The sequence below is a fragment of the Rana temporaria genome, chromosome 7 (assembly GCF_905171775.1).
Source record: "Rana temporaria chromosome 7, aRanTem1.1, whole genome shotgun sequence".
Lineage (NCBI taxonomy): Eukaryota > Metazoa > Chordata > Amphibia > Anura > Ranidae > Rana > Rana temporaria.
In genome coordinates this window covers 113,938,466-114,145,837 of record NC_053495.1, presented here as the reverse complement: position 1 = coordinate 114,145,837, position 207,372 = coordinate 113,938,466, and the positions used below count along the sequence as shown (strand labels likewise).

Sequence of the window (207,372 nt, the reverse complement as noted above, 5' to 3'; positions counted from 1 at the left end):
CCTTCCGGGTTCTGTGCCTTTGGTCGCTTGCCTTGGCCAGGCTGCGCTGCTGTAACTCCCACGCATGCTCCCCTCTCTCTCATCCTCCGTCCCTTACCCCTCTCTCATCCATTTTCTCTCACTCTTATCCTCCCTCTCTCTATTTCATTTGTTATAACAAAACATTTTTGCATTTTTATTTATTTATTTTATAAAAAGCCACACTTAAATCCACAGCACCAGGCCCATGATGTTCTTAATTCGGCCCTGCTGACTACACTCAGCTCTGTACACACGGGCCAGAATCTTGTCAGGAAAAAAATGTTTTTCCTGATGAGATTCTTAGCAAGAATCTCTTGCCACTCGAGTGTGCACACAGTCCTTTCAAAAGAACCACGGTTCTTTTGAAAGGCAAGAACGCAGTGACATCATTGCATACGACGAGCATGTGCTTGTCACATTTGATGCCGTCGCCGCCATCTTGCTTCACCCTACCTAAGCCGTGGAAGCTACCGCGAATGCGTCAAAGTCATTTCGAGCATGCGCGGGTTTCCACTGCGACAGGTAAGTATACACACTCTCGGGTTTCTCGTCGGGAAACAGGCCGACAAGAATCTCGACGTGAAATTGAGAGCAGGGTCTCTATTTTTCTCGTTGAGATTCTGGCCAGATTTCCAGACGAGAAACCTGAAAGCCTTGTACACATGCTCGGTTTACTCGGCAAGAAAGCTCTGCCAGCAGTTTTATGGCTGGTTCTTGCCGAGAAAAAGTGTGTACGAGGCTTTACACTAAGGGCCCTTTCACACGTGCGGACCGTATGTCCGCATTTTCATCCGTCCGTTGCGGATGAAAACGGGACATACATTGGTCCCTATGTGATTACGGGTGTCAGCAGATGACCATCCGCTGACACCCGTAATCGTCCGCCTCCGCAAAGATCCACATTTGCGGACGGAAGAAAATCCTATTTTTCTTCTGTCTGCCGGATCGGATGAACATGGACATACGGTCCGTGTTCATCCGATCCCCCATAGGGGAGAGCGGAGGAAAGACAGGGTGGTCCCTGCACAGTGTGCAGGGACCGCCCTGTCAGCTGCCAGCTCAGCTGGGATTTTACAGAGGGTCCCCGCTGAGCTTTTGCGGACACACGGAGCGGATCATTACTGATCCGGCCCTAAGTGTGAATGGGGACTACTGAAAATTCATCCAACAGTGCGGGATTGTATCTTATCTTTCTCTTTAATTTTCTGTTTGCTAGTAATCATGTTACAGTGATACCAACTCCCACACCTAGCAATACAAAAGTTGCACCTGAGCCATGCTAGCCATACAGTAGTAGATTTTCAAATGTATGATTTTTATTTATTTCAGGTACTTTTATAGCACCATATATTTACACAGCGCTTTAAACATGTATTACACGTTCACATTTACATATTAGTCAGGCTGAACAAAAATACCAAAAAGTCCATTTTGTTCAACCATAAAAATAAATAAATAATAATATCATATAATCCCATATACACAATCCTACACTCACAGTTGATCCAGAGGAAGGTGAAAAACCCCAGCAAAGCATTATTCAATTTGCTACAGCAGGGGTAAAAAAATCCTTTGGATTTTTCCCTGGATCAACTTTACCTATAAATTAGTACCCAGTTATATTATGTACATTTAGGTAAGAATCCAGGCCTTTCTTAAAGTAATCTACTGAGCTGGCCAGAACCACCCGGAGGGAGGCTATTCTACATTTTCACAGCTCTTAGACCCCTTTCACACTGAGGAGTTTTTCAGGCGCTACAGCGCTAAAAATAGCGCTGCTATACCGCCTGAAAAACTCCTTCACTGCATACTCAATGTGAAAGCCCGGGGGAGAGAAAAAAATCTCCTGTCAGCAGCATCTTTGGAGCGGTGAGAGAAGCAGCATGTATACCGCTCCTTCCCATTTTAAACAAGGGGAAACCGCGGCAATACCGCCCGCAATGCGCCTGTGCAGAGGCGCATTGCGGGCCGTATTAACCCTCTATCGGCCGCTAGCGGGGGTTAATACCGCCCCGCTAGCGGCCGAATCCCGTGGCATATCCAACGGTATAATTTTTAGCGGCGCTATACCGCCACCGCGCCTCCCGCCCCAATGTGAAAGGGGCCTTACTGTGAAGAAACCTTTCCATATTTGGAGATGAAATCTCTTTTCCTCTAGACGTAAACTCCTCTGTGTTGACTGTAAAGTGAATAACTCAACACCAAGTTCGCTATATGGACCCCTTATATATTTGTACATGTTGATCATATACCCCCTTAATCTCCTCTTCTCAAGAGAGAATAAATTCAGTTCCTCGAATCTTTCTTCATAGCTGCTCTCCTCCATTCCTCTTATCAGTTTGGTTGCCCTTCTCTGCACTTTCTCCAGTTCCCTGATATCCTTTTTGAGAACGGGATGCCCAAAATTGAACTGCATATTCCAGATGAGGTCTTACTAATGATTTGTACAGTGGCAAAATGATCTCTCTCTCTGGAGTCCATACCTCTTTTAATACAAGAAAGGACTTTGTTTGCTTTGGAAACCGCAGCTTGGCATTGCATATTATTATAGAGCTTATGTTCTACCAAAACTCCCAGATCCTTCTCCACTACAGGTCCCCCCAGTTGTACTACCCCTAGTATGTATGATGCTTGCATATTCTTAAGCCGCGTACACACGTCCATTTTTAATGTCCTAGAAAAAAACAAAGTTTTTCTCGATGTGATTCTTGTCAAGCCTGACTTGCATACACACGATCGTGAAAAAAAAATGCTCGAGCAAAGCATGGTGACGTACAACACATACGATGGCACCTTTAAAGGGGACGTTCCATTCAGATGGCGCCACCGTTTTGGATGCTTTTGCTAATTTCGTGTTAGTAAAAGTTTGGTGAGAGACGGTTCGCGCTTTTTAGTCTTCGTGTTTTAAGTCTGTTACAGCGTGACGAATGTGCTATCTCCATTACAAACACTAGTTGTACCAGAACGAGTGCTGCCGTCTCATAACTTGCTTCTGAGCATGCGCGTTTTTTTCCCCGTCGTTAAAGCCTACACCGGACCATTTTTCACGACGTGAAAAACGACGAGAAAAATTAGAGCATGTTCTAAAATTTTAATGGCTGTTTTTTACATAGAGAAAAATGCTCTGGCGCCTACACACGATCGTTTTTAATGACCATTTTAAAAAATTGCATTTTTCACGTCATGAAAAACGGTCGTGTGTATGCGGCATTAGCCCCAAGGGGAATAACTTTACATTTATCAACATTAAACCTCATGTGCCACATAGTCGCCCAATTAGACAGTGCATTGAGGTCAGCCTGTAAATTGGAGACATCCTGTAAGGACATGATTCCACTGCATAGCTTGGTGTCATTTGCAAAGACAGAAATGGTACTTTTAATCCCAGACCCAATATCATTTATAGAGATATTAAAAAGTAAGGGTCCCAACACTGAACCTTGGGGTACACCACTGATAACCTTAGACCATTCAGAGTAAGAATCATTAACCACTACTCTCTGAATTCTGTCTTTTATCCAGTTTTCTATCCATTTACAAACGGATATTTTCAATCCTATAGACTTTACCTTATACATGAGCTGTGTGTGGGGAACTGTATCGAACGTTTTTGCAAAATCCAAGTATACCACAGCCACCCTTCTGTCCAGGGTTATACTTACCTCTTCGTAAAGCAAATCTGATTTATATTTATAACTTCTGTCTTTCATGAATCCATGCTGTCTGTTGCTTAAAATAATTTTTCCAGCAAGAACTCATCTATGTGGTCTTTTAATAAACTCTCCAGTATCTTCCCGACTATAGAAGTTAAACTAACAGGTCTATAGTATCTTGGTAAAGACTTTGGGCCAAATCCTCAAAAGAGATACGCAGGCGGAACTGCTGTTCAGCCTGCGTATCCCTGTGCCTATCTTTGGAACTGATCCTCAGAAGAATTTTTCCAAAGATAGGCAGAAGATCCGACATCTGTAAGACACTTACACTGTCGGATCTTAAGATGCAGTACCGCATCCGCCGCTGGGGGCATTTCGAGTCGAAATGCCGCTTTGCGTATGCAAATGAGTACTTAGGCAGATCCACAAAGCTTTTTAGCTTTGTGTTTTCTGCGTAAGTTACGTTTTGCATGCGTAAAATTAGGGATGCTTTTACAAGGTGTAAACTAGTAACACCTTGTAAAAACATACCTTTTTTTCGATCGCCGCTATTTTTTTTAAATTTCAAATTTTATTTTTCGCCGCGTAACTTTTTTTTTTCCCGACGCAACTTTATTGTCCCGTCGCGATCCACAAAGCCCGACGTAACGTAATTTCGCGCACTGCCCGTCGGGAAAAATGACGTCACATGCATGCGCAGAACGTCCGGCGCGGGAGCGCGCCTCATTTAAATTGTCATCGCCCCCTGGATGAGAAGACCGCCTTTCGACGGAGGCACTTAAGTTACACAGCCGAAAATTTCTAGGTAAGTGCTTTGTGGATCGGGCACTTAGGTAGAAATTTTCCGCCAGTGTAACTTAAAGCGGTAGTTCACCCTCCTTCACCTCATTATTCCATTACTTTCGGCATCGTAGCGCGAGCTACGGTATGCCGGTCTTAAATTTTTAATCCCCGTACTCACTGTGCTATTGTTGATTGAAGAATCCGACTCCCGCGGGGAATGGGCGTGCCTATGGAGAGGGAGGATGATTGACGGCCGGCTCTGGCACGTCACGCTCCCCGAAGACAGCCGGAGTAGGTCTCGGCTATTCACAGCGCCTGCGCACAGGCTATGCGCAGGCGCCGTGAATAGCCAAGCCTATTTCGGCTATTTCCGGAGAAGCGTGACGTGCCAGGGCCGGCCGTCAATCACCTTCTCTCACCATAGGAACGCCCATTCCCCGGATTCTTCAATCAACGATAGCACAGTGAGTACGGGGATTAAAAATTTAGGACCGGCATACCGTAGCTCGCGCTACGATGCCGAAAGTAATGGAATAATAAAAAAAAACATTTTTTTTTTTTTAACAGGGTGAACCCCCGCTTTAACTGCTAAAAGTTAAGTTAGGCAGTTTTTTTGAGGATTTGCCCCTTTGTTCCCTTTTTAAATATAGGTACCACATTGGCCCTTTTCCAATCCACTGACACTATTCCCATCATTAATGAATCCCTAAAAATTTATACAATTGTTTTGAAATGACAAAGCTCAATTCTTTTAGGATCCCTGGGTGGATGCCATCTGGTCCAGGTGCTTTATCCACCTTTATTCTGTCTAAATATTTCTGGATCATATCCCCTTTGAGCCATTGTGGCTCATTTGGGGCTCTGTTAATACCACCCCCATTATGCGTTTGCAAATGCGTGCGGACAAAACCCGTTTTTAACGCATACTGTTAGACAGGTTAATTGGTTGTCTGCGAGCTGGTCGTAAGTAGGCTTGGTTATTCCCTGGGCATTTCCCAGGTTTTTTTTTTATCTGCTTTAGCCTTCCAATGCTACTTACTGCTATGGACAGCTATAGATGGGCGGTGGACACGTTTATGTTTCAACTGTGGTGCTTGTATTGGTCCAGCAACACACTAACACCTTTTCAGCCATTGTGCTACATGCTGGGTGTTTGGTGTGCTCCTGCACCTTTAAGGAGGGGTGGCTCCCCTTCAGTCCACCTGCCCCTATCTATCCATTAGAATGCATGTGCCTCCATTGTGGGGACACTCATTGTTTAATGTTAGGACCACAGATTGCAGGGTGCCTTGGCGCAGCTCTGTGGCTCACGCATGTGTTTGCAAATGCGTGCGGACAAAACCCCAGTTTTTAACGCATACTGTTAGACAGGTTAATTGGTTGTCTGCGAGCTGGTCGGTAAGTAGGCTTGGTTATTCCCTGGGCATTCACCAGGTTTTTTTGTCACCCCCATTATGAACCTGGGCTCCCCATGCTCCTTTGTATACACAGAACAGAAGAATGTGTCCCTACCCTCAAGGACAAGGCCAATCCTGGGCAGGTGTGTGGGGTGCAGCGCACCCGGGCACCACAGAGATGGGAGTGCTGAAACGCCAGAGTGCTTCCCTTCCTCCTCCTCTCCTTGTCTTTGTCCAAAAACGCCTCTCTCCGCCAGCAACTGAAATAAGCGAATCAGAGGAGAGACTGTGCCACTGTTTTCTGCCCAAGCCCATCCCCCTCCCGTGCAGTGATGTCACTGGGGGGGTGGTCCATGCCTTACATGTGTTCCAGTTCTCCTCCTCCTCTCTGTGTCTAACTCATGCCTGCTGCCCAAGCCTGTCACAATTTGTTCTCCACCCAGGTGGCATGGCTGCCCACTTTCCTCTCCTCTTCAGCTGCCGCCCGGGTGTTTTTATGTACCAGAGCTGCCCAAGCTTGTGTGGTAAAGGGTGGGGGGGTTGCTGATGAGGTTGGTTTTTGCTGGAGGGATGGTTTGTCCTGGGGGAGTCTGTACTAATGGAGGGGGGTGGTTTGTCCTGGGGGGAGTCTGTACTAATGGAGGGGGATTGGTTTGTCCTGTTGGCTGTACTTATGGAGGGGGGTGGTCTGTACTGAGGGGGGTCTCTTCTGAGTCAAGGACTCCTTACCTTGCAATGTAAAATACACTACTTATATCTTCCATTTCTGTATTGAGCCACGAAAGGAAGCTGGCATGCATGCGGGACCTGCATCATTAACTGACATCATGTGCCACATGACATGTAACGTCCCATGATGGAAACAATACCCACAGGAGGGCGTGGCTATAGATGGAAAATACCGCCCCTATAAGGATGTCACTGCACGGATCCTCAATTAAGCAATCCGACAGAGACATCCCACTGGAGGGACAAGGCACAACGCCTCACTTATGACGCCACCCCGATGATCAAAACACAGGAGATATTTCCTGGTGCCCCCCATAATGATGCCCCAGGCACCTGTGCAGGGGTGTTGCTAGGTGCCAAAAAGACCAGGGGCTTCAGCCCGAAGCCAAGCCAAGTCGGGGGGGGGGATGTGCAGTCGGTGGAGTGGCGCAGGGTGACCTACCTGACACACATACCCCGACCTACGTGAGTGTGTGTGACAGTGTACACACACACACACACACTGACATAACCTGCATACACTAACACGACCTGACTACACTGACCTGACTACAATGTCCTGTCCTGACCACACTGACCTGTCCTGACTACACTGACCTGACCTGTGACCTGACTACACTGACCTGTGACCTGACTACACTGACCTATCCTGACTACACTGACCTACATACACAATCACTGACCTGACCTGCATACACAATCACTGACCAACATACACTAACACTGAGTGACCTACCTCAGCTGTGGTAGAGATGAAGCCAGAGGACTCGCTCGAAGTGGTGCAGGAGCCGAGGAGGAAAGGAGAGCCGCTGAAGGGACCTGGGATGTGGGGTGCAGCGCTGTCACGCCCAATGTGCCTGAGGTGATCGTGACCCTGTCATATAGTACATATCGCCCTCAGGAGCCGAGCAGGAGAGCCGCATTATGGCACGCCGGGCGGCATTGTAATTCCCGCCTTCTGAGCTTGCAGCGCCTATGATGGACATCACACGTCCCGGATTGGACCAGTGGGACGTCCATCATAGGCGCTGTAGGTTCCAGAAGGCAGGACCTGCTGCGTCTCTTCGGGCACACTCGGCAAAAGAATGGTCCCTGCTCGGCGGCTCTTTGGCTACTAATTAACTTCGGCATGCCCAAGACTCGGGGCTTTCTCGGCTAGACATTCGGGGCTCCAGCCTCCTCAGACCACCCCTAATGACGCCCCTGCGCCTGTGTGATCACCTGTTCTTAATCAACACCCCCATTTATTGACCCACAGGGGTGTCATCTATTATATAAATATGGGAATACATCCCTAACTGAGAATATATCTCAGACCTAATAAGCATTTAAATTTGCAGTAATTATGGAGCCAGATTACAAATAAAAATACTAGAATTTCATGTGTCAATTTTATGGAGACCAAGTAAAAGCTGCAACAGGCACAAAATATAATTTATTGAGAATAAACTCAATTACGGCCACTAAAGTTAATCTTTGAGTTTCTTTTTATAGTTTGAATCGTTGAGTATTTTTTTTGAACAACTTAACCACTTGCCGCCCGCCAATGACATATTGACGGCAAAGTGGTTGTAGAATCCTGACTAGACGTCATATGACGTCCTCAGGATTCTGAGCCGCTGCGCGCCCCCGGGGGCGCGCATCGCGGCGATCGTTGTTGCAGGGTGTCAGTCTGACACCCCGCAACACCGATCAAGGTAAAGAGTAAAGGGTAAAGAGTCTCTCACGGAGACTCTTTACCACGTGATCAGCCGTGTCCAATCACGGCTGATCACAATGTAAATAGGAAAAGCCGGTAATAGGTTCATTTAAAGGGGTTGTAAAGGATTTTTTTTCCTAAATGGCTTCCTTTACCTTAGTGCAATCGTCCTTCACTTACCTCATCCTTCGATTTTTGTTTTTAAATGTCCTTATTTCTTCTGAGAAATTCTCACTTCCTGTTCTTCTGTCTGTAACTCACCACCGTAATGCAAGGCTTTCTCCCTGGTGTGGAGAAAGCCTATTGAGGGGGGAGGGGGCGAGCAGGCAAGTCAGGACACTCTCTACTTTGCAGATAGAGAAAGGAGCTGTGTGTTAGTGGGCGTCCTGACACTCCTGCTCGCCCCCTCCCCCCTCAAGAGGCGTTCTCCACACCAGGAAGAAAGCCTTGCATTACGGTGGTGAGTTACAGACAGAAGAACAGGAAGTGAGCATTTCCCAGAAAAAATAAGGACATTTAAAAGCAAAATCGAACTAAAATCGAACTGCACTATGGTAAAGGAAGCTATTTAGGGAAAACATTTTTTTCCTTTACAACCCCTTTAAGCTAGTGCATTGTTGGTTTACTAACCTTTTCCTTCGATTTCCCTTCTAAATGTTTTTTTTCCTTTGTCTGAATTTCTCACTTCCTGTTCCTCCTCAGTAAGCTGTTCTGGCTCACTCTTCCCCAGCCAGAACAGCTCTGATGATGGGGGCAAGCTTACTGAGGAGAAACAGGAAGTGAGAAATTCACACAAAGAAAAAAAACATTTAAAAAGGAAATCGACGGAAAAGGTAAGTGAATCAACTAGCTTAAAGGAACCTATTTAGAAAATAAAAAACAAACCTTTACAACCCCTTTAATGACAACAATTTGGGGATCTCTTTACAATACAAAGCAAGTGCATCTAAAATTCACTTTTTAGGTTTAAATATTGAAATGAGAAATTGAGCCTTGGTTACTTTGACCTACATTAGGTCCACATATAGAGACAGTTATATAGGTAAAGAGAGTTGTCATCATCCCTCCTGGTAGAAAGGAGTCCCTAAAAGTCAATGTATCCGTCTAAGACGTAATTCTACTGCATACGAGGATAATATCAAACAGGCCATGATCATAAAATCTTGATTTGTGGACAAGGGCTATATACCTGGTGAATTGGATGAAGTTATCTTGGATGTGGGCCGCCAGTCAGATAGAGCTCTCCTACCTGCGGGGGGGGGTTTGTTGAGAAAGGGCTGAAAAGGATTTCAGTTTTGCTTTTATTACTACCGTAGTTTCCGGCTTATAAGACGACTTTCTGGATGCAAAAACATGCATCCAAAGTCGGGGGTCTTCTTATACGCCGGGGACAATCTCCGTGCTGCCAGCGTCAATGATTTAAAAGACGCTCCTTCTCCTCAGAGTGTTCTGTGATAGGCGGAACACAAATCTTCCCAGCAGCGCCTCTGTTCTGTGTTCCTCCTATCACAGATGCCTTCTCATCCTCGGACGAGATGAGAAGACGTCCGTGATAGGCGGAACACAGAACAGAGGCGCTGCTGGAAAGATTTGTTTTCCGCCTATCACAGAACACTCCGAGAAGGCGCGGCTTTCAAATAATTGACGCTCGCGCTCGCAGCACGGAGACTGTCACTGCCTGCAAAAAAGTGAGTGTTTGCAGTGATTGCACTGGGGGGCAAGTTCAAGCACAGTGGGGGAAAGTGATGGCACAGAGAGGGGCAAGTGATGGCACAGAGAGGGGCAAGTAATGGCACAGTGAGGGGGAAGTGATGGCACAGTGAGGAATGTAATGTAATGGCACAGTGAGATTTGAAAAAGCCTGTTTCTGTCAGCGGTTCTGGCTACCCCTCAGCTTCCAGAAAGACTAGCAAGAAGGGGGTAGTCTTATACAGTGAGTATATCCCAAAACCAAAATTTTTCCTGGAAAATTAGGGGGTCGTCTTATACGCCGGAAAATACGGTAGGTTTTCACAACAATATCTGGACATTAGAAGGATAATGTCCAGACATTAGAATGTTTTGAAGAATGATAGGATGCCGGGGCCAATCATCCCTGACCGCCCAGATGTCATTTTTGGAGGCGTACCTCCATTAAGACTTCAGGTGGCACCTAATATTTTAGATGCTCCTAACAGGATCTCTTTCTTTCACAGCTTAAAAGGTTATTTCCCCTGTATGAAATGTAGTGTTTGTCTCCTCAATAAAAATAAGAGCAAACAGATTAATCAATTTAAATCAACTACCACCGCCCAATCGTTTAATATTGACACTTTTATCGCCTGCACCTCTTTATATTTGGTGTATTTGATTATTTGTCCATGTGGCCTTCAATATGTGGGCTGCACTACAAGAGCCATGAATGTTCGTATCAACAAATAGGTGGCTAATATCAGACAAGGCTTCCCAAGCACATTGTATCCAGACATTATTTGGAATGCCATAATAAGGATTCAGCGGGTACTAGTTTTGTGGCCATAAACAGGCTCACCCCTAATTGGAGGGGGAGCTTTGCAGGCGTGAGATATCCAGATTAAAAACCCGCTGGATTCATGAGATGAAATGTTATGCTCCCCATGGACTTAATGTAGATTGGGATGTTAATTGTTCTATTAACAACAACAGCTAATATGAGTCCAATATATTAGTGACTTATGGGTGGTTTATAGTCCTTTATATGTTTGTGTCCTTCTTTTAATTATATATGTTGTATTCTTATTTAATATTTATACAATTTTTGCGATTCCTTTTTTATATATTTAGCTGGAATTGTGTATATATAAAAGTACATTCAAAGCATATTCAATGTATTGTGTATGAAATATAGTATGTCATGTTTTTGGCCACTAGGTGGGAGTATACTTCGTTCTGATTAACTTCATGTACAGTATCTCACAAAAGTCAGTACACCCCTCACATTTTTGTAAATATTTTATTATATCTTTTCATGTGACAACACTGAAGAAATTACACTTTGCTACAATGTAAAGTACTGAGTGTATAGCTTGTATAAACTTGCTGTCCCCTCAAAATAACTCAACACACAGCCATTAATGTTTAATACCGCTGGCAACAAAAGTGAGTACACCCCTAAGTGAAAAAGTCCAAATTGGGCCCAATTAGTGCCATGTGCCATCCCCCTTGTGTCACATGACTCGTCAATGTTACAAAAACCTCAGGTGTGAACGGGGAGCAGGAATGATAAATTTGGTGTTATCGCTCTCACGCTGGTCACTGGAAGTTCAATATGGCATTTCATGGCAAAGAACTCTCTGAGGAAATAATTGTTGCTCTACATAAAGTTGGCCTAGGCTATAAGAAGATTGCCAAGACACTGAAAAAGAACTTCCGCATGGTGGCGAAGACCATACAGCAGTTTAACAGGACAGGTTCCACTCCGAACAGGCCTTGCCATGGTTGACCAAAGAAGTTGAGTGCAAATGCTCAGCATCATATCCAGAGGTTGGCTTTGTGAAATAGACGTATGAGTGCTGCCAGCATTGCTGCAGATGTTGAAGGGGTGGGGGGTCAGCCTGTCAGTGCTCAGACCATACACCGCACACTGCAGCAAATTGGTCTGCATGGCTGTTGTCCCAGAAGGAAGCCTCTTCTAAAGATGATGCACAAGAAAGTCCACAGTTTGCTGAAGACAAGCAGACTAAGGACATAGATTACTGAAACCATGTCCTGTGGTCTGATGAGACCAAGATAAACATATTTGGTTTAGATGGCGTCAAGCATGTGTGGCGGCAACCAGGTGAGGAGTACAAAGAAAAGCATACAATCAAGCATGGTGGTGGGAGTGTCATAGTCTGGGGATGCATAAGTGCTGCCGTCACTGCGGAGCTACAGTTCATTGAGGGAACCATGAATACCAACATGTACTGTAACATACTGAAGCAGAGCATGATCCCCTTCCCTCGGAGACTGGGCCGCAGGGCAGTATTCCAACACGATAACGACCGCAAACATGCCTCCAAGACGACCACTGCCTTGCTAAAGAAGCTGAGGGTAAAGGTAATAGACTGGCCAAGCATGTCTCCAGACCTAAACCCTATTGAGAAAAAAAAGCAGTCTGGACACTGCGGGCCAGATTCTGGTAGGAGCACGTAACATATCCGATTTACGTTACACCGCCACAACTTAGACGGGCAAGTGCTGTATTCTCAAAGCAAGTGCTCCGTAAGTTGCGGCGGCGTAGCGTAAATCGGCCGGCGTAAGCCCGCCTAATTAAAATGTGGGACAAGGGGGCGTGTTTTATGTTAATCTTCTGTGACCCGACGTGATTGCGCCGTCCGTGGAAATCTCCTAGTGTGTATTGCTCCTAATACGCCGCAAGGACGTATTGGTTTTGACGTGGACGTAAATTACGTCCAGCCCCATTCATGGACGAGTTACGCAAACGACGCAAAATTTTTCAAGTTACGATCCGACGGCGTAAAAGACTTACGCCTGTCGGATCTAACAGATATCTATGCGTAACTGATTCTAAGAATCAGGCGCATAGATACGACCGGCCGGACGCAGAGATACGATGGCGTATCTAGAGATACGCCGTCGTATCTCCTCTAAGAATCTGGCCCTGCCTCTTCATATGACACAACTCCATCCCTAATTACTTATAGTACAACAAGCTTAGCCCATGGGACTTTAAAGTGGAGGTTCACCCAAAAAAATCCATTTTTAACATTAGATTGAGGCCAATTAAGGCCGGAGAGAGCGGAGAAGTCGGAAGAAGATTCCTGAAGTGGGAAGAAGACCCCGGAGCTGCCTAATAAATTATTTAAAAAACCTGTGTAGTGTGTTTTTTTTATTGTCACTTTTTCCCCCCCAGGTGAATGGGTAGGGGTACGATGTACCCCATACTCATTCACATAGGGTGGGGGGCCGGGATCTGGGGGCCCCTTTTTAAAGGGGCTCCCAGATTCCGATAAGCCCCCTGCCCGCAGACCCCGACAACCAATGGCCAGGGTTGTCGGGAAGAGGCCCTTGTCCTCATCAACATGGGGACAAGGTGCTTTGGGGTGGGGGGCGCAGTGCCTCCCTGCCCCAAAGCACCAACCCCCGCATGTCACAAGAGTGCAGAACGAACTTCACTCCTGTGACGTACAGATTCTAGTGAAGGGGATCAAATGCTTGGTTATGATTGCAGCATGTTAAAGGAAAACAAAACATTCAAGAGACATCAAGATTGCCTCCTGAACACTTTGAAGATGCTGCTTAGCCACAAGTGTGTGTGAACCTAGGCTCATGGTTTAAAGCATATCTATGGACAAAATGTAAAATCATATATTAATTTTTTTTTAAAGTCAACAGCTACAAACACTGTAGCTGCTGACTTTTGATAAGGACACTTACCTGTCCTACTCGCCCGCAATGTCAGCTGCCTCGAGTCCGATCCCTCGATGCTAGCTCCCGGCGCCGCCATCCTCAGTAAGGGAAACAGGCAGTGAAGCTGTGCAGGCTTCACTGCCCGTTTCCTACTACTCATGCGCGAACCGCATGGCTCTTTGTGAATGGGCCGGCTGCTCTCACAGTTCCCAGAAGGCAGCGCGCCCCATTCACAGGAAGACACCACAGGAGGACGGAGGAAGAAGATCCATCCGCGGACGATAAAGAGGCAGATTACGGACTTTCGCATAGCAACTGCTATTTCTGGTAAGTATAAAAAAAATTCAATTTTTTTTCGGATTTTTGAAAAAAACAATTCAGGGTGGAACTCCACTTTAACCACTTCCCTACCGAGTCATAGTAAAATGACGTCGGCAGGGACCTTTCGTCCTTCAGACTGGACATCATATGATGTCCTTGCATTCCCGGCCGCTAGGGGGCGCGCGCACGCCGCCGGCGGCCTGCGCGAGCCCCTGCCGCATTGCTCGGGACCCGATGCGCGTGCCCAGCGGCCGCGATGTCAGCCGGGCACCCGCGATTGCCTGCAATCACGGCAGGACCATGGATCTGTGTGTGTAAACACACAGATCCATGTCCTGTCAGCGGTGAGGAGACAGATGTGTGTTCCCAGTACAGAGGAACACACATCGATCTCCTCCCCTTGTGAGTCCCCTCCCCCTACAGTTAGAACACACTTTAGGGAACATATTTAACCCCTTCAGAGCCCCCTAGTGTTAACCCCTTCCCTGCCAGTCACATTTACACAGTAATCAGTGCAGTTTTATAGCACTAATCGCTGTGTAAATGTGAATGGTCCCAAAAATGTGTCAAAAGTGTCCGATGTGTCCGCCGCAATGTCACGGTCACAATAAAAATCACAGATCGCCGCCATTACTAGTAAAAAAAATGTAATAAATAAAAATGCCATAATTCTAGTCCCTATTTTGTAGACGCTAGAACTTTTGCGCAAACCGATCAAATACACTTATTGCGATTTTTTTATTTATTTTTTACCAAAAATATGTAGAAGAATACGTATTGGTCTAAACTGAGGAAAAAACATATTTTTTTTTAAAAAATGATGATATTTATTAAATCAAAAAGTAAAAGATATTGTGTTTTTTTTCAAAATTGTCGCTCTTCTTTTGTTTATAGTGCAAAAAAAAACCCAGCAGAGGTGATCTAATACCACCAAAAGAAAGCTCTATTTGTGGGAAAAAAAGGGCGTCAATTTTGTTTGGGAGCCACGTCGCATTCAAATTGCGACAGCGCTGAAAACTAAAAATTGGTCTGGGCAGGAAGGGGGTGAAAATACCCTGTATTGAAGTGGTTAACAACTTCCCACTCGGCCACTGTAAATATACGGCCAGGTGTGCGCTCTCTTCTTCTGAGTGGACCCTCAGAAACATCCCTCAGAAGGAAGGGGATCGCGCATGCGTGCCCGCACAGCGGCGCGATCCCGATGCGCTTGTGTCACCTGGACACAGCGCATCTCAGATCGGCAGGAGGGCTCTGTGATTGGACACGGCCATCGTGTGATCAGGAGGGCCAATCACAGCCATCATGTGATGTAAATACAGAACCGGTTGCTAGGCGATCGGCTCTCTTCTCCTCACACAGAAGTTGTCGGAGAGGAGAGCGGATAGCTTCAGACAGCTGGTGATCAGTGAGTATGAGCTGTTTTTTACAGCTTTTTACACACTGATCACCAGCCTAGTGTCCCCACACATGTAAACACACAAAGTCTCCACACAATGTCCCCACACAGTAAAAACACCTGCCCCCCACATATCTAACAGTAAAATCATATGTCCGTGATCACCTGTGCACATCTGTACATGATCATCTGCGTACATATGTTCGTGATCACACTAACCAATTATTATACACTTAACGGGATTTTTGTTTACCAAAGACATGTAGCAGAATACATCTTGGCTTAAATTTATGACAAAATTTGATTTTATTGGATTTATTTTAAAATAGAAAGACTAAAATATTTTTTTTTTCTTTCTAATTTTCGCTCTTTTTTCGCTTATATCGCAACAAATAAAAAACGGAGTCATAAATAAATACCACTAAAAGAAAGCTCTATTTGTGTAAACAAAATGATAAAAATGTCATTTGGGTACAGCGTAGCATGACCGTGCAATTGCCAATAAGATTACGAGAGCGCTGAAAGCTGAAAATTGGTCTGGGAAGGAAGGGGGTGAATGTGCCCAGTGTTGATGTGGTTATAGTGTTTGCAAACCCTTACAGACCACTTTATGCTACAGGTAAGCCTATAATAAGGCTTACCTGTAGCTACCCAGGATATCTCCTAAATCTCCAAGGTTTAGGAGATATCACCTGTTGTGAATGTGCCAATGTCTCTGGCCAATAACAGCGCCGGAGCCGCGATACCCGGAAGTAACCCCCGGGAGAGATGTTGCCGCTGGAGGGGGGGACAAGGACCGCTACGGGGCTTTGATGTAAGGTAAATAATTCATAATGAGCTAGTTTTCTATGCATACTAGCTTATTATGCCTTTGTTTTGAAGTTTTTTTTTCAAGAGTTTAACCACTTCATTACTGGGCACTTAAACCCCCTTCCTGCCCAGACCAATTTTCAGTGCTGACGCATTTTGAATGACAATTGCGCGGTCATACAACACTGTACCCAAATTAGATTTTTACCATTTTTTTCCCACAAATAGAGCTTTCTTTTGGTGGTATTTGATCATCTCTATGATTTTTTTTTTGCGCTATAAACAAAAAAAGACAGAAAATTAAAAAAAAAAAAAAACCCACAATATTTTTTACTTTTAGTTATAATAATATCCCAATTTAAAAAAAAAAATGTTTCCTCGGTTTAGGCCGATACGTATTCTTCTACATATTTTTGTTAAAAAAAATCGCAATAAGCGTATATTGATTGGTTTGCGCAAAAGTTATAGCGCCTACAAAATAGGGGATAGATTTATGATTTATTTTTTACTAGTATTGGCGGCGATCTGCGATTTTTTTTTTTTTGTCAGGCCTGCGATATTGTGGTGGACATATCGGACACTTTTACACAATTTTGGGACCATTCACATTTATACAGCGATCAGTGCTATAAAAATTCACTAATTACTGTATAAATGTGACTGGCAGGGAAGGGGTTAACACTAGGGGATGAGGAAGGGGTTAAATGTATTACCTGGGTGTGTTCTAACTGTGTGTGGAGGGGGACTGACTGGGGGAGGTGACCGATGCGGTGTCCCTATGTACAAGGGACACAGCATCGGTCTCCTCTCTCCCTGACAGGACACACAGAGCTCCACGTCCCTGCTCTCACCGCTGATACCTGGCGGACATCGCGGCCGCCAGGCACGCGCATCGGCATCTCAGCGATGCGCCGGGCCCAGCGGCGCGCGCGGGGAATGCACATAAAAGCAGTTGAGAGCCGCGCTGTGGACGTCTTTCGTCTATAGCGCGGCTCTCAAGTGGTTAACCACTTTAATTTCCATTTTATGTTTTAATTATTTCTAGCCTACTCCTAACAACTGCCTGCCAACCCCTCACAGTAAATACAGTAAACCTGTGGCAACAGGTGCAGGCAAAACCATGTACCTGTATGTCATCCATTTCTTTCAGGTTTGGCAGTGTGCATATGCGTGCACCCTACTGACCCATGCTGTGATTGGACACAGCACTATTTTCACAGCTGGTTTCAGCCAATGATTTTGGCCAAAGTCAGCTAATTTGCCTGTGTTCAATCACATACAGAGTTCTGTGTTCACAAAAACACAGAACTCTGTGTACAGGGAACAGTGATCTGGCTGTTTCTTTTACCTGCCACTGCCATTACAGTATAGCGTCTATAGCTGTAAAAATTCAGGTATATATACCATAGTTTGTAGATGCTATAACTTTCACACCAACCAATTAATATACAATCATTGAGATTTGTTACCAAAGACATATAGCAGAAGACTTTTTAGCCTCAATTTATGAAGAAATTAATTTTTTTTGATTGGATGTTTTATAACGGAAATGAGAAAATATTGGGTTTTCTTTTATCATTCATATAATAAACAATTAAAAAAAAAAAAAAAACAGTGGTGATCAAATGGCACCTAAAGAAATCTCTATTTGTGTGAAAAAATGATATACATTTTATTTGGGTGCAGCATTGCATGACCGCGCAATTGTCAGTTAACCACTTCCCGACTTAACCACTTGACCACTGGGCACTTAAACCCCCTTCCTAACCAGACCAATTTTCAGCTTTCGGTGCTCTCACATTTTGAATGACAATTCTCAGTCATACAAAATTGTACCCATATGAAATGTTTGTCCTTTTTTTCTCACAAATAGAGTTTTCTTTTGGTGGTATCTAATCACTGCTGGCTTTTTTATTTTTTGCCCTATAAGAGAAAAAATCTGTAAAAAAAATGAATTTTTCTTCGTTTCTGTTATAAAATTTTGCAAATTAGTAATTTTTCTTCATAAATTTTGACCAAAATTTATACTGCTACATATCTTTGGTAAAAATAAGTACAAATTGGTGGATATTATTTGGTCTTCATGAAAGTTATACTGTAGAGTCCACAAGCTATGGTGCCAATATCTGAAGTACTGACAGCCTATCTCATTTCTTGAGACCCTAACATGCCAGGAAAGTACAAATACCCCACAAATGACCCCTTTTTGGAAAGAAGACATTCCAAGGTATTTAGAAAGAGGCATTGTGAGTTTTTTGAAGTTGACATTTTTTCACAATTCTTTGCAAAATCAAGCTTTTTTTTTTTTCTTTTCTTTCACAAATTTGTCATATTAGCAGGTTATAGCTCACACACAGCATATGCATACAACAAATTACACCCCAAAACACATTCTGCTATTCCTCCCGAGTATGGTGATACCACATGTGTGAGTCTTTTACACAGCGTGGCCACATACAGAGGCCCAACATGCAGGGAGCACCTTCAGGAGTTCTGGAGCACCCAGGCCAATTCTGACATTCCTCTCCTACATGTAAAATTCATCATTTATTTGCTAGAAAATTACATAGAACCCCAAAACATTATATATGTTTTTTTTAGCAAAGACCTTAGAGAATACAATGGCGGTAGTTGCAACTTTTTATCTCACATATCTCGAATGCGTTTAAAAAAAAAAAAAAAACAGTAAAGTAATGCAGATAAGAATTGTTTACTTTCCTTAAACTTTTCTGATGCGCATACAGGATCTGGCATAGAAAGCATTCAGACCTACAAGTTAACGTTACAGCCAGGTAAAGAGCATTTTTAGAAGGTTAGCAATGATATCTTCTGCATATCTATCATGAAAAAAATGTAACACCTTGCCCGCAATTATACAAGTAGTGCTGTTAGATGAGCTCCAGAACATGGACACAGGCTGCCTCACCTCAGGCAGGTGCTGGTGCAGGTGAACAGCTCACACTCAGCTCTTCAAGAATGCCCCCTTCCTTCCCTCAGGCTCTGAGCCGTGCTGCCTAGAGAAGATGGAGGAGGCGAGTGTAGCCAAAATTGACCAGGTGCGAAGGAGGAAGGAGTTCCTCCTCGGCTCTGGATGCTGGGTCCTCGCCATGGTCTCATGACAAGACGTAATTGGTTGCTAGACGCCAGGCAGCAGGTGAGTCTAGCAACCAGTGCAGTGGACAGCAAAGAGATCAGCGGACGGTGCAATAAGAGAGTTTAGGGAATCGTGGCGGCACCACGCCCAGGAACGGCCCTGAGTGTGTGTACGGACACCTTGCTTTGCACCTTCATGCGGACGCCCATGCGTGTAGCTGCTGTCTTAAAAAATGTCCATAGGGGGGCTGGAGCTCCGCTTAAAGTACTGTATACAGCAGAAGAGAAGTTGCAAAGAAAATCCAGGAAGTTGTGGAAAGAGGAGGCCAGCAGACAGGCAGAACTCACAATATGAAATCAGATTTTTCAACTACAGTGGAACCTTGGATTTGGAGTATAATCCGTTCCTGGAGAATGCTTGTAATCCAAAGCACTCGCATATCAAAGCGACTTCCCCCATAGAAGTCAATGGAAACGAAAATAATTTGTTCCACATTGACTTCTATGGCATGCAATACCGCATGTGGCCAGAGGTGGGGGGGGGGGGCCGGAGAGACTCGGAAATACTCAGGAATCGTTCAGCTGCCCTCGGAAACCCCCAGAAACACTCGGGAAGAGTATTTCCGAACGGCTCCGGCACCCCCGTACGTTTAGCCAAATGCGGTACTGCACACCGCAGAGGCTTCAATCCTGCTCGTGTTGCGAGACAACACTCGCAAACCGAGTCAGGATTAAAAAAAAAAATATTGCTTGGATTGCGAAATGCTCGTTAACCGCGTCACTCGCAATCCAAGGTTCCACTGTAAGCTTATATTGAACTGTCAATAATAACTGTTTGTATTACTTAAATGTAGCAAATAGTAAAAAGAGTCGGCAAGACTGTAATTCTTGAAGTGTCGTTTATTGGTACATCGGTACATCAGAGTGACAGTAAAACAATAGAGCCTAACGCGTTTCTGCAAAAGCCTTAGTCAGAACTTCTGACTAAGGCTATTGCTGAAACCCGTCAGCTCTATTGTTTTACTGTCACTCTGATGTACCAATAAGCGACACTTCAAGGATTCAAGGAGTGTGATGGGATACATCTGGTCTAGGCAGGGCCGCCATCAGGGGGGTACAGGCATTAAGCCTGTAAGGGGCCCAGCCACACCCCGTTTTTTTTTTGTCTGACCCCCCACTTTTAGAAACTCGTGGCAGGGGCCCCCCTCCCATTTTTTTTCCGTCTGACTTTAGCAACTCACGGCAGGAGATAGAAGAGAAGACTTGACTTTGTTTTGTTCGTCAGAATCAAACCCCCCCCCCCCCCCGTTTATCATCTCGCGGCAGGAGAGATGACACTTTCGTTACCACAACCCCCCTGCCCGCTTATCATCTTGTGGCAGGAGAGAGGAGGGTCCCCCCCCTGGTTCTCTGCTCCAGGGAGGCCCTGCCTAAAGCTTTGCAAGGGGCCCCAAAATTTGTGATGGCTGCCCTGGGTCTAGGCTAAGGTGACCAGATTTTTAAAATGAAATCTGGGGACATATTTTTTTTTTTACTAGTAATGGCGGCAATCAGCAACTCTCTGCCCGTTGCCCGCCTCACAGCCTGTCAAGTCGTACTCTCCGTGCCCTGGCCACTACTGGGGGTGGGGAGCAGAGGAAGATCCCTCTGCCAGGGAATGCAAGGAGATAAGCAGGCAGGCGGCTGGCCAGGACCTAAGCCAAGGCAGAAGAACATGTGAGTGGAGGTGAATGGCCATACACCTGAAACTGAAAAAATATTCCCTCCACTCCGACCAGCACATGATCATCAGAAAGGGGCACAGATATTGGAGTAGGAGCGGCAGAGTGGGGGGTGTAATTCAGATTTTTTTTTTTGATTCTGCACTGACTGTCTTTGAAATTGCCCCAGACGGACCCTGTTCAAATCCAATCCGGGGACAGTCTCCTTAAAGCAGGGGTTCACCCTAAAACTACTTTCTAGTATTACAATGTCCCGACACATTACAATACAATTAGGCCTATTTTGTTTTTTTTTATTCTGTACATACCTCGGTACAGCTAATTCACCCGCGGCTTCCGGGTTGCGAATCCCGTGGGAGTGGGCGTTCCTAACTTGCTGGTGATTGACGTGATGACCAAAAACGAGCTCCCCCCGTCGCGTAAGCTGAGTCCCGATTGCCGAAAGGTGAGTCGGCGCTATACTGCGCCTGCGCACCACCGTTCGGCTCCTTTCGGCAATCGTGACGCAGCTTACGCGACGGGGGGAGCTCGTTTTTGGTCATCACGTCAATCACCAGCAAGTTAGGAACGCCCACTCGCAACCCGGAAGCCGCGGGTGAATTAGCTGTACCGAGGTATGTACAGCATAAAAAAACCAAAATAGGCCTAATTGTATTGTAATGTGTCGGGACATTGTAACACTAGAAAGTAGTTTTAGGGTGAACCTCCCCTTTAACCTGGGTACTGTCCCCGGAATCCGGGGATGTCTGGTCACCCTAGTCTAGGCACCTGTGAGCGGACCTGGTGTATAGGTTGGGTTGTCCCTGCAGAGAGCGCTGTTACCCTTTTCTTTTCCATGTTTGTATTACTATCACAATGCTAGAGATATAAACCGATAGTGTGCTGCGACCATAGCTTTCCCTTAAAATGGTGCTAAAGATAAACCTGAGACCCTCACCGCCCCAAGCACACAGCAGTTCTGAGTACTGTGCTATATAAACATCTGCTTTATCGCTCTACTTTTCCAAACTCTTCCACAAGAACTTAGCGGACCGCTTCCATCTTCTCCTCATCGCAGGCGCAGGCGTACAGCCAACCAACTGGGCCGCCGAGTTACGCAGGCGCACATCCCGCCTCCTGCAGTCCGCGCATGCGCCGCAGTGACAGCTGTCTGCTATCCAGTGCGGCAGGAAAACCCGCAGCGGCGGCGGGCGGGGAGGAAACGGGGGAGGGAGACAGGGAAGAGGGTGGAGGGGGCTGATAAAGAAGATAGGAATAAACAGGGGAAGAGGAGGGAGGGCTCATACATTCAAACGGAACCAGAATTCCAGCGCCGGCAGGGCCTGCACACCGAGAGGACACCGCGGGTTGGGAAGAGCCCGGAGCGGTGTGTGGATGGCGCTGATTGAATGAGGGAGAGCGGAGCCCCCATGACGACTCAATCATCATCTGTGTGCGCATGCCCACCGTACACTACACACCGGATCACCGGGGATCTACTACTACTACTGGGGGGATCTATCGCTGCACTGCACGGAATCTGCTTGTTGGCACTGACAGTGACAGGCGGTCACCCCCCCCATTGAACTGATCATAGTATGGAGACACTATGCATGCTGATGACAGGCAGGATTGGGGTCTTCACTCATCACATGATCACCTGAGCTCTGCAATCAGATCAGCACTACATTCCACAACCCTGCACTGACAAAGAGCACAAACCTTGTGTGTTATCATTGCACTCCTGTGATTACAGCCAAACACTACAATATTGCTACTCTTATCCCCTATCCATCTATTGGCTGCTGCTTCCTTTAAGACTCTTGGCTGAGGATGCCGATCAACCACCCAACATTGGAAGAATAGGATGTAAATATCGTTCAGTCATAGGAGATCGGTAGAAGGGGAATCCATGTGGGGTGCCAGCGATGGTACATAGGCCTGGCATGGTGTTGTAGAATGTTCCACTGACCGCCATTCGTTATGCCAATCATGTAAAGTGCGCAAGCCGCAAAGATTCAGCCATGGTAGACGTTGCGGAAAACGCACAGGTGAAGAAGACCTTCCTAGTCCCCGCCATCAAACCTTTCGATCACTATGACTTCAACAGGGCCAAGGTGGCCAGTAATCTGGCCTGGCTGGTCGCCAAGGCGTATGGGGCAGGTATGGTTTGTTTCTTTTCTTGTCACAAACTTGTATGATGGTGATTATTTGCTTTGTACTTGTAAGGGCCCATTCACAGCAGCGGGTGGTCGCTATGGGGGTTATTTACTAAAGGCAAATCCACTTTGCATCACAAGTGCCCTTGGAAGTGAAGTCGCTGTAAATCTGAGGGGTAGATCTGAAATGAGGGGAAGCTCTGCTGATTTTATTATCCAATCATGTGCAAGCTACAGCGACTGCACTTCCAAGTGCATTTTCAAGTGCTCTTGTAGTGCAAAGTGGAGTTGCCTTTTGTAAATGACCCCCAATGTTCTGTGTAACGTACGCCCGCTGCTGTGCGCTGTGGTAGGGCAGTGCGATGATACAACACAACGCTTTTTTTAATTTGTCTTGTCTTGTCACAGTGTGATGTAGTGCAGGGCTCGACAAATCCCGGGCGCCAGGTCGCCATGGCAACTAGAAATAGTGTCCTTGCGACTTGGCTTGGAAGGTGGGCTTTTTTTTGTGAGCTGGTGCCATCTGGTGGTGGCCGTTGGTATTACAAGTTAAGCATTACAAGTTAAACAGCAATTCTAATGTCATTTTTCACTGCCATCTTCTTCCCTCTAATTAGAACCCCCAAACATTATATATATTTTTTATCCTAACACCCTAGAGAATAAAATGGCGATCGTTGCAATACTTTCTGTCACGCCGTATTTGCGCAGCGGTCTTACAAGCGCACTTTTTTGGGAAAAAAATTACACTTTTTTTAATTAAAAAATAAGACAACAGTAAAGTTAACCCCATTTTTTTTTATATTCTGAAAGATAATGTTACGCCGAGTAAATTCATACCCAACATGTCACGCTTCAAAATTGCGTCCGCTCGTGGAATGCCAACAAACTTTTACCCTTTAAAATCTTCATAGGCGACGTTTAAAAAAATCTACAGGTTGCATGTTTTGAGTTACAGAGGAGGTCTAGGGCTAGAATTATTGCTCTCGCTCTACCAATCGCAGCGATACCTCACATGTGTGGTTTGAACACTGTTTACATATGCGGGCGCTACTCACGTATGTGTTCGCTTCTGCGCGCAAGCTCGTCGGGACGGGGTGCGTTTTCTGGCTCCTAACTTTTTTAGCTGGCTCCTAGATTCCAAGCAAATTTGTCAAACCCTGATGTAGTGCATTACAACATGCATCCTGTCCTACGTTTTATTTTCAGAACACAAACACATTCTGGTGTGAAATGAAACTGTATGACAAATTACCTTTTTTTTTTTTTTTTTTTTTTTTATGCGTTTTGGGGACGCTGCCCCATGCAGCTTAATGGGACTCGTGTAAGTGAGCCCTTTTCTATCATTGCAACACGTTACAAATTAGTGGTGTCCGCATCTCTGGGCTGCCTTGCAGTGCAATTTGGAAGATATGGCCTGTCTCGTTTTTCTTTTGTTTTTGTTCTATAGTGTTTGTGAGGTCTATAGCAATGCTTGGAAACACATCATTTGTGTTGTTTTTTTTGCCAGCCCTGTCAAGCTGACTGGTAAATGCTCCTTCTAGTAATGCAATAAAATCTGCATGCAGACAGCATTACAACGCACATAGAAAACTGCAAATAAAATGCAGCTACATCACAAACACACGGGTGTGAATGGGCCCAAAGGGGTAATTCAGGGGAAAATGATGTAAATGCTAATAATTGTTAAAATGAAATCCAAAACACTGAAGCCGAACACCTAAATGCCTTCTAATTGGTTCCTACTCATTGTCATGTGATTGACAATTTTGGATTTACTCCCATTAAAGTCGCCCTTTCACTAGCTTGGGGGAAAGAAAACCTGACGCACTATATAAAAGAAGAAAATAATGCTTCTCTCATCTGGAGGACAGTGCTTCTAGTGCAGCAGTCTCCAACTGGTGGCCCTCCAGCTGTTAGGAAACTACAAGTCCCATGAGGCATTGCAAGGCTGACAGTTACAAGCATGACTCCCACAGGCAGAGGCATGATGGGACTTGTAGTTTTGCAAAAGCTGGAGGGACACCCCTGTTCTAGTGCCTGGTACACACAATGAGATTATTGGACGAATTATTTTTTTTTAATTTTTTTTTGCATGCTAGTCTAAAGGCTCATACACACGGTAGGACATCCAACAAAATTTCCCTTGGATTTTTGTCTTAATTGATTTGTCCGATCACACCCATAGCATACACACGCTCGGACTTTTCTGCAAACTTTTCTAACACTTTCCCAACATCACGTGGTTTTACTTGCTCTTTACCGCCACCCTTTGGTTAACTTCTGCTATTGTTGGTTGATTTTGACATTGGTTCTGAGCATGCGCATTTGTACTTTGTCCAAAAGTCCGATGGTTTGCTGTACACACGGTCGCACTTTGCACAATCGGACTTTTCGGAACAGAAAGTTGGTCCGTTCACAGACCCAACTTTTTGTCCGATTGAAGCCAAAAAAGTTGGTCCGATGGAACGTACACACGGTCGGACAAATACGAAAAGTGCCGGATTTTGAAGTTGGTTGGGCAAAAGTCCGACCGTGTGTACGGGGCTTTAAATCAAATATTTAGAAGTTTACTAAAGTTCAGAAAGTTCTTGTACGACAAAATAAAAATGTGTAAGTGATGTACTGTGTTGTAGTGTATTCGTATTATCGGACGACAACTGTACTGGTTAAACGAAAAACGTGCGATCTGGTATCGTACAAATTTTTATTTTTTTTGTGCTTGTCTGATCGGATAATATCGGATGAACTGTCATGATGGGCTCTCGAAAGCTGCGTACTATTGATCAGATTATTGTACTGACGATTTGAAAGCAGTATCCTTAATACATATTTCTGATCGTGTGTATGGGACATAAGGCTTGGGTCACATATATGCATCCTGAACCGCATCCAATTTGCATGACCTGTGAACCAAACCGGCTTTTATTTGGAACCTGTTCACATATCTGCAGGCCGACCCGCAGTGCGTTTTTTCAAAATAGTACTGTACAATTATAGGTCCGGTTCAGGTGTGATTTCAAGTGTCATATACTTAAAGCGGAGTTCCATTTAAAAGTGGAACTTCCGCTTATCTGTCTCCTCCCCCCCTCCTGTGCCAAGTTTGGCACCTTTTTAGGGGGCAACAGGTACCTGTTTTTGACAGGTATCGTTCCCCACTTCCGGGAGACCAGGCCGCGAGCACCAGTTTCCAGGCAGTGAAACTTAACGTTTTTAGATTCGGTTCACACAGGGGCAGCACGACTTGCAGAGCAACTCGGCAAGGCGATCTGCACACGACTTCAGTGGCGACTTGCAAAATTACATCTGTATTGAAGTCAATGCAAGTCGCCCTGAAGTCATACAGGAACCTTTTTCTAAGTCGGAGCAACTTGAGTCGCTCCTATTAGAACGGTTCCATAGTACAGAACGGAGCGCAACTTGTCAGGTGGCTAAGTCGCCTGACGAGTCACACCTGTGTGAACCGGCTCTTAAGCTGAAGTATACAGCTCACTGTGAGTCACTCACTCTTAAGGATGAGCTCCGGCGTGTTCGCATGGTACACGTGCAGAGCCCGCCAGGAAGTCTGAACGGCGCTGCGCTAATCACAGCCAGGGAGACATTTCCTGATGCTCGGCTGCAGAGATCGGGAAATGTCTCCCTGGCTGTGATTAGCGCAGCGCCGTGCAGACTTCCTGACGGGCTCTGCACGTGTTCTGTGCGAACACGCTGGAGCTCATCCTTACTCACTCTGCACCTCGACCATTCCAAAAACATCTAGCATTCTCATTAATGCAAGCTAGTCTGTGATTTGGAGGAGGTGTGGATGCACATGCTAATCTTTCCTTTCTTCAGGGCCAGTTCACACCACATGCAGTCCTGTGCTTTTTTTTTTTTTCCTGCATCAAAAACGCATGGAAGGTAGGTTATATGGTTTTCAATGCCATAGTTCACACCAGTGCTTGCAGTTCCTGGGGGAAAAAAAGAACATGCTGCATTTTTCCTGCAGTGGACTGCTGTAAAACACTGGAACGCATCAAAAACGTGCATACAGATAAGCATCTGGACTGCGCTTCTATGGTGTGTACTGGTCCTTAAAGTGGAGGTTCACCCGGAAATGTTAATTTTTAACCTTAGATTGATGCTCATTTTGTCAAGGGGAATCGGGTAGTTTTTTAAAAATCTAAGCAGTACTTACCGTTTTAGAGAGCGATCTTCTCCGCCACTTCCGGGTATGGGCTGCGGGACTGGGCGTTCCTATTTGATTGACCGTCTTCCGACAGGTTTTGATTTTAAAAAAACTAACCGATTCCCCTAGACCAGGGGTGTCAAACTGGCGGCCCTCCAGCTGTTGCAAAACTACAAGTCCCATGAGGCATTGCAAGGCTAACAGTTACAAGCATGCCTCTCACAGGCAGAGGCATGATGGGACTTGTAGTTTCGGAACAGCTGGAGGGCCGCCAGTTTGACACCCCTGCCCTAGACAAAATGAGCATCAATCTAATGTTAAAAAATTTTTTTCGGGTGAACTCCCGCTTTAATCACAAACTTCTTGCAGTCACTGAAAACAATACAAGATTTTTTTTTTTTTGGAATGGATGAGCTGCAGAACAAACTGTGTTTTTCAGCTGGAACTGTACATTGGCATTGACTGTACTGTATGGGGGGGGGAATGCAGCAGCACATTGCACTGGCTTCATTCATGTTAATATAATATGACAGTGCAAATCGCCAAAAATAGTTTATAGCCAGAAATCGGCTTTAAAGTACCTCATTTATGAAATATGTTAAGAGCACTAAGTATAATTTCTTGCTGCTTTGTTCCTCTGCTAATGAGTCATTTCTGACACGTTTTCCTGACACGCAAGAGGAAAAAAAGGTGACAGTGGAGAGACCTCCAGCAGATTGACCGCCTCAGCTCTGTTCCTGTGTGCCATGTGAAGGGAGGTGGGTTTCTTCCCTCCAATCAGCTCTCAGAGCTCTCCTCGCTGAGCTCTGCAGAGTTGTAAATTTTGCTCTCCACCCTCTTTTTTTCTCACAACTCAGACAAACTTTCTGCACTTTTTTTTTTTTTTTTTTTAAATCCAACAAAATTTTATTTAGTTTGCAGAGGTACAAGGCATACAAAGTCCCCTCGACATTTCTGGGACAGATTCTCTCTCTCTCTCTCTATCTCTATCTCTATCTCTCTCTCTCTCTCTCTCTCTCTCTCTCTCTCTCTCTCTCTCTCTCTCTCTCTCTCTCTCTCTCTCTCTCTCTCTCTCTCTCTCTCTCTCTCTCTCTCTCTCTCTCTCTCTCTCTCTCGAGAGAGAGAGAGAGAGAGAGAGAGAGAGATACAGACATAGCATCCATAATTTGGAGGTAGCCCCCCCCCCCCCCCCCCCCCAAACAGTCCAAGCATCACCCTCCTGGCATATATCATAATCCACACCTCACCCAACAATGATGCCCAGTAGCCTATCCATCACCAAATCCACCGGGGCCAGACCCGGTACATCCAACCACTTTGCCCACAGCTTCTCAAACTTGTGGGCATTACCCCTGTGCTGATCATTTTCTCCATCCTCAACACTGTCCCAATATTAACTTTCTGCACTTTAAACACATGTAGAGAAGACTACAGATAAACAGGTACAACTTATGCAGGAGGATTTGTTTCATCTCTGTTTATCACCTGAGGGTAGTCGCTTCACTGGGTATGTGTAAGGGTTTACAACTACTTTAAATTTGTCATAAGAGAAACCTGTAGGCCACCATTACTAAATCCTCATGATAATGCCATTTCCCTGGTTGGTAAGCTGATGCTTTAGATTTAGTGCCACGAGTCGCTGACCTGGCACAAGTTTAGAGATAAAGAATTCTGAGTTTATTTTTTCATATGCTCCATACTTGCTGGCACTGGCATAGAACTAAAGTCTAACCAGGCGACTAGCATTTTCTGTAGCAAGTCCGCAGTGGCAGCCTCAGTGATTTTCTACCGGCAGGTGTAGTAATATAGTTGATTGCTCAAAGATTTTGGGAGACAGTCAAGTCGCAATTTGTAGTTCTGCAGCCGCGTGTGTGTGTGTGTGTTAAACACGTATTGCTGTTCCTCATTAGATATTCTATATATATGTCTTGGCATACATTACAATGCTTGTGGTTTCGCGGTTCTTGTAATGCCCTCAGTTAGTCGGTAAACAAATGCAGGAATGTTTTTGTAAACCAATCCAGTCTGTTCTTTATACAGTGAGAGTTTATTGTAGAATTCACTACTCGCTTCCCAGGGTTGTGCTCATCCAAACAGGTTTGTGTAAATCTCAAGAACCTCGGATGCTTTGACACCGCGATTTTTCAGACCTTACTTCATTGGGGCTTATTTACTAAAGCTGGAGAGTGCCACAAATCAGGCCGACGTCTGCTGAGCAACCAATCGGCTTCTAACCTCAGCTTGTTCAATTAAGCTTTGGCTATAAAATCTGGAAGCTGATTGGTTTCTATGCCGAAGTGAGCCTGATTTTAGTAAATCAACTCCATTGTCTGTTCTGTGTAATGTTACAGGTGATTGTTTTAGACCTGCTTTAGCCCTGGTTCACACTGGGTACGATTTGGAACGATTTGAGATGCGATTTGACATGTCAAATCGCATCTCAAATCGGCGGCAATTGTCGGCAATGGCACTGTCCTAATCAGTGCGACACCGCATCTGCGATTTCAAAAAGTAGTTCCTGTACTACTTTTTGCGATTTCGGGCCGCGATTTACATTAAATTGCGGCCGAAATCGCGGCAAAATCGCGGCCGCGAAATCGCGGTAAAATCGCGCATTTTACCGCGATTTTTAATTCGCAGCAGTGTGAACCTAGGCTTACACTTATGCATTTTTTTTTTTTTTTTTTTTTGTGCATTTTCATTACATGACATGCTATTTAACATGGTTTCCTATGGATGGTGTTCACACCTGTGCATTTTATGGAACGGGCCAGCGACTTTTTTCTGTTTTTTTTATTCCATAGACTTCAATGGATTAAAGTAGGGTTGTCCCGATACTAGTATCGGTATCGGGACAGATACCAAGCATTTGCCCGAGTACTTGTACTCTGGAAAATGCTCCGATGCTTCACCCGATACCTGGACAGTCATGGTGATCAGTGCGGTGGGGGAGTTACAATCACCGATCACCGCTGACTGTCCTTGTGTCCTCCTCCATTCCCCCTCCGTGCTGTGGCCCCCCTCCTTGCTGCCGCTGTCATGCCCCCCTCCGTCCTGCTGTCGTGTCCCCTCATGCTGCCGCCGTGTCCCCCCTCCGTGCTGCCCCCTTGATGCCCCCCTCCTTGCTGCCGCCGTGATGCCCCCCTCCTTGCTGCCGCCGTGATGCCCCCCTCCTTGCTGCCGCCGTGATGCCCCCCTCCTTGCTGCCGCCGTGATGCCCCCCTCCTTGCTGCCACCGTGATGCCCCCCTCCGTGCTGCCGCCGTGATGCCCCCCGCTGTGTCCCACCTCCTTGCTGCCACCGTCATGCCCCCCTCCATGCTGCCGCCGTGTCCCCCCTCGATCTTTCACGATGGAGAGTGGTGGTAGGAGCCAGTAAACCCGGCTCCTACCTTTTCCGAATGTACAGTGTCAGTGATCACTGACTCTGTACATTCACATAACTGAAACATTGTAACCTCCTGTGATTACGATGTTTCAGTTTATGAATGAAGAGAAGCCGCTGGCCTCTCTCCTTTCATTTTCAGCGCAGCTGAGTTTGTAGAGAAAGGGACTGGGGAATTTTGTGTCCCTAGTCCCTTTCCCTGTCTCAGAGGGGAGATGTCAGAGGTCTGTTAAGACCCCTGATGTCTCACCAAAGACCCCCCCCCCCCCCCCAACAGGGCTGATAAAAAAAACAAGGTATTGCAATAAAAAAATGAATTGTAAAAAATAAAAATTTAAATAAAAAACACACTGACATTGTACATTCCCCCTTAAAAAAAAAATAAAGCATTGTAAAAAAAAAAAAATTGTAAAAAAAAAAATTACTGACACATGAGATTTAAAAAAAAGTATCGGTATCGGCGACTACTTGATAAAAAGTATCGGTACTTGTACTCGGTCCTAAAAATGTGGTATCGGGACAACCCTAGATTAAAGCATGTATTATAAAACACAAAATGGACCTGGAATATACAAACTGCAACCTTCATAGGTGTGAACCAGGCTTAAAGTGGTTGTAAACCCGCATCGCAAAAAAACAAGCAAAACAAAGACCTGCAAGGCAAAGGCATAATGAGCTAGTATGCATAGCATACTAGCTCATTTATGTAATGCTCACCTGAGATCGAAGCCCTCGCTGAGGTGCTGGTACACAGCACCAGCCTGCCACATCTCTCCTGGAGTTACTTCTGGGTATCGCGACTCCGGCGCTGTGATTTGCCGGAGCCGCAATGATGTCACTCCCACGCATGCGCACGGGAGCTGACAGTAACGGCACATGCAGATACAGGTGATATCTCCTAAACAGTGCAGGTTTAGGAGATATCCATGGTAGCTACAGGTAAGCTTAAAGGAGTTGTAAAGGAAAAATGTTTTTTGTCTAAAATGAATGTCTGCAAGGTAGACAGACAGAATAGTGTAATGATTCTGTTAAAAAAACTAGTAAATACCTATTAAATTCCTTCATCTATATCACCTCTGGCATTCTAGTTTGTTCTCTCATTCACTTCCTGGTTTGCGGCTCTCATTCATGTAAGAACTACATTTCCCAGTATGAATTGCGGCACGCCCAGTAATTCACACCTCCTTGAAGTCTCTAACACGTAGAGAGCGTAATGCCGCACAGATGTAGTTCCCAGGAGGGGGCGAGTACGACACTGACCACCGCAGTAAAGCCTCCCTTCACGGTGGTGAGTAACAATCAGACAAGCAGGAAGTGAACAGAACAGAGAAGAAATAGAGCAACTTCTGAGCAAAAACTAACAATGAGGAAGTGAAAAGAGGAATGTCTGCAGGTAAAGGATGCTTATTATGAAAACATTTTTTTTCCTTTACAACCCCTTTAAAAAAAATATATATTTATGAATGGCTCCGATACATGTAATACAAAATTATGTGTGTGTGTATATATGTGTGTGTGTGTGTGTGTGTGTGTATATATGTATATATATAATATATACACATTTTGTGTGTGTGTATACACACAGTATCTCACAAAAGTGAATAGACCCTCACATTTTTGAAATATTTTATTATATCTTTTTATGTGACAACACTGAAGAAATTACACGATGCTACAATGTAAAGTAGTGAGTGTATAACATTGCTGTCCCCTCAAAATAACTCAACACACAGCCATTAATGTCTAAACCACTGGGCCCTATTAGCCATTTTCCCTTTTCCGTGTCATGTGACTCGTTTAGTGTAACAAGGTCTCGGGCGTGAATGGGAAGCAGGTGTGTTAAGTTCAACATGGCACCTCATGGCAAAGAACTCTGAGGATCTGAAAAAAATTGTTGCTCTACATAAATATGGCCTAGGCTGTAAGAAAATTGCCAAGACCCTGAAACTGAGCTGCAGCACGATGGCCAAGACCATACAGCAGTTTAACAGGACAGGTTCCACTCAGAACAGGCTTTGCCATGGTTGACCAAAGAAGTTGAGGGCACATGCTCAGCGTCATATCCAGAGGTTGTCTTTGGGAAATAGATGTATGAGTGCTGCCAGCATTGTTGCAGAGGTTGAAAGGGGGGGGGGGGCAGTCAGCCTGTCGGTGCTTAGACCATACGCCACACGCTGCATCAAATTGGTCTGCATGGCTGTCGCAGAAGGAAGTCTCTTCTAAAGATGCAAAAGAAACCCTGCAAACAGTTTGTTGAAGACAAGCAGACGAAGGACATTTAATGGAGGCCACACAAAATATTGACACTTTGGGCCCAATTTGGACATTTTCTTGGGGGTGTTTTTTATATGCATGAAGATTGAAGTAAAGGAATTCAACTTAAAGTGAGATTGCATCTCCAATTTTTGATACATATCTGGTGGAGAAAAGTAGTGCCACATCAGATGTAATCCTATGTAAGGGAATTAATTGTATGGCAGAGGTCCCCCCTTGGTATTGTGTATGATATAATATAATTTTTATTTTTTTAAATGGCGTGCGGTTTTCACCATTCATAGACCCCCTTTTGGTATTGATTTTTGCACTTTATATTTCTACCATCAATCCCAAATACAGTTATGTTCCTTTTACTTCTGTAATGCAGTAGGCAGGCAGTAGTCATTACAAGCTTTTCCCTGATAGGCACACCTATCTCTAAAGCTGGCCATACATTATACAATTTTCTTGTTCAATTTCTGTTAAATTTTTAGGTTTACCTTCAGCTATGTGGTGCAAGGGCCTGCCTGATTGCATACAATTTTAAAGTGTTTAGGTCTGACCTTTTTTATATTATATGGTTTTGGCAATTCTAAAGAAAATTGTGTAATGTATGGCCAACCTAAGGGTGCATTCACGCTTGGTGAATATACCCACAGTCTGTTTACATAAGAGAACCCATGCAGGGGTTCCTGCGATTAGCTGCTAGTGGCAGCCTCTTTGAAACTAATGTGAGGCTACTTGCATGTATTCTGTCATGCAGAGATCGGCTCTGGACTCAAGCAGTCTGTGTCCAGGGCTGATTGATGCATGAGCGACTACATGCAAGTGGAAACGATTGGCTGCGGGAGCCAGCAATTTGCCATCGCTTTCAATAGGGGAGCCTCTAGTTACTAATCATGGGAACCCCCGCTGGGGTTTTCGCATGTAAGTGAACTGCAGGTGCATTTGCAAGTGTGAATGGACCCTAAAAACGGACATGTGCTGGACATTCTAGGAGGCACACACTGACTTGCATACCTTTTGCAAAGCCTGACCACATGCGCTTTCATCCTTCCCTTGTGCTGTCAATCAAAGCATGTTGTATGCAGGAGGATGACAGAGCAACACCATAGTGTCTAGGACAGTGGTTCTCAACCTGGGGGGTCAAATTACAATTTTCCAGGGGTCACCGAATCCTGGGCTGTTCCTGAATACCGGAATACTCCCAGTCTTTTCACGTCCGTCCACCAGGACTGTACCTGGAGACTCTGGCTGGCCAGCTGGGCTGTTCCTGGAGCTCACGGCCACCCACTCAGTTCACGGCATGGCTGGGGGGCAGAGACTAGAGATCAGCTGACAGGTGAGGAATGTGAAGTGGGAGGGGCTGGAGGAAATCTTGTGATTTGGGCATAGGTGTCACTGCTACGAGACACCACAAAGTGGCAGACACAGTGAATAACACTACCTGTGATTATAGTTGCTGTTAAAAGTCCCCACTACAGTTCTCAGATCAGCAGATGACCATGACCAAGAGCACCTAAGTTGGCTGATCAGAATTCACCCACCCCCATTAAAGGGGTTGTAAAGGTAAATGTTTTTTCACCTTAATGCATCCTATGCATTAAGGTGAAAAAACATCCGACGGTACCGGCCCCCCCTGAATCCCCGCTTTCCTTACCTGACCCCTCAAAAGTCCCGTGCGCATCCACGTGATCCTCTTCGGTTCCCAGCCTGTTCGTTGATTGGCTGGGCTGGACGGATTGATAGCAGCGCAGCCATTGGCTGGCGCTGCTGTCAATCACAGCGGATGACGCGGCGCGCCGGGGGGCGGGGCTGAGTGATACAGTCAGCAGCTATGCCCACCGCTGTATCACGGGAGCTTAACACCATACGAGCTTGCTCGCATGAAAGTGGAAAGCTTTTGCGAGGAGGAGCCGAGACAGCCGCCGAGGGACCCCAGAAGACAGGGTTAGGGGACACTCTGTGCACAACGAGCTGCACAGTGGAGGTAAGTATAACATGTTTGTTATTTAAAAAAAATAAAAAATTTGCCTTTAGTGACCCTTTAAGGCAGGGGTCTCAAACTGGCGGCCCTCCAGCTGTTGCAAAACTACAAGTCCCATGAGGCATTGCAAGGCTGACATTTACAACCATGACTCCCACAGGCATAGGCATGATGGGACTTGTTTCACAACATCTGGAGGGCCACCAGTTTGAGACACCTGCTTTAAGGAGTAAGGCCTCGTACACACCATAGGTTAACCAGAGGACAACGGTCTGATGGACCGGTTTCATAGGTCAAAACCGATTGTGTGTGGGCCCCATAGGTTATTTAACCATCGGTTAAAAAAAAGCAAACTTGCTTTAAATTTAACCGATGGATTCCTAACCGATCGTTTGTAGGCACAACCATCGGTTAAAAATCCATGCATGCTCAGAATCAAGTCGACGTATGCTTGGAAGCATTGAACTTCGTTTTTTTCAGCACGTCGTTGTGTTTTACGTCACCGCGTTCTGACACGATCGTTTTTTTAACTGATGGTGTGTAGGCGTGACGGACCATCAGTCAGCTTCATCGGTTAACCGATGACAACCGTCCTTCAGACCGTTCTCATCGAATGGACTGATCGTGTGTACGAGGCTTTAGAGAAGGAATAAAAATAGAGAATACATGGAAGGGAGAGGAAAAGAGGGGGAGGATAAAAGAAAGAGAGATAAACGAAAGAACAAGAAAGAAGGCTAGAGAGATAAAAGGGAAATAAAGGAGAACAAAGAGAGTGGTGCATCCTAAAATGTACCATAAGGGTTTTTATACTGTACAAGTAGAAGGGACTCGGGGAGCGCTAAATGACCGTGGGTTAGGGCTGAAAATTACTTGTCTTGCCTTGGGTGCTGACAACCCACGCTACAAAAATAATTTTACTGTTTGGGGTCCCCACAACTTGAGAAATTTTATCTAGGGGTCACGGCACTAGAGAGTTGAGAACCACTGATCTAGGAGATTGACATGCAGACATGGGGGAAATCGAGAGCACCATCAGAATATAAACTATGTGCAATGGAAATACGCAGGTACCCATGTTGCTTTCACGTAGAATGTAGGTTTAGGCTTTCAAAGGCAATTTACCACTTTAAACACTTGCCGACTAGCTCACGTAGATATACTGTTGCAGGTTGGCTGTCCTGGCGAACCGTCGGTCCGTACAAGGAGGATAGCGGCATCCCGCAATCGCAGCGAGAGGCAGAACGGGGAACTGCCTATGCAAACAAGGCAATTCCCAGTTCTGCCAGATGACGTGACAGATCTTCTGTTCCCAGTGATCGGGAACGATGATCTCTGTCATGTTCCAGTAAGCACATCCCCCCCCCCCTTCAGTTAGAACATACCCAGGGAATACACTTAACCACTTGATCGTCCCCTAATGTTAACACCTTCCCTGCCAGTGTCATTTTTACATTGCATTTTTATAGCACTGATCAATGTAATAATGTCACTGGTCCCCAAAAAGTGTAATTTTGGGTCAGATTTGTCCACTGCAATGTCGCAGTCCCGCTAAAAATCGCAGATCGCCGCCATTACCAGTAAAAATAATAAATAAATGTCCATAAATCTATCCTGTAATTTGTAGATGCCTTAACTTTTGTGCAAACCAATCGATATACGCCTATTGCTTTTTTTTTTTTTTGGATATGTATTATAGCGGAATGTAAAAATAAATAAATACTAAAAAAAAAATTTTTTTATTTATATATATATATATATACATATATATATATATCTCACACACACACACACATTAGGGCTGTGGAAATTCTTCGATTAATTGTTAATTTTGATTGATCAAAATTCTTTTGATCGGTACTATTGGTGCAACGGATCGTAAATGATCTGTGATCCGAACGGGTCACCATATGCAAACCACGTGATGCGCGAAGCTCCGCTCCTGCCTCAGCCATAGGAAAGGCTTCGGCCTAGCTCCCGGAGGGGTGGCCATCTTGGTCCACCCGACGGCAGCCTAGGCGAGCCTAGAGCGGCACGCTGACGTCATCACCCGGCCTCAACTGCTCGTGTTCGGCCAGCTTCTCTGGTAAGACTAAGCAAGCACTAATCTTTCTATACAGTGGGGGAGATGTGGACCATATTACAGTGGGTGGATGTCTGTGGATTACAGTGGGGGAGATGTCTGTGGATATTACAGTTGGGACTATATATGGTGGTGATCTGAAAAATGTATGCGTTATTAATTGAAATTAGTCGATTTAATCGATTAAAAATCGATTAATTAAACACGAACATTTTAATCAGTAACGACCCTAAAAAAATAAATATATATAATATTTTTTAATTGTTGGTCTTTTCTGATTTTTAGCGCCAAACATAAACACAAAGAAAGCTCTATTTGTGGGTAAAAAAAAAAGGACTTCAATTATGTTTTGGGTACACTGTCGCATGACCGCACAATTGTCAGTTAAAGCAAAGCAGTGCCGTGCCATATCACAAAAAATGGCCTGCTCATTAAGGGGGCAAATCATTTTGTGGCTGAAGTGGTTAAAGAGGAAGTAAACCCCGATAGGTTATACTTCCTTTTTATTTCCCTGCAAAGGTAAAGCATAATGGGCTATTGTGCATCGCATAGTAGCCCATTATGTGTCACTTACCTGAAACCGAAGCCTGCGATGTCACCGTTGTCCCCACTAGCAGCGAACGTCCATCTTCGCCCCTCTTCCTTCCAGACCCGCGAACTCCGGCTCTGTGACTAACTGGCCAGAGTCGCCAGTCGCAGCATGACCCCTTTTAGAAACGGCAGGGTGTACAACCACTTTTAAAGGAAACCTATTTTGAGAGCAATTCAAAGGCTGTTGGTGCTGACCTCCTTCTGGACATGTGTAATGGGTATTCCCTTACTACTATGGAGAAGTAGCTAAAAAAACGAAAGGTGCTGCAGACACGTGAGGGTCAAACACTACCCACAGAAAAGTATAAGAAAAAAATCATTGGTTGGTGTTGCGCTCCCAAATAAGTTTTTAAAGTAAAACCGTAATCTAAATAAATTAAAAATGTATATTGTGTGTTAGCTTCAAATAAATCAATCCAATAAAGTGCAGATTTGCATAAGTAAACAATAAATCCAGTAGTGCATAAGTGCTAAAACAAGTGTCTGTAGTGAATAAAATATGTAACTTTCCAATATACAGTATATAAGTGTATATACACAGTATGTATTATGCCCTGTACACACGAGCGGAATTTCTGTCGGAAAAAAACTTTTTTTTTTTGACGGAATTCCGCTCGCATACACAGTCACACAAGTTCTCTGAACTTTCGAGCGTTAAGAACGCGGTGACGTACACCACTACGACCAGGCGTGGAAAAAGTTCAATGCTTCCGAGCATGCGTCAAATTGCTTCCGAGCATGCATTTTTTTTTCACGAATTGCATACAGACGAACGGATTTGCCGATAGGAATTTTTTCCGTCGGAAGAATTGAGAACCTGCTCTCAAACTTTTGCTGGAGTAAATTCCGCCAGCAGAAGTCTGATGGACCATACACACGGTCAGAATTTCTGATGAAAAGCTCACTTCAGACTTTTGCTGGCGGAAATTACGCTTGTGTGTATAGGGCATTAGATTCAAAGGGAGTCCATATAAAAATCGGCGGAGGTGCTGATGAATCACAGAAAGAGAGGCTTTTCTGAATCCAAAGTGCAGAGTGCAATGTAAAGGTGCTCTGTAGTATCAGCAAGTGGCACTGTGCCTTCAGTGATAGTGGGTCTTCCGTGTGAGTAACACCCGTAGGTGTACTAACTTCTTACCTTACTGCTGTAAGGTAAGCAGCATTCAAATAAAGGAGAGAGAGAGGGGGGTTGGTCACTCAGGTGGGGTTGTTTCCTGCGCGTTTGTTCCTTCCAAGGGGTCCCAGTGTATGAAGAGCCTAATAGGTACTTCCTTTCTTTCAGGTAAAGGTCTGTAATGGGGGCCGCAAAAAATGCATCAGAACCGGACATGTGTGGAAATGCCTCAGTACCATAGGCGTGCACAAGGGGTGTGCCAGGGCACACCCTAATCCTGAGGTTGGCAACCTGGTAATGGTGGCCAGGTGACAGGTAATCCTTCCTTGCCGACCCTCAAAACCTGGACAGGAGAGGTGGCGGGGTTGAATTTAGTGGCACTGATCTGTATTTTCCTCCTGCAGCAGCTGAAAGTAGGCTTCTCCTCCTCTCCATTTTTTCAACAGTCAGCTGCCACAGGAGGAAAATATAGGGGATTGGTATGAATATATGCCACCCCTCATTTCCCTGTTCCTCTACCTTCTGTTGCCTGGGTCCACTATGTGCTCCTTTGCTCTCCCTTCCTTCCATTGTTTCAGGATAGAGTGGGTGATAAATATGTCAAACGCATATGTGTTGTGGAGCTTTGGGGTGCACACCCTAATGCAATAGGCTGCCCACACCTATGCTCCTACTTTGGATCACTGACCTGAAACAAGCATACAGCTAGTGAGGTCTAAGGAAAGGCAGAATCTCCAATCTGCCTGCTTGTTCTATGCTGGTAATTTAAAAAAAGGGTACAATGCATCAAAGAGAGATGAGCAGTGGAGGCCTCCATATTAGTACCTGGTATGAGTGTCCTAAGCATGTGAATAGATATGCTACCACTAAGGTGTGGTGTTGTGTTCAGAAAAGAGCATAGCCAGCACCCCATGGAGCCGCAGTAACTGATCCAAACGTTTAGCAATGGTTTCAGTGTCGTGCAGGACCTCTTTGTCAGGCATGTCACTGCATGGTCTTGAAATGTCGCACTGACACTGTTTGTGATGAAATTGCTTCAATAAAGGTTTGGACCAATTACTATGGATCCGCGGTGTGCTGGTGACATATGTATTGTTTTCATATGCTGACAGCGGCCAACATGCTAGCCGTTGCTACAGCACCCGCTTACTCCGGGCCTTCTCCAGGAACGTGGGCGATGTGTATTCATTCGCAGGCCTCAGGCAGCAACACATTCTTTGCTGCATCGAGGGAAAGCATTGCTGTTGAAAGGCCTCTTGCTTGAGCAGCTGATATAGTCAAATACAGTGTCATTTTATTTCTTTTTTTATTCCTTTTGAATTGTATATTAACAAAAAAAATAATAAACGCAATCTAATCTTAAAAATCAAACCTTGCATTTTATACTTCTGACAAAACAAATGAAAAAAGAAGAAAAAAGGATTTATTTATGACACGGCACTTGCTTCCTCTGTCATTGCACACGTTGTGCCCATGGTACACAGCACTTACTGCCTCTGTCATTGCACACGTTGTGCCCATGGTACACAGCACTTACTGCCTCTGTCATTGCACACGTTGTGCCCATGGTACACGGCACTTACTACCTCTGTCATTGCACGCGTTATGCCCATGGTACACGGCACTTACTACCTCTGTCATTGCACACGTTGTGCCCATGGTACACGGCACTTTCTACCTCTGTCATTGCACACGTTATGCCCATGGTGTACAGATCAGCGGTGGTTGATATTCTGTTGGGTGGTGTTGCCTATATCTTCTTGCCAGTGACTTCATTATCCTTACATAGTCATAATAATTTTTAGGAAGTTGCTGGCTCCAGCTAGGTCTGCAAGTCCCAACCATTAGTTTGTAACATGTGGCTTTCTCTTGTTATGTGTGTGTTTTTTTTTATTGTGGCCGTCTTTCAGCTGGTTACTATCTGGTGCATGAAGCTAAACAATGGATCCTCGTGCAGAGGAAAGTCTGCAGGACATTTTTGCTTGACTCTTTTCTGAAAATGCTAGTTAGTTGACTGTCATTGGTCCAGAACAAATATTTAGTACAAGAGTGCTGACTTCACTTAGAAATCCAAGTTAGTAATTAAAAGTATTGAAGATACAACCAGGGAGATAGCATTTTCAGGAGAAGTCAATAATTTCCTATTTTAGAGACTGCTATAAAAAGAGTAGACTCCCTCGAACCAGAGAAAAAACTGTGTGTTTGTTTTTTTATCACAGCTCATGCAATTATACTGTGTGTGTGATTTTTATATATATATATATATATATATATATATATATATATATATATATATATATATATATATATATATATATATATATATATATATATATATATATATATATATATATATACTGCAACTAACGATTATTTTCATAATCGATTAGTTGGCTGATTTATTGTTTTGATTAATCGGATAATAGCCTTAAACATTTTCTGGTAATGGTAAATGGTAATTAAATGCCACCAAAAGAAAGCTCTATCTGTGTGAAGAAGTGATAAAAATGTCATATGGGTACAGCATTGCATAACCACGCGATTGTCATTCAAATTGCGAGAGCGCTGAAAGCTGAAAATTTGGTCTGGGCAGGATGGGGGTAAAAGTGCCCAGTAGGCAAGTGTTTAATGGGAACACAGGCAACAATAAAAACGGTCAAGCCTCTAATCCAGGTGTCTCAAACTGCCGGCCCTCCTGCTGTTGCACAACTACGAGTCCCATGAGGCATTGCAAGGCTGACAGTTACAAGCATGAGTCCCACAGGCAGAGGCATGATGGGTCTTGTAGTTTTGCAACAGCTGGAGGGCCACCAGTTTGAGACCCCTGCTCTAATCCCTCTCCATCATCCAAAACAAAAAACAAAGTTTTGTCTTTAGTTATACTTTTAAGCCTCAGAGATAAACAATCGTTTGTCTACCCTTGAAATGGATGAGACTACCAGTGTGAGTTCAGGTCTTCTATATGACATATTGCTGTCAGACTGGCTGTGAGGAGAGAGTAATAGACCTCTCCGGAAACACTGGACTACTTTGTTACACAATGTCCAATTGGAAGTGTTTCTTCTCACAGCTCTGTGACTTGTGAATGTTACACATATTGCTTCTTTGTTTCTCACTAAATAAAGTTGTTCACAGACCATTTATACCTCAACTCTCAAAATAAAGGCTAGGGAAATTGAAAATCGCTATGTATCTCGCCAGAACTAGCTTTCTGAAAGAAATAATGTTAGGAGAAGCATTTTATATGTAGCTGGCTTTACATTGCAGCTTTATGTCGACTTATATTTATGTTAATACAGTAAAACCTTGGATTGAGAGCATAATTTGTTCCAGAAGCATGCTTGTAATCCAAAGCACTTGTATATCGAAGCAAATTTCCTGGTAAGAAATAATGGAAACTCAGATGATTTGTTCCACAACCATTTATTCATAGGTCCTTCAGTTTATAGTCCATATAAAAAGATTATAGTAATGTGACCAGGTTGTGTAACCATAAAATGTCCATCTACAAATAGAAGCCTCCACACGGGATTAGAAGCAAAATCCAGAAGGAGCTACAAAGTATAAAAGAGAAGAGAGGTGCCTCTAAGTGTAGTAATATGGTTACATTTAAAGCAGAGGTTCGCCCTAAAAATCAGCTACCGCGTTTCCCCGAAAATAAGACGTACTCCGAAAATAAGCCGTAGCGGAATTTCGAAGCAAGATCGAAATATTAACCAATACCCCCCAAAATAAGACGTAGTGATGGGCGTGTCTATGCATAGCAGAGCGGAGCGGGAAACAAGACGTGATAGGCGTATGTACTGTAGTGTACTGGTGCAGAGCTGTAAAGAAGTCGTGCAGCCCTTCTTATCCGCTCCATCGTGACAGCTGCTAAGGTGACCGGAGAGGTGTCGGCAGCACCATCAATAAGATCAGCTCCCCCTGTCAGGTCCCGGTCTGTGAAAGGGAAAGTAAAAAGTCTCCTCAGTGAAGTGAGGAGCTGGATGCTCTGTCCTCAGAGGAAGAAGTAAAGCTGCTCCCCAGCACTGACCAGCAACAATCTCTCACCCCACACAAACAAATGTAGATTGTTGTACCATACTTGCCGGTAATACAAATAAGACATCCCCAGAAAATAAGCCATAGTGTGTTTTCTTGAGAAAAAATAAATATAAGACGATGTCTTATTTTCGGGCAAACACGGTATATACCATTAGATCCAGCATACTGCTGACATCTACAGCATGCTGGTATTTTTTTTTTCCGCTGTACTTACCGTCTTATAGTTCTTTTTATCCGGCTCCGAGTTCTCACTCCCGGGGGGAGTAGGCGTTCCTATGAAGAGGGGTAGATGATGACGTGCGGGTAAGGCACGTCACACGTTCAGAAAATAGACGAACTAGGACTCGGCGCTATACGGCGCCTGCCGTGTAGAGCTGACTGCGCAGGTGCCGTATAATGCCGAGTCCCAGATCGTATATTTTCGGAACGCGCGACGCGCCTTACCCGCACGTCAACCATCTACGCGCCTTACCCACACGTCAACCATCTATAGGAACGCCTACTCCCCGGAGCAGTGAGAACCCGGAAGCCGGGTGAAAAGAACTATAAGAAGGTATGTAGCGCGGGGAAAAAAAATACCAGCATACTGTAGATGTCAGCAGTATGCTGGATGTAACGGTATCTAATTGTTTTAGGGTGAACCTCCGCTTTAATGAAGGTACAACATTAAGCATCTCACATGGTTGTTTAACCAGTTCAGCCCTGGAAGGTTTTACCCTCTTAATGACTGTGCCATTTTTTTGCTATACAGCACTGCGTTTCTTTAACTGACGATTGTGCAGGCGTGTGACTTTGTACCCAAACAAAATCGGTGTCCTCCCCCCCCCCCCCAAATAGAACTTTCTTTTATTGCTAGTTGATCACCTCTGCGGTTTAATTTTTTTGCGCTATAAACCAAAAAAAAGCAACAATTAAAAAAATGTAAATAGTTTTTTACTTTCTGCTATAAAACTTTACCCAATAAAAAAAAAAAAAAAATTCAAATTTCTTCATCAGTTTAGGCCAATATGCATTCTGCTACATATTTTTGGTAAAAAAAAAAAAATTCCCTATTGGCGTATATTGATTGGTTTCCGCTAGGGCTGCAACTAACGATTATTTCCATAATCGATTAGTTGGCCGATTTATTGTTTTGATTAATTGGATAATGGCCTTTAAAAAAAAAAAAAATTGCATTTTACATTTTTTTGGGGCAAATTTGTTGGGCAGATTACAAAACACAAATTGCTGCAAAAACACATTACATGCTTTTCTGCAACTTCTCCATTGAAGTATATTAAACCAAAAAAAACAAAATGGCACCGTTTTGCATTAAAAAGTCTTTGCCCTTTCCAAATACGCAGAAGCTGAAAAAAAATCCATGGATGTGAACGTGTCCCATAGGAAAACATGTAAATTAACTGTAGTGTGTTTCTGAACCCAGGCCTGAGATGTTTAGTAACATAATGGGGTTAAAAAAACAAAAATAAAAGTAAAAGTACAAAAAGAGCAAATAATCGCTACTGTAAGGGGTTCATTTTTTTACTGTGGGACAGTGAAAGTAATATTTACAGTAGCGATTTGCTTTTTTGTACTATAAAGGGCTAATTTTAGTTTTTTTTTTTTAACCCCATTATGTTACTGGCCGATTAATCGATTATCAATATTGTAATTGATTTCATAATCGATTAGTTGTTTCGGCCCTAGTTTCCGCAAAAGTCAGGCTGCTTTCACATTGGGCAGCGGAGGTGCGGTGACGGTATAGCCGCGCTATTTTTAGCGCCGCTATACCGTCGTATTTACCGCGATATTCAGGAGACAGCGGTGAGGTTTTAACCCCCGCTAGTGGCCGAAAAAGGGTTAATACCGCCTGCGGTTTCCCATTGATTTCAATGGGAAGGTGCGGTAAAGGAGCGGTAAACACCCCGCTCCTATACCGATCCAAAGATGCGGCTAGCAGGACTTTTGGAGCGGTCCTGCTACCGCACCGCTTCAGTGTGAAAGCCTTCGGGCTTTTACATTGAAGCCTGCAGGGCATGATTTCTTCATGCGGTATAGCAGCGCTATTTGTAGCGCTGTACCGCATGAAAAACGCCTCAATGTGTCCACTCTCACTTCCTGGTTCCCTCACCGAGGATGGCGGGGGGGGGGGGTCGGGGCAGCAGAGTGATGATCTATGGCTCATCCTCTGCTGCGGACAGCGCTGGACTCCAGGACAGGTAAGTGTGCCGATATTAAAAGTCAGCAGCTGCAGTATTTGTAGCTGCTGACTTGTAATATATTTTTTTTTTTCAGCGGACATCCGCTTTAACCCCTACAGCGCCACCTAGTGGTTAACCCCTTTACTGCCAGTGTTTTTTTTTTTTCACAGTAATTTGTGCATTTTTATAGCACTGATCGCTGCAAAAATGACAACGTTCCCAAAAATGTGTCCGATGTGTCCGCCATAATGTCGCAGTTACGATGCTGATCGCCACCATTACTGGTAAAAAAAAAATATTAATACTTATTTTGTAGACGCTATAACTTTTGCGCAAAGCGATGAACGCGAGATATATATATATATATTCTCAAAAAGTAAAAAATATTATTATTATTTTATTTTTTTTCAAAATTGTCACTTTTTTTGTTTATAGCGCAAAAAATAAAAACTGCAGAGGTGATCAAATACCACCAAAAGAAAGCTCTATTTGTGGGGAGCCACGTCGCACGACTGCGCAATTGTCAGTTAAAGTGACGCATTGCCGAATCGCGAAAAGTGGCCTGGTCTTTAACCAGACAAATGGTCTGGGGCTTAAGTGGTTAATACACTTCTTGTCACAGGGTCTCCACTCTGGAAGGAGGAGCAACAGAGTACCCTTTTGGACAGCCGCATTGTCAACCTGGTGAGAGGGCAGTGCAAAGCTGGGTACACAGTAGGGTGTTTGCAGGGATCTCTCCTGCTGTGCTGTTGTATTCGGACAGCAGGGACTCCGCTGCAATCAGAATGCACTGCAGACTGCTGATGGGAGGTTTTCCAGCATGACCGATCGACTGTCGATTGCTCGACATTAGCCTTCTAACAATCGGTTCTGTCAGACCAGAAGAGCTACACACAGATCAGAACTTTTTGTTTATGTGCCTTCTGGAAATAGTTACAAGAAAATAATTTACCAGCATAATTTAGAAATTTGTTTTAATGAAGTAAAATCCATTTAGCCTTGTACATCTAACTATTGGCTATGGTTTCTGCTTTGACTTTATAGCACATCCACCCACTGACTAAGTTGGTGACTCTGGACTGGAATTGATGACTGCTCATTTCTCTGCCTCTCGCTGTATATTGTCCTGGTGACATCATTCATTTTACCAGTGGAAAGAACCCGTTCCAATCCATGTTCCTTATACTCTCAATGTCACATGACTCAAGACTGTAGTAGATTGAAAAAGTAATGTTGTGTTCGCTTGTGTTTTGTTATAGATGTTGTTTGTTCTAATTTTACTGTAGCTGTTCTGTAGCATTGACCTGCTTATTGGCTTTAGCTTATTTTGTTATGACACATGCAGTACTTCCAAACTCGGCTTATTTATGGTAAAAAATTAAATCCTTTGTATTTATTTCTAGACTTAAAGTGGAGTTTCCATCCCAAATAGTTTTTTTCATTATTGTGCTCATTAGACCTAAAAAAGTAAAAAAAAAATATATATATTTTTTTTTACTCCTCTGGAAATGCCTGTTGCTATGCGGTCCCACGAAATCTGCCTTTGAAACCACCTAGGATTCTGACATCATCTCCCTCTAATGCTCCTGGGAAATGTGTGTCATCATTTCCCAGGATGCAGTGCGCTGTCCAATTATCACTCCCCATCCAAGACTTCCAGGAAGTAAGTGCTTGTGGGCTTCACAATGCCCACAAGCAAAATGACAACGGTGTAGACATAGTTTTATAAAACTATCTTTTTTGAATATCTATGCGGATCGACGGCGGATTGTAAAATAGTAAGTGACCAGATTTATATTATAAAAACGCAGGATGAAAGGACATATATTTAAAAAATGCTAATTGTGGTTGGAACTCTGCATTAATTAAAAGAGAAGTGTGGAAATAATCATACTCGCCTAGATTGCTGCAGCACCGATCCCAGCTGCATCTGTCCCCCATTGCTTCTGCCCAGAGAACTGAGCGATCAAAGCCTGCTGATCGCTCAGTTCTCAGTCCTTATTGAGCAGAGAGCCAGAGACTGTCAGCCACCAGTTCTGCCCCGTCCAGCACTTACATGAGTGCACTGAGAGGCCAAGCCAGCTGACGGTCAGACGTCCGGGCAGATCCTGACATTATTGTCCGGATCCTTGCAGTGCCTGGACTTTATATGTGTTGTCAGCCGACAGTGGGCTTTAGCTAAGAACAGGTTACAGTAGTGAAGAACTAAGTGACCCTACAGGAGAAGTATGGTCAAAATAGCTTCGTCCCTACTTCTCCTTTTAATCTGAAGGTAATTGAAGTTTGAAAAATTGCTTTGCAAGCATTCCCACACATTTAATTCCTTGAATGACCCGTGAGCATGCTTTGCTGTGCCGCAGAATTCAGAGTTGGCATTCTGCACTATCTGTTGAGAGGAGATCAGGAGGCGGAGTCCCTATAGTAATCACTGCTGACCTGCAGCAAGGTACCATGGGATATATAGTCTTTAGAAAATTGAAAGTAAACCGCAGAGGATAAGCTGCAAAGCATGCACAGAATCGAGAAAGTTGCGGAAAGTGATTGATGGCTGGCATACAGAACACGCGACATGAAAAGAGGTTTAGTAAGCTTATATTGGATTGTTAATTTCTATTGTTTGTTGCTATTACAATGCTGCTGATAAAAAAAAAAAAAAAAATTCTAAGTGTATGCTGTGACCATACAGTAGATCTCCTCCTTTAAAGTGTTACTAAACCCAGGACCCTGCATTGACTATATCTGGTCGAACACGCAATAGTTTTAGTAAATATATATAAGGATATACAGTTGAACCTTGTATTACGAGCATAATCCATTCCAGGAGTATGCTTGTAATCCAAAGTACTCGCATATCAAAGCGAGTTTTCCCATTGAAGTCAATGGAAATGAAAATAATTAGTTCCGCATTGACTTCAATGGGATTCAATACTGAATGCGGTCAGAGGTGGGGGGCGCCAGAGAGCGCCGAAAAGTCCTGAGGACACTTCGGCTCATTTCCTGCGCCCCCTACCTCAGGCCAAATGAGGTACTGCAGGCCAATGTTCGGATTTTCTCGGCTCCTTTGCCCCCATACCCCAGGCCAAATGAGGTACTGCAGGACTATTTTCAGCTCTGCTCGGCTTCTGCACCCCCTGTACCTCAGGCCAAATTAGGTACTGCAGGCCTATTTAGCTTGAATTCTGCTCGTCTTGCGAGTCAACATAAAAAAAAAAAAAAGGTTGTCGCAAATCAAAACGCTCTCAAACCAAGTTCCTCTTAAATCGAGGTTCCGCTGTAACAGTATTGTGACTTATATTAGTGTCTGGGTAAAGCTTGTAGGAGTTTTGATTCTCCTGTGATTGTCCTATGAGGATGCAGGACCCCTGACCCTCTGTCTGCACAGTGCTGATTGGCCCTGTGCTGATCACATGCACTCTCCCTAGAAAAAAAAATACTCTCTAGCAATACACACCAAACTGAGCATGTGCAGCTTGTCCCCTAGCCTCTCTACTATCCAGAGAAGGTTTGGGGGCTCTGGAAAAAGGGGAGGGTCAGAGGAGACAAGATCAAACAGGCTTTTTTACACAATGCAAAGGAATAACCCTTTAGTCCCCACGGTGAGTATAATAACAAGCATGCTTTACTGCATATACAGACTGATTTTACTGTTGTGGGTTTAGTAACACTTTAAGTCACAGTGGCACTGGCATATGCATCTGTCAGCAGTTATTTTTACAGTACTATAATTTTGCTTATAGTTTTTCCTTCTGTCATTTTCTCAGTGTGTGTTCCTTCTTTGGCCCTCCACATTTTTATAATGTTTTTGTAGACTCAGATTTCCCCTTTGCTCCTGGCACTGTAAAGCTCCAGTGTTGGACGCTGATATTACAATCCAATGATACAGTAATGTGATCTATCATATATGATGGCATGTCATAATAACATGTGTGGGCACATTGTCAGTATAGTGCTATTGTTGTTTGACTTGAACAGAAAATCACTAAAAGTGTGCCTGTTCCTTGGATTCAGAATGTTGTGATTTATTTAAGTGTTAAGTGTCATTAGTTGTGTGGTTTATGTACTGATTATAATACTCCAGTATTTGTAGTAAGGTTTTAGGGTAAAGGCCGTAGATGCAAGTATTTTTATAACCACATGCATTATTGCATTACAAATTTCTGGTGTAACGCTATATGTCTGTATAGGACAGAACCGTCTTCCAGTACCTGGAATATCATGCAGTCACTGTTCGACTGACAATTTTCCGATGGGCTCATTCGACTGGCACTTTAGTTTGGATGGTCAGAATTTATGCAGTCATTTAACCCCTTCCGGCTCGTGCTATAGCCGAAAGACGGCTACAACTCAGGCTTAATTTGCCGGGAGAGCGTACATGGATGTATCCCCATAATCGCACTGCCCTCATGCTCTGTGATCAGAGTCCTTCGGATCACAGAACATGGTAAAAGGCCAATCACAGTGGCCCTTTACCACGTGATCAGCTGTGTCCAATGACACAAAACACAAGCCGCTTATTGGCTTTTCTTTTCCTCATGCTGACCGTAAGGACAGAAAAAGAGTGAGTATAACAGGCTTGTGTTAAAGGTACCTTGGCAAATTTCATTTGGGTACAGTGTTGCATGACCGTGCAATTGTCACTCAAAGTGTGACAGCACTCAACGATGAAAATTGACCTGGGCAGGAAGTGGGGTTTACCCTATGTCCACTTTTTCATCCATCTGCGGATGAAAAAGGAACATACATTGGTCCCTATGAGATTGCGGATGAACATCCGCTGACACCCAATCTCGTCCGCCTCCGCAATGATCCGATTCTGCAGACGGAAGAAAACCCTATTTTTCCTTCTGTCATCAGATCAGAAAAAACACAGACATACGGTCCGTGTTCATCCGATCCCCCCCCCCCCCCATAGGGGAGAGCGGAGAAAAACAACGGTCCCTGCACAGTGTTACTAATGTGCCCCGTGTGAAAGGGACCTAAGTTCTTCTTTCCTAAGAGCCCATTCACACAGGGGCAACACGACTTCCAGCACGGTTGATTCAGAGGAAGGCGAAAAATCCCAGCAAAGCATACTAGGGATTGTTAACCCATGGGACTTTTATTCTTTGAAATTTTATATGTAATAAAGCTTTTGTGATTTTTTTTTTTTTTAAATGTTGGAGTTTCCCTGGTACCGGTAAAGTCCACTTTTGGGGATGTCTACTACCAGATGCTTGTGGGACCTGGGTGACCTCAAATTACTAGTGTACAACGGTTTTAACACCACCTGCTGCGTACATCGGTATCTGGATAAATCACACCTTCATATATCCAGACCATTGTGGTTGGCTGCTCACATAACACGTCTCCCCATGCAGTTTCACAATCTTAAAATGCCAGGAACCACCATCATTGTCCAAAATACTAAAATGTCTTTAATATCCAGGATTTTACAGTAAAATGGCTTTAACCCTCGTTATGATTAAAGTCTGATATTTCAGAAATGCAGTAACTGTTTGTTTTTATTTTTATTTATTTTTTTTTTTTACGTACCATTTCCAAGCTCCTGTGCTGCTGCATGCTTCCTCTAGCGCCTCCGATCTTCTTTAGGCAGAATGATTGTCATGTAATTTTGCCCATTTTCCCAGCCCAAAGTACTACAGGGCTGAGCAGTGTTTTTGTGTCGTCGCGTCATCACTGCTACGTACAGGAGTAAAGCCTTTGTGGATTTTTGTCCGAGGGGGGTTGGCCAGGCACACCCATATCATACACACGGCAGGACTTTTCTGCAAACTTTCCCAACATCACGTGGTTTTTCTGCACTTTTTTTGCTCTTTACCGCCACCCTTTGGTCAACTTCTGCTATTGTTGGTTGATTTTAACATTAGTTCTGGGCATGCGTATTTGTACTTGGGACAAAAGTCTGATGGCTTGCTGTACACATGGTCGGACTAGGCACCATCAGACTTTTGTTGCAGAAAAGTTTGTTCGTTTGCAGAGCGAACTTTTGTCCGATGAAAAGCGAAGAATTTTGTCCGATGGATCGTACACACGGTCGGATTTTTTGGAAAACGTACTTATTTTGAAGTTTGTTGGCAAAAAGTCAGACCGTGTGTCCATATGGGGCTTTAGGCTGGCTCGCTACCAAGATAGCTGAAGAAGCTTATGTGGTAATTTCAACAAGACTTCGAAATTAGTCTGGGAGTAGGGAGCAGTTCAGTGGAACTGGCAAACGCCATCATTTCATTATAAGTAACCAATGTTTATGCGCCTTTTTATATGCTCATGTTGCCTAGGTGTACTTATTAAACCATAAATGGTAGAAAATAGGACTTGTGCAAAATACCTCTGTTGCTTCATTTGAATTTTTTAGGACAGTTTGCCGACTCACATTTAGGCCTTGACCCACAGGTTCAAAAGGCCTGCATTGGCTTGTCCTCACTGGATTGGTTTCATTGCCGACAGCAGTTCAGAAATTTGAACTGAAGAGCGTAAATATCTGCTGAGGTTTTTTTACTTGGAATAAGTCGGACTACTGTGCAACCAGGAGCTGTGTAAGGCTTCATGGCTTTATCTTAATCTTCTCTGACAGATATGTGTAATTACTGGGAATATTTAAAGCGGGTACCCATGTCTGCAAATCGGACTAACTTCTGTTATAAAGAAAAATTATCCGATTTCCAAAAATCATCCTTAAAGTCTGCAAGCATTTTTTTTTATACATTTTCTATAATTAATTTCCTTTTAAAGTAAAAATGTTCATAAACGTTTACTCCATGGCGTGTAGGGTAATAGGACTCAGAATATACTGTACATGCTCTGTGTATTCACTGATTATTTTTCACATACAGATGTTCTTTTCTATTCCAGATAACATGTGAGGGGCACTGTGGCTAGCGTATTTAGTAGGTTGGGATGTACGATTCTACACCTTTTTTACATCAGCTGAATTGCTCTTTTATATTACAAATTACAGTGTTCTTGAAACCTTTTAGACAAGCATAATTAAAGTTGAACTCCATCTATAGTTTCTGTAGTATTTTTTTTCTGTATTTGTTGCCTTTTATTATGATTGATAATATAAAGATAATTTTCAATACTTTTTTTTCAGCTCTGTAAAATATGAAATATTCATATTATAGTCTTCCAGCCAGCTCAGTCCAAAGTTGTAGATAAAATGGGCAATCGGCTGCTTTTTAGATAACCTGTAGTGCCCTGGTAATCCTTTGTCACGTGTTAAACGATTATGTACCTTTGTTGCATTAAAAAAAAAAAAAAATTTGGACCCCGTCATAGTAGCCCCTGATTCCCCTTTTAACATGATATGCGTTTTGCAGTAGGTAAAGTTGTTATATTGAGGGCTAATTCACACCAGCCACTGTGAGTTGCCCCCTTATTCTATTAGGAATGAGCAGCCGATGGCAGACAGAGGAGACATCAGAGAAGAACCAGGCTCTGTTCTTTGGATTTAGTTTAGTGCACACTATTGTAGGATGTGCTTTCCATGTGTGAGGTCTACAACCACTGTAACTATTTTTTTTTATTATTAAAAATAAATCTCTGATTTACCTTTTTGCTGTTTTGCAGAAAATGTCCCAAAAGAACTTCAGGAACCTTTCTACACCGATCAGTATGACCAGGAGCATATGAAGCCTCCAGTAGTGAACCTTCTGCTTTCTGCTGACTTGTACTGTCGGGCTGGTAGCCTTATTCTTAAGAGTGACACCGCCAAGCCTCTTCTGGGCCATGACGCAGTCATCCAAGCCTTGGCACAGCGTGGGCTCTATGTTACTGACCGTGAGAAGCTTGTTACAGAGAGAGACCTGAGAAAGAAGCCTATTCAGATGGTAAGATTCATAGATACTTGCTAAATTTATTTTGTTCGGTGAAAAGGAATGTTTTTTTGGATGGGTTAACATATAATATTTTTAGAATCGATTCGCACCAGAAGAGGTGGGAGGTGTTGTTCGTCTATTCCAGTGGAGTCCCACCACATGACCAGGCAAAATGCCGGCAGTGTGCACTGAAAGAAAGTACTGCATGCCGCACCACACAGCAGCCAGTTAAACTTTATGTAACCTAACGTGTGTGGCATTTTAATAGTTTGTTAAAAAATTAACTGTGCAGTGATCCTGCTGGGCCAGACTGCACACAGCAGTGGCTGTGTTACGGTGCAGCGGATGGTGTGTATGAATGTTTATACAGGCACAATCCCATCATCCTGAGACAACCTATGCCAACCACTGGATCCATAGAGACCCTATGGACCCCCGCCCTGTACTAACCAGAGCCCTATCGCAATCCAGAAGCTGCACTCCTGGGTCTGTCTTTCCTCCGTCACTTCACAGTGAAGTGGCAGCATAGGGGGGGCGCAGAGCCTGGTTTTGTGTGTCTTATGGGCACACACAGCAGGGACTCAGGAGTAAGCACACACAATTGCCCCTTTAGTTAGTGGCTTGTGGCATTCTGAGAAGAGGAGAAGCCAGGAGTGCCAGCGTGGATCCAGAGAAGAGGAGGATCAGAGCTGTTTGAAACAAAAAAAACACCTTTAAGTATCACGTTAAGCCCACGTTCACACTGAGGGCATTTCAATCTGACTTCGGGGCGATTTGACAGACATCTATGTGGGTTCCTGCACAGATATTGATTCAAATCGCCCCCAAAGTCACAAAAAGTAGAATGGGAACTACTTTTGAGAATCGGTGCAGCGCCGCAAAGTCTGCATTGCACTGATTCGGTTGGTGCTGTTGCTGCCAATAGGTGGCGATTTGACATGTCAAAACAGCCTGATGTGAATGTGGGCTAAAGAATAGAAAGGTTATTTATAGCTGCGTAGGGAAAGACATTTATTAATAAGTTATTAGATGAAGTGGGCCCTTGGAAACAATTTAGCTATAATAATTACAGAAGATCCATGTATGAGGACATGTAGAGAGGCACCTCATAGGTGTAATGTCTATTTCATACACCACGGGACACAGAGCGGCATAGTAATAACTATGTGTGTTTTATGTCTATTTTCAGGTGATGGACACTGGCACACCCAAGACAGGAAGTCACCCTCCCCTATATAACCCCTCCCATACCGGGGAGTACCTTAGTTTTTTCACCAGTGTCTAAGGTGTTGGTCACGGTTATGAGAAGCTACGCTGAGGTTCCCTGTGTGGGCCAAGCAAGCTATTCTGGATCCGTCCAAAGTGCCACTAAGGCCAAAGTGGACGGTACCCGGGCCTCGGTGAAGAACAAGGTTTTGCCTGTAATGCCTCTCCTAGGAGGGCTGGATCCTGGGTTCCAGTACTTTTGGTTATCCCAAAAGTTTCTGGCAGGATGCGGTATAAGTCCAGGGCAGTGGAAATCCTAGCTGGAACCCGGTCCCTGAAGATCTACTGACTTAGCCCGCTGTGATGGGTAAAGATTGGGCTGTCTGTTTTGACAGAGTCCTGCGGCGGGGAAGGTCCCTGTGGAACTTGGTTCCACAAACCCTTCTATGCAGCTCCTGTGTCATGCCTGTATGAGACCCCCCAGAGGGTGCTAACATGTCTGTTATTGGAACATGTCTGCTATGCCAGAAAGCCGGTAAATGCCTCTTGTCGGGTCTAGATACAAGACTTCCCACGGCAACTGAAGGCAGTGACAAACTCTTGGGGTATGGCGGTCACTGTGACCTGGAATTTCCCTGAGGTAACCTGCTGTGTGGAGATGCTGCTTAAGTATTTCTGTCTAGAGCAGTATAAGGCTGTTTTACCTTGCTTTCTTTCCACTATGGTACAGTCTGGCCGTTTTGTAAGGACATTTCCGTGTATTTTTTTTCCATCCTCAGAGCGCAGCAAGCCTCCTCCCCTCTTTCCTCCTTGAGCGTCGGTCACGCCGACTCTTGCACGCGCGGGAATGGCATTTCCTATCTGTGCATGCTACGAGACGCAAGGGGGGGTGGGCGGAGCCTAGCGAGATGGCGCTCTGTGCTCAGCGTTCTCTACAGCGCAGGTGCGGGGCGGCCCTGTGTTAAAACTCAGTCTTGCTATGAAAATCTGACTGATGGAGGGACAACTCGGCAGAGGAGGCTATACAGGCAAATTTAGTGTATTTTCATACAAATTCAGATAAATATTGGCATATAAACAGGCTGCTGTATACAGGCATACCCAGACATATTTGTTTGCTACGCATCAAGCTTAGTTTTAATAGCAGCATATACGCTGGCCCATAGCTCAGCAGTAGATGCAAATGTGGATGCGAGTACATACACTTTGTGCTTGGGACTATGCCTTCCAAGGGCTCCGGGACTAAAAATCCTAAAAAGCTAAAGGGTTCGCCATCGGCTCTGAGAAACTTGGTCAGGCTTTCGCTGTCCCATCCTCCCCTGATAAATCAGATGTTGTTGCCTGGGGTGAGCCATCAGGCTTGTTAGGTGCTGTGGCTAGCCTCAGCCCGGCTGCTCCGGTTTATATTACCGAGGACGTTTTTGCTTCAGCCCTGGAGGGAGTAGAAGAGAGGTTGATGGCATTAATTGCGTCTTCCCTTCCTGAAAGGAAGTGTGGCAGATCCTCCTCTCTCCCTTCGGGCCCTCTAGCAGCAGAGCAGCTATCCCCAGAGGAGATTGATTTTTTTTTTTCCTTCGGGGGATCAAGCAGAGGGACACTCGGATGTGTCGCCCTCCAAGGAATCGACAGTGGATGAATATTTTTTAGCGTCAGACTGAAAAATCTATGGTACAGTCCCTTACTGAAATGGTTCATGCAGCATTCAAGTTGCCCTTCTCTGAACCAGCAGGGAAGTCTGTGTCCTCTTTGGGATCTTTAAAAAGTATTCAGTACTTTATCCCACGGAGGAAAAATTCATCAAAAGATGGAGCATACCAGCAGTGAACGCTACTATTATTTTTGTTCACTGTGTGAATAAAAGTGTGACTTGTCCGGCAGACAATGTGCAGATGTTTAATTATCTAACAGATAAAAGGTTGGAAACCCTGTTCAAAACCTATTTTTCCATGGAAGGTGCAGTAGTCCAACCTGCGGTAGAGGCTATAGGCGTTTGTCAAGCACTGAAGAAACAAATGAAGCAGGTTTTTGTTCATTATGTTTCGTGGTGGATGCCATTAAGGTACATCTGCGTAGGCTCCTATGGTAAAGAATTGGTCAGCCGAAACTCCTTGTAAAAAGCTCCTGGCTGGATTTCCGTTCCATTGGAAACGATTGTTTGGGGATGATTTGGACAAGTATATCCAAAGAATTCCCAATGGGAAAAGTACTCTGTTACCAGTTCAAAGAAGGTTTAGGCGTCCTTCTTTTAAACGATCTTCCTCCCCTATTCCAGGGACATCGGCCTCTAAGCAGTTCCGATGGCCTCCCCGGTCAGGACCTGGAGGAAAGACGCAGGGTCAAACCCAGGGTCACAAGAAACCCTGGGGATGAAAGCCGACTAAACCAGCCCCCAAGTCTATCTTATGAAGAGATGCCCCCACTCGGTCGGGTGGGGGAAGCCTTCAATTATTCTCAGGGACTTGGTGGGAGGAGATTCAGGACAGTTGGGTCCTCTCCACGGTGTCGCTAGGGTACAAGTTGGAGTTATGAGAGTTTCCTCCACCTTGCTTTCTGAAGTCAAGTGTGCCAAAGAATCCAGTAAAGAGAAGCTCTCTCTTTCTGGCATTAAATCGACTATTATCCCAAGGGGTGATCATGGAGGTTCCGGCAGAGGAACACGGTTTGGGTTTTTATTCCAACCTCTTTACAGTACCAAAGCCGCATGGAATGGGGATGACAGGCCTATCCTGGACCTCAAGGGTCTAAATCGGTTCCTAAATATTTGCTCCTTTCGCATGGATTTGATTCGATCGGCGGTCTCCACCCTGCAAGGGGGAGAGCTGCTGGCGTTGATCGTCATCAAAGACGCATATCTGCGCATACCTATATTTTCCGCTCATCAGAAGCTCTTGCGATTCGAGATAAAGCAGCACCATTATCAGTTTGTGGCCTTACCCTTCGGGCAGGCCACTGCACCTCGTGTGTTCACAAAAGTTTTGGCCAGACTATGAGCTCAGGGTGTGTCGATAATGGCGTACTTGGACTATTTACTGTTGGTCGATCAGTCAGTAGTCAACCTAAACCAGGCTGTACGCAGCACGGTCAATTTTCTAGAATCTTTTTAGGTTAGATTCTGAATCTGGAGAAATTAGCCCTGGAACCAGGAAAAAGGTTGGACATTTTTTTTTTTTTTTTTGCCACAAGCAAAGGTCTCTTTCTTAAGAGAACTAATCCAGGTAGTCAGAACGAAAAAAGATCCCTCCGTTTGCCTGTGCATGCGTCTATTGGGCAAGATGGTAGCCTCATTCAAGGCCGCTTCTTATGCCCAATTTTATTTGAGGTTTTTGCAAAGTGCCATCCTCCTTTGCTTGGAACAAAAAGATTCAGGCTTTGGATTTCCCGAAGGCTCTGGCTTACCTCCGGAGTCAGAGACAATGTTGGTGGTTGGAACCCCAAAATCTGCTAAAAGGTAAATCCTTCATTCCAGTCACCTGGCAAGTGGTGACAACAGATGTCAGTCTCCTCAAACTATGGCCCTCCAGCTGTTGCGGAACTACACATCCCATGAGGCATTGTAAAACTCTGACATTCACAGACTTGACTAGGCATGATGGGAATTGTAGTTTCTGAACAACTGGAGGGCCATAGTTTAAAGACCCATGGGTTACACAGATCAATCGGCCGGTCAAATCCCCTTTGTGTCCATGGGACTTGAATTTGGTCCTATTGGCTTTGCAGAAGCAGCCTTTTGAGCCTTTACTCCATGTTCCCTTCGTCCTTTTTGACTAGGAAATTGGCCTTTCTAATAGCCATTTGCTCGGCTAGAAGGGTATCGGAATTAGCTGCTCTTTCCTGTAAAGAGCCATATTTGATTATTCATAAGGATAGTGGTTTTGCATCCTCATCCGATCTTTCTTCCTAAGGTAGTATCAAGTTTTCGTTTGAACCAAGATATGGTTCTTCCTTCCTCCCTTTTTTTTTTTTTTTTTTTTTTTTTCTTTTTCAGAACCTAGTTCTGTGGAAGAGAAGTCAATACATTCCTTGGATGTAGTGAGAGAAGTTAAGGTTTACCTTAAAGGGTCACTAAAGGAATTTTTTTTTTTAGCTAAATAGCTTCCTTTACCTTGCTGCAGTCCTGGTTTCATGTCCTCATTGTTCGTTTTTGCTTTCATGTTGCTGTAAATCCTCTCTGTTTTGGACACATCCTGGTTGCCTGTTTCCTGATAACCACAGTGCTGGGAGATTTCTCACGGTGGTCACTAATGTGATTACTGTGTGTAAAACGAAACTGGATTGGTGCTGAGGAGTTTTAGACAAAGTATCACTGCTCTCTATTGGCTGACTGCCCTCTAGTGGCTCTCTGTACATCAGAGAACAAGCAAACAACAGCAAAAACGAAACTACACTGCAGGCACATTATATGATTGTTTTTTTATAAATTTTTAATCATTTTTAAAAGGAATCAGTTAACTATTATGTCTCTATGCCCTGTAAACAGTCATTTCAGCAAAACATTTTTTTTCCTTTAGTGACCCTTTAAGGCTACTGCTCAGATTCGGAAAACAGGTGTTTTGTTTGTTCTGCCAGAAGGACCCAGGAAGGGTCAGGCAGCATCAAAATCTACTATTACAAAGTGGATTCGTCAAGTTATTGTTCAAGCTTATAGTTTAAAGGGGAAGACGCCTCGGTTAAAGGTTAAAGCGCACTCTACCAGAGCAGTCGGTGCTTCTTGGGCAGTGCATCACCAAGCCTCCATGGCTCAGATCTGTAAGGCCACAACCTGGTCTTCAGTCCACACATTGACTACATTTTATCAGTTGGATGTAAGAAGGCATGAGGATATTGCCTTTTGGGCGCAGTGTGCTGCTGGCTGCAGTATAGGTCCTCCCGTCTGATGGCGCCCTGTTTTTAATTTTTTTTTCGTGTTTCCCTCCCCCTCATTGGGCATTGCTTTGGGGCATCCCACATAGTTATTACTATGCTGCTCTGTGTCCGTGATGTACAAAAAAGAAAATAGGATTTTTAGAACAGCTTACCTGTAAAATCCTTTTCTTCGAGTACATCACGGGACACAGAGCTCCCTCCCCTCTTTCTGGGGATACTTATTGCTTTGCTACAAAACTGAGGTACTCCCGGTTTGGGAGGGGTTATATAGGGGAGGGGACTTCCTGTCTTGGGTGTGCTAGTTTCCATCACCTGAAGGTAGGCATATAACCCACATAGTTATTACTTTGCCACTCTGTGTCCCATGATGTACTCTAAGAAGAGGATTTTACAGGTAAGCTGTTATAAAAATCCTAATATTTAGTGCTGCAATACATTAGTCAGCACAGTGCATTGGGTGACAGATGAATGCACAGCGTGTCTCTAGTGCTGATGGACTGGCTACATAATAGACAGTTTGTCAGCAGGACGGCAGTGACTACATTGGATGCTGCACTGAGTTCAGCTGTTACGATGCAGCAACAATACCTAGTTAGTAAGTCAGATAATTATTTCGAGTTGACAGTCACTGTCATTGTTTTAGTAACAGAAATCATCTGTTTATTGCTCTTTTGGAAGGGTTGTCTTGTTTGTGATGTATAACATCTAACCATAAAAGATGCATAATCATTTCAAGAGCATTATATAAAATCATGTATTTGTTCAGTTGTGATGATGTTTTAGTCTCTTAAATTTTGGTAATAAATTTCCATTCTTTCAGCACAGATATCAAGATAGCGCAGTTTGCACCTGCGGCTTTCATATTTCTTGGCACGCAGAATGCCAAGTATTCCCAGACAAGCAGTACAAAGACTTTGTATTCTTCTGTTAGATTATTTGGTTCAGACACCAGTTTATCAAAAGTACTGCAGTGTCTAAATTATCACCACTAACATGTTCTAATCTAGGGGCTCCATTGCCTAGTGCTCAGTGACTGTACTTCCTGCAACTTTTTTCTTTTTTTTCTTTTTAGAAATCATTCATCTTTGTTGTTTTTGCACTTTAGTAGATAAAGAGAAAACTTTGTGAGCAATGCACCATCCCCTTTTGGCTAAGGTTGGTCATAGATCAGGGTTTGACTTGGAATCTAGGAGCCAGCTAAAAAAGTTAAGAGCCAGAAAATGTGCCCCGTCCCGACGAGCTCGCGCACAGAAGCGAACACATACGTGAGTAGCGCTCGCATATGTAAACGGTATTCAAACCACACATGTGAGGTATCGCCGCTCGTTAGAGCGAGAGCAATAATTCTAGCTCTAGACCGCCTCTGTAACTCAAAACATGCAACCTGTAGAATTTTTTTAAACTTTGCCTATGGAGATTTTAAAACGTTTGTCGGCATTCCTCGAGTGGGCGCAATTTTGAAGCGTGACATGTTGGGTATCAATTTACTCGGCGTAACATTATCTTTCACAATATAAAAAAAACTTTACTGTTGTCTTATTTTTTTATTAAAAATAGTGTATTTTTTCCCAAAAAAAGTGCGCTTGTAAGACCGCTGCGCAAATACGGCGTGACAAAGTATTGCAACGATTGCCATTTTATTCTCTAGGGTGTTAGAATAAAAAATATATATAATGTTTGGGGGTTCTAATTAGAGGGAAGGAGATGGCAGTGAAAATAGTGAAAAATGACACACATTAAAATTGCTGCCTCAATTACCGGCTGTCGCGGATCCTGTGCCTCCGTGCGCCCCCACCGCGCAATCGCGGCGGCCGGAAATTGAGGCCGTGGCTTCGCCACGGGCGCCAGGTCACAATTTCTTGTCGCCAATGCGACCTGGCGCCCGGATATTGTCGACCCCTGTCACAGATGAATTGAAAACCGAACGTTCTATTTATAAAATGAAAATGGCCCATTCGGTTGTGCCATCATTTAGTGTTTTTTTTTTTTTTTTTTTTTAACAAAATCCAGCATGTTGGATCAAGCACCTTCGATTGCAGCACAAAAAATCACGTGTCACAGCTGGCAGACTAATAAGGATGAGCTCACGCGTGTTCGCAAATCCACGTGCCCACGCCCACCAGGAAGCTGACGCTCTGCAGCGCTAATCGCAGGCAGTGAGACATTTCCCTGCTGCACAGATCGGAAAATGTCTCACTACGTGTGATTAGCACTGTGGAGTGTCAGCTTCCTGGCGGCCGCGGGCACATGGACTTGCGAGCACGCCTGAGTTCATCCTTGCACACTAATGCGAAAAACGAATGACCAAGAATTTTCGTTGATTTTCAACTAGTCTGTGATCTGCCGAATACATTAAAGCAGAACTCTATTCAAAACCTATTTTGTATAGAGTAAGGGAAGGTTATAACCCCTGTCAAATTTTTATTTTTAGCCACCTGTGTCCCATTGCAGAGATTTCCCTTTACTTCCTGTCCCATAGCCAATCAGGAAGTGAGAGGAAGTCTCTGCAAATTAAGGGTATTCCTTTGAAACCCCTAGAACTAGTGTTCCCATTGGATGATTTCCTCTCTTACTTTTCTGGGGACAGCCCAAAATGTGGAATTAAAAAAAAAATGTATTTCACTTTTAATGACAACATAAACCGGACACATGGAGGGGGGGGAACTCCTTGGCAGGAGCACAGACAGCAATACAAACTGACAGGTGTTCTAATCTCTCATCACTATTCAAAAGTACAGATTCGCCTTTAGTTATACTTTGAATAAATTGATTATAAAGTGCAGACCTAAATCATCAAAATTAAAGTGTAAATCATATTTCATGGTGTAAGCAAACCATACAAATGTGAATCTTATGTTGCACTAAATGAAGTTTGATTTTTATATATGATATTTACACCATTAAGTGAGTGCGATTTATGCTAAAGACTTGCATTTTAATGATTTTTTTTTGTCCACCTGTTTGCATGTTCTAGTTTATACAGTAGCACTGTATTGGAAATGTGCATTAATCTTGCTAATTGTCTTGTATATATTTTTACAGCAGCTTTAGAAAGTTTAGTTTAAGTGTGAAGCTTTTTAAACTGGGGCTTGCTGTCTTTCCATTCAGGTGAAGAAAACTAGTACCAAGTGCTCTGGTGTTATGGTGTGAGGGTTGCCATTTTGAAAGTTGACCTCTCAATAATAATTGATGTAATATTTTACATCAATAAAAAAACAAAAAAAAAAAAAACGTACCCTCAATAAAAACTGCATTTTGAGCTCCAGTCAAGTGACTTTTCTAGGCTGGGATATCCGCCTCCTGTCCTGCTGATCACACAGCAACATTGTTTCTTTATAGCAAGCCCACCAGCAAAAGGCTGTAGCAAGGGGCTGATTTGTGTCGGACATGGCTGTCACCTCTAAGCCAGCATCTGTCTAGGTGGAGGCTGACTGTTAAAGGGGTTGTAAAGGTTTGTTTATTATTTTCTAAATCGGTTCCTTTAAGCTAGTGCATTGTTGGTTCCCTTACATTTTCCTTTGATTTCCCTTCTAAATGTTTTTTTTCTTTGTCTGAATTTCCCACTTCCTGTTTCACCTCTGTTTCTCCTCTGCAAGCTGTTCTGGCTGACTAACCCCCGGCCAGAACTGCTCAGATGATGGGGGCAAGCTTACTGAGGAGGAACAGGAAGTGAGAAATTCAGACAAAGGAAAAAAGGGAAATGGAAGGAAAAGGTAAGTGAACCAAAACTGCACTAGTTTAAAGGAACCTATTTAGAAAATAAAAAACAAACCTTTACAACCCCTTTAATGATGCCTGTACAAATATGGAGCTGTTGGGTAATGTTCTATGATCTCTTTGGTTTTTGAACTTGCTGGTGTGAGTTATGTAAACTGCGGTGTCTGCTTACCATCACTGATGTGTGTTTTAGTCCTTTTCATTTGGAATCGTATGGTCATCAAAAGATTCTTCATTAATAGTTTGATACTAGCTTTGTGTATCACTTAAAGACTTGTGCTGTGAAATCTCTCTAGCTAATTTCTGTTCTTCACCTTTGTAGAATCTGACGCTCCTCATCAATTTACATTAACTATTTTTTTTTTTTTAAGTAAATAATCTTATCGGCTCTGTGCAGTGGGACAGGATAGCCCAAGCAAGCCACAGGAGAGGGGGAATCCCCACCTGCTGTTTGCAATCACAATCGAGCGGTTAGTTAGCCTCTTCGATTGCCATTACAAAAGAGCCGACCATTGCGGCAGACAGATCGGACACTTTTGACACATTTTTGGGACCATTGAATTTTTTTACCGTAATCACTGTGTATATGTCACTGGTAGGGAAGGGGTTAACACCAGGGGGCGATTAAGGGGTTAAATTTGTTTCCTGCTAGGTGATTCTAACTGTGTGGGGATGTGATTCACTAGAGGAGGAGCCAGATCGCTGCTCCTACTTAGTAAGAGCAGACAATCTGTCTCTCCTCTCCTGACAGAATGGGGATTTGTGAGTTTACACACACACATCCTCGTTCTCATGCGTGGCGGGCGGATATTGCGGCAGGCGGGCACAAGCATTGTGTCCCCTGCCGTGCAGTGGGCGCGCGCCTGCTATGGCTTCTAAAGGAGCCTGTGTAGAGTGACGACGATTTGCGGGAACTTGCCAACCTGCCGCATTATAATGACAGCGGCAAGTGTTTAAAATTGACCACTGTTAACACGCTTACTTCTAAAAAAATATTTCAAAGTATGTTACAGCAAACGACTACAATCACATGCGTCCACAAAGGTTAACGTGTTTCTTGGGTAGACTGCTTCTCAAGGACTTGGATGCAGAGCAGTTGTCTTCAAGTTCACAAATGCATACATCAATGAAAAATATTATAGTGTGTATCATAACAGCAGCCCTCAACATTTCCACTCGCCTGCTCGCATTTGGCGAGTGGAAATAATTTGAAGGCTAGTGAGCAGCATATCGGAGGGGGAGATGGCGGGTGTCGCCAGCAGGTGGGTTTAAATGGAAGCCAATTCTGCAATAGGCCAGGAAGCTGTGAGGAAAAGAGGAGAGGAAGAGGAGCGCCGCGGGATCATACAGATCTCTGCTGTCAAACAAAATCCTGCCTCCTGGGCTGGCTCCTATGATAGAACGCACACTGGTCCAATGCTGGACAATTGAAGTGGTGTGACGTCTATCATAGGAGCCGGTCCAGGAGGCAGGACATTGACAGCGAAGATCTGCTCTCTGTGTAATCTGACGGCGCTCCTCTTCCTCTTTTCTCCCTTCCCATGAAGCTACATTGATGTGCACTGGTAGGCTGCACTGCTGGGCACTAATGAGCACTGATAAGTTGTTTTTGTTAATATTTATTTTTGTAACTTAATTCTGCATAAAACATTTAACTGTGTAATTTCATGAGATAATTTACGAGGGCATGTTTAGGGGTGAAATTAGGGATGGAGCATGGTAAGGGTTGGGTGAGGAAATTGGTGGCAAGTAACTCTTATGCCGCGTACACACGACCGTTTTTCGGGTTCTAAAAAATTGTCATTAAAAACGATCGTGTGTGGGCTCCAGAGCATTTTTCACGATCTAAAAAATGGCCAAATTTTTTTCCGAACATGCTCTATTTTTTCAAGACGTTTTTAAGGTTGTCATTTTTAAGGTAGTAAAAAATGGTCATGTGTGGACTTTAACGACGTGAAAAAAACACGCATGCTCAGAAGCAAGTTATGAGACGGGAGAGCTCGTTCTGGTAAAAATACCGTTCGTAATGGAGTAAGCACATTCATCACGCTGTAACAGACCGAAAAGCGCAAATCGTCTTTTACTAACACAAAATCAGCTAAAGCAGCCCAAAGGGTGGCGCCATCCGCATGGAACTTCCCCTTTATAGTGCCGTTGTACGTCACCACGCTTTGCTAGAGCATTTTTTTTCACGATCCTGTGTAGGCAAGGCCGTTTTAATGATCGGGTTGAAAAAATTGTATTTTTTTTCTAGACCCTTAAAAACTGCATTTTTTTAGAACCCGAAAAACGGTTGTGTGTACGCTGCATAAAGGCCAGGACTGGATAGTAGCTCAGGACTTTAAATTTTGAGCCCTTATAACAGCACATTGTACGAATATAACATATATTGACTAGATTCACTCACAGTGACATGATGTCACACCAATTTTACATAAGATGAAATGTGTCAATGATGTCCTGTTACGACCAGCCACCACATCTTGAGATTAAAAATAGAGCCATTTCTCTCCTGCTGCATTCTTCTGTTATCTGCATGAGTCACTTCTGACAGTGCTTCCTGACACTAAATAAAAAGAAGACAGGGAGGAGAGTTCCAGGGCACAGCCTGTGATTGACAGCCAAAGCTCTGCTTGTTCTTCATGTAGTGTGAGGAGGGGGCAGGACCTTTTTCCCTCTAGTCAGGTTTAGAGCTCTTTTCCCTTAGCTGTGCAGTGTGTGAATTCAGATCCCTGCCCCCTGCATTCTGCTAATTAGTGATGCTGCCAGATTCTGTGTACATTTGGTGTGTTGTAAAAGGCTGTACAGGACTAATGGCTGCAGATAAACAGATACAACTTATGTAGGAGGATTGGTTTCATCTCTGTATCACCTGAAGGTTGTCGCTTCACTGCGTTTATATGCAAGTGTAGCACTACCCCCGGAGGAGCTGCTGGTTTGTTTTGGGTGGCACATTTACCTTGTGGCTCTTCCTAGGGGTGAATGGTGCGTGTAGCAGAAGTAAAGGAATGTCCGCAACAAGTGTCTTTTGCTGTGCTCTTTATTACCCAGCTGGGTAAAAACAGTAAAACTTGTGGTGAGGAAAGTAGATTTGAAGAAAGAAGAATAGCAAATTCAGGCGTAGCAATAGGGAAACAGTCCTGCTCCCATGTGTAACACTTATCTGCGCCACTCCTGCTTGAGTGGGAATAGCGGAGCTGGACAGGCCTCTCTCACTGATGTGGCAGCCAGAGTATCACTCGAACCTTTGAGGAGAAGTCTCTGCCACATACCCTCCTTGGGATGAACTTCAGAGAGACACCTCTGCCACAGGTCCTCTCTGATTGCAAAAACGGAGGCAATCCTCCTCGGAAGAATTGCGGCTCCTTCTTAACATCGCCCTGGTACCGACTGACAGGTGATCAATCCTTCAGTGTCCAGCTACCTTGATCCTTGGTGGATTGTCGAGACCCTATTGGATTGCCAGCCTCTCATTGGCTCTCCTCAGATGGACTCCCCACCAAACGGCTATACCGCTTGGGATCTTCAAAAGTGGTAACCCAGTCGATCACTGGGTCCCCGCTGCTGCTCAAATGTTCCGGACCAACATGGTCCAGGAACACAGTGTGGCATGCGCACCCCGGCCAGGTAGGCCATAACGCCGGAAAGCCGTGATGTGGTCACCCTAAAGGTGGGTGCCACACTCAAAGTCGACCCAGAACCAATGGCATCCGCTCCACAAATATCCTCCCCCAGCATGCACAGTGAGGCTCAACCTTCCTGATTGGCTGCTGGGGACGAGCACCCAAACCTTTACTCCACTGCTGCCATCTACTGTACTGGGGTGGAAATAGCACCCCAGCACAACAGAATGAGCCCACAGCACAGGCAAGTTGAGACCGAGACCCAATTTGAACATTTTAACCAGATCAGAGTTTAACTATACTCTGACCTCCCTCCAAATTTAAATAGCACCGGTACTTTGAAGTAATTAGGCGCTACATAAGCATTTACAACCACTTTTTTAACGTGGAATTCCAGGCTCTATAGAACTAAGTAAGCTTAAAGGAGAAGTCGGAGTAAAGCTCTTCTGGCCCTACTTCTCATGTGGGTCACAGGAGTGGACTTGGTTCTGCAGTCCTGTGAACCTGTATTCAGCCAACAGCAGGCTAAAATCCATTGTTGGCTAACATCAGGAAGGGAGAGCCAGCCGCTTCCACCTGTTCTACAGCCCGGAACTCCAGTGGGCACTGGAAGGGCAGAGTTCACTGAAGACTGAGAACTAAGCGATCAGTAGTTGTTGATCACTCTGTTCTCGGCCTTAGAGGTGGTGGACAGATGCAGCCTCACGCACAGATGCTGCATCCACCTAGGTGAGTATGTTTGTTGTTTTGAAATCCCATACTTCTCTTTTAAACCTGCTCCCACTCACCTTCTAACATCTGTTGTAACTACCCTGTGGAAGGAATATTCATATACTTAACTATTCTCAGAGCATTCCGGGCAGCTTCATGGAAGAGGAGAGACAGCTGACAACGAATGCCCCATAGTAAACGTGTGAATGACATCAATGCCCAGGTATCCTATCTGTTGTTGCTCTTCTCTCCCTTGAAGCCGGCTCTTGGGGAGATCACATGACCGGACTGGGACACGGATGGCCAAAAAAAAATAAACTGATGGGGTATAATCCCCCTTTACTCTATCCGAAACCTTTAGTTCGACTTTAATGTTAGTTCTAGCCTGGAATTTCACTTAAAGACAGAGACGAGATGCGACTCTCCACCCCCCAAAAAAATAGCCTGTAGCACAGCCAGGACCAGCAGCAACATGCATAAATGTGGCCCAGTGGTATATAATCAAGAAGGAATGTATGGGTCCCAACGGTGTGTGGGTAGAGTCAGGGGTAGGCAACCTTGAAGAGGTGTAGAATCTACCTGAACACCATGGGAGAAGTCAAAGGTCAGCAGGCACAGTGTCTCCCGCTCACACCTGATTTAAACCTCTAATTGCTGTACTACTGTGTCGCTATCACGTGCATTGCACAGCAATCATTGGTTTAGATAAGGTGGTGAAGAAGCAACATAGCTCTTCCTCACCGCCTGTCAAACACACTGGGATTGTATGCTGGCATTTTGAATGTGCTGCTTTCAGAAAGTACACCAAACCCACAGAATAGAATCAGTCTATGGCTAAACGCAGCAAACCCGCAGGAAAGCTGCTGGTACACTGCCCTGCACCTGCGGGTAAACCCCAGCACTTTAGTGTAAAAGCGAGTCTATACTATTATGCCCAGTGTATTGCTTCACACTGACCTGAGATCTCTTCTCTTCTTTCCTGCTGCTGGCACCACTCTGGGGGCCGCTAGCCGGGATGAGAGGTGGAGTGCAGTTGGTATCACTCCTCATGGGACAGGAGCCGGCACTACAGAGGAGGCATCGGCTTATGCAGCTCTTGGTCCCTATTACAGCTCCAACTTTACAAGTAGTCCCTCTGCATTGCACTCTGTTTGATGATCTAGAATGGCGGGTCAGCAAGCCCAGACTGCGATCTACAGGATTCTCACCCCCACTCTAGAATATAAAAGGCACGCAGCAGGTCACAACAATAAGTCCATCCAAGCTGTTATAAACGGTAATGTGCGCTAACTAAAATGGCCACCAAGCATAAATTGACACACTCCTAGGAACACATGAGAAATGATGGAGTGGGTTCAGCCAGATCACTGTAGGGGGGGCCTCAATTACAATCGAACCCTAATTATCAACCTGTCAAAAGAGCAAAGAAAAATCTAAATCAACCCTTAAACATTACATATAGTCACCAACCCAAAAGCAGATAGCTTAAAGTGGTTGTAAACCCTTACAGACCACTTAGACCTTCAGGTAAGCCTAGATTAAGGCTTACCTGTAGGTGCGAGAAATATCTCCTTAACCTACACGGTTAAGGAGATATTTGCAAGAAAGACGGCACCGATGTCTACGGCGCATGCTCGCCGTAGACAACGGCGAAGGCGCACTAAGTGTGCCGTGTGCATGCGTGCGAGTGACGTCATTGCGGCGCCGGAGCCACGATACAAGGAAGTGAGATGGCGGTGGAGGAGAGGAATGAGGGCCGCTGCAGGGGCTTCGATCTCAGCTAAGTAATTCATGATGAGCTAGTATGCATGGCATACTAGCTCATTATGCCTTTTTCTTGCAGGGTGTATTTTTTTTTTTTTTGACTGGTTTAAAGCGGGGGTTCACCCGAAAAACACATTTTTAACATTAGATTGAAGCTAATTGTGGGAAGCACAATCGGGTGTTTTTTTTTTTTTTTTTTTTTTTTTTTTTAAATCAATGCAGTACATACCGTTTTAGAGATAGATGTTCTCCGCGGCTTCCGGGTATGGTCTGCGGGACTGGGCGTTCCTATTTGATTGACAGCCTTCCGACCGTCGCATACAGCGCGTCACAAGTACGACGTCGGTGCGCAGGGCCGTATAGAGCCGCACCGACGTTCGGCTTCTTTCGGCAACTTGTGACGCGTAGTATGCGACAGTCGGACGCCTGTCAATCAGATAGGAATGCCCAGTCCCGGAGAAGACATACCCGGAAGCGGCGGTGAAATAAGGTATGTACGGGGGGAAAAAAAAAAAAACACAGCCGATTGTCATTAGGACAATTCGGCTGAATGTAATGTTAAAAATTTATTTTTGGGTGAACCCCCGCTTTAATTCCTCATTGCCCGACTTGTTCATTGCCCGACTTGTTCATTGCCCGACTTGTTCATTGCCCGACTTGTTCATTGCCCGACTTGTTCATTGCCCGACTTGTTCATTGCCCGACTTGTTCATTGCCCGACTTGTTCATTGCCCGACTTGTTCATTGCCCGACTTGTTCATTGCCCGACTTGTTCATTGCCCGACTTAGTTGGGGTAGGCGGTACACTTTTGTCAAGGTTGGTCAGCCAGGCCCCCATGACCTTTGACCTCTGGGAACCTGCCTTTTGACCCTTGACCTCTGGGGGAGGTCCCTGTTCTAATTCCTGAGTCCTAGCCTTATTCTTCAATGGTAACCCCAACCCCCTGCCTATGCATAACGAGTGTCACATTCCCAAATTCCACAACTGCCTTCCAATATATATCCATGGGTTGGCAGGCTCTTGATAAGCAGTGATGCTAACAGTGAGTAGCGCTTGATGCGGAAGCTGAGACCCTACTTCCCCCATCAGGTCTGTTTTCTCCTTGTGATTTACAGCTGGAAGTGGCAGATTCTTTATCCATAACAGGCTGTATGTTTGCTAAGAACCCACCCACAGCTTGCTGTCGATCACAATGATAGATGATGGGGAATCAACATCTGCAATTCCCCATCGGGCTCTGTCTACCCATCTACAAATCTTCCACGGAGATGCACTAAGGACAGATCATCCTAATGTGTTTTTACTGCCCTCCTGCCTGCCCCTTTGTGTGAATGAGGCCTTCTGCAGTCACTCTATCCAAGATCCATATAAATGCAATCTAATTATTTTTTGGATTATTCACTAGTAGAGTGATGAAGCCATTTAAAATCTCCTAATCAGCCTAATGAGGCAGCTGCCAGTAATTACTTTAAGTGGAAGTAAACTGTAAAAAAAAATTCTGTGTAAGCTGTAAGTAGGGCTGCAACTAACGATTATTTTCATAATCGATTAGTTGGCAGATTATTGTTTCGATTAATCGGCTAATTACCTTAAAGTGTGGTGTATAATTTTAGTTATGTAAAGTTTTAAAAAAAAAAAGGCAATTTATTTTTAAATATCTCTATAAAGTGGTAAATAAAAATAACCAACTATATGGTTAGGGAGCAAAATCTCGAATCCACTCTGAGCATAAGGCCCCTTTCACATTGAGGTGGTTTTCATGCGGTACAGCGCTAAAAATAGCGCTGCTAAACCGCATGAAAAAATCATGCCCTGCAGGCTTCAATGTGAAAGCCCGAAGGCTTTCACACTGAAGCGGTGCGGTAGCTGGACCGCTCCAAAAGTCCTGCTAGCCGCATCTTTGGAGTGGTATAGGAGCGGGGTGTTTACCGCGCCTTCCCATTGAAATCAATCGTAAACTGCGGTAATACCGCCCGCAATGCGCCTCTGCAGAGGCGCATTGCGGGCGCTATTAACCCTTCTTTGGCCGCTAGCGGGGGTTAATACCGCACCGCTAGCGCCTGAATATCGCGGTAAATACGAAGGTATATTGGCACTACAAATAGCGCGGCTATACCGTCACCGCGGCTCCACTTCCCAATGTGAAAGCAGCCTTACAGACAGAAGAGAAATATACTGTATATACCATTAGAGGGTGAATCTGGTAAATGGACTCAGAGATCAAATTTTTTTAGTTAACCACTTAAACCCCGGACCATATTGCTGGTCAAAGACCAGAGCACTTTTTGTGATTCTGCACTGCGTCGCTTTAACTAACTGACAATTGCGCTGTCGTGCGACGTGGCTCCCAAACAAAGTTGGCGTCCTTTTTTTCCCACAAATAGAGCTTTCTTTTGGTGGTATTTGATCACCTCTGCGGTTTTTGTTTTTTCCGCTATAAACAAAAATAGAGCGTCAATTTTGAAAAAAATTAACATTTTTTACTTTTTGCTGTAATAAATATCCCCCAAAAATATATAAAAAAAACTTTTTTTTCCTCAGTTTAGGCCGATACGTATTCTTCTACATATTTTTCATTAAAAAAATCGCAATAAGCATTTATTGATCGATTTGCGCAAAAGTTATAGCGTTTACAGAATAGGGGGTATTTTTATGGAGTTTTTATTTAATTTTTTACTAGTAATGGTGGCGATCAGCGTTTTTTTTTTCCGTACTGCGACATTATGGTGGACACTTCAGACACTTTTGACACCATTGGCATTTTTATAGCGATCAGTGCTATAAAAATACATTGGATTACTACTATAAAAATGCAACTGGCAGGGAAGGGGTTAACATTAGGGGGCAGGGAAGGGGTTAAATATGTTTCCTGGGTGTGTTCTAACTGTAGGGGGGTGGCCTCACTAGGGGAAATCACTGATCTTCTGTTCATACATTGTATGAACAGAGGATTAGCATTTCCCCCCCTGACAGGACCGGGAGCTGTGTGTTTACACACACAGCTCCCGGTCCCAGCTCTGTAACGAGCGATCGCGTGTGCCCTGCGACGATCGCGCCCACCGGGCACGGGACTCGGGGGGGCCTGCGAGAGAGCCGACGTAGAGCTACAGGCTCTCGCGCAGGGGAGCCGACCTGCCGCCGTAAAACGACGGCGGCAGGTCGGCAAGTAGTTAAAGAAAAAAAAAAAGTTAGACTGTTTTGAAAAATTTCAAACAGAACCATAATCTATTATATGCTGGCCATACAACAATGCCTTCCTTCAAAAACAATTCATTTTAAGAACGTTCGTTTGATTTTCTAATCATTAGTGGGGTCAATTCGACCTTTTTCTTAACCACAGTGATGGGAAAATTTAGAAATAGACAACTTCTTAGTGAAAGGAATTTTCAGACCATGTATGTGGTTTTCATTCAGAAATCGCATTCATTTTAAAACTGAATGTTATAAAAGCAAGAGAATATTTCAAACATTCTTTCATTCAGCGAATGTACAAAGATTTTTTGTATTCATTTTAACAGTAGTGATTATTTGCTCTTTTGTACTATAAAGGGCTAATTTTTGTTTTTTTTAACCCCGTTATGTTACATGCCGATAAATCGATTATGAAAATAGTAATCGATTATGAAATTAATCGATTATGAAATTAATCGATTAGTTGTCGATTAATCGATTAGTTGTTTCGGCCCTAGCTGTGAAGTTTGTGAATTGTACCCTCATGGCTCTGCAGGATATGGCCCAGGTACCTGGGAGGAACTCCTTTGCGCATGTAGGTGGTCAGTGGCAGCCCATTGGTCAAAAGAGGTCTGCTGTGGACCCAGAATAATTGGCAGCTGCAATGGTGGCATGTTCCTGGACCTGTCATTACTGGAGGAAGGTAGTTGTGTGCCCTAATCTGCATACATGCAGCAGCTCGCTACCAATGACCTTTATTTCTGCTTTAAATCTTTCGGAATCTTTTTTTTGTGAGACATTTGTTTCACTATTTTTATTTTATTTTTTCCCCCTGTTTTTTCTTGTAGACTGTTCCTTATAACATTCTCTGTGTTTGCTTTTTTTTTTTTTTTTTGCACTGTGGTCTTTTCAATAATCCCACAACAAATTGCTGCAATCTGCTGGCTCTTCACAGTCCTACTGATACTACACAGATTAGAGATGTAATGTATTGCCCCTGTTATCCCTGTTACCATGGTAACCCTGGAGATGCAGAGTTATGGCCTTCTCAGTGACAGCATTTCAGCCATCTGGACTCATCCTAGTGTTAGCACAGCTTGTCTCCGCCACCAACTGCAGCACACACAAAAACCAGCATGTATCCATGACTCCCCCATCACATCACTGAAAACACTGGTCCTGTGTATGAAGGGAAAGCTAAATGGTAAACACCTTGAAAGGCACTTGAAGATAAGTGGTTACTAGGTCAGTGCAAGGTGTGTGTGTGTGTGTGTGTATGTATGTATATGTGTGTGTGTATGTGTATGTATGTATGTATGTATATATATATATATATATATATGTGTATATATATATATATATATAATGTGGAATCGTTTCCTCAGTAAGTGTGTGTATACATTTTTTATACATATAACATACATACATACAGTATCTCGCAAAAGTGAGTACTCCCCTCTCATTTTTGTAAATATTTTATTATATCTTTTCATGTGACAACACTAAAGACATGACACTTTGCTACAATGTAAAGTAGTGAGTGTACAGCTTGTATAAAAGCCGGTTTACACTGAGGCAGCACGGCTTGCCGAGCAACTTGGCAAGGCGATCTGCCCACGACTTCAGAGGCGACTTGCAAAATGACTTCTGTATTGAAGTCAATGCAAGTCACCCTGAAGTAGTCCCAAAGTAGTACAGGAACCTTTTTCTAAGTCGGAGCCACTTGAGTCGCTCCTATTAGAACGGTTCCATAGTACAGAACGGAGAGCAACTTGTCAGGCGAGACACACCTGTGTGAACCGGCTCTAACAGTGTAAATTTGCTGTCCCCTCCAAAGTAACTCGACATACAGCCATTAATGTCTAAACCGCTGGCAACAAGTCCGTACACCCCTGAGTGAAAATGTCTAAATTGGGCCCAAAGTGTCAATATTTTGTGTGGCCACCATTATTTTCCAGCACTGCCTTAACACTCTTGGACATGGAGTTCACCAGAGCTATACAGTTTGCCACTGGAGTCCTCTTCCACTCCTCCATGATGACATCATGGAGTTGGTGGATGTTAGGCCCCGTACACAAGGTTCGGTTTGGTCCGATGAGAATGAAGTTCATTTTCATCGGACCAAACCGACCGTGTGTATAGGCTATCGGTCTGGTTTCCTTCAGTCCAAAATTTCTAAACATGCTTCAAAACCGAACCGATGGACCGCTGCCCCATCGGACCAAACCGATGGTTAGTACAGAAAAGCATCGATTCAAAACCTGCGCATGCTCAGAATCAAGTCGACGCATGCTTGGAAGCATTGAACTTCGTTTTATTCAGCATGTCGTGTGTTTGACGTCACCGCATTCTGACCCGATCGGATTTTGGACTGATGGTGTGTACACACATCAGGCCGTACGGCCCCTTCAGAGGTGAACCGATGAAAACGGTCCGACGGGCCAGTCTCATCGGTTTGGTCCGACCGTGTGTACGGGGCCTTAGAGACCTTGCGCTCCTCCACCTTCCATTAGAGGATGCCTTACAGATGTTCAATAGGGTTTAGGTCTGGAGACATAATTGGCTAGTCCATCACCCTTACCCTCAGCTTCTTTAGCAAGGCAGTGGTCATCTTGGAGTTGTGTTTGGGTTCATTATCATGTTGGAATACTGCCCTGCGGCCCAGTCTCTGAAGGGAGGGGATCATGCTCTGCTTTAGTATGTCACAGTACATGTTGGCATTCATGGTTCCCTCAATGAACTGTAGCTCCCCAGTGCTGGCAGCACTCATGCAGCCCCATATGACACTCCCACTACCATGCTTGACTGTAGGCAAGGTTTGGTGCTTCAAAGAGGCTTCAGTGGGGCTTTACCATAGACTTCTGTGGAGGCTTTGAAGATGCTTTGAAGCACCACTGAAGCTACATAGGGTATCATTTTTGAAGCAAAGCAAAAGCAGGTGTAAACAGGACTGTAAGCTAAGCATTTTATTTAGTGACCAAAGCTTTTGACTAGCATTCGGGGAGCTTTAACAAAGCCTATCCAAAGCCTTGTTAAAGCCGAAGCAAGTGTCAATGAGCCCTTATGTAACTGAGAACGATCATATGAGCACCACATGTGTCAAACACAAGGCCACCAGGCTATTTCGTGTGGCCCTTGCACCTCTCACCTTGTCTCGGCAGTCTGCAGAAGAGAGGACGACAGAACTCCTCCACCAGATCCTGCGCCTCTTGTAGAGCAGCAGCTGTCCCTCGTTTCCACCTTCCCTGGTCCCAGCATTCAGCAGACTCCGGCAGCTGACTCCGACCCTCCTCTGGTCCTCCAACTTCTTCCCAACAGCAGCACAAGGTAAGGGAGGGTGGGAGACTCTTGACTGCTGATAGTGGGGGCTCTTGACATCTGATGTAAGGGAGGAGGTGAGGTGCTTTTGAACATCATCTTAGAGATACAACTGGCTTTTTGAGGGCAACTATAATGCTGATGCCTTTCTATTTTAGACTGAGGAGGTTGTTTTACAAGGTGAGCGTTCACATATACTTTAAGGGCTTTATCTACCTTTTTATACAAAAATAATACATGCACATATATTTTTAGCAAAAATTAGCCTGAAAAGCATAGCAACCGCAAATCGGGTGCAATACCAGGCTCCTGCAGACTCTTCGATGACTCCTCTTTGTCCATGTCAAGGTTCAGTTATGCCTTGTTTCCACTGAACGGAACGGTTCGGGTCAGTATGTTTGGAACGGTTTAGAATGGACCGGTCTATTCTCGTGAGTGTTTCCACTGCAAATCGGAACGTCGGGACCATAAAGGATTTAGGAAAAATGCCTAGCGCGTCCACCAATCAGTGAGATGTATTTGTAGGTCCGCTCTAACGGAACCGTTCCATTTCTATGGCCCCACATCTGAAGCAGGACCCAGAATGGTCCGCTACGGTTCGCTTTTATGGCACGCTTTCATAATGGAAACACCCAAAATAGCGTACCGAACCGATCCGCTCAGTGGAAACGAGGCATTAGAGAGCTGAAGGAAGTGTCAATAGACTATGTGTGCTGTTATCAAGACACTCGTGTTTCATTGAGAACTACAAGTCTGTCTGCCACAGTGGAATTTATAGCTTATATATTCATGCATTGCGGTCCAAAAGGTGGACATAGCCCTTAAATATTGGTGGCAATGCAGTAAAGCGGCTTTCCACCCTTAAGTGGAACTTCCGCTCATCGCGCGGCAGTGTAGCCTTTCAGCTTCACGCCGGGAACCCTACTGCCGACATCGAGGGACAGCAGGACAGGTAAGTGTCCATTTATTAATAGCCAGCAGCTGCAGTATGTGTTTTTTTTTTTTTTTTTTTTTTTTTTTTTTTCCAGGACCTCCCCTTTAAATTGACAGCGCTATACAAGTAATAAATATAATATAATAAATATATGTTGCCTGTTTTCAAGTCTGCCTTAAAAAAAAAAAAAACCTTGGCTATGCCAATGACCACACAAATCGGGAATAAACCTTGAAATGTTTATATTTAATGAGTGAAAGGAGGAGCTCCTTTTTGAGCATTAATATTTTTTTGCTATCTAGGCTAGTTTGCCAGGGTGACCGCAGAAGAAGCAGTTCACTGTACAGTCTTTTGAAGAAAGGAGCTCATGTAAATAAAGGGGTTTGCCCTTTAATTCTGCCGAGAAGTCAGTTTCGAGTGAGGCTGGAAAATATGAGCTGGGCCGCAGTTACAAAGGCAGCTTTGAATACAGTGAGTAAGAGCTGGCACGGCTCGTTGTAACCATTTAGTGGGAATCCTCTGAATTCAGCCGCCTGCTGGCACAGTGAGGGCAGGCCGTGTGACGGGTGAAGCTACAAGATAAATGGGCTCTTTTCTTTCTGTCTTGCATACCAACACAAACTGCAGTGTAATTAAGGGAGGCAGGCAAAGACATAACGTTTGCTCTCACTGTAGTCCATTTTATCTTTCATATTTAAGCTTGTACTGTAGAGCTATTCAATAGAAAAATAGAAACAAATTTCTGTATCGTTTGTAATTTTATTTTCTCTGTGCCAACAAGCTGGTGAGGCCTTCACCCACTGTTACTTTTCGGGGTAAAGCAGCTATAAAATTTAGTGGGGGTGTTTTTTTTTTTTAAGCTTAAAGTAGGTCCACTCCAAAAAAAAAAAAAAATCACCAAAATCTTGTAAAAAAAAAAAAAAAGTTTTACTTACCAGAAATTGGGGATGCTATGCGGAAGTTCCTAATCTGCCTATTCCCATACCGCGGCAGGTCTTCTTCCTCCCCGCGTTGTCTTCTGGGGAATGGGGCGCACTGCTTGTTATACAGCGGCTTGTTATACTGCCGCCGTCATATGACGTCCAGTCAGGATATCACAACCACTTAGCCGCCGTAATTTTGCTATATAATGGGTGGCAAGTGATTAAAAGAAGTACAGCCTGAGCTTTTTAGGCTGGGCTTCTTCTTTGGGTCACAGGAGTGCAGTTTGTTTTGCACTCCTGTGACCCGTTTTGAGCAGAGATCGGTCTGATGTCCGCTCTCCGTTAACGCATGCCGCTGAGATGGCTGCTCCCCGCCCCTTCACAGCTTGGCGCTCCAATGAGCGTGGAGGAGCAAAGAAGGAGAGCTGCTGACTGATAGGCAGCAGCTCTCCGCTCGGGGATCTGTGAGGACTGAGCCATTGCCTATGTTCGGTAGTTGAGTTCTCGGTGTAGAGACGCCAGGGGACAGATGCAGCATCGGTCTGATGCTGCATTCACTGAGGCAAGTATAAATCTATAAAAAAAATACTTCCTTTTCTAATGTTTGATTTAGGGTTGTCCCGATACCGATACCGAGTATTTGCGCGAGTACTCGTACTCCCGCAAATACCCCCGATACTAAAATAGAATACTTTCCTCCCCCACCGACACCGCCGCCGCAAACCTGTCGCCGCCGTTAATCAGCGTGCGGGGAACAGCTTTCGTTTGAATAGCTGTATCCCCGCCGCGTATAGACACTCCCCCTTGCGCGGGATTGGACGGATGATCTGTCCAATCCCGCACAAGGGGGAGTGTCTATACGCGGCGGGGATACAGCTATTCAAACGAAAGCTGTTCCCCGCACGCTGATTAACGGCGGCGGCATCCAGGTATGGGGGACATGGCTGTAATGTGGGGGACATGGCTGTAATGTGGGGGACATGGCTGTAATGTGGGGGACATTGGCTGTAATGTGGGGGACACGGCTGTAATGTGGGGGACACGGCTGGAATGTGGGGGACACGGCTGGAATGTGGGGGACACGGCTGGAATGTGGGGGACACGGCTGCATTATGTGGGGGACACGGCTGCATTATGTGGGGGACACGGCTGCATTATGTGGGGGACACGGCTGCATTATGTGGGGGACACGGCTGCATTATGTGGGGGACACGGCTGCATTATGTGGGGGACACGGCTGCATTATGTGGGGGACACGGCTGCATTATGTGGGGGACACGGCTGCAATATGTGGGGGACACGGCTGCAATATGTGGGGGACACGGCTGCAATATGTGGGGGACACGGCTGCAATATGTGGGGGACACGGCTGCAATATGTGGGGGACACGGCTGCAATATGTGGGGGGACACGGCTGCAATATGTGGGGGACATGGCTGCATTTGGGGACACATTTAAAAAAAAGTATCAAAAAACTTAAAAAGACTTTAAAATAATAATCTCATCACTAGGCCCATAAGTAGATAAGGAAATGTGTACGTGGTGAATCCTCCAAAGGATGTGAGTAAAATGTGTTCCACTCTGGGTTAATCCTGGAATACCATCCGACATCCACAAAAATGTGGAGGGTATTTGTAGTGGTAAATAATAATACGTAACCAATAATGCGTGAACAGCTGTGCCAAATCACTGCACAATGTTGCAACAATATAATCAATATTTTTGTGGATGTCGGATGGTATTCCAGGATTAACCCAGAGTGGAACACATTTTACTCACATCCTTTGGAGGATTCACCACGTACACATTTCCTTATCTACTTATGGGCCTAGTGATGAGATTATTATTTTAAAGTCTTTTTAAGTTTTTTAGTGTTTTTAGCGCCATTACACCAAACATTATTCATATCTGTCTTGAGTGTGTGAACACTTTTCGTCGTGGCTGCTATTTATTAATTTTAGTTTAGTTTTTAGCTTAGAATTATCCTTGATTAGGTGGATTTGCGCATTGGTTCCCCCTCTTATCATAAAAAAAAGTATCGGTATTCGGTATCGGCGACTACTTGAAAAAAAGTATCGGTACTTGTACTCGGTCCTAAAAAAGTGGTATCGGGACAACCCTAGTTTGATTAATCTAAACAAAAAACATTGTAATGCATCCCCCCCCCTTTACTTACCTGAACCTGATCTTTCCAGTGACGAGAACGAGCACAGCAGCTCCAGCCGCTGTCTCGGGTCCTCATCGGATAGATTGATAGCAGCAGGAGCCATTGGCTCCCGCTCCTGTCAATCAAATCCAGTGACACGGGGGCGGGGCTGAGTCCTGCTATCTGTCAATGCACGCAGCAGCAGGACTTGGGAGCGCGCCCACACAAGTGCCCCCATGGAAAGCAGCTTTCTGTGGGGGCACTTAAAATGAGAAGGAACCAGGAGCGCCACTGAGGGACCCCAGAAGAGGAGGATTGGGGCTGCTCTGTGCAAAACCCTTGAATAGAGCAGGTAAGTATAACACGTTGTGTATTTTTTAAACAAACCTTTAGTATCACTTTAAACATTGCTATCTTTGCACTAATCAATATACTACCAGTATGGACATTCTGTGTCCTGGCTACCCGTCACACCAATTATTTGCAGGATTCCCTTTTCTGCCCTGTTTCCATGGAAACTGTACTCTGCTCTGCTTTTCCATCGCCTGGTGTGGGTGGCCGTGTGGGGATGTGCTTCCAAGTCTCTGGCTTATTAACTACTTTATTTTTCACCTGTATTTCGATCACATAATCATTCCCAGGATCAGGAAATTCCTACAAGCAATACACAAGCCTTCATAACTTTATCGCACATTGTTTCCCAAATCTATCATTCCTGTGTGCACATTCAGAGATGCACAGTTTACCTTTCATCGCATTTCATTTTGTGCATTTTTCTATATCATTTATCCTCCTTTTTTCTTTTCTTTTTATTTTTTACTAAACCCAGGATAAATATGAAGAGATAAAGGGCGCAAAAAAACACATGTGAAATTAAATAAAATACATAATTCTATTAAACAGACAGCAATGTGAATATAAAGTCCATATGTGAAAACATTTATGTGAATAGATTAAACTCTTCTGTATTTTCAGTCACCGTGACTTTACTAAATGTGCAAATGCGCATCAATAAAGTGCTTCACCCGAAGTTCTAATTGTTAAACTCTCACCAGAGATCTTTGGCCACCAAGTGACCCACAGGCATGTAGTAAAAGGCGTCTTAGGACCTCCAGGAGTCGCACTAGAGATCACAGCAGATATCCATCGGTTTTTCAATCCAATCAGCCTCAGAATATGTATGGTGTCAAGCTCTTATGCCCAACATCTGCAGATTTTTGGCTCCTTCAAACGGAGCCACAAAGGCAAATATAGTGCAGTAACTTCTTTTAATATGTTAAAAAGCAGCACTTGACTTCACGGTGACTGAAAAAAACAGAAGAGTTTAATCTATTCACATAAATGTTTTCACATATGGACTTTATATTCACATTGCTGTCTGTTTCATAGGCATACCTCCCAACCGTCCCGGATTCCACGGGACTGTCCCGAGATTTCAAGGCTGTCCCGTGGTCCCGCCGATCTGGGCTAGAGTCCCGGAAAACAGGTTCAGGCAGCTGGGTCCACTCAGTGGGAGTGTTCTCATGAGATGCTATAGGCTCTTACTGTCTCCTCTGCCTCCCCCCCCCTTTCAATCTTCCTTCCTGTCATTGGTTGTTAGGACTGCCGGCGTCCTAACAACCAATGACACGCATTGCAGGCACTAACAGAAGGAAGAACATGCAAGACCTCCCAGCTCCGCCCCCCGACTCCGGCTTCTTGCCTTGAACAGTCTTCTGCCCGCTAAGGGGACTCTGGACTCCATGTACAAAGTGTTGCACTGCCATCTAAACCAGTGTAATGGATGGCACCCAGCAGCTGTGAGAAAACCCTGCTTATCCACTCAGACAGCGGTCACTTCCCTCGATTCTGTCAGCCTCTCCACTGCTCATCCCCGCACCTCTCCTGCTCCCTTCTGGGCTGCACAGTATACAAGCACTAAGGATGAGCTCCGGCGTGTTCGCACAGTCCATGTGCAGAGCCCGCCAGGAAGTCAGCACCACGCTGCGCTAATCACAGGCAGGGAGACATTTCCCGATCTCTGCAGCCAAGCATCGGGATAATGTCTCCCTGCCTGTGATTAGCGCAGCGCGGTGCCGACTTCCTGTCGGGCTCTGCACATGGAGTGTGCGAAAACGCCCGGAGCTCATCCTTAACAAGCACACAGCCGCGGTTCCCTACTTCTCTGCTTCAGGAGATCTGACATTGGCTCCACAGCCCCCACACTAGGGACCTCTGGTCCTTTCCTCCTCTCTCCTGAACTGAGCTGCAGTGAAAGGCAGCTCAAATCTCTCCCTGTCCACTCCAGGCTGCCACCCTGCCGCTGCTTTTTCCAGATGCATGCAAGCAATGTTTTTCTCTCTTGCACTCCTATCAGCTGAATTAAACAATAGCATTGCTCCTTATACCTTTCCAGAACTCCTGCTCTGCCACTGTATTTCCTGACCCCACTGCCTCCAAGTTGCTGAGAATGTCCTCTCTCCTGCACTTCTCCAGCTGCACTGTCAGGGGTCCCCAGAGCAGTAAGTGGGTCTCAAATTCTATCACAGGTCTGTCTGCACAACCCACCACAGCCCGATCATTTTACAGTTGTTTCCCACTTTTTTTTTAGGTATGAAAAAAGGCAAATGCACTGCAAATATGCCTCAACCCCTAGGCACTAACAGTTATCTGTAAAAAACTAAGCTGCGAATTAAAATAACTTAGTGGACTCTGTACTGTTGAAATGAATCAATGACATACAAAGTAGCCCAAAGTAGATGAAATGAATGATTACAAAGTCAAATTGTATCAAATAAACCCTGTGTCCAAACTGTGAAGGTGAATCTTCATTTGGAGACCAATAAGCGCATGTTAAAAGTCCTCCCAAAAAAACAAGTTGGTGGCATCAAACCTCCGGACACCCAAGAATAGTGTGGATAGAAAAGAGATCCTCCACCTTTAAACAAGCTGCCGCTTACCAGAAGATAAGATCCCAAAGGAGATCAAAGTACACGGATGGCCCATAACCCAGCCCGGGTCTCTGTGTAGCTCTGTCTGATGTCTCTGCTTTTTAAATGGGTCTGTCCTCAATCACTCTCAGCATGTCATGTTAAAGCGGAGCTCCACCCTAAAGTGGAACTCCCGCTGATCGGAACCCTCCGGTGTCACATTTGACACCTTTCATGGGGGAGGGGGGTGCAGATACCTGTCTAAAGACAGGTATTTGTACCCACTTCTGGCCACACAGTCTCAGGCAGACTGCGGGCACCAATCGGCAGGCGTAGCGCGACTCGCGCATGCGCCGTAGGGAACCAGGCAGTGAAGCCGGAGCGCTTCACTTCCTGGTTCCCTCACCGAGGATGGCGGGGACAGCCGAGTGACGAGCGATCGCTCGTCCTCTGCTGCGGATGGCACTGGACTCCAGGACAGGTAAGTGTCCTAATATTAAAAGTCAGCAGCTGCAGTATTTGTAGCTGCTGGCTTTTAATAAAAAAATTTCAGCAGACATCCGCTTTAAGCTTGTCCAGGCAGTTGACTTTCTTAGTCGGGTAGACAAAAGGTCTTGGGTGTCCGGAGGTTTGATGTCGCCAACTTGTTTTTTGGGAAGACTTTTAACATCAGCTTATTGGTCTCAAATTGAAGATTCACCTTCACTTTAGCAATTTACCTGTTTTCAACAGTTTGGGACTTTTTTTTATTGGACCATCCATTGCATCAGCACTTAGTCTGGTGCAGCAGTTTGGACACAGGGTTTATTTGACACCATTTGACTTTGTAGTCATTCATTTCATCTACTTTGGGCTACTTTGGATGCCATTGATTAATTTCAACAGTACACAGTAACATTTGTGGTGTAATCTGCGCAAAATCTCAATAAAATCACGTGCATTTTTGGTGCCATTATCTGCACTTTTGTGCACAAAATGTTTCAGTGCATCTCTAATATGTATGTATATAACATCCTACAGATATAGAGAAATTAAGCCATTCAAACCACCTGGAAGATTTGGAAGTCTGAGTCTTTTCCATGAATGTCAAAGTGATGCAAAGACTGTACATCTTTGGACACAATGGCTTCTGGGATTTGTCCATCCCCCAATTTAGTAACACCGTACAAAGGGCAACAGTTTTAAACAATTTCTGGCAAGCAGATAATAATCAACATTCTTAGGTCTGGAGGACCTAATAAAACTGACGTTTTGATTGGTAGCTATGTGCTAGTTGTTGCTGTTCTTTGTACTTTGTACTTAAGCAGGGTCGGTGTCCTGCCGAATATTGTCCCCCGGTGGATTTTGCCCGCTCTGTCCTGCGCAGGCGCAACGGACCTCTGAAAATTGACGCAGTGCGCCAACCGTACCCCTGGAAGAAGTGATCTCTCACGAAACTAGTAGGGCAGAACGAGCGGCACGCTGACGTCACCATCCCCTGACTGCTCGAGTTCTTCTAAACGGACGTGTCTGTGTGCTTGTGTCCGGCCGGCACAGCAGACTTAAGGCAAATCTGTACTGCTAATTTGTAAGTGCAATGTTTGTACTTCTTTTATTCATTAAAGGGGTTGTAAAGGAAAACATTTTTTTTCATAATAAGCATCCTTTACTTGCAGACATTCCTCTTTTCACTTCCTCATTGTTCGTTTTTGCTCAGAAGTTGCTCTATTTCTTCTCTGTTCTGTTCACTTCCTGCTTGTTTGATTGTTACTCACCACCGTGATGGGAGGCTTTACTGCGGTGGTCAGTGACGTGCTCACCCCCTCCTGGGAACTACATCTGTGTGGCAGGACGCTCTCTACGTGTTAGAGACTTCAAGGAGGTGTGAATTACTGGGTGTGCCGCAATGCATACTGGGAAATGTAGTTCTTACATGAACGAACGATGCAAACCAGGAAATGAATGAGAGAACAGAAACTAGAATGCTGGAGGTGATATAGATGAAGGAATTTAATAGGTATTTACTTGTTTTTTTTAACAGAATCATTACACTATTCTGTCTTTCTACCTTGCAGACATTAATTTTAGGCAAAAAATGTGTTTCCTTTATTGACCCTTTAAATCTTAAGGTATTTTTACACTATCCGAGGCATTTTTTGTCCTATTATATATCCTCGTGCTGATTCATGCCGTTATGGAGTGTGGAGAGGATTACGAACACAGTTCTTGGAGTATCCGAGCCCAGCAGCCTTGTTTTATCTACACGCTACCTGGGGTCCCTTGTAATTAAGGGACCACCGAGATCTGGTAAGCAGATCAGTGTGCTTTTTGGTGGAGGATCTCACTGGATTGGCTGTGCTTTCTTACGTTCTGGCACAGTTGGACCACAATATTTAAGGATTCTTTTCACATACAGTACAGACCAAAAGTTTGGACACACCTTCTCATTCAAAGAGTTTTCTTTATTTTCATGACTATGAAAATTGTAGATTCACACTGAAGGCATCAAAACTATGAATTAACACATGTGGAATTATACATAACAAAAAAGTGTGAAACAACTGAAAATATATTTCATATTCTAGGTTCTTCAAAGTAGCCACCTTTACTTTGATTACTGCTTTGCACACTCTTGGCATTCTCTTTATGAGCTTCAAGAGGTAGTCACCTGGCGCAGCACCCCATCACTCTCCTTCTTGGTCAAATAGCCCTTACACAGCCTGGAGGTGTGTTTGGGGTCATTGTCCTGTAGAAACATAAATGATGGTCCAACTAAACGCAAACCGGATGTTATAGTATGCCGCTGCAAGATGCTGTGGTAGCCATGCTGGTTCAGTATGCCTTCAATTTTGATTAAATCCCCAACAGTGTCACCAGCAAAGCACCCCCACACCATCACACCTCCTCCTCCATGCTTCACAGTGGGAACCAGGCATGTAGAGTCCATCCGTTCACCTTTTCTGCGTCGCACAAAGACACGGGGGTTGGAACCAAAGATCTCAAGTTTGGACTCATCAGACCAAAGCACAGATTTCCACTGGTCTAATGTCCATTCCTTGTGTTCTTTATCCCAAACAAGTCTCTTCTGCTTGTTGCCTTTCTTTAGCAGTGGTTTCCTAGCAGATATTCTACCATGAAGGCCTGATTCACACAGTCTTCTCTTACCAGTTCTAGAGATGTGTCTGATGCAAAAGGTGGCTACTTTGAAGAACCTAGAATATGAAATATATTTTCAGTTGTTTCACACTTTTTTGTTATGTATAATTTCACATGTGTTAATTCATAGTTTTGATGCCTTCAGTGTGAATCTACAATTTTCATAGTCATGAAAATAAAGAAAACTCTTTGAATGAGAAGGTGTGTCCAAACTTTTGGTCTGTACTGTAAGTGGTGGATTATTCTCATTTGGCTAAGGATAAGAACTTAATTGTTTACTCACTCGTCATATGGACATTCACAATCTTTGGACTTTATTTTTGTATTTATGTTTATCCCGATCTTCTAATTGGTGTATGGGGATTATGTTTTTTTCACCTCATTATCTGTTCACAATTATTATTCAATGATCATTTTTTGAAATGTATTTGGAATATGCACTTGTTTTAATTCATTTATTTGAGTAATTAGCGCGACTCTATACTTTTTTTCTATATTTGACACTGTTTTATGTTGCACAGTTAGTCGCAGCTTTCATTTATTTCGTTTCACCAGCAATTTCTGTTTTTCTGTGGCAGCACAGTTTTTTTGTATATTAGCGCAATTTTCCCCCCTTTTTTTCCAGAGAAGAACAGGTCAGGCATTTTGTGCGGCGACTGTCGGCACAGCCCCCCCCCCCCCCCCCCCCGGGCTCTGTAAATGCAGAGAACTTCAGTCGCTGCCTCTGCTTTATGCTATAAACTTCTGCCGCGGCTCTCCCAGGCCCTCCTCCTCCCTTCCAGATGGCGCAGACACCTTTTGGTTTCTGATCTCCAGCACCTGCCTCTCTCCCTGTAGTTCCTGCTATTAAGATCAAGCTCCTTCCATCTGGGTGGTAGCAGAAGCCCCTCCAGTCCAGCAGGGAGACTATCGCTGCTGAGCTGGAAGCTTGTGAGAAGTAGGAAGTGCCAAGTGAGACCAATGGGAGGGGCCAGCAGACACTGGATGGGTAATGGAACTGAGTGATCCTGCAGCCTCAGTGGAAGGTAAGGCAAAGTGCTTCATTGAGCCCCTGTGTGACTGTTTTATTATAGAGCATGGGGACAGAGTAGGACAGATGCACACATAAAGACATAATGGGGACAGAGAAGGGCACATAGATGGGGACAGAAGGGGACATGGGGCAGTCAGAGAAGTGTACATGGGGGCAGAGAAAAGGAGATGGGGGGGCAGAATGGAACACTTGGTGAGAGGTGGACTGGGCAATGAAGATGGGAATTAAGCGGGGGACATGGAGGGGCGAGGGGATGTGACAGTTGTAACAGGAAACATGGGGACAGTCAGTCTGGGTTGCTGAAACCCAGATGGATAGTTACAGACCATTTGCAAAAAAAGGCACTTTTCTCCTGTCCTTAAATGTCTATAGACAGGAGAAGAGCACTCATAAATGTTGCAGCTTTTCCTGGGCTCTTTTGTGCACATGTGCAGTTCCAGAGCGCGGCTGATTATTAGATAGCTAAGCTCAGGCTGACTCAGGCACAGCAGAGTGGGTATTGGGAGCCACCTTGGTGTACCAGAACGGATAGACCCCAGATGTATCCTAAAGAATACCTGTCTCCAATATGCAATCACGTAGGGGGCTACTTGAGGTCGCCCTGCAGTTAGCAAACTGTTAGTGTTGCCTATAAAAAAAAATAGGATATTGATGTTTTTCACCGCTTCCAGGGCACACGCAACTTTAAGGTTTGACCTGGGTATCTATTTACTCAACCTCCTCTTTTATAATTTAACATAAAAAATGGAACTGACAATATTTTATTCTCCAGGGTGTCCGCTTTCAGAAAATATCAAATTCGTTTTTGGAGTTTTAAGTAATCTTCAGGCCTAAATATTTAAAATGGGAGTAAACTTCCATGCATAATTTGTACTTATATAGTGTAAATATTTCCTAAATGTGCACCATTTAGGAGATATTTACTGTAGACGCAGCCAGTGACGTCACCCGCAAATGCACTCTGAACAAACGGCAACTCCCACGTGCATGTGTGGGAGTGACGTCATCGTGGCTCTGGCCACTCACACAGCTGGAGTCCATGAACCCGCTGCTTTCGTTCTAAGGAAAGTTTCACATAATGTGCTAGTATGGATGCATGAGCCATGGAGGGGGGAAAGAGAGACCTTGGAGATGCGCTGCTCTCATGCACATTGCCGGATCGAGATGAGACTCGGGTAAGTTTAAGGGGGGCTGGAGGGGAACTGCACCCAAAAGGTTTTTTACCTTAATGCATTAAGGTAGAAAAAAAACAACTTCTGCCTTTTAGAACCACTAATTTTCACGTGCTTCTAGCAAGCCTGTTACAGTACTTTACTGTGAATAATGAAGAATTCCACTTTTGTATTAAAAAAAGAAAAAATTCTCTCCCAGTCAATCAAATAAGTTGGATTTTACCAAACTTTATTGCAGATTATTTCTGTTTTTATATGGCACTGACCCCCCCCCCCCCCCCCCCGACTTCCTGCAGTCACATCCTACTTCCAAAGTGATAAGTAGGAGTCTGCCTGCTTCATAGACACAATTCAGTCTTGGTATTTTAGTAAGAGAAGAGTTTCTGAGAAAAGCGGTGCACAGATCAGATGAACAGGAAATGACATTTGTGGATCAGCTGTTTTACGCAGAACGTTTACAGAACATTCCCATTGTCGTCGTCATGGTTACAGAGAAGCCACGTTTTAATATATATATATATGTGTGTGTGTGTGTGTGTGTGTGTGTGTGTGTGTGTGTGTGTGTGTGTGTATGTATGTGTACACACACACACATTTATATATAATTTTTTTTTTTTGCCTGTGGATAGTAATTAATGGTAAAGTAATGTCTATACCATTAACGCATAATTAAATCCAAGAACAAATATATTATATGAATGGTGGACAGACAGCGCTTGCTCCTCCTTAGCATTAATTCCTCTAATGAATGTACCCGTGTAGAATTTCTATATAATTAATACCTGGGATGGTTTAATATAGCATGTAGCATGGTAACCAAGTCCATTGCTTGCATACATACATGCTGTACATACATGCATACCAAATGACACAGTAGTAAACAATATTAAGTGACATTAATTAAAGTGCATAACGTAGTGATGGTGCAGGTAAACAGTCCTTGGCTTTGGTGCGAAGAAGTGCTAAAGTGCTCCGTGTCCCAGCCGTGTTGTAGCCACCTCCTGGGAGTAGTGTAGAAATCCAAACTCACCAGATTGATTGGACGCCTTTGCCTTCTGACAAAGGGGGTCTAGCGTACCTCTGGGTAATTTATATACATATATTGCAGCTTGCCATTCCTTAGTGGTGGCTTCAATGGTTTAGTTTTCATTTTTTAGGCTAAGAACATCATCATTTTTATCTACAAAATATTATGTACTTTGTTTTGAGTTTAGATATTCTTTAAAGTGATTGTAAAGCTTAAAGTGATACAAATGTTTTCTTTTTCCTTATTTTTAACTAAATAAATAAAACAAACATGTTATACTTACCTGCTCTGTGCAGTGAATTTGCAAAGAGCAGCCTGGATCCTCCTCTTTTTGGGTCCCTCTTCCGTGCTCCTGGCCCCCTCCCTCTTGAGTGTCCTTACAGCAAGGAGCTTGCTATGGGGGCACGAGAGCCGAACCGTAGCTCCCTGTGTCCATTCAGACACGGAGCCATGGCCCGGTCATGCCCCCTTTTCTCTCCTCATTGGCTAACTGACTTTGACAGCAGCAGGAGTCAATGGTGCTGCACTACTGTCTCAGCCAATGAGGAGGGGGAGTCCTGGACATCGATGGATCTAGATGGGGCTCAGGTAAGTATTCGAGGGGCTGCTGCACACAGAAGGCTTTTTATCTTAATGCAAATAATCCATTTAGATAAAAAAAAAAAAAAAAACTTTAAGTGATTGTAAAGGCTGAAGTAAAGTGTGTTTGTTTTTTTTTTTTTTTTTTTTTTTTTTTAAACTTCATGCATTCTATTCATAAAGGTAAAAAAAAAAACATCTGTGTGCTGCTCTCATCCACAACCTCCTCTATACTCGTCTGAGCTCCCTCTTGATCCAGCGATTTGCACAGGAGCCTCAGCTGCCACCTCCTCATTGGCTGATACAGCCGTGGCAAGCCATTGGCTCCTACTGCTGTCCGTAACAACCAGTGAGCCAATGAGAGGGTCGAGGGCAGGGATGAACCGAGGCAAAATCACAAAGATCAGGACTCTGAAGCGAGCAAGCACCAGTGCCCCCATAGCAAGCGGCTTACTGTTGGGGGCACTGGTCAAAAGGGGAAGAGCCAGGAGAAGAAGAGGATTGGGGCTGCTCTTTGTAAAACCACTGCACAGAGCAGTTAAGTATGACATGTTTGTTTGTTTATTTGTTTATTTTTTTAAGTCAAACCTTTAATAAAACACTTTAGCTTGTTGTTTTAATAAAAAACAAACACAAAAAGTGCTATACTTGCCTGTTTTATAAAATGGTTTCGCACAAAGCAGCCCCAAACCTCCTCCTTTTTTTCAGGTCCCCTGGCCGGTGCTCCTTAGCAAGCCACTTGATATGGGGACACTCCATGCATGCTCGCTCCTGAACCCCACTCTGTGTGTCAATAAGGAACACAGCGAGGCTCTGCCTTGTCCCCACTCCCTCGTCGCTGGCTGTGATTGACAGAAGCCAATGAGGAGGGAGAGAACCGATAGATCCTCGGCTCTCGTGCACATTGCTGGATCGAGATCGAGCTCAGACATCCCCTTTTATTTGCAAAAAGGCTTCTGTAGCAAAGACAATTGCTTTTTCAAAGTGTCACTGTAAGTGAAGATTTAATCAATGAATCCCCTTGCAGTATGCTACTTTTGTCTCTTTTTAGAGTTTGTTGGTCTTCCTTATTTTTAACTATTTGCTTGTGTGGATTATTTTTTTATTAACATTTTTATTTGGCCATGTTTTCATTTATAGTGCTCTTACGTATTAGCCGTGAAGATGATCTTCACATAACTTGCATTACAAACCCAGAAATTACAGAGGGAGATTTATAATCTGATCTGTATTACTGAAGCTGCAAAGTTCCCTGATTACTTGTTAGACATATTCTGTTCCCTCCTGCGGGGTTCAGTTTGATGACTTGGTTTGTATGTTCCCTGCCCACTGTGTTTAGACAGACAGATGTGCACAGTAGAATTGCTGATGAGATGGAAAAGCTGACCTGTCACAGGAGAGAATGTGAAATAACCACTTTTTACATGGCCTGGGGAGAATATTCCGTGCAGCAAGAATATACAGGAGTTTTAGGCAAGAATATACAGGACTGAGGGCTGGAAGACAGAGTTAACATTTTATAGACAAAATCAGACGCTAGTGTTTGTATATATGTGTTTGTATATATGTGTATGTATGTATGTATATATATGTATATGTATGTATATGTGTGTGTGTATATGTGTGTATATATATATATATATATATATATATATATATATATAACGTTTTCTTGAAAAGTGACGAACATATAACCTCTATAAAAGTAGAGGGATTTTAAAGGTGTTATTGCACATAACCGAATGTTTTATTCCAATTCTAAAATATGCAAATAATTTCCCATGTCAGCAGGAATATGCTGTGCATGACGCAGCTTCCTAATCTTTAGTAGAGATGCAGTTGGGGGGGGGGGGAGGTTGGCTACTATTTTGCCCACAAAGGGGTTAATGAACAGCGTTCTGCTGGTTGTGGAACAGCCGGAGGGAGCTTGTTTGTAAGATCCTGGGCAGGCACAGTGGTATGTTTGGAATCGTCAGTAACACCTATCTCGCTGGTCGCTTTGATGAGAACGCAAGACTTCTGCTTTTACAGAAGTCCCATTTTAAATCTCTTGCATTTGTTTTAAAACATCCTACCTCCATTTAATATGCTCTGCATTGAAACTGGAAGGAATAAAAGGGGATTAAACACAGTAGTTGCCAATTGTTTTATATAACCCCTTCTGTTATACTGCTTTCTGCCTGTGTTGTCCACGAGTGAACTTTACATTGCTGTATGGATAAGTCATCTAATTTTCCATCTTCGTGAGTCATGCCTTTTTTTAAAGGTTCATATGACACCGCCAACACCCCCAAGTCTGATTGGCCAAACTGAAAACTTTCAGGCCAACTTCTGTTCTTTTATTAAAATAATTCTCTGAGTACATAGGTTTCCATTGCTAGCCTTGTTTTCAAAATCCTAGTTGCCTGGTTGTTCTTGGTTTTAGTACAGACATGCAGCATTTGGAGTTGAAACTCCTGGGGCCAGATTCTCAGTTGAGATACGACGGCGTATCTTCAGATACGCCGTTGTATCTCTGAGTTACACAGTCGTATCTATGCGCCTGATTCATAGAATCAGTTACGCATAGATTTCCCTTAGATCCGACAGGCGTAAGTCTCTTACGCCGTCGGATCGTAACTGCATATTTACGCTGGCCGCTAGGGGCGTGTACGCTGATTTACGCGTCGAAAAATGTAAATCAGCTAGATACGCAAATTCACGAACGTACGCCTGGCCGACGCAGTACAGTTACGCCGTTTACGTTAGGCTTTTCCCGGCGTATAGTTACCCTTGCTATATGGTGGCGTAAGTGCGGCGTACCAATGTTAAGTATAGCCGTCGTTCCCGCGTCAAAATTTGAAAAAGTTACGTCGTTTGCGCAAGTAGTCCGTGAATGGGGCTGGACGTCATTTACGTTCACGTTGAAGCCAATGACGTCCTTGTGGCGTATTAGGAGCGTATTAGGAGCAATGCACACTGGGAAATTTCACGGACGGCGCATGCGCCGTTCAGGAAAAACGTCAATCACGTTGGGTCACAGAACATTAACATAAAACACACCCCCCTGTCCCATATTTCCGCCGGCCGATTTACGCTACGCTGCCGCAACTTACGGGCCAAGTGCTTTGAGAATACAGCACTTGCCTGTCTAAGTTGAGGAGGCGTAACGTAAATCGGATACGTTACGCTGCCGCAAAAATACACGGATCTACGCGAATCTAACCCCTGCTCTATAGTTTTTGCTCCCGTTTAACTCAAACTATTAAAGCCAGGGATTCAGCATGGCAGCCAAGTCATTTTTTATTTTCAATCGATTTTACTTATTTCTCTCTTGAAGGATTTATTTTAACAGAGCGCAGATAAATGTAGTGTATCCTTTCACTCAAAATACATATATATCTTATTTGTATGAAAAAGCTCTTGCGCAATCTGACCCGCTCATAAATGTATTTATTTCAGTTACTTGTATAGCACCGTCAATTTACGCAGTGCTTTACATATATATTGTACATTCACAACAGTCCCTGCCCTCAGGGCGCTTACAATATAAGTGTAACAAGCGCTACATTTGTGCTTGTTAGCTTCATTTTTAAACTGCACTGTCTGTTTTATTAGATGAGATGCAGCAACGGGAAATTGACCTAAACGTACTTTTTTCTGCTATAAGGATTGTGAAAATGATGTGCTTGCAGACTCTGCCTGATGGATGCTGGCTATGTCATTGTTTAAAATGTGGTTTTCGCTAAGACTTGCCAGAAATACAATGGCATAAAAACATAATTGACCTTGCTCGAAAAGGGAAAAAAACACGAGATAGTTTGGTTGGTAATATTCAATATATCGATACACAGGAATGGTGGGTCCCCTATATATCCATTAGATATGCAGTAGCGTCGGTCCCTGGTTAATCGTGTATTGCCTTTGTATAAGCTTGCCTATCATGGCTGCAATTGCCCTAAGAAAGTCCATAAAGTTTGGAAGGCATTGGTTAAAGCGAGAGATTTAACACTCTAGCGCTGGTGGTGTCCAACTGGCTGGTGTTTCCCTTATACTGTGCCTCCTCAGTAGCCGGCGCTCCATTGGCCTCATGCTCACTTGCCCTTGGCCTTCCCCCCCCCCCCTTTTCTATCATACCCCTTCCCATTCGTTTTTCTTTCTCTCTTCCCTTCTTCAGTCAGGGTGATACTAAGTGCACTTTGCCTGGGACCTTTCTAGCAGCCTGGAGAGCGATGTCAATACAAGCTGTTTGAGAAAAAGGTCAGTGTATTAAACATCACATACACTGCACTTTTGCAATTGGCATATTGGCACTAATGGGTTATTAGGGTGCTTTCATACTGATCAACAGGTGCACCAAATGCAGGAGTTTTGGTGCACTTTTATGAAGTACACCACATCCACAAGATGAAATAGTAGCCTAAGGCTTAGTGCAGTTAACCCGCAGGAAAGCCCCAGGTGCACTTTGCTGCGCACGCAGTGCTGGTAAACCACAGCTCATTAGTGTGAAAGCAGCCTTCTAAGGAGCTCAGGACAAAAGGGCTTGTTTAAATTTGCGGTCATGGGGGGTGGTAAAGTCCAATAGTTCATTGTGGCCCTCGATCAGTTACCAAATCACTTAAAGCGGAGGTTCACACAAAAAGTGAACCTCCGCTTTTTGGATCCCTCCCCCCCTCCGGTGACACATTTGGCACCTTTCAGGGGGGAGCAGATAACTGTCTGAGACAGGTATTTGCACCACATCCGGGTCTGTTCCCTGCGGGGAATCCAGCCTGTGACATCGCTCCGCCCCGCTGTCTTCTGGGAAACACTGTTCCCAGGAGAGAGCGGGGACCAGTGACGGCGTGCCGCGATCCTCGCGCATGCGCAATAGGGAATCGGCCAGTGAAGCCGTCGGGCTTCACTTCCTGATTCCCTCACCGAGGATGGTGGCGGAAGCAGCCGAGGACCGAGCGATTGCTCCGCCTCGGCTGCTGACATCGCGGGCGCGATGGACAGGTAAGTGTCCATTTTTTAAAAGTCAGCAGCTGCCGTATTTGTAGCTGCTGACTTTAAAAAAAAAAAAAAAATTGGCGGAACCTCCGCTTTAAGAGGGCCTTGCTCTTCAAAATGTTGAGTAGCCCTGGTTTAGACTGTAGGCTATGCCTGTATTCTAATACTGTGGTTCTGTTGACATGCAATTGTGACCTATAGATTTTGTTGTCATTTATTATTGCCAATCTCTATTCCTGCCATTATTGTTCATAAATTTTCTGTTACTGTATTTATTTTTTCTTTTACGTTTGAAATTTTTTATAAAATGTACCTGTTACAATAAAAAAAGTATAACATGTTTGTTATTTTAATAAAATATAGCCTTATAGACTTACAGCCTCTTTACCTAATGTTTAAATTTACTCTTTTCCTTTAGTTGATGGTGTTTTTTTCACCTTCCTTCAGTCTACCTTTTTAGTTTACTAGAAGTATAAATACTTTTTACATTGAAAAATGAACGGTTACTTCAGTCGTCCAGTTAAGTGCTAGCAAATATTTTTTTCCCCTGCACATAAGTGGAATTGGCGCAATTTCTCTTTTATTTAATAAACTGTAACTGTGAACTTACACTTTACAAAATGATTGTTCACCTTCTAAATAAACAGCCTCTACTTTTTTATAGTTAATCGACCCCATAATGTTTTATCCTTATGTATGCTGTATGTTGTGAACAATCTATATTTCATAGAAGGTAATTTGTAATTATATGTCTGTGTTTTCACAGCTCCTGATGAATGCATGGATCTCTCAGACATGATATTGCCATTGTTTAATTGTCTGGAGTTATACTTATTCTGTGCAGTAAGACCCTATAATAACTATAATTAACTTTTTCTACTCTGCATGAGCCTCCTAATTGTGTTGGACAGACAACTACTAAAATTTGCAGCTTTGCAATTAAATTAAACTAAAAACGCAGTTGTAACTTTAACACACAGCTTTTGGGCTGAAAGTTGTTTATTTTTTTTCATTATACTTTGATCAAATCTGCAAATTAAACGTTCTATTTTAAAGTATTTGGACAAAATAAAATGAATGCAATACATCTCTGCGATGCATGCATATTTCCGCACTCAAATACCATTTGTTTTATGCAACTTGAATGTTGGGTCTAATGCTACTTAGTTTTGTTTTCTTCTTAAAGCGGTGGTTCACCCTGCTGAACAACATTTCAGCATACAATTCGGCATCGTAGCGCGAGCTACAGTATGCCGGTCTTACATTTTTTATCCCCGTACTCACTGTTTAATCGTACCTAGACGATTCCGTCTGCCGCGGGGAATGGGCGTTCCTAGCAAGAGGGAGGGTGATTGACGGCCGACTCTGGCACGTCACGCTCCCCGAAGACAGCCGGAGTAGGTCTCGGCTCTTCACGGCGCCTGCGCACAGGCTATGCGCAGGCGCCGTGAAGAGCCAAGCCTATTTCGGCTATTTCCGGAGAAGCGTGGCGCGCCAGAGCCGGCCGTCAATCACTTTCCGTCTGGATTGGAACGCCCATTCCCCGTGGGCAGTCGGAATCGTCTAGGTAGGATTAAACAGTGAGTACGGGGATAAAAAATGTAAGACCGGCATACTGTAGCTCGCGCTACGATGCCAAATTGTATGCTAGAATAAAAAAAAAATATATATATTTTTTTTTAATAGGGTGAACCCCCGCTTTAACCACTTGTCCACCGGAGGACGTCATATGACGTTGTCGACTTTGTGCGGTGATATCTGAATGATGCCTGCAGCTACAGGCATCATTCAGATATCGCCGTCTTCTTCCGCCGATTCTGTGCATGATAAGAATGATCAAAGCGGCGGTTCCACCGCTTGATCGTTCTTATAGACAGCGGGAGGGGACGTCGTGATAAGCCCCCCCCCCCCCCCCCCCCCCCGCCGACATCCGGTGTTTCTCCGGGCTATCCCGTGCCATCGGGGGCCCGGAGAGCGAATCGTTCAGCGCTGCCTGGAAAGCATAGAGATGACTGGTGACCAGAGGGTCACCAGTCATCTTTATGACCGTCGGAGGCCCGGGTGCGTCGTTATGACGTCACGCCTGGGAAACCCGGAAGTAAACAAAGCCGCAATCACGGCTGTCGGCATTTGATCGTGATTTTTTTTCACCGATTTAATGCTTGTAAGCCTGGAGGAGAGATGTGGGGTCTTATTGACCCCACATCTCTCCATAAAGAGGACCTGTAAAATAAAAAAAATAAGTAAAATAATACTAAAAACATATTTTTTTTCAAAACGCCCCTGTCCCTGTTATCTTGCGCGCAGAAGCGAACACACATGCAAGTCCCACCCACATATGTAAACGCCGTTCAAACCCCACATGTGAGGTATCGTCGCGTTTGTTGGAGCGTGTGCAACAATTCTAGCACTAGACCTCCTCTAACTCGAAAATAGTAACCTGTAAAAAATGTTAAAGCGTCTCCTATGGAGATTTTAAAAGTACCGAAGTTTGGCGCCATTCCATGAGTGTGCGCAATTTTAAAGCGTGACATGTTAAGTATCTATTTACTCGGCGTAACATCATCTTTCACATTATACAAAAAAATTGGGCTAACTTTCCTGTTTTTTTTTTTTTTTAATTCATGAAACCGTTTTTTTCCACAAAAAAAAGCGTTTGAAAATGTGCAAATACTGTGCGAGAAAAAAAGTTGCAATGACCGCCATTTTATTCCCGCGGGTTTCTGCTAAAAAAAAATATAATGTTTGGGGGTTCTGATTAATTTTCTAGCAAAATAATTGAGATTTTTACATGAAGGAGAAAAGTGCCAAAATAGGCCCAGTGGACAAGTGGTTAACCATGGTCGCCTTTAGAACAGTGTCAGGACAACCAGGCAGATTACTGGGAGGTGAGAGAAAGATTGTTCCATGTACGGCTTTGACATATGTACTTAAAACCCTAACAAAAGTATTAGTGAGATAATGCTTTAATCATCTTGTCCAGACACATGAAGATTTACAATAGCTCAGCCTAGAGAAAACTTTGAAGACATGTAGGGCCTTTTCAATGCGTTTAGTTCAGTGCGTTGATGTACATGTATGTTATGTGTTGCGTTACGGCAGCCTCTTTATTATGGATGACAAAAGTGCACGACTCTTTTGTAAAAATCCAGTACACCACAGCATACGGTAATGCATTGCTCTGTACTCTATAATTCGTTGGGCCGTCATTCACAATGAGTCAGTTCATCAATGCACCACACAGCAGTTTTTGCCATGTGTTGTAGCAACGTGTGTTAAGAGGCACATTGCCACAGTCCACAAGTGTGAATGTACCCAAAATAATTTAACAATATTATTTGACCTTGCAAGGTGACAGGGTACCTGCTTTGATAAGCATCTTACTTCTGTATTTGTCATTTCCAGAAATTTGTTAAAGATGAAGCTCAGTATTTTGTCTCCACTCTAATTATAGTGATTTTCTATGAGTTGATTTCCAGGTCTCTTTTCACCGCATAAATAAAGTAATTGTTTACTGGATGGCTTAGGCTGGGTTCACACTACGGTTTTCCCGTCCGTCAGCCGCATACGATTTCAGTATTGAAAACGTACGGGCACGGACGGGAAAACGTATAGATAGAGAATGCATTGCAAATCGTATGCACTCAGATGCATCCGGGTGCGTACGATTTGCTGGCAAAACGTTTTTTAAACGTACGCAAAACCGTGTTCAACCACGGTTTTGCGGTCGTTTTTAAAACAGTATGGCAACCGCATACGTTTTCCTTTAACATTAATGTCAATGGAAAACGTACATATGTGCGGTTCCATACGTTCCCGTCCGTTTCAGCCGCATACGGTTTTACATATAAATCGTATGCGGCTGACGGACGGGAAAACCGTAGTGTGAACCCAGCCTTACTCGGCCTGTTCACTGGGTGGTATGGGATTAGGGACCCTAAATTAAGGGTCTAATTTTATTTATCAATAAGGGAAAGATCTCTTCAACCTTAAAGCTGAATAGTTGGCGCTGTGAAGCAGGTCTAATATTATTGGTAAAATTTGTTATACTATAAGCTCTGAACTATTACTCTGTGAATGTCATGAATATTGAGTTGCATACTACTGCCTTTATGAATAGTTAGTAATACTTTGTTCTGGTGATTTTATGCAGAGTGCTCATCTGGCAATGCTTGACACTTTGATGATGGCGTACACCGTGGAGATGGTCAGCATTGAAAAGGTCATCGCGTGTGTCCACAAATATTCTCCCTTCTTTCAGACTGCAGACCTGCCTTATGACATAGAAGATGCTGTCATGTACTGGATTAATAAGGTAGGATACCTGTGGAGGTACACTTAGGATTAAAAATCATGCTGTATTGTATGTTATTTTCCTCCCCAAGTTCCTTTAGTATATTTGTACATAAGCTTAAATTAACTGAAGCTAAAAGGAGAAGTCCAGCCTAAGCTTGTTTGGTTGGGCTTCTCCTATGGGTCACAGGAGTGCAATTCAATAACTGAAGTCCGCTCTCTGCTGAAATCACAGGAATCAGGACTGATGCCCGTCATAGCCTCTCAGCGAGCCGCTGAGAGCCTGAGATGGCCGCTCCCTGCCTCTCCACAGCTCGGCACTCCAGTAAGCGTGGAGGAGTGGAGAGCTGCTGATTGACCGTCAGCAGCTTTCTGCTCGGGGAGCTGTGAGAACTAAGCCATTAGCGATGTTCGATTGCTCGGTTCTCAGTGCAGAGGCATCAGGGGGAAAGCTGCAGCATTGGACCGATGCTGCATTCACCTAGGTAAGTATAATGGAAGAAAAACATCCAGACTCATATGTGGCCGCTGCCATTGATGGTTCAATAATTTAAAATCATGCTCCCAGTTTCGAGCATTGTTTCAAATTATTAGCCCATGTGTGAGCTCATGAGAGTTAAAGTGGGGGTTCACTTCTACCATGCCATCCAGCATATTAGCGCGAGCTACAGTATGCCTTTATTTTATTTAGTAGGCGTTCCTATGCAGAGGGGAACATGATTGACGGCCGGCTGGCTATGGCGCGTCATGCTTCCCGAAAATAGCCGAAATAGGACTTGGCTCTTCACGGCGCCTGCGCAGTCAGCTCCTAGTCTGTGCGCAGGCGCCGTATAGCGACGTGAAGAGCCGAGTCCTACTCCGGCTATTTTCGGGAAGCGTGATGCGCCATAGCCGGCCGTCAATCATGTTCCCCTCTGCATAGGAACGCCTACTCCCCGCGGGGAGTCTGAAACTTAACTAAGGGATTAAACTGTAAGTACGGCGCAAAAATAAATAAATAAAGGCATACTGTGGCTCACGCTAGTATGCTGGATGGCATGGTAGAAACTTGTTTTTTAGGGTGAACCTTCGCTTTAACAGATGGCTGTTAATGATGGGCTCAGGCCTGTTCGCAACTTAGGCGTGTTCACTACCTGTGATTAGCGCTGCGCAGTGTCAGCTTCTTGGCGGGCTTGGGCACGTGGACTTGCGAACACTCCTGAGCCCATCCTTAATGGTTGTAGACTGAATGTACACTCGGCTCTTTCCTCTGCTATGGCAGACTCTACATCGGGTCCTTATTTGAAGGCAGGTAGATCTTGCACCCTTTGTTCTCTGTAAGATATCTGCCTGGCTGAAGCCCTCGCAGGTCATAGCGAGGATGTTCAACGTAGGAAATAATTATCATTCGTTGCCAATGATGTATTTGCTCCAGTAATTACTCTATGTACCTTGATTTAAATTTTATATGCAAGTATAAAATAACACCTACTATAATGGGAGTGTTAAATCTTTTCTGCCTTGTAGGTAAATGGACACTTGAAAGGAATTCTGGAGCAAGAGCAACGAATAAAAGAGCAGCAGGATCTTGAACTAAACACGACACAGAAGGTATGCTGGGATTCTGAATTTTTAAAGTGTATTACAAATGAACAGACCTGGTTGAGTTTTGAACACACAGCTTTTTATCGGCATCTTCTCCCAACAACTTGATTGATTGTTTATTCTGCCATTAAAGTGGTTGTAAACCCAACCACACATATTTCACCTACAGGTAAGCCTAGATTAAGGCTTACCTGTAGGTGCAAGAAATATCTCCTAAACCTGCAAGGTTTAGGAGATATTTACAGTAATTACAGGCGTGCCATAGACAATGGCGCAGGGGCACTGAAAGTGCAGTTTTTCTGAATGGCTTAACGAGGGTTAATGCCGTATTTCCGCGCATGCGCGAGAGTGACGTCATCGCTGCTACGGCCAATCACAGCGCCGATAACAGGAAGAGGATGCGAGGGGACATGGCGGCGGAGGGGGATGAGGAGGACTTCGGGGGCTGCGATCTCAGGTAAGTGCCACATAATAAGCTAGAATGCATTGCATACTAGCTCATTATGCCTTTCTCTTGCAGGTTATTTTTTTCCCCCGTTTTATATGGGGAGATGGGTTACTTCCTCTTTAATATGTGGGGTAAATTTAGATCAATCCGGAGCAATAATTTTTGGTAAAACACTTTTCCAGGCAGCCTGTTGTGTGAAAGGCTTTTTCATAACACAGGGTTTGTTGGAGCATAGTGGAAACTGCTTGTAGCATCTAAAACTATAGGTTCCCCTCGATAAAATGTTATTTTTAAGCATTTTTTTGCTTTTGTGTTTCTGTAGTGAATAAAGATGAGCTTGGCGCGTTCTCGTGCATACGCTCGATAGGAAGCTGACACTGCGCAGCTTTAATCACAAGCAGTGAGACATTTCCCGTTCCGCAGCTGCACAGATCCAGAAATGGCTCACTATCTGTGATTAGCGCTGCAGAGTGTCGGCTTCCTAGTGGGCGTGGGCACGTGGACTGGGAACACGCCTGAGCTTATCCTTTTAGTAGTTTTAAAATCTTCCCACCTGAGAACACTAGGTCTCATGTATGCTGGCTTCACACCTGTGTGTTATGTATGTTTATACAGCTTGAGTGACCCACTGAAATCCAAAGAATGTGCAAGAATATGCATGCAAGCTCACATCCTAATGTGCATTAATGAGCACATTAAAAGGCTCTGCAAATAGAACGCATAGATATGAACCCAGCCTTACATATGCTAAACAAAATAAAAGGAGCGCTGGATACTTCAGTTAATTAGGTATATAATGAAACACATGGGTTTATTTTACTAAAAGTGGAGAGTGCAAAATCTGGTACAGCTGTGCATGGTAGCTAAGGATGAGCTCTGGCGTGTTCGCATAGAACATGTGCAGAGCCCGCCAGGAAGTGTGCACGGCGCTGCGCTAATAACAGCCAGGGAGACATTTCACGATCCCTGCAGCCGAGCATCGGGACAATATCTCCCTGGCTGTGATTAGCACAGCGCCGTGCTCACTTCCTGGCGGGCTCTGCACGTGTTCTATACGAACACGCCGAAGCTCATCCTTAATGGTAGCCAATCGGCTTCTAACTTCAGCTTGTTCAGTTTAAGCTTTGACAAATAAACCTGCAAGCTGATTGGTGTCTATGCAGAGCTGCACCAAATATTGTACTTTCCAGTTATAGTAAATGAACCCCTTAGTCTCGGCCCTCAGTGGAGTGCAGTGCTGGATAGTTGAGTGTTAAACCAGACGTTATAGGAGAAGTCCAGCCTAAGCTCGTTTGGTTGGGAATCTCCTATGGGTTCTGTGACCCATTTTCAACAGACCTGTTTTTGTCACAGGATTCAGTCCAGGCACCGCGCCATCACGACAATAAAGTCTGGATCTGCTAGGTGCCTTGACTGACACCCGTCTCAGGCTCTCAGCGAGCCGCTAAGAGCCTAAAATGGCCACTCCCCACCCCTCCACAGCTCAGTGCTCCACTGAGCGTGGAGGAGCAGAGTGGAGAGCTGCTGATTGTCAATCAGCAGCTCTCTGCTCTGGGAGCTTTGAGAACCAAGCCATCTGCGATGTTCACTCGCTCGGTTCTCAGTGTAGAGGAGCCAGGGGACAGATGCAGCATTGGTCCGATGCTGCATCCACCTAGGTAAGTATCGTGGGGGAGGAAAGCCCCAAACCCACGCTTCTTTTAAAGACATCTACACAAACCTCATTAGCTTGTGCACCCTATCTGTATTCCTCTACTCCAATGTTGATTGTGTGTTGCTGTCCTCCAGGAATCTGAACCTGCCTACATATTTATTTTCCTCTGCAATTGACTGTAGAATTTTGTGTGGCGAAACAACATATCATAGAAGCTTAGGGGCACAGCTCTTGGTTGAAAGCCTACATCATACCAAAATCAAGAACCACTCATGGCATCATATTGCCATGCCAGGAGTGTCCAAAGTTTCCTCCAGTTTTGTTACAGGATGTGCTGAAAGCTTTAGGGCCCTTTCACATGTACGGACAAACGTTCCGTTTATTACAAGTCCGTTTACGGACTTGTAATGTATCCCTATGGGATTGCAGACGTTAGCGGATAATGTATCCGCTAACGTCCGCAACCATCCGCGTCCGCAAAGATCCGCTTTTGCGGACGGAAGAAAACCCGTATTCATCCGATTCCCCATAGGGGAGAGCGGAGGAGAGACAGGGCGGTCTCTGCACTGTGTGCGGGGACCGCCCTGTCCGCCGACAGCTCAGCGGGGATTTACGGAGGAATCCCCGCTGAGCCAAACGGGCTAACGGAGCGGATCAATTACGGATCCGCTCCGTGTGAAAGAGCCCTTAAGAAGAAAACATTTAAATCTATGAGTGGCCAATAAAAGAAATATAGTCATACTTTAATTTCTGTGTGATGTTCCGCTTTATGAAGGTTAAAGTGTTTGTTTAGCCAACACCATTTTTAATTTAGACTAGGAAAGGGTTGGCACGTCGGGGTATTTTTTTTGCTGTCTGTCTTTTTTGAGGAATTTCCTTTCACTCCTGGCTCTAGACAGGATGTTAGAGGAAATCTCCCAAAATGAGGGATACTCCCCTTTTAGACACTTGTCCCAGGAACAGGTCTCCACATTGGAGATTCAGGGACCGCTCTAAAATGTGGGTTTCCCCCCACTCTTTCTCAGTGACCAAGGTCACCAGTGCAAATAGGGGGGGGGGGGACCTCTGCAAAGGGAACACAGACAGCAGTAAAAACTTGAACTTGACAGAGCGTCTGACCCTTAACCACTTCAACCAAAAAAAAAAGGTTTTATCTAGAGATTTACTTTTTACGTTTTGCATAATTACTACATGTAATACAGATTGTTGACATTTCATTTTTGTAAATCTGGAGCTGCTGTTTTTGCTCAGGCTGCTTCATGTAGCTAAATCTAATTCATTCTTTCTCTGCTTTTTCCTTGCCTTGCTTTCTCTGTTATTCCCACTGCTCCCTATGAAGTCTTCTTCCAAATGGTTTTGGAAACTGGTCCCTGTAAGTGCTGCTCAGCTTCTAATGTGTAGTGGATGTTTTATAGTGGCTTGTCTACCATATCGTGCGCTTTTGTCATCACCATTCACCCCATTTTACAGCAGACCATCGTCATATATGCCATAGATGTTCATCTAATTTTCATGTAGCATGCCATGCTTGTCCCAGATCCCGGTTAAGCTGGAATCTGCAGCTTCCTCCTTACTAGGATATATTGGAGTTGGTAATAAAATCAGGGCTGAATATCTGTCTCTTTGTACATGTACCCCATTCTCCAACAGTTCATACCTATGCATTTTAACATGCTTAATAACCACGTGCCCACTGGGCACTTATACCTACTTCCTAGCCAGGCCAATTTTAAGCTTTCAGTGCTCACATTTTGAATGACAATAACTCAGTCACGCAACACTGTACCCATATGACATTTTTGTCCTTTTTTTTTTACACAAATAGAGCTTTCTTTTAATTTTTTTGCGCTATAAATGACAAAAGATAATTGTTTCTGTTATCAATTTTTGGCAAATTTTAACATTTTTCTTCATAAATTTTGGGCAAAATTTATACTGCTTACATATCTTTGGTGAATATAACCAAAATCCGTGCATATTATTTGATCTGTGTGAAAGTTAGTCTATAAGCTTATGGTGCCAGTCACTGAAAATTGATCACGACGACCTCATTTCTTGAGACACTAGCAAGTCAACAAGGAAAGTACAAATACCCCCCAAATTACCCCTTTTTGGAAAGTGGACATTCCACGGTATTTAGCAAGAGTCATGGTAAGTTTTTTTGAAGATGTATTTTTTTTACCACAATTCTTTGCAAAATGAAAATATTTAATTTTTTATTTTATTTTTTACACAGAATTGTCACATTAACAGGTTATCTCTCTCACATGACATATGCATTCTTGCAACTACACCCCAAAACACATTCTGATGCTCCCGAGTTTGGCGATACCACATGCGTGAGACTTTCACAGCCAGGCCACATACAGAGGCCCAACATCCAGGGAGCATAGTCAGGTGTTCTTGGAGCCCCGCCCCACCCCACCCCACCCCACACCCCAACACATAGTCTAGGAGGCATTGAATTGGGCATGGATGAGGCACACATTGGGCACAGATGAGGCATGAATGGGCACAGATCAGCGCTGTTGGCACTTAAGACCCATCCCAAAGCGATACTGCACCGGCTCCCTCCTCTCCTTACACGCTGTACCGATCAGGGTGAGGAGAGGGGCGAGAGCTCAACCGTTATTGGAGCGATCACGTGGTAAAGGGCTGCTGTCATCAGCCCTTTACCACGATCCATGATGCGCCTGGTCCAGAGAACCTGGCGATCACTGACGCTTTCGGGTGTGGGGCTCATGGGAAGCACGAGTTCGGGAGGACATCCCTGGACACCCTCCCAGAACTAGCAGACCACGCTGTAGCCGTCACTCGGCTATGGCCTGGTCGGCAAGTGGTTAAGGGGGGTAAAACAAACTGAAAATGTATCTTCTAAAGAGTTTTAGGTTTATGTATACCTGATTTTATGAGTAGAATAATGAAGGATTACAATATTTACTTTTACATCTGCCTACCTCCCAAGTCTGTCTAGAAAAAAAAACTAAAAGTGATATGCCAGAGGTAGCCTGATGTAAACAGACACAAGTCCTTTTACATCCGATCCCCCTTAGAGCCACCATAGGTACAGCACAGCCCGCTGTAAAAATGTGTACACAAAAACTGACATCTGTCCTGCTCTGATTTGAACAGAGCATGTCTGTGTGAAAAGACTTGGAGGAGAATTCCTTTCCCTTTTGTAGACACTTCTCTAATGGGACACTGATAGAAACACATAGTGTAAATTGACCGAAGGTTTTTTCTATACATTTACTTTAAAGGTAATATTTAAAGCACATTAGCAACACACTGCAAAATGTACTCCTTTCTAATGTCAGAAAGTATTATTTTACCATTAGACTTCCAGCATGGGTAGTGAGTTGGTCGACAATAAGTGAATTTAAACAGTGGGAATTTTTTTTTTTCTTCTTGCATACTGTCACAAGTGAGCTTCCCTGATCCCCACCACAGCAGTCATATGGTGACACTGTGCTGCTCTGGTGACAGTATGAGGGAGGGAATTTTTTTTTTATTTTTTTTGTCAATTTTGTAAAATTAAAAAAAAATTTAAACTCACCATGCCTCTTATTAAATACCTTGGACTGTCTTCTTTCCAAAAAGGGGTCATTTGGGAAGGGGGTGTATTTGTACTGTGCTGGCATTTTAGGGTCTCAGGAAATTGGGTAGGCCGCCAATACATCAGGGTGGGCCAACTCAATAGTGAACCCTACGGACTAAGGGGCAGATCCTCGTAGAATTGCATGGGCGCAGTGTATGGGAGATACGCTACACCGCTGTAACTTACTTTTTGAAGCTTCGAATCCACAAAGAATTTGCGCCGTAAGTTACGGCGGCGTAGTCTATGTCTCGCTGCGTAATGGCGCGCAATTCAAATGCGGCGAATAGGGGGCGTCCCCGCGCCGAACGAACTGCGCATGCGTCGTCCCTAAATTTCCCGCCGTGCATTGCGCTAAATGACGTCGCAAGGACGTCATTGTTTTGACGTGGACGTAAATTACGTCCAGCCCGATTCACGGACGACTTGCGCAAACAAAATCATTTTTTTTAAATTGTACGCGGGAACGACAGCCATATTTAACATTGCGTACGCCACCAGATAGCAGCTTTAACTATACGCCGAAAAAAGCCGACTAGAGACGACGTAAAAGAATGCGCCGGCCGCTCGTACGTTCATGGATCGTCGGAAATAGCTAATTTGCATACTCAACGCGGAAAACGACGGGAACGCCACCCAGCGGACGCCTAAGATTTGCATCTAAGATCCGAAGGCGTACCCCTGTCTAATCTAACCCAGATGCCGTCGTATCTTGTTTTGAGGATTCATCAGTAGATACGCCGGCGTACTGTCTTTGTGGATCTGGGATGCCATTAAAGTTTGTGTGTGTGTGTGTGTGTGTGTAAAGGCAGGCGTCCCAAGACTTTTGGTAATATAGTGTGTATATTTCATATATATCTCCTCATAAATTTAAATGTATTGTGTCCGAACCCATACTTTAAATATATGGGGCTTATGTAGACAGTTGCACATCAACAAAATTTTGTATGGCCTATTGTTTAGGTCAGTTCCATTGAACAAAACTCAAGGTGCTCCCTAGCTACTATGATGCTGTTGGACTGCAGAGCACAAATGCAATAGCATACAACCTCGTGTTAAAGTTCAGATGACATGGTCACTGTTTCCTAAATTTGGCAAAAATGTATGAAATGGTGTCCTGTTGATAGGTTGTAAGATTGGCATTTCACAGATGTACCCGAGTCGGCCCTGAATCCTAGTATTTCTGAGAAATTCAGTTTAGACTTGCTGTGTGTCTGGCTTAAAAGGTCACGTTCTTACAGAAGGTGTGGGCTAAACCTACCCTCATTGTACATGGCATTAGGGATGCATGTTCTTTTCTGGAAATAGAATGACCAGGTGAAATCGGGTGAAAGCTGTGTTATCTAATTGATTTCACTTGTAAATCCTCTATCAGTGAGGGAGTAAAAGGTTAGGGAAGGATTGAAAGGTGTATGCTGTCATACTGGCTCTCTGAAACGTGTCGTGAATGAAAATGTGTCTATGGTTTTCATGTACAGGCGCATCCAATATAAGCCCTGAAGTGGTCCATCCACAAAAAGGCAGCCAGTCAGCGACAACTAGTGGTTAAAAAGAATGCACATTAACAAATAGTACATACGTAGTGACAGTCTAGCACAGCTACAGTCCAAAAAAAAAATATACCAAGCTTAATACAAACTATGGGAGTATGTTGATAGTGAGAGAGACTTGATAAGGCAAGTTTCTTAGGGCCAGATCCACGTAGACCGGGCGCAACTTAACTTTCCCGATTTAAGATACACCGCCGCAATTTTTCCAAGTTAGTGCCCGATCCACAAAGCACTTACCTGGAAATTTGCAGCGGTGTAACTTAAATCCGTCTGGCGCAAGGCGGGCCCAATCGAATGGGGCGAGTCCCATTTAAATTAGGCGCGCTCCCGCGCCGGGCGTACTGCGCATGCTCCATCGGGTAAATTACCCGACGTGCATTGCGCTAACTGACGTCGCACCGACGTCATTTGCTTAGACGTTAATGTAAATGGCATCCAGCGCCATTCACGGACGTCTTACGCAAACGACGTTGATGTTTAAATTTCGACGCGGGAACGATGGCCATACTTAACATGGCTTAAGAGAACTAGGGCTCAGCGGAAACTACGTAGATTTAGATCGACGGGACATTCGGGGATCGCCGTAAGTCTTCATTTGCATATTCTACGCCGGCCGCAATGGCCTCGCCACCTAGCGGCCGGCCTAGAATTGCATCCTTAAGATCCGACAGTGTAATTCAATTACACCTGTCGGATCTTAGGGCTAGCTATGCGTAACTGATTCTATGAATCAGCCGCATAGTTAAAAACAGAGATACGACGGCGTATCAGTAGATACGCCGTCGTATCTCGTTTGTGGATCTGGCCCTTAATGCCCATGAAAAACCAAAGAAGAGAGAATATTTTCTTGTCTTCTCTTTGCTAAATAGAGCATCTAATCCTGATATTTTATTTAAAATGCCATCAGGGGAGGAATTCTGTGCAAGAGGTTCATAATCATAAGAAGTTTAGAAAACCTCCTATTGTGGCATTTTTAAGGCAACAAAACCAAAAAATTGATAACTTATTTACTGTACAAAAAAGTTTATAAATTCATTCATTGACCTTCCAATATATTATATTTGAACATTAAAAACATGAGAATTTGATGAAACAGATAAAGTGATACTTTCCGCCATAGGGTTCGGAGACCTCCAGATCAACTGGTGGTGACAAAAAAGCAGTTTATCCAACGCGTTTCAAGTAGTCATATTTAAAACAATCTTCATCAGGGATTTTTTGTATCACAATCTAGGATAAATCAAAATAATTTAATATCGATAAACATTGAACCACATTCCCAACACCCTCATAGGTGTATAAAGGTAGTTACTCGCTTTTCATGTTAAAGTATTCTTAAATAGCAGATGCACTCCCCTTGGTAATGGCAGTGAGGGTCCCCAAAAAAGGTCACATAGATTCACCCCTTGTTCCTTATAGGAGGGCCAGATAACTGTATCCAACAAATGGCGTGTAAAGGCCAATATTGTGGGTGCTATGCCAAAACAAAATAATAATAAAACAAACAAAATCCCATAAATGGCTTATTTTCCCAAAACCAAAGAAAGGGGGAAGAGAAACTTGCCCACACAAAAAGGTAGAATCCAGAGCCTGGATTATCAAGCAGTTTGTAATTAAAACGTTGGCTCCTTCAGCTTAGGCCATAAGCCAATCGGGAATTTCTGATGCCCCAAATCACCCCACTGCGTTGCACCATTACCATGAGGAGTGCATCTGCTATTTGAGGATACTTTAACTTGAAAAGTGAGTCACTACCTTTATACATCTGAGGGTGTTGGGAATGTGGTTCAATGTTTATTGATATTAAAGGAATTTTTAATTTATCCTAGATAGTGATACAAAAAATCCCTGATGAAGATTGTTTTAAATATGTCTACTTGAAACGCGTTGGTGGAACCGCTTTTCTGTCACCACCAGTTGATCCGGAGGTCTCCGAACCCTATGGCGGATAGTATCACTTTATCTGTTTCATAAAATCCTCATGTTTTTAATGTTCAAATATAATATATTGGAATGTCAATGAATGAATTTATAAACTTTTTTTGTACAATAAATAATTTTTTTCACAAATTGTTTTGGTTTTGTGGCCTTAAAAATGCCTTAATAGAGGTTTTCTATACTTCTTAAGCTAATAAGGGATAATGGCAACTATATGTCCAAATACATGAGTCATCCAAATTTCCTCCTCTCTTCCCTGCCCCTCAGTAACCCGTGTGTAAAGGAAGCACCTGTGCGGGCATGCTCTTGAGCTGGGCTGTGTGCGTCCATTGACGTCTTTTGTAAGACCAGGAAGAGAGTAGCGGTGCCGCAGATGGGGACTGAAAGGATACTACAACCTTACTTGATTGAGAGAGGACTTGCGTAGGTGTTTAGGGACGGGGAAGGAGCAGGTAGTGGAAGTTTTTTTTACCTTAATGCAGATAATTCATTAAAGTAAAAAAAACTTTTGACTCTAGAACTGCTGTAAAGAAATCCTGCCATGTGAAAAGGAGGCACTGTCATTACTTGCTCTTTCTGAAAAAAGGGGGTCCCCCAAAAAGGGTTGAGACTTTAAAGGCAACCAAATATAGGTACGAAACCAATGAATATGAATATGATTTATTAAATATGATTAAGAAGTCAATAATGTGGACAACATTAGAATTGACCGGTTAATAAAAAAACTATATCAAAATAACAAATAGTTACAATGATTGTAAATTGACATAAATGATGTCTCCAGAGTGAAGATTACGCCAAACGCGTTTCAGGATATTATCCTTTCCTCAGGGGCATTCCTTAGTGGAGGGCAGTGTATATCTATAAAAAAAGAGTACAAAAGAAGGTTGGTAACAGACAGGGAACAAGCAATGAGCATAGTTGAAAACAGGAATGCAGACTTGAACAAGATGAAACAAGGGACATGCGGTCAGAAACCATCAAAAATTACAATGTAAAAAATGTAACCCGATGTCAAAAGGATAGCGAGATTACTGCTGTCTGTAGCTCAAACATTTAGGACGATGGATCAAGGTCACGTATTCAGGTGTTGTTGAAAACCCTGCACATGGGTTTACCCCTTCTAAACGTGTGTTGCCTGTCTTTTATATACTGGCACACAGGCTGCCTCTGATTGGCAGAGGTTGAGATCATGCATGTCTGTCTGCCTCAGCCAGTCAGATGAAAGCTTTTTATTCATTAAATACAAAACTTCCTGAGTTGAGCAGCAATCAACCCAACACAATTTTGTTTCGGGAGTAGGACAGGGAAATGCAACTGCTGGAATACATCGCTTTATACTGTATGTAGCCAAGGCCATAAGGGGTTGCAGGGGTCACAATCGCAACCCCACCCCTAGCTCCAGGGGGCCCCAGCAGCCTCCCTGTCAAATTATCATATCCTCCACAAAGTCCAGCTCCGATCTGCTCAAGGGCCCCACAGCCACGCTCCAGTACTGGGCTTCCACTTTGACTTCCACGGTCCACACCCCTTTGTTCTCATTGGCTCCACAGCCACGCTCCAGTACTGGGCTTCCACTTTGACTTCCACGGTTCACACCCCTTTGTTCTCATTGGCTCCACAGCCACGCTCCAGTACTGGGCTTCCACTTTGACTTCCACGGTCCACACCCCTTTGTTCTCATTGGCTCCACAGCCACGCTCCAGTACTGGGCTTCCACTTTGACTTCCACGGTCCACACCCCTTTGTTCTCATTGGCTGGGGACAAGCTGTGAGCCATTTCCTGAATGGAGAGGAGCACAGGGTGACAACAGCCTAGGGGCCAGGTCAACTTTTGCATCGGGGCCCACAAGCTTCAAGCTACGCCTCTGGCCGAGGCCACATACATTTCATACAGTGCTGAAAGCTGCCGCATCAATGGTTCATTTGGACCAGCTTTGTCAAAACATTCACTTTAAACCTGGAGTTATGCTTTAAAGGAAATCTGTATTGAGAACATTTTCAGTAAGATTAGCAGCCTCTAGATTTCTCACTGTACAGGTTTACATTAAGTTTTACATTTTTCATTTTTTTTCTGAATATTTGTAAGATACTACTGCATGCTTTTTACATCTAAGGTTCCCCTTTTTGTGGTAGTCTGTGGCATGCGAAAAATACATTTTACTAATCTAGTTCTGATAGAGGGGATCTAGAAAGTTCAGACAGTCTATGTAAACTACATATATTTTTCTACCAGCTTATTTCAGATGTTTTGTTAAATTTGTCTTTTTCTCTCCCTCTGCAGGCAAGATACAGGAAGGAGCAGTCTTTATACAAGCAGCTACCATATATTCCTTTAATGGAGAACATCTTAAAGGATGCAACTGATGGCTGTGCAATAGCTGCTCTCATCCACTTCTACTGCCCAGATGTGATCAGATTAGAAGGTACTAAGAGCAATTTTGTCCAACAGAACTTGCCATCCCATTTTTTTTTTTAAGTGGCATTAAACACAAAAACTAAAATCTATTTTATTGAAGTTTTCCAATTCTTCGATGTGGTGACTGCTTTTGTTTTCTTTTTTAAGATTTAGACCAGGAGTTTCAAAACAAAGGGCCAGCTTACTTTCCTTCATATTTTTTTTTGGGGGGGGGGGGGGGTGCTAGTGTAAGTAAATAATGCCCCATTGTTGGTATCAGGATAAGGAATAGTGCCCTATCGCTGGCATCAGTGGGAGGAATGTTACCCCATTGTTGGTGTCAGTGGGGGGGGGGGTGTATTAAGTCCCTTAAGGGCTGAATGAAGGCAAGCAAAGGGCCACATCCGGGGCCACATTTTGGAGACCAGTGTTATAGACATTTTAGACAACACTGTTATTTTTCAACTTCCTTTAACAGAACACACTGCCTAGTAAAAGTAGCAATTAGAGGGTTAGGACAGACCATTTAAAGTGGTTGTTAATGCCCTGTAAAATTGACACTATCTTCTCGGTTTATTAATGTAATCTGCCCCAGTGTCTGTGCCTTATAAAAAGAAAATGCAGCTATATCCCTGTTTTCAGAGCGCCCCTTGGTGCTCACGTGACCCGCCGCCTATCTCGGCCTGACAGCTGCAACGGGTGGCGCTGATCCCCCACTCTGAAAACAGGTATATAGCTAACAAAAATTATACGGCACAGACACCGGGGCAGATTATATTAATAAACAGAGGATAGTGTGAAAAATTAACAGTAATTTCAGCAACAGGAGGGGAGGGGGCGGACACTGACACGGGGCTGACAGGCGGGGAGGGGGGAGGAGAGCACAGAGGACGACAGGAGGGCTGCGGATGATGGAGGCACGTAAACTGACCACGGTGTCAGGGCTCAGCAGCAATGATAAACCGTGGTCAGTTTACTAAGGATGAGCTCTGGCATGTTCGCATAGAACACGTGCAGAGCCCGCCAGGAAGTGTGCACGGCGCTGTGCTAATCACAGCCAAGGAGACATTGTCCCGATGCTCGGCTGCAGGGATTGTGAAATGTCTCCCTGGCTGTTATTAGCGCAGCACCGTGCACACTTCCTGGCGGGCTCTGCACGTGTTCTATGCGAACACGCCAGAGCTCATCCTTACAGTTTACAAAGTGGAAGGCAGAACCGGGCAGGATCAGCCAGGTATTTCAGGTGATGCAGGGGGCCAGATTAAACAGCACAAGCACTGTGCTGTTGTTCATGCTTTAAAGAAACAGGATCCACTTTTTTTTTTTTTTATTGGGGTAACAAACACTGACTGCATGGTGTGAACTAGAGCCAATTTGGAGCCATTGGAATACATGAAAAACACTGTGCATGCATTTTTAGTGCAGAAAAAATGCACATAAAACTGTCCGGAAATGCATCTGGTGTGAACTGGCCCTAAGAGCCAGTTCGCACCAGACGCAGTTCTGTGCGCTTTTTTCTGCACTAAAAATGCATGCACAGTGTTTTTCATGTATTCCAATAGCTCTAGTTCATACCATGCAGTCAGTTTCTGGTGCAGAAATTGGAATACATGGAAAACACTGTGCATGCATTTTGTGCTGAAAAAAAAGCACACGGAACTGCGTCTGGTGTGAACTATCACTTAATGTGCCCTATAAACTGTACTCAGTTGAGAAACAAACTGAAAACTTTTATATAGAGGGAAGCAAAAATAAAATAATATGGTTGCATAAGTGTGCACACCCTTAAACTAATACTTTGTTGAAGCACCTTTCCCTCCTAAGAGTAATACTGTTTTCTATCCCCTGACCTTATTTTAGTTATTATTATTATTATTTTTTCCCATTAAGCATGTCCCCAATACTGTATTTCTAAAGTGTGGAGCATATATCACTAACAAACACACTGTAGGCCAGGGGTGCCCAACCAGTGGCTCGGGGGCCACATGTGGCCCGTGGAGCCCTCTGATGTGGCCCACAACCTCCTGCTCTGGGATGGAATAAAATAAATAGAATACTGTTTGTGACAAACCCTCATCCTCTAACAGGACTATGTCCGCCATCAATGCTATTAAAGGTAAGTTTATTACTAAAATCACAGTGTATATATGGGCATATCTGTGGTGGTTACTGGGCTGCCTTCAAACTGATCCACAGGTGCAGAGAAGTGCACCTGCGGGTTACCTGCAATGAGCCATAGACTTCTATTACCTGCGAGTTTGGTGTGCTGAGAGTAGAGTAGGCTGTATAGAGCCAAGTGGGCTGCCATCCACCCGCTCCGCTCATTGTGGCCCGCGACCGGTTATCAAGTCGCTTAAGTGGTTCTTGCTCTTCAAAAGGTTGAGCACCCCTGCTGTAGGCTGTACAGTGCCTTGTGAATTGAACAGCTACTTCAAACATCAAAAAAACCTCCAGTAAATTAGCTGCAAGTACTATCTGGAAACACTGCAGTTGTGTTTTAAAAGAAAGTGTGCTCCAATTACATGTACACCGATCAGCCATAACATTGTGCCCACCCACCGTAACATTACAATCACGCACCTAATATTGATCAGGTCCTCTTGTTTGCCATCATAACAGCTCTGACCCATCAAGGCATGGACTTTGCTAGGCCCCCAAAGGTATGCTGTGGTATCTGGCACCAAGCCGTCTGTAGCAGATTCTTTAAGTTTCTTCTGGCTTGCCTTCTTCCCATAGTGCATCCTGGTGACATTTCTTCGTCACGTAAACGACACACGCACATCTGGCCATCTAAATGATGTATAGGAAAACGTGATTCATCGGACCAGACCACCGCTCTCCATTTCTTCATGGTCCAGTTCTGATGCTCATTTTCCCAGTGTGGGCACGGTCAGTGCTCATAATATTATTGGTGGTCAGTGTATGTTAGACTTCTGAGCATTCTTACCCTATTTATTTGTAGTAGGAAATATCTAAATAAATGGAGCAGTATATCTGGTTAGTGACTGAGAGCCTATGCAGGAATCCTAGAGGTGGGGAAAGGCAGGCGATGACATTTAAGGAGCTGAGCTGCAGTTACAATCGCTGCTGCGGTGGCCAGGAAATTTTAGTCCTCCAGCAACCTTTACACACCGATTGGCTCCGATAACGCTGCTATTGTGTGCTTTTGCTCTACTCCAGCGGCATTAAGTGTTGTTTATCTTTTTCAGTACCAGTGGTCCCCCCTAGGTTAATCCAGGATTGGTCCGACGGGTGCCATTGGCGCTTGCCGCGTAGGATCCCTTATCCGTGTTTTGACCCGGCTGGGTCATTCAGGAGGTGGATTCCTCCGCAGGGCGGTGCCTCTGTACATAAAGCTCCTCATTTGAACTATTAACCATTTTATATGTTCCAAGCTCCCGATGAAGCGTAATTTATCCGTGAAACTAGTAGAGCACTATCTGGAACAATTATACACGGTTTAAGGATTGAACAAAGAGTGGACCAACGTGCCAATTGAAGGCCTTCAGAGTTTCATACCAAGAGAATCACTCAGCACGGCCCACTCCTTTTGTATTTCAATACCCTATACTGTGTTCAATATTAATTTAATCTTTTTTTGGATTTGTATTTATTTTCTATGTACTATTAAATTATTTTTGTATTTTTTTTTTATATAATCTTTATTTATTCAAATAGAAAAAAGAGGAACATTTTTCCATTGTACAACAGTAGAAAAATAAAAAGACAAAAAAAAAAAAAAAAAAGAAACATACAATGCCGTCCAACCCTACATATATGAATTACCAAAGAGATAAAACAAAGGGCCCAAATGGAAGCCCCACAGGCTGAATAAAAGGGACGGAGGTTACAGTTGCAAGGTCCAGTATACATATAAACCAAAACAGAGTGAAATTGTCCCTAGCCAGTCTGCAAGGTGCAGAGGACCAGAAGTAGGCTAATCACCCCGGGTCAGATGGGCAAAAAAAAAAAATATAAAAAATAAAAATAAAGCGTACTCAAGTGTGATCATCAGAACAATCAATCTGCAGATACAGTCACGTGTTCAGTAATTCCCGAGGAAGGTGTAGCAGCATTTCCCTCACCCTCGCCCACATAGTGTATCCAGACAGCCCAAACCCCGTACCACTTATCATATTCATCTTTATACCTTGCCATCCATTCCTCCGCAGACCTAACATTGTTTACCAGCCGAATCCAGTCCAAACGGGACGGGACTCGGCTGGTTTTCCAGAAAATAGGGATTAACCGCCTAGCCGCATTCAGGAGGTGCGGTAGCACAGATTTCCGGTACAGGCCAAGGGGAATGGCAGGAACATGCAGGAGGAAACTCATAGGAGAATCTGGCAGGTCTACGTCAAGAATGGAATTGATTTGAGATCTAACATCCTGCCAGAAAGGACGTAGTTTAGGGCACTCCCACCAAATATGTAAAAAGGTGCCCCTATGACCGCATTCCCTCCAACATGCGTCCGAGGCCCCAGGGTACATCTGCCTGAGCCTAGTGGGAACCCTGTACCATCTGGTCAAAACCTTGTACCCATTTTCCTGCATTTTAGTATCCACTGAACTGGAATGGGTGAGGCGGTACAACTGGTTGAGCTGGGTGTCAGTAAACGTATGTTGCAGGTCTCTCTCCCACTCCCGGACATAAGCGGGCCTCCCAGGGGAACCCCGGTCCTGCAGCAAGCCATAAAGCACGGATATTGCATGGGGGACAGGGGAAGAGGACATGCATAGTCTCTCAAAAGGGGTAGCGGATGTAGGGGAGCGTATGGCGTGAGGCAGGCCCTGTGCGAAATGCTTAAGCTGTCCATGTCTCCAGCTATCCATTGGGAATCCCCCATATTGAGCCCGAAGCTCCCCTAGGGAGAGCAAACCCTGGTCCTGAAAAAACCTGCCGCAACGCAACTCGCCATCCGCTGTCCAGGAGCGCAAAAAAGATGGGTGTTCCCCCGGTCGAAACCAGGGGAAGCCCCCAAGGGGTGCTAGAGGGGAGAAAGGGGGGGCAAGGCCCCCCGTCTTATTCATAGCATCCCACAATTTCAGGGTGTGAGTTGACGTTAGGGAGACCTGGGACGATAAACCTCTCTGTGTCTGAGGAAGCCAAGGGGCATGGGATAAGTTACGGCCTGCCAGGGACTTCTCTAAGGGGACCCATAATTTAGAGGACACTCCATGGTGCCAGTCCAAAATTCTCTGAAGGGCAATAGCCTCATAATACCTGCGAACATCTGGGACACCTAAACCCCCCAGTCGCTTCGGCCTTTGCAGAATACGGAGGGCCAGACGGGGACTTCGGCCCTGCCAAATGTAGCGGAGAAACGCACTGTTCAGGCTCGAGAAAAAAGACCTAGGTAAAGAAATAGGCACCATTTGAAGGAAAAACAAAATGCGTGGGAGCACATTCATCTTTAACACACCGACTCGGCCCATCCATGAGAACACCTCCCTGTCCCATCGGCGTAGGTCCGCCTTGATGGTGGAGAGCAATTGGGCATAGTTACTGGAGTATAATTGGGAGTAAAGGGGGGTGAGGTAAACCCCCAAATATTTCATATGAGAAGCACACCATGTAAAGGGGAAGGAGGATTGCAACCGTGTACGCAGGTCCGGTGGGACACTCAACGACAGGATTTCGGACTTTGCAAAATTAATTTTGAAATTAGAAAGGGCTCCGAAAGCCCGCAATTCCATCATAATGTTAGGGAGGGAAAGCAAGGGATTCGCTACATAAAAGAGAACATCGTCCGCATAAGCAGAGAGCTTGTGTTCATGAGAGCCAACACAAAAGCCCTTGATATCAGGGTTAGAACGTATCTTATTAAGTAGAGGCTCTAGGGTGAGGGCAAAAATAAGGGGGGACAGCGGGCAGCCCTGTCTTGTCCCATTCCTAACAGGGAAAGAGTCAGAGAGAGTGCCATTTACCTTGACCTGGGCCTCTGGGCCGCTATACAGGGAGGAGACCCAGGAAAGCATTTTCGGTCCAAGTCCCAATCTAGACAATACAGCCTGCAGATACATCCAATCCACCCTGTCAAATGCCTTTTCGGCGTCAGTGGACAGGAGGAGACAGGGTGGATGGTCCGCCTGCGCCTGTGCCCATTGAATCAGCTGAATGGCCCGATTCGAATTGTCCCTCGCCTCCCGACCGGTAATAAACCCCGTTTGATCAGGATGAACAAGAGAGGGAAGAAGGGGCTGCAACCTATTTGCGAGTATTTTCGCCAAGATTTTAATATCAGTATTTAAGAGCGAAATCGGTCTATAATTACCCGGCACCATACAATCCTTCCCCTCCTTGGGCAGCACCGATATATGGGCTAGCAGGCCCTCCTTAGGCATAGGGGTACCCAAGGCCAGCGCGTTAAAGTAGGTGCACATAGGGCCCGAGAGCAGGGGAAGGAAGGCACGGTAGTAGGCATTCGTGTAGCCATCGGGGCCAGGGCTCTTCCCCGTTGGCAGGCCCTTCACAACAACTTCTAACTCCTCAGAAGTAATCGGAGATTCTAGGACCTTACTAGTCTTGAGGGGGAGTTGAGGGGTTCGGGCTTCAGCTAAATAGTCACGGATACGTTCTTGTTTCTGCGCCTCCGTAAGACCCGGGAGTATGGCAGGCAGGTGGTACAATTGAGCATAGTAATCTCTGAAAACGGCCGCTATCTTAGAGGGATGAACCACCGGGGGACCCGACCCTACTTGAAGCTTATGCACATGACCTGAATCACGCTGTTTCCTCAAAGCCCTGGCAAGGAGACGTCCACATTTGTTACCATACTCGTAAAATTTAAAGGACACACGACGCAGACGCTCACGTATACGGGTGTCGAGCAAAGTAGCTAGCTCCACGCGAAGGGACTCTAAGTTAGCCGACAGCTCCGGCGTCAAGCGTCTCTTATGTTCAGTTTCCGCGATTTGTATTTTCCGCAACAGGGATTGAAGGTCTCCCTCCCGCGCTTTTTTCAGACGCGCTCCCTGTGATATAAGCTCCCCCCTTAGCACTGCCTTGTGCCCCTCCCAGACCGATGCCGCCCCTACCTCCGCTGAGGCGTTTTCAGAGAAATAATGAGTGATAGTGTCGGAAACGCTCTTGCGGGCTACAACATCATCTAGAATATTCTCGTTCAGGCGCCAAGTCCAAGACTTAGCTCCAGAAACCAGCGGGTGTATAGATAGGGACACCGGGGCGTGATCCGACATGGTGATGGAACCAATCGACGCACCGGACAAAGAGTCCAGGGTGAACTGGTCCATCAGCAGTAGGTCTATCCGGGTGTACACAGCGTGTGTCGCCGAATAATAACTATAATCCTTCACCCTCGGGTGGAGCGTTCTCCAGCAATCCACAAGATGGTGTGTTTGTAAAGTCTTACGGAAACGTTTCAGGAAAGCAAAAGAGTGGGCAGAGCGTCCGGAGGATGTATCCATGGCAGGGTCAGGGCTAACATTAAAATCCCCCCCTAGAATCAGCTGACCCTCCCGAAAATGGGAGAGGGAATCCAGGAGGGAGTCCAGGAAGGCCAGCTGACCAGAGTTCGGTGCGTACACGGTTGCAAATGTAAACATACGACCCATGATGTGCCCCTTAATGAAAACAAATCTGCCATTCGGGTCAGCCAGCTGTTCTGACAGGACGAAAGGGCAGGCCTTGTGTATAGCTATAGCGACTCCACTAGACTTAGAGCGGGGCGAATTACTGAGGAACCATTGAGAATAAAGGTGCGTAGGCAGGCGGGGGACCGAGTCGGTGCGAAAGTGTGTCTCCTGCAGAAAAAGAACATGTGCCCCTAGGCGTTTAGTCTCGAGCCACAACTTACTGCGTTTGTTGGGGGATCCCAGCCCTCGGACGTTATAAGACGTCACCTTTAAGGAAGCCATAGGGTAGATAATCGGGGAGCCCCCCCTAGCCAGGAGGGGAGAGAGATTTGCAGACATCCAAACCACGGTGTAATGAGTACTGAAAAAAACATTGAGAACGGAAAAAAAAGAAAAACGTGAGAACAAAAACAAAACATAACACATATTAGCCTCCAAAAGGGAGGTGATTCAAAAAAACCCCCTGAGGTATCCAAATCCGATTGGTCGGGGACCTCCACCCAGTCGGCAAGCCGGCATAGGGAGAAGGTCAGCGAGCAACCCGGGATCCCAACCATGGGACAGGACTCCATGGAGTCGGCCTACGTGGGGGAAGAAGCGCAGCATGAGGTGCGAGCCCGCCCACAGGGAGTAAGCCCGCCGCATATCATTAGAATGGCAAGACACCCACAGAGGATGTCGCCCACAGAAAAAATACCACAGCAGCATCAAAAATGCGAAAAACAGTCAAACATAATAAAGCATCAATAACAGTGCCCTCAACTCGTGTGCAGTATAAGAAAAACCTGGCAGACAGTCCACCGTCAACCACGGCTCAGTAGATCATTTAGGACCCCCTCTGGGGGGGAGATGAGGGCTGAGAAGCCAGATCTTCTTGGGGAGCATCCATCCGGGAGCGGCGCCTGTTGCGGCCCTTACGCCGGGCCGTACGCCAAGGGTGCGATTGCATGGGCAAGGGAATCTCAGGAGCGGACTTCCAGTCTGGAACATCGATGGTAGGGAGGCCCAGTTTCTGCAGAAAGTGTGGCAAATCATCCACGGTGCGTAAAACAACTTGGCGGCCATCCTTAGTCACGGAGAGCTGGAAAGGAAAGCCCCATCTATAGGTTAGCTGGGCATCCTGCAGTGCTGCAAGTAACGGTTTCAAAGCACGGCGTTGCATCAGGGTACGTCTAGACAGATCCGGAAAAAAAGACAACTGTGCCCCATCAAAGTCCACATGACGTACCCCCCTGACATGGGCCATTATGCTTTCTTTCAGGGAGTATTTATGCAATTTGCAAATAATGTCTCGTGGCTTGTCAGGGTCATCTGACGGTGGGCGCAGCGCCCTATGTGCCCGGTCAATTTCGATGCGGTCAGGTGCATCTCGGCCAAGAACCTGCTTAAAGAGGCCCTGTAAGGAGGGCACAATGTCCCTGGGGCCAGTAGCTTCGGGCAAGCCTCTGATACGAATATTAACCCTGCGGCTTCTGTTTTCGAAGTCATCCATTTGATCGATTAGGGCTTCAATCCTGCGGTCCTGTCTCTTGCAGTGTTCATGGAGAGACTGTAGAGCCGGAGCAACCACATCCCACTGTGCCTCTAAGTCCTCCACTCTACCCCCAATGTGTGCAGTGTCCGCCTGTAAGGCTTCAATGTCCTGCCTTAGGGCCTTCTCGACCCTGCCAGCAAACAGCTCCAGATCAGCTTTTGTGGGGAGAGCCAAGATGTGTGCTCTAAGATCTGCATCCCCCATCATCTCATTCAAGGGCTCCGCTGCAGGCAAGGAGCTGGCCGTGCTAGCAGGGGAGGTGGGAAGCTGTGGCGAGTGAGGAGGGGAAGGCTGCTGCAGCGAAGGGATAGGAGAGGCCGCGTGTGAGGCCTTGTACCTGCTCGCCGGCGCCATCTTGGGAGTCTCAGGAGCGCGTCCCCGCTCCATGAAATAAACGTCCAGAGAACCGGATCGGTGCCGGGAGGATCGCTGTGGTTGCGGCGAGGTCTTCCGCTGCTTAGCCGGCATATTTGTGGAGCAAAAGGACCCGGCGGATGTCTGCTGTGGATGCTGTTAGAGCGGCGTGCGGACGGAGCTCCCTACAGACACGTCCTCACACGTCCATGCCGCGGCCACGCCCCCTTATTTTTGTATTTTTACAAATAAGTGCCTATAAAGTCCATTTCTCAATTCCATACTCTATTCAATATAATTAGGATGCGGCACTATGTTATTTAAGGATGTTTGATTGCCATCCAAGGGCAAATGCAATAAATTTTCAAAAGACATTTAATTTTAGACTACCATGTGCTCTGGCGGGAAAAAATGCATTCTGGCAGCCATAAAAAGGAGCCACCGTCCAGTGGTGACCTGACACAACACCAACAACAGTGCCACTAATGAAGACAATGTCACCATTTCCTCACTATCCATCCAGTGTTCAAATAAGAAGGCAGTGTGGTGGTTTGATATAACACAGTGACCCAGACTTGGGCCCCTTTAACACTTTGCTTTCAATGGGAATGAGCTGTGGAGGAGCGGTGCTCCTCTCACCGATCCAAAGATGCTGCTAGCAGGACTTTTGGCGCGGTCCTGCTAGCGCACTGCTCCAGTGTGAAAGCCCTTGGGCTTTCACACTGGAGAAACAGCAGCCACTGTTTAGGGTTGGTTTGCAGGCGCTATTTTTAGCGCAATAGCGCCTGCAAACCACCCCAGTGTGAAAGGAGCCTTGCTGGTGAGCAATGCAGCTATCTTATACAGGTATTTATATTTAGAAAGCTTTTATACATTGGATTTTGGTAACCAAATTACACAAATCTTAACAGCAAAATTTTATTTTTCTGGCTGTTTACTAATAATGAAAGCATTTTTTTGTTTTTTTTTTTGTTTTTTTTCTTAGATATCTGCTTCAAAGAATCTATGTCTCTGGCTGACAGTCTTTATAACCTCCAGTTAATCCAGGACTTTTGCCAGGAGTACTTGAATGGATGCTGTCATTTTAGTTTGGAAGACATGTTATATGTTTCATCCTCAATTAAGGTAAGTATTTACATTTCTAGATTAAAACCCTAATTGAACTTTTAGTTTAAATCTGCTAAACAGATTCCAAGTGAAAGAAAACAAAAGTGTTTCAGGTTTTGCTTTAGAAAAGCAGCTTCAGTCTGCATAGAAAAGCCTGTCCTCTGCCAGCATTCTGTAAACAAAGACCCGTGTTCTCAAGCTCCCTGCTAAGTCATACCTATAGCTTCTTTAGCAGCAAAACCCATACTACCTGCTAGGCTTGAATGGGACTGTCTACACGTGGATGCACCGAAAACCTGTGCATCACAGTCTAATTCCTAATGATAAAATAGAAGAATACTTTGCCTTACCTTGTGGCAGGAGCAGCTGCTTTGAAAGCTATTAGCTGCACACTGAGAAGTACTGTTAATTGGTACTCTCAGCCTATAGCTGCCTTCTCATTGTCAGAGTACCCCAGAGGAGGTGAGTGTAAAGCCTCATATACAAAATCAAATTTTCCGACGAGAATTGTGCGATGACAGGCTGTTGTCGGAAAATCTGACCGTTTGTATGTTCCATTGGATAATTGTTGTCCGATTTTCCGCCAACAAATGTGGGATAGAGAAGAGGAGTCACCGCTCAAGGCAGAAATGAAGAACCTCCTCACCGGATCTGAAGCCAAGGGTGCTGGCAATGCATGTAATAATGCAAAAATGAAAGGGGATGTCTGGACAGCCGCACACCAAAAAATGTATTGCTTCATTGTAAAAATAAAATCACAGAATACATGCCACAGCAAACCGGATACAGACTGACGTATTTCACACTAGAACTTAGTGCTTAATCCTTTGATTAAGCACCAAGTTCTAGTGTGAAACGCATCAGCCTGTATCCTGTTTGCTGTGGCATGTATCCTGTGATTTTATTTTTACAATAAAGCAATTTATTTTTTGGAATGCAGCTGTCCAGACATCCCCTTTCATTTTTGCAACAAATGTGGGATAGCATGCTTTAAAATTGGCCGACAAATGTGTGTTGTCGGATTATCCAACCGTGTGTACACAAGTCCTTCGGACAAAACTCCAAAGTACAAACACGCATGCTCAGAAGCAAGGCTAACCATAACACAACATTAGCAGAAGTTGCCCAAAGGGAGGGGGCGAGCACGACACTCCACACCAGGGAGAAAGCCTCACATTACTGTGTGGAGTTACAGACAGAAGAACAGGAAGTGAGGATTTCGCAGAAGAAATAAGGACTTTTAAAAGCAAAATTGAAGGATGAGGTAAGTGAAGGAGGACTGCACTAAGGTAAAGGAAGCTACCTTATTTATCAGCGTATACCGCTCACTTTTTTGCCCTGAAAATCGGGGCAAAATCGTGGGTGCGCCATATACGCCGATACCCGCTTTCCCGCGCCGAGTTTGAATACTGCGCCGGCTTTCCTCTCGCGCTCACGTCCTGGACGTAAGCGTGAGAGTAGCCGAGCCTGCCCGACTATACACGAGTGTACTGCGCTCGGTATATGCCGGCGCAGTATTCAAACTCGCCGCGGGGATCGAGCGGGGAGGATGCCGCAGAAGGACGCCGGACCCGACGAAGAGGACACCCGGAGCCGCAGACGGACGCCGGACCCGACGAGGCCGCCGATGGACGCTGCGCAAGACACCAAAACTGTAAATCTTTTTTTACAGGAATGTCGGGTCCACTTTAGGGGTGCGCGCTATACGCCGGAGCACGCAATACCCCGATAAATACGGTAGTTAGGGAATTTATTTTTTTACCTTTACAACCCCTTTAACAAGAAAAACCCCTTCCTATTTCATGCTGTCAGCAATGGCACCACATGGGACAGAAAAAGCCTGAGAAAGAAAATTATATATTTTCACAAGAAAGGTGAAGGCTACAAGAAGATCAGCATGCTTTACTTATCAGTCAGAATACTGTAGCAAAAGTGATGCAAATTTTTTTACAAAGATGGAACTGCAACCATCTCCCGGAGTTAACACCTCGTCAGGAGCGTCTTCTGATGAAAAGAGTTGAAGAAAATCACCGTGCAAGTTCACTGCAGTTACAGATGGTTCTGCACATCTAGTAAACAGATAATGAAATCTGCCAGCACAGTACTTGACACAGTACTTTTATGTCCTTGAGTTTTTAGAAAAGAGCATTTAACCACTTAAAGACCAGACTTTTTTCTGATATTTGTTGTTTGCAAGTAAAAATCTGTATTTGTTGCTAGAAAAATACTTGGAACCCCCAAACATATAATATTTTAGCAGAGACCCTAGAGAATAAAATGTCAGTCTTTCCAATATTTTATGTCGCGCTGTATTTGCACAGCAATCTTTTAAACGCATTTAAAAAAATAAATTAATGAATAAAAAAAGAAATAAACAGTAAAGTTGGCCCGATTTTTTTTTTCTATAATGTGAAAGATGTTGTTACTCCATGTAAATGCATACCCAACATGTCATGCTTGTAAAATTGCATACGCTCGTGGAATGGCGACAAACTGTTTTTTTTTTTTTATTATTATTATTATTTATTTTACTTTTTTTTTTTTTACACTGTCCCCTTTTTTAATTATCATTTTTTTTTTTAATTCCTATTACAAGGAATGTAAACACTCTTTGTAATAGAAATAAGCATGACAGGTCCTCTTTATTGAGAGATCTGGGGTCAAAAAGACCTCAGATCTCTCATGTACCGTTGGGCCTCATGCACACTGGGCATTCTAATAACATTAAAAAAACGTCAAACGTTGGTATCTGTTTACTCGGCGCAACATCATCTTTCACATTATACAAAAAAAATTGGGCTAACGTTACTGTTTCGTTTTTTTAGAATTCATGAAAGTGTCTTTTTCCCAAAAAGTTGCGTTTAAAATACCGCTGCACAAATACCGTGTGACATAAAATATTGCAACAATCGCCATTTTATGCTCTAGATTCTCTGCTAAAAAAAATACATATAATGTTTGGGGTTCGAAGTAATTTTCTAGCAAAAAATACAGATTTTAACTTGTAAACACCAAATGTCAGAAATGGGCTTAGTCATGAAAGGGTTAAAGCGGAGGTTCACCCAAAAATCAACTTTCTGCCATTAGATCCAGCATACTGCTGACATCTGCAGTAGGCTGGGGTTTTTTTTGTACTTACCGTTTTATCAGCCGTTGTTATCCGGCTCCGAGCGGGGATTCCTGCGGGGAATAGGCGTTCCTAAGCCAAGCGGATTTGATTGACGTGCTGCTAAAGCGCGTCACGCCTTCCAAAAATACACTCGGGTGTTTACAGCGCCTGCCGTGTAGAGATGACTGCGCAGGCGCCGTAAACACTCGAGTGTCACTTTGGGTATTTTCGGAAGGCTCGACGCGCTTTAGCAGCCCGTCAATCAACTCCGCTTGTCTTAGGAATGCCCATACCCGGAAGTAATCCCCGCTCGGAGACGGATAACAACGGCTGATAAAGTAAGTACAAAAAAAAAACAGCATACTGCAGATGTCGGCAGTATGCTGGATCTAATGGCAGAAAGTTGATTTTGGGTGAACCCCTGCTTTAAAAGAAACCTTAGTTGATGAAAATTGGGATACTTCAGACAGTGGAAGTGAATGATTCTCCTCCTCCTCCTCCAGGTGGCAGCACTTCCTGGAATCTCGGTGCTAAAAGTGCAGCTTTTATGTTTTTTTATTGGTTCTCGTAGGAGAATTTCAATACTTGAATGAATGGACTTTTATCTCCAGCCAACATGTAAGGAATGTGCAGCTAACTGAATACATCTGAAGCTTTGCTGGCAGTGGCCCCAGTTTAATTAACATTGCACTTTTGCCTAACACAGGTGTGTGGTATGAGAGGTTCTGATTATTACAATACGTTTAAATGGTTCTTAAAGTAGAAGTCCACCCTAAAAAAAACGAAAATCCCTGCATCTAGACATCCAAGATCTAACACTAACCTATCTAGCCCTGTAAAGAAGAAATCGGTATACATGCCTTTTCTGCAGCCGATCCCACGATGAGCTGTCAGCCACGGCTTCGCTGTGTAGGTTGTTCTAGAGGACACATCCAACAATGAAAGCCCCATAGTAACACTATGGGTGTCGTCACTCCCCATTCATTTCACAGCCGTTGTCCCCCATTCATTTTACAGCCGTTGTCTGCTGTGTCCTCTGCAGAGCTTCCACCGATTGGGACCGGATCAGCTTCAGAAAAGGTATGTATACTGAATGCTTTTTTTTACAGGGCTAGATAGGTTAGTCTAAAGCAGTGTTTCTCAATTCCAGTCCTCAGGCCCCCCCAACAGGTCGGGTTTTCAGGATTTCCATTATTTTGCACAGGTGATTTGATCAGTTTCACTGCCTTAGTAATCACCACAGCCTTTTCATCTGAGGGAAATCCTGAAAACCTGACCTGTTGGGGGGGCCCGAGGACTGGAATTGAGAAACACTGGTCTAAAGCCTTGTACACACGATCGGACATTTTCCGTGGATTTCTACCCGAAGGGCGTTGTCCGTGAACTTGGTATGCATACACACAGTAGAACATTTTCAGCCAACAAACACGGACGCAGCGACATAATAGACGTACTACGTGGTTTTTCAGCTCTTTAGCGCCACCCTTTGGGCAACTTCTGCTATTGTTGTGTGATCTTTAGCATTGGTTCTGAGCATGCGTGTTTGTACTTTGGACTGGGTACACACCATCGGATTATGCTCCATTTGTCCGATAAAAAAAGCGAAAACATTTATCTTATGGAGTGTACACACGGTCGGATTGTCCGATCAAACAGGTCCATTGGAAAATTATCAAAAAGTCCGATTGTGTGTATGGGCCTTTAGAATGTGGATGTCTGTAGATGCAGGGATTTTAGTTTTAGGGCGGACTTGCACTTTAAATATTTCCAAAATGGTTACCTGTGAATAGTAAGTGCTTTTTGTGATCTGAAGGAACTGTACAGCTTACTAGCCACTTCTTGAGCCCTACATGTCTTGAGATCCTGGTTTCCTTTTTTTTTTTTTCATATTTCTGATTTTGCTTCTATCTGATGTTTTTTTGTTTTTTTTTGACAGGCCAATTACTTGGTGTTCATGGCTGAGCTTTTCTGGTGGTTCGAAGTGGTAAAGCCTTCATTTGTACAGCCAAGAGTTCTCAATCTTCAAGGTAATGTTTCTGCATACAAAAATAAAAACAAATTCAAAAAAAGAATCTCTTCTAGAACAGTCATCAAACCTAAAGTAATGTTTGGTTGTTTTATATAGGCTGGCATACATGTTCACTCCATAGGTTGGAAAGGTCCTCCTGTAAGGCAGTGCAGAATACATACAGGGTGTGTTGATGAAGCAGCAGCACAAACATTTCCCCCTCTGGTGGTCAGAAGTAGCACTGCATTTAAATTTCACATTACATATGTTTGCTTGTCAAAAAATAAAATTGTGTGAGAGAAATTTATCCTTTGAGAAATGTTTAGATTTGTGCTTGAATGTCTCCAGAAATGTAATCTGAACAATGCTGCCATGAAAAATATGTGAACTTTCACACTAGTGGAGCCAACTTTATTGGCTAGATAACACTACTACTTTCTGTGTCTGCTGATCAGACCTGGCACAGTGGTAAGAGGGTGGGGGAGTTTCATACACACTCTAATTAGATTACGTGTTTGGGATTTTCTGCTTGAATAGCTGTTTAATGTTTATTATTTGGGCTGCAATTGAGAACTCCTTCTCAAAAATCGAATTTCTAGTGTTTTGACGAATCTGTCATTTTACTCCCATGTGTTGAGTTATTTTCATGTTCAATATCTTTTGATTTTAGCTTACAGATACCCTAATATTGTGTTGTATAATCTTCTGTTGCAACCTATTATTCATTAATTGCTCAATGATACAAAAAGGCTAGGTCCCGGGAATGAAGAGCAGCTCATCATGATGCTTTCTTCACACTTCTCGCTTGTTTCCGTAGTGCTGTGGAACATACAGGTGATATTTGGCTAACTAGCAGCAATGTTTTAATAGAGGATACGTTTTTTTTTTTTTTTTTTCCTTAGGGCTCTTTTGTCTTATAACCTTTTTCGTTATTATGAGCTTTAAAGCCCAACTCTGGGCACACACACACTGCAAGGGATAATTCTCATTAAATCTAGTTGGTTGGAGAAGAGGTTGTATTACTTTCCTGTCTCCATCCTCCAGCAGACTACTCGATCCATGCAACTGGTCCTCTTTTTCTAAGCTTCCCCAGGCCATAGTCACACGCTCATCCCCACCACAGACTGCGGACTCTGAGGTTCCAGCCACAGAGCGTGGAGGAGAGTGGCAGAATATTTTGGAGAGGGGAGTCGGGAAATACAACCTTTGGTGTAATCCCCCAGATTTTACAAACATTTACCCAGGTAGTACAGGGTTGCCTACTCCAAGGTGTTTTTTCGTGTACTAGGAAACTATGAATTATACGGTTTTCTTCAGTTGCGGAAATTTTATTATAATACATTTTATTATTTATTTTATTTATGTTAAAGTGTATTTATTAGTATGCTGCTGTTTGACCCATTTTTTCTGAGTTTCAGACAGACAAGTACATTTTTAAATGTAAAGTTAATAAAATATAACCAATTAAAATCTTGCAGGTAGTAAGTCTGATTTTATTTTTTATTTTTATGTGAATTAAAATAAACTTGGCTTCATTAATGTTTTTACATTTCTGTTTTGTTTTCAGACCCCTCTAAGTTGTCTTCAAAATCATCGCACTTTAACAGGAGGCATACACTTGGAAGTTCCTCAAATGCCAGGTACACATCACATATACTGTAAATGCTTATTATAGGGCGTGTATAAGAACATCACAGATTAGATTAATGTATACCTGTTGATAATGCCTTAAAGGGGTTGTAAAGACAATGATATTTTCTACTTAAATGAACGTCTGACAGTTGCTAATAAGGTAAAAAGTAATGATTGCCATTATAACTACTGTTTATACCTGTTAAAATCGAGCTGGTTTATACACCTCCGTCACCCCTGAATCATTATTCCCACTCACTTCCTGGTTTGCGGTGCGCGTGCATTATTGCTACGTCACGGCCTAATGGGAACTACAGTTCGCATTGGGCTTAGCGGCGTTGCGCATGCGCAGAGCACTTTTTTTAAACCGACGGACGAGAACGAGCAAAGTTCTCAAGAACACACACAGCCACACTCCGCCCCTACCGTCCCTAGTATACACCTCTTCCCGCCCCCATGCCTATACCCATTCATTCCTCCCCAGTCTACACACACATTTCCGCCTCCCCAGCCGACGAAGCCACGTTTTTTTCAATGGGGGGGCGGAATTGTAATGAGTTCTGCTAAAGAAAAAGAATGCAAGGGAGGCGGAGCTACAGCATCCTAGAGACGCCCACTTATGTCCTGCCTCCGTGCCTGTGAATGATAGAGAGCGTCTTCACGCAGGGCTGTAGTCATAGTGAGGGGGGGAGCACGTTCTGCTTTCCACCATGCAAAACGGCTCAGATGCTGGTGGAAAGCAAGAAGAGGAGATGGCATTTTCAAAGCTGGATTATTCTAATTTGGAGGGCAAATGGAAAAATGAGGTAAGTGATATTTAAATGCTCTAGCTTACAGCAATCAATTTAGTTAATACAAAACTAACCTTTAGTGTTCCTTTAAGCTTTTCCTGCTCAAGCTAATAATTTACAAATCTAGTGCTTTGCAGAATTATTTCCACATTGTGTAACATTAAGACATGGAATTAGTATTTTACCTTTGCAGAGGGCAGTTTTACAATATTGTGGTTCTTGGTATTAAACCACTCAAATGTAGCCTTGGCTGTGTGTCCTGTGAAATGGACAGCTTGCCATGTACATTTACCATGTAGGGCAATAGGTTTTCCTTAATGTCTAAATTGGCTCCAATATGATTGTGAATGGGATTGCCTCCTACCCAACAGGACATACTCACATTTCCTTTGATCTCATGCTACTCTGTTGTGTTTTTGTTTTGTTTTTTTCATTTAATTACTGAATAATCTCCCCCCCATGAACAGTACCGCGTTGGCTTTCTGCGACTTATCAGCACAGAGCTAGCAGTTATGGTCGGCGTGTATAGCACCGTCTAGGGTAGGGGCCAATTTATAAAGCGTAGGAATACCCTTGTTAACACCATTACACAGCTTTTCTGTTTCAAAGAGAATAAACGTAGCATAGTATTTCTAAAGGCATGTCTACTCCAGCAGCATCAGGTAGAGTAGTGACAGCGGCATATTTTTCATTGCTGGACTATAGCTAGGCAGTAGGTGCACATTGTAAGTACCTCTGCCTATTTGTTCTAAGGACTATGTTTACCCGAAAGAGAGGTGAGAAGAATACTATGGGGAGAAGCTTTTTGCTGTAGAACAGTGCCACTTTTATTTTGTGGCCTTGCCCTTAGGGTTAGCCACCGCGCCCCGGGTGTTTAAAAAAGTTCTGACCTCAGTACTAGCAAGACTAAGGGGCCAGGGTATAGCAGTAATGGCATACCTAGATGACCTGCTGCTGATGGATCAGTCGGTTGCATGCGCCAGAGTCTCAGTTGGTGGATGATAACCATAAATTTGCAGAAGGGGAAATCCTTCATGCCAGTAACCTGGAAGGTTGCAACAATGGAGCCCCTTAGGCTAGGGAGCGGTTCTGGAGGAGACTACTGTCCAAGGGAAGTGGTCGGAATCAGAGAAAGCCTTGCCCATCAACATTCTAGAGATTCAAGCAGCGCATCTGGCCCTAATGGTCTGGACATTCAGATTACAAGGTTGTCCCGATGGGATACAATCTGACGATGCCACAGCAGTGGCTTACATCAACCACCAAGGTGGTACCAGAAGTCATGCAGCCCAGAGGAAAGTGAACCATATTTTGGCCTGGGTAGAGAAGCATGTAGCTTGCCTATCGGCAGTCTTCATTCCAGGAGGGAATTGTTCCCAGGAGAATGGTGTCTGTATCCTGACATTTTTTCTGCCATTTGCCAAAAATGGCACACCCCGGACGTAGATATATTGGCGTCCAGGTTCAACAAAAAGTTTGTGTCAAGGGATCCACTCGCATTTGGGAGAGATGCGTTAGTAACCCATTGGAATCAGTTCTCACTGATTTAAGCATTTCCCTTAGTTCAGCTGCTACCGCAGCTTCAAAGAGGAAGGTAAGCCGGTAATACTAGTAGCCCTGGCATGGCCCAAATGATCCTGGTATGCAGATATCATAACAGTGGCATTAGGAAAACCGTGGACTCATCTGTCCCATCCAGACTTTCTTTCGCAAGGACCAGTGTTCCATCCTGCCTTGCAGCCGCTAAATTTAACGGTGTGGCTATTGAAGCCCACATTTAAAAAAATCAGGGGCTTTCAGGCTCAGTATTAACTACCCTGATTAATGCAAGTAAGCCGGCTTTCAGGAAACCAAAGGATGGCATTCCTGGAAGTATGTCATAGTAAGGGTTCTTGCCTTCCTACAGTTGTGGGTAGAAATGGAGCTAGCCTTGAGTACAATAAAGGGTCAGATCTCGGCCTTGTTGGTATTCTTTTAAAAGCTGCTTGCTTCGCATTCTTTGATCCAGGCCTTTATACAAGGGGTAACTCGTATAATTCCGCCAGTTTGGTCACCCTTGTGCCCATGGGATTTGAATCTAGTTTTATCGGCCTTACAAAGACAGCCCTTTGAGCTGATGCGCCATATTTCCTTGATCCTTTCGACAAGGAAGTTGATGTTTTTTGGTTGCAGTAACTACAGCAGGGAGAGTATCAGAATTGGCAGCTTTCTTTTGTAAAGAGCCATACTTAATTATTAATAACGATAAGGTGGTGTTGTGTCCTCAACCAACCTTTCTGCCAAAGGTAGTGTCCAGATCCTTGTCCTCCAGCGGAAAACTTTTTACATTCTCTCGATTGTAGTGAGAGCTATCAGGGTCTATCTGAAGGTGACAGGTCAGATGAGGCAAACTGATGCTTTGTTTGTACTGTCAGAAGGGCCCAGGAAAGGGCAGACAGCATTGAAATCGACTATTTCAAAGTGGATTCGTCGGGTTATAATCCAGGCTTATGGTTTAAAAAAGGTTCCACCTTTTCAAGTTAAAGCGCACTCTACTAGTGCTTCATCGGCGGTGTATCACCAAGCCTCTGACTCAGATTTGCAAGGCCGCAACTTGGTCGTCAGTCCATACATTTACTAAATGTTTTCACTTGGACGTAAGACGGCAAGAGGATGCCACTTTTGGGCGCAGTGTACTGCAGGCAGCATTATAGATCCTCATGTCTGATAGCAGTCTGCTTTTATTTGTTTATTTGTTTCTGCCTCCCCTCGGAGGCATTGCTTCGGGACATCCCACATAGCAATTGCTATGGCTGCTCTGTGTCCCGTGATGTACGATAAAGAAAATATGATTTTTATAACGACTTACCTGTAAAATCCTTTTCTTGGAGTACATCACTGGACACAGAGCAGCCATAGTAATTACTATGCGAGTTATACACTACCTATAGGTGACTGGGGAAGCCCCCCTCTATATAACCCCTCCCATACAGGAAGTGCCTCAGTTTTTGTAGCAAAGCAATAAAATATATATATAAAATATGTGTGTGTGTGTGTAAGCTGTTCTAAAAATCATATGTTAAACAAAGCTCCATGAAATACCTCAGTGTAAGCACCAGGGCAGGTGGAGGGAGAACCCTACATCATGTAACTCCTGAATCGGCAGTAAAAAAGGTGCATAAATGAAAGGAATGGAGAGAAGTAATAAAAGGGGAAAATAAATTGAGAAGAAGAAAGTAAGGGGCGTACAGGGGGATAACCACTGACTCCACACAATGCTCTGCATTTTATGAATGACTCGTAAAATGCGGGCACAGTGTGGAGTAAACACTCTGGTGACCTCTGCAAGCAATGTATGGTCTCCATTATAAAACCGGCCCATAGTGGTGGTAGAGAGAATCTAAGGGAATGTTTCCTTGGTTTCATGAGGTTTTCTAACCAATGCTGTGTTTTGCATGCCAGGCCTTTAAGAGGGGCATTGACATACCCTTCTGAATCTGCTGTTTTAGAATTTCCATATTCCTAACTGCCACTGAGGTATAGTGAAGTCTATACACCTAATTTTTGATTGTCCTAACAGAATAGCTCCTTATCAGTGATAACAGTATTTATCACTCCCAAATCACGTATAGCCCTTGATGCTTTGTATTTTTTTTATTGGCATAGAAATTACAAAAGAACTAGAATATATTTAAAGAAGGAAAATTAGTTCTGTCTCTTCTTTTAACAAAAGATCTAATAGTCATTGTTCTTTTTCAGAAACCCACAAGATGTACCACCATCACCTGGTCAAGGTAGGATTCCAGCTTTATTAATTTGATTGCAGATCAGCTAGTTCAAGAATGGCTTTCAGCTTGAATTTTGTGTGTGTGTGTGTGTGTGTGTGCAGGGCCGGCCTTAGCGTTGTGCGAGTCGTGCGCCCGCACAAGGCGCCATGAGCAACAGGGAGCCGTGCCTGTTGAGTCCTGTGGCCAGTAGCAGCCGGATTTCTCCACTCGCTATCGCTGTCACGATATGCGATGTGCTTTGAGCCAGTGGGTGCTCTGTGATTGGCAGAACAGGCCATGTGCGATGGGCGGGGCATGCCAGGAAGCAGACATGGGGGTCTGTGAATGGCCATGCTGAGCTGGTGCTGGTCATGTGTGTAGGCGGGGGCGGAGCTGCACTGTGGATTCGATGATCGTGCCTGCTTGCTTGCTCCCAGAGTCCTGCCTCCCGATGTGTGTCTCCTGAGGACTCATCTGCCAGGTCAGTTTACCCCCCCTCCTCTGTGTCACCCCCCCGAGGGAGTAGGTATTGGTCTGGGGAGAGGGAGGGAGCAGCCAGAAAGTCAGTGTGTAACGTGTGATGCCTCCATAGTAAAATGCTGGGCCTTTTACTATAGGGGGCTCTGGTGGACTACAAGGCCCAGCATTTTACTATAGGAGGCATTGGTGGGACTAAAATGCTGGTCATTGTAGTCCACCAGAGCCCCCTATAGTAAAATGCTGGGCCTTGTAGTCCACCAGAGCCCCCTATAGTAAAATGCTGGGCCTTGTAGTCCACCAGAGCCCCCTATAGTAAAATGCTGGGCCTTGTAGTCCACCAGTGCCTCTATAGTAAAATGCACCAATTACTATAGGGGGCATTGGTGGACTACAAGGCCCAGCATTTTACTATAGGAGGCATTGGTGGGACTAAAATGATGGTCATTGTAGTCCACCAGAGCCCCCTATAGTAAAATGCTGGGCCTTGTAGTCCACCAATGCCTCTATAGTAAAATGCACCAATGCTGTAGTGTCTGTGTGTATTGTGTAGTGGTCTGTGGGTAGTTTATTGTGTAGCGGTGTGTGGGTAGTTTATTGTGTAATGGTCTGTGGGTAGTTTATTGTGTAGTGGTCTGTGTGTATTGTATAGCGGTCTGTGGGTTGTTTATTGTGTAATGGTCTGTGGGTAGTTTGTGTAGCGGTCAGTGTGTGTGTATTGCGTAGCGGTCAGTGTGTGTGTATTGCGTAGCGGTCAGTGTGTGTGTATTGCGTAGCGGTCAGTGTGTGTGTATTGTGTAGCGGTCAGTGTGTGTGTATTGTGTAGCGGTCAGTGTGTGTATTGTGCAGCGGTCTGTGGGTAGTTTATTGTGTAGCGGTCAGTGTGTGTATTGTGTAGCGGTCAGTGTGTGTATTGTGTAGCGGTCAGTGTGTGTATTGTGTAGCGGTCAGTGTGTGTATTGTGCAGCGGTCTGTGGGTAGTTTATTGTGTAGCGGTCAGTGTGTGTATTGTGTAGCGGTCAGTGTGTGTATTGTGTAGCGGTCAGTGTGTGTATTGTGTAGCGGTCTGTGGGTAGTTTATTGTGTAGCGGTCAGTGTGTGTATTGTGTAGCGGTCTGTGGGTAGTTTATTGTGTAGCGGTCTGTGGGTAGTTTATTGTGTAGCGGTCTGTGGGTAGTTTATTGTGTAGCGGTCTGTGGGTAGTTTATTGTGTAGCGGTCTGGGGGGGGGCGCCACAGGATTAGCTCGCACAGGGCGCCTGAACACCTAAGGCCGGCCCTGTGTGTGTGTGTGTGTGTGTGTGTGTGTTTTTGTGTTTTTTTTTAGGCTCATTTTAGTGCTGCACAATTTATCGTTAAAAAATCGTGATCTAGATTCAACCCCTCCTTCCTGATCTTAAAGGGGTGTTCCAGGAATTTTTTGTGTTTATTAAAAGTCAGCAGTTACAAAAAGTGTAGCTGCTGGCTTTTAATAAACACACACTCACCTGCTCCACGTTCCAGCGACGCCGACCGGGGCTCCGCTTCTCTCTCCCCCCCCCCCCCCCCCCCCCGGCCGTCGTCTTCATCCTAAGTGTGGGCTTCACGGCCGGGCACCCACTGCGCATGCGCGAGCGGCGCTGCGCTCTCTCATTGGACAGGCGATCGCATGGGACCTGTCGTGTGTCCCAGGCGATCGCCTACTGCAGCCCCTCCCTGTAGGCGATTAAGCTATTCGCCTACGATGCCCCTCGGCGGAAGGAGGAAGTGGGACAGGAAGTCCCACTCCTGAAGCCCCCACTAACCCCCCAAAAAAATTACATGCCAAATGTGGCATGTAAGGGGGGCGAGGAGTGGGTTAAGCGGAAGTTCCAATTTTGGGTGGAACTCCGCTTTAACAGCCATTTCTTTGCTTCAGTGCAGAGAGTTCACTGCTCACAGTTGACAGCTGTCAAAAAATAAAATAAAGAACAGTTTAACCACTTAAAGCGGAGGTCCACACAAAAAGTGAACCTCCGCTTTTTGGAACCCTCCGGTGTCACATTTGCCACCTTTCAGGGGGTAGAAGGGGTGCAGATCCCTGTATAATACCCATCCCCCCCGGTGTCCTCTGGAAAACACACTGGTGAGGACGCGACTCGCGCATGCGCAGTGAAGCCGAAATGCTTTACTTGCTGATTTCCTCACCGAGGATGGCGGCGGGGGCAGCCGAGAGACAAGCGATTGCTCGGCTTCGGTTGCCGACATCGCGGGCACCTTGGACAGGCAAGTGTCCATTTATTAAAAGTTAGCAGCTGCAGTATTTGTAGCTGCTGGCTTTTAGTATATATATATATATATATATATATATATATATATATATATATATATATATATATATATATATATATATATATATATATATATATAAATAAATTGCCGACCCTGGGGAATAAAATAGCGGTTGTTGCAATATTTTATGTCACACTGTATTTGTGCAGAGGTCTTTCAAATACGATCTTTTTTTTGGGGGGGGGGATACAAAAAAAAAAACGAAACCGTAAAGTTAGCCCAATTTTTTTGTATAATGTGCAAGATGATGTTACACCGTGAGAACCGTTATCTTTATTCTAAGCAAAAACAAAATCGTGATTCTCATTTTAGCCCAGAATCGTGCAGCTCTAGCTCATGTTTATTTTTATCATGGATGTAAGGGGCAGAATTATGATCATATTATATTCAGCAATGTTGGATAGCAAGTTAAAACACACCCAGTGTGACCAGTCAGAACTGATCTCATGATTCCAGGAGTTCTGGTTGCTATAGGTAACTGCATGATATGATATTATTATTGTAATGGCATCTTCAAAAAAATTGCAGTTTGGAAAAGTGTTTTAGATATTCTATTCATTTGTCTTGATGCATAGAGAGTGAGACTGGGGGCAGGTGTTGCCGACTCATGGCAGTAATGAGTTTAGCATTCAGGATGCAGTAAACGATGGATCGCCTTATTGTATGACGAAAGAAATGTGATGGAGCCTGATTATCTCATTTCAAATGACTAGGTTGCTGTGTATGAAGTTTTAGATTTTATTTAGTGTTAACTGTGTGTGTGTGTGTGTGTGTGTTAAGGGAAGGGAAGAAAAAGAATGGTAACTTTGATGTTTAAATACATGTTTCCTATATTTGCATTTTCAGCTGCCATTCGAAGATCGTCATCTATGTCGTATGTGGATGGACAGGTTGGAACATGGCCCAAAGAAAAGCGGTAAGAAATATGAAAAATTCTAATGAATTTATATGTACATGGGTTTTTCTGTAAACTTTGTAGGTCGTTTTTTTATGGATTAATATTTAAAGGAGCAGTAAATCCAAAGCTATTTTGGCTATACTTGGGTATCACAGGAGTGCATTTCATTCTGAACTCCTGTGACCCATTTTCAACCGACAGCGGGCCAAAGTCCACAGTCGTTTGATGTTGCTGAGGTGGTCCAGGCTCAAAAAATGCCTCCTACTTGGATCAGTCTCTCAGCGAGCCGCTGGGGGACTGAGCCAGCCGCTCCCACCCCTCCACAGCCTGGTGCTCTAGTGAATGCTGGAGTGGCAGAGTTGTGGGGAGAACTGAGCAATCAATGGTCTTTTATTACTCGGCTCTCAGTTTTGGAAGCGGCGTGGGCCAGATGCAGCATTGGACTGATGCTTCATTTACCTAGGAGAAAATAATTGTTTGTTTTTTTGTAAAGCCATACTCTTATAACATACAAAAGTTTTTGCTTTTTGTTTTTTTAAATGTGAGTTTGTATAAACGGTGGCCATTATGAGATGTTCAATGTCACTGACCATGGGACACCATTTGGGAAATATTTCACTCCAGTTTCATATTAACAATTTAATTTTTATTTTATTTTTTACTGAATTTACATGCCAATACAGTACAAAGTGCTGAAAACATTTGAAATGTATCCAGTTTCCAGTCAAAGTTTTCTAAATTGTCTGAAGATGATGGAGAAAAGATTGAAAATAAATATAGTTACTCAATATTATTAAAAATTTCACAAACTGGTGTACATCTTTCGGACATTATCTCCTTGGTAAGCTAATTATATCTCTGCATATACAAATGAGCAAAGACAAATCCTTTTAGATCTATAACCTAAAACTTTGGGGTTAACTTTTTTCAGAAACAGGTCTAACTTTCCACTCACTGTACATATCACAGTTAATGCAATCAGATTACTTTTGCCATTGCACCTAATAGTCCTGGATAACTTTGTTCTTGGTGTTTCATCTCAGGTTAAGAGTTGACTTGCTTCCTTAATGAAGATTGATTCATGCCAGTTCTTCCATACAGCTGTAGTTGACCTTTTACCTGTAAATTGGCTTATGATCTTCCAAATATGTTTCCCATTGTAGATCTTCGGTGCATGGTGTATCTTTTGACATATCTTTTGATAAAGAGGATGGAATGAAAGTCACAACCCCAAGCAAACCAATCCGGAGGTCAATTAGTAATGAAGGCTTTTCTCTCAATCTTACTCGGGTACCCAGACACATCCGTAAAAATCTTTCCTTCCAGCCAATTAATGGCCAAGGAGAGTCCGTTGGCATTAGTGAAGAATGGATTCATACTCCACAAAACCATAATGATTTGTCACCATCCAGCAGCCAGTTGGACTCCGATGATAGTGATCAAAACAAAAGGCCAAATGGACCTGTTGAAAATAGGGTTAATGTAGATCAGCTGGACTCTCCGGTAGAACCCCCAAGCATAGAAGAAGCACTTGAAATCATTCACAACCCAGAAAAGACATCTATTATAGGAGATCAGATGAACAATGGTTTTTTTCTTCATAGCAGTGATGTAAATTTAGGTCTGCAACTATCTCCACAAGGTTATACAGACTCTAATATAGACCTCTTCGAGAAAAAAGAAGCATTAAGTGATGTTACTGACAATACAGAAGTAGATACTGGCATTCATGTTCCTTCAGAAGATATTCCAGAAACCATGGATGAAGATTCTTCTTTGAAAGATTATACTGTAAGTTTAGATTCTGACATGGAAGACCCTGTGAAAGTTCACCAGGACTATGTTAATCTCAACTCCAATCTTAGAGAAGCAGTTAGTCCCTGTCCCAGCTCAGTAAGTGGCAAATCGCAGGCAGGCAGTTCGGCCTCTTCGAGTTCTGGAATCAAAATGACCAGCTTTGCAGAGCAGAAGTTTAGAAAACGGAATAATGCCGATGGCAGGAGTAGTGGAAGCAGTTCCCAAAAAACTACCCCTGAAGGTTCAGAATTAAACATACCTCAGGTGCTTGCATTTGGCCAAATTCAGGAGGAAACCTCTCTGCCGCAGGTCAGAGACACCACGCAACTGTTGGCATCTGAAGTTGTCCAGCTGAGAATGAAATTGGAGGAAAAAAGAAGGGCTATTGAAGCACAGAAGAAGAAAGTAGAGGCAGCATTTACTCGTCGGAGGCAAAAAATGGGTAGAACTGCATTTCTCACAGTGGTTAAAAAGAAGGGAGATGGGATCTCTCCCTTACAAGAGGAAGCCGGATGTTCAGAAAATGAAAAGGTCACTCAGGAAACATTTGAAATAAAGGAACCAAGAACTTCTGATGACAAGCATGTAAGACTAAAAGTAAACAGTGATCAATCACTTAGATGGCCAAAATCCCCAACAACGCCTGTAGATACTGAAAAAGCTTGGAATTTTGCAAGTCCAAGTGAGGAAAACATGGCTGAGGTGGATGTAGTGGAATATACACGATCAATTGAAAAACTAAATTTCTCCTTGAACTTTCTTCAGCAGGAAATGCAGAGGTTAGCTTTGCAGCAGGACATGTTGATGCAGATGAGGGAGAAACAGGCCTGGGTTATCTCCCCACCTCAACCTTCTCCACAAAAGCAGTTACCGCGAGAGACCAAACCAGCCACAAAACCCTCTGTTACATGGTCTCCAGTCCCTTTTACTATGGAGTCACCGCGCCAAACTCACAGATCACCCCAGGCTTCAGTTAAAAGGACTGTGTCCTTCTCTTCAAAGCCGCAGAGAACTCCTCGACCCAATGAACTTAAAATAACACCTTTAAACCGTACTTTAACACCTCCGCAATCTGTAGATAGTCTTCCTCGTCTGCGAAGGTTTTCTACAAGCCAGAACCAGAGAAGATCATTTGTATACTTTGGAGATGATCCTGATTCACAAGAGCAGGAGGCTGATCTGGAAACTGCTAGTGACATTTCCAGAAATGAGGAATCTGAGAAGGAATTGGATACTGATCAGACTTCTGGGAAACGTGTAGGAGTAAAGAACAAACCAATTGAGTCAACCGTGTCGGAAGTATTATCCCAGCCTATTGTAGAAACTGTATGTGTAACACCAAATGATGAAACATTCAGCCAGAGAAGCTTCTCCACCTCCAAAAATGCAAGTCTGATTGAAGTCCCGCTCTCAAAGTTACAACCCCCAGATGAGGCACCTGAGGAACCTGAGAAAGATCTCATCACTGAAGACCAGAAAGTTTGCTGTGGCTTCTTTTTTAAGGTTAGTAAGCTTATTTTTTAAATATATTTCTTGTGTTCATATCTCTTGTCATATTACATGTTGGAGAAATTTGTTGTAGTATTGATGGAGGTCAGTATTGTTTTTATGATGTGCAAAGAGAAATTGGAAGGTTGTCATTAGGGTTGTCCCGAATCTGATACCACTTTTTTGTAAGACTAAGTACAAGTACTGATACTTTTTTTTCCCAAGTATTTGCCGATACCGATTACCGATACTTTTTTCAATGTGACAGTTTGACAGATGGGGACTGATAGGTGGCACTGACAGGTGGCTGGCACTTATGGGCACTGACTGGTGGCTGGAGCTAATGGGCACTAATAGGTGGCACTGACAGGTGGCTGGCACTGATAAGTGGCACTGATGGCTTTTGTGGGCACTGATAGGTAGCACTTGTGGGCACTGATTGCACTAATAGGTGGCACTGATAGATGGCCCTGATTGCCCTGATGGATGGCACTAATGGACACTGACAGGTGGCTGGCACTAAAATGCTGCGAAAAATGACAAAAAGAAAATATTTATTTAAAAAAAACTATGCTGCAATGCCCATCTTGGTACACCCTGCACTCAGCTGCAATAAGCAGCAGAAGACATATTGTGACACCCAGCCCAAACTATATGGGCTGGGTGTAACAAGACGTCCACTGCTGGCTTACTGCAGCCGAGTGCAGGGTGTACCAAGATGGACGTAGGGATGTTCAGCCGCGGACGGCGACAGAATGTGACAGCATCGGTCACTGATCCTGATGCGGCTGCACCCTACACCCTTGCCAGCTTACAAAGTTCCACTGCAGGTCTCGCTCTCCATCCACAGGCTCCGCCCGCCCTCTGTCCGCAGGCTCCGCCCGCCAACCAGGTATCGAGTAAGGAATTGGGAGCATTTGTGCGAGTACAAGTACTCGCGCAAATGCTCGGTATCGGTCCCGATATCTGTATCGATATAACCCTAGTTGTCATTGTTGACTTTGTTTAAAAATGCTAGGTGTCTGGTAGATGTACTGATCCTGTGACATCAATAACTACTAATCTGAAACAAGCATAGAGCTGGTAAAGTCAGGTTACATTATGTACGTACTTGGTTTGGTTTACTGTCTTGGCAACAAGACAGGTAGGCGATTGGCATTTTCAATAAATGTCAGCAGTATCAGGCTTCATATTTTTCCTAGCACAGAGTTTATGTACTTTCTCAAAGTAAGGGTGAAGGATCTATGTGTTACCTTTTTTTTTTTCTTTGTTAATCTGCAAAACACTGAAAAAGATCTTTGTTTTAAGCAGTATATAGGTTGTTGATCCCAAGGAGTTGTGTGGGTTAAAAAGTGGTGAATGATAACCGAGTAACAGAAATCTACAGATGTATAGATGGGGAGGAAGAGACCCCCCCCCCCCCATGCCCAAAGTGTAAAGTACCTCAGGGGGATTTTATACACTTAATATGGAGATGCCCAAAATTACATCGGTATTGGGGAGAAGTCTCCCAGTGAATAAATAGACTGGCTCAGGTACCAGTCCCCTTAGACCCCCTGGTGTACCTACTGGGGGCTAAAGATGTCGAGCGGTTTCCAAGAGGAATGTACCTCATGGTAACCAGACTGCTATATCTGGCGAGAAAACTTATTGCACGACATTGGATGGCACCGGGGGTACCCACAGGGAGGCAGTGGATTCGCTATGTAAACTCCCTACTTTTTTTTTTTTTTGCCACAATTGATAATAGATAGACTCCGGAGATAGGGAGCTTAGTGGGGCAAAGAGGGGGAAAGGTGGAAAGGAGTAAAAGTATAATTTAAAGGAGAAAAAGCACATGAATTAGACCCTAGCGAAGCCTAAAAAAATGGAAGTTGGACACAATAGGGCACTAAAATGGTGAGGGAAGAAGGAAAAAGTAAAACGGACAATATACACAAAAGGTCACACGGTTTATAATAAAAACAAGGTTTTATGGAAATGTAACTAAATGTATTTTAATATATATTTTGTATAAGATGGTAAGCACAGTGTGTATAATAAGAGCAAACATTTTCAAATAAAAAGGAATTTGATTGAAAACAGAAATCTAGAGGAGTACAGAGTTGACAGAGGGACGTAGCATTCTTTATAGAGAAGCGATTTGAGCGACACAGGGTAGCCTGTCTAATACAATATTTTAAAATGGATTTCAAGGAAAATCCATTTTTTCTACTTTGGGCAGCATAAGGAAGGATTATAACCCCTGTCAGTTTTGGGGTTTTACCCATCTGTGTCCCATTGAGATTTTTCTTCACTTTTTGTTCCAAAGCCAACTCGAAAAGTGAGACGAAATCCTGCCAAAATTAGGGGATTTATAGTTGTCACCAGGATTGTCAGAACTAGTGTTGCCATAGGACATAATGTCCTGGTGACAACCCAAAATGTGGGAGTTTTTCACTTTCACTCTTGGTGATAGTACACAAGCCAATCAGACAAGTTGAATCTCCTTAACAGGGCACAGATGTCTATAAAATCCTGACTGGTGTTATTATTCCTCTCCACTCTATCCAAAACTAAAAAAATAAGTTTTGCCTTTCATATAATGTAATTGCCTCTTTTCTGGAACGTCGCTGGAACATGGAGCAGGTGAGTGCATGTTTATTAAAAGCCAGCAGCGACACTTTTTGTAGCAGCTGACTTTTAATAAACATGAAAAATGCCTGGAACACCCCTTTAAGCTCTGTCACACTTTGAATGACAGTTACTCAGTCATGCAACACTGTACCCAATATGCTTTTGTTTTTTCTTTTTTAGAGCTTTCTTTTGATGGTATTTTTTCACCACTGGGTTTTTTATTTTTTGCTATATAAGCTAAGTAATACAGACCATTTTAAAAAAAAAAAAACATTTTTCTTGGTTTGTTATAAAATTTTGCAAATAAATAATCTCTCTTCATAAATGTAGGCCAAATGTATTCTTCTACATTTCTTTGGCAAAACTAACCCAAATCGGTGTATATTATTTATTCTGAGAGTTGGTGTCTACAAACTATGGTATCTATATTTGAAAATTGCGACAAATCAGCCTAAATAAGCACTTTTTGGAAAGTAGACTGTCCAAGGTATTTAGTAAGAGGCATAGTGAATATTTCAAAGTTTAACATTTTTGTCACAATTTTTTGAAACATTAAGATATTTTTATTTTGTATTTTCTCACACATTTTCTATTTTAACCACTTGACCTCTGGAAAATTTACCCCCCTTCATGACCTGGCTATTTTTTTGCGATACGGCACTACTTTACTTTAACTGACAATTGCGCAGTCGTGCAACGCTGTACCCAAATAAAATTTGATGTTGTTTTTCCCCACAAATAGAGCTTTTTTTGGTGGCATTTGACCACCTCTGCAGTTCTTTTTTTATTTTTTGCGCTGTAAACAAATAAACAAAAAAACCAGACCATTTAAACAAAACAAAAAACAGGAACGGATGCCTTACCTACTGACAGAATGGCGATCTGCCTTGTTTACATAGGCAGATTGCCATTCTGGCTGACGATCGGCAGGTATCGACAAACATTGAGTCTGCGGTACCCACAGATCAGCTGTGTCTAATCGCAGTGGGAGCTGGGTGGTGCGTATGCGCACCCCAGACCCGGAAGTTCAGGATCACGTACAAGGAAATTTTTTAAATTGTGCGAGGAACACCACACAGGTGTGGAAAGAACAAGGACAGTGTCCCTAACAGAAACTGAAGCAGATCCTCAATGATACGAGGCAAAAGTGCTAACTATGTAGCCATGTAACTATGTAGCTCCATTAGTAAAATAAGAAAGGGATTGAAGATATTAATGTGTATTCTGCATGGATGTATGGAAGACCTTTTACATTTTGTTTAGCACATGTAAATATGTAATACTGGTGTGGTTTTTGTAGTACAGTAAATGTGAACAATTTCTTTGAGAGCTGCATGGGCTTTATAGAACAGTTGTTACTATGCCCATAGGATGACCGTCAAGAAGAAAATGACCTGGCTGCCAAACGTGCTGCTCTTCTGGAGAAGAGACTGCGGAGAGAGCGTGAAAATCAACAGAAGAAACTGGAGCAGGAAATGGAGCAAGAGCTGAAGAAAGAGGAGGCCAAGTAAGTGCAGAGGACCCTTACATGTTTTAAATGGCCAGCAAAAAAGGCTCCTAACTACATTAAATATTAAAATGCATCTACAGCCAAAACTTTTTTTTTTTTTTTAAGCTTTGGTTGGAGTAGGGTGGAATTATCAACCCAGTTACGTTTTATCAAAAACCAAATAAAATTGATACAGCTCAATCTGTTATCCAAGCCGACTGGCCACAATGTTTGCTGGTGCGGAGCAGGTTGAATACTGGCTCATCAGACATATCGAAGAGTACAACAAAATACTGCCTGTCCTCACACTGCCTCCACATATAGTGAGCTCCTCTTGGTATAAAATGGCTGAAGGTCTCCTACCCGTGGGAGAACCCCCTCCCAACATGTTTTGCCCAATAGCCACTTAATCGTAATTTTTACAAAGAGGAAGTCACTGTTTGCAGAGGCAGTGTGTGGACAGGTGGCATTTTATTGCAGTTCGGTTCTATATTGCTGTCTCTCTGTGTATCCCAATGACCCTTATCGCTAGCGATGAAAGTGGGCTAAATCCAGAATTTTAAGTCACTGTGGAACAAGAGAGGACATTTTTTATTGGGGGCACTTGTTGCAGTGATGCCTTAAAGGAGATTTCCCTTCCTTTGGAGAGATTTACACTCACAGTATTGCAGGTGGTGAGGCTCTCATTTGAGTGGGCACATCAGCCTGTTCATTAGGATTGTCTGCCTGTACCTGTGGAAAATACAGGTAGAAACTCCGGGCCAGATTCACAGAAGAGATACGACGGCGTATCTCCTGATACGCCGTCGTATCTCTGTGATCCGCCCGTCCTAACTATGCGGCTGATTCATAGAATCAGTTCCGCATAGATAGCCCTAAGATCAGGTGTAATTGACTTACACCGTCGGATCTTAGGATGCAATTCTAGGCCGGCCGCTAGGTGGCGATTCCATTGCGGTCGGCGTAGAATATGCAAATGACTAGTTACGGCGATCCACGAAGATCCGCGCGTTCGTCGCAATCTCGTACATCGTCGCTAGACGGTTTTTCCCGTCGCAAAGTTACACCTGCTTTAACATGGCTTATCTTTAGAACAGCCATGTTAAAGTATGGCCGTCCCGGCGTCGAATTTCAATTTTTTTTTTGCGGAAGACGTCGGGGAATACGAAACGCCGTAACGCACGTCGCAGTTAAAAAAAAACGTTTGGGGCGCCGTAATTTCGCGCAAAGCACGTCGGGAAATTTTAACACGGAGCATGCGCAGAACGTTCGGCGTGGGAACGCGCCTAATTGAAATGGTGCCTGCCCCATTTGAATTAGGCGGGCTTGCGCCGAGCGGATTTACGTTACACCGCCGCAAGTTTACAGATAAGAGCTTTGTGAATCAGGCACTTGCGCTGTAAACCTGCGGCGGTGTAACGTAAATCGGATACGTTACGCCCCGGGGGAGCAGCGTAAATGTACCTAAATCTGGCCCTCCCTGTCTTTTTTTTTTTTTTTGTGTATGTGTGTCTTTTTAAATAATAGCTGCAGCCACACTGCAGTGTCATGCACCCAAAGACGTGGCACATTTTCCGTCATCAGATGTTTTTTCACCTTAATGCATAGATTGCATTAAGGTGAAAAAAGAATTCCTTTACAACTTCTTTAACTATATTTAAAGGAGAAGTTCAGCTTTGGGAACATGTTAGCTGTTTTTCAGTGGAACATGTTCGAACTGCTGCAGCCTCTCCCTGAACCGCCACTTCTAGTGAGAAAAAAAATGGCGTGGAGTTCCCCCAAAAATCCACACCAGACCCCTTATCCAAGCACGTTACCTGGCCTGCCGCAGAAGAGAGGGGGGACAGAGAGCGCCCCCCCCTCTCCTGAACCGTACCAGGCCACATGCCCTCAACATGGGGAGGATGTCCCCATGTTGATGGGGACAAGGGCCTCATCCCCACAACCCTGGCCGGTGGTTGTGGGGGGTCTGCAGGGGGCTTATCAGAATCTGGAAGACCCCTTTAACAAAGGGGACCCACAGATCCTGCCCCCCCCCCCTCAATTCATGAAGGAAGTGTAAATAGTTGTAAACACACCATGGAAAAAATACCTTTTTATTAAAAAAAAATATATATATATATATATTTGTGCAGAGACCGTTCTAAGTACGGGAAACATGCGCTATTTCACATGCTAACTTTACACCCCCCTAGGTACGAAATTTTAAGGAATATTTCACTTTTATTGTTTCACTTTAAGCATTATTAAATTCACTGCTCCCGAAAAAACGGCAGTTTTTTGCATTGATACATGTCCCCTGGTGCAGGACCCGGGTCCCCAAACACTTTTTAGGACAATAACTTGCATATTAGCCTTTAAAATTAGCACTTTAGATTTCCCCCATAGACTTTTACAGGGTGTTCCGCGGCTTTTCTAATTTGCCGCGAACACCCCAAATTGTTCGTTGTTAGGCGAACAGGCAATGTTCGAGTCGAACTCGAAGCTCATCCCTAGTCATTATTCTCAATGAACTACCAGGGCACTGTTGAGCGCTCTAGGTAGTTTCTTCCTGTCATTGTGTAACTTTCTGGCTGTATAATGTATGAGCAAACCGCTTGCATGGACAGTCTGCAGGTGTCCTGCATTGCACCCACAATCTGCTGATCGCGGGTACTATGCTTTGCAGACTCCTAGTAAAAATAATAAATGCACTTTCTTGTGAAAAAAAATAAAAATAATAAATGCACATTTTTTTTTTAACCTACATAGCAAACAGATGTGTGTGTATATATGTGTGTGTGTGTGTGTGTGTGTGTATATATATATATATATAATATTGTACAGGACGCCGTGGCTGGGTCCTGGAAGGACGTTCTATTTCCCCTCTGTTTGGACTGTGGTGCCTTTAAGGGAACGGAAAGGGTTAACGCACCTGTATAAGGAAGTGGTTTAAAGCAAGACAGGAAGTTGCAGGTGAGAGTGACGGAGTGTAGTAGAGACTATGCATGATAATGGTGGGCAGGGACAAGCTGTGAAAGGACTTGGCAGTGTCCTGCCTGGAAGCCTGCTACCTGTGAACTTGCCTGCAAGGACTGTTTAACTGCAATAGCAGTTCTGAGCTCTATGAGTCGGTGAGACTGATTATTTATTTTGTTTTTGCTGCTGTGAAGCAATTTGTGTTTAATAATCCTCAGTTTTGATTTAAAAGCCTGTGTCCTGCGATCAAGCTGAACTTTACACTGGTGGAGAATGTGGGCAGGACAGAATAGCAGGCATAAGAAGAGAAAAAAAAAAAGTTTTTTTTTCCTTTTGCATTGGACTTTATATTGAACTGACATTTAAAGGGACAGTACATTGGATTTATGTCCTGGGTTAAAGCTGCACAAACATTGAAAGTTGAAGCAATGGAGGAGCTAATTAAACAGCTGACCCTGGCTAACATGCAAGCACAAACTTACCACAAAGAGGCGCTGGCTCTGCAGCAAGAAAATACTCGCCTGTTGGTGGCCCAGTTAGCAGCCCAGCAAGGGGTTATACAGGCTCACGTGACTGCCTTAAAGGAAGCGGTGCAGCAGCTGTCTCAGGTTCAGGAGCAAGCGGCTGTTGCCCCTGGCAACCAGGTGACTGTGAGGGCAAGCCATTTTTTACAGAAATTGTCCCTGAGCGATGATGTAGAGGAATTTCTTGCTACGATTGAGAGAAGAGCGGAGAGAGAAGGGTGGTCTCAGGACCAGTGGGCCGGCCTCATCGCTCCTTTTCTCACCGGAGATCCTCAAAAAGCCTACTTCGACCTGCCACCAGATGATGCTAAAGACTATCAAAAGCTAAAGGCAGAAATTCTGGCTCGTCTGGGGGTGACCACGGCCGTTCGGGCCATACGAGTACACCAATGGAAATATCGGCCACCCCGGTCTCAAATGCATGACCTGGTGCAACTAGTAAAAAAATGGCTGCAGCCGGAGGTGTTGTCTGGCCCCCAAATCGTGGAGCGGGTCGTGCTGGACCGATACCTGAGGTCCCTGCCAGATGACCTTCAACGGTGGGTCAGCCATGGAGACCCCAAAACAGCAAACCTCCTTGTCGAGATGGTGGAACGATATACAGTGGTGGAGGACCTGCTTGGACCTACCAAGCGCATAGGGCCCAGTCTGCCACGGCCTGTTCGACCAACTGCTGCCCTTCGAAAGGATATTCCAAGGAGCCCTGGAACAAACGCCACAGAAAGCCAAGCGTCACTCCCGGTACCTCCTCAGCGTTCTGTTCCTGTTCAGAGAGGAGGGGATGTACAATGTTGGCGATGTCATTCCTGGGGTCATACCCGGGCACACTGCCCACTGCAAGAGGAGCCCATGGAATGCGGGGTTCTTCGGAGGGGGTCTTTTTATGCCCATAAAGTGTGCACCACACACCTCGACCTGGGTGAGGAAAAGTTTGAGTGTGAAGTCCAAGTGAACCACCTCCCTGCCCGGGCTTTGTTGGACTCTGGAAGCATGGTAACCCTTGTTCATCCTCGAGTGATTGGGAAGATTGGTCCGGTAAGAAAAACTTTACGGGTGGTGTGCATTCACGGGGACACTAGAGAGTACCCTCTCATCACGGTGACTATCTCCTCAGCATGTGGCACAGGTACTCAAGAGGTGGGGGTGGTAAAGAACTTGGTACATGATGTTATAATAGGACGAGACTGTCCATTGTTTACAAAACTGTGGGAACAAGGAGAACTGTTCAGAGACTGGGGAGAAACTAGCTCCCCTGTTGCTGAGAGGGATAACCCTGAACTGCCAAATGTTCTTAATGTGGATCCAGATGAGGAAAATGCTAATGATTGGGTTAATGGTGATAAAAGTAGTGTTGATACTATTGAGAATGTCAAGATATGTGGTCCTCAGACCTACCAAAACACTGAGGGGGGGGGGGAACCTTCCCCACTTCAGGTAATGCTGGGGGAAGAGGATGAGAAAGTGGCCTCTACCCCTGCCCTGCCGGATTTGGGTGTTCCCCAGGGGGCATTTGGTACTGCTCAGATGCAGGACCCCACTTTGGCCCGTGCACGGGAACAAGTTGTAGTAGTAAATAGGGTTCCCCAAGAGCCAGGTGCAAATGAGAGGTGGCCACACTTTGCAATAAATAATGAATTGCTGTATCGGGTTACCAAGGAGAGAGAAAATGTGGTAGAACAATTGTTGGTACCCCAACAATATAGACGAAAGGAATGGGGGGGGGGGGGTTAAATTTGGGACTTTAAATGAGGTGGTTAGTAAACCACCTCCATCCCTGGTTGTATAATAAAAAAGAAAGAGAGAGAGCGGGACTTTAAATGAAGCATGTGCAGGGATAATATCCCTGCACATGCTTCATTTAAAGTCCCGCTCTCTCTCTTTCTTTTTTAATATAGACAAAAGATTCTGGACCTGGCCCATGACGATGTGTTAGGGGGACACCTGGGAGTTGAGAAGACGGAGGCACGGATCACCGACCGGTTTTACTGGTTAGGTCTGAAAGCAGAGGTAAAGAGATACCGTACCTCTTGTCCCACCTGTCAGTTGACCGCTCCGGTGACTCATTTTCGGAGCCCTTTGGTCCCTCTGCCCATAATTGAGGTCCCGTTCCAGAGGATAGCCATGGATATAGTGGGTCCCTTGGTAAAGTCAGCTCGAGGTCACTCCTACATATTGTTGATTCCTGACTATGCCACCCGATATCCTGAGGTGCTACCCCTGCAGAATACCTCCTTAAAGGCCATTGCCCGGGAATTATTCCAGATGTTTACACGGACTGGTTTCCCCAAGGAAATACTCACAGACCAGGGTACCCCGTTTATGTCGAGGGTTATGGCCGATGTGTGCAAGCTGTTCTGGATTAAACAGCTGCACACATCGGTCTACTATCCCCAAACGGACGGGTTGGTGGAACGCTTTAAAAAGGCCCTTAAGTCTATGCTCAAGAAAGTGGTACAAAGGGATGGGAAAGATTGGGACTGCCTGTTACCAGCTCTCCTGTTTGCTATCCGGGAAGTGCCCCAGGCCTCCACGAGTTTTTCGCCCTTTGAGTTGGTATATGGGCGGAGACCTCGCAGACTTTTTGACGTTGTTAAAGAGGAATGGGAAAGTGAACCTGTTCAGCATAAGAGTGTCCTGGAATATGTCTCCCAAATGCAGGAAAGGATCCAAACCGTGATGTCAAAGAGCATTTACAAAAGGCCCAGGAGGCTCAACAAAGGGTCTATAACAGGGCTGCTGAAATAAGGCACTTCCAGGTGGGGGATCGAGTAGCGGTGCTAATTCCCACTGTGGAAAGTAAATTCTTAGCCAGGTGGCAAGGACCCTTTGAAGTTGTGGAAAAAGTGGGAGAGGTCAATTATAGAGTCCACCAGCCAGGCAAGAGGAAACCGTATCAGATATATCATGTCAACTTGTTAAAGCCCTGGACAGACGGGGAACCAGCGACCTCCCTGGCTAGTGCAAGACTTGAGCCTCAGGTTGGGGTGGAGAGTGTCCAAGTAGCAAATACCCTATCTAAAATCCAAAGTCAGCAGGCAAAGGAGTTCTTGCAGAGAAATAAAGAAAAGTTTTCAGACTTGCCAGGGCTAACTAGTATCATAGAGCATGATATTATCACAGAACCTGGAGTCAAAGTTTTTGTCCGGCCCTACCGCATCCCAGAGACTCAAAGGAAGGCCGTTTCAGAGGAAGTGAAGAAGATGCTAGACCTGGAGATCATTGAGGAATCGCAGAGTGAGTGGTCGAGCCCGATTGTGTTGGTACCAAAGCCCAACGGGACTCTGCGATTCTGCAATGATTTCCGGAAACTTAACGAGGTTTCACGGTTTGATGCCTACCCCATGCCCCGGGTAGATGAACTTATTGAGAGACTAGGTCCAGCCAGGTATATTACAACATTAGACCTTACCAAGGGGTATTGGCAAATCCCATTAACTAAGGCTGCTAGAGAGAAAACTGCTTTTTCTTCCCCAGAGGGGAGTTTTCAGTACAAACGAATGCCTTTTGGACTGCAAACTGCTCCAGCCACATTCCAGCGAGCAATGGATAGGATTTTATGACCTCATCGGGAGTATGCCTCAGTGTACTTGGACGACATAGTTGTTTTTAGCAGAGACTGGGAATCACACTTGCCCAGAGTCCAGGCAGTACTGGACTCTCTCTGGAAGGAGGGGTTTACAATAAACCCTGAAAAATTTGCTTTGGGAATGGAGGTGGTGAAACCCCAGGTCAGCAAGGTAGAGGCTATAAAGAGTTGGCCCCGCCCCCTCACAAAAAAGCAGGTACGTGCATTCCTGGGCATGGTGGGATACTACAGGAGATTCGTACCCAACTTTGCAACATTGGCGGCTCCATTGACCGATCTGACCAAGGGTCGGAAGTCGGTCATGGTGGAATGCAGATGCTGAAAAGGCTTTTTTCGAGCTCAAGTCAGCACTGTGCCAACACCCTGTCTTGATAGCGCCCAATTTTTCAGAAGAGTTTGTTGTCCAAACTGATGCTTCCGATGTAGGATTGGGAGCTGTATTGTCACAGGTTGTTTATGGTGAGGAGCACCCAGTAGTCTTCCTCAGCGGAGAAAAACTACGCTATAATTGAAAGAGAGTGTCTGGCCATTAAGTGGGCTCTGGAGTCCCTCAGGTATTACCTCTTGGGGAGGAAGTTTAGGCTAATTTCTGATCATGCCCCTTTAACATGGATGAAGCAGGGTGAAGGGACTAATGCCAGGATTACACGTTGGTTCCTGGCGCTCCAAGAATTTAAGTTTATAGTGGAGCATAGGCCCGGGAGACTGCATCAAAATGCAGATGCCCTCTCCCGAGTCCATTGTTTGAGCTCCACTGTTGCCTCCACCTCCTTGGCGTTGGGGCACAGGGGGGGGGGAAATGTACAGGACGCCGTGGCTGGGTCCTGGAAGGACGTTATATTTCCCCTCTGTTTGGACTGTGGTGCCTTTAAGGGAACGGAAAGGGTTAACGCACCTGTCTAAGGAAGTGGTTTAAAGCAAGACAGGAAGTTGCAGGTGAGAGTGAAGGAGTGTAGTAGAGACTATGCATTATAATGGTGGACAGGGACAAGCTGTGAAAGCTATGAAAAGCTGTGAAAGGACTGTTTCACTGCGATAGCAGTTCTGAGCTCTACGAGTCGGTGAGACTGATTATTTATTTAGTTTTTTGCTGCTGTGAAGCCATTTGTATTTAATAAACCTCAGTTTTGATTTAAAAGCCTAGAGAGAGAGAGAGACTCTCTTATCCTTTAATATAATGAACACCATACATATTTGTGCTTTGATATGTAGGGACTTAAACTGTATGTACAGTTAAACAGGGTACATCTTATTTTCTTCCTTTTAGACTGTGAAATAAAGCATTTAAAATGTTTTGTTATACCTGTTCGGTAAATTGAAGAAGAAAAAAAAAAATATTGATCCTTGCAGAAATCTAGTTGCCTTGTAATTTCCTGTCACTGTTGTACTGTTATCTGTTCCTAGTTCTCTATGGACTACACAACACCACTCATGTTGTGACATTTAGGGGAGGGGGGGGCTAGGTCCTTAGTCTTAACACACTTCCTGTTCTAGCATGACAACACTGCTCCTCTATAGGACAAGAAGTGTGTTACTCGCAGGATTACCAAATTAAACTAAAGGGGAAAAAAATCTATTGCAGCCACCACATGCAAGAATTGATAAGCTGAAAAATATTTTGTACAAAGATATTTGTGTTCTCAGGTTTAGATGCACCTTAACCCTTCTTCCCATTGAAATATATATACTGTTGAGCTGGTCATTATTTTTACAGTTCAATCGGTGACCAAAGGTTTTATTTCTACAGGCGAAAGTCGGAAGAAGAGCGCAATAAGAAGGAAGATGAGAAAGCCAGACGGGAGTATATCAAACAGGAATACATGCGCAGGAAGCAGCTAAAGTTAATGCAAGACATGGATTCTGTTATAAAACCCAGAGGGAACCTTGGCAAGACTAAAAAGCCTCGACCTAAATCTATACATAGAGACCATCAGGCTGAATCGCCTAGAACACCCACTGGGGGCCCTCCAGGTACATAAACTGAAAGAGTGAGCTATGCTATTGCGGTGTTTAAAAACATAAATTCACTGAGCAGAGAAGGTCTACGTAATATATAAATTACGAACTCTGCTAAAATGTTTTCCCAATCTGAAGAATACTTATGTTTTTTTTTTTCTTTGTTAAAACAAAGCTTTTGCCCCTATTACATAGTGCTCATGTTAAACTTAGTATTTCTGTGGAACCTATGGGGTTAATCCTCTGCTTTGTGTAAAAAGGCTGTTTGATCCGGTCTTCTTTTATCCTCCAATTCTTCCACAGTCCCCAATGCATCTCCTGATGGGACAGAGCCTTGGAGGCAAGCTGCACAGGGTCAGTTTGGTGTGTATTGCTAGAGTATTTTTGTTTTCTTGGGAGCGTGCATGTGATCAGCACAAGGCCAATCAGCACTGTGCAGACAGAGGGTCAGGGGTCCTGCAGCCTCATAGGACAATCGGGGGGAAAAGAAAAACTCCTCCTACAAGCTTTAACCAGACACTGATAGACATCATAAGACTGCTTTATACTGCTGATGAGAAAGGGTATGTAGCAGTTTATATTGACTATTACATTTCCATGTTCGGTGTACTGTGGGAGACCAGATATCGTAAATGCAGGGTCCCAGTAACAAATGGAACACAATGGGGTAGATTCAGAGAGAATTTACACCGACGTATCTATGTAAATTCAAATCTGCGCCGGCGTATCTTCTTTCTGTATTCAGAAAGCAAGATACACCGATATTAGTCTAAGATACGACTGGCATAAGTCTCTTACGCCGTCGTATCTTAGGGTGCATTCTCACGCTGGCCGCTAGGTGGCGCTCCCGTCGTTTTCTGCGTTGATTTTGCAAATTACCTAGTTACGCCGATTCACAAACGTACGTGCGCCCGGCGGTAGTTTTTTACGTCGTTTGCGTAAGTCGTTTGCGGCGTAACGTTGCTCCTGCTATTAGGTGGCGCAGCCAATGTTAAGTATGGACGTCGTTCCTGCTTCGAAATTTGAATTGTTTGCGTCGTTTGCATAAGTCGTTCGCGAATAGGGCTGGACGTAATTTACGTTTAAGTTGAAACCAATACGTCGTTGCGGCGTACTTGAGAGCAATGCACACTGGGATATGTACACGGACGGCGCATGCGCCGTTCGTAAAACACGTCAATCAAGTCAGGTCATAACACATTAGCATAAAACACGCCCCCCTTCCACATTTGAATTACGCGGGCTTACGCCGGCCCCATTTACGATACGCCGCAACTTACGGAGCAAATGCTTTGTGAATACTGCACTTGCTCCTGTAAGTTGCATCGGCGTAGCGTAAATACAATACGCTGTGCCGCCGTAACTAGGCACGCAGGTACCTGAATCTGCCCCAATGTTTTCTATTCTGTACTATTGGTCTCTTATGTGATGTACTGAAGCTAGGCTCAGGATTAGTAATGAGGCTCTTTGCCGTGAATAATCTCAGGACTTGTGTATATTGTCTATCACTTCTGAAATTCAGATTTTTTTAAGTTTCGGTCTTGCTGTCCTGTTGATAGTAGCAATGGAACCTGACAAGGCAGAATAAACTTTTTTTTATTTTTTTCTCGGGCCATTCAATATATGGAAGACTACCTGGTTATCCCTTTCTGAGTGCCCTTTAGGCAGAGCAAACTGTTAATACTCGATTCCTTGATCACAACAAGAGGCGCTAGCCTGAGAGATATTGCATCCCCAGAGTTTTATGAGCAATCTGGATCATCAGTATAACATTTGTAATGTTTTCTGGACTTTGGTAAACATTTAGTTTTAGGCTAGCTATTTTTTTTTTTTGGATGGCCCGACTATGGGTCGAAGTGACAAACCTTGATATATTAATTTTACAGCATGCAGATATATAGCATTTTGGTTCTGAGGGGCCCCTTCTCCTTGTTACCCCTTCCTGGTTGCCTGCGCTGGGAGGGAGTGTCTGTGTGCCCTGTGTTCAGAATACTGTCGGCTCTGCATACATATTTATCTCCCACATTTTCTGAAGAAGCAGTATATGTGTACAGTGAAATGTGTTGAATTTTGTTATTACCCTATGAAATGATCCAGCTAGTGGAGCTTGCAAAAGAATGGAGACTTTATGGCGGAAATTCATTTAGGACTGATCTCCAAAATATATGTGCACATTCTGTTTAGACTGTGTCTTCTGAAGTTCCTTTATTTTTAACCAGAAAAGTTGTTTATTGAAAAAAAAGAATCATACAAAATTACAAACATACACATTACATTGTGCAGCAAAAAGAATACCAAGTACAGATTTTTTCCCTACCACATTTCTCTTCTCATACAAAAGGATACAAAGCAAGGTATTCTGTACCCAAACAAAATTGACATTGTCATACATAGTGCTGTACCATATCACTACAAATTATTTTTCCCTATTACCTCAACACGGGGGAACTTATTGAGAAGCAACAAAATAAAATATAAATAACAAAGTCGGAACATTGAAAAAAGGGAAAAGAAAGAAAAAGGGAAACCCCCCTACACAGCCGGAAAAAAAGAAAAAAAAAGAAGAGGAAAGTTACACAGCACCTATACAGGCCCCACATGTAGTCAGCCAAAACAGTCTGCATTGCAAGAGGGGTACGGCAGCTGTACTGCTAATACCTGTCACCATACATAAAACAAAAATTCAGGTCTCGCTTTCACTGGGGGTATGCATTACAGAAGCCCACACCACGATATGTCACGTATATCACAATAAGGTTACTCTCTCCGCTCACCCAATGTCCACATCACTCACCCACCCTCTATCTCAACGGTCGATCCATCACCAGATCAAATGGTGTCACCCATTTGGGTGGGTAATCCATTCCCTCACCTTTGGTGGCTCAGTAGCCTTCCAATGCCTAAGAATAAGTTTTCTGGCCTGAAACAGGGCTCTAGATACGGCCTGTTTAGAATTATCATCCATGGGGATGCCATCCAAGATTCCTAGTATGCATGGTTTCGGGTCCGTAGGTATGGAAGTCTGAAACACACCGTTAACTGTGGCTAAAACCCCTGTCCAATATAGATGTAACTTGGGGCACCTCCACAACAGATGGATCAAGTCCCCGTGATCTCTCACGCATCTAGGGCAATTAGAGTTCGATCTTAGCCCCATTTTACACAACCTGTCGGGCGTATAATGTACTCTAAGAATAATATAGAGTTGTAAGAGCCGCTGGGCCACGTTCAAGGAACAAAGTTGTACCCCCTGGAGCGCCTCCTCCCACTGCTCATCCTCAAAATCTCCCACGTCTCTCTCCCACCTACTGGGCGCCGCAAGGGGGAACCCCTCCAGGTAAATAGTAAGAATCATGGAATAAACGCTAGAAATGAATCCCCGAAACTGGGATACTCCAGCCATATATTTAAATATTGGAGTCTGTGAAAGAATCCAAGGGTGCCCCCCTGACTGCGCCCTCACTGCATGTTGCAACTGTCTATAATAGAAGAGTATTGACTGCGGGAGGTAAAATCGCTCTCTCAACTCCGGGAAGGGAATCAGTCCACCTGCCGTAAATATGTGTCTCAGGTGTGTGACCCCGCACCTTCTCCACCATGCACCGCAATCCAACGAGAGTAACTCCTCATAGTACCCATTGGCCCAGATCAGACTATACTCAACAAATCCCTCCACTTCCTTTAGTTGCCTAAGTTTATTCCAAATATTTTGCATCAGAACATACGCGGGGAAACGTCTATTGGATTTCGCATACGCCAGAGCTTCCATACCTGTGTCTCCCAGAAGCAACATGGTGTCATCAGCGTAGAGCATAAGCTTCTCCTGAATTCCTCCATAGTTAAAACCCCTTAGCAGAGGGGGGGAGGAAACGAACAAGCGGTGCTTCCCCTTTTGGGTGGAGCTCCAATTTAAGTGTCTTGTTTGACCCAATGCCCATGTTTTCATTTATTGTCCTATGCACTTGTTTTTTGAGAACAGTTTTCCCTTTTCAGGCATATGCCTTTTTGTTACAGGTACTGTATAAGGCATGCAAAATGCTTTTCCATTCCAGCACTTCTCTCACATTGCAGCAATCTTAGATATTTGGAATGAGAAAGATGTATGAACCATTGGTAGTCTCAGCTACATATTGTATACATCGCTGTTTTTCGTCATCGGTAGATGATCTTTCAGTCCCGACCCCGGGAATAAATTGAGTTGGGTTGAGCAGCCTTCACAGGTAGCTTTGCATTTAATGAACTGAATGAATACAAGGCTACCTCTGGCTAAAGTGGAGAGGCGGGCAGATGATGTCACAATCCGGTCTCAGATAATCGGAGGATGCTTTGTATTCATTCATGAAATGCAAGGCTTCCTGTGAATGGCTTGGCAGCACCCAAACCGACTCAGTTTTGCTTGGGAGCAGAACGTGAAGTTCATGTTCTGCTGCCAGGACACAATGCTGAGGCTACATACAGTGTATACAGCACTGACAGCCGATGCATGTGAAGGAAATAGGTGGTTTTGGCCAGCTTAGTCCAAGCAAACTATTCAAAGATCACTAAAACATGGAGTTAGGCTTCAGTAATACTTTAAAGGATAGAGTAGGGGGGACTAGAATATAGCTGCCTTTGCCCCCGTAAGAAAGATTCACCCTCCCTATTTGTCATGTTTACCATTGTCACTAAAATTTAAAAAAAAAAAAAAAAAAATAACAAATTTTAGGTTGTCCCCAGAAAAGGAATAGAGGAGAAATCTTCCAATTGGAATGCTAGTTCTGGTGGCCCCAAGGGATTTGCTTAATTTGCAGGGATTTCCTCTCACTTCCTGTTTTGGCTATGGGACAAGAAATTCAAGGAAATCTCCCCAATAGGGCACAAATGGCAGAAAAAAAACTAACAAGGGGTTATAACCTCTCCCTTACTCTATCCAAAATGGGGAAAAAAATGTTTTGCTATAGTATACTTTAAGAATACAAAAATACTTGAATGTCTTTACCCTGGCCACAGGTATACTTTACATTCCATGTAATGTCAATGGTAGTATAAGATTTATTTATATATAAAAAAAAAAAAAAAAAAAAAGGCAACACGCACTGGCTCCTTATGCAATACAGTTTTTATTGGATGACGAAAGGACAATTAAAAGCAAGGAACACTTGCAAAGGTTGTATGAAGCAGAGCGGTCATGTGGATGGCTACGGCCAACATACGAGCTGTAAATCCTCCGGACGGTGCAAGGGCTGAGGACAGAAGGTCTCAGGACCTGAAGGAGGCCATGCCACCTGAGACGCCCTGTCATAGCATCTCTTGTCAGCTCGCACAGCTCCGAGTCGCATGATCGTGGAGGTGGGATCAGCCCCACCAAGGATTGGTTCTCCTGGTCAGAAAGAGTGGTTCGTGCGCAGCCCGTCTACTGCTGCCAGCTGGATCCCTTCTCTCCTCAGCCCTTGCGCTCCCATCGTCCCGAGGATTACATCTTGTATGCTGGCTGCGGTCATTCACATGAATGCTCTCCTCCATACAACCTTTTTGTGTGTGTAATTTGTTTTTAATTGTCGTTTTAGTCATTCCAATAAAACTGTATTGCACAAGAAGCCAGGACGCTCTGCCTTTTTTCTTGTGTTTCTACAGCTTCCAGTGTCCCACTGCCTGATGGAGCTGCATGTTCCTGTGCACTAGTGTTGTTTAACCCTTGTTTGGGATTAGACTACTCCTGACCCCATAGACTGTGCTTTTTTTCTATTTGGGGCAACTCGGAGAGTTCAGGGGTTTGACTGGAGAAGGTCTTACCCCTCATTTGGTCTATTTTATATCCCACCAGAGTTTTTCCCGGACAGGGCTTAATTTTATTATCCCATATATTTTTTTTATATATACTTTTTTCAATTTTCAGTTTTGGTGTCACTGAGAGACTATAGGGCTTCCACTGGAGCTTTTTTTTTGTTTTGTTTTATCTTAAGATTTTTTTTATTCTATGTAAGTTTAATGAAATTTTCTTCTTTTGTGCAGTGTCTGCTTTTTCCCTGGCCTCGCTGAATGCAGGGGACAATGAAAGTGTGAACTCCGAGAAAAGAACACCAAGGTAACAATTTTTCTCAGCAGAAGAGTTTTGGGGGTTAAAACACCTCTATTATTATAGAAAAGAAACAATTACTCTTGCCACACCAGTGTAATAAACCAATTAAAGTGCCACTGCTGCTAAAATCTAGGAGTGTGCTAGAGAAGTATGTAAAATACTTTTTAGTAGGACAAAGCCGGTTGTTCTTTTGAAGAGATGCACTTGCTCAAAGATTATTTTTTATTTTTTTTATTTTATTTTTTTTAGCATCTGACACTTCTGGATTGTACAGTACCATTCATGTAGGACACAGTAAATACATGGGCTGGCAGAATGATCTACAGCGAGGAGCCAGACATTCAACACACCAGGAAGTGTCAGATGCTAATAATTCTTTAGAAAGTTTATCTTGTCAGGAAAGTGAAAATGGGTGGCATGGGCAGGTAAGTATTCTGGCTCTTGCTCTTGCAAGGAGGGATTTTTTTTTCTTAGGCAGCCAAGTTGCTTCAAGCTGCAAACTATTTTCACATTTCAGCCATTGACTTATTAACTCCACAGTAGCTTGATTGTTTCTTACGGTACATAAATGAGATTGGGCAAACAATGCTTTTGGTGGCTTTTTTTTTTTCTTTTCAAATAACGATTTTTATTAGTTATGTCAAAAAGATAAACATTACACAGATACATATAAAATTAGAAAACGCAAATGCAGGGATAGGAAAATGCACTGTATATACGCAAACGCGTCAAGGAGGGAAGAAAGATTCCTTCTTCGCAATCTGTGCATTACATATATCAACTTCACTAATAACATTGCTTGTAAAAACAAACCTAGTAAGCAGTATCTTAGGACACATTACATATATTACTTTGCATAGATTGCAGAACAGGAGAGAAAAAGAAAAAGAGGGAAAAACAAAGGGGGGGTGGAGAAAATAGGAGAAACAAGATAGGGGAGACATTAGGTTTCAGCGTTGACTATTATCGGCTCACGACAAGTCCTCCTGAAGATGCCACCTTTCCCAGACCTTGTTGTGGTCGTCCAGCCTATCCCGTATTCTGGTGGTCATTTTCTCCATAAGTTCAACATCTTTGACCCTGGAGTACAGAGCATCTTGTTTTTTTTTTGTTTTTTTTTAATAAGTTATAAAATAAACTTCAAGTTTGGACCTGTGATAATTTTAAAACTAGTGTTACAATAATCATCCATTAAAATATAGATTTTATTCTGTGATTTGTTCCTTTTTATCATCCCAAAATTATACTTTTAGAAAAATGCGTGACAAAGAAACATTTTTTTAAAGCTTACACTACAAAACTTTAATGAAAACGATTGCGCTTTCTGCTTACATTCTTAACTGACATGCATTGTTATTCAGCCCATTTAGGTCAGAGTCTGTCGAAGGATTCCTGTCTCCCGGCCGCTGTGGCAGTCGTAATGGTGAAAAAGATTGGGAGAATGCCTCTACTACTTCTTCAGTAGCATCAGCAACAGAGTATACAGGTGAGCAATGTGTGTATACCCAGAATATGTTGATTTTTCACTTTCTGTTCTACATTTTCAGTTAACACCAGTTATCTCTTGCCCACAGGACCAAAATTATACAAAGAGCCCAGTGCTAAATCAAATAAATATATCATCCAGAATGCTATCTCTCACTGTTGCCTGGCTGGCAAAGTGAATGAAGGTCAAAAGAATAAGATATTGGAGGTCAGTATGTAGAAGATGTTTGATAAACGAGGAACGAATATGTCATTGTTGTGTATAGTTAATCTTTTTTTTTTTAATCGCAGTTAGACACATTTCTTATTTTATTGAAATATAGTTTGTCTTGACACATGCACATCGGATTTGGATGGATGTGAGGTTTTCCCAATTAAAGCTTTTTTTTCATTGATATTAATGAAGCAGTTAGTGTGAATGTTTGGTGAATGTCACAGGTGGTTAAAACAGTGGATATCATCGGTGCAGATGGCAGGTAAAACTTATGTGAAGCCTACAACTCACAAGCAGAATATTACATTGTATGTGCAGCACCGTATCTACAAAGCAACTTAAAAAAAAAAAAAAAGTTTACAGTTCCATTTGTCTTGATTTTCGTGCAGTTAGACACCACTGTCCTAGCCTGGACACAGTAAGATGTGTTAAAACTATTTTTACCCCAAAGTTACATTACCACTACATTTTAAAAATGCAGTGGATATTCAGAATGTGCTCCTGGCTCAACACAGGAAATATGCAGAAGGGTTGGAGGAGTCTTACCCCTTTGCCTCATCTACTTTAACTGCAAATACACTTCAACATGCAGAGCCTGACTCTCACCCTGGAGTTCTGCTAACCTCTCTGGCAAGCCTTCTGCATAAAGTTGCTTCCCCACTTTTACAAGAAGTGCGTGCATGCAGGCAGTTTTCTTCCCTTGCATTTGGGTGCTTGGGACACCCCTCTTAGCCCATTGACTAACCCCTTGTGTGTGGCATATCCTTCAGCAGCCTCTCATCCCCCCCCCCCCTTGTACCTGTCTTCCCAGGTCATCCTGAGTTCTCTATATTTTGGAACCCCTGGATCCCATAAAAGCAGGAACTTGGTCTCTGGCGTTGTATACCTACCAGAATTTCCCTCCCCATAGCTCCAATCCTGCTAAGGAAGTCTACATCCTGTGTTGATAAGTACACTTTTTTCCACCTGTCAGGGGTATCTCTCTACGTTTCCCTTCAGGGGCTTTTAGGGAACCTATTGTGTTGGTCCCCTCTTCTCTTGCTCTCTTGTTGACTCTTGATCCTCTTTAAAGACATCCATGAAATCACTTGGGACCAAGAAGCACCCTTGTGCGATTTAGCAGTCATTTGAGGTGTATGGAGTGGTCTCGTCTCCCAATAATGGAGGGACTCTATTTTATGGGAGTGCCCCAAACCCTGGGGCATTAGTCTGGTTCCAAAGAAAATTTGGTCCTAGTTTCTTCATGGTATCCCATTGAGTTGGTCTCCATTAAAGGGGTTGTAAAGACAAAAATATTTTCCTCTTAAATTAAAGTCTGACAGTAGCTGATAAAGTAAAAAGTAATGTTTTGCATTATAACTAGTTTGATACCTGTTGAAATCGAGCTGTTTTATTCACCTCCGTCACTCCTGAATCATTATTCTCACGGACTTCCTGGTTTGCGGTGCGCATTCATTCTTGCTACATCACGGCCTAATAGGAACTACAGTTCCCATTAGGCTTAGCCTCCATGCCTGTGAGGGATAAGATGGCATCTTCACGCAGGGCTGTAGTCATAGGGAGGGGGTGAGCACATTCTGCTTTCCACCATGCAAAACGGCTCAGATGCTGGTGGAAAGCAAGAAGAGGAGAGACAGGAAATGGCATTTTCAAACCTGAATTACTGTATTTTGGAGGTCAAAAGGAAAAACGAGGTAAGTGATATTTAAATGCTCTAACTTACAGCAATCAATTGATCTAATAAAAAACGAACCTTTAGTGTTCCTTTAAGTGTTGTAAGACCTCTAACTCCGGGAAGATTTGGGAGTCCTCCCTGTGGCAGGATGAGTGGCTTGACTGATGTGGCGCGTTTGTCTCTCAATCTCACAGTTTTCCTTAGAGACATTGCATTGCTAACTTGCTTCTCATTAAGGATGAGCTCCAGCGTGTTCGCACAGTCCATCTGCAGACCCCGCCAGGAAGTCTGCACCGCGCTGCGCTAATCACAAGCAGGGAGACATTTCCCGATGCTCGGCTGCAGAGATCAGGAAATGTCTCCCTGCCTGTGATTTGGCGCAGCTCATCCTTACTTCTCATTACCTGCTAGTCCCTTCTTCAAAGAGAGTTACGTTGTGTGAAGCTCCCCATTATGGGACGTTTTGGGCAACAAAATATAAGTATTAACAGACATATCAAACTTTTTTATTATAATCGAACATGATAAAAGTCCATTGGATAAAAGACAATTGCGGCTGTATATTTGACAAACATTATAACATGATATAAGCTGGTGTTGCAAGATCACATTACAGAAGATACCCTTCATGCTTATTGCAAACCATATGCCGCTTTTGTAGCTTGTTGGTAGGGAATAGGCTTATGTTATTTAGCTTAACTGTTCCCATTTACTAAAATTGCACAGAAACTGCTCTGTTTTGTTTATCTGCTTCTCTTTCACTGAGGTATTTCAGGCTCATGTTTATGCACTGGCTCTCAAGTTGTACCCATTGCAGCTTATATGTTTTGTGATGCTTGACCTGTTTCATCGGTTTATATTTTGTTATATATACTTGCCGGGGTGGGGTGGCGAGGGTTGGGGGTTCGCTTAATCGGCTCTGTCCACCCACTTCCCCACTTGGGACCGCGCTCCCGTTTGGGGTAATCCCCGGAGGAGCGCATTAGCCGCTTTTAAGGCTACTTTTGTTTTTCTCCAGCCTCTGCACGCTCTAGTGTCAGCCTCCTAACCTCGCTTTCCTTCTTTTCACCTTCATTTTCTCTCTCCTAACCACTCTAGGTCTCTGCTCCTGGCAGACGTGGTCAAGGAGGCCAACCATTATTTTAAGACGAACATTACACACGACAGTGACATTGGGGTGGTGTGGGAGGCGCACAAGGCCGTGATAAGGGGGGTGCTTAGTAAGCACGGTGCCAGATTAAAAAAGGCTTGGACAACACAACTGGACGCACTCCTGGTTAGACTACAAAACTTAGAAGCATCACACAAGGCTGCCCCGACCAGACAGCTTGGGGGGAATTAGACACTGTTCGCTTGCAGATTACTGACCTTCTGCGGTATAGAGCCAAGGCGGCGATCCAGGTCTGCCGGAGAAAGACATATGAATCGGGTAATAAATGTGGCAGACTCCTGGCCCAATCATTGTGAGCACAGCGCACGGCCTCCTATATACCGCACATTCTTTCCGCTACCGGACAGAAACGATCCCTACCTCAACAAATCTCACAAGAATTCAGATCCTTTTATAGCTCCCTATATAACCTACCCGAAGCCCCGGCAATGCAGGCAGACATGACAGACTACTTAGACCGTGCCGCTATGCCATTACTACCAACCGACTCCCGGGAACTCCTGGAGGAACCCATCACTTTTCCAGGGATACAGTTGGCCCTGAAAGTGCCAAGCCAGGCAAAGCCCCAGGCCCTGACGGTCTCACCAACCTATACTATAAGACCCTCCTTCCCTCTCTTGGCCCACACCTAGTCACCCTGTGTAACGGCTACCCAGGTAGTGTGAGGGTCTCAGCCGTTGGAGACGTCCTTTTCCCTGGCAAGCTGCGATAGGCAGGTACCGCCGGTATATCCCATCGAACGCCCTTTCAAGAAACGAGACAGGCTACGTTTGCAGAGTCAAGCAGACTGAACTTTAATGCCACATTTTTCCTCCTTATATCTGGTTACAAACTGTACAGAAACAAATGACACTCCCTTGAGCCAATCAGCCGCTAGCCGTCTTGGCTCCTAAACTTAACTTGATCAGACAATAGAATTCAATTAACCTTTAAAACAATTATCACTCACACACAATCCCCATCAGCATACACCTCACAGGGGGCTGTTACCTACACAAAAGAGAGTTCATTAGCTATGCGAAAGGAACATTAGCATTCAGCAGTGAAAGAGACCCTTTGTCCAGTTAACCCTTTGAGCTCAGAATACACTGTGGTACATCCAATTGTGACAAGCCATGCAGTTCCTTGTAGTCCTCCCTGCATGAAGATTATCGATGTCCCGGCAGCATGCATAGGTCCGTTACACCCTGTATAACCGTATCCGCTCGGGAACATCTTTCCACACCACTACGCTACTTGCCCACATCTCGGTTATACCGAAGGAGGGAAGGATACGGCCTTCTGTGGGAGCTATAGACCAATCTCCCTCCTAAATATGGACCTAAAGACTTTTACCAAAATCTTGGCCACCAGGCTGCAACGATATTTGCCCCACCTGATAAATCTTGATCAGGTTGGATTTGTCCCTACCAGAGAGGCCAAAGTTCTCAACCTACTCCACATAGTGGTAAACCGTATAACACCTGGTATCTTCATTGGGACAGACGTGGAAAAAGCGTTTGACCGGGTGAACTGGAGATTCATGTTTGCGACGCTGAGACATATAGGCCTGGGAGATAAGATGCTGAACTGGGTAGCCGTGGCCTATAAGACTCTGACCGCCAGGGTGAGGGTGAATGGCGTACTCTCCGACGCATTCTCGATTACAAACGGGACCAGACAGGGGTGTCCTCTGTCACCCCTTCTGTTTGACTTACCCTGGAGCCATTCCTCTGCCACGTCCGACATAACCCTAACACTTCTAGATTGTAAGCTCTAACGAGCAGGGCCCTCTGATCCCTCCTGTATTGATTGTATTGTGACTGTACTGTCTTCCCTGATGTAAAGCACTGCGCAAACTGTTGGCACTATATAAATCCTGTATAATAATAATTACGGGAATAGAGGCCAAGGGGACGCAGCACCAGGTATCCGCTTATGCGGATTACTTGGTGTTCTCCCTTACAAAGCCGGAGACCTCACTTCCGGACCTTTTGCAGGAATTTGACGCGTATGGCTGCCTTTCCAATTTAAAAATTAACTTTAGCAAATCTGAGGCTATGGGCGTGGGGATCCCGGGTCAAAGGCTTACCCGTCTTAGAGATGGATTTAGGCTGAAGTGGACAGACACGGCCTTGAAGTACTTGGGCACCTTTATCCCCACATCCATGGCCCAGCTTTTCAAACTTAACTTTCCACCCCTTTTGAAAAATGTCCAAAAGCTGTTGGACAGCTGGGACGGCGGGCTTCACTCATGGTTTGGCTGTTGTAACATCCTTCAGATGATGATACTGCCCAAGTTCCTTTACCTCCTACAGGCCCTTCCGATTCGCATCCCCGGGGACTTTTTTAAACAAGTCCAGGCCACGTTCTCACGGTTCCTCTGGGCGGGGAGAAGCCAGCGTTTAAAACAAACCACCCTCACCTCCCTGACGACACACGGGGGCCTGGCAGTGCCAGATATCCGCGCATATTGTCACGCTACGCACCTCAGTAGGTGGATTGATTGGTGCAGACATAAAGATACCAAACTCTGGACACAATTAGAGCAGGACCAGAGTGACATACCCCTGCAGGGTATCCCGTGGTGCCACGCAGACCTACCCCACACACTTAAGCGTCACCCCCTGATTGGCAACACCGCCAGTGTCTGCTCATATATACTATCTAAAACCTCCCTGGCAAACCGAGACTCCCCACTGAGACCGGTGATGGGTCACCCCTATTCGAACCAGGCCTGCGGGATGGGAAATTACGTTGGCTGCGGGACGCGGGGCTGCACCAGGCCACCCACTACAGTGTACAGGGGAGATGGAGGACATATACGGAACTGACTGACCCGGCCGGCCCATACAGGTTAGCTTTTTTGAGGGCCCAACAACTCGGCCATTTTCTGAGCAGACTACCGCCACCCCCAGCACCTCCCAATGGCCTCTTATGGCCTGGGAGGAGCTTTGCGTAGAGACTGGGACGGTACCCCATATGCTGTCCTTAGCCTACTCCCTGCTGATGACGCCACCGGGAAATGGTCCAATCCCCTTCTTCACTAGGTGGGAGGGAGATCTGGATTACCAGTTTACAACCCACCAAAAACAACATACTGTATACTCTCATTTATCCACAAATCCTCTCTGTGCGCTAAGACGCAGGAGACAAATTACAAAATTTTCACGAGGTAGTATAGGACCCCTCCCCTGCTGAGCTTTGCTGGCGCTGTCAGGGAGGAGAGGGCACCATCCTCCACATATTGTGGTCCTGCCCTCGACTGCAGAGTTTCTGGGGGGAGGTTCGCCGCGTGACTCAAAAATTTTCAGACCGCTCGGTACCAGAATACCCGGCCTTCTTCCTATTGCATGCTACAGATACGACGGCCTGTGGTGAGACACCTTCTGGATGCGGCCAAAGCCTGCATCCCTCTTAACTGGAAGTCCCCCGACCCCTCAACTGTTGCCCAGTGGCTTCGAAGAGTGGATGACGTCAGCAGAATGGAGGACTTGATCCTCTCAAGTCAACAAAGGCAGGAGGCTTACTCCAAGATGTGGTAACTCTGGAACATTTTTAAATATTCCAATGAGGGACAAAACCTCAGGGGAACAACCCTGGCATCTTGAGCTCCTGTCCCCCCTCGCCCCATGCGGCTGCTGTGGGTACGAAGGTGTCCTTGTGTGTCCGTGTTCGCGGGCATGCCTGCCTCTCCTGTCCCCCCCTCCCCCCCCTTTTTCACACCCTTTTCGGGTGCGCCCTTGGAGAGGGCACTACCTTGTATTTTCTTCGCTGCCCTGCTCTACTGTCTACTCTCTTGTCTCTTCTTCTCTTCTTACGATATACAGGAAAATGTGATGGGGGGGGCTGTGTGCCCGCAGGGCTCCGGGTCGCCAATTCTCACACCTTTCTGGGCGCTCTGCGCCAGGTGGGGGGTATGGTTTGTCACCTAAGGACCCCTATCACCTGTCCTGGCTGTGCTTGCACTAGTGGAGTACCTGTTTTGTGATGTTACCAGCTGTATTGTTGTTAATGTAATGCTTTACTGGTTATTGTGGCCCCTGGGGGCCGGCCTCTCTGTTATAAATAAAAATAAATGTGCTTGTCTTGCAAAACGCTCTCAAACCAAGTTACTCTCAAACCAAGGTTTTGCTGTATTACTATTTGGCTTGGAAGTACCCCTCAGATTGTGTTGGAATGGTTCCCTTTTGAGAGCCAATTTGTTAAATGCTCATCTATACCTGTCATGGATCTGCCAGTGACCCACCCACCTTTAACAGAAAAACTACTGGAAAGGTGTGCTTATCGTGTATGTGTGTGTGTGTGTGTGTGTGTGTGCACACAGTTGTGGGATGGTTGCAATGCAGCCCCATTCACTTGGGAGTATACTTCCAGCTTCAGTTACAGCATGTGTACAACCCCCCGCTGCTGCTTCTGCAACTCAACTAAAGGAGGAGTAGTTGGGAGTGGTAAAAACAGCTCAACCACATGGTTTTACCGCCCCTCCAACCTCACGTGAACAAACCATTGGTTCACATCTGTGTGACTGCATGTATTCATTTCAGTGGGCTGCCCTACCTGCTGAAATGCAGGGAAAGTAGTCCCCGACCCTTTTTTGAAATTGAGCAGTACAAAAAACAGCCTGCATTTGCCATTAAGAATTGCACTTCTAAAGAGCAGAGCATTTGTCTGTGTGTCAGGAACGAGCATGATTTTTCTGTGCGTTCCACGACACCCTGGTGGGTCCTTGCGTAATCACCCCTCTGCCATTTGGATGTAGAAAGAAGCCCTTCAACGCCCTCTGCTGCTCCCCTTCAATTGTGTCTTTTTACCTCATTGCATCTTCCCAGTTTTTCTAGGGTTTCTTCTCTCTTAAATCCTTTGCTCCAGTCCTTATATTTACTGGGACCTCCTCCCAGAACAAAAGCCGCACCATCCATCCGTCATTTGATGGTGGGAGGGCGAAAAGCGGTTAAAGTGGTTCTAAAGCAGTTTTGGAATGGAATGCATTAAGGTAAAACTTTTTTAGGCATCTGCATCAGCCTGCAGTTTTTACCCTTGTATAGTCTCTTTTGTTGTCAGCTGTTATGTTTGGATATTTTAGCCTAACTTCACTTTCTTATCTTATTACAGGAAATGGAGAAATCAAACGCCCATAATTTCCTGATCCTCTTTCGTGACTCGGGGTGCCAGTTCCGATCAGTGTACACCTACTATCCAGAAACTGAAGAGATTAATAAGCTGGTGGGAATTGGGCCACGCTCCATATCTCGGAAAATGATTGACGGCCTCTACAAGTACAATTCTGATCGCAAGCAATTCAGCCACATTCCAGCCAAAACCATGTCTGCTAGTGTTGATGCTGTGACCATCCACAGCCATCTATGGCAGGCTAAGAGACCTGCCACCCCTAAAAAACTTCTCTCCCCCAAGGCATAGCAATGACGGGCAAAGAAAAGACCCACCTGACATTTTGATGACATGAGTCATTATTTATTGCCAATGAGACTCTTGGGTGAACACAAGACTCTTCCTATGGCTGTCTACACACAACTGGAATGTAGGACAGTATTGACAAGGGGTGGGCAAGGGTGGGGAAAGAAAAGGGATGCAGGAGGGAGGTTATTTATCACAGAACTTTTTCATTTGCGTATATTGGAGGGTAAGCTGTATGTTTATTTGAATTTTAAGCGCACGTGCGGTTTTAACTTTTGACAATGAAGCACTGACCTTTGTCCATCGTCAATGAGTGGAATGACTTGACATCTCCAGGCTTATATGTTTTTTTATTTTATTTTTTTAATTATGTGTTGAGTGTGGGCAAGATGATGTTGAGCTCAATGAGTCAATTGGATTTGATTTCTGTTTCGTTGATTGGAGAAGTGTGTAACCAGTTTAAAATGCTAACGGTTTACTGCCAGAATGGATCACAGTCTACTCCTCAGCAAGGGTTGCTGAGCTCTATAGCAGTGAGTGGCTCGAGAAATGGACCAGCTTACCTCAAAATTGTAAAGCCAGTAAGCATGTGTTTGGATAAAAGCATCACTAATATTATACTTGTTTTTAGGGTGAATTGTTACAAAGAACTGACTATTTAAGTACTCTCTCCTGGCTGACATTCCCAGAATGCATTGTGCATAGTGTTATTTATGCTCTGCATTTTTATTCAAATGACATGACTGAAAGTGACTGTATATGTTTTTTTCTACTACTTGTGTAATTTTACTACATTATTATTTTTTTTTTTCATTTGGTTATATTTAAAATGTTATATAATGATGTAGAACCAGAGCCTTCACACAGAAAAAATAGTCTTAACCTTTTGCTGCTGTCACTTTAATATTTTCACATAATTTGTAAGATTTTAGTGGAGTTTAGCATTTCAAAGTACTTTTTTTGGAAGGTAAAGGCTGCTCTCCATGGAGAAGTCACTGAAGTGTGGGCACTGCTGGACGAATTAGAGTGGCACACCATGGCTACCCTTTGGAGACAGATATGCCACTCAATATAACAGTAGAATCTCTACTTGGACAAATATACATATGCTAAACATATTGGGAGACACTAGCCGTTACATCTGACTTCCATTGAAAAGAAAGAGTAAACAGTGTTATGAGTGATAAGAGTATTAGACTGCAAAGAATAACACTAATGCTGCAAGACAGGAAGCCGCCATCTTGTCTTGTTCAGTGTATGCACTTTCAAGGATGAAAGAAAAGTGTGATTGTCTGTATTTTTTATTCAGGTTTTTAAACTGGGTATGACTGCAGTTATAAGAATTATTGTTGGCCATCATATTTTACACACAAATCATGTTTGGCTATTAAAAGCTGTCTGCATAGCAGAAAAATGATATGGTCATTAGTATTTCCACTTATGCTTCAGTTTGGGGTGTGGATTTAGCACATAACACTATATGTTACATTAAACTTGGCTTACATTCTCTTGCCAAACACTTGGCTGTTATTCAGATAGTATTACAAAAGTATTCTTCCATTTTTAATACTGGTACTGCAGTGTTAATCTCATTATCTGACAGAAATGTTGATATTCACACCCCACATTATTTTGTATGTGTTACTGAAATAAACTCCTTTTGCTGACCACATGTTCTAGATAGAAAGTGGTAATTTTAGCCCCATTTGACATTTCGTGTTGCTAGGGAGCTCTTATAGGCTTTACAGCCACACAAAAGATCAGTATTTGCAGTGGGTATCCCCTCGCAGAGGTTTCTGGATTTGACCTTGTGCACCAGAGTGATTTACCTTGTGCACCTAGTTGCTATTGTATAAATACCCTAAACAAATGACCAAGCACCTTAGAGGGGGACGTTAAAGGGGTCTGCACTTAAGGTTATGTATCTGGTGTTGTTGATCCTTAAATAAACTGCATGTTGGAAACATTTTAATATTAATTAGCTTTTTTTAAGTTGTTACAGAGTTATAAGTGAAAGCACTCATGAGTGCCATTTATTTCATTTTTAAATGCAGTTGATTTACCAATTTTGTGTTGCCTAATTTAATGAGGCTGACACTTTTTGAATGAGATGCTATGCATTCTAGACACATCAATGTGTTTTTCATATTTACCCAGTAGTAAATATTACCTTTGTATTTGGGAAAGGGGCATGCACTTTATTCTCCGAATTTGCCACCTAAGGGCCCTTTTACATGGGACGGATCCGTGATGATCCGCCCCGTGAACCTCCACTTGCTCAGCGGGGATTGCTCCGCTGATCCTCGCTGAGCCAGCGGATGACAGGGCGGTCCCCGCACACTGTGCAGGGACCACCCTGTCAGATCTCTGCTATCCCCTATGGGTGGATCGGATGAACACGGACCGTCTGTCCATGTTCACCCCATCTGCTCTGCAGACGGATGGAAAAATAGGATTTTCCTCCGTCTGCAGAATCGGAGGATTGCAGACACTGATGAGATCGGGTGTCAGCGGATGTTCATCCGCTGACACCCGCTATCTCATAGGGATCAATGTATGTGCCTTTTTCATCCATAAACGGATGGATGAAAAAGCAGACATACCGTCCGCATGTGTGAAAGGGGCCTAACTGTAACTGAAAATTACAAAGAGGATTTGATCTTGGTGCCACTGTAAATCATTTAGCCCACTTATCATTGGTGTGATTGGCTATTTTTGCTTTCCAATGTTTAACTAAAATGTCTCTTTTTCTATATATAGTATTTTGGAAAATCATTTGCATTCTCAACATAATAAATGCTAAATTATTTATGTCCCTTTATAGAAAAAAATAATCTTTTGCCGGACTTGGCAGGCTTGCCGTAAGTACTACTGATGACGTTTTCCTAAGGGAATTAAGCTACGTCCGCTGCAATTTTATCATTCCTAAGGTAGCCCCAGTTTTGGCTCCAAACTTTTCTATATATTTCGGAAAAAGAGGATGGCATTTCACACTGAGAGTATCCAGAAGATACCTCCTCCCAAAACTAAGATCTCGGTGTTTCTGGCAAATTGAATTTCTTTCTCATCTCTTAAAACAGAGGAATTGCTGTGTTTAAGATCCTTCCTTTTAAACTATCAGTGTTGCCTAACCACTGCCGCCATAGGACAGTAAGGTGATGGAGCAAGCTTTTCAGTTAGATTTTCCCTAGCGTCCAAAAAAAAAAGGGGAATCCTGCTGTATTCCGCGCTAGCAAGGTCTTGTAGGAGATGGAGAAACGCATAACTGCAGGTAGATCTTGTCTTTGATCTTCTAAAACTACAGGGTGAATCAACCCGCCAAATCCTAAACATAAATGGAAATAATTGATTTTAAGAATATCCAACATTTTATTGATGAATGTATATTCCTAAGCACTAATAGAACTAAGGGCAAATATTTTAACCTTTTGGACTTGACCACATATGTTCTCACTATGTGCTGTCCTTAAAAATAAAATGTGTGGAATGTTTTCTTTTTTCCATGTTGAGGTACATGTAGGCATCTGATGCCTGTATAATCTGACCAGATTGTAAACAGATTGGGCTGTATTCGGAGTATCTGAAAACTGACCATATACTATAACATTTGATTTTACCATCTCCTTTACATCAACTATGTAATGCTGGAGCCTGCCTAATTTGTTACTAATGTAATGGACAGTTTAGGTTTCTCCTCATATCGCATACATCTAAAGGAGATTTCGCAATCTGATTGTAAAACGTATGGTCAGCTTTAGGCTGCAAATTTTTTTTATTTTTACCTTCTCACCGCAGTTTAGTGGGTTGTACTTTGTATTGCCTATTGATAGATCGAAGGATAAATATGGACTTCTGATGAATCTCAGCAAACGCTTAATCAAATATGGCCACCCTGCTTGCTTTTGTAATTAAACTACATTTTATATGCATATCAAAATGCCAAATCTGACAAATGTATGTGAGAATTTGGCAAAATATCTTGGACGTGATTGTTTTTTGTCCTAGCGCTGATCTAAGATCTGTCCCTAGGAGTAGAAGCTGCCCTTTTAGTGTTGATCATTTCAGTATCCAGTAAGCCAATATTTTTGTTTTAAGAAATACAGGTACATTCCTTTACAAAAATTGATTAGTATCTACACTATACTGCAATTTTCCAGTTTTAAAGTTGGAGTTATTTTTCAAAGTATTACAAAAAAATATTTCTTTTTTTTTTCTAAACATAATTTTCAATACACTTTTAATGTTCACTGCCTGTTTACATTTAGTTTCCTATACTGGTATATGTACTTTGGGTTTATTTTAGAACCATTGGAGCGTCCAACAGCAATACATGATCTTTGTCAGACTGTCAAAAACTTTGTATTGACAGAACAAGAAACAGAACTTGAGGTGGTAAATATGCAAAGCTTAGAATGGGTTGTTAGACCCAGGTAATGTCTATGTATATTTTAACCAGAATGTCTGTTAATAATGCTAACTGACTTTTAGTAAATCCAAAGCTAGACAGAACTTGGAATGGCTGCAAGAAAGTCATGAGTCTGTGTTTTAGTGCCTATAAATGACGTACACATTTTCCATTGAATAGACACTATTATACTTTTTTCAGCAAGGTAGTGCAAAATGCAGTGATGATGTACAACATGCAGTAATTTATGGCATCCAATCAACAATCATCTGTCTCTTCTTGAATGTAGGTATTTTAGTTGCTATGGGTTACATGACATGAAACACTATCATTGCCTTTGTATACTGTCTTGATGAATGAGCTTGTATATTGTTATGTAAAAAATATATATATATATATATATATATATATATATTGGGGAATTGTGCAGATACTATTTGTGTGAGCCTCTTGTACTATTGCCAAGAATGATGGAGACTGAATAATCTTTGTGTACTTGTCATTTATTTGACCATTTTACAGTGACGTTCACCTGGGAAATGTCAGGAGTTGCTGCTTGTTTACTGCCCTGATTTTTTGATAGTGTTACTTTGAGAATAGATACAGCCAAATATCGGGTTTTACTCCTCCTTTGCAGTATTGCCCACAATATTATCAGTCTGTCTTAGAGGGTGTTGAAGGCTGATAGGATTGAGAAGTGTTTGGAGTGGAATAGGACATGGAAGATGTACTGTATGACAGAGACCTTTTCTCATTCATTTCACCATGTTCACTCCAACTGATGAATAATTATTAGTAACTATATAATAACTTTAATGACACTAAAGTAATGTATCAAGAGCAACCTAAAAGCTTACTACTAGCTTCCATCGTAGACGCTTATACAAAATGAGCCAGTTTAAGCTCTTTTCCCATGGGGTTGATTCTGTTCTGATCAGTAGGGGGTCAGCTCCCAAAACCCCTGATGATTGGAGCATAGCAGGTGCAGGTGCATGACACATCTGTGTCCTTTCGGCTTCTGCAGAGCAGACACATACAGTCCACTCTGGTCTATGTGTGGCTTGGATTCCGCTGTCCCTTTTACATCTGACTCCCCTCTGCTCTGATCCACCTAAACGGAAGAGGACAAATCCCCTTTTGTTTTGTTTTTCATACCTGCCATACCTGAAGGTCGGCATTTGTAAATGGTCATAAAACTTATAACTGCTTATCCATAAGAATGCATGGATCTTCTGATCAGGTCCACCTTAAAAACTGACCTGATCAGATCGCCTGTGTGAAAGGTGTCTCGTGCCCTGTACACACGATCGGTTCATCTGATGAAAACGGTCTGATGGATTTTTTCATCAGATATCCGATGAAGCTGACTTTCATCAGTCGTGCCTACACACCATCGGTTAAAAAAACGATCGTTTCAGAACGCGGTGACGTGAAACACAACGACGTGCTGAGAAAAATTAAGTTCAATGCTTCGTGCATGCGTCGACTTGATTCTGAGCATGCATGGATTTTTAACCGATGGACGCACCCACAGACTATCATTTTTTTCTATCGGTTAGTTATCGGGTGATTTTAAAACAAGTTCCTATTTTTTTAACCGATGGATAAATAACCGATGGGGCCCACACACGATCGGTTAGTCTGATGAAAATGGTTCATTAGACCGTTTTCATCAGACAAACCGATTGTGTGTACGCGGCATTAGACTTTGTATGGAAAGTCTTGAGTGCATCTTGCTGGGTTTATTTGTGCAGGATATCTTAATGATGCAAACTTTTGTGGTGATCTAGCTTGTCAGTGCAGCAGCATGTAATCTTGGGCAGAGTAGCTGGCAATGGCTAGTAAAACATCAAACATTACCTCTCCCTTTTTCCTTTATTTTTCTAAGGCCACTTTTGAAGTAAGTTTGTACATTTGTAAAAGTGTATAAACAATATGTCAAATGGTCAAAAAAAAAAAAAACAGCGATAGCCATCTGACATAGATTTCTAGTATGGCTTTACTTTTCCAGCTGAGTCACAAATGGCAGTGATCTTCATTGAATATTAACTTTTCTGTACTTGTTGTCTACTTCTGTTGTCAATTGTCCTAACATTTGGCTTTCAATTTTCATGCCGTCCCACCAGCACCCTGAACGTTTAGAACTTATAGGATTTTTTATTTTTATTTCAGAGAGGACAGAAAAAGGTATTTTAATGCACAGTTGTTTTGTTTTAACACTTAATTGAAGTAAACCTCCAGAGTGTGGGAGAGGTAGATGGTCTGTTTAGTTTTTATTACTGTGTGTGTTCCCATTGAGGATGTCTTCTCTTCCTGTCCTAGTAACCTGCAAGGCATTGTTATAAGTAGAACTTCTGTTTCCCATCTCTGTAATGCATTCTCTATATATTTGGGGAATCCACCAGAGGGCAAATTACACTGTCTCAAGCCCCTTACTAACTCTCTATAGAAAAGTATAAAAAATGCACTTGAGAGACCCGGAACCAGATGTTTGACTCCTAAAGATGCCCTGGTGGTCCATGTAACAGGGAGGGTGGCAAGACACAGACAATAATAAAAATTTGACAAGGAATCCTATAATTTACCACTCCAAAACGAAAGAAAAGAATTGTTGATCTACCCTAAACCTTACCCAATCAACTTCTAGTTGGTTGAATATAAATGTTCATGATATTGTATAATGAAGGGTCTGGTATATAAAATGGATCTAAAATAAGTGTCTGTATTGCCCCTAGCAATCTGCAAAGAATCTGTTGCTTTGGTTAAAAAAAAAAAAAAAAACACTAAACGTTGTCATTTTGTTTCTGGGGATCCTCGGCAAACTTATTTCCTTAAGATTTCCATAGAAATGGGATATGACCTCCCAATGATTACTGTATGCACACACATGCTTGTACTTACTTGCTGAGTGTGCATACTACCATGGGGTCAGCTTTAGGCTGGGTTCACACTTGTCCAACAAACGCTCCGACATTAGGAGCTCATGTCGTATGACGTGTGAAAATCAATGTTTCCCTATGAGAGCCGTCTTAACTGGTCCGACACAAGTCGGTCCGACTTTAAAAACGCTCCCTGCACTACTTTTGGTCCTACATTGATCCTCCTTCAGCCCATTGAATATCATTGAAGTCGGACCAAAGTAGGAGTCTTGTCCTTACCATCCGACTTTTGACATCCGACATGTGATTACAGCAGCAGTAAAAGGAATTTATCTCAGTCTGGGATTGTTTTGATTGGTCAAAGAACAAGTCAGACTATCACAAAGTCGGATCAAAGTAGTATGCTGTTCATGAAAGTCGGATGGATGTAGGACCAATGTAGGATCAATGTAGGACCGATGTAGGACAGATGTCGCAGAGCAAAGTAGGATGAAAGTTGTACTGCTGTCGTGTAGTATAGTGTGAACCCAGCCTTATCTTGGTTGAACTATAGTTATCAGCTGGGAAAACTCAGGTGATAGATTCTTCTCCTGAAACCAGTTGATCAGGAAGAGTCTGCAGAGGATCTATAGTAATTGACCAGATCAAGTGACATCTTATGTCTAGGGATATCTTTCATGAATCTCAAAAGTTCCTAGTGCTGAATAGTGAGCCTGCTGACAGTGTTGCTGCCTCAATTGTGCATATATGATGGATGTTCTTTAGGGGGGCTTATTTATTTTCAGGTTAACACTCACATTGTGTTTTTACACAGAATAAACCTGTTTCAGTATAACTTGAATATGATGCAAAAAGTGTATACATTTGTAAAGAATGATTGGTCGAATCTTAGACTTAATTTGGGTTTATAACAAGAAGTCTTACTTGGACGTACAGTTATATAAAACGTTTTATTAAGGTTTTACATGCAGGATGTTTTTCTGAACAGGATTGGGTGGATTTAATACAGCGCTGCACAGAACATTGATGTACAAGGTGTAGTAACCCAATTTAGGTGATGGGGCAGAGATGGTTTCTGGTCTGTGTGGCTCACTCACTTTGGACATCATTATATTTGTGCATCTTTTTACTGAATGAGCCTAATGAACATATTTACTTTTGGGTGTTAAAATTTTTGCAACCGTTTTTCATATGTCCATCAAATGTTTTAATTAAAATATATTTTCACCAACAACATTGTGTGTTTCTAAAGTTTCGTCTTGAGATATTTTTATCTGACTGTTACATTTCATTTATTTGGCTGTTTGAAGCTAAAGGAGCTATTTCATTTCAGTTGGATGGAGTACTGTTGATTGTTCTATAGACTATTGTGTGCTTAAATTTCAACATGAGTTTAGCAATGCAATTTTTTTTTTTTTTTTTTATGATGCTAAGCTGTAAAATATTGTCATAATGCAAATTTTCATGGTAAATTGTAGTTATTTTATTTCAATAAAAGCATGTCACATGAAATAAAATATCTGATTTATTGCACAGGTGAATGGTTTTCTACCTGCATAGAACTTTGGTGGTATGATTACTAAATGCAAACATCTTTTTTATTTTTTTAGTAAAACTGGGTTTAAATTGGAATACTCAAGTTACTTGCTTTATGTGCCATTACCTTGAACTATTTAAACCTGTTAAGTATTTTGTTTCAGATACCATTCTATTTGCATCTTGCAACATTTGAAATTGCACCAGCTTTTCATCCATATCTGAATGGTATCTAAACTCTAGACCAAAAATGTAATATATTGCAGTCCTTCAATAAGGTGGCTACATTTGTTTTGTTTTTTTTTGTTTTGTTTTTTAGGCAAAGTATTTTCTGCTAGTACAGAAAAATACTCTGGACTCCTCCATACATTCAGATGTGCCACTGTGTGAGTTGAAGTGGAGCTCCGGCCGAAATTATACTTTTTAAATAAAAATACCCCTATAATACACAAGCTTAATGTATTCTAGTAAAGTTAGTCTGTAAACTAAGGTCCATTTTGTTAGGTTATTACAGCATTTTGAAAGTTTATAAACTAGCATTAGACCGTGGCCATCTTAAGTGTGGGCATATGAAGCCAGACTGTATTACTTCCTGGATTTCAGCTTTGCAGATCTCGCACATGCTCAGTGCTGCACAATCAGTGTAATAGGTTTCAGGTCAGGTTTCCACAGCAACGGCAGTGTCAGACGAAGTTGCAGCCTCTTATGCAAACCTCTCCTGAAATAACCCATTAAAAGTTGATATGCGGGGGGGGATAGTGATTGCCGATCGCTGAAAGTAAATGACATTAAAAGTTGATAATAAAAGACAATGACATCGCCCACCAAAAGTTGGGAGGGGGGGGTGTTGCCGATCGCTGAATATAAATGACAATGACATTGCCGTTAGAAGATGATAACCCGGGGGAGGGGGGTTGCCGATCGCTGAAAGTAAATGGAGAGAAATGACAATCAACCGCCGATCGCCGAATATAAATGACACTGACATCGCACATTAAAAGTTGATGAGCAGGGGGGGGGTTCTGCCGCCAATCGCTGAAAGTAAATGACATTAAAAGTTGATAATAAAAGACAATGACATCTCCCACTAAAAGTTGGGGGGGGTTGCCGATCGCTGAATATAAATGACAATGCCGTTAGAAGTTGATAACTCGGGGGGGGGGGGGGTGGTTGCCGATCGCTGAAAGTAAATGGAGAGAAATGACAATCAATCGCCGAATATAAATGACACTGACATCGCACATTAAAAGTTGATAAGCCGGGGGGGGGGGGGGGGGGGGGTTCTGCCGCCGATCGCTGAAAGTAAATGGAGAGAAATGACAATCAATCGCCGAATATAAATGACACTGACATCGCACATTAAAAGTTGATAAGCCGGGGGGGGGGGGGGGTTCTGCCGCCGATCGCTGAAAGTAAATGGAGAGAAATGACAATCAATCGCCGAATATAAATGACACTGACATCGCACATTAAAAGTTGATAAGCCGGGGGGGGGGGGGGGGGTTCTGCCGCCGATCGCTGAAAGTAATTGCCAATCAATGACATCGCCCATTGCACAGTAAAAGGTTTATAAGCAGGGTGGCGGGTCCTGTTGATCGCATATATCTGACAACGACATCGCAATGACAACTTATAAAAGTTCATGCCAGTAAATGAAGTAAATGAAGATCAATATAAATAGAAATTGAATCAATCAATATGACAGTGCTCATTAAAAGTAGATAAGCGATCGCCGAATATAAAAAGACACTGCCATCGCACACTATAACTTGAGAAGTGGGGGGGCGCCGATCGCCCAACATAAAAGACAATAGACAATGAGAAGCGGGGGGGGTGCCGCCGCCGATCGCCTACATAAAAAAACAATGCCACATAATAACTTGGAAAGTGGGAGGGGCCACCGATCGCCCATCATAGAAGACACTGAGAAGCGGGGGTGCCGCCGATCGCCGGACATAAAAAAAACACTGAGAAGCGAGGAGATGGGTGGCCTTTTGCCGCCGATCGCCGGACATAAAAAAAACATTGTGAAGCAGGGGGGCGGCTGCTGCCGATCGCAGAACATAAAAAACATTGAGAAGGGGGGGCGCATGCAGCAATGGACATTAAAAAAAAAAAACATTGAGAAGCGGGGGGGGGGGGGCTGCGTTGCCGGACATAAGAAAACATTGAGAAGCGGGGAGGGTTTCGGGTGGCTATCGCCGAACATACAAAAGCATTGAGAAGCGGGGTGGGGGGGTTTGGTTTGCCGCCGACCGCGGGTCATCAAAAAACATTGACGGGGGGGGTTTGCTGACGATCGCCGGACATAAGAATACATTGAGAAGGGGGGGCGATTTGCCGCGGGACATTGAAAAGCGGGGGGGGACCATTAGCCGCGGGACATTGAGAAGCGGGGGAATTTGCCGCCGATCGTGGGACATTGAGAAGCTGGGGGGGGTGCAGCCGATCGCCCATGACAGTTGTACATAAGTGCTAGAAGTGGAGAAGCTGTTGGTTTTTTTGCAATTCTTTCTCCAACTTTACTAGCGTCCTGCTCTATGGTGTCGGGAGGAAATCAGCCGCCCCTCTAGACACGACTGATCAATAAGAAAAACGGGAGGACATGGCTTAGGCAAATCTGTGCATAGCAAACTACTGCCTTCCCCGGAGGCATTGCGGACGGGGGAATGACTCACTCAGGGCTCCGCCACGGCCAGAGGAGATCAATATAACTAAATAAAACTGTGAGTTTAAAAAAATAATAATATGCCAAATGTGTTTAAGGGGACAGAGGAGCAGGACATGAAGAGGACTTGAAAAAGTGGGTGGAGCTCCGTTTTAAGGAAGCCCATCATATTGCACAAAAAAATCTTATGCATGTGCACAGGATTTTGTGGTTAAATGCTTGGTCTCCTGAACCAGCTTGCAAGAGGCTCCTTTTCATGCTATGCCAAGACCTAGCACTTCATTTTGTTACAGCTCCTGCTGCTGTCTTTGAGTCTATGAAGAGGGAGGAAGCCGCTTCTCTCATGCACATGGCTGGATCATGATTGGTCTCAAGTAAGTTTAAGGTGGGGTGGAGGGGGAGCTGCACTCATTTTTATTTTTATTTTTTTACCTTAATGCAGAGAAAAAAAAACTTCAGCCTTTCCTTGTTTTTTTTTTTTGGGAGATTTCCTAAAATACAAACAAGAAATGTAAGTTTGTTTATCCGTGCTATTTTGAAGACAAGTGACAAATTATTGCTTAAAATATATATATTTATTAACTAAAACAGTTAAAATCGGGTATATATTATGATAATACAAATAAATGATATACTTCTACATATCAGAGATAAATGATGATGAATGTTCAGATAATATTCACATACATTTCTATGCAAGCTCTTATTTCAAAATACCACATTTCATCATTCTTGAATGATAACTAGGTATATTTAAGACTTGGTAACTCTTAGTGAATAGCTTTCCGTGACTTCCACCGACTTATATGAACAATCTTATTACCTTAACACTATGTGATCTCTTCTCAAAACAAACCGACCTTCTTACTTACACTCTTAAATGCATAAACAAATAGCCAGATTCACAAATAGTTACGCCGGCGTATCAGTAGATACGCCAACGTAACTCTGAATCTGCGCCGTCGTAAGTTTAAGTGTATACGCGCCCCTACCTGAATCTGGCTAAAAATGTTATATTATGCACAGCTTGATAATTTGATCAAAGCTTATATTTTAGATTTAGAATGAATCAATGGTTTAACATGGAAAATAACCAATCCAATTCTAAGACTTTAAAGTCAGTATTATGAGATATGACAATCTATATATCTCTCTTGTTTTAGAAGTGAAACCAATTAATACTGCAGTTAGAATTTACCTCACTCCAAAACTGATCTGACAATAGATTGGATTAGTCAAGCATATGTTCAACCAAACTTCAATTACCTAAAAAGGTATACATTAAAAGATTTATACTTTACCAGGTTCTGTCTTTTAGAGAAGCAAAGTCCTGAAAGGGACTTCTTTCAGCCCCTTTGCGTTTGAAGATATCCTCTTTCAGCTTCAGTCTCCCTGAGATTCAGTCAGATGTTGAGCCAGAGATCCCTCTCACTGATGTCTTCCTACTTTTAACCCACCCCAAAAGTGTGTGTCATTACTATGTAATTGATGACATCAAATGACGATGTGTTTTGGTAGGTTGCCATAGCAACCAAGTATGCGGCCATCTTGAACAATGTCAATTTTGACCCATAGGGGCAGTGTTGTATATGGAATGACTCCGAATGTTATTGACATGACCCTCGGCCTGGTGAAATGCCAATTATTGTCAAATACTGTCAAAACATGTGTCAACTAGCTTCAGACATCCTGGTGTTTTCTTAAATTCATGTGTGTGTGATAACGATGTACCCACACTATTAACTAATGGATTGTAACATTCCTTGAAACTTAAGTCATTTGGAATGTAACTCTCAACTTTAAGCAGTTTCTAATGTTTTCACACTTTTCATAGGAGATTATAATTGTGACCCTTTTACCACAATAATATATTTGTATTAAACAGGTTTATATATGGATTACTAATACAGATATTTTGTGAAGATATTTGAAAGAAACATTATTATTTAAAACACATAATATAATAGCTTATTTGTGGATGAGCCCTATGGCTTCATTATACAAAAACAATACTATGAGATCATATTTCCCTTTATCTCTACACAGTCTGTATCTTATTCCAAACAGGCCATATTTACTGGCACAAGGCCCCCTCTTCCACCCTATTCTCGGTCACTGGCTTTACCCAAATGGCTAATGAAACCCAGGTCCTAAAGGATATGGATATATCAGACTGTTTTTGCCCTTTCCACCTCAATGAACCTAATTTCCTGCTTTCCCTCTGTTCTGCTCTAAAACACAGCAAGGAAATTTCCCTGCACTGCTTAGGTGATGTCTGTCTATGCAGCTGTTATGGCTTCTTTTCGCAAAACGGAGTCCTTTTCTGTCCTCCCTAAGGGTGCTCATAGAGAATATCCTGGCTCCTGCTCCACAACTGCCAGATGGACCCTGTAACTTATTTCCAGGGCTTAGGCCCTTGGAGACAGCATTCCTCATTTACCTTTTAGAGCTCATTCCACCAAATCTGTTGGTGTTTCCTATAAATTTCTTACCTTGGAATACTGTACATCAGCCGTCCCCAACCTTTTTGGTGCCAGGCACCAGTTTTGTGGCAGACCATTTTTCCAGGGACCCGGTGGGGTGTTGTGATGGGAGCTGGGTGATATGGTTGCCACTCACCGATAGGGTTTTAGTCAGAATCTCTGTGAAGTCCAAACTCTCTTCTCATGATCTGTATTTACGGATTACTAGCAGAGAGGGTTGACTGCACAGACACACCTTTGAAAACCCTATGAGTAAGTAGATCACTGCACAGCGCTCCACCTGAGATGCTTAGGCTCCTGCTAGCCATGTGGGTCTCATCTGTGTCTTTTATAGTTGCAGGAGGTTCCACTGTATACCGCTGGTCAGGTGCAAGGCTTTGCCAATTAGGGCACAGGGCACTGTCACAGCCCTGATTGGAAGTGATGATGACTTTGTCCAATCATGGCTCAATGCTCATAGTCCCGCCCCACACTATAAAAGGTTCCTTTCCATAGGAAGTTTTTTCAGTGTGTTGGAGTTGAGATAGAGCAGGGCTCAGTCTGCTACTAATAAGTTAGTGTGTTCACTTACTGTATTGTGACTCTGAGTGTAGAGTGTTAGTATATTGTGTCAGTATAGTGTAGTGTGTTAGTGTAGTGCTGTGTTTTACATAATTCCCCCTCTATCATGTCTGGGAGGCCAACAAGGAGAGGCAGATGTTCCCAAGGCACTATGAGGAGGCCAGCATTGTCTGTCCACAGGCAAAGGTGGAGGTGGTCCATCCTCATTCAGGGCACATTTGGCTCTATTTAGTGATATTCCCCGTACTATCCATCCACAGCATGCAGAGGAGGTGGTGGACTGGCTTACTAAACCATCCTCACCCTCCTCATCTTGACCCAAGCTGACACTAGTATTCTGCCTCCATGTCCACAGCTACTCCTGCCGTAGCCCCAGCATCATGCATGTCAACTGAATTTTTTTAACACAGCATCAGCCACTTACTTCCTGAGGATGCACAGACATTACTTAATTGTGATGTTGGTTCTGAGGTAGAGGAAGGAGGTAACCGGAGTCTACAGAGAAGGGGGAACACTGATAAACAACAAATTAGCAGTCATGTTCCTCCTGCTGCAGTATGTTGCCAAGTTGGCTCCAGTGATGATGAGGTCACTGATGCGACTTGGGTGCCAGATAGAGCAGAGGAGGCAAGTGAGGGGGAGAAACAGCCCCCCGACAAGGCAGGGTGACCTCCAGAGGCAGCCATCATTGAAATGTAGAGAGCAGCCACCCTATTCCATCAGATTGTGGAGCTGTTATCTCCCAGCCTCCATCCAACAGCTCAGCTGTGTGGGTCTTTTTTTAGCACATGTGCAGCCGATTGCACCATTGCCATTAGCAATCTTTAATGCACGCATATCAAGCGTCGCAAAATCACCAGCCATGCTTGACAAGGCAATTAACCTCACACACTCACCATTCATGTCTACTCCTGCTAGATCTTATTACCTCTCAGCAGCCAACACTGGCAGGGATGATGGTATAGCAAAGGTTGTCACAGGTCCTTGAAACATGTCTGCCAGCTGTAGACTATAGCAAATTTCTCTGCCCCAGCTGCTGCATCAAAAAGAAAAATACACTCCCTGCCACCCACATGCTAAATTCCAGCTTCCAAAATGCTTGCTTTACAACTCCTGCCTTTTGCATCTGGTGGATTCTGCCCCCTTCCATGAATTTGCAGAATGTGTAGGTTCCCAGTCGCTATTTCTTTGCACATGAGACCATTCCAGCTCTGTACCATCATGTGGAAGGCAATAATTTGGTATCATTGGGCAAGGCAGTCAGCAGCAAGGTCCATACTGTTACTGCTGACATATGGTTTAGCATGCATGGTCAGTGACAACATATTTAGTTCAGAGCACACTGGGTAACTCTGCTTGCAACTAGGAAGGATGCAGGACAGGGCTCCATACAGCTGGTGGTCATAATGTGAGATCTGTCAACTCCACCCCCTTCTTCTCCATGCCCACCTCTGCTGAATCGTCTTATGAACCACCAGTACCCCGTAAGCATTCAAGGGGCTATTCAACAAATCAGGCCAAAAGATGGCATGCAGTGCTTCAGTTGGTCTGTCTAGGAGCCACACAGGAGCAGAGATTCTTTCATCCTTGCAGGGGCAGGCCCAGACGTGGTTCACGCCATGGAACTCAACTTTGGCAATGCTACAGCAGCTTCATATGCAGCAGAGGGCCACCAACAAGTACTTGTGTGAGTATGGCACAAAGACAGGCTCAGGGCAGCTCAGCTTTTTTACCCCATGCCAATGGCTGCTGATAAAGGATGCATGCACCCTACTGTCACTATTTGATTAGGCAATAAGGATGATGAGCTGTGACAATGCATGCATCAGTGACATGATCCCTCTTGTGTTCCTGCTGGAGCATATACTCTGCATGGTATTATGGACAGGACATTCAAGGAAGAGCAGCGGGAGGAAGAGGAGGACTTCCTTTCCTCTCAAGGCCTGCTTTATTCAGACACCATTCTTGCGACGCCACAGAACACACAAGAGGTGTGGGAGGACGAGGATTCTGTCTGTTTTGAAGGCAAAAAAGAAGCAGCAAAAGACATACCATATATATTCGAGTATAAGCCAAAGTACCTAATATTACCACAAAAAAAATGGGAAAACTCACTGTGTCCATCGTCACTGTGTCCATCGTCACTGTGTCCATCGTCACTGTGTCCATCGTCACTGTGTCCATCGTCACCGTGCCCTTCGTCACTGTGCCCGTTGTCAGTGTACCTGAAATTGAGAGGCTGCGGGCATCCATTCATTGTTTAAAACTCACGGTCTCCTCGTTTTTCAAAACGTTGTTTTTTACTTCACAGAAATTGACCGTGTGTAGCAAAAAACGACGTTTAAAACGACGTTTTTACACCCGCGCATGCCCAGAAGCTAGTTATGAAGCGAGCTTTAATGGAAAAACGTGGTGAACGTAACCTCGCTTTGCTAGAGCATTGTGAAAAAACGATGGTGTGTCGGCAACTTCGTCTTTGAAAATTGAAGTTTCAAAAACGTCATTTTTTACTTCACAGAAAATGTCGTTTTTTTTCATCACATAAAGTGATGGTGTGTACGCGGCATTAAGCTTGCTCACTGAAGTGCAAAACTTTGTTATTTCCATCCAAATTCTGCAAAAGACACCAGAATCTTTTTCCGAGTGCACTAAAATGTGGCCTTATCATACAGACTGGCTCCCCAAGCCATTGTTTACTAACTAAATAAAACTTGCAGGGAAAATGTATTTAAATATAATTTTTTTTCCTCTATAAATGTTTTGCTGCAGCAGGTTCTATACACAGTACAGATGTGCCATCTTACAGGGAGACTAAATGGACCCAGGCACTGTATTTGAAGGAATTATCAACGAGAAAGCCATGGCATATATTCTTCAACCAGAGATTAATATCCCTTAATTTTATTCTATTATCTGCTCACTTTCAGCCTGGAGATATGTACTATTAAGACAAAAGCTAGGCGTATGCGCACTGTATTTCCAATGTTTCAGGTTCAGTGGATAATTGGATTCAACAAGGGTATCATTTTCTATGAAATTTGCTATCCCCCCAGTTCTAATGTAGAGAAATGCATAGTAACCCAGATAACTACATTTATTAAAACACATATAACCAGCAGATTTTAAATTCCTCCAAAAATTTGGGAATTTCTCACAACCTTTTAAGAGAACCACAGAAAAAGGTATTAACTACTTTTATGCATGGTTAACTGAACAGTATGAAAGAGAATAAACCCTTATATGTTGAAATGGGAAGCAGAACTTGATCGTTGCTTCTCCTGGTCACAAAGGCAACATGCTATTGTAATAATAAATCATCTACATGTACTGAACATTGTTCCCTTCTTGTGATGCCACATGTTGGAGATGTGAATGCCAAATACTTCCTAAAAGGGAGTGCAACCTACCTGCATGAGGCTGGGGCTGAATATGGACACCTTTTGATCGGGTGCTCCTCTTATGTGTTGTTTTTAACTTGCACAGAGTGTTTGCATATACACGACTGAAATAACTAGATTTGATATCTTCTCTACCCTGAGGATGTAGATTTAACAGACTCTGAAATGCGTTGGGTAAAGGATATCTCTTCTATACCACCTACATGTTACAGTTGTAGCACCTCAGTTGTTTGTTGTAATGTACACTCTGTGTTATCCTTTTTAACCTTGTGTTATTAATACATTTTCTACTTTAATATGATTGTTATATATGTTTGAGTGTCATTAAAGTCCAAATCCAAGGGGAATCAATTATTTGTCCACATTGTAATACCGTAATCGATCATCTACATGTACTGAACATTGTGAAAATGCTCAAAAAAATTTAAAGAGGTGGTATTTAACACCTTATAGATTATAAAAGATGTTCCCTTCTTGTGATGCCATGTGCTGGAGATGTGAATGCCAAATAGGAACCCTACATATAATTTTTGGACTAAAATATTCAGAGTTTCTGGAATTCCGTATCATCATTTATAGCTTCCCTCACGGGTGTGTTATAACCTCTCCTACACCCGCAATGGCAGTTTTAGGCTTAAACATTGACTTATACCCAATACAACTTAGAACTATTGTTATACAAGTAACTTGTGCTGCTAGACTTACAATTTTGAGTCTGTGGAAATCTAACATTACACCCAATCTATCCAAGGTTATAGATAGATTGAATACTCAGGGTAACTTTAAACTCATGCGCATATAAAGATTATAATCTTTATAGATTTTAATTAATATGGCAAGTATGGATCTCTCATCCAAAAGCTTCTAAACAACAGAGAGCTTGGCAAAACATGATACAATATCTCTTTTCATCTTCGCGTTCTTTTTTTTATGAGTCTTCTACCAATTAGGATATTTTTCTTAATAGGTGTGATGTTAATGTACAGTATCTCACAAAAGTGAGTACACCCCTCACATTTTTGTAAATATTTTATTATATCTTTTCATCCGACAACACTGAAGAAATTACACTTTGCTACACTGTAAAGTAGTGAGTCTACAACTTGTATAACAGCGTTAATTTGCTGTCCCCTAAAAATAACTCAACATGTCTTAACCACTGGCAACAAAAGTGAGAATACCCCTAAGTGAAAATGTCCAAATTGGGTCCAATTAGCCATTTTCTCTCCCCGGTGTCGTGTGACTCGTTAGTGTTACAAAGAGAAGGTGTGTTAAAATTTGGTGTTATCGCTCTCACTCTCTTACTGGTCATTGGAAGTTCAACATGGCACCTCATGGCAAAGAACACTCTGAGGATCTGAAAAAAAAGAATTGTTGCTCTACATAACGATGGCCCTAGGCTATACGAAGATTGCCAAGACCCTGAAACTGAGCTACAGCACGGTGGCCAAGACCATACAGCGGTTTAACAGGACAGATTCCACTCAGAACAGACCTCGCCATGGTCGACCAAAGAAGTTGAGTGCACATGCTCCACGTCATATCCAGAGGTTGTCTTTGGGAATTAGACATGAGTGCTGCCTGCATTGCTACAGAGGTCGAAGGGGTGGGGGGTCAGCCTGTCAATGCTCAGACAATACGACGCACGCTGCATCAATTGGTTTGCATGGCTATCATCCCAGAAGGAAGCCTCTTCTAAAGATCCTCGCTTATTGATGAAGAAATCAACAAAATATTGTTGGTTGACAGAAACTCATTAACATCAGAACAACCCAAACGTGTACAAGATTTAAAACACAAATAGTCTTTCCTTACTACATTTTCCGTACAACACAGACAAATTAAGGACATTATTCAAAGGCATTGGAAGGTCCTTAAAAGTGACCAAGTATTGGGTTAAACACTCCCTGACAATGCAGGCGTGATCTATAGGGGAGCTCTCCCTTTCAAGGGACAGATCACACCCAATGTGATAGATCCCCAATCACCCCAGTCTTTTTTCAAAACTTGAAAGGGTATTATCCATGACATAGATGTAAGGTATGTGCACATAACACCTGTGGACGTAAAAAAACAGAAACGTTTAAATACACTTCTACGTCATTGGAGTATCATATGAAACACTTCACGACCTGTACTACTAGGTATGTCGTATACTTGATTACTTGCCCTTGTGGGAAACCGTACGTGGGTCATACCATACAGACTTTTTACACAAAGGTAGGTGAACACATAACCAGCATAAAAAAGGATGCACCAACCACAGTGTGCCCAGGCACTACCTACAATTTCACAAAAAAATCCTGCAGGTACTAGTTTTCAAGTTATAGATAAATTCGCCCCACACTGGAGGGGCGAATCATGTCTTAGAGGGGTTTCTAGGCTAGAAACATTCTGGATATACCAGTTAAAATGCTATTTACCCTATTGGTTAAATATAGACTGGAATATCAATGCTTTTATCAACCAGGAACAGGTCAGATGGTGCAAAAATCAATCGGGCATAGTCTCTGTGAATAAAGAGTCAAATATAATATATAGGGCAGATGGCACAGTCTATGGGGATATGCACTGGCGGCAGCTATCGTAGAAGCAGAATCCTCCCTATAAATTATTCACTTCCTGGTTAGCCTAGTAGATCTGATGAAACAGCGGATGCTGTGAAATGCGTCATCCTATTGGCCCAACTCCTCCCAACGTCACTTCTGGTTCCGCTGCGCTCACTTCCTGTTCATGTCCTGGCCTTCCGGAGGTAGCTGTAATTACACGGCACCCTTGCCTTTCAAGCCTGGGGAATCCCCTGCAGACATTTTATCGCTGCTCAACCCTCTGGGACATGGGCTTCCATCTATCTCACAGACCACAAAGTGACTACACACCTCCACATATTCATATCATAATTTATGTCTTCACCTTGTGAGTAGCCATTTGGCTGTTTGCATTATAATTTGCACTTAGCCTGGCGCTCCATAATCTGTTATGGTTGATAAAAGAGTATGGAGCACCAGGCTGTGTGATGACCATCCATTAATATTTTAGACAGACATATGTTCGTTTGTAGTAGGATGGATATTTGCACATTAACCATAATATACAGTTTTCTTTCACTTTCTTCTTTGGCCCTTTGAATATCCATTAATCATTTTCCCATTCTATGATTAGGTGGTACAATTATACTTGCACAGGAGGTACACCCTGTGCGGTTTACCGTGAATTAGGTTTTAACTTAGATTCATTGGAATGATATGGCTTTATTCAGTATATAGCTGTTTCGCACTGTTTAGCCTGTTTAGCCTATGGCATATCCCTGAGCCAGATTGTCCGGGTCGCTTTGCGTATGACGTGGTTGTCACGTGGCTTAAGAGATCAGAGCAGATCGGTGATTCAAATAGAGGCTTGGCTATGGTGGTACACACTGGTAAGGTCACTTATTCTGTAGATTCATTTTACATTGGGCTACGGCATGGCGTCATGTTGTTTGACACCATGTCGCTTGGAACGCATACGAGAGCCATGTAGGAACGCCACAACATGTGACGTCATGACATTTGGAATGCACACGGAACACTGGAAGTCAGATTCTATGCCGGCCACACAGGCTTGTAATTTAGCAATTAGTATCCATATATAAGCACAGAAGATGGTTAGCTAGCGTATACCCCGCTCAAAGTCTTTTTAGACTAAACACGTAGGGTTAATACGCTGGCCCAAGCCACCTCATACTGCGCTTTTTTATTGTTCAATTGAACTGTTTTTATTCAATATTCATTTGTTTGGATATATTTTTACCTCAATAAATTCCATCATTTGGATTTACACTATGTGGAGGTTTTTTTTGTCTCCTTTTTATACCTTGAGTACAATACCATCATCTGGAGGAGACATATTTTGGAGAGCCGCGTTCACAATCGGCCACTGTTTGGAGCATTAGTCATTTCTATAATTACTGGTGTTTTGGATTCATCACCAGCTTACAGAGGAGGGGATTGAATGGTTCGTCCTTGGAGCTTGATTCAACGTCCCCGGTTCCATGCCTGACAGATCCACCGCCGTATGGTGAGTTGGGTCCACTACTTTGGGTAAGAGTACCTTTTTCTTTCCCCCATTCATGGAAGGTGAAGGCACTCCCGGGTGTATTTATCCACTGTTTATCACATCTACCTAAGAGACTGGCAGACATCTGCAGCAACAGTGTGTCTTCCTCATATGCCACTGTTTACCTCCCATGCTCTAACCTCATGGACTATCACATTTTTAGTTTCTATCACAATTGGAATTAGCACTGAGTTTTACATATCTATGGTCACACATGGGTTTGTGTTGCTGAGTCATTAATATCATAATATTTATGTTATCACATTCATGTTTTGATGTATGAATTAAGATCACACATGAGTTTATCTTATTGTTTATGATACTGTGGTTTTAATAGTTACTTATTATTTCACCATTATTAGCAATCTTTTTGAGTGTTTGTGACTTTATTGCGACTCTATATCGCATGAGGTCCTTTGCATATAATGTGTGTGATATGTATATGTTGTGCTCTTAACTATGAGAGACAGATTTTTCACATCATATCGTTTTGATTATTTAGACTTTTTTTTAAGGTCTTGCTAGGTTGACTTACCTTGCACATTCTCAGCGCTACACTTTATACTTACGTCTTCTAAAGATAATGCATAAGAAAGCCCGCTAACAGTTTGCTGAAGACAAGCAGACTAAGGACATGGATTACTGGAACCATGTCCTGTGGTCTGATGAGACTAAGATAAACTTATTGAGTTCAGATGGTGTTAAGCGTGTGTGATGGCAACCAGGTGAGAAGTACGAAGACAAGTGTGTCTTGACTACAGTATAGCATGGTAGTGGGAGTGTCATAGTCTGGGGCTGCATGAGTGCTTCCGGCACTGGGGAGCTACAGTTCATTGAGTAAACCATGAATGCCAACATGTACAGTGACATACTCAAGCAGAGTATGATCCCCTCCCTAACAAAGTAATAGACAAAAAACACAAGCTCCTGCGCACGAGTGGATTGTCCGACAGTTAGTCAATATTCCGCATGGGAATTTCCACAAATGTCAAAACTGGTAACAGTGGCCTTGCTGCCCTTCAGGGATGGGGAACATCCTAGCAGAGAACAAAAAGAAGAAAAAGAAAGGCGCATCAGCCTAGTGTATTACCGTTGACAATTTAATAAATAGATAAGATAAAATATAACTACTCACAAAGAAATGATGATGAATACCCCTCGAGCCACACTCCCGGATAGGGAGGAAAGAGGTGTGTCACTGCCGGCTGATGCGTTTCAAGGCAACAGGCCATTTCATCAGAGCTCAGCAGTACCGCTCAGGCACTGCTGAGCTCTGATGAAGAGGCCTCTGTTGCCTTGAAACGCGTCAGCCGGCAGTAACACACCTCTTTCCCCCCTATCCGGGAGTGTGGTTAGAGGGGTATTCATCATCATATCGTTGTTGACAAGCCTTTTATACCATTTCGTTTGTGAGTAGTTATATTGTATCTCATCTATTTATTAAATTGTCAACGGTAATACACTAGGCTGGTGCGCCTGTCTTTTTCTTTTTTATGATCCCCTCCCTTCAGAGACTGGGCCGCAGGGCATTATTCCAACATAACAACCCCAAACACACCTTCAAGACGACCACTGCCTTGCTAAAGAAGCTGAGGGTAAAAGATGATGGACTGGCCAAGCATGTCTCCAGACCTAAACCCTATTGAGCATCTGTGGGGCATCCTCAAACGGAAGGTGGAGGAGAGCAAGGTCTCTAACATCCACCAGCTCAGTGATGTTGTCATGGAGGAATGGAAGAGGACTCCAGTGGTAACCTGTGAAGCTCTGGAGAACTCCATGCCCAAGAGGGTTAAGGCAGTGCTACCAAAATAATGATGGTCAAACAAAATATTGACACTTTGGGCCCAATTTGGACATTTTCACTTAGGAATGTACACACTTTTGCTGCCAGCGATTTAGACATCAATGGCTGTATGTGGAGTTATTTTGAGGGTACATCAAATCTACACTGTTATACAAGCTGTACACTCACTACTACATTGTAGCAAAGTGTAATTTCTTCAGGGGTGTACTCACTTTTGTGAGGTACTGGATATACCTGGTACAGTGTGAGCCCCATTGGCATAACAGGTATTTACATTACATTATCGCTCTTTATTGAAACTACCCTGGCAATTACAACTATTGTCTTGCAATGTTTGTTATTACCTTATTGTTTGTTGATGAAAACTTTCAACAAAAATGTATTGTCGAAAATAAAAATTGTTTGCATTGATACATGTCCCCCATTGCAGTAACCGGGCCCCCAAACCTTTTTAATGGCCACTTTTTTTAGCAACTTGCATATAAGCCTTCAAAATAGGCACTTTTGATTTTTCAAGTTCACGGTTCAGGTCCAAACTTTTTCGATGAGTGTTCTGGTATGAACCAAAGCAGGGGGTGTTTGGACCAATGTTAGACATGTGCAATTCGTTTTAGTTCCGAATTTGTTTTCTAATGAATTTTGACAAATTAGTTAATTCCGAAATTTCGGAATTTCGGAATTTTCGGATTTCCGAGATTTAGAATTTCCGAAATTTCAAATTTCCCTATTTCCAAACTCGGATATTTTGAATTTCAGAATTTTCAAATTCAGAAATTTCGAAAATTGGAAATTTAAAAATTCGAACATTTTGGGAAATTGGAGAATTCAATATCCCAAAATTTTGGAAATTCGGAAATTTAAAAATTCGAAGATTGGAAATTCAAAAATTCGAAAATCCAAAATTCGAAAATTTGAAGTTAGGAGATTTGAAAATCGGAAATTCGAAAATTTGAAAAATCGAAATTTTGAAAATTGGAGAATTTGAAGTTAGGAAATTCTTAGGGTTAGGGTTAGAGGGTTATGATTAGGGGTTAGGAGTTTGGGTTAGGGTTAGAGGGTTGGGGGTTAGGAGTTGGGGTTAGGGTTTGGGCTTAGGGTTAGCAGTTAGGGGTTTAGGGATTAGGGTTAGGGGTAGGGTTAGGGTTTCCCCTTCAAGAATAAGGCTAGGACCCAGGAATTAGAATAGGGACCTCCCTCAGAGGTCAAATTTTAGACTGCAGGTTCCCAGAGGTCAATGGTCACAAGGCATGGCTGACCCACCCCCACCAAAGTTTACTGACTACCGCAACTAAGTCAAGGAATGAACAAATCGGAATACCAGAATTTCTGAAATTTGGAGATTAGGTATTGAAATTTCCTTTCAAATTTGGCTGTTAGTGAACGTAACTAATACAAATTCATCCAAAGTTACGAATTATCCAAAATAACGATTTGAACGGTAACAATCTAATAATAATAATAATAATAAAAACTTTTTATTATTATTATTTATTCATTTGTTCCATTCCATTGGTTTAGATCATGGGTCTTCAAACTGCGGCCCTCCAGTTGTTCAGGAACTACAATTCCCATCATGCCTAGTCATGTCTATGAATGTCAGTGTGTTATAATGCCTCATGGGATGTGTAGTTCTACAACAGCTAGAGGGCCGTAGTTTGAGGATCCCTGGTTTAGATGTTCTATTTGTTATTTCGGATAATTCGTAACTTCAGATAGATTTGTATTTGTTATATTCACTAACAGCCAAATTTGAAAGGAAATTCCAATACCTGTAATTTAATAGTTATTAGTTATTCAAATTTTACTGATTTTATTTCATTTTTTTTTTTTCGAAAATCCAAAATTCTAAAATCTAAAATTCCAAAATTGGAAATTAGAAATTTGGAAAATTGGATTTTCGAATTTTCGAGTTTCCAAATTCAGAATTCGGAATTTTCGAATTTCCAAATTCAGAATGTTTTGAATTTCCGGATTTTCGAATTTCCGGAAAAAGCAAAAAAACAAATTAAAGAAAACAACAAATTTTTCGGCAGTGCACATATCTACCGACCATCTCTACCTATCCTAAGGTGATAAGCTGTACATGGAGAGGCCTGTAATGGAGGTGCTATATTATAATATTGTAATTATGCATCTATACTGGCTGTGAACCTATTCTACAGAAGAGCATTTTAATTGATTCTTTTAATAGCTATTTGCAATAAATGTTTTTGAATCAATTTTTGGGTTTGTTTATATGGTATAAATAGTAATTATGGGACAAAGGAATGTCCGCAAAAGGGTAGCAATTAGGAGGACCAACCACGGTGTAACAAAATTATTTGTTCATATGGAGCCTTAAAAATCTATTTTCCTTTTTGTTTGAATATATTGACACCATCACCGCTTTTTTGATTTGATTACTTTACATCTTAGATGCCTGGGAAAGAATGCAGTCACCCTGCTACAAGACAAAGGAGACTGGATTGGCTGCCATGCACAGCTGCACCAGATTTTGCACTGTCCAGTTTTAGTAAACCAACCCTCAAGTTTCTATCTCTCCTATAGTACAGAATTTTTGCTTCAAATTTCCAACTTACTCTTTGTGCAGTGCAACGCTTGTCAAGTCCCTACAAGACCCCTGTATTTCAATGTGGTTTCTGTTCCAAATTAACTAAGTTTGCTGTGCTTCTATTTAAACCTCTTTACCTATTATTCACAGAGCTTAAGGTACCCTAAGCAGGTGCCTAGGACCTGGCAGGTGTCCCGGGGATCCAGTCACATTTTCAATTCAATCACCCACAACTGCAAAACAGCTAAATATGTAAATTAGAGCAATGCCCCACCCAGTCCTCTGTGGGTTACTGCAGCTGCAGTGGACGTTGAATGGGCTACTACCCTTCCCGCCTTGCACTGCCCACCCATCCTCAGCCCCTGGTGCTAGTATAGGACAGTTGGCAGGAAGTATTTGGCAGTGCTGATGCAGGTGATCTGCTAATGTACCAAAATGATTAAGAGAGACACCTTTTTAGCACACAGTGGAGTTAATTTACTAAAGACAAATAGTCTGTTTACTGCAAGTGCACTTGCTCTAGGCCTGAGGAGAACATGCAATAAAAAAAATAAAAAAAACAGCATTCTTGCTTGTACATGTGTAGCACTCTCTAGTGTGTGTGCTACTAGAGTGAGGAGTAGGTAAAAGCATATTCTGGCCAGGAATAACCTGAGTCACTGAATTGGGTCAGGGTTACTAGAGGCCAGGGCTGGATGACTCATTCTGGCAGCTCTCTGGTGCCTCCCCCTAGTGTCTGAAAGGTTGGAGAACCTTATAAAACTAGAGGGTAGGGGTTAGGAGGAGATGCCATGAATATTTATGGGGACTCAGCCAATCCCCAGATGTAAAACCCATAAATAGACATGGGCCATTCCAGCAGGGAAGTCGGGTGGAAGATGGAGAGGCAGTGCTGAGGAGAGGCTGTCGGCTGCCCTTGAGGGACCCCTTACCTGGGGGGTTGCCTCGGGCCAGGTGCTCAGGAACGCTGGCCTGGAGGGATCCTAACGCAGAAAGCAGTGGAAGGTTTCATGCTGGCAGTGGGAAGGAGCAAGGAGAGACAGTAAGTAGATCAGCATGGTGTAGGGAGAGTGCCATCTGCAGCAGGTCTTTCTTGAAGACTGGACTGGGGCAGAAAGTCAGTCAGGAGGACTGGGCGGAAGATCAGCCAGGTGGGCTAGAATTTTCTGTAAGCAAGCTAGTGTCCGTGGCCACAGGGAAGCAGAAGGAAAGATGTCATGCTGTTCACTCAAATTGAACTACTTTTGTCAAGGGACTGAAAGTTTCGGCCTGTAATGGGCCTTTTCTGAACTAGCAATATCCTGCTAGTTTCCACAGGAGTGAGTGCTGTGCACTGAAAACCAAGTTTGTGCAGGTGGAAGGAAGAGGGAATTTTTTTAAATAGGGAGGAAGTTGTCCCTGGTTCAGTGTTTTGGACATTCTCAATTTGGGCATCCTATAATATCAAGCCCTAATAAAACATTAAAAACAAGCCAAGGACTTTTGGAATGTATGAAGGGAATGCTATGTGACTGGATGTGCAGAAGTGGGGACCCGAGACATTAGCAATTCCTATGGGGGTAATGCTATATTTGGGGGCTAGTCCAGGATTCGCCCATGGTACCTTGCATGGCAGTTGCTGTCACAATGGTACTGATGTGAGCCCACAAGCATACATTTGTCATTTACCCCCCTTTCTATCAAAAGTTGGTTAAGATACATAGACAACATTTCCTCATTTGGGCAGGTGATGATGTTCAGTTCTTTGATTTCTTTGAATGTTTTGAATAATATCTTTTTTTTTTTTCTCAAAAAAGGATGTTTATTGAAAAATATGGCAAAAATACATGGTTACATACATCTTGTCTGTTACATTGCTTTTTTGTTATATACATCCATGTTATACCGTTCATAGTAATAAAATAATATAAAACATCAAAAATAAAACAACAAAAGAAAGAACTTCTGGAATGCTACGTTCTCCTCCCATCAAGCCTTTACATTATACATTAATACATTCTTTAAGAGTACTGACATGCTCTCACACTCCGTAACCCACTCCAATGTGTTACAGGGTCCACTCCCCTGGCCCTTTCCCTCTCCTCCTTCCACGGTATGCTAATGACCCAGTCTCGAGTTTTCGCCCTCGGCCTTTTACATGAGCAGCCTGTCCAGTACCAACTCAAGAGGGGCTAATCCCGGGGAATTTAACCATGGGGCCCACAGCAACTCAAACTTTCCCCACCGTTTCCTGCGCTGATAGATATATTTCTCAGCTCGGAGAGTGAGTCCCATCTGGGCTATCCACTCCCCCAGCCTTGGTGGCTCCGCATCCTTCCAGTGTCTAAGGATAAATTTGCGGGCCTGGAACAGGGCCCTACCAACAGCTTTTTTTGGGTTATCTTCCAGTGGGAGGTCCTCTATAATACCCAAGACACACACTTTGGGGGTCTGCGGCACCTGAATCTTGAACACCTCGTTAAGAGTTTTGAGAACCCCCGCCCAATACAAGTGCAGCTTGGGGCATCGCCACATCAAATGAATAGGGTCACCATGGTCCCTGGCACATCTAGGACAGTTATCATCCTCTACCAGCCCCATCCTATATAGTCTGGCCGGGGTAAAATGTACTCGTAGGACAATGTATAGTTGGGACAGCCGTTGTGCTACATTGAGCGAGGCTCCCTGTATGGCTAGTAATGCCTCCTCCCACTGCTCCTCCTCAAAAACGCCCACGTCTCTCTCCCATGAGGTCACCACCTTTTCAGGGAGACCCGGCAGAAATGCTGCTAGTAGCATGGCATATGAGTCTGAAATAAAGCCCTTAAAGCTAGTTATCCCAACCATGAAATGAAAGATCGGGGCAGGGGATAATATCCAAGGGTTACTTCCCGCCTGGGCCCTAATGGCGTGCTTCAGCTGTAGGTATTGGAAGTGCATCGTCTGAGGAAGGCCAAACTTCTCTCAGAGTTCCGCAAAAGAGAGCAGACAACCCCCAGAAAAGATATGTACCAAGTGTGTGATTCCATATCTCCTCCAGTGCTCACTACATGTCAGAGACATCAATTCCTCATAGTAGCGGTTGTTACAAATTGGGCTGTGTCCTGTAAAACCCTCTATATTCTGTAGTTGTCGTGCCTTATTCCAAATTTTCTGCATTAGGGCGTATGTGGGGAAGAGTTTATTTGACTTAGCGCATTGTAAGGACTCTAGACCAGACACCAGATTGTCCATGCCGGTCATGTGGGTAACTATATCTACCACCGGGTCCCCCTGTCCCTTACTCATAGCTCGGGCTATGTGTTGTAGTTGAGCTGCCAAGTAGTACACCCATGGATTAGGGAGAGCTAGCCCTCCCGTCTCCTTAGGTTTTTGCAATTGTTCCAATTTAATTCTGGGGGGTTTATTAAGCCAAAGGAATGCCCGGAATAGGGAGTTAATGATTCTGAAAATCTTTAGGGGGACAACCATGGGGGTGTTATGTAGGATGTACAATAGTTGGGGCATAAACACCATTTTTGTGAGGTTCACTCTGCCTACCAGGGACATTTTAAATTTCGACCATATTTTAACTTTATCCCTTATCCTGTCTACTAAGGGGGTTAGGTTTAAAGTAACATACTCGAGCGGCTGGGGGGTAACCCATACACCCAAATATTTAAATCTAGTCGCCACTGGGATGTTCTGCAACGTACTATCCTGCGGGTTCGACGAGTCTAGTAGCATAATTGCGGACTTAGTCCAGTTGATCAATAGACCCGAGAAGGAGCCGAATGTCTGAACTACCGACATCGCCTCCCGAAGAGAGCCCGACGTATCTCCTAGCAATAGCATGGTGTCATCCGCGTAGAGCATTATTTTTTCGTGCGTCAATCCGTACTTAAATCCCGTAATTTGGGGGTTGGAGCGCACCAGAGCCGCCAGCGGTTCTATGGCAACCGCGAACAGCAAGGGTGAAAGGGGGCACCCCTGTCGAGTCCCCCTATGTAGCGGGAAGGGAGAGGACACTCTGCCTTCCTCCCTAATTACCGCCAGGGGGGAGTCGTACAGAAGCCTCACCCATGACTGAAACACCGGCCCAAATCCAAATCTGGACAACGTCGCCCACAGGTACTGCCATTCAATGCTGTCGAAGGCTTTGTGGGCATCTAGCGACAGCATTGCTCTATCCCCCACATTGTCCGCCGTCGACTGCATATTAACAAACAACCTCCTGAGGTTGATAGCTGTAGACCTCTCCGGTATAAAACCCGACTGATCCGTGTGTATAATCGCCGAGATCACCTTGTTCAGTCTTATCGCCAATACCTTAGCTAGTAATTTTATATCGCTTTGGAGAAGCGAAATTGGCCTATAGGATCCAGGATCCAATGGATCCTTTCCAGGTTTAAGTAGCAGAACTATGCTGGCCTGCCTCATGGAATCCGGGAGCCGTCCTCCCTCCCTGGCCGCGTTCAGGGTGTGAAGCAGTTCCGGGAGCACAACACCCCCATACTGCTTGTACACCTCAATCGGTATGCCATCATCTCCTGGGGCCTTGGTGTTGGGAAAAGAGTTAGTGGCCTCTGTCATCTCCTCAATGGTAATGGGAGTCTCAAGGGACTCTGCCTGGGACTCCGTTAAACACGGTAGCACTATCCCCTGCAGATAATCCCGAGTCTCCTCTCCAGTATGTGTTTGCTTTGATTCGTACAGATCAGCATAGAATCTAACCAGTTCCTTCATCACCAGATCGGGGGTATTTACCATGCTGCCTCCCTCTGTCCTAAGCGCACCTATGGACGGGGACGTCTGTTGTGATTGGACTATCTTAGCTAAGAGTTTGCCTGTCTGCTCCCCCTCCTCGTAGAACGCCATTTTTGAGAAAAAGCGTTTCCTGTCAGCCTTAGATGTGTCCAGCCTGGTCAGTGCGTCTTGAGCTGCTATCCATGCCTCCCGAGAGCCTTCCCCCGAATTAGCTATATACTCTGCCTCCAAGCGCTTCACCATCTGTGCTACCTGTTCCTTTTGTGCATTAGTGTTGTGTTTAATTGCATTTACCTCAGAAATAAAAATACCTCTCAGAAAGGCTTTAAAAGCATCCCAGGCAGTGTCTGTTCCAGGATGATCCGCGTGTCTCTGCCAGTATGCCACAATCTCCCTCTCAATTTTTTCATGAGAGGGGAAAAGGTTGAGCCAGAAGGCATTAAGCTTCCACGGTGCTCTGGGAAGTGTTGCAAGAGGCCTAACCCTCAATGAAAGTCGGACAGAAGAATGATCCGAGACGCACCGGGGAAGGTACTGTACCTCCTCAATATACTGAATTGCCGAGGCCGAGCACAGGCACAAGTCTATCCTGGACAGAGACATATGTGTCTTGGAGAAGCAGGAGAATTGTTTCTCTAGGGGGTTTTTCCGTCTCCAGGGGTCCACCCAGCCCACCTCCTCCATGAATTTGGCCAAAGCTGGTCTTGTCCCCCCAGGGGGTCCCACCGGGGCAGGGTGTTTATCCAAGTGTGGATCCATGATCCCGTTAAAATCCCCTACTGCCACTAAGGGGATCCCAGGGTTGGACAGCTGAAAGGACAAGAGGTCTCGCAATACCTGGGGACTAAACGGAGGAGGGACATATACTGCAGCCAGAATGAGCGTTAGTTGGTATACCCTGCAGAGCAAAAACACACACCTCCCCTCCTGATCCACCCTAGAGTCTATGCACTGAAAATCCAGGGATCTATGTATCAATACACTCACACCCCTTGAATAGGAGGTGTGGGTGGAGTGATAAGTCCAGCCTGCCCAAGCAAATCCCAGCCATGATCTAGTATCAGGAGTCAGATGAGTCTCCTGCAACACACATATAGCCAGAAAGTGCTTCCTGAGGGAGGTAGACACCATGGTTCGCTTAAGCGGATCACCCAGGCCCCTGACATTCCATGAAACTACATCAATTCCCGACAACATTGCACAATTAGATTGGCATCACAAAGCATATTGAACCTCCACCCTCCAGAACAACCGCCCCTACCACCAAACCTGTCCAGCGGCATCACAGTGTATTGCATTATGACAGAATAGTAGGCACTATGCCTGATGTTCATAAATAGATAGGCAGAGCGACTAAAAAAAAAGGAATAAAAATAAAAATGAAAAAAGAAATAATAATGGTAATACCCGGGTCCTCAGTTTAAGATATATCACCACACCCCAGCTCAGAGTGGCAGGCCAGGTCCATCCGCCTGGTTCGTTCCCAAAACAGGGAGTGAGGGAGTGGAGCAGCAGTCCTTCTGCGTGTGCGAGATAGGTAGCAGCATTCAAAGAATGGTAATGGAGAGAAGTCATTAGCACCAGAAAAAACAAAACAAACTTTAACTGTGCAACAATTAGTTGCTGGGCAGAACTTGTGCCCTGAACATACCACTGACGCAACAGGCAGTCCGTGGTTCCAACCTTGCGCCTCTGCGGGCGCTCCACCTGTGTTCCAAGTCGCATGTAGAACCAGGTAAGTCTAGGGAAAATAATATTGAATAAACAGTTCGCTCAGTTCCTGAGTAGCATAAAAAAACATGCATATATTGTTCTCCCGGTCCAGCGACCATATAGATGAGGGCTGAGTAACAATCGCCAGCCTTTGACAAGTAACAAGCCAAAAACAAAAAATATGAACCGGCTTACCAGCCATCTCTGCCGTCCATCAAATCAGGGTAAATCAGTCCGCATCCGCCGGGTCCCCTGCTTGGCGAATCGGGTGCTCATTCATATCCAGCCACGATGAGGCCTCGGTTGCTGACTCAAAGAACTGGGCTCTACCACCCGCAATGATTCGAAGCTTGGCAGGATACAGCATCGCATAGTTAGCACGCAGGCGTTGTAATCTTCTTTTCACTTCTCCGAATTTGGCCCTGCGCCTCTGCACATCCGCAGAGAAGTCGGGGTAGAAAGACACCCTCACTCCATTAAATTGAATGTTACGCCGTTCTCTGGCCAGCCGCAGAATGATTTTCTTATCCTTATAGTTGAGGAGTTTGGCCAGCATGGTACGTGGCGGGTTGCCAGGAGGGAGAGGCCTAGGAGGCACTCTATGCGCCCTCTCCACTGAGTAGAAGGACGTAAAGGCGTCTTTGCCAAAGACTTCCTGCAGCCAGGCCTCAACAAAGGCAGTGGGGTCCCGGCCTTCTGTCTTTTCAGGGAGGCCTACTATGCGGACGTTGCTCCTCCTCAGGCGGTTCTCAATGTCCTCATTACGGTTCTCATTAGCCGTCGCCATCCTGGCCTTGACCTGCAATTCTCTTATGAGGGGGGCCATTCTGTCTTCCACCTCGCTGACCCGACTCTCCACCGCTGTGGTGCGCTAATTTTTTGGAAATCATGGCGAATCAGTCCAACCTCCTCCTTTAATCCCCCAAAGTGCTGTTGCAGAGTCTGCACCGAGGCTGTGCACTTATTCACCGCTTTCAGTATCTGAGCCAGCGTGGGCTGTTCTGTGCCCTCCTCCTCCTCCTCTATCTCCCCTGTATTCACCTCCAGTGTATTCCGGGCTGGGGCCTGCTGCGAGGCCTGGGCCGACCCAGCCCCCTGTGACAGTGCTTGGAAAATGTCTGGCGTGGCATCCAGCTCCTCGTCCGAGGGGCGGTCTGCCAAGTTGTTCATCTTCTGTGCATAGTACACCATATCTTTAGGGGCCTCTTTTGCTAGGGCTTTAGGTGTCTTGGGGGGGATCTTACCAGCATCCCTCTTGTCTCCACGTGTCTTCCAGGCCGCCGCGGCGCCATTTTGCAGATCCGGGAGCTCATCTCCTTTCAACTGTTTGCGGGTCATCATGCCGTTGATCGGGCCGATGGACAGATCGATACGTGCGGCGGGTGCTGTAGATCAGCTGGGTGGTGTCCGGTGCCGAAAACGAGCAGTGTAAAGGCCGGGAGAAGGATTGCTGCAGTGTACTATCAGGGAGCTCTGTGAGACACGTCCGCTCACATGCCGCTCTTGGCCACGCCCCCCGAATAATATCTTTACAGGGGTTGTGTTTAATCCAGAAATGTCACCATGTAACATTTCCTTTCTTGATGTAATGATCATAAACTCCCAGGGTTCCTTGGTTACATACCTTTTTACTAAACCCACTGACAGAAACACACTATTAAATTATCAAAGTGCAGACCCCAAACACCTTCACAACAGCTTGTTCTGTTTGCAGTAGAACTCCGGAACAGGGGAAAAGTTCCAACCCGAACGGCAAACCCCATTAAAGTCTATGGGAGCCGAACGGGAAAAATCTAAAGTGCCCATTTTGAAGGCTTATATGCAAGTAAGTGGCCATAAAAGGTGTATGGGGGTCTGGGTACTGCCATGGGAGATATTTATCAATGCAAAATTATTATTTTTTAACTATCGGTTTTTCAGGAGCAGTAATTTTAATGATGCTTAAAGTGCAACAATAAAAATGAAAAATTCCTTTAAATATAGTGCCTGGGGGGTCCTCTTCTGTGTCCATCCGCTCTGAATTCCCGACAACAAATGTAAAATGGGAGCTTTTGGTCTGAGTTTTCGACCGTGTGTAGGCCCCATCGGACATTTTCTGTCTGAACTTCCGACCACAAAAAGTTGAGAGCTGGTTCTCAAATTTTCCGACAACAAAACCTGTTCTCGTAAATTACGATCGTGTGTGGACAATTCCGACACACAAAATTCCACGCATGATCTGAATGGAGAACGAGACGGAAGTGCTTGGTCTGGTAAAACTAGCGTTCGTAATGGAGATAGCACATTCGTCACGCTGTAACGGACTGAAAAGCAAGAATCGTCTCTCACCAAACTTCTACTAACACGACTGGTATTAAACTTCTCTTTTCTAGTGCCGTCGTACGTGTTGTATGTCACCACGTTCTTGACATTCGGAATTTCCAACAACATTTGTGTGACGTGTGTATGCAAGACAAGTTTGAGCCAACATCCGTCGGAAATGTATCCACGGTTTTGATGTCGGAATGTCCGATCATCTGTACACGGCATTAGTCTGCCTGTAAAGTGGCACATCTGTAGCATGCATATAACATGCTGCAGCAAAAATGACAAAAAATAAGTTAAATCACATTTAAAATTACGCGGTTGCAATTGCCGGCTATTGAAAAAAGAGATAAAGAAAAAAATGGTGTGGGGTCCCCCCTAGTCCATACCAGGCCCTTTGGGTGTGTGGGTCTTTACTTTTTGCCTCTTTTTTATTGGTGGATGTTTTTTGCACTATTACTTTACACTTATCACATCCATGATGAAGGGGTCCTGCGTGACTCTGAAATGTTGTTTTTTCCTTGTGATATGATAATGGATGAATGAAAAATATTTAGACTCAAAATCCATGATGTGCTGGCAAATATATTTTTTTGCGCATTCCAGCACCATCCTCACTCAGGCTGGTTCTTCATTGTTCTTTGGTCCCCAGCGCTGGCATTTTTAGTGTGGGAATCCACACTCCTTGTGGCTTCGCAGCTGGCTTCCCACTCTACATGTGAGAGCCACGCTGCACTTGGTGAATGGTCCAGCAGCCTTCTGGGACCTGTGACAAGTTCCAAGAGGCTGTGGGCGGAGGGGGGGGGGGGGGCGGAATTTCACTCAGATTGCGTAGGCAGAAGTAGGAGCGGGTACCTCTCAATACGAGGTACCTGCCCCCTTCCCCCTCCCCAAAAAAAGTAATGTGCCAAAAGTTGTAGAGGAGGGGGGAGGAGGCAGAAATGGGGAACCTCACTTTAAATGGTAAAAATCTTTTTACATACTTTTATCAGAGTAGTTTAGTGTCATCATGGTGATACTGTACCACTTGGGGGGGGGGGGGGGTCAGGGCCTTTTTTTTTTCACTTTTTGATTGCTGTTACAGTGATGATCTGTCCTGAATGGGTCAAATTCATAACTGCAGTGATTACTATTGTGTGCTGTGATGGGCGCACAGCTATCACAGCTGTTGCTCATCTTCCTTTAAAAAAGTAATTAGTTACAGTTACAAATTACTTGTCCGAAAAAGTAACTGAGTTAGTGACTCAGTTACTTTATTGGCAAAGTAACTAGTTACTCAGCAAAGTAACTGACTTTTTTTTTGCCAGCGTATAAGACGACACTGTGCCATCTGTAAACATGCCTCACTGTGCCTGTAACATGCATGTTACAGGCACAGTGAGGCTGTTACAAAATCTCCATACAGACTGCCTCCCTGTGACATACAGACTGACCCCCCCCCCCCCCCGTGACATACAGACTGACCCCCCTTGCGACATAGACTGCCCACCCGTGACAAACAGACTGACCCCCCTTGCGACATACAGTCGGACCCCCCCCATGACATACAGACTGACCCTCCCCCCCATGACATCCAGACTGACCCCCCTTGCGATATACAGTCAGACCACCCCCCCATGACATACAGTCTGACCCTCGCCCCCCCATGACATACAGACTGACCACGCTTGTGACATACAGAATGACCCCCGTGACATATAGACTGAACCCCCCCCCCGTAGGTAGCCTATACAAGCCTGTGTCCCCCGCGGTCATCCAGATGCAGTGCTCCTCGGCAGTAGCTCTCGGCGCGTGCAGGGTTAATCTGACTCCTCTGTGTTCTACTTCTCGTGCAGTAATATTACTGCTACACCGGCGGCCATCCATTATTAAAAAGAGCGCGCCTCCCGAGTGTTCCGTGATTGGCGGAACACTAATTTTCCCTGCAGAGCCTCTGTTTAGTGTTCAGCCTATCACGGATGCCTTCTCATCCTCAGCCTCGGCCTCGTATGAGAGGACATCCGTGATAGGCTTAACACTAAACAGAGGCTCTGCTGGGAAAATTAGTGTTCCGCCAATCACGGAACACTCAGGAGGCGCGCTCTTTTTAATAATGGATGGCCGACGGCGAAGGCTGCAGTACTGCTGACACGGGTAGGAGTAATTTCGGTAACGCCGCCCAGTAATGGGAACGGCGTTGCCGAGAGGGAAAAAGTAATCTGATAGATTACTTGTTACCCTCAGGAGGCCCATCGTTACCTAACAGCGTTTATTTAAACGCCGTTAGTTACAACACTGGCTATCACATGGTACAGGGTGCTGTGATTGACACAGGTACCATGTAATAGAACTGTGTCAATCGCAGCATCACAATACTAAGCACAGCTGTTATGAATGAAACCCATTCATACCAGTTGTGTTTACATTTTGACCATGTGATTGCATAGTGATCACGTGATACCCCGTCGTACCGGAAGCCGCAATCCACTCGGTCTGGTGGCCCACCCCTCAGTTGGTGACTTACATATATGTGATCCAGCCTGCCAGTGCCGCCTGGGACTGGTTAAACAGAGAAAAATAGCCACTCTTGTTTGGTATCATCATGTGCACTGAACATGGAGAAAGCAAATGAGAGAGTTGTCTGAGGGGATCAAGAAAAACATTATAGACCAACGAGTCAAAGGTAAAAGCTATAAGACCTTCTCCAATCAGCTTGACATTTCTGTGACTACAGTTGCAAATATTATTGGGAAGTTTAAGCTCCATGGAAGTGTAGCCAACCTCCCTGGACATGGCTGCAACAGAAAAATCAACCCCAGATTGAACAGAAGGGTAGTGCAAATAGTAGACAAAGAGCCAAGAAAATCTTCCAAAGAGGTACAAG

The 207,372-nt window shown here is 44.0% G+C and overlaps 1 protein-coding gene across 2 annotated transcripts; it reads left to right on the top strand.

Moving 5' to 3' along the window:
- The first annotated feature begins 22,219 nt into the window (after positions 1-22,219).
- CAMSAP2 (calmodulin regulated spectrin associated protein family member 2) lies at positions 22,220-171,359 on the top strand. 2 transcript variants are annotated; one of them, XM_040359856.1, is made up of 18 exons: positions 22,220-23,135; positions 52,502-52,761; positions 98,106-98,267; positions 99,752-99,835; positions 103,271-103,303; positions 111,299-111,440; positions 121,882-122,021; positions 127,049-127,139; positions 128,688-128,760; positions 133,282-133,316; positions 136,922-136,991; positions 138,137-140,273; positions 144,245-144,381; positions 153,179-153,402; positions 159,379-159,451; positions 160,807-160,931; positions 161,020-161,138; positions 169,085-171,359. In XM_040359856.1, the coding sequence occupies exons 1-18, from the start codon at positions 22,997-22,999 to the stop codon at positions 169,388-169,390; spliced, it is 4,350 nt and encodes a 1,449-aa protein (XP_040215790.1). In that variant the 5' UTR covers positions 22,220-22,996; the 3' UTR covers positions 169,391-171,359. The 2 variants fall into 2 exon arrangements, with proteins under 2 accessions (XP_040215790.1, XP_040215791.1); XM_040359857.1 differs by lacking the exon at positions 103,271-103,303.
- Positions 171,360-207,372: the final 36,013 nt, after the last annotated feature.

Coding starts and splice junctions, on each gene's coding strand:
- CAMSAP2 (XM_040359856.1), top strand. CDS start 22,997: ATGGTAGACGTTGCGGAAAACGCACAGGTGAAGAAGACCTTCCTAGTC. Junction 103,304..111,298: donor GGTTTTGGAAACTGGTCCCT/GTAAGTGCTGCT, acceptor CTCCCTCTGCAG/GCAAGATACAGGAAGGAGCA. Junction 136,992..138,136: donor ACATGGCCCAAAGAAAAGCG/GTAAGAAATATG, acceptor TTCCCATTGTAG/ATCTTCGGTGCATGGTGTAT.